The sequence below is a fragment of the Ochotona princeps genome, chromosome 5, assembly GCF_030435755.1.
Source record: "Ochotona princeps isolate mOchPri1 chromosome 5, mOchPri1.hap1, whole genome shotgun sequence".
Taxonomy (NCBI): Eukaryota; Metazoa; Chordata; class Mammalia; order Lagomorpha; family Ochotonidae; genus Ochotona; species Ochotona princeps.
Genome location: NC_080836.1, coordinates 56,567,317 through 56,855,674, shown reverse-complemented (window position 1 = coordinate 56,855,674; position 288,358 = coordinate 56,567,317). Strand labels below are relative to the sequence as shown.

The window sequence follows — 288,358 nt, the reverse complement described above, 5'->3', positions numbered from 1 at the left end:
TCTAATAACACTCAGGGCACCACCATCACTGGCAGATTTTCTCTTTGATCAAACTGCACAGAATCCTCTAAGCTTTCTAAACTAGGTCTCAACTTTTGGACTTCCACGTTTGTCACTACAGTTGCAACAAGAATTATGACAAGCTGGTGTAGCAACTTTGCTCTATCCTATGACCCTCCAGATGTACCCAAGTTCCCCAGCCTTCATCATCTCCCAGGTGGTCTGCCTCCAGTAAGAATCCTTGTAAGAGTATGTTCATGTGTTTCTTACTAAATGCCATATATGTAAGCTGCTTTACTGTTGTTTTCAATATTGAGGAATACCATAATTGACCTAAAATGCCTGTATTTTCAAGATTGTGGATTTGGTTAATTTTAGTTGTTTCAAAACAGTTTTCGAAGTTTTTAGTATGGGAACACTACGTAAGACCTTTTACACAATTCTCTACTATTCTTATTCTTGGTCATTTAACTGTTTTGGTATTAAAGGTAAATATGCTTTAAAATATTAAACTAGCTTATGATTTTATACTTTGTGATAGTTTCTGTTATGAAAAGATGGGTTTTTTTTTTCTGAATTAAGTAGAGAGTTTTCATGTGATTACCGGCATGACAGTTCGCTTTGGCTTCTATTCATGCATCTGTAAATTTTTTTCTCTGATTTTAATAAATTGCTGGAATTTGTATATTCCATGGTAAATGCTAAATAAAAGGGAGTACAATTACAAAAAAAGAATCCTTGTAAGCTGATTTAGCCATCACCCTTCCCCTTACGCCCGATTTTTCTCTTAGCAATTTTCCATCCACTGGTCTACATCCTCAGCCTGGACTGTGAGTTCCCACTTGTCCATGCTGTTTGGAATTCAGCCGAGTCTCTGATTGCAGTGGTTGTTCCACCCACCAAGATGGTTTTACCCTCCCTCTGATTAAAAGATGTTTTGACATCCTTAATGAGTGTCACTGAATTGTCCAGTTGCTTTTTTTAAAGGCAGCATATTTGTGCACAGACCAGACATTTGAGTGTCATCCCAGAAGAGATGAGTCTATATATATATATATATATTCCCAAATATCCAGGGAATCCAGTCTTCCTTGAGCTCCCAGCATCACTTCTCAGGTTCAGGTAAATAGGACAAAATTAATTGACCTTTGTAAAGACACTGCTTGAAACCATGATTTAATTAGTACTAACCAGTCATCCAGTCATTTGGATCTAAAGCAGTTATTCCTGAGACAACAGCTATGCATGAGATCCGTGTGGATTTATCTTCATTTTCTTGGACCAGCATTCACTTCCTTAGAAGCAAATAAAAGCATTAAATTGCCCTGAACTAGCCTCAAGCCCAAAGCTTTCTTACAGCTTCTTGGCAAAAGCACAAGATAAACACCAGTTTTTATGGAAAACAGATTCCTCAAGCTTAGAATTTCTTCCACATTCATTTATGGTTGGTTCAGTAAAATCTCAATAATGATAGAAGAATAGAGGTGAAAATGAGAACAATAGCCGCATTTATTCATGTACAGTAAATCTAAGTGTTAAAGTGTGGCAACCTAATCTTGTCTCCAGTGAGAAATGCTAATCTTTGTGCTGCACTATTGCAGCTTTGGCCCTTTCCAGTCATAAATCTGGTTATAGGAAAAGCTTCATAAAAAATAAATACTTTAGTTCTTCATGATAATCCCCATCAGCATTCCACTTGCCAGGCCCAGCTCATTCTGAGTTGTTAGCGTAGTTCTGTTTTCTAAAAGAAGGACACACAAAAAACTCAAATTCAAATGGGATGGTCCATGTTACATTAGGGGATCAAGACTGTTGATCGACTCAAAATCTCTGTAAAGTTCTACTAGCAGAAACTCTGATGTAGAATTTACTGCCTCTTCCTGCCATCTTTGGAGCTACAAAAAATTAAAAGCAAAAGTTGTCTATGAAATCTGAAACTCCAATCCCAAGTTTCTTGATAGATGTCACATCCAAGGCAAGATGTAAGCCCTGTGACAGTCACAGCAGGAATCGGCCTCCCCAGTGGGGTTTGCATTTGCTTCCCCTCAGAAAGAACCTCTTGGAGGGAGTCTCGGTGAATGCAGAGCACGCATTCCTCCCGTAGGTCCCAGCATCTTCTGTTGGTCTTTTTAGATGGACCAAGAGTAAGAAGGAATATAAAATTACTCAATTCCTGCAGCTTCAGTTTCCACCCATGTTTGGCTTCTCTTAGGCAAGTCTGTACAAATTCTCTATGTGATTCGGAAACTCCTAAGCGAATGTTACCGCATCACTAAAAGTATTTTGGGAGAAATTTTGCGCGTGTGTGACTTTTGTACTGCACTTCTTATAAAAGACCTTGCATTTAAAGAACAGTTTTAACTTCTTAAAGTTGTTAAAGAATACAAATATTTGGTGTCAAAAAGCTGTTAAATAACCTTTCTCTTTCGGAGTCCACACAGATGATGTGATTAAAGCAAGGCAAACATTAAGACAAGGGGTTCTAAAACTTTTCTTATTTTTCAGAGCAGCTTTACTATAGATAATCCACTTGGTGTTAAGTTATACTCATGGGGAATTGAGTGTATTCGCCCACCAATAAATGCACAATGGTCACCTTTATTGCTGAAAAAACCAAGTTTGAGGTAGTTCCATAGGAATGTTTAATAAGAGAAAAGATTTCAGGAAGATTGGCCTTTTTCGCATCTCCCTTCTCCCCTGCAGATACTATTGTATTCTCAGCACCTGAACAAAAACAGACTCTCCATTATAGTCACAGAGGAATAATCTATTAAATGCATTTTTAGAAATTGAACGTTCTGTGTTTATGTGCCATTTCCTCTGAAAAAGTTGACCATGAGGATGAAATAGAAACAACATCACTTTTCAATATTCCCGAAGCCCTAATTCCTAGAAAAAAAAACACAGATACAAAGGTTCTTTTATTCATTCTGTCAAATGCCAGTTTGTTTGAATGTGGTTTCCAGGAGTTTAGTCTCCAATGAGGCAGGGACTCCACAGGGCAATCGAAGGGAAACGCTTTTCTTACCACACTGGGGAAAAAGGAAGTATGGACATGAAGCCAGTGACTGCACAAGCACTCACGGGGTCTGTGAGAAGACCTCCAGAAGGCAGAGACGGCAGAAGGGGAAGACAAGGGCAGAAGGACAGCCAACAGCTTGTGTTCCCAGCACCCATGGAGTTACGATGACCACATTCACATGCCTTAACCTTGCGGGCCTTGGTGTTTTCTAAAGTGTGACATGCTTGAGATTGCTCATTGAGATGAATTTAGTTGGTCCACAGATAAACACTTCTTCACGGTCAAGTGCAAGGTGTTTGTTTAATTGTGCTTACACACACATACACACACGTTTGTACACCTAACATGTCAAACTTGAAATTTCATGAATTCTGTTAATATGAGACTAAAAAAAAAAAACAGGTTTATTGAAAGAAAACTACTAAGTAAAAACACACATAATATGCGGTTACATCAAGAAGCATTCAGTGATACCTGAATGACCAGAGTTTAGGAAACTTAGTTTTGGGTACACACAAGTACCAACCATATGGACTCTGCTATGCGGGTGAGGGCAAGGTCCTGCTGTACACTGAGCAGAAATGTTCTTTTTATTCACTACTGATTCAGTGCATATTTGTCAAGGGGCTTCCATGTTCAGAAAGCTAACTTCACATTTCAATGCAGAAATCTATGACACCTAGGGTGGAAATTTCCTCAGAAGAATGTTGCTGACGAGTTTATGGTGAAACAATTTTCAACTTCTTAGATCTGTATTTCCTCGTCTGAAGAGTTGAGACATTAAACTGGATAAATTTTTGTTTTATTTCATATTCCCTTACAATTCTAATTCGTTCTGATCCTGACCGTTTTTCCTCCCATTTCCCACAAACCTAACAAGTTCTGGCCAGCAGAGGGAGCTCACTCCTCAGACGGCTGAAGAGCTGGTTCCTAGAGAAAGGTCCCACCCCTGTCTCTCTTCTCTGAGCTAGTAGTAATTTACAAGTGAAACTGTGTATCCATGAGTTGGCCTGAAAACGGATGAGTTATTACGGTTTGGCTAGAGATTCTGTATTCAGCTTTTTTTTTTAAGATTTATTTATTTTTATTACAAAGTCAGATATACAGAGAGGAGAGACAGAGAGGAAGATCTTCCATCCGATGATTCACTCCCCAGGTAAGCCGCAACGGCCGGTGCTGTGCTGATCCGAAGCCAGGAGCCAGGAGCCTCTTCCAAGTCTCCCACAGGGGTGCAGGGTCCCAAGGATTTGGGACATCCTCGACTGCTTTCCCAGGCCACAAGCAGGGAGCTGGATGGAAAGTGGAGCTGCTGGGATTAGAACCGGCATCCATATGGGATCCCGGCGCATTCAAGAAGAGGACTTTAGTCACTAGGCCACGCCACCAGGCCGTGTCTTCAGTTTTTTGTCAGGGTTGGGTTAGCTACTGCACAAATTCTCTTACTAAAACAGTGTTCTGATGGCTAGCTATTATTGGATAGCTATTGCTTGTATAGTACCCTGGGCTCAAGAGGCAGGGTTACAACTGTGTTCAGTTTGGGCACAACGCAATAGCCTAGTGGCTAAAGTCCTTGCTTTGCATATGCCGGGATCCCATGTGGGTCCATGTCCTGGCTGTTCCACTTTCCTTCCAGCTCCGTTTGTGGCCTGGGAGAGCAGTGGAGAAGGACCCAAAACCTTGGGACCCTGCACCTGCATGGGAGATCCAGAGGAAGCTCTTGGCTGCTGGCTTCAGATCGGCTCAGCCTGAGCCATGGTGGCCATTTGGGGAGTGAACCAGCAGATGGAAGATATTTCTGTTTCTCCTTCTCTCTGTAGATCTGCCTTTCCAATTAAAAAAATAATAATAATAGTAATAAAGCTTAAAAAAATGTGGTTAGTTTAAGTTGAATTCAGAGTTCTAGAGTTGTGAGGTTCTTTTCAAACATTTTTCTATTCTATTTGAAAAGCAGAAACAGAAAGACTGTAGGAGGAGATGTCCTATCCACTGGTTCACTCCTCAAAAGCCTATAGTGGCCAGGGCCAGGCCAGGCTGAAGCCAGGAGCCTGGAACTCAAGCCAGGGCTCTCACATAGGTGGCAGAGACTCAGCTCTCATCATCTGCTGCCTCTCAGGTGTATGTTAGCAAGAAGTGGGATCACAGGAGAAACCAGGACACCTGCTAGGTGACATGGGAAGCAGATGTCGCAGACAACGTCTTAACAGCTGTGCCAAATGCCTAACCTGGAAAGATCTTTTTAAAGATTTATTTTTATTTACTCAAAAGGCAGAGTCACCAAAGAGGAAGGCAGGCATGAAGAAAGATTTTTCTATCTACTGGATCACTCCCCAAATGGTCACAATGGTCAGGAATGGGCCAGGCCAAGGTTATGATGCTGGAGCTTCTTCTAGGTCTTCCACAGGGGTGCAGGTTCCCACGTGCTTGGGCCGTCTTGTGCTGGATTCCCAAGCACATTCGCAGGGGGCTGGATTGGAATTAGAGCAGGCAGGACATGAACCAGAACATGGGATGCTGGCGTCATAATCAGAGGCTTTATTTGCTATACCACAATGCCATCCACCCCACTCCACCTCTGCCCCAAATGATTTTTAAGATCTTTTCCAACTTCCTGGTTCCACAAATGAAGAACAGCCACTCAAAGAACTAGAACTTTTGCTTCATGGCTGGCCTTGTGTCATGTGTTAAGCTGCTCCCAGTAACACCAGCATCCTTTATGAGCATCATGTCCCACCTACTCCACACCTGAACCAGCTCCCTGTTAACATGCTTGGGAAAGCTGTGGAAGATAGCCCAGGTTCTTGAGTTTATGCGACCCATGTGGGAGACCCAGAAGCCACCCCTGGCTCCCAGCTTCAGCCTGGCCCAGGCCTGGCTGATGTGGCTACAAGAGTAAAACAAACCAAAAGACAGAAGGCTTGGTTTCTTTTCTCTTTCTTCTCTTCTTCTCTTTTCTTCTCTCTCTCCCTCTCTCTCTAACTCTGCCTTTCAAATAAACAAATAAATCTTTTTAAAAGAAATCTGTGCTCCAACTAAGTTACTCACGTGGAAATGGGTTTCCTCAGTCTACATGAAAAAGCCACTCACAGCCTATTCAATTCTACCTGCTACTAACAGCTGTGTGACTTTGGGCGGAACGTTTAACTGCAACTTCTGAGGCTGTTTCCAGGTGACCACCATGGTCACTTTGATCCTGTTTTATTCTATGTGTTGTCTCTCAATGACTTGGATTTGCTTTCTCTTTATAGGCTATTTCAAGCCATCTCATTTGTTGCATTCTTCCTTCATCTTTAGTTTACATATGCATTCTTCCCTGTAAGTATAAAGGGATTAAAACTCCACCAGGATAAACAAATCATAATTTCATTATGAATGTAACAATCCAAAAGATAATCCAGATTGGTAAGAGAATGAAAACAGGTAAGAGTGCTAAGAATGTGAATTCCCTTTATTTTTTTTTTAAAGGCAGAAACGTGTAATCATTGCATAATAAATATAAGTCAAGAAAACGAAAAAGTCTATCTAAAAGGCAATGTAGAGGTCACACACACAGCTCAAGACTGCAGGAGGCAGAACCCCGTAACCGGCAGGTCCACGAGCATGCTCCTCAGGCCCCCACTCCTAGAGCGCACAGCAGCCTAGCAAATAAAGCTTCCCATTTTGTCCAGGATATTGAATTTGGGCTAGGGAAAGCCAGACATCATGTCATCACAGTTTGGAATTACACTGTATACCTAATAAAAGCTCACACGACTTGCCAAAAAAAAATTCTTTTTTCTTCTCCAGAATGCTTTAAGGAGTTGTATGTTTGCTTAAGAAGGAAGGAGATGGGAAAGAAATCATGTATAAAAGAAACCTTTCCTCAGAACCAAGGCAATTCCAGAGCAGGCACAAAGCCTGGCAGGCAGCTGAAACAGGACACCCCTGCCTTCAGGGGCAGGGAAGCAGGGAGACAGGGAGTCCCAGAGAGCGAAGGTAATCTTGCTCTTATGGATCCTCATGAGGTCCTCCTCGCCCTCTTTTCCCCCTCCTCTCTCTGATGGCTCCACAAGGTTAATGCTGGAAGCGTCTGGATGATGGGCTTCACATGTTTGGATTTACACCCATGGAGACAGAGCACTGGCAGGGGACGTGTGCAGTCACATAGCACTCCACACAAAGAAAGGCCTGGAGTGCAGTTTAATCCTCTGCTGTTGCTGTGTTGAAATTCTTAATTTATGAGCAAGGACTCTCACGTTTACATTTTTGCACTGGGCTTTGAGAATGATGCATTTGATTTGGGCTGGACATTTTTGTAAGGCTGTTTATCTTACTGCAGGATTTCCAACAGTGCAACCCCATGATTAACCCTTCCCACACGCTTAACCTGTGACTTGAGTCTGTGCCTTCCCATATGGTCCACACTGCAGTGCATGGTCTTCCTCAGGTTGGAGTTTGGGTCTTGTACACCCAATCCAACATTTCTTTGGCCTCTCCAATGTGTCTCCAGAACCTAGGAACCATGGGTGTCTTAGGAACACCGTTCCCTCCTAGAATTAACATTAAAAGTGACTGGGTCCTTCTGGAAAGCATGCCTGGGGGCAAAGTATCAACTCCTGTTACTCTGAGCACACTACATTGACAAGGTCCTGTGTGTCCGATGACAAAGACATGTCCCATACTCTATTTAGTCTTGTTCAAACCTCCACTAACTGCACACATTTAGCCCTCTGCAGGTCAAACCTTTAAGGTTGCGTGGTGGTTTCTCTCAAAGCGTAAGATATAACTTACCCATAACTCTGAATTATTCCTGCAGCCCCCAACCCCTGGACCACAGAAACCACTGGCAACCTCCACACCCCCTTTCTACACACAAAATCCCCACAGGAAAATCACCAGAGCTCTTGGGTAGGGTAACACAGTACCTTGAATATTCCAAAGATGTCTCTCTCTCCACTACCTTCCTCCCAGAGCAGAGTGGAAAAGAAGCCAAACATTGCTCTACACAAAAATGGGACTCACTGCCTCAAGGGGCAGGGGACAGTGGAAGGACAGAAAAGATTCCTGTCACTAACCATTTTTGGAGCTTTAGATGGCCTCTTAATGTGTATGCATGGGCATGGAGACGTCCTAAAGGAAGTGGATGTGCACCAGAGGACCAATGAGCTTCTTGTGATCTAGGCTGGGTGGGAGTGGGAATCCACAAGGGGCTTTCCTCCTGTGAGAAAACTTTTTTTAAAGTGCAACTCCTTCCAGATCTAGAGCAAAGTCCAAATTACCCAGAATTCTGATTTTCCTCCTGTTGGGTAGAACTTTCCCAAACCACAAACCTTTTATGCACTTGAGGGGCAGGGTGCCCATCTCCTCCAGGGGAGGGACATCATCTTCCTGAGGGGCCCAGGACTCAGCAAGCTCAGAACAGAAAGTCCAAGGAGACTCTCTCTTTCTTCAGCTCTGAGAATTGGCTGTCCTGTGAAAAGAACGAAGCCTGAGACTGGACACTCCAGGGACCATGGTCTCTAAGGGATGCTGCAGTGGTCTGTCCATCTTCAAAAGGAGTTCTGTGAGGGCACACAGCCCATCACATTGTCCTTCCATTTCTAAAGCACCAGTGATCAGGATGGTCTTTTCATTTAGAACTCTCATGCAAGTTTTACAATCCAGAAATGTCTTCCTCAAGGACTTGAAGCCATGCCATTGAAATGAGATTATCAGAGTTGCTAGCACCCTATCTCCTGTGAGCCTCATAACATACCATGTGGCTAACAGCAGCCTAAATTTGGTTGGTTGGCCCTTTGATATGAGTTGCAAAACTACCACCCATTATAAAGCCCCAAGAAGTTCATGGGAAAAGCCAATTAGCAAACACATGCAACCCATAGTCTCCCTCATTCCTCAGTGCTTAAATATTTTTTACCCTTTATTTCAGCAAAGTCGAATTCAGACTACATTCTGGCCTCTCTGCCCTATTGCAACAGCTTTGAATAACATCTTTCCTTGCCTGTTTTTTACTTTGTCCAGTGAAATTCTTTGCTTTGATATCAACAATGTAAATATGCTTCACCAAAATGTGTTGTGCTCCTGCAAATCCTGGTTGCAGTGCAGGATGAAGAGATTGGTGACTCACCAACAGGAACCACAGTGCCACCTGCTTTGTGCTCTTTCTGGGGGATCTGCGAGAGGCAGAGTGAAAGCTGAACCAGGGAGGAGGCATGTCACCACCCTCACTAAGGGGAGTACTGTTAGGGGGCAGGAAGAGACTGGTTGGAGTCAGGCTTCTTATACCTCACTGACTTAGCAAAGCCTTAACGAGCACTCTACAAATAATAATCTGTGTAATTTTTACAACAGCCCTTTGAAACAGATTGTACTGTTTATTTGTTGGTTTTTTTTTTTCTGTTGCTGTCATAAGGAGAGACAAAAAGAGAGATGTCTTCCATCTGCTGATTCACTCCAAACTGCTTAAAATAGATGGGAGTGATACAACCTGAAATCAGGAGCCCAGAACTTATTCTAGGTCTCCCACATGGGGGCTAGGGACCCAAATGCTTGAGCCATCCCTTGTCCTCTTCCAGGACGTGCACAGAGGATGCTAGCCTCAGGAGCTGGCAGCTGCCCATGGATGGCCTAAGTGTTAGTGTTGTCTTTTCTTTTTTAAAACTTGTATTGGAAAGGCAGATTTTCAGAGAGGAGAGACGCAGAGAGAAAGTCTTCCACCCACTGGTTCACTCTCCAAATGAATGCAAACAGCTGGAGCTAGGCCAATCCCAAGCCGTAAACCAGGAGCTTCTTCCAGATCTCCTGCACAGGTGCAGGGTCCCAAGACTTTGGGCTGTCCTCTACTGCTTTCCCAGGCCACAAGCAGGGAGCTGGATCAGAAGTGGAGCATCCAGGACATGAAATGGCACCATATGGATGCCATGCTTGGAGGTGGAGGATTAGCCAGTTGAGCCAACATGCCCACCTACCAAGTGTTGCTTTAACCACTGCCCAAACATCTGCCCTCTGATTGTATTAATAGCTGCAAATTTTCAGCATTACAAAAGGTATAATTAGACATGCTGAAGCTCACACATCTCATAAGCATAGAGTACTGGCATTTTGGCAACAGCACTTGTGTTTTAAGCACTAGAATTCACTGCCAGATTCCACACGTAGCATCAAAAAGCACAAAATCCCAAGGTGGGAAATTAGACTCCACCAGAACTGAACAGGTAATAGGTATGATGGAATCTCCAAATCTCTGCCAAACAGTGGTTTCCTGTCTGGGAAATAGAGTCGCTAGGAATGCGGCCACCATGACAACCACGGCCACCTGTGATGTGTCTCATTGCCCAATAAGAGACAATTCTGCATTAGAACCCACCAGTTCTTAGCACCAAAGGGAGGACTACACTAAGGCTCAGAAGATAATTTCCATTAATCTGCCTCTAAGAAACACAAGCCCGGCAGGTCAGGACAAAAGCCTGCTTTTCTGTAAAGGGTGTGCAAAGCTAACGGTGTCTGAATAACACTGTTTGGAAGTTCTTAAGTAACTGTGGCTGATCTCTTCCGTATGTGCTGAAAGGGAAATCGGGAGCAAGCCAGATTGTCCACCGAGAATCTTTTCTCCCCGGCCTTCAGTCTCTCCCAACTGGCCTTCCTCCCTTGCAGCTTCAGAAAGCACCGGAGTAGAGCTGTGGGTGTTTGGAAGAGAGCTAGGAAGCTGCATGGAATTCCCCCATTCATCAGGCAGTGTGGGTGGGAATGGGGGGGCGGTGGGATCCAGTCCAAGCTCCACTCACAGTTCCAGCTTCTTGCTAATGCGCGCCTGAGACGCAGCAGGTGACGTTTAAGAGGTTGAGTTTCCGCCACCCGCAGTGGGAGACCTCGATTGGGTTCCCAGTTTCATTTCTGGCTGTTGGGGCGCTCTGACAGTGAACCACTAGGTAGGAGATGTCTCTTAAATAATTTTTCTTAAATGCAAGAGGATACCTTTGGTAGAACAAGCTAATGCTTGCACCAGGGAAAGAAAGCAAAGTAAAGCTGTGCTCAAATCTCAGCTACACAAAAACTGGTCCCTTCCACAGGTCCCAAAGTTCCCCAGCGGGGCCCCAGGAGGTCTCTGCAGACAGCTCTGGCTGGGCCCTGGCAATGGCAGCTCACCACCGTATTCTCGCTGCGCCTTCCTTTCTCCATCTGTGCAGAGCCAGTCACAATATCTGTGCTCTGTGCTCTCCAGGGCTGTTAGGAGGCTCAAATGAGATAATGGACGTAAAGCGCTTTGTAAACTGTAAAATGCTTTACAAATGTAAGGGATTATTATAAACCACAATATAGTGATGTTTTATGCTTTTATAAAACTACTGGCTGGAACGGCAGGAAGGGGAATCCCTCTGGTGATTTTTATTTTAGAAACAGGAGGACGTGGGCTTGCGTCGTTGCCAGGAATTGGATTCCTGGCGGCAGCTGTGTATTCCATTTCGCTCAGCGACACGCATATGGCCCCAGCGCGCCTCCTGCAGCGCCGACAATATGCACCGCGGCGGCGTCTGCGCCATCCACTAGCAGCCTGGTCTCTCCGCCCGGCCTGCTTCCAACTTGCCAAGTCCAACACCTAGGAAACAAAGCCTTTCAATCCGCGCTTCGCCACGGACGCGTTTGTTTTTCAGGTGAGGTTTTTCCTTCCTTGGCAACCAGAAATTTACAGCCGAGCTCTCACTGGAGAAACCTTTCTTTCAACAAGATAGGGGGGAAAACGCGTCACTGCTTCTTTCAAGCTTTGCCGTGGTTAAGATGTAAACCATGTTAATGTCTGTCCTGGGACTGAGCTTGCACCAGCTGGAGAGGGTGAAGGTACTCGCACTTCTCTTCTGCGGCCCCGCAGCACAGAGTGGGGCGGGCCGTACGCTGGGGACCCGCCTGCGCGGGTGTCCAGCGTGGAAGAAGGCGAGGGCGCCCAGGTTGGCGTGGACACCAGCGACCCACCAGTTTACACTCTCCGATAACCTCTCGCTGCCATTCTAAGGCATAGAATATTTTGAGATCACTCCACCACCAAGAACTACTACAGGCTTGTAAATGTCAAGAGGAATTTACAAACATTTGTAGAAAAGTAACCGTTTGACTAATTCCCTGTTTCATGAAGCAAACACACTACCCTGCGTATTTGGAATCTGGTGCTGACAGCCCGGCCGTGGCAAGCCTCAAGGTTATAGGATCATAAATGGGATTAGATAAGCCAGACAGTGTGGCTCGGACTCCAGCACGTTAAAAAATATTATTAAAACCCCCAGAAAAAAAGCAAACAATTTGGAAGGGAAAGTAAGACGTAGCAGATCTCCAAACACACAGAAAAAGACTCCTGGATATGGGACTGGAGACTTGGTCACCCCTAGAGCATTTCTAGAACACACGTTAGAATAAATAAATATTTTAAAACAGAAGACCGAAAGAAGCAAGTCATGATTTATAGCTCAGAACAATTTTTAAATGAGATTTGAGCCACAGACAAAGAAACAATTTTAAGAAGGAAAGGATGAAGAAAACTTGCCAAGACAACCAGAACTGACAGAGTTTACAGTTCCAGAAAGCACCACCTGGAAGCCTTTGCATTTTAAATTATCTATTTCTTTTTAATTGACTGGATTAATTATTTCCACCTTGGCACTTGGCAGGTAGGATCATTGTTCCTTTTCACGGCATTCATGAATCCATTCACTTTTCCTCCCTGTAATTAAGACTAGGAGCTACAGATCACGTTCTTAAATTGGCTTAGTGTATAGCCAACTCAGTCTTTATTAAACAAAATACATGACATCAGGTGCTTTGCACTGAGAAAGGGTGTAGAGTTTCTACTGAGTTTGCTTCCAGTTGTCAGGGGAGAGTGGCGACTGTTCTCTCTCTCTGCAGATCTGTGAGGTTGCAGCACCTAGGGTGGTGTTTCATTCTGAACGTACTCAAGGACTGGGGACCTAAAGGCCAGTGAATGGAATCATGTCCAAATATTTGTATTGCCACCAAAATTCTGACCAAATCCTTTCTTGAGCTATTTAAAAAGAAATAACTTTGGGAATGCTATTAAGTCAGTTAAGTGAAATATATTGCCCTCTTCTGTTCATTTTATTTCTAGGCCTTTTAGGAAACCCTACAAATGTGAAGAGTCACTCAGTGCATTGAATACAGTAGCTGGCCACGGTAAAGGAGGCTCTGTTTGTGCAATCAACGGCTCTCAAGATGGCACACTGTCATTTAAATCATTCCCTAAACTGTCTCCCAAAGCATTTGGTTTCATTCATGTCTTCTGGATCTCAACTTGATTCCCAGAGGCAATGAATTTAGAATGAAAAGTCAAGGTGCTTTAGTAGTCCAGGACCTGAATGAAATTTGCTCCACTGTGATGAGTCTGGTGCAGTGCCTGATCAAGAGAGGAACTGATGGGCAGTCAGCTTCATCGGGGCCTGGAGACTCACAACCCAAACTCAGACAGTTAGGACTAGAAATGTGTTACTTTTACACTCTGAAAGCCGGTCAGAAATGTTATTTTTGTTGTATGAATACAAAGGGATGGCTATAAAATGTTGAAGTGATTAATATTTTTCCAATTCCTACCCCATCTCGTAGTGGGAATGGAATCTTCTAGACACAGATGATAACTAAGTCTACCAACTGACAAAACTACTCAAGTATCTGACATAGATTATTTCCTCATTTTTAAAAAATGGAACCTACCTTTTGCAATATTCTGTCCCACAGTTGTAAAACTTCATAGACAAATTTCCTGTTTACTGAAATTTCAGGTGGCTCACTGCTGTTATTTCTTTCTTTTTTTTTTTAAGATTTATTTTATTTATTCTTGGAAAGTCCGATATAAAGAGAGGTGGAAAGACAGAGGGGAAGATCTTCTGTCCGTTGATTCAGTATCTAAGTAGCTGGAACGGCCAGAGCTAAGCCAATCCGAAGCCAGGAGCCAGGAGCATCTTCCAGGTCTCCCACACGGGTGCAGGGTCCCAAGGCTTTGGGCCGTCCTCAACTGCTTTCCCAGGCCACACGCAGGAAGCTGGATGGGAAGTGGGGCTGCCGGGATTAGAAATGGCGCTCATATGGGATCCTTGTACGTACAAGGCAAGAAACTTAGCTGCTAGACTATGATGCCAGGCCCACTGCTGTTATTTCTTACCAACCCAGAGTACAAGTGCAGTAATGATATCCACATGCTTAAATATAAGCACACTGGCCTGTGGTTATGTTTTACACAGGTGTCTAAACACATAGACTTCCAGAATCAGCTGAAATGACATTTCACCTTGATCTCATGTATGACAGACTGTGTCATGATGAAAAACATTCAAAGCTGAGGGTAGCTCTGTCTTCTGCACATAAGAGATAAATGGCTTTTTTTTTTTTTAACAAATTACTGAGATGTCTTGCAGTATTCAGTTTTTATGTGAACAGAGCACTTTGAATTCATGTCACAGATATTTATGGGAATTGTGATAATAAGAAAGATACCAATTTCAGGAACTTGAAGTCTTAACACATTTGGCCAAGTTCTTTTTGTGGACTGTATTCAAATTCTTTTGTGTCGGGTACAACTGTAGGCCAGATCTCTGAGCAGCATAAATGCATTCATAGACAAATGAAACTTGCAGCTTTCATGAAGGTAACTAAACCAGGAAGCCACCTCAACACATCCAAAGTCCTGGCTGGGCCAGTTTCACCCCAGGACAGAGGCACGCAGGTCCGTCTCTCCACTTGGTAGGCTGTCAAGAGGCAAACACATCTGCCTCTGGGGAGTCTTTGGCTCTCATCAAAGTGCCCGCTCCCCATCCAACTGGAAGTTCCCTTTTGTCTTGGCACAAGCTGCCAGACACAGCTTCAAGGAAGCCTGACCATTGTCTCGGCCAGCTTGGCTTCTTTTAGGCTAGACTTCCGGAACCACATCCTCACCAACACCTCTCCTCTTCTGCTTTCACAGTTAAACTTTTTTTTTCTGGGATGGAATCTGAATCAGCTACCATCTGATTGGAAAAGGAGAAAAAAATTAGGAACAAAGGCTTGATTAGATCTATAGAGGTTGTCCCTGTGTACAACAGTAAGCAGGCATTCAGTCTCATTGCTAAGACTAGGTAACAGGCCCAATTTCCATATAGTAGCACTTGGATGAAATACAATCTGTGGCTCCTGACTTCAGGTTTCTGCTAATGCAGACACTGGGAGGATGCAATGTTGGCTCAAAATTGTAATTATGTCCCTACCACTGACATGGGAGAGCTGAACTGAGCTCCTGCTCCCAAATTTGTTTTTTATTTGTCTGTTTGTTTATGCTACTGTATGATTATGAGTCACTGAATAATTTAATTAGGAGAAAATGCCTTGTTCACAGGGCTGTTAACACACTGTTCTCCTAAGGGGCGTGGTCACTGAAATAGGCATGTGACTGATATGACCAGTAAACCTCCCCAGAGAGAAGGAAAGGCAGTGTTCTATTCTTGCTTGTATCTGAAATGCCTATGCACTGTTTCATATATGTTGCACTAATGGGTGGATGAATGACTAAACATATGAAATTAATTAAGCAGAAGCAAGTGCTACTCAGAAGACGATTATTCTAACACCAGGGAAAGACAGAATCCAGGCCCTGCTCAGCAGCTGTCTTGAACCAGGGCTGTGTCTGGCACACTCCCATGCTCCTATAACCACAGTCCTCTCTTACACAGGCCACCCTCTCAAAGCATGCGCTGTAGAAATGCAAAACCCCACATGCCAGGACTTTCACACAGAACCCCCTTCTGACTGTGAACATTGCCCTCTGCCAATGAAAGCAGTTCAACCCAACAGGCAGCGTGAACACAAGAGAGAGCTTTAGTTACTCTCCTTAATTAACCTCCAGTTTGGCAAAAATGACTGGGGGCGCCAAGAATCTCTAGTCAAACAGCTGCTTCTCCTGAACTATAACAACCAACAAAGTTGTCAATTATGTTAAAGAATAAGAAGCCATAATACTGTCTGTCTAAGGATCCAAGCCCTTTGAGAAACAAGGAAGAGAAGATGCTGGTCTTGAATTCAGGAAGAGTGAATTTGAGTTTGACCTTTTAACCAGTCACTTGATTTCTTTCTTTCTTTTTTTTTAATTTTAAAGATTTACTTATTTTTGGGCCCAGCGGCGTGGCCTAGTGGCTAAAGTCCTCGCCTTGAACGCGCCCCGGGATCCCATTATGGGTGCCGGTTCTAATCCCAGCAGCTCCACTTCCCATCCAGCTCCCTGCTTGTGGCCTGGGAAAGCAGTCAAGGACGGCCCAATGCATTGGGACCCTGCACCCGTGGGAGACCTGGAAGAGGTTGCTGGTTCCCAGCTTCGGATCGGCGTGCACCGGCCCGTTGTGCCTCACTTGGGGAGTGAATCATTGGATGGAAGATCTTCCTCTCTGTTTCTCCTCCTCTCTGTATATCTGACTTTGTAATAAAAATAAATCTTTAAAAAAAATTTACTTATTTTTATTAGAAAGGCAGATTTACAGAGAGATGGAGAGACAGAAAGATCTTCCATTCACTGATTCACCCCAAGTGGCCGCAATGGCTGAAGCTCATCTGATCTGATCTAAAGCCAGGCACCAGGAGCTTCTTCCAGGTCTCCCACACAGTTGCAGGTCACAAGGCTTTGGGTCATCTTCTGCTGCTTTCCCAGGCCACAGGTAGGGAGCTGGAAGGGAAATGGAGCAGCTAGGATACAAGCCGGCACTCATACGGGATCCCAGTGCATGCAAGGTGAGGATTTAGCCACTAGGCTATTGCACTGGGCCCCAGTCAATTGATTTTTTAAGACCCCCCACTTACCTTTAAAATCATCAATGATGTCTTTCATACAAACCTTATTTGGTTGTAACGAGGACCAGTGTAGGTGATATTTGGAAGAGTTTGTGAACCAGAGGAACACTGCATCAACAAGGACTAATGGCTAAATGGAGCATGGTGGACGAATATAGAGGCAGAAATATGAATTAAGCGGTTGCTGCAGGTCACAAGGATACAGGTAGGGCCCGGCGCCGTGGCCTAGAGGCTAAAGTCCTCGCCTTGAACGCCCCGGGATCCCATATGGGCGCCGGTTCTAACCCCAGCAGCTTCACTTCCCATCCAGCTCCTTGCTTGTGGCCTGGGAAAGCAGTCGAGGATGGCCCAGAGCGCTGGGACCCTGCACCCGCGTGGGAGACCTGGAGGAGGTTTCTGGTTTCTGGCTCCGGATCGGCGCAGTACCGGCCATTGTGCTCACTTGGGGAGTGAATCATCGGATGGAAGATCTTCCTCTCTGTCTCTCCTCCTCTCTGTATATCTGACTTTGTAATAAAAAGTAAATAAATCTTTAAAAAAAAACAAAAACAAAAAAACACAAAACAAGGCTACAGGTAATGCTAATTCCAACCACGGCAGAGACAAACACATTGAGAAAATGGCTTTTCTGGCCCTTACATAGAATCTAAATTGCTCATGGAATAAAAGAATAAAGTATAACCAGCAAATCAGCAGAAAGAAATCATCCTGACAAAATAGTATGTTAGGGCCCAGTGTGACAGCTCAACTGGCTAATCTTCCTCCTCTAAGCACTGGGATCCCATATGGGCGTCAGATCATGTCCTGGCTGCTCTATTTCCTTTCCAGCTCCCTGCTTGTGGCCTGGGAAAACAACAGAGGCCCAAGGCCTTGGGACCCTGCACCCACGAGGGAGACCCTATACCCACGAGGGAGGCCCTGCACCCATGTGGGAGACTTTGAAGCAGCTCCTGGCTCCTGGGAGTTTCAGGATTGGCTCAGCTCTTCAGGATTGGCTCAGCTCTGTCCATTGAAGCCACTTAGGGAGTGAACCAACAGATGAAAATCTTTCTGTCTCTTCTTCTTTATAAACATTTGTCTTTCCAATAGAAGTAAAGCCTAAAATACATATTTTATGTTTATATATTTATATATTTTAAATATTCATATACATAAACATTGCTAGCCCATAACTAATAGAACCTTAGTTTTAAAAAACACACTTTGTATAGTAATTTCTGAATTCTGAGTTGTACTCCTATTCTTCTGACATCAGAGTACTTGGCACATATTTCATAATTACATTCATCACCTGATTTAGTGAATCTGTTGTTTTCAAACTCTTCTAGACTCAAGTGCATATGTGGCAAGTGCCATTTTAAGTTCATGTGCAAAGCATCTTTTGGTGTCTGGAATGCTGCTTCACATACAGTGTGCAATGTTTGGTGAATGAATAATTACATCATTTTTGGATGTTTTTATTTAAATAATCACAATTATCTTGCAAAGAAAGTATTCTAATTCATGTTTTATGGATGAATAAACTGAGCCTCAGAGAGCTTAAGCAAATAGGTTACTCAGGGCTCTGCAGCAAATACCCTGCAACCCAGAGAGCTTCAACTGCCTGTGGAGTCCCTAGGAAGCCCCACCTGGTGCTGACTTCATCATCTGCTCATCCTTTCTCTCCCACAAGTGAGCACTTCACTTCTCCCTGGCTTCCTGCACAGTTCCTGTACCACATCATCAGGCACAGAATGGGGAATACACACTTGCTGCCAGCACAAGTTGCCCCTATTTCACCCATTCCTATCCCTAGCCATTCTAGAGTCTTTCCCAAACTTTTCTTCTCCACTAACTCCATGCCACACATCCAAAAGTACTGTAACCTTTCTACAAGCTTTGGGGAAGAAGGAACTGGTATCTGGAAGGTTCTTTCTCCACCCAGCTGAGATCTGTGAGATTGCTGCTTAGAGAACCCTTCACCTTCCCAATGCACAATACAGCAACTTCACAACACAGCACAGTGGGGAAAAAAAAAACCACTACGATGGAATCAGGCACACAAGAGCTCATGGCACAGCACCGTCACTCAGTAATCTTTCACTTTTGTTCAAGTCCAACTTTCACAATTAACAAACGGAAAGTACAATTCCTACTTCATAGGCATTTTGTGAGAGTAAGCTACACAGTATCATCACTTCAAATGATGAACAGTAACACTATACTAATATTATTATAGTTTCCATGCTTTTGCTTTCTTAAGATTGGGATGGCTAGAGCTGATGTTGTGGCATAGTGAATTAAGCTGCCATCTTCAATGTTGGCATCCCATATGGACATGTTCTTGTCCCAGCTGCTCCACTTCTGATTCAGCTCTCTACAAATGTTTCTGGGAAAGAAGTGGAGAATTCCCAAGTGCTTAGGCCCTTTCCACCCATGAGGGAGATCTGGAATAATCTCCTAGCTCTTAGCTTTCACCTGGCCCAGGCCTGGCTTATTGTGGCTATGTAGAGAGTCAGCAGACAGAAGACCTCTCTCTCCCTTCTCTCTCTACAACTCTGCCTTTCAAATAAATTAATTAAATCATTTTAGAAGGAGATTGGGTACACTTACCTGTTAAATGATGTAACAGTTGATCATGCCTTGCCTTGAACTTTGAAGTTTATAAGGAGTTTGTTCGAACCGATTAGTTCATCAGGCAGAAAGCACTGAGGCATGAGGGCAAAAGTGAGTCTCTGCCTTTTCCTGTATTTGGAGAGACATTCTTTAACTACAAGGAGAACTGACCATCCAAGGAGGATATAAGAAGTACCAGAGAGTGGCTTAGACACTCCCTGATAGCATATGGTGTTCAATATGGAGCAGAATAACTTAAAACCAGTCCTTCCCAACAATGTCGATGTTCTGAGCTAAACCTATACCTGAGGTCGATTCACTAGTGATCTTGTCCTTGTCCTCTATTAGATAAATAACCAACTTCCTTGAGGGATTCCAGGATAATATCTAACACAAAGCCTGGAACATAATAGATTCCAATAAATGATAAGGTAAATTTAGACCTAAGGGTATCAGTAGCCTGATATTTTAGGTCAAAATGCTTACAGGATAGATAGTAGTTGCCTGCTCAAGGCAATTCTTCCATTATAGTTCTTTGATATTTCTTTATGTAAATATAAAACACAAGCATCTGTGTATCAAAGCCATTTGACAACTGACTTTTGGAAGGATAGGGTGAGGGGAAAGGAAATGGGAATTTTTGTTTAAAGGAAGCTGATTATAGAAAGGGAGATGTGAGTCCTGACCTAGCTACCAACAGATGTTCTAGAATTGCTCCTGGCTGCAGGAGATACTGAGAGCTGAGATTCCTAGGTGAATACAGAACATACAGAACTCTCTGAATGTGACATAAAGGACTACGTTTTCAAGCCTCTAAGCCTTGGCCAGAGGCCAGCTTCAGAGTTCTGTGCTGGGTCTTCCAGGCCTGAAAGATTACCTTGATGGCTATATCAATTTGGCAGAAATAAAACACTGAGCTATCAGGCAAGCTGCTATTAGTGGCTGTGTCTGTGATCTCCTGGCACACCCAGGCTGGCTAGATTTCCAGCCTGCCCTGGCATGCAGTCCTGGCGTTTCAGAAAGTTCTGGCAGCAGAATCTTGGAAATGATACCTTTGAAACAATGTGGAGTAAGTTAATGTGGCCTTGGCAACGCTCACCTGAGGCCACCTCCATCTGTTGTCCCCTTCCTTGATGGTTCTGCACTCTCATCTTCTCTCATCTGTTCCATGCCCTCACTGGGGGCAGTCCTGACATGATTCCCCCACACCCCCCGCTCCTGTCAGTATGACAGCTGGACAAGGCAGCTGAAGCAATTCCCATAAAGGCTGTCAGCCAAGTCTGGGGAAGAGAGAAGTCAAGAGAAGATGGTTTCAATGTGAAGAGACACACCCAACTTCCTGTCACAGAGGAACAGAGAGGTCTCAGTAGAGCATGTGAGGCCATAATAGGGAAGTGGGAGTGCTCTTGGGGTTCCTGATGCTATAGCCCAAGGCAGGCTCAACAGAGATAGCAGTCAGATATTTGGCTTTTCCTGACACCCTCTAGAACTAAGCCACAGCTCCTTAGATGCAAACATCATAAAGTACTTATGTTAGGTTAAAAAGCAGAGAGCAGGTGTTCAGCCAAGTAATTTAAATGCCTATATCCTATATTAGGCCCTGGATTCAAATCCCAGCTCTGATTTCTGACTCCAGCTTTATGTCAGTAAAGATCCTGAGAGGCTCAGGTAATTGGGTTCCTGCCATCCACAGGGTGATCTGGTTTGAGTTCTCAGCTCACAGTTTCAGTTCGAATCCAGTCCTAGCCATTGAGGAATTTGGAAGTGAAGCAGCAGATGGGGTTCTACTGCTCTGAATAAGTAAATAAAGATGTTTCTTTAAATTTGAATTTATTCAAAACAATTTTAAAAATAAAAAATCAAGAAAATAAGAAATAAAATAAAAAATAGAATTTATTGAAATAATACAGTCTTTCACAATCTCAAAAGAACAGTAAATACCTTCATCTTAAGAGGAAAAGAAGGCTTGGAATCAAGATAACAAACCACACTGTAGAGGACACCCCTTTAGGATATCTGCTGCCTCACGGTCAAGCTTATTCAGAATTCCTGGTGAATCTGATGGAACCAAATGAGCTGAACAAAGATTAATTTCATTGCTTCAAGATTTAGAAAGTCGTGCCAAGGCCCACTGACTGACACAGTCCACCCCAGAGTTTCAATTCACCCAGATACTTATCCAGGAGAGTTGTCCAATTTGTTCTGCTCTCTACAGTACTAAATGTCCTCTGCAGGCCTCAATGAACTGGTTGTCAAGTCCCCCATGTGCATCTGGTGTCACTGTCCACTGCACCATTTTCAACAACTGAGGAGACCCAGTTCTGATACATGCACTCCATGGTCAGACCATAGTTCCTGTGATTTTCCCTATGGTTGGAGTTCTGAGTCTAGTGATCCAGTTGGGGGGTCCCCCCAAAAAAATTCACCAGAGGTGACCCCAACCTAATTCCAATGTGTGTCAGCCAGGGCGGGGTCTCGTTCAGTCCATCACCCATATCAGCCTATACACTGTGTGGTTGTAGTCATTTGGTGAGTTCTGTCCCCAACCCCATCTCATACATACACTAATGGATGCTACAGTCCAGCTCAACCGCACCCACCACACACTTGGCCTTCACACACACTAGTGGGAACTGTAGCCTATAGTCAGAACGACCCCCAGTAAACCCTACCAGGACTACCCCCAGCCCTGGTTCCTGTACATGCCAGTATGTACAGAAAATTGGTCCTATCTGTCCCACATCCCATTCAGATCTTGTACACATCAATGAGGGTTGGATTTTAGCTCAGTCCAATTGACCCCATTATCTAGCCCACACTCATGCCAGTGGGTGCCACCAACCTGTCCAGTAAGCCTTGGTTCTCATGCTCACCAGTGGGAGTTGCAGCCCATCAGAGAGGTGCCCACAATTTCCCTACAAGGCCCACTGCCAGTGCCAGATCTTGCAATTGCCAGGCTGTTCTGGAGCCTAGCTTGACAGGGCTTGTCCCCAGTCCCTGCCTTTGCTGCAGCAAAGCCCAACCAACCTGCACTTACTCTGGCTCATGCCTGTTCCAGTGGATAGGGTCACTTATCCCAACCTTTCCCTCTAACCCAGCTCACATGCAGGTTAATGGGTGTTGTAGCCCTGTTCAGCCTAGTCTGCTCCCAGTCCCAGTTCTCACACTCACCAGCAGGAGCAGTGGCCTAGCACAGGAGTCCTTGCAGTTCCCTTACAGGGCTCACCTCCCATCCCAAGCCTTATGTGTACTGGTGGGTGCACGGCTCACTCACCTCCATCAGTGGGTGCTACAGACAGACCACTGTCTGGCGTTGTGGTCCAACCTGGCCCATCCTGCACCCCATCCTGATTCTCATATCTGCCAATGGGTACTATGAACTGGCCCGGCCTGGCCCAGCCCCAGACCTGACCCACATGCATAGTGGCTGGTAACCTGGCTTGGTCTAGTGTAGGAGGACATTGCGACCCTAGAAGGTCAGTGAGCACAGGATTACAATTGATTGCATAATATTTGTATGATAATAACCGAATGGATACCTTTTGTATACCTGATTGGATCTCATTTGTATAAGAACAGTTGAGTGGACAGTATGTGAATGAGAACACTTGGTGGAATATACAAAACAAAAGGAGTTCCAATCAAAAGTATGGAAACAGTTGATGCGTTTTGTTGATAAGCTCAATACTTCCTCCCTTATCCAATATGGACTCTCAGTGTATAAAGTCTGATGCCACTAATAAATTTCGGCTTTAACCATCAGTCAGGGTCCACAAGTGTTATTATTGGCTCCGTCCACCAAGTCCATCGCTGCGGGACAGTGACAGTCTAGGCTGTTTCCAGACTTGGTTCTTGTGCTCATCTGCAAGGACTGTGTTGTGACAGAGGAATTCCCCAAGCTCCTCTATCAGGTCTCCTCCCAGTGGAAGATCTTGTGTACACCATTTGGTCCTTGGCCCAGCCTGGCTTGGCTCACCAAATCACCTCCTGTCCTGGCAGGAAGAGTGACCTTGCCCAAATGGCCCACAACCATTCTGTCTCTTATTGTTGGGTGCTACAGCCTAGCCATGCCTGGCCCTGCCCCAGATCCAGATCTTGCATAGTTCAGCAGGTGTGGAGACTTAGCCCAGCCTGTTCTATATCTATCCCTTGTGAACACCAGTGAGTACTTGAGCCTCGCCCAGTCTGGCATACCTCAGACCCAGTGCACATCCATGCCAAGGGATGCTTCAGCCATGTCCAGCCCATATTGCCACCCCCATTCCAGCTCTTGTGATCACTAATGGGAACCAGAGCTAAGGGGTATCCTCTTAGCTCCTCAACCAAGCTCACTCCTAACCACAAATATTGCGCATATCAGTGGTTGCTCTGACTCAGCCCAATACAACCCATCACCCAGCTTGGCCTTTGTCATCAGATGCTGCAGCCTGGTCTGGCCTGGCTTGGCCAGCCCCTAGTCCCAACTCTCACTGGTGGGTTCTGCAGCTTAGTCCTGCCCAGCCTGCCCCCATCCCTGGCTTTCATACAAACTGGTAGAGATGACAGCCTAGCCTAGCTCAGCATGCCCTCACCACATCCCGGCTCCCACACATCGCATGCCAATGTCCTATGATTTTGCCTGGTCCTGCCCAGTCTGCCTCCTACAGAACCAAACACATACCTGCCAAAAATGAAGCAGCCCCACCTGGCCTGACGAACACCCAGCCCTGGCTCATGAGCTCACCAGTGGGAGTGATAGCTCACCACGAAATTTCCCCAAGCTCTCCCATCAGGCCCTTTCTCAGACCCAGATCTCAAACATGCTAGCAGGTACTGGACCATTACTTACCCAGCAGTCTGATCCCTGCTGTTGGCCTTTGTGTGTGCTGGTGGATATTGCAGCCCAACCTGCCCCACACTCAATTCTACAGGTGCTACAGCCTAGATCAGTTCAGCCTTCTCCTAACCCTAGCACCCATGAATGTTGTGTTTCATGGTCATGCCTAGCTCAGCCTGTCACCACCCCAGCCCTTAAGCAAATTAGCTGGTATGGCAGTCCCACAGGGGTGAGCCCATGATCCCCTACAGAATCTGCTCCCAGACCAGTTCTCTCATGAACTGGTTAGTGTCATGGCCCAGCCTTACATGGTCCACCACCTACTCCAACACTAACTGGCAGGTACTGTGGTTGAACTCGGCCAGGTAGGCCCTCCAACCATGGCTTTTATGTGTGTCAGTAGGTGGCGGTTGATACCAAAAAGCTCAGCTTATGTCTCCCAAGTGGTTTGGTGGTTTTGCCCCAACAGGTCCCCCAGTTTCCCTCCTGTAAACCATCTTGTCTCAGCCCCCTCATTTACCTTCAAGTGCAATAGCCAGGTTGGTGGAAGTCCCCCAAAAGTCACTCCTTACCTATCACAATCTCCCTCAGTAGTCCTCTCTCCCACACATCTCCAGACCCAATTCCCTAAGCAATCCACAGGCCTCCATGCCTGGTCCTCTGGTGGCATGACGTGCCAGCTTGGGGTCCTGTCTGATAGTTATTAGCTGCTTTTTCCCCCAGCAGTATAACACCTGCCTAGGTACAATACAACTTATTCAGGTGCCTACAGCTGGGGTACTTTGCAGCTTTCATGTTAAGTTTTTTTTTTTGGAAGCATAAGTGCTCACTAACTGTAATAGAGCAGGCAAAAGGAGTATCTCCTCATATCGCCTGAAGTCAGAACCGTGCGCCCTGAGATTCATCTGCTGAAGCCCTGATCTCTTGTGGGACTGTATTTGAATACAGGGCCTAAGAGGAGTCAGCAAATGTTGGTGAGGGCATAAGGGTTGTGTCCTAACCCTACTATGCTGGTGCATTTAGAAAGAGAAGACAAGATACCAGACCTTTCTCTTTCTGCTACATGAAAGCATGGAGAGAATGAAGCTGCCTGTGCACATTTAATTAACTTAAGCCTGGATGTCAACAGCTTCCAAGGTAGGTATAGTGCATTTGCAAACATATTCCAGAAGAATCAATGTGATCTGGTGTTGACACAGGCCACAGCTGTTAGAGGCAGGAGTTTTCAATTTATGCAGGCTGTAAAGCTTGTGCAATATGATTGCTACAATGTGTGCTGTGTTTTTGACAATATGCAGGAGGTGGGGGGCTGGGGAATATCAGGTCCACATTTTGTCATGGGTTTGAACTCATGAGGGAAAAGCTGGATTGACTTCTGCTATTGCAAAATAGCTAAAATAATGGTTCCAAACAATAAACCAAAGAATGTTATGTGGTTCTGTTCTGGTTTATCTTCTTTTCTACCTCAGTCCAAAGGTATGTCACTCATTCAACAACCATTGATTACCCTTACTGTGACAGGCATCTAGTGCGGAACAAGTAGCGTACTAAAACTACACAAGAAGTAGGCAATAAGTTTACTTCTGAGGAATCTAATAAATGTCATCCTAAGTAGCATCAGAAGAGTACCTATGATTTTGTGCATTTATTTGCATTTGTATATGCATGCATATACCTTGGGCTGCTATGAATCTCTCCGAATAGATCCTTCATGGTTCTCCAAAGCAAGGGAAGTCATGCCACTGAAAGCCATCATCCAGCAGATGTTACTAATATTTCACCATGGTGCTGAAACAGAAGCTGAGAGAGATACAGAGAGAGAGAGAGAGAGAGAGAGAGAGAGAGAGAGAGAGAGAGATTGTTCATCAACAGAGTTGCCCATGATGATTCTAAGGGTTATTATGGTGAAAAGCAATCAGCAGGAACTCCTACCACATCTGGCCCCAGAACAAGCTTATGAAGAAGCATTTGAGTACACTTGGGGATATGGAATAAATTGAAAACCATTCACATGAAGATATTTTTAAGTCCACTATTTAAGGACTCATAAAGTTCTTGTTGACTCCCAGGATAAGGGGGTGAAAACTACACAAAGTTTAAATAGAGCAGGTTTTCCCATCAACACCAACCTCTCCATTAATGCAGAGAACATGCTGTCTCCAGAACAAAACAAAACAAAAAAAAGGCAAAGAGGCAATGATTGTATATAAAAACAAAGAAACAAACAAGTAAGAAAACTAGAGTTAGGAGCCAACAGGTTTAACTGAATAGATTGTAAGCAGGGAGGCAGGGGGAGGAGACAGAAATAACTTGAACCACAGCCAGGGATCAAAACCTAATACCTTCCATTTGAAGTGATAACTCTTGCACCTGCAACTACAGTGAAGGACTCCAAAGAGCCCACTCCACAGAGGAAACACTCCACAATCCATACTCTGAAAAGTGATAGTGGTCTTTGTAGGAAGATCTCACAGTTCTTCCAGAAAGACTTGGCAGTGAAGAAATGAGAAAATGTGGGCAATTCTTTTAAGTTCTTCAACATGCCTGAGTGTGGACTTGTCTGGCCAAATCCTCAGTTTCCCAGGAATATACATTTTATTTTTATATTTCAGCCAAGAATTCTGCTACCATTTGAATTGGATTCCTGGTGAAATGTAGTCCCAAAGGTGACAGTATTGAGAGGCAGTGAAAGTTCTAAGATGTGATTGGTTGTTAAGAGGGCTTAATACAGCAATCACAAAATGGGGTTAATTCTTGCTGGAATAAATGAGTTCCCATACTGACAGGACTGAATTAGTCACTGAGAGGGCAAGTTGTTCCCCAGAGAAGCCAAACCTCATATATTGTGTGCTCAACACAGGCCAGCTCGCCCTTCTGTTGTAGTATGAAGCAGCACTTGGTCCTCACCAGGTGTCAGTGCCATGTTCTGGAGCTTCCAAACCCCCTGAATCATGAGCTGAAAAAAATTTCTTTGCCTTTCTTTATAAATGAGCCAGTAGCATGTATTTTGTTCTAGCAAAATGGACCTGTTTGACATGCAAGATGATGGTTTTTGAGATCCTGCCTCAGAGGATGGATGAGAGCATGAGAATGGGCTGTGAGTTCCTACCAAAAGGTGTTGGATCTATTGAACTGTTATCCCTTGAGATGCTTCTAGCAAGGTGATAAACATTTTTACTCTGGCAGCCACTGCTGTCAGGCTTTTCATGTTCAGACAGCAACTGAAGGTCAGATTTGTGAATTCAAGTTCTGGTCCCATCCCAGGCTTTTTAAAAGTTATTATTTAAAGAACTAGATCTTAAAATTCTCAAAAGTCACATGGATCAGCAGGTATCCTAGAATTCATTAGAGAAGGAGAAGCAGAATTTGATGTGTGTTTAATAATGCTTTTGTGGGAGATTTTTTTTATGATGAAGAACTTTGATCTACACATCTCATTTATTTTTCACCACAAAGCTAGTTGGTAATACTGTAACTGTCATTTTACTGAAAGAAACTGTGTCTCAGGGTCCAGTGCAATTCAGTTGTCCAAATCCTCACCTTGCAAATGTCAGGATCCCTTATGGGCAGAGGTTTTATAGCCCAGCTGTTCCACTTCCAATCCAGCTCTCTGTTCGTGGTCTGGGAAGGCAGTGAAGGATAGCTCAGTCCTTCGGACCCTGTACCTGTATGGGAGACTCGGAAGACGCTCCTGGTCCCTAGCTTTGGATCAGCTCAGCTCCATCTGTTGCAGTCATTTGGAGAATAAACCAGCAGATGAAAATCTTTGTTTGTTCTCTCCTTCTCTCCATAAATCTGCCTTCCCAATAAAAATAAATAAATCCAAAAAGGAACAAAGGAAGGAAGGAAGGAAGGAAGGAAGGAAGGAAGGAAGGAAAAAGAAAACTGCCACAGTGAGAATGATTTGCCAAAGATGGCAAGCTAGTAAGTGATGGAGCTGAGATCTGAAACAAGGTCTTCTTAGTCAGCTCTCTGTCTGTGGGCCTACCCTGGTGCAGTGCACTATGATGCTATAACTTTGAAGCAGCTTCCAAGCAGGATCAGAGTGGAATCCTGGGCAGTCTTACAGCCTTCTCAGGACAGGGCTCTTGTCCTGTTGATCTTGTGTCTCAGTGGTTGATATGCTGCAGACTCTAGTCACAGGGATGGAGGAGGAAGGTGGGTCTGGAAGACTGCAGCACCAGGTGGAACCCAGTGCTAGCTCACTCACTGATGGCTTGGGGCGTATCAACATCCTTCCCATAATGGGCTCCATCAGAAAGTGGAGCAATGGACCTTTTAAGAACACCTTCAGGAGCAGGTACAGCGGAATGATTACAGTTGTGGGTTGCCTCTCTTCCTGCCCTTTGAGATTTCAGCACAACCATTGGCCACTTCTCAAGTTCTGCTTCAGCTGGTAATCAGGGGTTTACGGAGATTTAAGTTATTGAAAATTAAAGCAGGTCATATTTAAATTACCTTTGATTTTAAAAAGAAAATGATATAATTTTTGTACTTAGAAATCTATTGTAGCATCTTTCCAATTTGTAACTATATAGATCTATAGCACCATGGCTAATCACTGAATTCTTCAGCATAGTTAAGAATGTAATCACTTATTTAACGAACAGGTATCAATGAGCATTTTTGTTGCTTCCCATTTTTATTGGGATGACCATTCTGATATGAACATCCTTGGAAAGGCAGACTTTTTTAATGTAATAAAAAGAATGGATGGCCAAAAAGGAAGATGATTTCTACTTTGGGGAGAAGCATCAAGGAAGACTGAAATTGGAGCTGGACTTAATGGCTGGGTATGGGAAATAAGATGAATGTGGTAAGGCAGGTAATCAAGGCATAGAACTGACCTAGAAAAAAGTAACAGGAGTGGGAAAAGGACACGACAGAGAACACAGTAACATAAATTTGGAGCAGAGTAGATGCAGGAATAGGGTTGGAAACAGGGTTCACAAGTAGGTTGGTACAAAACACAGAACAACTTTATAGGAAAAGGAATCTATTATGTGGATCAATCATATGGTTTAACATTGACTCATTCATCTTGGAGTCCACTGAACATCTCGTTATGCTAATACAATTCTCCTGTTAATGGTTATGAAGCAAGAACACACTTGACTTCAGAGTGGCAAATCTAAAATTAAAAGCCGGGCCCAGTGCGATAGGTTAGTGGTTAAAGTCCTCACCTTGTATGCGCCGAGATCCCATATGGTCACCGGTTCTAATCCCAGTGGCCCTGCTTCCCATCCAGCTCCCTACTTGCGGCCTGGGAAAGCAGTCGAGGACAGCCCAAAGCCTTGGGACCCTGTACCCGCGTGGGAGACCCAGAATAACTCCTGGCTCCTGGCTTTGGATTGCTCAGCTCCAGCCGTTGTGGTCACTTGGGGAGTGAAACATCGCATCTTCCTCTCTGTCTGTCCTCCTCTCTGTATAACTGCCTTTCCAATATAAATAAATAAATCTTTTTAAAAATAAAAATAAAAGCCATAGATTCTGAGAAGTTCAAAGAAATAATACAGGAAAGAACATAGTTACTGAATTGGAACATAGTACCTATTTACTAAAAACTAATATTACTATGAGTGGTCATAAATGTAGGAAGTTTTTTTAACTTCAGGGTACTGTATTTGGAAGTATAGCAGTTTTAAAAATATTGACTTGGCTCTGCCTGCATTTGTGTAGTTGGATTATGAGAAGACAAGCTTGCTACAGGAAAGAAAAAACCCACACAAGCAAGTGGCTACTGAAATTCAAGCCCTTACCGTATGACCAGCAAATTCACTTCAGTCTAGCCTGGTCTCCGATTCCCTACCCTTCATGTATTTGGAGTTTATATTAGAAATTAAGATTTACTGCATTCACAGACCATTTTTAACTCTTTTCATGAAAAAAGTGAAGGCAATAGAGGCCACTTGTCCAATGTGTCATTTTAAATACAGTGGGCAGGCAGAGTATGGCAGCTTTATTTATTACCACATGGTTGCCAGAGTGCTGGTAAATGAAATTGCTTGCTCTGCCAAGCACACGGAATAAGCACAGCATTGAGGCTGGGTTTTTAACAGTGGCTCTGTGATCCTGAATTATGAAAGAATTAGACAAGACTTGGGAGGAGGAAGGCTTTGTTGTTGTGAAGACTTCAAGATAAGGAACAGCTAGAATCAAGGCAATAAAAAAATTTTTTTAACTTACTTCTTCTGATTATTTTCCAAGTCAGAAATCATGATGCAAATATTGACTTCTCTCTCTGGAATAAGGGATTCATTAGATGTTAGACCTAACATGTCCTGCTGTGGCTCCGAAGCACTTGCTTTTACTGCCAACCTTAAAGGCAACAGCATTGTGTTTCCTTTTATTTGATACATGAATTCCTTGCATGTCTAACAAGGTTGATGGTAAGTAAACTACTGTTTAGAGATGTTCATATTTTCTCTTTGCAGCTAAGTTACATGAAATCCAACTGATCCGGGATCTGAATATCTTCCTTGTTAAAGAGGTTACAGGCAGGCCCAGCACAACGGCATAGCGGCTAAAGTTCCTGCCTCGAATGTGCCAGGATCCCATATGGGCACCGGTTCTAATCCCGGAGGCTCCACTTCCCATTCAGTTCTTGCTTATGACCTGGGAAAGCATTCGAGGATGACTCAAACTCTTGGGACTCTGCACCCACGTGGGAAACCTGGAAGAAGCTCCTGGCTTTGCAAATCACACAACTATTTCGTGGAAAACCCAGGATCGGAATCCAGTGGAACTTGGTTCCTTCCCCAGTTCGCTGAACAGGACTGTCACCTCTACTTCTCTGAACATCAGTTTTGTCATCTGTAAAAGGAGAGATCTGTGTGGGAAAGTTGCTGCAATCAACATTGTGGTGGCTTGTTCTGACAATGGCACACTTCAGGTCCCTAGAATCACACTCAACAATCAACCAAGAAGTTAAATTTTGACTCACTGATCAGTTGTTTCATTTCCAAGTCCTCTATAGATCAGAAAGCATCCTGAAAGAATCAGTGCAATAGCCTAGTGGCTAAAGTCCTCGCCTTGCATGCACTGGGATCCAATATGGGCACCAATTCATGTCCCAACTGTTCTACTTCCCATCCATCTCCCTGCTTGTGGCCTGGGAAAGTAATCAAGCACAGCCCAAAGCCTTGGGACCCTGCACCCATATGGCAGACCCGGAAGAAGTTCCTGGTTCCTGGCTTCAGATGGCCTCAGTTCGGGCCGTTGTGGCCACTTGGGGAGTGAATCAGTGGATGGAAGATATTTCTCTCTGTCTCTCCTTCTCTCTGTAAATCTTTGTTTTGATGCTTTTTATTTCAGCTTTATTTATTCCAAATACTTTCTTTTCTCTTGTCGAATTCATTGCTGGCTCATGTAAGATGCATCCCTGTTTCCAGATGAAAGATGGATTCCCAATGAAACAGTTGGAAATGTGTAGACAAAGGGATGCTGGACTGTCTGACATTGCCTGTAACAGCAATGTCAGGGTACACTTAAATAAGAGACTGATGGAATTATGATTTCTTACAAAGTACTACAGCAAAATGGGAAAATTCTGTTGGAGGAGGGAGTTGGGGGGCGGATCCCAGTCTATACAGAATTGTACCACATAATTCAAAAATTCAAAATTAAAAAAAATTTTAAATGAATAAACCTTTTAAAAAAATGAATCAGGTAGATAGAAAGGCTTGTGCATGTACCATCCAGAGTTGGCCTGGGTTAGAATCTGAGATCACTAAGTGTGACTCATGCCCATGCCATTCTTCACGTAGACCTTAGCCCACTGGATAGTGGTAATTTTTTGGTTATTTGAGACCTGAAGGTATTCCAACTGTTAACATCAATCCTCTTCTTTTTAGGAGTTTTAATCATGCATTTCATGCCCTCCAGACTTATTCTAAATCTCACATTTTAAAATAACTAGGTAGAAAGGATTAAAGGTAAAAAGAACAGAATTCTGACTTCACTGGAAATGTGTTTTAGAAATTATATTTATAATGACATGTTTTCACAAGGAATTCCAAATGGAGATAAACAAACTTAATCATTCATTTTTCAGAAGTTGCTGCAAAACTTCAAATGAGTTCTGGTTGTTGGTTCTTTTCTTTTGGCCTGAAAACTTCTTTTCAACTCTAATGACTTTCTAGGCTCTCAAATAGCTAAATAATTGATGCTTAAGTTCTCACAGTGCAAATTAATACGAATGTGTCTTAAACTCTCAGAAACATTTCTTTTAAATTATACCATTGCGCTTTCTTAGGAGAAAATGAAAGGTTCCCCAGTGTTCTGAGAGTTGAGTGCTCGGTACATATGATGCAATAAACATGATCATAATGTCTATTTTACACCTCCTAAACCCCAAGCCCTTTCACTGTGAAATCCTGTTATGACTTAGACTTCTTTGTTATTAAATAAAGCACCAAGTAACCATTTCCTTACTTCCTTTTTTCCATCTTGTTGGAATACCTACTTTCTGAGAGTGCTGAAAAGGTGTCAGAGAAACACTGTGACTTTAGAAGTTACTCATAAAGAACATTCTGGGTTCCATTTGACAAAGGAGACTCCCCTATCCTCCTTCACTCCTGCAAATGCTACTTCACACTGTTCACCTTCCAACCAAATCTGGAGCACCAGCTATAAAGCCAAAAGGAAAAAGCAAGCTGTCTGAAAAGGTCTGAATTCTTCTCCCTGGTATAAAACACCATGTTTCTGTGGCTTTTGACCTCCAGGACTCGGATTAGATGATTTTCCACATGGTTTATTGTGAAAAGTTTTACTGCGCATTCACCACACAGATTTCCCTAACAATTTAATTGCCATGAAATAGGTAACATATGTGGCAGGTTTTAAAAATGTCCATCCACCAAATGGATTTGCTTCTCATATGACCACCCAGAGCTGGCAATTTTTGCCTTCACACAGCTTGTTAAGGGTCTAGGCTTGGGGTGGGCATCACTCTGATGATTTGTAACCCATGTGGCTTCCAGGGCAGCAGAAACAGACTCTCCATGACTCCCAGAGACAGATCTTGTTTGATTTTTTTTTCTACACTGGTGATGGTTAAATTTGTTTGTGTTCTATTTTTTCTTCTTCAGGAGTTGTGTTTTTAAAAGAGTGGTACCTCTTTGCCATGAAGTTGGGATGAATCAACACAATTCATGGTACCTGCCTTCATCGGATAGTCAGATCTTGATATTTTCCCAAGTGTTCTCATTTCTTGTTTGTAAGCTGCCAGTATTACTTACCTAACTGTTGAAAACAGAGGGAAAGGGACAGGAGCCCAGCAGAGTGTTAACCAAGTTAAGATGCTTGCAACCAGGACTAGTGTTAAAGCATAGTAAATAAAGCTGTGTATATATATACACACATATACACATATATACAATTTTATATATATAAAGCAATGCCTGAATCCCAAACAGGAGTACCTGAGTATCATACCTGGCTATGCTTCTTGACTCTAGATTACTGTTAATGCAGACCCTGGGAGGCAATGGTTCAAGCACAGTGTTCCTGCTATCCAAGTGGGGGATTTGGATTTAAATGCTGGCACCCAGTAGAAGGCATGTGACAATTTTAAAACATCACACATTCATACATGTCTCTCAAGATAATAGGTGCTATTCTTAAAGGAGGATGCCTATTCAGTAATCCTTCAAGAATCAGGTAATTAATGTCTCTTCCATGGACCAAATAGACAGATGTGATCTCCCCCTTGATCTTTGTTTCATCACTTGCCAGAGTGTTCCCTAACTATTCATGGGAGACACAAAAGGCAGCAACGTGGGTTTCCATAGACAAAGCTGTTAAGAGCAGTTTCTTGTCCTTCTACTGTAGAGATTTCTTTCTAGTTGTGCACAACTCGGACTGAAGAGGCTACGGTTTGATGGAAGAATATCAGTGTCTGTCCCTCCTACCTCAGCAAGGTTCCCTCAGATCCAGGAACCAAACGCAAGGCTAGGAAAGGTAGGAACAGTCTTCTTCCTGCCCCTCCTAATCTTGCCTGGTCATCTCGCTCAGGTAGCTCTATCCAGGCCCAAGTTTCTCTCAAGCAGCTCCATCATCTTGTGATCTTCATCTTTCCTTCCACATTATCTAAGGCACAGAGAGTCCCTCTGTCCATCTCCCTGGTTAGGCTGGTTGGTGGTCTCTGTATCACTCTTTCCTTTAGTAATAAAAGGGTAGAGGGAAATACTGTTTTAGCCGGATGGAGCCTCACAAGCCACTCTGGCTATCAAAGGTGTCGGCTAGATGAAATAAGATTGCTTACACACTGTGAAGGTTTTGAAAGTGGCAGGAGGTGTTCAGTGAAAGAGGTGGTGTCTGGGAATGGAGATAAATTAGGACAGATGAGAAGAAGTGGTAAGAAGAGAGTGTCTATTAGGACAGTGGGGATTCCATGACTCAAGGAGAAAAGAAAGTGAGAAATTTCCAGTGTAGAATGGAACAAATGGGCTCTTTAAAGTATTAATGCCTAATATTTCCAGTATAAGGCTGGTATTCTGCTAGGTTTAAAAATAATGAGGATCACTATGATTTCACGAATATCATCATTTGTTAGTTCAATATATTGGAATGTGCTACACAGACACCTGAATGAAAATGCAGCTGGGATGATGTAATGATTTCTATAGCTTTTCTTCAACACTACTCTCACATAGACACTCCTTCTTGTCCCTCCCCCACCTCAGTGGTTAATCCCACACAATTTCTAGTAACACTATTTAGAATAAAGGAAGGAAAGGGAATATCACCCATAATCTTTTTAGTTGTAAGATTCTGAGGGAAAGTCACATTTACAGAGTGGAGGATAGACAGAGAGAAAGACAGAAAGAGCTTCTATCCGCTGGTTCACTCCTGAAGTAGCTGCACTAATCGGAGCTGAGCCGATCCAAAGTCAGGAGCCAGAAGCTTCTTCTGGGTATTCCATGTGGATGCAGGGGTCCTCTACAGCTCTCCCAGGCCACAGGCAGGGAGCTGGATGCTAAGTGGAACAGCCAGCACACAAACTGGTGCCCATATGGGATCCTGGGCATGCAAGGTGAGGACTCTAACTACTAGGCTACCATGCCAGGCTGGCTGTTCCATTTCTAATCTGGCTCCCTGTTAATTGTCTGGGAAAGCAACAGAGGATGACCTAAGTGGCCTGGGCCTCTGAATTGACACAGGAGGCCCAGAAGAAGCTTCTAGCTCCCAGCTCTGAGTCAGCTTAGCTCTGGCCGTTGTGGCCATTTGGGAGGTGACCTAACAAAAGGAAAATTCTCTGTGTGTGTCTCTCCTTCTCTCTGCAGATCTAACTTTCAAGCAACAACAACAAATTTAAAAAAAAAAAAATGACCACAGAAGGGATATGTTACAAGAAGTGAGATGTGAAGGGCCAGCATATCAAGCTAATCCTTGAGACCGTTATCCATAGGGGTGTCAGTTCATGTGCTAGCTCTTTTACTTCCAATTCAGCTCCCTACTATGGCCTAGCAAAGCAGTGGAGAAAGGCTCAGGTTCTTTGGCCCCTGCATGTACATGGGAAATCCAGAGGAAGCTCCTGGTTCCTGGCTTTGAGCCAGCTCAACTTTCTCTGTTTTTCCTTCTCTCTCTCTGTAAAAATGTGCCTTTCAAATAAAAATAAATAAATTTAAAGAAAGAAAATTGAGATGTGAAAGAAATTGGAAATTCAGTGCAAGGGATATGGGAATGAAATACTAGAGTTTCTAAGGTTGCCTGACAAATATAAATACAGGATGTCCATCTGAACTTGAGTTTCAGATAAACCAAAAATGATTTTCTTTAAGTGAAAGCATCCAAACATACTTATTCTTTTTTTTTAATATTTATTTTATTTTCATTACAAAGTCAGATATACAGAGAGGAGGAGAAACAGAGAGGAAGATCTTCCGTCCGATGATTCACTCCCCAAGTGAGCCACAACGGCCGGTACTGCGCCAATCCAAAGCCAGGAGCCAGGAACCTCTTCCAGGTCTCCCACATGGGTGCAGGGTCCCAAGGATTTGGGCCATCCTCGACTGCTTTCCCAGGCCACAAGCAGGGAGCTGGATGGGAAGTGGAGCTGCTGGGATCAGAGCCGGCGTCCATATGGGATCCCAGGGCATTCAAGGAGAGGACTTTAGTCACTAGGCCACGCCGCCGGGCCCCAAACATACTTATTCTAATTATAACAGACAGCTTGGAGTTTTATTTGGGTAACCTGACAACCCTGGGTTGGATTATGTTAGGATACTTGGATAGGATATGATGTTTGGTTAGGATATGATAGGTTATTTGGATAACCTGACGACCCTGGGTTATGAGCTGTGTTATGAAGAATGCTGGGATATGTTAGCAATAAACATTTTTTAAAATTTCAATATCACAGAGCATGACTTGTATACAGTGAATATCTGGTTCAGATTATATATTCTCAGAGGTGTTGTGTTTAGAATCAGGTTCAGAGTCTCTTACAAGCTTATATCACAGACAGGATTGTGTAAAAACAATGTTTCTGCCTACTTATTTATTCTCATCTTATTTGAAAGGCGGTGAGACATGCAGAGAGTGACAGAGACACCGAGTTTTCCCATCTGCTGGTTCACAAACCAAATCCCTGCAACCAGGTGGAAGCCAAGAGCGTGGAACTCCAAAGTGGGTGACAGGCATTTTAGGCATGATTCTCTGTGCATCAGCAGGAAGCTAGCTCTCAAGCAGGAAAACTAGGATGCAACCCAGGCTCCCTGAGAGGGGTACAGGCATCACAAGCAGCAACTTCAGTTCTGTGCCAATGTTCACCCAAGTGAACATTGCTATTGAACATTATTATTGCTTTCTATGCTACACTTATTAAGGTATAAAGTTTCATCCCCCCACTTGCTTCCTATCCCACCATTTTTCGTCTCCCATCTTTTTTCTCCAGTATTATCACAGTAGTGTATCCCTTAGTAAGTTACATGTTTAACTTTCTGCCATTTAAATGACATGGTAGGTATAGGCATGAAACAAGTAACACCTTCCTTCAAAATCAAAAGTGATAATGAGATCTCTGAGGCGATCCAACCACCACTGTCTTAACAACTGACTAAAGAATTAGCTACTTCATCTTTAAAGGAAACTTCAAGTTAGATTTTTAAACTTACAGAGCAACTAATGAGTGGACAGAAGACAATCCCTCTCTCCCATTCCCTACCCAAACACAGCTTAGGGGCCGTATCAAAGAAAGATGGCAATTCTCACGGGGACAGCCTAGTCCTCATATTAAGTTGGGGTGTTTTCCCCACTATCCAACTAACAACCAAAACCATGCTTTTAGATGTTCAAATCTTATTTTAAAAATAATTAATTCACCCAAAGAAGAAAAATAAAGCTATAGGAAATATTTGTCCATTGAAGAAAAAAGTTATTACAAATGTACTATAAAAATACATACAATGTAAATGTACTTAATAGAGCTCCAGCTTACAATGAAATGTGGGGAACTTGTTTCATTTTTATTAAGTCTGGGTTTACTGCTCTGGGTTATTGGTGTATGTTCTCAGAACTAAATTTATGGTCCCTACATGATTTTCCTGAAAGCAAACAGGTGGGTCAGCTGCTGTGTTGGAGTGCAACAGCTTAAGAGGATGTTATATAGGTATTAGCTAACCGTGACCCGCACCATCACTCCCCAAACAAAGAATTAAACAAGAAAATCTTTCCATGTTCTAGCGATACAACTTAAGCCTTCACTTGGTACTGAAATTTTATCTGTCACAGGTGTGCCAGTTTTAAGACTACCCATCTTGTAAGGCTCAACTGATAAGCTGCCTTCACTACAGTATCACTCCAGATCGCTACCCTATCAGGTACTAAGGGGGACTACACTGCTAGGAGGCATGTGGAATACTCCTGAAGATGGCTTTCCAGAGTTGATGACCTAAGCCTTATGTGTGAAACTACATTCTGTTTTACTATCAATCAGTGCCTTTTATTATTCTTTTTATTGCAGAAGAGGCATTATATTGATATTTTTAAAAAATTAGGTATATAAGAAGAAACAAAGGGGTTGGCAAATGGATTAGTGCATAAAGATACTACCTGAGATGCTGACATCACGTATAGGTCTCAGTTCCTGTCCCTAGCTGCTCCACGTTTGATCCAGCCCTCTGCTAATGGCCTGGGAAAATCAGCAGAAGGTGGCCAAAGTGTTTAGGTCCTTGACACTAACTTGGGAAACCCAGATGAAGCTCCTGACTCCTCTATTGGCCAAGTCCATACTGGCCACTGCAGCCATCTGGGAAGTGAACTGATAGGTAAAAATCTCTCTGCGGGCCCGGCGCCATGGCCTAGCGGCTAAAATCCTCACTTGAACGCACCCCGGGATCCCATATAGGCACCGGTTCTAATCCCAGCAGCTCCACTTCCCATCCAGCTCCCTGCTTGTGGCCTGGGAAAGCAGTCGAGGACGGCTCAAAGACTTGGGACCCTGCACCCGTGTGGGAGACTTGGAAGAAGTTCCTGGCTCCTGGCTTTGGATCAGCACAGCACCGGCCGTTGTGGCTCACTTGGGGAGTGAATCATCGGACGGAAGATCTTCCTCTCTGTCTCTCCTCCTCTCTGTATATCTGACTTTGTAATGAAAATAAAATAAATATTAACTAAAAAACCTCTCTCTGCAACTGTGCCTTTCAAAATAAATAATTACACCTTTAAATAATATATTTTAAAAACTACCTCAAATAAGGCTAAAAATTATAAGTTGAAAGAAGATATTTAATAATTCACATATGAGTAACTGATAAAACACTAGCATAATGGGTAAATAAAGAACTATCACAAAACGTTAAGGAAATTACTAACAAGTCAACAGAGAGGTGATCAGAAAATAAGTGTAGGCTTTTCACAAAAGAAAAAGCATCTATGGTTAATAAACATGAATTCTGACAATACATGTGTTAAAGAAGATGTGCATTTATAGAATCTCTTTTCACTGCTGATGAGAATGTAAATTAGGGCAGCTACTGCAGAAAACAGTTTGCCTTTATATACTAACATGAAACATTCAAATGATGAAACAATAATTTTACTTTAGGCATACACGAACCAGGATTGCATACCAAGAAAAACTCTTAGACATGTACACTACCAGTTATATATAAAACTGCACAGCAGCACATTGGACAGCAACAAAAACATAGAAACAACCCAAATGTTCAATGACACAATAGCAAGTAAGTAAATCATGCTATATTCACACAATGGTATAAGATATAATAGCTGAAATCAGTGACCCACAATGACATGTGCAACAATAGAGATGAATAACATTAAATATATGCTGTGTAAAATCCTTTCATAGAAAATATCCCTGCCAAGGCAACAAAAAAATGGCCCAAGTACCTGGAACCCTGCCACCCATATTGGAGACTAGGAGGGAAATTCGGGACCCAGCCCTGGGCTGTTATGACTATGTGGGAAATGAGCCATCAATTGGACAATCTTTCTCCTTTTTTTCTTTTCCTCTTTCTCCTTGTCTCTTCTCTCTCCCCCATGTCTCTCCATCTCCTCAAATAAATAAAACTGTAAAAAATAGTTATATATGATCAAGAAATTCAGAGATGCACAGATAATATAAAACGGAAAATAAGACATTGAAAATATAGCTTATATAGTAAATATCACCCTAGAAAACATTTTTTATAAAAGAGAGAGCAAGGGATCTAATCTGGTTACAAGATACTGTTCTAGTCAAATGGGGATTTATTGTTAACCATAATTCTGAAGCTGTGTACTGTTCGTATTGCCCATAGGTTCTACACATATTATTGAGATCATGATTTTGTGTGTGTGTGTGTGTACTTGTAATACCTGTTTTGAGTTGTAAATTTCCAAAAGGTCCTGTTTCTTCCACAGTTCACAACAGCTTGGTTGGAATAAATGCTTAAAAATTTGTTGAACACACAAAATGAAACTAACTTGAAACTTTCACTTCTTAGAGAAGGAGATGTAATTATTTCAGATAATATCCTTTTTACTTTCCGGAACTTGTCAGTCATTGTTACAAATGTAGCATCTGATGTGTTACAAGACCATCTACGCATGGATGGAAAAGGATTGGCTCAGTAAGTTTGGCCCACAGCTGATGAAGCCTAAGACATTTGAATAAGATTCCTGAGAAGCTTAATAGCTCTCTTTATGCAGTAAAAATAGCTCAAATGTGTTAAGTATAATACTAGAGGCCAAGTGTTTTATATTTTCATGAGTCTCATAATGAATTTACATCATTTTTGTTCCTGTTTTACCAATAAGAGAGTTGCAAATTCATTTAAGAAACTCCCATGACCACACTGTTGATGATGACAGAACAAAAACTTGAAATTAGGTAGTCTCACGCTGAACTAGCCTGTTTCAAATATGTTGGACTATCTGTGAACATTTTGGTGTCCTGATTGATTTTTGTGTTTTTTAAAAAGATTTATTTATTTTATTGCAAAGTCAGATATATACAGAGAGGAGAAGAGACAGAGAAAGAAATATCTTCCGTCCGATGATTCACTTCCCAAGTGACCACCAAAGCCAGGAGCCCAGATCCTCTTCCAGGTCTGCCACGTGGCTGCAGGGTCCCAAAGCTTTGGGACCCTGGCTTTGGGCCATCCTTCACTGCTTTCCCAGGACACAAGCGTGGAGCTGGATGGGAAGTGGGGCTGCCGGGATTAGAACTGGTGCCCATAGGGGATCCCACCGTGCAAGGAGAGGACTTTAGCTGCTAAGCCACAGTGTCAGGCCCATTTTTGTGTTTTGTTTTTAAAGGTTTTTTTCAGATGGAGTTCTACTTGCGAAATCACTAAGGAATCCGTTCATGGCATCAAGAGCCAAAGATAAGAAAAGGAATGTGCTCACAAAACAATGTTTATTAAAGTCTTTAGAAGAAGAAAGTCCTTAAAGAATGTTAGTTCTCTATACTACCTTCAGCTCTATTGCCACATGCAGAAATCATTCCTTCAAAGTATTTGGGGTTGCAGGCCTAAGACAGTCTCATCTACTCTGGCAGTGACAATCACTGGGCTAAAGAACAACGTTCTTTACCCAGAGGGCACTACCCCTGGCATAGAGAGCGAGATCGCTGGGAATTCTAGTTTTTGCAAGACCTGGTGAACTCGAAATGGTAAAATGCATCTGAAGGCTTACTGAAGTCCCTAAAGTAAAAATCCTAAATCAAGGGAGGAAAGAAAGCACTTCACCATTTTTGGAAAGATACCAGGAAGAGATGCAAGATAGACATTTGTCCAGGACAGAGAGGATGGTGACAGAGCCCACAGAAGTCATAGTAGAGACTGGGGATGTGTAAACGAAGTTGAGATTTTTCAGAAGCAGAACTGTCAGAACTTCATTGGTCAGAGATGAGGTGCAAAGTGGCAGGAGGTCTGAAAGCCAGGTTTGCTCTCTGGATTGGTCTCCATCACCATAGGCCCTGAGAATGCCTCCAAAACCAGTACAGAAATTAGACTGCACTAATCATCAGGCTTGTATTCTGGTCTTATCTAGACGGGACTAACACTGTCATTAACTTTCGCCAGATAATTTTAAGTATAATCTGTTGTCACTGTTCAGGGTTAAAGGAGAGAACAGACCAGATCTGATAACATCTTAGGCAACAGCCAAATGAAAATCTAGGTCATTTCAAACAATGGGAAATGACTGGTCACAAAGGCATGGTGGATATGTGGCTTTGTTATGCAAAAAGAGTGTAGAAGCATTGAAGCCAGAAAATGTGTTCAGAGGCAGAATCTCATTTTTGACTATGGACTTTTGTCAAACACCTCTACCAAATAATGCGTTTATGGTCACAGTTTTATTGCAGAAATGAGAACAGACATAGAGCAGATATGAAAGCTACCAGTCTAAGGAAGAACCTGATAGTCCAATATTTCTTGCCTCTTGGAAATGACAATCAAAACTGCTCAAATAAAGTCATTTTCGGTAACAGCTCCATCAGAGCTCTGCTCCTCCCAAGTCTGAGAATAAATGTGTCAGTGCTATTACCTACAACCGTGTCTGCACTATGAATTTTTTTTTACAGACCATTCTATTGTATAGGTTGAAGTAGATGGTAGTAGTCCTATCATCATGTATAGATGCACAGAGGCAAAAACTCAACCTAGTCCAGAGACAGCAAGGAAATGCAGCCTCACAAATGAGACATCCCAAATAAAATGACTTAGAATGAAGTGGAAACAAGCATAATAACCAGAACATAATTTTTGCAGAAGACTAACCTTTACCAAGGATAAGGATGTGACCTTAACTATGGCTGAACTATTCATAAATAATGCTACCAACAAGCAGTAGCTATTGTTACAAAATAAATAAGAAACAATCATTTCCAACTTGTTTTGAAAGAGGCTGCACAATAGAATTTCCATGGGATTTGATCATCTCAAATTTTGGCAGCAAGAAACTTAAATGTGCTACAGTATCAAACATCATGCTTCTAACTCATATATACTGTGCCTACATGGAATTTTTCTATGTGGTATATATGCTTTCCCCTTTTCTGCAAAATCCACTTGAGTCCTAAACCATTTCCTGAGAACCTAATTCCTTTCACTGAGGCACTATATTATTTTATTTGTAAATACCAAATATTTTCTTATTACTGGCAAGAGTCTGGACTTACTTTCTGATACATGCTGTAGGTTTTCAAGATTATATTGCAATTAATATGATCCTTGATGATACTTTATACTATTCTACCCTGTTCACTGCTTTGCAGATTTTCTATCATTAATTATCTCATTTCAAATTCCCCCCCACCTCAAATAGAAATCTAAGCTATTCCCCAAATACCTGTTGGAGACCAAATAAAAGTCGCTTGATCACAGCAGCCATGATGGACATGCCATTTCCACAGTGTGATTTGTGCACTCATTTCCTTTTGAAAATGACCCTGCCTTCCATCTGCTAAGCTGAATGCCCTGCTTTTGTCAAGCCAGGCTTCTCCTGCCAACTTTAGCTGCCATGCTCACAAACAGGTCAATACCAAGATGCCTAAAGCAATCACAGACATTTTGGTAGAGCAGTAAAAGTCCTTTTACTTTTAGAAATGTTCAATAAGTCGTTTGAATGCAAATGTTTCCATAATGCAAATACAATTCTGTGAAACAGAGAATCTGACTAGAGATATGAAGAACAATATCCCTTTGCTGTGCTCTGGCTGTTTTAATAACAACAGATCCAAAATTATAGCTCAATATATAAGGATTTGTCAATATTCAGCCTTTTGAATATTAATGATTTCCAATGAGCAAGTGTCCGTCAGGCAGGCATAATGAAGAAGATCCCTATAATCCCCACTTCTTGATCAGCACTGACCAGCATCCTTCAGCCTATACAGGTCCCTGGGTTGAAGCCTAGAAAGGGCTCTAAGTGGACACAGAATGGAAAGAAGCCATGACATATGGGATGGATATGGTGGTCTTAACTACTTTCTCTGCTACTTGCATGTCCAAAGCTATTCTCAACTTCTCTGAACTGAGTGCAGTTTGCCATTTACTGGTATCTCTCTGGTAGGAGATTCTCTTTCGGGTCCAACTCAGAAGAACACAGCTGCAAAAAATTCTCAGCAATGGAGGCTGTTTAAATGTGGGATATTTGTTGCTTTTTAGTTCAGCATTTAGACGCCTACTGAAGTCTCTAGGCAAAACAGATGCTTAGGACTTAGGCCATCCCCCACTAATCACTTCTAACACCTGTTCATAGCTACAACTCAGCCAGGAAGTTCACATTTCTATTACTCATATCAAACAGCTTGTTCATTTTAATAAGAAAATAACAATTTCCTGCTCCTTCCCCCATCCCTAAGCAAGACACTAATATGCCATCAAAATTGGACGCACACATAAAACAAAGATCAAGTTAATTCATCAGTTACTGTTTCTTACTGAACTTTGCATAGTTCTGATGCTTCATATGAAGCTATGCAATACTGGGCAAGCTAAATGACCTTTCTGAGCCACAAGCTCTCCATCTGTAACCTGCAGCATACAAGATGGTTGTTAAGATTATACATATCGTATGTAAGTTGTACAATAGAGTACCTTGCATGGATTGCTGGTGGCTCTTTCATGTACAAAGGGGTGGGCCCCAAGGCACAGGGGGAGAAGGCACACCTTCAGACATGGCCTTATTGCACACTGGAGTGTTTGTATTAAGTCTCACCATCTTTATACTTTTTTTTAAAAAAAAGATTTATTTATTTTTATTAGAAAGGCAGATATATATAGAGAAGGAGATTCAGAGAGAAAGATCTTCTGTTCGCTGATTCACTCTCCAAGTGGCCTCAATGGGAGGGGCTGAGCAATTCTGAAGCCAAGAGCCTGGAGCTTCTTCTGGGTCTCCCACGCAGGTTCAGGGTCCCAAGCTTTGGGCCATCCTCTACTGTTTTCCCAGGCCACAAGCAAGAAGCTGGATGGGAAGTGGAATAACCAGGACAAAACAGTACCCATATGGGATCCTGGTGCATACAAGATGAGAGTTTTAGCCACTAGATTACTGCACGGGTCCCAGTGTCTTCACACTTTCAATCCAGCTGCTGACTATTGCACCTGGGAGGCTGTGGATGATGACTCAAGGACCACGTGGGAGACTTGCATGAGTTCCTGGTTTCTGGTCCGGAGCTGACCTAGCAACAGCAGTTTGAATTATTTGGGGAGTGAACCAGCAGATGGAAGCACTTTTTCTTTCTTACCCTCCCACCCTCTATCATTCTGCTTTTCAAATAATTAAACCTTTTAGAAGTAGACATATAGAAAAGACAGAAGGGCAGCAATATTACCAAAGAATTCGTACATTCAAGTCTGTAACTTTACAGCTAAGACATTCTTGGACGTGGGATTGATTGGTCATGAGTGGGAACAACTCCAGTGTACATAATGAATAACTATGAAAGACGCTGTGTTCCCCCATGTCACCAGTGGGGATGCTGCATATGACAGATGCTCAAAATATTATTATCTTTAACACACAATATAACTGTGCCTCACTGGGATCAAAAGTTTTGTATTTTGCTATCTTATCTATTTCTACGATTCTCAACTGAAAAAAATTAATTAACTGCTACAAATTCTATGCCCCCTAGGTCAGTCCAATACATGACTAATTGTTGGAGATTCAATATAGTTGGTTTTTTTTTTTTTTAACTTAAGCCTCTTGGTTTTCATTGTTCCTTAATAATCGTTACTACATTTAAGACACTTTGTGCAAAAATAGTTCCAGGACACATGAAATCCAAATTCGTGTTGAGTAGGAAACCAAACTGAATTCTGTTTAACAGTCTGGTAAGTCTCCATTAGGATCTTTAAACTCAGAAGTTGAAATTTGTTTTTAATCAAAAGCAAATCGATGTTTGTCAGTTCAGTGATATCCAAACACATCACAGCCTTCAGGCGGAGGGTGAGTGGGTGAGTCTTTTTAGCTGCGCTTTCCCCCACTTTGGAAAGGACAAGGTCGCGCATTCTTCACCTTTCCTACCTGGTTCTGAAGGCGGCAGTGCCAAGGCAGCACAGGGGACTCACTTGAAAAGCTTGCCTTTGCTCAGGGGCATTGGTTGTTGAGGGACAAGGGGGGGGCGGGGGGAGACCCATTCTCTGCCAGTCCTGGCTAAGCCTGACAGCACTTTTCCCTTTTCTTCAACTTCTAGAAACGAATATAATTAATATTCTAGGTGCTGCGTCCTTCCATTCTAAGAAAGTGTGCCCTAAGGGCAGCATGAAGAGAACTTACTCTAATTCTAGGTCAGTTCCAAGGAAAATCTCCGCTTTCCTGCACTGGTCCTTTCATTTTCTTCCCACCGCGGGAGGGACCAAAACGACACGCGAGAAAAGGCCACTGGACCTCTTCACGACCAGGAGCTGAAGCTGGTGAGACCACGTTTTCCACAGGTCTCTGAGGGTCCGTGAGGCAGAGACTACAACGCCCAGCAGGCTGTGCGGCCAAGACCCCCCCCCCCGCCAGTGGCACCGCCAAGGGCACGACGCCGGCCGGAAGGTAGGTCCCGGAAGAGTTTCCTCTCCTTGTATGACTCACACCACTCCGCAGTACTAAAGAGTATTTTTTTTCCAAGTAACAAAAAGCAGGAACTGAGAGACAACACCAGTTAATTCTTTTTCTTTCTTACGGGATTCCCTACCCGGTAAATTCAACTCCGAAAAGACTTCCGTTTCCGGTGGCCGCGTTGCCGCGGTAACGAGTCCTTGCAGAAAGCTTGGCTATGATGGCGGGGCTGAGCAGCTCGCAGATTCCGGATGGGGAGTTCACGGCGGTCGTGTACCGGCTCATCCGGGATGCCCGGTACGCCGAGGCCGTGCAGCTGCTGGGCGGAGAGCTGCAGCGCTGCCCCAAGAGCCGCGCCGGCCTCTCCCTGCTGGGCTACTGCTACTACCGCCTGCAGGAGTTCGCGCTGGCGGCCGAGTGCTATGAGCAGCTCAGCCAGCTGCACCCAGAGCTCGAGCAGTACCGCCTGTACCAGGCCCAGGCCCTGTACAAGGCCTGCCTGTTCCCAGAGGCCACCCGGGTCGCCTTCCTCCTGCTGGACAACCCCACCTACCACAACCGGGTGCTCCGGCTGCAAGCTGCCATCAAGTACAGCGAGGGCGACCTGCCTGGGGCCAGGAGCCTGGTGGAGCAGCTGCTCAGTGGTGAGGGTGGAGAAGACGGGGGCGGAGAGAATGATCCCGATGGCCAGGTCAACCTGGGCTGTTTGCTCTACAAGGAGGGACAGTACGAAGCTGCGTGTTCCAAGTTCTTTGCTGCCCTGCAGGCCTCGGGCTATCGGCCTGACCTTTCCTACAACCTGGCTTTGGCTTATTACAGCAGCCGGCAGTATGCCTCAGCCCTAAAACATATCGCCGACATTATTGAGCATGGCATCCGCCAGCACCCAGAGCTAGGTGTGGGCATGACCACTGAGGGCATTGATGTTCGCAGTGTTGGAAACACGTTAGTCCTGCACCAGACTGCCCTGGTGGAGGCCTTCAACCTCAAGGCAGCCATTGAATACCAGCTGAGAAACTATGAGGCAGCTCAGGAAGCCCTCACCGACATGCCCCCCAGGTCAGAGGAAGAGTTGGACCCCGTGACCTTGCACAACCAGGCACTAATGAACATGGACGCCAAGCCCACAGAAGGCTTTGAGAAGCTCCAGTTTTTGCTTCAACAGAACCCCTTCCCACCAGAGACTTTCGGCAACCTGCTGCTGCTCTACTGTAAATACGAGTATTTTGACTTGGCTGCAGATGTCCTGGCAGAAAATGCCCATCTGACCTACAAGTTCCTCACACCCTATCTCTTTGACTTTTTAGATGCCATGATCACTTGCCAGACAGCTCCCGATGAAGCCTTCATTAAGCTGGATGGGCTGGCAGGGATGCTGACAGAGCAGCTCCGGAAACTCACCATACAAGTACAGGAAGCAAGACACAGCAGAGATGATGAAGGAATCAAAAAGGCAGTGAATGAGTACGATGACACCCTGGAGAAGTACATCCCCGTGCTGATGGCTCAGGCAAAAATCTACTGGAACCTTGAGAATTACTCGATGGTGGAGAAGATCTTCCGCAAATCTGTGGAGTTCTGTAACGACCACGATGTGTGGAAGCTGAACGTCGCTCATGTTCTGTTCATGCAGGAAAACAAGTACAAAGAAGCCATCGGGTTTTATGAGCCCATAGTCAAGAAGCATTACGATAACATCCTCAGTGTCAGTGCTGTTGTATTAGCTAACCTGTGTGTTTCCTACATTATGACAAGTCAAAATGAGGAGGCTGAAGAGCTGATGAGGAAGATTGAGAAAGAGGAAGAGCAGCTCTCCTATGACGACCCAGATAAGAAAACCTATCATCTGTGCATTGTGAATCTGGTGATAGGAACACTCTATTGTGCCAAAGGAAATTATGATTTTGGCATTTCTCGAGTGATCAAAAGCTTGGAACCTTATAATAAAAAACTGGGCACTGATACCTGGTACTATGCTAAGAGATGTTTCTTGTCTTTGTTAGAAAACATGTCAAAACACACAATCATGCTACGTGACAGTGTCATTCAAGAATGTGTTCAGTTTCTAGAAAACTGTGAACTTTACGGCAGAAACATACCTGCTGTTATAGAACAACCCCTGGAAGAAGAAAGGATGCATATTGGAAAGAATACAGTCACATATGAATCCAGGCAGCTAAGAGCTTTGATTTATGAGATCATAGGCTGGAATACTTAGTAATGGTTGATAATGGCTTTTATTATGGTTCTGGTTTGTAAATCTTGCACTGTATTATTTGTACTTAGCTTTTGGCATCCTTATACTTGTTATATGTTGCATTTTGTACTCATTAGCATTATAACAAAAATGTTAGATAAAGGTTTGAGTTTTAAGTATAGAACGCATTGAAATATTGTACAAGTTTTTCTCCAGCTGCAGCTATGAAATATTCAAAACTGATAAAGAATGTTGTTTCTAATAGTACTTGTAATACTTACTGCCCCTCCTTTGTTTCCATTTATGGTTTCATTCATTCATCTTTTCAAGGGTCCTTGCACAAGGATGACACCAGTTGGAAGTGGATATCACCAGGTCCAGAAATCAGTAGTAAATAATGTATAAGACTTTGGTGTTTAATAATTATTTCAGGGAGTGTGTTCTAAAAGATCACCCTCATTCATATACTAATTTTCAATGCAAATGCTTAATATGAGTTTAAAATATTTGGTAGCATTTCCAGTGCAATATAATTCTTTATCTCATCAAGATTCCTTAGGCCATAAATGAATTTTTAATGTGCAGGATTCATTGGAAAATCCTGTATCCTTAACAAAGTTATAAACAGAGAAAACAATTATCACAAAAACATAATTCCATGGTTTTCTTTTGCTGCATTTGTTAGTAATTTGAATATACGAGTAAGAAGTGCTAATGCTGTTTTTCATAATTTGATTTGCATGTATTTTTAATAGTGACCAATAATATAGGCACTAAAAGCTGATATCTATGTTCTTCTGTAGTTTAAGGTATGCTACAATTGTTTCTGAATTGTAATCCAGTGCCTACATTACTCTTAGCCCACCTGACTTTTTCTGTATCCTATAATTAACAAAAAGGTCATTATCTCTTAGTCAAGATTAGTTTCTGATCTGCAATTTCAGTTATTTCTGTTTACACTGGCAACCTCACTGATTGTAGTCAGGCATTTTGTTTTCTGCCAGAGCTTTAATATTTGTGTCTCTGTTCCTTACCCCTTTCACTACATACATGGAATTCCAGCTTGACTTCACTTAGAAAAAATAAAAAATGCTGGCTTGAATGATTAGTTTCTGATTGTGTAAGTTTTTACCTAAAAACTGAAAAGTTCTGTGATTCCAACTTAATAGATTTCCTCTAAATTACAGGGACCCACAGCCCTAATGTGATGATGTTTTGCCTGCAGGGAGAAGCCATTTAGCCACACAATACCCAGGTGAAGTATGTTTGGCATAGTTCCTCTGTAGCATGCCTTCCTGGTTGTTTGTTGGATTAGAAAATGTGACTTATGATGGCTTGGAATTCATGAGCTTCTGAGCTACTATCACTCATGATGCTTACCCCATAGAGGGAGAACAATCAATGTTAAATGACCTTTTCAGTGTATCCCAGAGCCACGTTTTTTTTCTGGGAAGTGTTAAGTTCTGAACTAGAAATGATGCTGCAGTAGTAGCTCTATGTCCCTCTGTCTCTATAACCCCTTTGCTTCTGGGAAGTAAACTGAAATCTCATTTTCAACAACCACATTAATATTGTATTTTGTTCCTATTTCCTTGAAACCAAACTACTTTGTTTAAAAAAAAAAAAAGTATCAGTAATGCAAACTTCCCAAAAGCAAATGTTTTCTAGATTCCCTTTTGCAAATCGTGTGGCCTTTATTTGGCCACAATTTGTTTACCCAGGTGCTATGTGGTTGTGGTTTATTTGTATATGTATATATATGTAATTTAGCTTTTCAGAACATGAGATGCTTTCCAGAAGTTTTAACCCTTTGTTGCCGGGCAGTTGGGGTTTCCTGCCATTACTATGCACCAGGAAATCCTGACCGCTGCTACCACTGAATGCAGGAACAAAGGCTACTCGTTCCTGGCTCTGCTTCTTTCCTGGCTCTCCACCTGGATTCAGATGGCTTTTGGCAACAGCAAAGTCTCCCGAGCCACACACTGAGTCTACAGGCCTTGTGTTGAGCTCTGGAGGAGCCTAAGACAGTGAGGGCATTTCTATTTCTCTTTTTCTTTTCAAAATTTTCTTGAAAGAATAATGGGAGGTGGGGAGACAGAGAGCTTCTATCCTTGGTTCACACCTCAAATGACCACTAATGGCCACGATTAAACTGGTCCAAGTCTGTGACTCAAGAGCTTCTTTTGAGTCTCCTACATGAGTGCAGGGGCCCAAGGTCTTGAGCCATCCCCCTCTGCTTTTCCAAGCCTTTAACAGGTAAGTGAGTTGGAATTGGAACAGCCGGAACTGAAACTGCTGCCCATATGGGATACTGGTATTCTAGGTGGAAGGTTAGGTTGCTAAACCAGCATGTTGGTCCCAAGTAACGCACTTATAGCTGCTCAGGCACTGACCATCCTTTACTTTCAGAATACACATCTTTCTAAAAGCTCATATTCACACTACTCTGCTTCTTGATTCAAAACAGCACGTGGTTTTAGAATGACCCCATATTTTGTTTCTTGAATAAAGTTTCTATCTTAACATGTCTGATGGCAAGCCTTGTTGCATCCTCCTAGAGCAGGGATGGAGAACATTCAGCCTGCAGGTAGTATTCAGTCTGGCCCTGCCAAGGCAACCATAGGAAGGGCTGGAATGCAATAAATCCATAGCAAGTTAATTTTTAAATTGTTAATTTAATATGATCTGTAAATGATATTATAACTATCCAAATGACCCTTGGCAGAGACGAAGTTCATCATTATCCCTGTCCTATTGCATTAAGTGCTCAAAATAATTTGACCTTTATTTGAGCTTTTTCTATATTTCTAAAGCTTTTTACTATTAAATTTCTTAGTATCAAAAAAACCTTAATGGATCAAATAGTAAATCCAGTATTTCATAATTTTAGGCAACCCCTTGGTGTGTGTGTGTATATATATATATACACACATATATAGAACATGAGCATGTGTTTGTACCCAGAAGCTGTATCTGTTTTCTCAAAGAACTTGATCTTTACAAGTAGAACCACCAAACAGATAAACTATCAGTGGCATGACACCCTGCCAAGGAATTTATATTCCTCATGATTGTTCCTTTTGGAATCGCACCTCAGCTTTGGCATGATCTTGGCCTTAGTCCCATCAATGAGAAGTGGTTAAGATAACAAGCCGATAACCAGGAACCAGCAGGACTGGGTGGGGATGGAGACGGGTCATCTGCAGTGAGACAGCAGTAATCGTGGGAGCTTCCTTTCCAGACGTCCACATATACTAGATTTGGAGGAGCTCCTGACACAGAAGCCTCATAGAAAAGAGATAGCTTTCCGCTCAAGGTTTGAATGGTTTGTTTATTCAGAGCTATGAGATAGATGCCTAAATAAATAAACTGATTAAGGAATGTGATATTTAGTAAAGCATGAATGCCTTGGGAGGAGGAGTTCTGAGGCAGTTATGTCTCTCAGTGCTTTGCCCCATGGTCCTTGCCTGCGCTCATTTCTACAATAAGAGTTAGCAGTGTTGCAAACCTGACTCCAGGAAAACAGTGTGGCTAATCTAAAGAACTTAACTGTAAAAGGCCAACATCACCAAGAAGTATCTTTCATTTCAGGTGAACATCAGCATCTTCAGATTGCTTTTAGTTTTAGATTCCTTCATCTTAATGACAAGGGGCAATCTGGAAGTATTTGAGAGGTTGTACTTTTTGAGAGTATTCTCTGCCCCGCTGTCCCAGGCACTTCCTGCCAATAGTGTGACTTGCAGACTGTTCTCACCATTCAATGTTTCTCATCTAGACATGCTCTAGGACTAAAATGACATGTGGATATTTTGTAGCCAAACAGCAAATTTCTCTAATGAGCCAGAACTTGGTTTTTACTTGGCTACATAACCAAATTTTTACCACCAGATTTTAAACTTTAAATATAAGCTACGACTTCAAAAAGTTTATGGAAAATGTGCATAATCTTTGAATTTATTTTCACTAACGTTAGACTTCAACCTCACAAATACAACTGTCTGAATTCCCTAATGCAGTCCAAATCCTTCAGCAGGCCTTAATTTTTATATGGCACCTAACTCCTCAAAGACTTTGTCTTTAGCTTATGATAAAATGTTTCAAAACTTTTAAATAGTTCTTTCAATTTCTAGTCTCTTTACAGATGATGGATGACTTACAGAAATAGGTTGTCTTTTAGGTGTCCTAAAAGTGCAAATTTATTAGGTGCATCAGATAAGGTGCTTCCATTATGAGTTTTATTAAAAAACTTGTCAGTGCAGGTCATTTTGGCTTAAACATTTCAGGAAAGACAGTGTCTAAGGCAAAAGCATCTCTGGCACTCTGGCATTGCTATAGTGCTAAGGCACAAAGACAGTAGCTCTCTATGGTTGGAGAAGACTTGATTTTCCCATTTGTGCCATTGTGTAGAAGATACTAATAATCTTTAAAAAGCAGAAATGATGTAAACTTCATGGCTACAGAGCACAAGCAGTGTGGCTCAGTAAAGCAGCTGGCTCTAGGGGTATTACTGAATTCAGAACCAAGAATCAATACCCTAAAATTTAAGAAACCAGGCACTAAACCTGAGACAGATTTTAGTAAAGACAGATTTTAGTAAAGACAACTATACAGAATGGAGGCTTTTAATAAATCATCCTCAGTAGGGGTGAGGGGCACTGTGGCACAGTGGATTAAGCTGCTGCCTGTGATAGTGGTATTCCATGTCGGCATAAGTTCAAGTACTGGTTGCTATATTTCTGATCCAGCTCCCTGTTACTGTTCCTGGGAAGGCTGCAGAGGATGGCCCAAGTGCTTGGGTTCCAACCAACCACATGAGGGACCCAGGTAAGTCTGGGCTATTAGCTTCAGCTTGCTTGCCACAGCTACTGTGGTTATTTAGGAAGTAAAACAGGGATCAAATATTTCTCTCCATTCCTATGACTCTACTCTTCAAATGGATAATTTAAAAAAAATCAGCATCTGGGGATATGTGCTCAAAATGTCACACAGAGAAGAGACTTTATTACATTCAACTTCAGTGTAACAATGCAATGGCCCACCAAATAAGCCTTTGGTAGTGACTAGACTAGGGCATGGGTACTATCCTGAAGGTTTGTACTTAGGCATAAACATCTCACTTTTAAAACATCAAACAGGTATATACAGAGGATGAGAATGCAGGAGGGTGTAGAAATGATGGACACAAAGTTTGACTGGGGAGGATTCAGGGGACCATGAGACACATCTTTAAATACCTGAAGGGCTGCCTACCAACCAAGCAATGGGACAATTCCTTATGACTGCAGAAAGCAGAAGTTGTATTTATAGTTAGAAATAAGAAACACAATCAGTCTAATTTTTAAAAAAAGTATTAATTCCTGAAGACCTTGCAAGTTAAAGAAGCTTCCTGCAAAGGCAGTCAATTCCCAGTTGATCATAACAAATGCTCAGAGAGCTGGTTATGTGTCTGGCCCAGAGGACAGGGACTGTTGGGCACCAATTATAAAAAAAGTAGAAACAGAATGTGATCTCTAAGGTTCATTAAGTTTGAGCTGGCCAGGAAACTGCCTTTTTTTTTTTTTTTTAAATAAAAAAGCTAAAAACTTAGTGTTGCTAGTGATTATCAAAATGTATTATGCAAGACAGAATTCAAAGGCTGGGCCTTCAGTTGTTTCAGGTGAGATGGATGTAACCTTCCTTTCAGTGTGGGAGCTGCAGGCAGGTAAGTCCTTTCACTATCGGAGAGACTACTCACGAGTACAGGGGGTATGCCATTTTCTCAGTCTCCAGCGTGATGCATCAACAAAGAGAAAAGGGAATCAAGATGAAATAAACACCCATTTCTGTAACAAAGACTGGTTTTGGTAGTGCTTTATTTGTTCCCAGCACATCTTAAAAATCACTCATGGGCATTTGCTTAATAGACAACACAGTCTAAGAAAACCAGTAAAATCAGAATCCTACATACACTGAATAGAGCACAGAATAGAGACTATGTTGAGCCCTTGTGGAAAACAGTATGGCTCAGTCTTAATTGACAAAGGTATGCTTGAATCTCTGAGGAATTTTCCTTCCTACCACATGTCCACTTTTAGCCTGTAAATGTAAAGAGAATTGTTTGTATGCATCAGTTACAGCAGTACATGGCTTACATACAAGAGCTTACCCATGTGTAGTTCCCAAAAGATTACTACAGTACTGGCAGGGGTATGTACTGCCTTAGAGGAAGACTCAGGATAAGACATTACTCAAGTTGTATCAGAGACCAAGTATTTCACAGGCTTAAAAGGACAAAAGTTACTATCACCTACACAAATATCTCCTACTATTGATCACTATCCAGGAACAGAAATATTCATTATTCTGAAGGCACTATCACACACAAAAAAGGACTGACACACAAGATAAGAAATAGAACCGCTGCTTCCAGGCTGTGCTCCATGGGGTGGGGGCAGCGGGAGCCCATCTCCAGAAGCAGGGGACAATGTCTCAGTGCTTGGTGAGTGTGCCACATCCATCCGGCCACACCTCAGGACCATGAGGCTGGGTAGGAAATGAAAATGCAGGAATGCAATACAGGTACAAATTTCATAGGTGTGTATGTGAGTGTGCAAGTCAACAACACAAGGAGTTGGGTATGTTAGAAGAGGATCCAAATCAACATTGTGGAAAGGCTTATCATCGTTTCTGCAAACAACTACCTAATTCCTAATATGTTCTAAAAGAGGAATAGCCATGAACTGATAACTGTCTTTAGGGACTTATCCTCCCCTACCCATTTTAAATTGCTAATTCATGAAAAAACAAAAAAACAAGAAAATCCCAGCAAGGCACTGTGAGTTTTTTTTTTTTTTTTGAGGGGGCAGAGATATTGTTGAAGTTTGCTCAAAAATTAACCAACTATGGAAACTGTAAAGCAGTATAAGTACTATATCCTTTTGGGATATGTCAGATTCCTCTAAGAATTAAAAATATGTTTCATGCGACACATGTGATATTCATGAAAAACACTATGATGCCTTAAAAACAATGCTTCATGTAAACAAACTCTTTTTCCTTCCCTTTCAGATTTGAAATTCAGGGTTCCTGAAGTGTTCTTAATGATATATTATTTTCTTCATATGAAAAAAATATACAAAATAATCTCCCTTGGGAACGGAAAAAAATTTTTCATGTTGACAGAAGTGAAGTTACTGAAGTCTGTGACAGCTCTTTGGTTTGAATGTTCCGTATACCAGGGGTTCTTACTCTCGTTTCAGAAATGAGTTGCTGTGGTTCGAAGGGCACGATAAGTGCTGTTCTTTCAGGATCTTCCAAGGTTTAAAAGGAAATGCTTCAGATTCATAGAAGACTAAACAGCTCCTGGGAATATAATATTGACTTTAAAAATATTTAGAAACCGATAAAACCTCGTGAACAATATTTTCAGTTGACAGACTCAAAGGGATTTATAAGTTGTATTTGTTTACACTACATCAATAAAATTATAAAAATAATTTTCTATTTTCAAACCAATGGAAACAGGAAGATGAAAAACTGAAGTTGAAAGAAAAGCCCATATACAAAGAGAATAATAAACCGCTTCACACTCCCTTTAAAGGAAAAAGAATTCTTAGAACCAGGTCCATTTTATTAAGAATGTTTCTATAATCTCTTGACATTACAAGTAATTTGTACAGTTAAAGTTCACACTGAAGACAAACACTGTTTGGCTTAGGGAACAGAAAGCTGGGTAAACATCCTTTATATCAGACACCATATTTCAACATTAAAAGTAAACCTTTTACACTTTCTGGATTTCAACATGAATGTATAAGTTGTTTCCATTTTAGGAAACAAATTAGTGAGAACTGAATGACTAGATTGACATATGGCTCATTAGGGATTAAGAAGCCTTGAGCAAAGCCACACTTCCATAGCTCATGAAGCTGAAGGAGGAACAGTACAGAGTCTAATCCACAACTGGTAATTGTCAAGCCCTGATTACAACCAAAGCTGCTAAACATTAGGTGGTAAACCAAAAGTAATCAAACCTGTCCTTAATTCCTATCTCAGTGGTTTTTAAAATATAGATATGCCTCTCACAATATCCCATGTGACTGCCTCAAGCTCCAGCACATGGAGCTTGTGAATCAACCCACAGTTAGTAAGCTCAATCAAACCCAGCCTCATCTGAAAGGCCAAAGGATCACACTTCTGTTTGGGATTATAGAGCTTCTCTGATCGACCACGGTTAAGAAGCTGTGAAAGAATACAGTAAGAGAAAATCTCTCCGGGCTGACATGCAGAAAGGCATTTTCAAAATTGCTACCAAGGATTTAGCAATTATTTATACAGTATTGTGGGACAATAAAAAGGTGTCCTTGCAACCATCTGTCTGGTATAATACACTGATGGAAGCTCATCCTGTACTATGCACGCTAGAAGGCTTCCAATTTCATACCAATCTTTAAGTAACAGTACTCTAATAGGTAAACACTTCCAGAAGGAAAAAAAAAAACCCCAAATCCTTCAGAAGAGGAAAAAATTTAATCCTCTTTCCTTGTGGTACAATCCTGAGCACAATAACCATGTGGCTTCTCATAACTCTTACTTACTAAACTAAAAAAGCTCAAGTTACTTTGCCCCAAGTTAGTAAAAATTCACTTACATACTACTTACTATAAATTGCACCAAACATTAAGGCAACAGTTTCTCTAGGGGTCAATAAAGCCTGTTCATATTGTCTTTAGTATTCAAAATCATTTCTCACTAGCAGCAAGTCCCCGTTCCCAGGGAAACCCCAACCCAAATGGGACATCATCAGATTTAAGTAAAATATTATAAATATGACAAATTTAAGAAAGTCAGTGTTATACAACACTCAAAACTAAATAGGCTACAACTTTTAAAATTTTAAATAAACACATTCAATGTGAGTTAAGAAGCCTCACATAAACAGCGTTGTCTTGGTTTTAACTTTTCTGAAGCCATTATCACATGCTTTAGAAGTCAGAGGCGTGGTTTAAGTGCTTCTGTGCATATTCATGAGCTCAGTCCTCCACAGACAATAAGTCTATACCGAGGCACCTCCTAGAAGTAGGTGTGTGAAAGTGGGAAAGGCTTTCTGATTTACTAAATCAGAGTGAAAACAGTACAGATGGATGTTCTTGTGTTTTAAAGTGATCCCCGTAGAAATGATTTTAACTATAAAATGTAGTCACCTCTATAAAATCCAGGTTGGTGAGTCCTGCTTACATGGAGAAAAAAAACAGAAGTAAAGCAGTAATTTCCATAAAGAAATTACAGAAAATAAGCAATTTCCATAATTCCTGAACAACAGTGAAGACAAGGATTTCAGCTTCCTGATATGAAATATGGATTGCTGAGGTCATTGAAATCTGAACTCCCTGGGAAAGAATGGAACAATCACATGCAAAGGATGGATCTGCTTATGAATTTGTTTTATTAAAAAAAAAAAGCTACTCAAAAACAAGTACACACTTTCAGTGAGATATTAGTACCTTGTTACATTTTACATTTTGATCACCATTTAGAGAAAATACCTTCATAAATAGATGAATTTAGAAAGATGAGAATTCTATATTTCTATAGGCAATTTCCTCATCAAGTGTCAAACAATTTCAAATATCAAGGGCTTTAAGCAAAGATCTGCTGGACATCTTATAATTAAAAATAAATCATCAATGAAGAGAGGCGGCATCTAAAAATAAAATAGTTTTTGTTGCTAGACTAATATTTAATTTTGATTTGCTTACAGATTTAAGTTTATTAGCTTGAGGCCAATTTTAATGATTAAAAATCATCCTTTTGAAGTCTTAAAAATATCACTTGGTCAATTTTAAATTTTTACTTTTCTGGTTAAGGCTACTTCAAATACAAAAGGTATTAAACGGCCCAAAAAGATTTTGGAGCTGTTGCTACATAGACAGACGTAGTGTCCTTTAAAAGGCTCGTCTGCATCTTGACTGATCAAATATTAATTTTAAAAAATTATCAAAAGTTAGGTATTGCATTAAGAAAAGAACCCATCTCAAAAGGTGAATCATGAACTCTGACAGACAGTGATTCAAAGTAATCATTTCACTTACTTTAATATCCAGGTTTGGATGTAAAAATGTTTGCTAAATGTGATTAATGTTCTCATTTTAAGAAACAGGATATTTCAAACTTTTGATTATGGTATATGCATTAATATATTACATTTTTTAAAGTTTAGGTTAAACCAGTAATTCAAAAAAGGTATTCAATCATTATTAAAAACTAAATTGAAACTTTTGTGTTAAAATGTATCATGCTGTTTGGATTAATTGAAAAAAAGATTTTTGTTATTGAAATTGTCTAGGCTTTCAAAATTAATAACTGAACAACTGTTCTTTAGCCAAACAATTTTTTCGGCTGGAGATGTTAAGTGTAAGGGCTCTTCCTTGTGCTCCTGTGATAGCTGCTTTTGCAGTTCAGCAACAAGAAAGGAAAATCAGAAAAATGAAGATGCTAACTTAACTGGGGGCATTCACTTCATGGTAAACCTGCTCTTCACAATGATGGTAAGTCAGCTTCTCTCACAAAATACAGCATGAGTGAAGTAGGATATGATCTTGGGTTATCTCAGTGATACAAATACAGCCATTCCCATCAGTAGCAACAGAACTTAGGAGAACAGAGTAATTGTTACACTGTTGATTTATAACTGTATACTATTTCAAAGAAAACTGTAGGCCAAGCACCTTACAGAACTAAATGAGTCCTAAACAACAGGTTGCCTATGTTCTTTCATCAACATCCTCCCTGAATGGTCTACTCATATGACAATTTGTGCATACATGCGCGTGCACGCATACGCACAAACACACACACACGCACGCACAGAGTTACACACATAACATTCCTCAGTGGAATCCTTCCCTATGGACCTGTTTCTAGAAACCTTTTTCTAAAGAGGCCAGTTAAGCAATAGATGATAGCAAAATCTGCCTTTGTTCCCCAAGAAGAAGCTTCAATACAAAAGAGCTGGTAGCAACTTCCTCTGAAATCACTGGCAGCCTTGAGCTGCTTAATGTTTGAAATGACAACCAGTTGGCTGTAAACTGATGCACCTACAATGAGAGACTTAGGAATACCATCTGTCAATCCACAGATGCGGAAACAAAACAAACTACAGAATGAAAACAAACTTATTTTAAACCAACAAACGAATGTAGCCAAAATATAGTCCATGATATATTTGATTACTGGTATAACCATAGTTGAAGAATTTAAAAAAGAAAGAAATGACATTTTTCATAATGATTCTAATGATTTTATAAAAGGTTTCTGTTTCCAAAGATGTTATTGGGGTCCACGTACTCCTTGACAGACTTCAGCATCCCAAAGCCGACGTCAGAGATACTTTCCTTTAGCCACTGCTTCCGTAACTTGCCCACTGGAAAAACAAAATCAAAAATGCTTCAATATACACTGGGATGCTGGGAACCAATCAATCTTGTGACCATGAGTGAACAAACACTGTGTGATAAATGCTTTTATTCAAAAATGAGAAATGTTTTGCTTTATTTGATTTATTGAGCCCACCAGACTATCAAGCTCATTAAGCTCAACGTATTCTCAGGGGAAGTCTATGCTCCACGCTGTCTCCTTTCTCTGTAAACTATGACATGGAGATTGAAAGAAGCTTGCGCTGAAATTATAGCCCATTTTACAAATAAGAGGAGAAAAACAAGCATTTGCAAAGTCACCCCCTTCTTAACTATCGAATATGCCTACCTTTCAAAGAAAATGAGCTTAAGAAATCTTAACACCAAACTGGTGGGTAAGGTTAGCAAAAATTATAGAATATAGTACCATTAACTATTTAAAGGAGCACAAAAGCTTTAAGGTAAGACATGAACAATCTAGTTATAAAGATTTCCATTTCAGTTCTCTTTACATTGTATTTTTAAACAAATTTGCATGTTCTCAAGTACTACCTCCTCCAATTGCTTTAACAGATTACAGATTTTTTTTTGGCACTAAATGAATTATAAACCTAATCTATCTTAAACTTAATAGTTTGTTTTTAAATACTACATAATGTCCCCATTCTTGGTTTCTAATTCTTACCAATTTAATCTAAGAATAGTGAAGTGCATAATGGCTAGTAGTGTAAATCACATTTTAAAAGACATTCATTCAAAATCTAACTTTTCCAGGTATAATTTTTCTAAGAAAGGATATATATTAATTTGTAAAAGAATTTTGAATTGTCAACTTCACTTACCAATAAAAACCAAAGCACTATGCTGATTGACTTAAGGCAAAAGGGGCACATTTTTAAATTTAGAGCTAGAAGTTCTTGCAGTTAGCATTTCTCAAATAAATGCATTATTACAATAATTGAATTCAAATGGTCATTTTCCACAAAGGTTCATTAATGATCCAATGTCGTCAACAGTAATTTAATTGGCCAACTGAAGTAGGAGGCCTTTTTCATTAAAGTGCTCAGACTGTCACTCTAAAATGCACTCCCATTTATCAGGCCGCAGTGACACAGCACAGCATCTGCCTTTCAGAAACCTTAACTGCCAATTCAAGCTCAGCCCAAACCATCTTTTGTGTCCAGCTTGCCAAGAAACTATCCAACTGCCATCAAAATAATAAACTATGATATTCTCATAAAGCAGAATATTTCTGTGTGGGTTTTAGAAACAAACAAACAAAAAAACCCTATTGTATTAAAAGGAGGGAAAATGCAGTTAAAAAAAAGAAGAAAAACATCTTAAATTCAAAACAAAGGAAATTGCTAAAACAAACCTTTCAAACAGAAGCTCAACAGTACAAATTCTTATTTATGCAATCTCCACCACTTAAAGTCTCAGCCAAAACCTTCTGTCTCCCTCAGGGAACTCTGCTTCTGCCTCAATTTTCTCATGTACAAATGGATATAGGATCTAAAAAGTTTTAAAATTTCCAGGCTTGCTTTTTTTTTTTTTGGAAAAATACACGTGGATTTTATTTTTTTTCCCTTAAATGGAAGGTTAATTCATTTCTAATACCTATCTAATCAACAAAAATATTATCATAACAAATTGGCAAACAAAAACCATGACCATCATCATCAAAGAAAGGACCTTCCATACAATTTGAACACATCATTTTTTAAAAAAAGAAAAGGTTTGCTTTTCAGCATTAAAAAACCCAGCACATGTGCTGTGAGTGGTGTAGCAGCAGTACTATACCGCTGAAAGCTACCCACACTGAGGCAGCTCAAGACAGAGGGATGAAGAGCCAACAATGCCAGTCTCCACTGTTATCTGTAATATAGTTTCACTGGATGCTTCCTGTGGGTATGGGTGTAATTGTCCTGAAAAGACTGCAAACAACTGCTCCAACAAGATGGAGCACATTAGAACCTCAGCAGGATGCCCAACAGCTAGCTTGTCTGCCTGGTTTTACACTTCTTATAATAATGCAATCCCACAAGGAACTGAACCTTCATCTGAGAAGCACCCAACAGTCACTGCATATTTAATGAAGTCGCTCACCAAGCGCTGGAAAACAGAAGGTGCTTGGAGTGCATCATTAGTTCTGTCAGAAGGATAATTTACACATCTATCTTGTCAAATTTTCTATGGTTTACACTTTTATAATAATCAATCTAACATATATTTGATTAGTGAACTAGAAAGTTAAAAGAAAAAAAAGGCAGGATAGCCAACATAGCTGTGGATCCTCAAAAACATACTTGATGAAACAATTTAACCCCTTGGTGGCAGGGCTCTGTCGGCTTCTCTGGTATCGATAACAAAATTTAAACTGATGCCAGCAATCTTGGCTTATGCATTTAAAAAAAATCAAAAATCATTGTTTTTACTTAACAGTTTAAGTCAAATATTTGAAGCATAAGGAGAAAAATGTATACAATTCTTACTTGCATTACTAGGTATTCAGTAATTAGCTGATTATACTGATCTGTACAAGTGTAACACAATCCATACACAACCATACAGTGGTGGCTTAACCATCTATAAAACTTTTTTTTTTTTTTTAAAGATTTTATTGTTATTGGAAAGCCGGATATACAGAGAGGAGGAGAGACAGAGAGGAAGATCTTCCATCCGATGATTCACTCCCCAAGTGAGCCGCAACAGGCCGGTACGCGCCAATCCGATGCCGGGACCCAGGATCCTCCTCCGGGTCTCCCACACGGGTGCAGGGTCCCAAAGCCTTGGGCCGTCCTCAACTGCTTCCCCAGGCCACAAGCAGGGAGCTGGATGGGAAGTGGAGCTGCCGGGATTAGAACCGGCGCCCATATGGGATCCCGGGGCTTTCAAGGCGAGGACTTCAGCCGCTAGGCCACGCCGCCGGGCCCTATAAAACTTTTAACAAAAGGAAAAGTGATACCTTGTCTTTTATGTCGCACAACATATACAGGATTAGGGGAGAATAAATGAGTACCATGGAAGTGATATTTAGCCACTGAAAGTTATTCTCTCTCTAGACCTGGATCATTCAACATGGATATGGACATGGACCCAATCACATTCCTTTGACTTCCAATTCTTCAAAGTATTAATCCAGCCTAAGAGTAAACACCAACGCTACAAAAAGTCATGTTCACCACCTTTGAAAGCCAGATAGGAATCCTGAAATATTCTACAACTCACTATTACTCCATGCATATGCCATACATATCAAGTTATGTAAACTAGGCATAGAAGAATCACAGATGTTGTTTACAAGACAGATGAGCCAAATACTAAACATTAGAGAAAAATGAGAAAGATAGGATTTTTTTTTTCTGTTGAAAATAGTTTGCTCCACAGAACTACCTGGAGAGTGCATAATTCAGGAGTGGGAAAGGCCTGGGAGGGAAATAGTGGGCTCCTCCCTCTTGGGTTACCACTTCCACGGGAGGGCACGAAAACTAGGACAGGGGCTAGGGTGGCTAGACAGATACCCAACAGCATCTGTGTGGGCTGCATAGTGGAGCTGGTTAGATGGAAATAAGTTTTAATACCCATTGACATGTACGAGAGCCGAATGGGGTGTGGGACAGACTGGACTAGTCTGCCACACATACTGGCAAACCAGGGTAGGGGGTGGGCCTGGTGGCAGTTATTGCAGGTCGCTCCAACTAGGCTGCAGCTCCCACTTGTTTATGCAAGGGCCGAGTATGTGCTGGGCAGAACCAGGCTGGACTGCAACACCCACTGGTTCCAGTGGAAGTCGGGGCTGAAAACAGAACCAACCCAGCGATTGCAACCACCAGCTGATCAGAGCAATGGACTGTGCCCGGCCCTGTGCTTCCTAGTATATACAAGAATCTGGTCTGGGAACACCTCAGACAAAGTTTCTTTGGGGATCCCCCAAATCGAGCTTCCGGACTCAGAACCCTAACCATCAAGACAGAGGACAGAACAAGTCAATCAACCACCTCAGCTATATGTTGGCAATGAAAATACTGGGCAAACGGAGACTCTATGATGGACTATGTCAATCAGTGGATTCTTCAAAGACCTCATCGTGCTTGGAGTGGCAAGACTGGCAGTGATTCATAACAGGTGAACTATCAAAATCACTTGAGCAAGAACCTCGGAGCATGCCCTACATCCAGGACCTGGGAGGGTGGGAAATTGGGTGGGGCTTCTCCCTTAATACCCCCCTTTAAACATGAAGGAAATAATATAGAAATAATAGTCTTACCCACTTTCCTATAGCCCTTGAACCTTTTTACCCTAATTAACTATGTAAACATGATAAAAAATATATTAAAAAAATTATTAAAAAAATTAGATTCATATGAACCCCCCCCCAAAATAGTTTGCTATTTTCACAGTTTAATCTCTAACAAAGTATTAGAATGTACAGATTGGATAAAAACAAGTTTTCTGAATTCTTCTACAATATGTGTATATAGCACATTAAAAAAAATCTTTTAGAATACAGAAATCAGAAACTTTCGATAGCCTAACCACTGAATATTACCTAGAACTGCTCTTTGTGGCTTAAGAGAATGCTGATTTAGCAAAAGCTTAATTCCACACGGTCCCACCTCAAATGCAGTAAATCCAGGGTCTGCTGGTCAAAAATGTCTCTGGTTAGATTAGCTTTTCAATTATGGACTTTAAGACGAAAAAGGTTTATCACAGAATTATTAAAAATAAACTATGATATGAATCATACCTTTAGAAGATCCTGAGACTCAAGTTTTGTAGAATTTAGCTAAAGTAAAAGGTACTTCCATTATATATACATATATATATATATCTCACACATATATATAAATATGTGTATTTTAAAAAACTTGTTTTTGTTCAATACAGTATTTGTTCAATACCGGCAAGAACATAAGGATAATGGGAAATTGCACTGTTTGACTTAGAGGGTGATCTGCTTCTTCAAAAGGGAATTGTGACCTGAAAAGGTGATTCCCTTGCCTAACTGCCTGTGCTGTCCAAAAAGCTCATTTCTGCTTTACAGAAGTATGTATTAATCTTCAGCTCAGGGATGCTAACCCCTAGCCTAAAGGGGATATAAAATGTGACCACAACTACTCACACTCCACAAAAGATAAAATTAATGCTCAGCAGGTACTAGAAGTCATATTTGGTTTCTTTATTACATTATTTGGTTTATTTTCAACTAATGAAGCTTCTGATATCATGATGAAAAAGGGTATCATGGACTTTCATAAAGTGATCAAAATCCAATGTTACTATCTGATTTTTCTTTTGCTGTCACTATTTTAAAATGTCAGTTTTCCTCACATTAAGATTTTATCTATGTGGTTTACCCAATAGCTCTAAGCACATACACTCTTGAATGGGTCTTTAGAGATTATAAAACAAAAAGTCTTTGTTAAGATGATGCAAGATCAGGGCCCACTGCGATAGCATAATGGTTAAGGTCCTCGCCTTGAACACGCCAGGATCCCATATCAGCGCTGGGACAGCTCCACTTCCCATCCAGCTCTCTGCTTGTGGTCTGGGAAAATAGTCGAGGACGACCCAAACAAAGCCTTGGAACCCTGCACCCACACGGGAGACCCGGAAAGAAGTTCCTGGCTCCTGGCTTCAGATGGGCGCAGCAACACCCACTCGGGGAGTGAATCATTGGATGGAAGATCTTCCTCTCTGGTTCTCCTCCTCTCTGTACATCTACCTTTCCAATAAAATAAAAAATCTTTTTTTTTTAAAAACGGGTTCATCTTTTTCAAAGCATTGATTTAACTTTTTTTTTAAAGATCTATTTTATTTTTATTACAAAGTCAGATATACAGAGAGGAGGAGAGACAGAGAGGAAGTGGAGCTGCCGGGATTAGAACCGGCGACCATATGGGATCCCGGCACATTCAAGGCGAGGACCTTAGCCACTAGGCCACGCCACCGGGCCCAAAATAAAAAAATCTTAAAAAAAAAAGATGATGCTAGATCACAACAGCTAGATTCAACTTGTCTTCAGAACCACAGTCAAGTACTAACTCTACTGTATGTCCACTTGAGATGTAAAGCAAAACAGCACTCAAATGATCTCGCATGCAAGTGAACAGCAAGAAGAGAACAGGAGAAAAGGACACAATGCATCTACACTCCTTGAAGGTCATGTTTTACTCATTCATCTTTGCAGTCTTGTTGCATAACAAATAGCTGCCATACAGGACGTATTCAATAAATGTTAGGTGAAAAAAATGTGCTGAATTATAGTTATTCATAAGCCACTTCACATACAGAGTATGGATTCCAATACCTATGAAGGGCAATTTAGGTTTCCTTCATCTACATTGTATTGTCCATACTGACATGACTTCTTAGATATGTACAGATATGTACAGAACTAGTCTGCTATCAATACTACAGAACAAGTATGCTTGAGAATAAGGAGGTGTGGGGAGGACTTAAGATTCTTATTCCCTTTAGTATCTCTAGGACTTCTAGACCATATTAGTTATCCTCCACTAGAGTAATTTTGTCCCTGAGGAGACATTTGGCAATGTCGGGAGACAGTACTGGTTATTACAACTGAGTCAATGTTATTAGCTTATACTAGGTATAAGCTGAGGATGCTGTTAAATGCCCTATAATGCACAGAACAGACTCTCACCCCCACAACTTCACACACAAACACCAGAGAGTTATCCGAGCACCAATGTCAACAGTGCTAACATTGAGAACCACTGGTGCCTGTCTGATCTCAATGGCTCTCCCAGGAGTCCAAACAACTTACATAAAGGTAACACATGTTCTCTGCTACAACTGACTGCATTAGCAGCAAATGTTTATTGCCATTTGTAAGGTCAACTTGCTCTAAATGTGAAGCTATTGATCAAATTGCAAGAAAATCTTGAAAAAAATGGCAGAAGTTACCACAAGAAGCTCAAGGATTAATGACATAGATCATTTTAAATGTTACCATTTAAAGAAAGTCTATATGAAAAAGTTTAAGTTATATTTTGGGGACCACTTTTCTAAAAAAAAATGATTGAAAACATATATGAAATGAAATTTCACAGTGCTGTCCAATAGGATGTTCTTGGGATAATGGAAATGTTATATATCTGTACTGTTCAGCAGCCAAAACCACATATTGATATAGAGCACTTGAAATGTGAACAGAGCAACCAAAAAAGTGAATTTGCAATTTTATTTCATTTAAATTAAGTTTAAGCCATCCATACAGACTACTGACAGTCACAGAATAATGTGAAAAATAAATTTTAACTAACGTCATTTTTGACAGACTTTATGTTTAAAAATATGTAACAGTATTAACTCTAACCAAGTGAAACTAACTGTAAAACATTAAGAATTTTGTAAAAAAAAATACAAAAACAGTATTAACTCTAACCAAGTGAAACTAACTGTAAAACATTAAGAATTTTGTAAAAAAAAATACAAAAACAAACATAGTGTATGGGTATGTTCTCAGACAAAAATACAACTTGTAAGAGTCCCAGACATGGGCCCAGCACCATGGCCTAGTGAGTAAAGTCCTCGCCTTGAACGCCCCGGGATCCCATATGGGTGCCGGTTCTAATCCCGGCAGCTCCACTTCCCATCCAGCTCCCTGCTTGTGGCCTGGGAAAGCAGCTGAGGACAGCCCAAAGCTTTGGGATCCTGCACCCACATGGGAGACCCAGAAGAGGTTCCTGGTTCCTGGCTTCGGATTGGCACAGCACTGGCTGTTGCGGCTGAATCATCGGACGGAAGATCTTTCTATCTCTCCTCCTCTCTGTATATCTGACTTTGTAATAAAAATAAATAAATCTTTGAAAAAAAAAAAAAGAGTCCCAGACACATAAATAGATAAATAAAAATTTAAAGAAAAACCTTGTGATAGGGTGACTGATTCTTATTGTTTTAGTACTGTGAATGCTCATGAAATACTTTGAGACAGAGTACTATATTTGTGAATATAATTTTATGGCTGTTTCCCACTCAGTAGACATTTTCCCATCAGTATGGAAAACTATGAAAACTGCTTTCTATTGTATAATCTGCCATTCGTTGTAGATTAAAGCTTATTTTTGTCTGAATTTAAAAAAATAAGAAACCAAAAAAGAAGTGTTATTATCCAAGCCACCTCTTTTCTCTGGGTGATACACTTGAGGCGGGGCTACTAACATTATAGGACACTGTAGGGTTGAACTATCAAAACTGCTTGAGCAGGACCCTCAGAGCATGCCCCATGTCGGGGACCTGGGATGGGTGGGAGTCTGGGTGGGGCTTTTCCCTTTATCTCTTCCCTTACCCCAGATACAGAAAAAAAAAATAATGTGGAAACAATGGTCTTACCCACTTTCCTGTGGCCCTTGACCCTTTGTGCCCTAATCAACTATGTAAAGATTATCAAAATAAAAGAATTAAAAAAAAAAAGAAGAAGAACACTGTAGGACACAGAAAATGCAGTGTTGTGCCTGATCCTTTCTGTCTCAGACTGGACTATCTGCAATTCCTGAGGAAAGGGAAGGGATCACTGTACTCCCGCTACAGATTTTCTGTCAAGCTCTCAAATCTGTTTAATTTAGGAAACAGCTAAAATAAATTAAGCTGTAGCTAAATTATGGGATAATTTGGCTTTTTCAGTCTTTGCTTAGAATTTTACCTATTTATAAACACTGCTCTAATGGGAAAATAATGTAATAAAGAGTTTTACGAGGAAAAAGTGAGTCACAAAGAAACTGAAAAAAATAAAAGGCAAAGAAATTTTCTGCATCTTAAGGTAATCTCAAAAATTTACTGTTGGAAAGGCTACACGTTCTGGTAGTGAACAGCACATGACACCGATAAAGACATAAAACAACTCCATCACCTCGAGAAAGTCACTGTTGCCTATTAGTAGCCACGCCCCCACAACACTCCAGCTCCTGGAAACCACTCTTCTATTCTCCATTTTTTTTATAATTCTGTCATTCAAAATGTTACAGAAATAAAATTTTATGGAATGAAACCCTTTCGGAATTGGCTTTAAGACACTCAACTTGGTTTCCCAAAGAATCATGCAAATTGTTGCATGCATCAATAGTTTGTTCTTTGCCATTGCTGAACAGTATTCCATAATAAGGAGTTATTACAATTTGTAAAGCCAGTCACCAGTTGCTCCCAAGTGCGGCTACTATGAACAAATACAGGTTTTTATGTAAACATAAGCTTTCATTTCTTTGGCACACATGTCAAATGGTACAACCTGCTGGGCCAAGTGGTAGCTGTTTGTGTGGTTTTAGAAGAAACTGTCAAACTTTCCCAGAATGACCATGCTGCTTTATACTCTCACTGGTGATTCACTTTCTCTCTATCTTTGCCAGAAACTAATAGTGTCACACTTTTTATTTTAGCCACTCTGTAAGTCATAATAATATCTCTTGTGGTTTTAATTTGCATCTTCCTAACAGTTAATGATGCAGAACAACTTCCCTTGTGATTAAATGCCATCTGTTTATCCTCTGCAATGAAGTGTTTCTTCATGTCTATTGCCCATTTCCCCAAATAACTGTTCGCTGTTTGGTACCAAGTTTTCAGAATTCTTTAATTTACCTTTTGTTGGGCATATCCGTTGCACATATTTTCTCCCACTGTAGCCTATCTTCTCATTCTTCTACTAAAGTCCTTCACAAAGCAAAATTTTTAATTTTGATGAAATCCAGTTTACCAATTTTTTCTTTTATGCACTATACTTTTGGTGTCCAACCTAAGAAGTCTGTCTAGTTCCAGAAGCCTGAAAATTTTTTCTTAAGTTATTTTGCTAAAAGTTTTAGATTTACATTTAAGCTCATTATCCATTTTTCAATTAATTTTTGTATAGCTGTGAGGTAGAGTTCAAGATGGCTCTTTTGTGTCTAGGGATGTCTGACTGCTGCAGCACCATCTGTGAGATTACTCTTGCGCTTTTGTCAAAACCAGTTGGACACAACTGTTTCCTGGGCTCACTCCTCTGTTGCACTGGTCCAGATGTCTCTCCTCCAATGCTGCACACAGCCTTGGCTATTGTGGCCATATTAAGTCTCAAAAATCAGGTAGATTGATTATTCTCCCTCCAAGTTTTCTTTTCCAAAATTGCTTTAGTCATCAAGTTCGCTTGCCTCCCCATATAAATGTGAGAATACTCCTTTTTATAACACAAAAAATTGTTAAATTCTTAAGAAATGAATTAAACATATAAATTAATTTGGAGAGAACTAACATCTTTATAGAGTGGGTTTTAAAACAACCCACAAACACTATATATCCCTTTATTTATTCAAGTCTTTTTACTTAGATTCTGGAGTGCCATGGCTCAACAGGCTAATCCCCCACCTCTAAGCATCAGTATCCCAAATTCCTGCTGGTTCATGTCCCAGCTACTCCACTTCTGATCCAGCTCCCTGCTTACAGCCTACGAAAGCAGCAAGGAAACCTTGGAAACCCAGTAGAGGCTCCTGGCTCCTGTCTTTAGCTCAGTTCAGCTCTGGCCATTGTGGCCATTCAAGGAGTAAATCAATGGACGGAAGATCTTTCTCTCTGTCTCTCCTTCTCTTTGTATTTCTCCCTGTAAATCTGCTTTTCCAATAAAAATAAGTAATTTTGGTAAAAGAAAATATATAGAACCTGTATAAATTTTGTCATTTATAGCTAAGTACATATTTTTAAACAGATTTATTTTTACTATTGGAAAGACAGATTCACAGAGAGAAAGCTCTTCCATCTGCTGGCTTATTTCCCAAATGGCCACAATGACGGGAGCTAAGCCAATCTAAACCAGGTCAGGAGCTTCCTTAGGGTCTCCAATGTGAGTGCATGGTCCCAAAGCTTTGGGTTATCCTCGGCTGCTTTCCCAGGCCACATGCAGGGAACTGAATGGGAAGTAGAGCAGCTGGCACATGAACCGGTGCCCATATGGGATCAAGTGCATGCAGGGTAAGGACTTGAGCCACTATGCTACCGCACTGAGTCCAGTACATACATTATTTAAAAAGATTGATTGTATTTTTATTAGAAAGTCAGATATACAGAGAGGAGGAGAGACAGAGAGGAAGATCTTCCATCCGATGATTCACTCCCCAAGTGGCCACAACGGCTGGAGCTGAGCCAATCTGAAGCCAGGAGCGTGGAACCTCCTACAGGTCCCCCACACAGGTGCAGAGTCTCAAGGCCCTGGGCCATACTCTACTGCTTTCCCAGGCCACAAGCAGGGAGTTGGTTGGGAAGCAGGACTGCCAGGATTAGAACGGACACCCATATGGGATCCTGGCGCATGCAAGGCGAGGACTTTAACCACTAGGCTACTGCACCAGGCCCCCAGTACATACATTTTCATGTCTACTTCATTTTCTTTGAAGCATCTGTAAATACTATAGTTTTAAATTTTGGTTTGTATATGTTCACTATTGCACATAAATGCAAACATTTGTGTGTGATCTTGTATTCTATAATGTTTCTGACTCTGTTTTTTTAGATTCCCTAATGGTTTTCTACATAGACAATTACATAATCTACAAAGAGGGATAGTTGTATTTCTGTCTTTCCAATCTATATTGCTTTTATTTCATTTAACACTACATGTTTTTAATAAATGGCCCAAGCTGACCTTTTGTTAAAGTTTAGAATAACCTCATTTTACTTCAAGCTTCTATTAGTATTAAATTCTGTAAATACCATCAGCAAAATAAATAAATAAATAAATAAATAAATAAATAAATGACTAAGAGCAGCTGCCCTGAGGTTGTAATAAATAACTTTGGTTAGATCAAGACACTAATATTTAAACTGCAACTTAATCAGGTTTTTTATTTTTTTAACTTCCCAACAGGACTTAGGCATAATTTTAGCAAATGAACCATTCAAAAACTTAAGTCATAAACTGAAATTACATTCTGGATGACATAAACTCCGCTGCTTCAACTGACCAGCTCATCAGTTGTAAAAACAAGCACAATGAAAATTAAGTTAAGCAGGCTTTCTATTTCCTATAGCCTCCAGTTCCAGACTACATCTGTTTTCTTTGATACACAAAACCAGAGTTAAAATAGCTCCATTTATCACAGCATGATTGTAGGCAGACAAACCAGCCTGTCTGTTTCCAGATAGTGAAAGCAACTGTTATTAATCACAATTACAGGCCAACTCCTCTAAGAGAAATTGCATCAATATTCTTCCAACCACCAGCCCTTCAACTGTGGAGCTCAAAAACTGTGCCGTGTGTGTGTCACAACACTGCCTGAAGGTCAATAAAGATGCCACTATGAGGCCAACTTTAATTTTAAAATCAGGATACAAATCAAAGAGATCCTACTCTGCATGTAAAAATAACTGATCTCTCAAAAGCTCTAACATTCAGTAGGATCAGCAGGGCAAATGAATACACTAATTAAAATTTATAGTGAAAAGATTTCCACCATATGAACCTATTCTGAAGAGCAGTGACATTTGAAATTCACAAATTAGAGAAATTAGTATTAAAACACAATTTTTCTACAGCAAAAGTGTGAATGCAATTTATTTTTCATATAGACTGCAAGATAGCTTTCTACAGAGAATAAGATTCATTGTTAGGACTATTTTGAATCATATCTTAGGAGGTACAGATCTTTTCTCAAATAAATTACAGCCTTCTTCTCAATGATCAAAACAAAAGTTTAAAATATGAAAGTTTCACATGACACTTTTGCTGCTATTACAAAGAAGAAGCCATAAGAGGTGGAGGGGGAAGAGAAGAAATACACTCCGTTCCCTAAGCACCAATAACGTATAGGGCATTTCAGATTGACATATGTCATCACAGGCTTTAAGAGTCTTACAAGAGAGCCTGGCGTGATAGCCTAAAGACTAAAGTCCCATGCGCTGGAATCCCATATGGGCACTGGCTAGTGTCCTGGCTGCTCCACTTCCCATCCAGCTCCCTGCTTGTGGCCTGGGAAAGCAGTAGAGGATTGCTCAAAGTCTTGGGACCCTGCACCCACATGGGAGACCTAGAAGAAGCTACAGTCTCCTGGCTTCAGATCAGCTTGGCTCTGGCCATTGTGGCCACTTGGGAAGTGAAACAGAGGACAGAAGATCTTTGTCTCTGTGTCTCCTTCTCTCTGTAAATCTGCCTTTCCAATAAATAAATAAATAAATAAATCTTTTAAAAAGTCTTACAATAAATCTATGAGATAGGATCTAGTATTCCCAACTTGCAGGTAAGGAAACTGATGACAAAAATTAGTTCTCTAAAGTCACTTAACAACATAGTTCTAAGCAATGATTTCAACACAAGTTTTTCAAAGCCATAGTTCTCTCCTTCTGTATCTCAGACCCTCAACATACTTGTTTTAAGACAAAATTTGGATGGAACCTCACATAAGCTAGGCATCTGTGGAAAAAGCATCAAATGGCCAGAGGTGGTGTGGAGTTTCAGAAAAATGTACTCTTCTTCATTGAGTAACTGACTCTACTAGCATTTTCCCAGAAATAGGTAATTAGTTGAGCCTTTCCATGATTAAATGTGCTCCTATAGTCCAGCAAGGCTTGGTTATTAAACGTTTGGAATTCAATTTAAAAAAAGACTATTCCCATTTTAATATGAAATTCTGAGTACTTGGGTTTGCACTCAGCACTCAACATACTATCTGCGAGGCTCTACAAGGTACAGCAGCCAATCACACTGTTATGAAGACTAGGGAATATAATAATAAAGAGGGCAAAACTTCAGCAACTTCACTGAACAATTCAAAGGACACAGGAACTACACAAAGGATCCGGGAGGACACCTCTCAGCAGGTGACACTTCCATCAGAGACCTAAATGATGAGGAAAAGTAAACCATTACAAAAAGAAGGAATAACTGGGAAAGTGCTTGAAGGAGAGTGGGTACATCTGGTGGACAGCAAGAAGGCCAATGCTGCTAGAGGGAAAGAGTCAGGAGGGATGGACTGAGGTCTCATGGGAAGGGTCCTTCAGAAAGTTCACAGGAAATGGAATTCAGCCGTAAGTGTATTTTTGGTGGAACAAACCACTTGAAATCCATAGGACAGACTTTTCATGCAATTTCTAAAGTACTCTCACATATGTTTGAAGGCACTGATGAAAAGTTTGAATTTTGTTCTAAATGTGAGGAAACGCACTGATAACTTTTTTTAATTATCTGGCAGCAAGAATAATGAGTGGGGGAGCAAAGGGCAAACAGACCAGTTAGGAGTGTACTGTGACAGTCTCAGTAGCGGAAGACAGTGACTGGAAGGAAGGTGATGCTGGCAGATATATATGTCTTTGTCACCTGGCAGTCACAGCATGTAACTGAGTTTATCACTGACTGACTGAACTTGCATGGAAGAATGAGAGGCTGGAAGCTGCTGCTGGGGGTACTCGGATATTAGCTGTTTAGAAATGCAACAGCTGGAAGAGGGACAGTACCTTCATATTAGCCCATGTGAACCATATTTTGTTTTTTTTTTTAAAGATTTATTTTTATTACAAAGTCAGATATACACAGAGGAGGAGAGACAGAGAGGAAGATCTTCCGTCTGATGATTCACTCCCCAAGTGAGCCGCAACGGGCCGGTGCACGCCGATCCGATGCCGGAAAAAGGAACCTCTTCCAGGTCTCCCACGCGCATTGGGCCGTCCTCACTGCTTTCCCAGGCCTCAAGCAGGGAGCTGGATGGGAAGTGGAGCTGCTGGGATTAGAACCGGCGTCCATATGAGATCCCGGTGCGTTCAAGGCGAGGACTTTAGCCGCTAGGCCACGGCACCGGGCCCTGAACCATATTTTGTATTCAGACCCACATGGTTTCTTTTTCTAAGCACTAACTAAAAATACTAGTTCACAATTTCTTTCCATGTAGTCATATTTTGGCCACATAGGAACGTGAAAAAATATGAGAAACAGGATAGAAATAAACAGTTTACATATCAATGGGGGCAGTTTCTCAATAAATTATTATGTGATTAAACCTAACTACATTCATTATCAAGCTAATCATTTCTACAATAAAAGTACTTCCATAAATTTGGAATCTTCAAAGTCCTATAAGCCTAGAACCTGAAAAAACGCATAACCTAAACAAGTAGTTTTACTGTTAACATGATCTGACCTGCATTTGTTTCATAACCTGAATGGCCAGCAACTTGTGGATCAGTCTACAATCAGCAAGCATAAAAAGAACCAGAATGTAAAGCTGACTCAGGAGCAAGACCTGAGATAATAAAGAAAACATCTATGATGAGGAAACTAAAACATTTCATTCACTTCTGTTCATCTAAAATATGGCAAGTAATCAGACTATGTAAAAATTAAAGGCTTCACATTTTAAAAAGAAAAAAATTTTTCATATATGTATTTTTAAAAAAACAGAGTGAGACAGAACAGGATTTTCTGCCAAATACCCCAACAACAGGGCTGGGTCAAGCTGAAGCCAGGAGCCAGAATTCCACGCAAGTTTCTCACGTGAGCATCAGGAAGCCAATCGGTTGCTTCCCGCGCACATTAGCAGGAAGCCAGAAGGAAGGCAGAGCTCTGCAGGACATGATCCCAGGCCCACCAACAGAAGGACTGGACATCCTTAGCAGTGACTTAACCAACTGAGCTATAATGCCACATTCCAAGGTATAAATTTCAATCTTTGAAGATCTTATGAACTTCAGATATCTGAGACTTTTAAATAAGAGGGCAGGGATACTGAGGCCAAAAGATTTGAGTTCAAGTTATGATATCAACAATTAATGCTAATTTTTGGCCTGGTTGCTACACTCTCAGAACTTAATTGTCTGCTTTTGAAAGACAGGAATAATATTTACTGTGCAGCATTTAAAAATTTGAGAGGCACAGAGAAAAAAAAAAAACATTGTTAAAGAAAGAGCTCTTATCACCAATTCACCTCCTAATGACCATAAAGCGCAAGGTTGTGTCAGATTGTAACAGGGACTGAGGACTTTTTCCACTTAGTTTTTAAACTGACTTCTATTCCTGTGTATTAATGCAATGGACTATTCTCATAGCTTTCCCAAATAAAACTCAAGTTTCTACTACAGTGGTTTAACCCCTTTATTTTTAAATTTGTGTATAATTTCATTTTTTCTATAATGACAACTTTGTAGGTACATCCTTTCCTCCGTGTCTGGAGTAGACGGGAAGAAGGTAACATTACCAGTTCTATCATATCACATCCTTAGCACTCACACAGAACTGCTAGAGGAACCTGAATATTCTGATAGATCTACAGTCATTGAGCAAGGAAAATGACTATTGGTTTGGTTTTCCTCTGATATGCGTCAGGCAATTAATTTGGCAATTTCCAACTTTTATAGGGTTTCTAACACTTTAAAGCTTAACTGCAAATATCATACCACACCTAAGGAACCAGCTTATCTAATAACCACTTTCACTTCAACTAAGCCTCTCTCTCCTCTTTACCCACATGATTCAATTGTTCTCACCCTCCTGAAAAATCATATTAATAGATGCAGAGAACCCTATGTTTCCTGATTTTCCAGGAGTAGGTACAAGGTGACTGCTGACATGTATCATAAAGCTACAGAAATTTTTGAGTAGAGAAAAAAATTTTAATTTTTCTTCACGTAAGTAATTAAGGATAACCTCTTCTCTCCTTCCCCATTCCATCAATTCAGAATGAGTAATACATGACTATTTCATGGCATCTAGATTAAAGTCCTGTATGTATTAATTTAGTATAATCCTGAAATAGAATAAAAATACCTAAAAGAATATAGATTTCTGAATATTTTAAAGGAAAATACTAGAATCTGAGTACTGCTGTAAAATTCCTCTTGTTTAAATGTCTAAAATTAGGTTTAGACTACCAGAGTAATCAGAAACTTTTAATTCCAATTGGAAGATTTCTCTCTAATGCCCATTTTCCTCCCTTCTTCATTCTGTCATCCTAACATTGACTGGAACCTTCACCCAAGAAAAAAAAAATAGGGAAAGGGGAGAAAAAGCAAATTCATTCACTTTAATGTTTAGCAGTCAACTAAATTAAAAATTTATTTGTGGGGATTAAGGAAAAAACTAAGTTCATAGCAAAATATTAAATTAACACAACTATAAAGGGAATTACCTTTCTATTTCGTTCATTCATATTAGCAATCTTCTTCAAGTCTGGCTGTAAGAATGTTGCCCAACACAGACTGTATTTTACAGTCTACTTTTTGTACCAAGATTTGTTTACTCATTCTGCACAAAAGCACAGAGGGCCGACTGGGGCCAAGCCCTGCTTCAGCTGCGAGCAGACAGCAATGAACAAAATCCTTTCTCAGAGACTTCACTTTCTAGCAGGGAGAAAGAGGGGACTGCGAAAAGTACAAGTATATGGCGCATTATCTCATGACAAGTTATCAAAAAAAGAGGGGTATGTATAGTACAGGGAAAGTGGAGAAGCTGAATTTTTCTGGCTTTTCTATCTTTTTTATTATTATATAATTATCATTTTATGATACAGCTTCATAGACCTTGGGATTTGCCATGTCTCCTCTCCTAACCCTCCCTCTCCCAGGAGTTGTCCCATATTATTACAACAGCATAGTTCCTCATAAATAGTCATGAGTTCATCATTGGGCATGGACAATGGCAGAGTCCAGCATTCCAACGTCAACATACATCCAACAGTTTCACCGGGAGTCTATCCTTGATCTGGAAGAAGTTGAATTTTTAAACTGAGTTATCTTTTATCCTCATGTTCCTCCCTTAAGAATATTTAAGTTTTATAAATCTATCCATTTCTTCCTTTCTAAGCACCAGATAATATCAAAAAACATTATGAACAAATATTTATTATAGAAAGTGGATTAATATCCTCAACAATCACAAGTTTAATCACAGATTAGCTATTATTTAATTTTTAAACGCTGTCTCATATTAATTTCCTATGCTTGCTAGAATAACAATTTTTATTAAAGATGTGATAAATTCTCTGATACTAAAACTTGATACTAAAATGATCAGCAACTCATAACAACACAGTATGAAAACTTTGAAAAAGATTTGTTTTCATATCCTGTCTTAATTTACTGAGGTTTTTCAGTGCGCAGAACAAACAGCTCTTTAATATAACAAACAGCTCTTTAATATGTCCAGTTGCAATTCAATAGTGGCTGAAAACATTTATGTAGGGTTTTATTGTTGCTGTTTTTCTCCCTTAAAAGTGATAGCTGTAATGGTCAAATACCTCCCAGCAAACTTGATTATTCTCTGGTGTACATCATATCCATAAGAACTTAGCAGGTTAGCACGGTCTCATATCTGGACAGGCTCTCAAATCACTCACTTTATAACTTTACCCAGCACTTTATTAAATCAAATATTTTCAAAAATAGAATATTAGTAACTGTACTTTCAAAAAAGAATACCTCCATGATGATGCGACAGGCTTCCTCCATTAGCAAGGATTTCATCTCTAGCAGCTGCCTGTATTTGGAAACAACACAAGTCATTTCAACTTAAATATCACTTTGCAGTGGAAAAGTCAGCCAATTTCCCCTTTCACATTATCTGTGTTTAAGAAGCAATTAAAATTTGCAACCTAGCTTTGCAAGTTTTTTTCCTAGTAAACAGTTACAATGCCTAAAAAGACAATGTTGAGATGTCAAGATTCTGGGGAAAAAACATTCCGGTTGGAACTGAATACCTTATTAACCCAATAAGCATTAGTGACATATATTTACTGAATGCTGCATGTTCTGGAAGTACCAAGCAATTGGGTTGGTATATTTCATTTGTGTCTCTGTAGCCTTATGGAATAATTGCAATTACTCCCATTTCACTGATAAAGAAATGAACTTAGTTAAATTACTTGCCTAATGTCAATGGGCATTATAGCCAAGAGTGCTTACAAAGTTGAGAATAACAAAAGAGCTTTGGAGACCACTGCTTAAGGTCCATGACTTGAGATAAATTACCTGGGAATCCTCCTAACATGTCAGATGTTGACTAAGCTCCACATTTGGCATCCAAGTTACAAAGAAAAATCCAACAAAAAAATAGAATGACTAAAGTTTGGAATGAAAAGGGAAAATTGAAACTGGAATGACCTTCAATTCCCAATGACTCATGAACATGTAATGGTTATGAAGTGGACTATTCACAACATCTTGAGTCTCTCAGGATTAATTAAAAACATATAAACTATGAGTTAGGCTGAGGTAGAAGAGGGTCCAGGTGGGGCAGGTGGGTCAAACATCACTGCAAGTAATCTCTAAGATTCCCCCATTGCGAACAACTAGCTCTCATACACTATATAAACAACCAGAAGGAAGAAGCTGTTAGGCTCCAAACTCAGGGTAAGAAAGGACAAAAATGAAAGGTTGGATGCAGGTTGCAACTGGAGTATCCTGTATTTATCCACTGAAGAATTACCCTGCACCCTGGAAAGTATCACATGTTCATCATAACTTCATAAAAAAAATTAGAATAAGAATTCTCATTAACTAAGATTTAGGGTTTTTCCAAATGAAATAGGAATATGCTAGCTCCTGTTCTAAGAACTTAAATTCCAACAAATCAAGTAAAGCAAAAACATCTGAAACCAGCAGCATTTAGAGCATGGCAGTTTGGATCAGGAGAGAAGAAGCAATGTCACTGCAGTCCTACAGCGAAGGGGTTTCTGGTAACTGGAGAGAGCACAGAGCACTGAAGGCTAAAGTGATTAAAAAAGTGCACAAACTTTTGGTAATAACAAATATATTTATCATTTTGACTGGGGTGATGATTACATAGGTTTATGTTTCAGTTGCTCCACTTCCCATCCAGCTCTCTGCTTGTGGCCTGGGAAAGTGACAGAGGATGACCCAAAGCCTTGGGACCCTGCACCTGTGCGGGAGACCCAGAAGAAGCTCCTGGCTCCTGGCTCCTGGCTTCAGATTGGCTTCGCTCTGGCCATTGTGGCCACATGCGGAGTAAACCAGTAGACAGAATATCTTTTTCTCTGTCTCGCCTTCTCTCTGCAAATCTAACTTTCCAATAAAAATAAGCAAATCCTTAAAAATAAACAACAATTACTAAAGTGAGAATAAAATTTGTTTACATTAATATAAAAGCAAAATGCATGTATGCATAATTACCTCAGTTTGTTCAAACACAGCTAGTGGGTCACTAATTCCCCTGTAGTTAAAGGCAAAATAGAAGTAGATACATGCACCTGCGTCGTAAGTCTGAGTCACCCTGAAAAACAGACAAATTTTCACAAGGGCTTGGCTTAAGAGAAAACAGACTTTATTTCTAGCAACTTGAGGTACAGATCACTGAATTAGCTTAAGCTATAGTCTCATTTTCTACCCAGCACCCTGAGTTACGGAAGAAATGTCAACTTGTTATCTCTTTAGAGAGGCTGACAAACAGGCGCACTAAGTATGCAATTGGAAACAAATGGACTGAAGTGCCACTTTAGTCAGTATTACAGGTTTAGATTCCACCTCTTCCTTGCCTGCATGACCCATGCTACTAAAACTTCTATTGAGAAATAAAATTGCTCGCACGTTTCAATAGTGTTTCATTAATTTTTTTTTGTGATCGTATTTAAATTGCTTTGTTATCTGGAAATAAAGGAGTTATAAGCACCAAGTGTGAAAGCACATGTGATACACAGATGAATGTTCACATCACTTTCTTTAAATTACACAATAAAAACAGCACTTAACAAAAAGCATGACCCTAAAAAGTGTTAAAAGTGCACTTATCTTAATACAAATAACAATGTAACTTTCTTCTTATTTTTCCCAGTTCAACCAGCAATATATAATTAGTTCTTCATATGGCTGGTATAAAATGATATTTAATACAACAGCATAGCTATAATGTTTTTCAAAATCATTCTGGGCCACACAAAGAGGTCCAGGCATACAGAGGCTGATTACATCTGTGAGGCCACAGTACACAGACATGACGTAAAACATCTGCCCTAAGAGAAAGACAACACAAGACTGGAAACAAAAACTTCATCCCATTCTTTGGCCCTGCTACTGCTAAAAACAGAAACGTAAAGCATCTGAGTACACAAACGAACATGTCAACAGTGATGAAAATAAATTTTAATTATCTTAAAAATCCATGCTGGTAAAACATGGGGAAGCTATAAGTCCTCATCCATATTAAATGTACTGACAACAATATTGTACACTAATTATTTGGATTCCTCTGGCTCAAAGGAGTTAAAGATTCTGTGTAGAAAAAAAATGTCACTAAACTGGAGGTGATAAGAAAGACTGTTGTCATGGCTATAATTTAAAAAGTAAACGACAATGAGATAAGTATCAGTAACATTTTTCTTCCTATACAGATCACTTAAATGCATTAAGAGAAACATTTCTAAATTCTCTAAGAAAAACATTATATAGCTTCAGGATATAGAACAACCAACAGTGCTGCAAAACGGTGACAGTTCTAGGTTCAGTTTATTAAGTTATCTAATGAGTGACTAGATTCCTTTATGCAGAGAATATAAGTACAAAAAACATCAATAGTTGTATGCGGTTTAAAAAACAGAAAGAAAGTGGCCCTCTTCTTCCTGGCTGCCCGAGGACTGAATGTCACTCGGAACCACACAGTAGTTATCCAGATCGGCAAGGATTAATGACCAACTGTCTATTCCACAAAAACAAATGCTCTCTGATGTCCTCCATCCTGGATGGCAACAATGCCTAAGAAGTTTGGGAAAGACCATACAAGACCACACCACAGGCCATATCTGAGTCTGGATTTGGAATCTATTTGGCTATTTGTTGGCAAGACAATGGTAATCTCCCGGATTACACAAAGCAAAGTGTAACCAAATTCATGCTTCTAAAACATGGCCTACATGAGAATTAAAATACCTCAAGAAAACAACAGGGAATGCAAGAACAAAGAATGTAAAGGGGATTGCTGCTTTACTTTTACAAGCTCAAGGTTGCTGCTGGCAAAAAGCAGAGGGGATGAAAAAACAAAACAAACAAAAAAATAACTGTTTTATTATATCTAAAGTGACCAAGAGTAACTGCTAACAAGAGCACTATAAACCCTTAAGAAATCCAATGTAGACACAACTTTGCAGATGGAAAATGCTAAGGTAATAAAATCATAACGCAAACATTGAGAAAACCAACTGGGAAAGGTGCTAGAGGAAGGGACCCCTCGATGGAGAATTACAGAAAAGTCTAGCTATCACTTTAGGTAAGAAAGATGCAGTTGTATCACTGTATAGGCAAAATCAACTGAACAAAAATAGCACAAACAGACAAGAAAACAAAATGAAGAAAAAAGAAATGAAGGATAATCTGAAAGTGACAACTCTAACTTCAGGTGTAAAACGAAAACAACATGGGGGCAGGCATTTAGCACAGCAGTTAGGAGGCTGTTTGAATGACTATATGACTCCTAGCTCTGCCTCTGATCCCAGCTTCCTGTTAACGCTCACTCTGGAAGGCAGGAAGTAATGTCTCAAGTATGTCGGCTCTGCTGCACATACAGCCTGGCTACTGAAACCAGTTAAGGAGTAAACCAGGGGCCTGGCGCCATAGCCTAGTGGTTAAAGTCCTCGCCTCGAATGCCCCGGGATCCCATATGGGCGCCGGTTCTAATCCCGGCAGCTCCACTTCCCATCCAGCTCCCTGCTTGTGGCCTGGGAAAGCAGACGAGGACGGCCCAAAGCCTTGGGACTCTGTACCCGTGTGGGAGACCCGGAAGAGGCTCCTGGCTTCGAATTGGCTCAGCTCCAGCTGTTGTGGCCACTTGGGGAGTGAATCACTGGACGGAAGATCTTCCTCTCTGTCTGTCCTCCTCTCTGTATATCTGACTTTCCAATGAAAATAAATAAATCTTCAAAAAAAAGTAAACAAGCAGATGAAAGATTCAGTCTTTGTCTTTCAAATAAAATGAACATCAAAAAAAAAAGTATAATTTGAATTCAATCCTAAGCGAATATCAGACAAACTCAATTTGAGGGACTTTTTATAAAATAACTAGTAGTATTTTTCTAAAATATGAAGGCCATGGAAAATAACAATGGAGGAATTTTCCCAGAAACTAAAGAAACAGAGTAACTAAGCATATTATGTCATTCTGGATTGGATCCTGAACCAGGAAAAAAAAAAAAAAAGACAGCACTGGGATGAATGGTAAAGCAAGGTTTGTAGATCAGTTAATAATGTTGTAACCTCCAATTTCTTATTTTGATAATTATCTATAATAACATGAGATATGAACACTCGGGGAAGATGAATAAAAGCTGTATGAACCACTGGTCCCAGTTTTTGTGTCCTTTTTCTTACAAGTCTAGGTCATTACCATCACCTTGTACTAAAAATTTAAAAGCAATGTAAATATTTCTCAATTAGTAAGAAATAAAACCTCATCACATACACACACATACACACACACACACACACAGGCTTTATCCAGTAAGATCCAACCTGGTGAACCTTCAAAGTGTTCCAAACTATCTCAAAATTAACAGAACTAAGTATGAGCATTTAAAACTCCCTGAAAAATAGGAGAAATGTACAAATAACAAATAAAATCTGACTGGGTGAAATACGTTATCTTCCCTAAAGTCACACTAATACTTAGCAAAGGGGTAGTAGATTAAGCCACTGCCTGGGACTCTTGCATGTCATATCAGAGTGCCTGTATGAATGACAGTTATTGCGCACTGCCAGTCCAGCTTCCTGCTACCAAACCTGGGAGACAGCAGATAAAGGCCTAGACAGTTGGACTTCCCCTCCACCCACATGGGAGACCTGGATGGAATCCCTGGCTCCTGGCTGCTGGTTTTGGCAAAGCCTAGTCCCAAAGGGGAGTAAACCAGTATAAGCAAGAATGCTCTGTTACTCTGTCATTCAAATAAAATAAGTAAATCTTCAAAAAAAAAAGTAAATATTTGGGAAACAAATTGATCATATCAAAATGCAGAGGCATCCCTATTACCCACTTCCCTATCCCCCGAACCTTTTTTTTTCTTTTTCTTTCTTTAACTGTAATTAATTATGTAAAGATTGTCAACAACAACACAATAAAATAGATTAAAATAATAAAAAAAATGCAGAGGCATGATCTTAACTCATTATGTCCCATTGCCGCACATATAAGACACCTTGTAGGTGTCTTTATAACACTTAAGTTGAACAACAAGTACACTACTTATGATAACTGAAATAATTATGTGGTTGAAATATTTACAGAATTGGATGCATGGAATGTAATATGTTAAAATAGTATTTTTCAGACTGTATGTATTCACAGGTACATATGAAGAATGTTGTATCATTAAATCACATTGTTTGTGTGCATGTAAGTGTATAACTAAACATATTAAAAGTCCTTAACTGGGTCATATGTACACATACACACACGTATCTGGGCTTCCAAAATACAATTAGAAAAGCAGTTAAAAGGAAGCCAAGGTAACCATAGTAATATTTCCAAATGCATTCACAAAGGTTCTTACAAAGAGGAAATACTCTTTTTATTATACAATACAAATAGCATCTAATTTAAAATTAGAATGGTATTTTAGGCCAAATGTTAGGTGCCTCAGAACAAGAGATGAACTGTTTAACAATGCTGTTGTCAATTTGCCAGCTGTGTTTTTCTCCTAGTGTTAATTCACACTCATTAAAAAATCCCTTGAATATCTACATTTCAAGTACCAGATTTACAAAGCTGAAGAAAAATTGGAAAACCATTTTAATTATGAGGGTACTGGCATTAGAGATAACCACAATCAGATGAAATTTGATAAGTGAGATTAGTAAATATATAGCATTCCTAGGAGATAATAACAAAAAAATAAATTTGGAAACCTCAATTTGAGTCCACTTCAGAAGTGACTAAGTTCTAATATCTTTTAAAACAGATCAATTCTTTTTCTTAAGAGACTTAAATCACCCAAACAAGTAACTGTGTGGTTGACAAAAGCACTGCATTATTCTTTCATTACTAAAAAAAGTATGTGGTTACACACTTTTGCAGTACTTTCTTTGTGTCAAAATCAATGATTAGCAATTCTTTCTCATCTAAGTTCTTCAGAAAATGGTTTCTGAAATGGAAGAGGCCCAGGTCTGACTTCCTAGATGACATTAAATAGCTTTAGGAAAATCAGAAGAACAAACATCTTGAACAGAAAAACAGATCGTTCTTGACTTACAGTGGGGTTATGTTCCAATCAATTCACACAATACACCTAACCTACTTGAACATCATTGCTTAGCCTAGACTACCTTAAGCTAGCTTAAAGCTGGACAAAATAATTTATCATAAACCCTTTTTTCATAATAAAGTATCAAATGTTTTAATTTATTGAATACTATAATACTATATAAGAGAAAAATAGAATGCTGGTGAGATATCATAAACTCAAAAAAGTCTAGGTCAAACCAACGTAAGCTAGCAAGTATTTCAAACATAAAAAATGCTGTTGTGCTTAATTATAAAGTATTTTAGAAATTCAATTTTACGTGCACTTAACTGAGTTATCACATTGTTTCTAAAAATACTTTCACTTACTTTAATATTAAGTTGTTTGTTTCCCTAATACATCCTGGAGATGTGTTCTTGAAAACCACATATGAGCACAGAAACTAGTGAGGCAGTAATAATAAATACAGAATGCTAGATAACTACTGCATTATTTATTTTGAGGTCCCTCTTTCATTATTTGTTGATTTCCATTCTCCACTGAAATTAACTCTGTAACTTTTTAAGATATCAAATGTTCAACTCATTCTTGATGCATTCGATTCCCTGGCATTTTCACATAAAATTAATATCAAAAGCCTGAATACAAAGTGCCTCTTCTCCAGAAAATTTTTTTGGGTTCCATGCATTATCAATACAAAAGATATTAGCCATGCCTGACATCTCAAATTTAAATTATTTAAAAATTTAATAAAACGTAAAAACCTACATTTTAATCACTCAAATGTGATATGTGGCTTGTGACTACAGTCAGTATTCAACAGTGTAGATATGGAATAATCCCAGTTATTAAAGAAAGCTATTACTGGAATACATCAAGTTAATTGACAATATTTTACTCTTATCCTTCATTCTACTTTCATTCAATAACAAATGGCTAAAATAAAGTATTTATACAACTTATGGTTTCTATGAAGTAGCCCTTTTTATCCAGGAGCCTAGACAGGGTAGAAGACTGACTCAAGTAAGGAAGATCCTGGTGTACTCCACACGGCTGTGAAACCCTAGTGATACCATCCTCACAGTGCTAAGTGAAGTCAGGAAAGCTTGCCAAAAGGAATAGCCTGAAGCTTTTCTCCAGCTGGCAACTCATATTTTTCCCTATTGAATAAGAAAAAAAGTTAATCAGAATAAGTAAAAGAAAAATAAAAAAAATACTCACCTGCATGTGGAAAGAGGAGCAAACTGAACACCCCTCTCTTTGCATTCCCTTCTTATTCTTTCTTTTACGTTTCTGCAAAGATCTATAACCCTAGAAGAGATATAATAATACTAAGGAAACTACACAAATTCTAGTAAATTGCTGGTGTCCTTCAATTCAGAAGTTATCTCAATTAAAGCTTTTAGTCATCATTTCAAGAACAACCAATAACCTTGTCAGGTAAAACTAGCCCTCCATTCATAACTTTAAGGACCAAAATTCTTCCTTTTTTTTAAGCCCTAGGAAAAATGGAAGTCAGAAAAAGTGTAGAGTTTCCTACATTTAAGCAGGCCCAAAATCCAAAGTAAATATAATTACTAGATCTTAACTTAAAAAAAAAAAAGCTATAAAGCTATAAGACTAACAATGTATTTATTTATTTAAAAATAACTAAACTAATTATCACCATGGTAGAGTAAATGTTCCACAGCCTATTCTCAAGCCAAAATTCAATCAGACTAAAATGCTTGCATAAAATGCTGGGAATACTGTGCTATACTGATATTAACTCAAAGAGGCAGGGGAGAGACAGTAATAATCCTACAGGGACAGAAGGTCTGAAAATATTTAATGACATTAATATGTTTTAAAATCTATTATTTAAAAAAATTGATTATAACTACCAATTTTGTTTCACCTGGAAAAAAAAACCACTTAAGGTATGGATAAACTATTTTATTCCCTAGTGATAAGCTACTAGGTTCTATGTTTTAAACCATGGTCCATTCAGCAAGCCAAGAACTGAAAAGACAGGAGCCGATCTGATGGCTCAATTCGATAATCCTCTACCTTCAAACGCCAGTATCCCATATGGATGCTGGTTCATGTCCTGGGCTGCTGTGCTTCTCAACCAGCTCCCTGCTTATGGACTGGGAAACTAGGGAGGATCGTCCAAAATCCTGGGACCCTGCACTCGTGTGGGAGACCCAGAAGAAGCTCCTGGCTTCAGATTGGCACAGCTCTGGCCATTGTGGCCATTTGCAGACTAAACCAGTGGATGGAAATCTTTCTCTGTCTTTCCTCTCCATAAATCTGATCTGCCTCTCCGATAAAAATAAATCTTGAAAAAGAACTGAAGAGATCACCAAAGAAAATTAAAAGACAGGTGTGTTTCTAGTCACAAATCGAGTATGAGAATCTATTTAATAAAAAAACAGTAAGATTACATAGACTAAGTCATGTAAAGTGGTTTACAGCCATGCATATATCCAGTAATAAAGCTGTTCACAGCAAGAGTTTGCTGCAATAGTGAAAATACTGTTAGGGACATTAGGACACAGACCGTTCCAGACTCTTGAGTTTGGTCTGGTCCAATCCTGGCTATGGTGGGAATTTGGAGAGTGATCTAGTGAACAGAAAAAAATCTCTCTAATCTCAACTTAATCCATGTCTCCCATGTGGGTGGGTGCAATTGGAAGAGGAACCAGAACTCAAATGTGGGCAACTTTGATACTGGATGTGGGGTCCCCAAGCATGTCTGTCTCTTCTTAAGAATTTTTCAAATTACTGAATGAGTTAACAACTCACAAGTCCATTTAAAATAGAACCACTCACATTTCCTCATCAGCTTTTATTAATATGCTAACCAGTATTTGCATATTTCCATTAAAGAAAATCCTCTAAAACATATTTCCATTTATCTTGAGATATTTTCTATATATGTTCCAGTATTAGAATTTTGCTTAGAGGTAAAAATACACATTGTGTATTTCTTAAATTAAATTTCTTTCAGCAATTACTTCAGTTACAAAAGATCAACAAGTTTTATAATTTTGGAGAACTCTTTCAAGAATAAGCATATTAGTCACTTAAAAATTTTAATTAAAGCTAAGTAAAATCACACAGCAGCATTTAGTAGCCAAGAGATTCATCAAGATGTAAACTTCCAACAATACCTTTGTTCTGAGTCGAAAATTGACCCCAGACACCATTCCTTTCATCCCTGCCCCCACCACCTGCCACACACACTATATGTGGCTTGTGTATCCAATATGGTGGCTTGAAAGCACAGCAGTCTGATGATGAAGATACTAGGTTAAACAACAGTAGCTACCTTGATTCAGCATTCCTTCCTAAAAATTTTAATGTTCACACATTCACACAGAGACATATGACTTCAGCAGCTCTAAGATACCACATGTGACTATCGCGCGTTTTATACTATTTTACCTGTCCCAAGGAGCAGAAGTTTCAAAAGATTCTCCTAATACATAGTATTCCAAACCCAAGTCCTGTTAAGACATACATATAAAAGTCAAGAAGCTACAAGGATAGAAAAAGATCAGTAATATCATTAGTTTTCAATATACACTGTTATGACTTCATATAATTATGAGCATTAAGTGCTTGTAGTTTATCCTCAGTGGCTTTTTCAGTCGTTTCCTAAGAGCATCAGGAAGGCACCCTGAGAGTGACATACAATCCCCACATCCACTTTACTCTCCCTGTGTCCTCAGCATTAGGCGCAGTGCCTGGCACATGGTAAGAACTCAAATGTGTTTCCAGTGAATAGACCCTCTATCGAGAAACAATCTATGTACTTCTAAAAAGTACTAGCAGAACCACCTAATGACCTAAATAGCAAATAAGCAAATACCAAAAATTGGTAGAGCACTGTGGTAGAGTGGATAAAGCTTCACCTGCAGTGCTGGCATCCCATATGGGCACTGAGTTGGATCCCGCCTCCTCTACTTCCCATTCAGCTCCCTCCTAATGTGTATGGGAAAGCAGCAGAGGATGGCCCAAGTGCTTAACTCAGTGAACCCACTATGGAAGACCTGGAAAAACCTCCCAGTTCCTGGCTTTGGCCTGGGCCCAGCCCTGGCTGTTGCAGCTATTTTGGGAGAGAACCAGTGGATAGGAAACCCTCTCCCCTTCTCTTTCTCTCCCTATTAGTCTATAATAATGCCTTTTAAATAAATTCAATAAACTAATAAAAGAAGAAAAAGAAAGACAAGTGGAGGATAAAAGCAGAGTTTAAAAAAATAAGATATTGGGGGTGGCACAGTGGCCTAACAGACTAATCCTTTGCCTGTGGCACCAGTATCTCAATTGCACACTGGTTTGTGTCCTGGTTGGTCCATTTCCAATCCAGTTCCTCCTTTTGACCTGAGAAAGCAAGGGAGGATGGCTCAAGTGCTTGGCCCCTGAACCTACATCAGACATCAGCAGGAAGCTCCAGGCTCCTGGCTTCAGACTGGCTCAGCTCTGGCCTTTGTAGCCATTTGGGGAATAAACCTAGAGATGGAATTTCTCTTTGTCACTCTCTCTCTCTCCCTCTCTTTCTAAATCTGTCTTTAAATAAAAATAAATCTTTTTGAAAAAAAAAAAGACATTTTTTGCTTTTTAAAATTACCTTTTCTTTAAGAACAAATTTAGAGAATACAGTGTTTATCTTTTTTTTAAATGGATTTTTATTGGAAAGGCAGATCAGATTTATAGAGAGAAGGAGAGACAGAGAAAAAGATCTTTCATCTGCTGGTTTACTCCCCAAATGGCCGCAATGGCCAGAGCTGAGCCAATCCACAGCCAGGAGCCAGGAGCTTCATCTGGGTCTCCCACATGCGTGCAGGTTCCCAAGGCTTTGGGCCATCCTCCACAGCCTTCCCAGGCCACATGCATGGAGTTGGATGGGAAGTGGAGGAACTGGGACATTAACTGGCACCCATTATCCTGGCACTTGGTGAGGATTTAGCCATTTAGCCATGGCACTAGGCCCTAGTGCTTATCCTTGAGGTGACAGAATAGGTAGAACATCTTAAACTAAGTTTGCTACAAAAACATTCTACATCATAAAATACTTCTCCCAATGAAACTGTTGGAAATGCGTAGACAATGGGATGCTGTACTGTCTGACACTATACCAGCAATGTCAGGACACACTTAAACAACAGAATGATGGAATCATGACTCCTTATGAAGGACTATACTATTGTAGCAATGTGGGGAAAATCTGTTGGGGGGGTTGGTTTGGGGGGAATCCCAGTCTGTACGAAACTGTACCATAAAATTTAAAAATTCAAAATAAAAAACAAATAACATAATTATTTATCAATAGCATGCTTGTTTTACTAACAAAATAGGAAGAATCAGAGAAGCACAAAGATTTCAAAGAAACTCCTATAAGACACAGAGCTGATGTGGCAACTCTGGCATCCCCACAATTTCCAATGCCTTCAGCATCCCATATCAAAGCACCAAATCGAGTCCTAGCTGCTATTCCATCCTGCTCCCACCTAACGCACCTGGGAGGGCACTGGAAGACGGCCCAAGGACTTGGCCCCTGCCACCCATGTGGGAAACCCAGATGAAGTTCCTTGCGCCTGGCTTCCGCCTGGCCGAGCTGAGACAACTGCAACCATTTAGGGAGTATATCAGCAGAGAAAGATCTTTCTGACTCTGTAATTCTGCCTTTCTTTCTTTTTTTTTTTTTAAGATTTTATTCATTTTTATTGGATAGCCGGATATACACAGAGGAGGAGACACAGAGAGGAAGATCTTCCATCCGATGATTCACTCCCCAAGTGAGCCGCAACGGCAGGTGCTGTGCCAGTCCGAAGCTGGGAACCTGGAACCTCTTCCGGGTCTCCCACGTGGGTGCAGTGTCCCAAAGCTTTGGGCCGTCCTTGACTGCTTTTCGAGGCCACAAGCAGAGAGCTGGATGGGAAGTGGAGCTGCTGGAATTAGAACCGGCGCCCATATGGGATTCCGGTGCGTTCAAGGTCACGCCGCCGGGCCCTCATTCTGCCTTTCTAATAAATAAATCAGTCTTAAGGAAGACAGGAATGAGGGAAGGAGGGGAGAAAGGACGGTGTGGGGGGAAAAGCAGGGAGGGAAGGAATGAAAAAGGAAAGAAAGGGAGGTAGGAAGGAAGAAAGAAAAGAAAGAAGGGAGGAAGAGAAGCACAAAGGGAGCTAGGGATGGGCCAGGTTGAAGCTGAGAGCTGGAAATTTCATCTCAGCAGAAAGCCAGCTATATGGAGCATCACATGACGCCTCACCAGGTGCATGTTAGCAGGAAGCTATAAGCAGGAGTGGAGCTACCACTAGTCCCTGCAATTTGATATGGGGTGCAGGCATCCCAAGTTGCTTCTTAACTTTCAGGCACTGCAATTTTTTTAAAAAAATAAAATAACCCAGGTCCGAGAAAATCCCCAAGTTACTTTTGAGTCAGCTTTAATATTAAATGGAACTCTAAAAATTAATAAATTTTCCTAAAATTGTGTCTATGCTGTATCTGTCATAATTGTATTTAATTTTTCTGGAATTGTGCAAATGGGCAAATGGTCAATCTCAGAGAAAATGTCTAAACTCAAATTTTGTATATGCTCAAAATGATTATTACTGAGCAAGTTGGAACACTAAGTTCACTAGCAGACATTATTTATAAGCTCTAAAATCACCAATTACCTTCATGAGCTATAGATCTCTTGATCAGAATTTCTAATGCAGCAAGCTGGCAATAAATATATTTTTCACTATCATCATTGTTAAAGACAGGAAGGAGGGAAAAGGACTAGATACTTCAAATTCACTGCAACTTAAAATTTAAGTCTTAGCTAAGACTAAATTACTTATAAACTTGAACTTTGATTTTGAACTTTCTTAGAAGTAAAAACAAATTATACATACAAGGGTTATAAGATTAAACAAGTGCAAAGTGAAAAATTAGAGTTCAGTATTTGAGAAAGGCAAATTCTCAGTAGGATATCTGAGTTTGAGAATATCATTCAAATTACATAAAAGGCTAATTTTTAAAAATTTTCCAAAAGTAGCACCACACTCAGCATAAGACAATTGAGAAACCCGAGTTTGTTATAGCCAAAGAACTAAAACAAAACTAAAGAAAACAAAATTTCAAAAGAACAATTTTCTACTACTAAGTGTGAAAGATGGTAAAAGACTTGAGATTAATGACTCAAAGTTTCACTTAAGTAGAAAAGCTACAATTATGAAAATTTTAGCACAAGTGCACGTGAATTATTTTTTAGATTCTATATAGTAATCATTACTTGTAATGATCAGCTACTTGTAATCAAGTTAAATCGCATATTTTATAGACCCAGTTAAAGAGTTATAAATCTTGAAAATGATTTTAAATCAAATAAGAAATGGTGCTTTAAACATAGGTTGATTCTGACCAAATAATGTTGGGAATAGAATTTTTCCCAACTTTCAGGCTTCATTTTTTTTAATACTAGAAAGACATATTAAATCATCTTAAGTTCCTCAAAAGCATATACTGAATGTTGAAATGTGCCTTTGAAGATTCCAGAGAATCTGGATTGCATGTGAAGATGATGTGCTACAGTAGAATAGCTCAGAGCTTAAGGAAATAAAGACAACTTCATTCATACAAAGTAAAGGTATTGAGTCACAAAAGTAAATGGCAAGGCAAATAAGATATAACTTACTCGAATGTATGCAATGACATATGTAAGTAAATAACCTCTCTGACCATTATCTTCTCCAGCAGCCAACCCACTGTAATTAAAGAACAAACTATCAATACATGCCAAAGGAACCAATAAAACATATAAACTATGCAAACTGATAAAATACCTCACCATAACTGTTTAGCAGTTTAATATATATCACAAAGCAACCCATTTTTATCTTAATCTCATTTATTTATCCACATCAAAAAACTGTCAAGAGATTGAGTTTGCAGAAGAAAAATCTGAAAATACTTCTAGTACTTCAGTTTAGTCATTAATCTCAAACTTCAATCCACCAAACAAAACTGACTCATTTGAACTCAGCTACTTCTCCCCGTATGTTCAAAAGGGCAATGAATGGGCTACTTCTAAGAAAGTTACAATGCTGTGCAAAGCAGAAAGCCCACACGGGTGAAGGGTGGAGTCCTGGTTACTCCAGCTCCTTGCTAATCCTCCTGGGAAAGCAAGGAAAGATGGCCAAATGCTTTGGACCTTACACCTACAAGGAGCTCCTGTCTTCAGACTAGCCCAGCTTTGGCTGCCGTGGTCTTCTGGGGAGCGAAACAGAGGTTGGAAGACCTCTGTCTGGCTTTCTCTCTAACTCTTCCTTTCAAATAAACAGGTAAAAATCTTCACATAAAAATGAAACAGTGAAAGAACTGGCCATGAAAAACAAGTTTAAATAACATGAAATAATCCATACAAGTGTAACAATATACTTAAAATACCCATATCCTACTCATACAGGTTGAATTTCCTGACTCTGAAAATCCAAATCTGAAATACTCCAAAATGTGAAACATTTTAAGAACCAACAGAACATCACAAGTGGAAAATTCTATGGACCTCACATGATGAGTTGCAATCAAAATGCATGTGCACTAAAATACTGTATAAAATTACCTTCAGGCTATGTTTACAATGTGTACATGAAACCAATGTAGTTCATATTTGGACTCAGATCCTGTTCCCAAGACAGCCTATTATGTGCATGCAAATATGCCAAAACAAACAAAAATATACAAAATCCACTGAGTCTTAAGCACTTTGCATAAAGGATGTTCAGTTTTTATTGAATTGTTATTATATTCCGCTGTTCAAATACAAAGAACTGTGATAACTGACTAGGAATTCCCAATTCCAAAAAGTCTGTGAAGCACTTGAGTAGACAGTTTTTGGGGTTTTATATATCATGCTTATTGTAAGGAGTTTATTATTTAAAGGAGACAAAATAAGTCTTCAAAGAAATAGTTTACAAAGCAGTGCACAGATAATTGCAAGAAAATAAGTAACGTCTTATTGCTAGGACATATACACTACCTCTTTCAATTTGAAAGCAATTTTTATCCAAGAAATTACTGTATTTGATATTCCAGTTAGAATTAATCTCATATATCATATAATTCAGTTCAAGTACTCCAGCTGGTGAACATTACTCTTATTTGAAAAGGAAATAAACAAGTACAGCTTTAGTAAGTATTTAGTTACATTTTTTTACATTATCAGACAGAAATGAAATTTTAACTCATTTAAGTCAACTAAAGAATCAAAATTTTTTATGGTCTCAACTAACAGCTTTCAATTAAATCCTTTGTTTCCTGAGGTTTTACTGGATTCCATGGTAACTAAATATAGTCTAGAAGTATTCTCCATTCTATACAAATAGCATAAGGCAATTTCAGGCTAGAAAACACAGGCTACATGAGAATTTTCTGACACTATGATAGTTAGCTATTTGCAAATTATTGTCATCTAGAAGGTGTAGCGTGCTCACTTCGGCAGCACATATACTAGAAGGTGTGGCAATGACTTGAAAGAAGCAGTTGTGGTGTACTTGAAGAGAACTGTATAGATGGAACATTCATGAACAAAGACAAAACTTAGTCAAGCAGATGAAAGTGAAAAATAAGATCAGACAGAAGGCAATTCTGGATTTAGTGTAAGACTGGAGATAGATCTACAAAAACAAATAAAACTCCAAAACAAAAAGGAAAACAAGCCAGAAAATGATCACGGCAAGAACCTGGAGGAAAATAGCCAAGTCCGTAACTCGGGTAGATAAGAAATCGAGTCAGATTCTGAGCTGAAGAGAAAGAAAACAAAGCCCTAGGAAACAGTCTGCCCTGGACCTGATGGTGAAAGGAAAGGAAAGCGAAGCTCAGCAAGATTTAAGAGACCAGCATTCAGATTTCACGGGCAGGGACGAGCATTTAGTAGGCTGGTTGGTCCCCGTCATGTTGAAGAAAGTCCTAACATAGGACTAGCCAGAATTAACATCTTACATACAACATCCAGACAAAACTGTGTTTGCTAAAACTTAAATGCCTCTAAACTGCTATTCTAGTAACCACTATTAAAAAAAAAAACTACAACTACAACAAACTTCAATATCAATTTGTAAAGCTTCTGAGCAGTGAGAGAGCTGCTTCATGAGGAAGGGTGGGGAAGATTAAGGAAAGAGAAATGAGAGACAATCCTTTTACAAAAGGACCATCTGTGAACTGAATTACTCTCAGGCTGAGTTACATTAAACAACTTAAGCACATTTAAAAAATAACTGTAACTTATTACCTTCAGTTCTATGGTATCTGTCAAAATATTGGTCAGGAGTGCTGACAGGGAATGTTTATTCTGCTCAGCTATTAAGAGAAGTTACAGTGCATCACTAGCCAACATGGATAAACAACCCAGGATGACTGTTCATTGTGTGGCTATTATATTTTGTTGGATTACATGTGTTCAATGGCATCTAAGAAGGTTGTAGTGGGAATAGAAGGCAAGGAAAAAATGGCTAGCACATTAAAATGCATTTTAGGTGCTTCTTCATTAAAAATAATCTAAAGCTAATGAAGTGATCAGAATTGAAGATAAAAAGAGGAAATAAATGATGAATTAATAATCCCCTCACTCAAAATAAAATAATGATCTATACCAACATATGAAAGGTTTAACATGAGATAAATCAGTTGTGCTTTCCTCTGGCTTGTTATGTAAAAGGGGAAAAAACTGAGGTTTGAGGATAGAGTGACATTTTAAATAAGAAAACTATGCCCAAATCCCCAGTAATGAGAACAAAAAATAGTACATACAGACAACTAGCAGGACACCTACTAGAAAACCAAAAGAAGGTAATTGTGAGTATTAAAAAAAATCAAAATATTCCTAATTCATCTGCCTAAAGATAATCTGTGTTGCTTTCTCTATTTAAATGGAGGGAGCCAAAATGAAAGCACATTAAAAAGTTAAGTTTAACTATGACAGAGCAATAATAAGCAACAGTGAGGCCTCAATCATTTCCAAGGTTTGATATTTCATTTACTATAATCTATTTTTAATGGATGGATTTGATAAAAGTTTTGTTGAGAGTAAACATTGCTAGAGTTAAACCAACAGCTATGGAGCTCCAGTATCAGAATGTGAAGACCACTGGATCTTGTGTTTTAAAAACAACTCTTACTGAGCCTCATGATAGGGGATAGCTTAAGCAAAACTGACAAATAGCTCTGAAAACTCCTAAAAATGGAATAACAATGCTTGACTGTTAGCATAATAATTTGGCATAAATTAAGGAGAATAAACTATATCAGGTACAAAGTAGTCTTCACTTTAGTTAATTCACTCCAAAAATACTTAACCAAGCATCTAACATACAACAGACACCAACGCTGATGCCCAAGAAGACAGGTCACGAACTATAAAACTTATGGGGGAGGTAAGAAAAACAATCTACCACAGTCCAACAGGAAACGTGGTCCAGAACTAACTCCTAAATATTTGCTAGCCACTCTGGATTGCAATTATGATCACAGATTCTACAAAATAAAATTTGTATGTATGTGTGGTTGCATTTAAGCAAATTTAACCCTAGTCCCCAAATTTAACACTATATACAGCAATTCTACTTGGCACATAATGTTCACTTCTTCCATTACATGAAATACTTTGCAATCCCAATTAAAAATTTAAGAAACAATTTTAAAGTCTCTGATATTTAAGGTTAGAACAGATACAAAAGATTTCATATTAAACCTCTTGAGTTTTAAGGGAAAAAAACCACTCTAAATTATATACCACATAGAAACCCAATAGCAGGTTAACACATAGATTTAAATTCCTTCTGGGAAGAGAAGCATATATGTTCCAGAAATTCAGACCAAAATGAGAAGATCTGAAATCGAACCCATTTGGACATTAATACTTTAAACTAACTTATTTAAAATATCAGTAATTCTGCCAAAAGTATTATCAGAGGAGAAAAAGTATATCTTTTTAAAAGAATTTCCAATAGCCAACTTTAGAAAATGATAAAAATAAAAGGAATTAAATTTTAATACTTAAAAACAGTTATAAGAGTAAACTAAGATTAAGCTTATGATCAAAACATTTCCTCCACAAATTATATTGCATTTTAATACTAAGTTCAGACAATCCTAAGGATAAAGGGCTGACATATGTGGAAAAATTACATAAAAGTGGGATGTTTAACAACATGGCTCTACATTAAGTGTTCATTAGCTTTCTTTAAAAATAGCAAAATGATAAAAGAAAATATTTGTCAAAAATTCAAGCTGAGTATAATGTATATGTTATAATATCTAAGAAAAAAAAAAAAAACAAAGAGTTCCAGAAAGCTCTTAGTTTATGCACTTAAAAATGAAAGAAAAAAAAATGAGACCTGATAAATGGCATTTTCACTGTGGTTCCCATAGATCAGTCTTATAATCCATCAAGCTGACAGACAGAAACCACCCCATCATTATTCAGTTGGTTTTAGATGTGAAATGTTCTCTGTTTCTTTATACTAGCACAAAACACTAAGTGACAGGGGTGGAGTATAAATAATTTATCAAATACCTTTGATTAAACAAAATTTCCTTTTAAAAACATAAGTATCACATGGTCTATACATACATTATTGTAACAAAAGAGTAACATGACAATGAATTTTTCTCTATTTTACTCTAGCACAAGAAATAAAACCCACAAAATTGCCATTAATATAAAAATCTAAAAGAAATACAATATACATATGATTAGACAAATATGAGTAGTATATAAATCTAACTTACACATTTTAGAAATAAAGGAAAACAATTTTGAATCTACTATCATAATGTATTAATGTATTTATAATATATTAAACTTAGATTAATAACTTCTTGAGACACATCTACTCACGGAAGTTAATGCCTACCATATTAATAACTGTTTGGAAACACTAGAATTTTCACTAAATTTTCTCTTGGCAATTACGAACTTAAAGTCATACCCAAATTTTGCAGCAATGTCATAAACTTGTTTTTCATGTTGAAGAACTTTCTCACGGTCCCCCTCAAACAGCAATGTAGCTATACTTAGTTGATTCGGATCGAATCCTTTAAACTGCAAAAGATAACATAAAATGTTAAGATCATAAATAAGTTTTAAGTCTACAAAATAGTAAACTGAAATACATTTTGTTTTCTTGTTGCTAACCTAGGCTCAAATGCATCAACTTCCTAAAAACTGAACTTTGGAACTTAGTGTATCATACAAGAAGAATGCTTATTGTACCTACTCAGGTCATTATAACATAATAAAACTACATTCCAAATTATGCTATAGTATTAATCAGAATGACATATACTGGTAGGTAAATATCATATGCAATTTATCAAATTGTAACAGTAGTAAAGAATAAAAAAGAATTAAAAACTATAAAATGATAAAGTAGCTAGATTTAAAGATGAAGAGTAAAACCTAACAACATCCTTATTTGCTAAAAACAACTTCTCATTATATATTTTCTTTTTTAAATTAATTAATTAATTATTTTTTTACAATCTTGACATAATTAGAGTAAAAAAGTTCAAGCACTACCGGAAGATGGGCAAAACAATTAGTTCCGTATTGTTTCCTTAATCTATCTGATGTAAAAGGGGATTTTAAGGGAGAAGCCCCACCCAGTCTCCCACCCACCCCAGGTCCCAGATGTGGGGCATGCTCCGAGGGTCTTGCTCAAGTGGTTTTGATAGTTCAACAGTTCTGAATTGCTACCACTCTCTCCACTCCAAGCACGATGTCGTTGGAGAATCCACTGATTGACACAGACCATCATAGAATCTCCGTTTGCCCAGTATTTTCATTGCCAACATATAGCTGAGGTGGTTGATTGACTTGTTCTGTCCTCTGTCTTTTGATGGTTAGGGTTCTGAGTCTGGAATCTCGATTGGGGGGAATCTCCAAAGAAACTTTGTCTGAGGTGTTCCCAGACCAGATTCTTGTATGTACTAGCAAGCACAGGGCCGGGCACAGTCCATCGCTCCAATCAGCTGGTGGTTGCAATTGCTGGGTTGGTTCTGTTTCCATCCCTGTCTTCCACTGGAACCAATGGGTGTTTGCAGTCCAGCCTGGTTCTGCCCAGCACATACTTGGCCCTCACATAAACCAGTGAGAGCTGCAGCCTAGTTGGAGCGACCCACAATAACCCCTACCAGGCCCACCCCTACCCTGGTTTGCCAGTATGTGTAGCAGACTAGTCCAGTCTGTCCCACATCCCTTTCTGCTCTCATACATGTCAGTGGGTATTAAAACCTTGTTCCGGGCCTGGCGGCGTGGCCTAGCGGCTAAAGTCCTCACTTGAACGCCCCGAGATCCCATATGGGCGCCGGTTCTAATCCCGGCAGCTCCACTTCCCATCCAGCTCCCTGCTTGTGGCCTGGGAAAGCAGTCGAGGACGGCCCAAAGCTTTGGGACCCTGCACCCGCGTGGGAGACCCGGAGGAGGATCCTGGTTCCCGGCTTCGGAGCGGAGCGGAGCGCACCGGCCCATTGCTGCTCACTTGGGGAGTGAATCATCGGATGGAAGATCTTCCTCTCTGTCTCTCCTCCTCTCTGTATATCCAGCTTTCCAATAATAATAAATCTTTAAAAAAAAAAAAATCTTGTTCCATCTAACCAACTCAACTATCCAGCCTTCACGGATGTTGTTGGGTGTCTGTCTAGCCACCCCAGCCCCTGTCCTAGTTTTCGTGCCCTCCCGTCATTATATATTTTCAAGAGAGATCTTAGGGGCCCAGCGGTGTGGCCTAGCAGCTAAAGTCCTCGCCTTGAACGCACCGGGATCCCATATGGGCGCCGGTTCTGATCCCGGCAGCTCCACTTCCCATCCAGCTCCCTGCTTGTGGCCTGGGAAAGCAACCGAGGACGGCCCGATGCAATGGGACCCTACACCCGCATGGGAGACCCAGAAGAGGTTCCAGGTTCCCGGCTTCGGATTGGAGCAGCACCGGCCCATTGCGGCTCACTTAGGGAGTGAATCATTGGATGGAAGATCTTCCTCTCTGTCTCTCCTCCTCTCTCTGTCTCTCTGCCTTTACAATAAAAATAAATAAATCTTAAAAAAGAGATCTTAGGCATAAAATTAAATGGGTATCTACTAAAATCTTAAAAATAATATAAATAACTGCATTAGGAAAACATGTCTTAAAAAGATGAGAAAGATCTATATTCTTGAATGCATAAATGAAACAATATAAACCTGTCAATGTGCACCCAAATCAAAATATTAGCTTACTCCAATTCCAACAAAACCCCAATGAACTTCTTAAAAGTAAGACTTTTCAACAATTTTCTAGAATAATAAGCAGTAGCAAGTGGTACTAAGGAAAAAAAAAATTTAAGGAAAATAAGAGGGAAAACTGGAAATTCTCAGATAAGTGCTATGTAAGAAGATGTGAGAAAAGCAGGGATAGCTAATGGTGTTGACACTAGTTAGTAATGGGGAAGTGGGAGGTGAAGATCAATGTTGATTTTATCTCACACAGAAAACTGAAATAACAACAGGTTTTTTTTTTTTTTTTAAAGACTTCCCTGTTAGAGAAAGAGAGAGTGTGAGAGAGAGGTAGAGAATAAAATGGCCCTGACCATATTTCTGGGAAAAGATAGGCTTTTCTAAGCTAAGCAGTAATTAAATAATCACAAACAAAGAAAAAAAATGAAATTTTAGCAAAATCTCCACTAAAAGAGACTGACTAGAAAAATTATATACAAAATTTGTGACAAGTGACATTTAATGCTTTCATTACTCAGAGGACAACCATCAAAGCACACACACACACACACACAGAAACGAAGCTGTCACTCCTGGCGTAATAGTCATTCCCAGTTACTTATAATTCACAAAAATTACATGTAGAAAATACAGGGAACTGTTGGTGTCTCTGGAGTACCAAGAAACACCAAGCTTTCTTTCTGGTAAACATAAAATATAAACGAAATTCTACGTGCAATAACAAGAATACAACAGGAAATTACAGACATATCATTGTTGAGAGTGTAAGCTGGCATAACCCTTTAGAAAAGAAATTCAGCAATCTGAAGCTAAAACACACACATTCATGCTTATTTTACTCATGGATATCTACTATAAAGAGAAAAACTTCAAGTTAAAAAAATGTTGGATGCATTAAATAGATACAGCCTTCTTATAAATTGGAAGAGAATTTTAAAATGTCCAGAATTATATGAGTAATTTTTTGGTGAAATACTTTTTCCAAAATGAAAAATAATTATGAAATATACATGCAATATAGCAAAGCATCCCACAGTTGTTGTCAGTGAAGGGAAGAAGACAGGAAACTAACAACCTAGTAAGCATTGTAAAATTTCAGAATTCTATACAAATTCTTACCTTTGTGATATAAAACTTTTTTAATCCATCCAAAAATGATGTAAAGATAGAGGAAACCTGAGGTTTAAGAGCATGACCTAAGAAGAGAAAAAGTTTATATTTAATGACAAGTTCTGTGGCTTTTGAGAAACAGCCTACTTCATTTAAATATCCTAGACAAATCTCTCATAGTTTTTATCACTTTAAACCTAAATTTCTCTGTGTGAGTATCTTCAGCTTTTATCTTAATCTCCTTTTAAAAGTTACAAACATTTTATTAACAAAACTGATTCTTGGTTTGTTTTTAAGTCAAATTACTATATGTAATTAATACTACACATAGTTTAGGCTACCCTTTAATGGTACACTTTATACACACTAAAACTACTTCATTACTTTTTATTTCATTAAAAAATACCCAATGGAGGTTGGTTTTATTTTTATTTTTTTAATTATACAAAAACCATTCAGAACCATAACCAAACCAAAGCCAAGTTTCAAGTTGTTTCTTAATTAATTCTTAATTCACCCAGAATCCTTGGCATAAAACTAGCAACTGCTCCCTTAATTACACCCATAGAATTGAAATTGCCAAAATAAAATAAATGGTGTCTCAGAGTCTGTTAAATTAACACCTTCGTCTGAGAATTAAATTTAATTGAGTGAAAACCCTTTACTGTTTTCTCATTGTTTTCAGAGCAGCAACTTCCCAACTCTCATTACTGTTAACATTTGAGGGTCATACATCCGGGGTTAATGTCATGAGCCCAATTCAGAAAACTGTGGCATATCATTTAGACAGAATTTTATAAAAAAAATTAGTACTTTTCTAGCACTAAAATTATCTATAGATAAAAACTTATTTTTTTTTAAAAAAGGAGTTAAGGTTTTAGAGTTTTTGTTAAAAGCCTTCCTTTAAAACAATTATAAACAAGACTAATAGTCTTTTACATTAATCTTCTAACTTTTGAAGCAGGAATCTGAATCTCTAACATGCATTAATTACATTTTTGCTGATTATTAAGAGAACTGTGTCACATAAAGGATCCAGTAGTTTAAGTATTAACCAGATTTTAAAAGTTAGCTATCAAGCTGGAACTGAGTAAAACAAAATTTAAAAGAAGCAAGCAACACAAAATGTAAATTAGATATCTAGTAAAAAATGTTTGTGCACCTGAATCATTAATAAGAATTGTGGATTATTTTTTATTTTATTATAACTTATCAGATATATTTCTCTAGCAAAAATGGTATTTATTTAAAAGATACAATATTTAATATGTATAAATTCAGAAACAACATCCCAAATGAAACTCATCCTTTATTAACAATTGGAAATATATACGTAAGTGTCTGTGTTGAGTGTATGGGTATTGTTTTCTTGCAAGTAACTGGAACTGTCTACACAAAGGTTAATTCACATGGCTTTATACAATACATGAGGACTCTAAATGGTACCACAATAGAAAATAATCCTTATCACTTCTTAACATTTTGTCTAAGTTCATGTATGCAATAATCCATAAGGGTAAATATTCATTTTAACTCAGTGACATTTGCATTACAATTTTAATTAGCACTAATGACAACCAGTCATACATATTCCTAGTATTGAGCTGAGATAATAGCTTTTAAAAATAAAGTATTAAATACATTATTGACTTTTAAGTGAATCAAGTATTACTAGTATTAACTAGAGATCATTGTATCTTTTATTTTTTCTTAAATTAATGTTGCCTATCAAATTAATTGCATTCCAAATATATCTCAGATAACACATCTTATCTATTATACCAAACTCACTCTAAACTTACTACCTGGACAGTCTGACTAGTGAACTTCTGTGTTTTTACAAGGTTAATTAAGTAACTTAAGAGGATTAACTAAATATGTATGTTTCAAATAAGTGTTTTGACACAATGAAAAAAGTTTTAAGTTTTTGGGTTTAATCCAAGCTGTACTACATAAGACTTATGGATTCAGGAAAAACGTTTAGCCTCTGAGTCATTTGTAAAATGGTAATACATCACTGAAGAATAGCTTTGAGGAGAAATCTGATAAACTATGGAATTGATAATGTTCTCAGACCAATGCTTTTTAGGATCTGTTCAAAGATGAATTTAACCATCATCTAAGTGCCTATTATGTGATATTAGGAGATACAAAAAGGACTAAGAAACAGTCCTGAAAATTGAGAAACATTACCTCCAGGGGAAATCTATAGATAATTTCAATATACTGAAAATTAAATTTAATGTAATATAGTAAAAGTTTCTGTGGCAGAAGCAGAGTGATATTAAAAATACTAACAAACATAAACATGACTTGTGTTTCTTTGATAATCAAAATGACACAAATCCTGACCAGCTATATGTATAATACATATTATACTCCTTTAAGTTGCTTAATCAACACCATGCCAGTATAGACAGGTGAAAATGCTTAAATGGAACCTTCAAAAAGAGTACAGTCAGTCAAAATCAGGGTAAATCTATATTTTTCAAAAAGATTATTGTGGTGGCTGAGTAAAAGACAGAAGGACGTGAGACACAGTGGAGACTGGGGGCAGGCATTGCGACACAGTGAGTTTAGTTTTGCTTCCAGTGAGCACCACTTTAAGTCCCAGCTCTAGCACCTCTGACCCAGCTCTCTGCTAACATGCCTGAGAAAGCAGCAGAAGATGACCCAAGCACTTGAAACCCAGATGGAGTTCTAGGTTCCTGTCTTTGGCCTGGTCCAATCTGATGTTACAGTCATTCAGAGAGTGAACCAGCAGATAGAAGATTTTTCTCTCAATCTATCTCTCTCTCTGCTTCTCAAATAAAAAGATAAATTTTTAGGAAAGAAAAAAAAATCTTACAGAAAATATGCTCAATCACAAAGCTGGACATAAGTTTCTAGGTATAGCAATGAAATGGAAACAGAGATGATAGTCAGAGGATGTTTTCTTTAAAAACCAACTATGACACGTAAAAGGATAACATAGTTTTATTAGTTACATCTGTGTCTCTCATTACACCAAGATGTCTAAATGCAGACCAAAACAGAGGAAGCTTGATTTTCACTTGGTTTAACTATTAGTAATGGAACACATTTATTTTAAATTTTATCAGTAGTACAGTAATTTGAAAACAATTTGTTTAAAGAAATAAACAATTATTAGAAGAATCTAATTTAAAAAATAACCCTTCCCATGTTATAAATTTGATTTCCTTAGTTAAGTTCCTATGTAATTATCATCACTTTCCTACATATAAAAGTCTAAACTACTCCTAGATATGATAAACAAAAGTCTGCCTAACTTAGCTGTTAGTGTTTATTATTGAACAATCATTTTCTTAATTTCAGGGGCTGTTCTGAGAGTATTTAAATTCTACAACTTAAATCCCAAAGTAAATTTCAGCATATGAAAAATATGCAGAAGTAATGAAACTAGAATTAAAATTAAGCCATATGCTTAATACTTAAGACAAACTCTTAAGAAATTCAAAGGAAGAAAAAAGTTTCAGACACAACTGCCTACTGAATTGTTCACCCAAATATTCCAATGGTACAATAAATACCACTAATTATAGTATTTTTCCCTAAAATCATTCTTCCAACACTGCAATTTAATCTCTCCAATCAATCAAATCTAGAGGCTGTCCTCAACTCTTCACTTTCATTTAACCTTTTACAACCACTTGACAAACTAATTTTTTCAAAATCCATTCTCTATTTCCGTTATTGCTGCCTCAGCATGAAGTCCCCCCAAATTTGGTTTTTGAACTGTTTCAACCTCCTATTGTCCTTCCCCCACACCTGTGCCTTTCTATTCCAGCCTGCAAAATACAACCAGAATGAGCTTTCAAAGATACAAAGCTGACTGACTTTACTGCTTCTATGAAGAAATCCTACCACAGCTGACAAGAAAAACCCAAATCAATCCTGCAAAACCTAGGTCCATTGCCTATCCTCTGCTTGAGTCACACAGAACTACTTGAATTGTGCCAAGACACTGAGGATTCTTTTGCTGACATGAACAAAAGTTCAGAAGGTCTGAAGCAAAGTTCTGCTCACCTTTAAAGATTTAGCTCAATTATCAACTTCCTTTAAAATTCTTTTCTGACTCTAGACCCACATAGCAAGGAAAATCAAGCAGAATTAGTCACTCTTACGTGTGTGACCTATGGTCCCTAGAATAGCTTTCTGTTGAAGTCCCAATGCTGCTACACTCATTCATTTATGTTATAATCTACCTCCATGCTGAGAGCTTCTTGAAGGACAGGAATCATGGCATTCATTTTCCTTCCTCAGCGTACAGTACAATTCCCATTGTTTTTTGTTGGTGATGTGGTTTTTTTTTTTTTTTTTTTTTTGGTGGCATCATGAACAGACTTTAAAATTGCCACTATTTGAAGCATCCCATTTCTCACCCAATCTGTTACACAAAATAATGGTGCTTCTTCAAAGAATCTTTGTTTAATGTTAATTAACTGACATTCCTCAAAACTGTTGAAAATGAAGAGGGTATGTGGGGGTAGAGAGCTGGACCGAGGTAGGATAGAGTCCAGCATCTTATTGTCTAGATAAGTTCAATAGCTTCTTGGGCAGACCATCTCTGGTCTGAAGGTAGAGCTGGCAGAGTATCATCCCAATCAATTAAAAGCCCCGACATAACATCAGCAACAGTTTATAACGTTATGCAGTTAATTGACATAGTATTGAGTCACCAATATGTTAAAAAAAATGCAAGTTCTTAACCACATCCTGTGACTTCTTCATTGACATTTCAATTTTAGTTTATATACAACTGGGTTCTATACACCTTAAAATGGCTATAGATCACTATTCAACTGTCTCGTGTCTATTTTCATTATAGTATTTAGCATTTTATAGCATTCAAGCCTAATTTTGCTGAGCCTGGCTTTTTTTTTTTTTCTTTTTTTTGGGTAGTCTAGACTGGCTTATAACTCTAACAAGACATATGTCAGCAGTTTAGATGCAGTACAGTTTTAGGAGGGGTGTACAGAGAAATCTTTAATACCCTAGTGAGGAGTAACTAATCTTTGTGGCCCACCTAGTAAGGTATATGTGAATCCACGCTGACCGTTTCCTGTCTGATTCTAAGCTTATTTTGTTGTTCTCTGTCTGATCAGACCGATTTTTGATGTTAAAAAAGCCTCTCAATTTTCAAAAAATAAAAATAAAAAAATGAAGTTACCACTCTTCACTTACCAAACTGAAATTGCAGGTTGTCCATGAGGCGAATGGATGCAGGAGCACATCTCTGTTTAAGACAGAAGACAATGTTGCAAATTTAATACAGTAAGAAACTAGACAAGTAGAACATGAGTATTATCTTCCCATGTTTAAACAACTGGGAGTTTAGTGCCTAAAGATAAATATATATATATATATATACACACACCTAAGGATATATAAAGACTTTTCACTAACATTATGAAGACAAAATACTTGTCATTTCATAAAGTATTTAGTAAGGAGAAATCAACATGTGAAATATATAAATACAGATATACACAAGTTACCAAAGTTTTAATTTACGGAGATCAAGATTTGTTTAATACTTGCAAAGACCTGTGAGAACATCAGATTTCAGTGTAGATTATTTTAGAAGAAATAGAAATTTTTACAACTAAAATCACTGATTTGAGCATTGTGTCATTTATAACTATACTGTGACATCATGTTCCTAACATGGTTCTAAAATAAAGAAACTGGTGATGGAAATTTGCATGTGCTAGAACACTTTAAAAAATTAGCTGCAATATATTCATATATAACTGTAGAAATTATTCTTTTTATTCTTTCTCCCAATGCACGTTAATAGAAAAACCATCCATTTCCAAGATTTTTAGGACCTTGTATGAAACGCTGAAACATAAAATTATGTGTCTAAAACTGTAACAGTGTTAGTTGCAGCTATTCAAGCACACGTTATAACTTAGAAGGAAATTCAGGAAAGCAGATACAAGTTGAGTATTCTAATTTAAAAATCCAAAACCCCAAATTATCCAAAATATGAAACTTTTTTTAACACTAATATGACACTCAAAGGTTTCAGATTTTGAAGCATTATGGATTTCAGATTTCTGCAATAAGCATGTTCAATGGATAATATCCTTGAAAACATTTCAAAATCTGAAAACACCAAGATCTAAAACACCTCTAGCCCAAAGCATTTCAGATAAGAATGCTAAACTTGGGCCCAGCGGCGTAGCCTAGCAGCTAAAGTCCTCGCCTTGAACACGCACCAGGATCCCATATGGACGCCCGTTCTGATCCCCGGCAGCTCCACTTCCCATCCAGCTCCATGCTTGTGGCCTGGGAAGGCAGTTGAGGACGGCCCAAAGCTTTGGGAGACCTGGAAGAAGTTCCTGGTTCCCGGCCTCGGATTGGCGCAGCACTGGCCGATTGCAGCTCACTTGGGGAGTGAATCATCGGACGGAAGATCTTCCTCTCTGTCTCTCCTCCTCTATGTATATCTGACTTTGTAATAAAAGATAAATAAATCTTTAAAAAAAAAAGAATGCTAAACTTACGTTCACAGTAATTTTAGATGACAAAACATAACAAAGTACAAATGGGCTACAGTTTCTCCTTAAACCTAAAATGAGTTGGTCGCCAGATGAAGTGTTTTTCTATATAATTTTTAAAATATAGATAAACTTCTATCAGGAAACTGCCTTGAAACCACAACATTTTGACAAACGACATTAACTTTTTAAATACTTGATTCCCAATAGTACTTATTAATAGTTTGTATTGACAAACTATTGAGATTCACTCAAAAGAACAAAACTCAACACACGCTTTGTGCATTCTAGCATCTTTGGTAGATTTGCTTTCAGTTGAATATTTAATTTTTTATAAAAACACAAATTCAAGTCTCACTGCACCCACTGAAATGACTAGCCAGATTTTTATTCTGAGGACCACACAATTTATTCACCTTTGGTACTAAAGATGAGACCATTTAGTCTCTATTTAAAAAGCCACTTTCATGTCTAAAGAAACAGTTTTAGGTAATTTTATATCCATAACATAATAATAACCTATAACCTGACATTTTAAGGAATTGTATAGTTTCCAATGCTTTCGTATGTCTGTATTTGATACAACAAGCAACCCTGGCAGGGGAGCAGAGCTGGTATTATCACTGTTGAACAGAGGAGAGAAAGCACATGAATCAGCGAGGCTGAAGGACCAAGGTCAGATGACTATCGAATAGCAAAGACAGACGGAAGAACAAGATTTCCTGACTAAAACGTAAGACTTAAGTTATACCAGAAACTCCAAAAAATCACCTACAACATACACACACAGCCTCAGAGTCATACTGGAAACAAAAACTGTATTAAATTTTCTTATTTTCTACTTTGTGGTCTTATTAAAATTATAACAGTTACAAAAAGACTAAAAATGTACAAGCTGAATAATTTTAAATTTTGGTATAAAAAACTTTCCTTTGTAGTGTGCTAATGCTTCTAAATATGTTACCAGTTTCCAAAATGCTAAGGAAAACTCAATTTGTTCATATTTACAAACTAGAGTGTTTTTAATACGAGCACAATGCTTTCTAATAAACCATGTGGAGTCTGCTTAGATCAAACGCCCTTTCCTCATAAAACAGAATATTCATTAAACATATGTATGCATATTTTTCAGCTTAAGCACATTAGTAAAATACGAGAATTCAGAGCATGCTGTCATTCTTATCGAAGAAACATTTTAAATTCTTACAAACAATGTATTAATTCAGTCTCCTACTGCCAACCTGATTAACTTTACCTGTATCACTGGCAGACATTATTAATGAAAACAACAATTATAAGTAAAAATATTTCAGAAAATTAGAGGCAAGTATATTATAGTATACAGTATTTAGTATAGGAAATGTCAATTAGTATTTAATTTCAAGCAAATACAAATGCTGGAAATTAAATTTAAACCTTGTGGAATTGCTATATCATATAGTAATTGGTATTCCCTAAATGGAATGTGATTTTAAATTGTCAGGCAAATCATATGTTCTAATTAATTTATTATTCCTATTTATATTGAGGAGACTTAGGTAGTAGAAATAAAATACTACTACTGAAAAAGGTCTGATAAAAGGAAGTTTTTTATTCTAGATATTAATTTTTAATGTTGTTTTTTTTGAAATTTTCAAATTCAAACTAGCACCTTTAAAGTCTCATATTTTAATATTACCAAATTTTTTAAAGTCCAAATAGTTTTTCAGTTATGATTATAAGTAAATTCTCATAAGTAAAGCATTCAAATTTCAAAACAGAATCCAGCCTAGTTTATGATTTCTTGACAAGTTTGTTAATTATTGTACATCACTGTACGTATACAAAACATTTATTTGGAACTTGAAATGAGCGGAAGTTATTACTGCATGTGAGAGTGTCTGACACAGCAGCTAAAACACAACATGAAATGCCCACATCCCATACTGAAGTACTGAGTTCAAGTCTACTCCACTCCCAATTCCAGCATTCTGTTAATGCACGAGTTGGGAAGCAACAGGTGATGGCTCAGATATCTGAATCCCTGCCATGCACACAACCAACCCAGACTGAGTTCCTGGCACCTGATTTTGACCTGCCTTAGTCTCAGCTGTTGTGGATATTTAAGCAGTGAAGTAAATGATGGGAGATCTGTCTCTGTTTCTTCCAAATAAACAAGTCTTTAAAACAAATTTTTAATGCAGTCAACATTCCTGTAAAAAAGATTCCACTCAAACCAACTAAAGTTTGTATCACCAAAGACCAACTTACAGTAAAATTCAATCTGAGTGACCACAGCTATAGTTGAGATTGTTTCTATTATTAAAACCTAATTTTGTGCATTTAAAAAAAAATCTCACAACATTGTTTCTGAAAGTTAGAGACAGCACATATTCTGAGACTTCAGCTCTAAACTCACTGCTGTGCAATTCAAGCATGCTGGGTAACAGAACTGTATTCCATTGTTACAGGAAGAGGCATGAGAGGGCCTTAAGTTAAAGTGACCCCTGCTGGTAGGTGATTAGAATCAACCTGAGAGGGAGATAATACATTTTAACCAATTTTCATGGTATGTTAATGATAGTTAAGAGAATTTAGGAGATTCAAACACAATCGTTCCTACTGGAGTCAGTGAAAATAAGTACGTGTTCTTACTAGAGTCTCTTATATCACATGACCTGTAGACAAGTGCACTTACCTCTGTTAAACTGTCTGTAAAGATATGAAAAACTTTTGTGCTAATTAGTAACTATCACTACCACTGTTTTCCTTGAGCAATGAGGAAATAACTACAATGAACTCAAAATGTACATAAAAGACAATTTTAGTAAAATTGCTGGCAATTTCTATGTATGCTACAATGGGAAACTTAATTGAATATAAAAAGATACTTCAAAGTGCTAACGGCTAATGGAATTAAATGGTAAGCTTATTTTGTGCAAAAACAAACTGAAACTGATGTATCTGAGAGGTCTTTCAAAGGTTCATGGAAAATGCAAATGAAAAAATACACATGGACTTCAAAAACAAGCACACACCAAAATAAACTACTTTTAATTCCATTTTCCCCATGACTTTTCTTGAAGCATTCATGTACAAGCTGGAAAACACAAAATATAATACAAAATACAAAACTCTTATTTAGTAGTTCCCTACACCAACAAAAAGTGGAAAATTCTCAATCCAAAACACAGCCCCAGAAACAAACATATTTAAAGATTTCTGCAGAACTTGTTTTTCTGAAACTAAGTCATAGTTTCCTTATTTTTCACAGAGAAAAATCAGAACTTGTGCTTCTGATGATACATTATTTGATAAGAAATCTCTTTATAGTTCCTGGCAATAGAAGCTCGATATTAACACATATTTCAAATATCTATAGGATTTCTACTATTCTAACTCCTTAAGAATAAATTAAAACATGTAAAGATTGAATGATCTTCCATGTCTGGTACTATAGCCAAGCAATGCAACTTCTTTTAACTAACAGGTTTATTTTATAAACTCCCTTTGAATAGGTTCTTGTGGAGATATTACTTCAAGGGATAAATTAATTATTTTGTGCAGCTTCTAAAACAGTACACATTTTTAGGCCTAGAGAATATATTGAAGATCATCTACTAATCACATATCAGATGGAAATGCTTTAATTCTAAACCTTATGAGCAATGCTACACAAAAATTGAAACAGAATTTATCATTATAAGCAATATCCCTAATGAGTGCAAAGAGACGGTAACTTTATAGCACTGTGTTGGCTGTGAAGAACACAACACGTCATATGAAAAGCAAAGCTAAATTTAACAATGAAAGGCTTTAAGATTCAAACAAGAGAAATCCATTAAACTTATGTTTATATACGCAAAAACTCAAAATGTAGACATCTAACTAAGCCAGAGTTCATATCACAAAACTTAAATAACAGACTGGAATCATGACTCCTTTATGAAGGACAGTAATACTGTAGCAACATGGAGAAAATCTGTCGGGAGGTGCAAGGTTTTGGCAGGGAATCCCAGTCTCTACAAAACTGTTCCACAAAATTCAAAAGTTCAAAATAAAAATTTAACAACGAAAACAAAAAAACCCTAAAACATATTTTTAAAAAATCACACAGTATTTAAAAGGCCATTGGTATTACTGCTCAGTCATATTGGAAAGGACACACTATTAGTTTACAGCTAGGAATCTATAATGTAAACGCAAGAAACTCCCCAGCCCCAAAATAATTATTTCTTGGTTTTAGAGAAACCAAGAATTCTTTGTATTCTGGAAATAATATATTACCCAGGGGATATATCGTCCCACTTATACTAAGGAAGCCAAAGTGAATCCTAACCAGTTGCCTAATTTCACACACTTTCAGTTTAATGCAGGTAAAACAACTCCCTTTGAGTAGGCTCTGGGGGTGAACATGTGTTATTACTTAGCCTCCTTTTCTTAGGTCACACAATAACAGAGTCCAACTATACCAAAAACTGACTAGGATTATTCTCTCTGCCTCTTCTGTATGACACTAAAGGATGATTTAAAATGACATCTCTACTTCCTGTCTTTTACAAACATTCTCGAGATCTACTGCTGAATATAAGAAACTTGCAGTGTTTAAGTAAGGCAAATACTGCACTTGACTTCTTTCAACTTAATTGAACCCCCACAGGATAAATTTAAGTTTAAAAGAATAGCTCATGAACGACCTATTTCTTCTCAAATTATAATATAAATTTGCTAAAAAAAAGTTATCAGTTTAAGCCATTTAAAATAAAAGTGACAGCAGAAATAGCCACTGCTTGTCAAAATTTGTGTGAGAAAAAGCTGCTTTTCATCTTAAAGTCCTAGTAACATAATTCTGATACTGAAAAAGTCTCCAGAGCAATACGAACTAATTCATCCCAAACATTCAGGTTTTTTTTCTTTTATTGTAACAAATATTCTTTCTTGGTATCATAATATATAACTCCTAATTTTCACTGAAAACACAAATTAGAAACCCTAAATTTGGAAAATTGCTTTTAAGCTTGTTCTAACATTCAATTTTCCCTTGAAACCTTATGAGGATATTGTCACTTGCAGGTAAACAATAAAAGATAATAATAAAATGTTTTACTTGACACATGTATTCTGGTAAAAACAAAAAAACAAAAAAACAAAAAAACAAAAAAACACTATCTGTCCTCCTCTCAAGAGGCTACCAAAGGCAATCTATTTTCCAAGAAAGTCTTAAAAATCACTTACCCATACATCGAATAAAGTTGGAGACTGTACTGGACTGCCACTTACAAGAGAGAATCACATTAATCTTCCACTAACTCTTCCCTTCTAGTTTCTCGCAGAGCAGTGAAATACTGAAAGAGGACAATTCCTCATATGGACAGAAATCAGAAGAGACCTGAGTAGGATCCTGCTGCTGTCAGTATAAGCTCGCTTCATCAGTGGCTTCTGTTAGAACAGCAATGAATGTATACACAGAACCTATTTTGCTATTCGAGAACAATCATCTATGCCCCTTTACAAAATGTACTCATCCAAAATAGTTTCCCATTCAAAAGAAACCAAGTCTGAAAATACTGCAAAAATGAAAGTGCCATGGGATGACAGTGAAGAATTACAAAAGCAGCCAATTCATTATTCAATCAAGAAATTTGGCACAATCATAAACTGTACCACATATCTTAATGGAGCTTAATTCTCTGCTATCAGGTGAAATTCCAAATCCCAAATTGGATAAGGATTAGTGCCAAAATGTGATAATTTCCTTAATTTTTCTGCCTGAGAACAGTGTTTTAAGAAATAATGGTAAACTGTACTGCTCTTGATACAAGACTTGTGCATTCCAAATTCTAATTGTCTCTAGAAAATATAAAACAATGTTATCCATTTAAAAGGTAAACAATAACACCTCTCTGTGTATTACAATACAAGTAAAATATGTAGGTTTCCTCAAATGATCTGGTTTCTCCAAATAGAAATCATCATTCCTAGTAACTGTTTCATTCATAAGAGCAATACTTGAGGATAAAATATTTTCAATCCAGACTTCTAAGTCAGTTTCAAGAAAAGCAAGCTTTCTGATCCACAGTATTTACATCTCTAGAAATTACACACCACCAGGTACACAGAGACATACTGTTATAATCATAGACTAAAAGGGAGCTTTCATTTTGATTTGCTTTATAATCACATAGTGCCACATTTGATCAAGCATTGCCTTTATTGATTTCATGATATGTATTCAACATAGCTTGTATAATGAATTTAGAATTGACACTAGGTGACTACCCCCAAAAAATTTTAAGTAACTAAAAGGATTATTGATTTAAGGATGAAGGAAAATGATGTCTTGTGCTTTTCAATAGCACCATTTTCTCTAAGCATTTCTATCACAATCAAATCAAATCATAACATAACAAAACTGCATCAGACTATGTGAAATACTTATGCTTGAATCCAGCATTTCTACTCTTTGAGTGATAAGATGATAAAGTTATGGTTTTTGACCCAATTAGACACCATTTTTCATGGACAAAACATAAGACAATGTTATAGATGAAATGTCTGCAATATCGAAAAGTAGATGGGGCAATCAAAAATAAATAAAATATTTTAATACACCTTTTTGGATAGGAAATAATCAAGTGTGATAAAGGTAAGGGAAAAATAAAATGCTTAACAAATAAGATAAATTACAATATGAAGTAAAGACACCTGAATAATAAGTTGGTCATTTAAAAATATGAAATTACCAAGAAATATGAGCTATTTAAGAAAATATTTTATGTTTTAGCTGGTGAATTTCTGATTATTTTCTTAAAAAAAAAAAAAGCAAGAAAATCCCCCCTCCCTCTTCAGTGTATTAGCTCACAGACAAAACTACAAGCTTTGTAAAGCCTTCCTAATACACAGCTTACCTTAAATTTGAATACACTTATAATTTTCTTCAATGTTGTAGACCCAAAGCTTTTAGAAATAACTATCAGAACACATCCAAATTTTACCGCTCAGTGCTCAGATGTTATTTTATTATATATAAAAAAGATATTTAGTTCTAAAACTTATCTTCACTCATTTACTTAATAATGCTGCCTTAAATGTTGCTATTTTATCATTTTAGCGAGCTCCATATATACAAGCTCCCAAAAACATAACATAATATTCTCAAAGTCCTAATGAATTAGAAGCTCTTATGTGAAGATTTTAAGTGTAATTTTTGTCAATAATATCAACAAAGTAATCCACCACTAGTCCCAAGAATGTTCATTCCAGAATCCATCTTTCTTTCTGAAGCCTCTTCCTACCCAAGAATTAGACATTCAAGATTAAGGGACCTGTTTTAAATCTAGCAATTAACAGATACGTAACTGAAGCTACCTTAAAAATTGCAAAATATACCTTTGTCAACTATTTAAATCAGGCAATCAAAGAGCCCATCTTTCTGAACTGAGACACTGTTGTGGCCAGCGTGTGGCAGAACAGGCAAAACCATAGACCACAACACCAGCATCCCATGTGGTGCCTGTTCAACTCCTGGCTACTCCACTTGTATTCAGCTCCCTGCTAACACACCTGGAAAAGCAATAGAGGATGACTCAAGACCTTGAGCCCCCTGCAACTATGTACAGGAAGACTCGATGAAGCTCCTGGCTCCCAGTTTCTCACAGCCACATGAGGAGTGAACCAGGAGATGTAAGTTCTCTATCTCCTCCCATCTCTCTCTGTAATTTTGCCTTTCAAATAAATCTCTTCTTTAACAGAGAGAGAGAGAGAGAAAGAGGAAAAGAAAAAGAAAGACTGTCAGACCATCTCAGAAAAAAAGTTGAGTACCTAAAATAAGGAGCACTGGGATTGTTATATATTTATGGGCACCAAATATTTTTGTCTCATTTTAAATTTCTGTGAGACACTGATAGTAGCTATCTTGGGCTGGTGTTGTGGCACACCACGCCACAAATTGTGACATGGAGATATCGTGTGGGCATCAGTTTGAGTTCTGCCTACTCCATTTCCAATCTAGCTACCTGTTAAACAATCATTTAAAAAAATCTAGTCTTGAATGCTGGAAAGACTCCTTGCCATTTTCCACTGGAGCAGTCCAAAATGAGTAAGAGTGACTTGCTAGATATTTTGCCTTTGTCTCATCAGAATGTCCTTCCTTTCAGCTTTGGGGACTGGAAAAACCAAACTAAACGGCTCACAGCAAACAGCTCCCTCCCATACGAGCTTATTCAGATATAACTGATGGAAAGGATTAAAGAACTCCAGTAGTTTCAGGAAAACAAGAAGAAGGGGGCTAGAGTTTGTTTCGTTGATTTCCTTCCTGCTAAGAAATAATGAAATAAGAATTGTTCATAAACCACTGTAGCGTAAACAATAAACCAAATGTCTAAAGCAAAGCAGGACTTTCCCCAATGATAAACAGAAGTAAACACTTCAGTAAAACTACTCAACATTATCTAGTATTAAAAAAAAAAACAGGATAAATTTTTAAAAAGGGAGTTTCAAGAAAACAAAATTCATTTTTAAAAAATTACAGCTAAATATATTGTAAATGCTATATAATATTATACTACTTAAATTATTTAAACCAAAGTGGGGCCTAGGAGAACATTCTATGAATTGATAAAGCTGATGACCCAAAATTTAACTGCTAAATTTTGGGATCAGTGCTATCCAGCTTACTTTTGATTACAAAATATCTTAAGATAAAATATAATTTTAATGAGTCACAAAATACCTTACCTTAAAAAGTCACATAACACTCAATAAAGGCAGAGTTGTCACAAGCCATCAATCCATCTTACCTTGGCTTAAACTTATATAGCTGTGTTTAAACCAAGAAGTAAGTCTAACAAGAAATTGCTGATTGAAATAGCAACTCTAATTATAGGAATAATTTTATAACACTTCTTTCTCATATAGAACTGGGTAAAAAAACCCTCACAATTATAACACAACTAAATATGAAGATTATTTATAATATATCACAATTATGTAGACTATTAAATATAGTATGTTTATATAAATGTATAATTTCATTTTTACCTGTTTTGCAATTTCTCTTAAACAGGCCACTCCTTGTTCAAAATTAGGGAAAGCTACTGAACCATACTTTTGGTATTCCGGAACTGGTCTGATTTTTATTGTAGCTTCTGTTATTACACCAAGAGTTCCTGGGGAAAAAAGGGAGGGTTGGATAATCTAATACATGACATGATAATTTTAAAAACCACATTTAAATCTATTTAATCTCTTTATTAATTCACTCTATTACTCAATTTAATCTATTTGGGAAATAATGCCTACTCAAGTCTTTCGAGGAAAAAAATCATATTTTATAATTTCAAACGAACAAAATCTTTGGGAGGCCAGCATTGTAGTATTGCATATAAAGCCACTACCTACATCCCGTATAAGTACCAGTTCAAGTCTGGCTGCTCTACTTCCAATCCAACTCTCTGCTGATGTGCCTGGGAGAAAAGCAGAGGAGGGTCCAGGGCCACGGGAAGTTCCTGGCTCCTGGCTTTGGTTATGGCCCAGCCCCAGTGCTATGGCCATTTGGGGAATGAACCAGCATACAAAAGATCTCTTTCTCTCTTTTTCTTAACTTTGTCTTTTAAATTCATAAACTTATTTACAACTTTAAAAAGGTTTAGTGTATGTTTTCATCAGATTTATATAAATATTTTTAAATATTTTAAAGTAACCTTTTTCAAAAATTTCTAGTCTTTATAAAATTACAACTTATTAAAAGAAAAAAAATTTTGTTACATCTCATATGTTTATACAAAACTATTTTTACATTTATGCCTATTTTTTACTACAAAAACTACTTACTAAGCTGAAATATGAACACAGACTTCTCAAAACAAAAATTTCAAATGGTCACTAAGAATGTTCCATCTAGCTAAGATATTTCAAAAATCAAATCAAAATGAAGACATTACCAGATAAGCATAACTGGAGATATTTTGTTGCTGAGAGACTAGGTTTAAATGAATACCAAAGGAAGCTCTTCTTTAATTATTCACTTAAAAATCAGATTAGAGAAAGAGGGGGAGAGAGACAGAAAAAGAAAGAGCTCTTGCAGGTTCACTCTCCAGATAGCAGCATTGGCCAGTACTGAATCGTAATGGAGCCAGAGCCAGGAGTCAAGAGCTCCATCAGGGCCTCCTACATGGGTGGTGCAGGCAAGCGCTTAGGCCATCTTCCACTGCTTTCACCAGGACATTAGCATGGAGTTGGATTGGAACAGAAGCAGCTAGAACATGAAAAAGTGCCCAAATCCAATGATGGTGTCACAGGAGGCACCCATTATGCCACACATAAGCCTCAAAAGGAATTTTTTGAAACGGAAAGCAGATGACTCTTTGCCCTAGATAATAACTCAAATTAACACACACACACACACACACACACACACACACACACACTGCCAGTAAAATAAATTGTGTGGGCCTGGTGCGATAGCTCAGAGGCTAAATCCTAGCCTTGCACGTGCCAGGATCCCTAATGGATAACGTTTCTATCCTGGGTGTTCCACTTCCCATTCAGTTCCCCACTTGTGGCCTGGGAAAGCAGTACAGGACAGCCCAAAGCCTGGGACCCTGCACCAGTGTGGGAAACCCAGAGGAAGCTCCTGGCTCCTGGCTTTGGATTGGCTCAGCTCTGGCCACTGTGGCCACTTGGGGAGAGAACCAGCGGATAGATCTTTCTCTGTATCTCTCCTTCTCTCTGTAAATCTGCCTTTCCAATAAGAATATGTAAATCTTTAAAAAAAAAATAGAAATTATATAACTGCAAAAAATAAGATAATGGGTATTTCCTCTTTCTTCTCATACTTAACAAAAATATAAAACTATATACATATATATATACACATACTCATATTTTTTAAATCATCAATCAATTATAGCACAAGGGCGGTTGACAGCAAACCTCCATTGGGCTGGATATGATTCCAGACAACAATCTGATTCAACAAGAACAAATCAATAAAACCATAAATCATCAATAAAATGATTCGTATAACAAAGTTTAATTATTCTGTTTCTTTTCTGCAGTCGAATTCTTAAAAAGACATACAATATTACGCAAAGTAGTAACTACATCAGTATACTGTTCGGTTTGTGACTTCTGTATAAGTAATACATACAATACCATAAAAACAGGGGGAAATGAATGGAACCATAAAAAAGAAACATGTATGCAGTTCCCAGGAATTATACTACTACAAATCTGAAACTGTTTCTGAAAAACAGAAAGGGAAATGCTCTGGACCATTATGCATTAAAAAAAAAAATCAACAGGAAAACAAAGCTACACAGGACCTGTAATGTCAGTATTGTTAGGAAGCAAAAAGCAACGTCACCTTCTGATTACCTCTAACTAGAAATAAAAAGAGGAAAAACAATCCAACACACCCCCTGCAGCCTTCCATCTGTGACAAGCTCGTCTATGTCGAAAGTGAGTAAGCAAAGGTTTAAAAGACTAGATCAGAAAACGGTGAGAGTAACTGAGGACTTGGGACTTGAACTGATATAGACAACTGGAAAGCAAAACAGCCCATGGAAGATGTCTGTCTGTCCCTACCTTCCAAATAAAAATCCAAATTTAGATCTTTTCCAAAATTAAAAACATTATGAACCAAAACAGAAGAAGTAAAACATTACTAAACTCAGGAAACAAAAAGAACAACTACCTATATATTTATTTATATATATATATATACACACACACACATATAAAATAAAGTCTAGAGGCCAGCACTCACAGGGCAGTGGTTTAAGTCGCATCACATATCAAACACGTCAAACTTCAGTTTGAACTGAAGTTGTTCCTCTTGCAATCCAGCTCCCGCCAGTGGACCTGGGAAAGCAGTGGAAGTTGACCCAAGTGCTCGGCCCTTGCCATCCACATGGGAGACAGGGATATAGTTCCAGGTTCCTGGCATTGACTTGTGCCACCCAGATTGCTGTGATCATTTGGAAAGTTAATAGGTGGATGGAAGCTCTCACTGTCTCTCCTTCTCTCTGTCATTCTGCCTTACAAATAAATAAAATAAGCTTTTTAAAAAATGAAGTCCAATCCAGCTCCCTGCTTCTGGCCTGGGAAACAACGGACGATGGCTCAAGTTTTCCCAGGCCACTGCACCCATGTGGAAGACTCAGAAGCAGCTCCTAGCTCCTGGCTTCAGATTAGCTCAGTTTTGGTCATTGAGGCCACTTGGGAAGTGAATCAGTAGATGCAAGATCTTTCTCTCTGTTTCTCCTTCTCTCTGTAACTCTGCCTTTCAAATAAAAGTAAAAGATAAATCTTTAAAAAAAAACCCTCAATATTATAATTCAGAAAAACTTCCTAGAAATTAAACAAGATCTGAATTGCAGTGAGTCCACTGGTACCAGAGCAAAGTGAATCAGGGCAAGCAACTCTAAATTGCAAAAGCATGAGGCTTTGAAAATAGAGAAAATAAAAGAGAATAAAACAGACTCCATACAACTTCCAGACAAAACGAGAGCATACAAAGGCAAGCAGGCTATACTTAAAGGACAATATTTTTAAAATGATATATATATAAAGTCATCAGAGTAACAGTGGTGGGGCATTTTCAAGAGATTTAAGGAAAGGAAGTGTAACCCAAAGATATATCCACTCAAATTTTCCTTTAAGTAATAAAGCCTTAAGAAAATAAAAGCTAGGCCCGGCGGCGTGGCCTAGCGGCTAAAGTCCTCGCCTTGAAAGCCCCAGGATCCCATATGGGCGCCAGTTCTAATCCCGGCAGCTCCACTTCCCATCCAGCTCCCTGCTTGTGGCCTGGGAAAGCAGTCGAGGACGGCCCAAAGCTTTGGGACCCTGCACCCGCATGGGAGACCCAGAAGAGGTTCCTGGTCCCAGCATCGGATCAGCGAAGCACCAGCCTGTTGCGGCTCATTTGGGGAGTGAAACATCGGATGGAAGATCTTCCTCTCTGTCTTTTTAAAACTCAGAGAATATTCAAAAGCCAGCTTTTTTAACCAAAGCATGATTAGTGAAACTTCAAGAAAGCACTTATTCTAAGTATCTCATCTATTTAATGGCAACAGTAAAGTTAAACACAAGAAATTATGGTCATTTTAAAAAGTGTACTTTTAACTATTTTTCAAATAAAAAAACAAACCAATAAGCAACATATACAGAATTTCAAATGCTTCGAATACTGAAATTTTCATCACACTGAACATGCTTTGGCATTTAAATGATAGAAGCTGAAAAGTAGGTGAAAGACTGTAGGCTGTAATGATCAACAATGCTGAGTAACAGCTACAGCAATAGTAGTAAAATTAACATTCGCTGACTACTTATGACATACCCATGAACTGCTTAGTATAATCTCACTAAATCTTCACAATAAATTTAAGAAGACTGATACTTCCATTTTATGGTCGAGGACATTGGGCATACAGAATTTCCTCATTTATAAAAAGTCACAAAAATATAAGTGGCAGAATCAGAATAGAGTCCAGATCTGACAGACTTCATGGTTCATAATATGCTATTTTACATCTAATTATGTAGCAAGTTAATACATTATGTGTATTTCTTACAAATCATACTTTTGGGGTTTTATTTGTAAAGAGTATCTTCCTCAGACCATGCAATAATTGATTGAGGACAGAGATAATCAGTCTTTAAGATAAGGGCAGCAAAGATCAAATTATCTCCTCTATCACTCTGCCCCTAGACTGTCCCACTACACGAGACACTCAAGACCATCTCTCGTTTCTAAGCCTACACACTGCTATCTACTCTGCAGGACAAGTTCCTGCACTCTTTCATATACTTGACCTAGAATTATTTTCTCCTTATTAACTTTCACAGACCACCTTAAGCATGAGCTCTTGAGGAAAACCTTTAGGACCTACTGACTTGACCTTTCCCATACTTTTCCTGCATTCACTTCAATCAGAGAAGTTATCATACTGCAGTATAATAGTCTACTGCTATCTGTGGCTGTAAGTGTACTAGCACAATGCACAGCAACCAGAATTTTTAAAATATTGATGGAAAGTTGTATGTAGTTCCTTCAAAAGATAATTGAGACTTATGAGAGTAGGCTTTAATTATAAAGACATCAGTAGTATGTGTTCCAGAGCAGCATTTAGCCTATGAGCTTCAGATCTTGACTCCAGCTTTAAGCTGATGTAAACCCTGGGAAATAGCAGTCAGGCCTAAGTAATTAGGCTCCTGCAATTCATGTAGGAAACATGAAGTGAGTTCCCAGCTCACAGTCATCAACCTAATCCAGTCACCGTGGACATGAAGGGGATCAATTAATGGATGGGTACACATATGTGCACTCTATCTCGAATAAACTGTTTTTTATAGTTTGAATTGAGGGGCAAACATTTGCTGCAGTAGTCAATACACCACTTTGGGTATTTGCATTCCATACCAAAGTGCCTTGGTTCAAGTCCTGACTCTACTCTCAATTCCAGCTTCCTAGCAACGTGTGTAACCTAGTAATGTGTATAACCTTGGAGGCACCAGGTAATTGGTCAATGGTAGGCCCCATACATGTGGAAGACTCAGACTTTTTCCATTTCACTTTTTTTTTTAAAGATATATTTCTTTTATTACAAAGTCAGATATACAGAGAGGAGGAGAGACAGAGAGGAAGATCTTCCATCCGATGTTTCACTCCCCAAGTGACCGCAACGGCCGGTGCTGTGCCGATCCGATGCCGGGAACCAGGAACCTCTTCTGGGTCTCCCACATGGGTGCAGTGTCCCAAAGCTTTGGGCCATTCTCGACTGCTTTCCCAGGCCACAAGCAGGGAGCTGGATGGGAAGTGGAGCTGCCAGGATCAGAACCAGCGCCCACATGGAATCCCAGGCGAGGACTTTAGCCGCTAGGCCACGCCGCTGGGCCCATCCATTTCACTTTTACTAAGAGAATATTGGGGGGCCAGCGTTGAAATCCAGTTACTCCATTTCCTATCCAGCTCCTTAACAATGTGCCCAGAAAGTAGTAGAAAATAGTGCAAGTGCTTGGACCCCCGCACCCACCTGGAGAACTGGATGAAAAACTTGACTCCTAGCTTTGGTCTGGTCCAATGTTAGCCAATGCAGCCATCTAGGGAGTGAACCAGTGCATGGCAGATATCTCTCTTCCCTCTCTCTGTAACTCTGATTTTTCAGATAAATCAAATAAACCTAAGAAATAAAAAGTGGAGGACTCCCACCCTCCAAGACAAGATGGTCTACATCTCGAACGGACAAGTGTTGGACAGCCAGAGTCAGTCCCCATGGAGATTATCTCTGATAACAAATTTCTTCTGGGGAATAGCAGAGTTTGTGGTTTCGTTTTTCAAAACTTTGCTTCAGCAAGATGTTAAAAGAAAAAGAGCTCGTCCGACTCTAGATGATGATGGAAGAGGGCCGCCAGGAAACCCTCCAGGCAGAATGAGCCGAATCAATCATCTGCACAGTCCAGTCTCCCCACCCCCCAAGAGTAGTGGATTAGGGATAAACGTCTGCTCTAAGAAGCAGACGGCTGGGTGTGCACATCCTCGGCAGAAGGAGACCATCTGGAGATGGAGCTGGCCGAGCCAGCTGCCTGGATGGATGTGTGCACCCCCACCAGAACCGCCCTGTGACCTCGCAGACGAATGACGTCAGGCTGGGAACTCCCCCTGCAGGGATCTGGCCTGGCTAAGCTGCAGTTCCATAAACTCTGATGTTTGTCTCATCTTTTTGTATAGTTTATTAAAGTCTTGATATAGTTTTAATAAGCGAATATTTTAGGTTGCAAGACTGAGTCCTCATCTTTATATATTTAAAACACACACACACCCCACCACCACCACTTCAGAACCTGAAGAGAAAAGGCTGAGTCCTAGCGCTGTCAGTGTCCCCTTTTCGGAAGTCTGAAATACTGCTCATTGTTAAGTCATTTTCATTTGAAAATAAATTGCATTTATTCAGTAGTAAAACAAAAAAGAAATAAAAAGCAATTCTTCCATTTTTTTTCTCTTGAGAGAATGCTGATGAGAAAAAGAATAAACTGAATAAACTGGTGACAGGGTGTGACAAACCTCTGTCACTGGTTATCACTCCCCAACAATGAAAAGATGTAAGCTAAACCATAGGCCATCAGCTCGACAGCTGACCTCCGTCACATCACTGAGGTGCACAGTTCATTTTCTGCCTACTTCTTTCTGCCAAGATTCAGAATTTATCCCCTAAAATCTAAGCTTATTTATGAATGTAACTGTTGAATTGAACTGTTTTCAAATCTATCTTTTTCAGCTTGGACCACATTCTAACATAAGTAATGAGTTGTTCTGCTAACTTAGAAACAACTTCTTGTTTCAAATTACTTTATTTCACTTAATGTAAGGAATATCCCTCCCATCCAAAGAACCGAAAGGAGCAAATGTTCACCTTGTCTTGCAATTCACCTTGCTTACAGAACAGTTATTTTGCTAAAACAGAAGGGGGAAAGTTAATTTTTATCTGATCTGTGAGGAGTTTACATGTTTAGGATGACAAGAAGAACTACATTCTACTCAATCTTGTACTAGCCAAAACCAGAATACTATGTGCATAATAAAAAGTCATAAAAACTAAAGTTTAAAAGAAGACTATCATATCCAGTGGCATGTTGTTCAACTTCATGGCATTATAAATTTGCTTTTCTTCCTGTTGATTTTGTTTTGTGGCTTTTCACTTGGGGGGATTTACAGTAACTGGGTAGTGGATACTGCCATGTCCAGATGTGAGGATATGGTGCAGTATGCATCTCTACTTCCGGATCAAGGATGGAGTCAAAGTGAAACTGTTGGATGTGTGTTGACAATGGGATGTTGGACTCTCTGCCATTGTCCATGCCCACAATGATGGATTTAGGACTGTTTATGAGGAACTATGCGGTTGTAATGATATGGTTGAACTCAGAGAGCGTAGGGGATTTGAGGAGGTGGTAGGGGAAATCCCAGGGCCTATGGAACTATATCATAAAATGATAATAATATTTTTTTAAAAAAGGAAAAAGGACGTGTGAATCAGTAGAATTTTAAATTCTACTTCTAAAAATTTAAACAACAAATAAAATTATAGAAAAAAATAAGCACTTCATTTAGTCCTTTGACCTTTATTCAGTCCTTTATGACAATAAGGAATACAAATTGCCAAATAAACCACTTCAAGGCCTAACAACTACCGTTTAAAAAATTCAATGAAAACTCTCTTAGCAAAAAAAATTCTGAAGACCAAGTTTTCCATTGAAATATTGAAAACCAAAAGATGAAGTTTAATAAGATGTTCTCATAATAAAAATTTTATGAAGCACTAAATTAGAAGTAACTCTTAAAATTCACCATTCCTTAAATATATAAAACATGTTTTTCTTTCAAAGATCTGATGCAACAGTATCATAGATTTTCACAAAAGTAAGTCATGGAGCTGTATTTTTTTCATAATAAATTTGGCGTTGTATTTACCTTCAGATCCCATGATGAAGTGATGGATATCAGGGCCTGTTGACATACGAGGTCCTTGACAGCTTTTTTCTATTGTACCTCTAGGTGTTACCATTTTTATATGAACCACCTGTTTAATACAATACACGATATAAATTCTAGACATCTGTGAGTGAGTTTGTGTGTGTGTACACACACATATTCATGAAACACTACTTTTAAAATATTGGGTTAAACATTAAATTGTGATGCCCTTCTGAATCATACTTTTTAGCAATCTCAGACTCAAAGTAAATTTGTACACAACCTGAAAAAAAGAAAAATCATTCCAAGTTTGTACATCTCTTGATTTTAACTACTTTAGATATCTTAAAAACCTAAAGAATGGAAAAATATAGACCTTTAAACCAAATTTAGTATGGGGTTATTCATATGGCAAGAACTAAAGGACTCAAAAAATAAGCAGAAATCACGTCACCTTTCTCTTACTTAACAATATTAATGAAATGCTACTCATATCAGACACCATTCTAGGTGCTTAGAATTCTATTAAAAAAAAACCTTATTCTTGTCTAATTCACCCTCTTCAATCATACTAGTAAAAATGGGTGAAAAGAATGAAATATTACTTATGATAAAATAAAATACTAGATTCTCTCACAGTGCTGGTGGAAATGCCAAACAGTGTAAAGTTTTATAAGGCAATTTGACTGAAAAATACAAAGACTCTCATATGTATAAATTCTTTGATTTAACAATTCAACCCCTAGGATCTTACCTAAAGAAAAGAATTAAAGATACATATCAAAGAAATTACAAAAGAGGATATTTTTCCCCATTTGTTTTCTGTAATTTCCAAATCAAGAATTGAAATGTTAATTAAAAGTTTAATAACCACAATTATCAATAAAAGAGTTGCTTGAATTCTTTAAAGACTACAGAATAGGATCAAGCATTTGGCAAAGCAGTTAAGGCATCTCTCACATATTTGTCTAACTCTGATAAAGTCAATAATGCAATAGCGAAACGATGTGACTCATCTTTCCCTTGAAACCAAATTTAGGTTAATTACAAAAAGAAAAATATGACTTTTAAAAATATTCTCAGGAAAAGAAAATAAACAGAGTAAGGTTAACAATTAATAAATATTCACAACATAGACAAAAATCTTAAATTATTAGGCATTAACTACAAAGAAATATCTTCTTCAAGGTTTTATGTGCCAAATGATGCTGATAAAGAAGATAAAACTTTAGATTTAAAAAGCAAAGATAGGGCCCGGCAGCGTGGCCTAGCGGCTAAAGTCCTCGCCTCAAATGCGCCAGGATCTCATATGGGCTCCGGTTCTAATCCCGGCAGCTCCACTTCCCATCCAGCTCCCTGCCTGTGGCCTGGGAAAGCAGTCGAGGACGGCCCAATGCCTTGGGATCCTGCACCAGTGTGGGAGACCAGGAAGAAATTCCTGGGTCCTGGCTTTGGATCGGCGCAGCACTGGCCGATGAAGTCACTTGAGGAGTGAATCATCAGATGGAAGATCTTCCTCTCTGTCTCTCCTCCTCTCTGTATATCTGACTTTGTAATAAAAATAAAATAAATCTTTAAAAAAAAAAAAGCAAAGCTAACCAACTCAAGGCATAATGATAAGAACACTTTAACACAAAAAAATTAAGTTCTAGAATACTATTACTAAAATATTGATGGATAAGGGAACTAACATTTATGAAGTATCTGCTTGCTATACACCAGAGACACTACTGAATTGCATTTTATCCTTTCTTGCTAACACCTCTATGCATCAGGTATCATTCCTCTGTTCTTCACAGAAGAGGAAACTTAAATCTAGAAAGATGACCTAATTTGCATAAGGTCATACAACTAATCACTGCAAAAGCTGCAAGTGGAACAAGGCCAACCTAATTCCTACTTAGCATGCCCATAGCTCCATGCAAAATAATAGCACATCAGCCTAAAAGAGATGGTGTACATATAAAACATTATACTTCATATCACTATTTAGTTGAGTAATTTCAATCAGGCTCTTTGTATAAAGAAACATCTTTCTTCAGAAAAACAAATGCAAATTCACATAAGGGACTAAAGCATCACTGATAAGATCACATAGATACACCAACAAAAACCTTGGTAGAGTTAAGACCAAGTTTTCACAGGCCTTGTAAAAACAATATTTGTAGTTTATAAATCAGATCTGTGAAACAAGATGGACAAAGTCTAAACATTAGTGACCTGAAAAGGGATATCCTTAAATAACAACTTCATTTTTATCTGTTAGTGCCATCTTCTATATTTGATTATCTTACTTTAATATACTTTTAAACAGGTCTACCATCCAATTCTCAATTTTTTTCCAATTCTCAATTTGTAAAAGCTTTTAAATCATACATACTATAACAACGTCTGTACATTAATCAGTTGTTACAACTAGAAAGCAATTTACCAGGTCCTCAATATTGCCATATATATTCTTCTTCATGCCAGAAGCCCGAGTTGAAATCCATCCTCCCACAGTGCTGAATTCCAAGGAATCTGGTTCATGACCTGTACAATAACCACTTTCCTTAAGCTAAAACACAAAATGCGACATTTTACTAGAGAAAATGGTCCCTTTACACACAGCACTTAACCCATTAACTCTTCCCACCTTAAATTTCCACTTTACTATTTATATTCTTTAAAATCTGTATAAAAAAAGAAACAACTCAGCTTTGCCTATAGCCAGCCGTCCCTGCCCAGCTTTTTTATCCCCAACAATTAAAACTCTTGGGAAGATCAGATTTTGCTTAAATAACTGCCAATTTCACCTAAACACTTTCAATAAATAAAGTGTTTAATCTCTTGTTCTCCCTACCTTAATTTAATATGCAGCAGGCCTGCAGAAACTCTGAGCAAATTGCCTATACTTAATTCTCTCAAGGAGTCATGTGTTTTAATGTACAGCCATCTGGCTAGGTTTCCTGCATGTAATACCGTCATTTATTTGTGATGCAGATCATGCATTCCTGTACATTAAATAGTCACTTGTCTCTCATTTTTCTACATTAGCTTGGCTTTGCCATCTGCACAGCACCTGAGGTTGAATGGATGCCCTTTATTGCAACAACACCAAAGCCATCCCACTGAAATCATTTTAAAGACCCAGCCATTTCCTGTCAAATGGTACAGACACCACCATCTGCATACCTACTGTCTACTGTACTCAAGCCCATCAATCTGTGTTGACCATTTTGATAGTCATCCAGTAAAGCAACTGCTTGTATTTTTCAAGCAAGCCATGCAGAGATGCTGAATATGTCAGCTATGCTTGTATCTGTGTATTTAAGTGTGGTTAATATAGTCTGTTAGGTGAAACATAATTTGTTAATTTTTCAACATTATCATTGCAAGATATTTGTCTAAAATTTTACTGCTAGGAAACAGGATTTGAAAAGCTATTTACAGGACATGAGGTTTTTTTCCTCTCTAAATATTTAATTTTAAGAATTTAGGGCCCGGCAGCATGGCCTAGCGGCTAAAGTCCTTGCCTCAAATGCGCCGGGATCCCATATGGGCACCGGTTCTAATCCTGACAGCTCCACTTCCCATCCAGCTCCCTGCTTGTGGCCTGGGAAAGCAGTCGAGGACGGCCCAAAGCTTCGGGACACTGCACCCGTGTGGGAGACCCAGAGGAGGATCCTGGTTCCCGGTTTCGGATCGGCACGCAACGGCCCGTTGCAGCTCACTTGGGGAGTGAATCATCGGACGGAAGATCTTCCTCTCTGTCTCTCCTCCTCTCTGTATATCTGACTTTGTAATAAAAATAAATATATCTTAAAAAAAAAAAAGAATTTAATACCCAATTCCAAATAAGCATGGCTAACCAGGCTAAGATCATTAGGTTTTATTTCTTCCCTAAGTCCATCCCCAAACAATCCATATTACGTGTCAACTGTGTGAAGCAATGAAAACAACACCAAAGACAGACAGTCCTATGCTGAAGGAGCTCTACCAAGTTCACTAATATAAATCTGCTTCCTTGTTAAAAATATAACTTCCTAGTAGCTAAAGGATGTAAAATTTGCATATCACAAAATACATACAGAACTATCAAATTGAGTAAAAATCCAACTGAGGTTGGAATGCAACACAATCTAAAAATTGGACAAATGTTATGTATTTTACTAATTTACTTCACCTTAACAAAAAACTTAAGTAGAAAATATTATTACCATTTTATAGATGAAGAAACTGAGGCATACGGGTTAGTAACTTGCACAAGGTGACACAGCTAGGCGGTATATTTGAGTTTTACAACAAGATTTAATTAGCTATCAGAAGGAAGTAAAGACAATGTGATAATGCTAATCCATTATTCACTTACAGAAAAAAAATCATTAGAGTCACACATCCCCAGACTACTAATAAAGTAGCAAAGATTAAATAAACTTGAAAAAAATCTGTCTGAATCAATTAACTGACACTTGTGGCTTCCTTTAAATTCTATACACACTAATATCAATGCAATTTACAAGTTAAATAGATTTAAATCCACTACTGAGTTACTGTGTTCCTGTCATTTTAAAACTTATATGAGAGAAAAGCAGGACATTTTAATGTGGTTACCTCAGCTAAGCAGAACCTGAAGGACACAGAGGTTTAATGAGGAAGAACTTAGGATAAAAATAGCATTAAAGCTACTGAAAGCAAAAAAGAAAGCCCTTATTGGCACTTAGGGAAACAAACAAAGAGGTAAAATACAAGAATTTTCTACTCTAGGAAAACAGCATCCAAATTTCAAAGAATTGTGTTTCTGAATTTTAATTCTAACCTTTAAAAATGTTTTAAAAGGTTAAGATACTACATCAAATCCTATAATTAAAGATATAAAATTGCAGGCATAAAATCCATTATTTGTTACTTAAAAAAAAATGTTCAACTACCTAGGTTGCCTTGTACCTAGACAAGTGTTACATTGCTAGGAGAAAAGCAGCTAATACTTGGCAAGCATTCTCGGCCTGGTTAAACGCCAAATTTGTGTTAACTATTCCAGTGTGCCAGCATAGCTGAGTATCATATTTCTTTAAACAACAATAACAAAAAAAAAACCAATTGTGGGAAGGCAAGGAGCCATGCGCCGGGCCATACCACCCCAGCCCCTAGGTATCAGGGAGCTGCAGATTGTCCTGGGAAGGGGGTTTGCGGATGCTTTGGAGTACAGTAGGAGAATGATTTCTGGGGGCCTCCAAGGACTAGACACTGCACTTACAGGTAGGCAATGAATCTGAGACGGAGTGGTTTAGAGGAGGGGAAACCAAAGTGCATGTCTGGGTCAGGCCACAGCACCTGCTCATGTGGGAGACCTGGGCTGGGAGAAGTAGCATCACCTGTTACCCACTGGTAAACATGAAAGCTGGGATTAGGGGCCATGCCTGACTAGTCTAGGCTGCAGTATCTGCCAGCAAATGCCTGAGAAGGGGAGTTGACACTCAACAGAATGTGAGGAAAACCAGATCTGAGGGCAGATTCTGTAGGGGACTTGTGTTCTCACTTCGGTGAGACTGCAACACCTGCTGATTCACACCAGAGCTAGAGTGGTAACAGGCTGAACCAAGGTGGACCACAGAACTCACCTGACAGTCACAGGAGCCGGGGCTGGGAGAGAGCCAGCTGGGCCAGTCCACAGCACACACTGCATAAACAAGAGCCAAGATGGGGTGCAAGCCAGGCCAGGTTGGATTGTAACACCTGCCAGTTCACGTGGTGGGTCGGGGGGTGGGGGGTTGAGGTTTGCTGAGGGGAGCAGGCGGGGCTAGGCTGCTGCACCTGCAAGTAAGAGCTGGGTGAGGTACAGGCTATTTGAGCTAAGCCTTAGTACCCAGTGGCAAGTGGACCACAGTACCCTCCTGGAAAGTACAAGATTCAGGAGTGGGCCTGACAGGGCAACTGTGGGCATTCTTCTGCTAGGTGCAGCTCTCGCTGGTGAGCACAAGAGCCAGGGCTGGTGGTGGGCTGGACTTGGCAAGGCAGCAGCACCCATCAGTGTGTGTGTGGGGTGGGGGGAGGGACTGGGACCAGGGTCAGATCAGGCTGATCTAAGCCACAGCAAACACAGGTGTACACAAAAGCCAGATGGGATATAGGACATATCAATCTAGACTGCAGTACATGCCAGCACACATTAAACCAAGGCTAGGGGCAGTCTGGTAGGGATTATTGGGGATCGCCTGACTAGCCCACAGCACACGCTGGTATATGTCAAGACCAGGCCTGTGATAGGCTGGACTGGAGTAGGCCGCAGTATGTATCAGTTCACATGAGATGGGTAGCTGGGCAGAACTGACCAGGCAGATGCATCCATTGGTATGTGCATTGGCTGGTGCAGATGCTGCACCAAACCTGACCCTGCACTGGCCGAGGCACACAAGAATCAACTCTGAAGTCACCCCAGAATAGGTTTATTGGCGGATTCCCTAACTGCACCATTGGACTCTGACTCCCAGGGAAAAAAATCACAGAATGCATGGTCCAAGCTTAGAGTGCATGTAGGGACTGGGCCCTCCTCAGCGGCTGATGCCTGTGCAATTGACAATACGCCCGTATGTACACAAGAGACATGACAGCCAGCTCATCTAGGCCAGTAGGGACATCAAGTGCCTTGGCAGAGGATGGAAAACACAGTTCAGACAACGTTCCTGGCCAAGCTTTGCAGCAAGTGTCAGAGTCTGTGGCTGCACTAAAGTGGATTTTTCAGTCAACAGACCTTGGAAAGATTTTCTCAACCATGGTGTATCGAAGCTAACGATGTTTCAGAACTTTCAGAACCACTCCAGTAACATACTTGGAACAGTCTTTACTACATTGGGGGTGTCATCAAATACCTGTCCACCAACCCCAGGTGCTGATGTAGTTTGACAGTAAGAAGTGGCCCCTTCCCTTCCCTCCTGCAGACACAGGAGAAAAAAAATGGGAACATTTGTCCCTCCCTCCGTCCTGTATACCTGGAACCTCTCTACCCAAATCAGAGGCCCACATGGGCATGCATCCCTCTGAACTATGTAAACAATATTAAAAGTAAAATAAATTTTTAAAAATGCTATGGTGATAATTTATTGTACCATTCAGGCAAATGAGAGACTAATACATGACTTTTTTATTAAATACTATTATTCAGTCTTCTGAAGTTCAGTAATTTAAAAATCCTTATTTTGATTTTTAAAATATACTGACTGACTGCAAGTATTTAATACTACCTTAAGTAAATTCTTCTTTATCCAGTTCTTTGCATCTTTCTGCATTAAGTAGGAAATAAACACAATATAAATCAATTTTTTTCAAAATGTTTCATTTCCCTACTGGTTGGGAACAGACCAAGTTCAATAAATTTTTCAAGAAAGAAAAGGATTCCCAGAAAGTGCTAAACATACTACAAGAATTCCAGTAACTCAGAAGATGAGCAGCTGTTAACAAAAATGCACTCTGAAAAGTGTAACAAATACTAAATACAGGTGCCAGTGTCTACCTGGCTGACGGAATTTATCAAGATGTGAAACTTGGATGCCCAATTTGTTCTGCTCTGCTGCTAGTATCTCATTTTAGGACACAATCAGTTCTTGCTGATACTTTTGCATCAGGTTTCAACCAGCCTAACATGCCCCATCCATCCTTCACACAGTAGCCAAAGCTATCTAGACAAAAGAAATGTTTATCTTCTACAAGGCTCTTTACAAGGCCCTTTTATGATGTGACCACTTTATTTTCCTGTTTCATCTTTTACTACTGTCATACGCATTCCAACCCAACATATAAAACAAGAAAAGTATGTTTTCCCACCACACTCTTTAATCATACTTAGACAGATATCTGCAGTCTCCAAAGGCAACAGCCAATTTAAAACCTCTGCATACAGCCCTTCCCCTGACCAGATTTTTCTTCCCACTTCATCTCATTTTCATAGTAATTATGACCCATCCTGAAATCTCATTTTAAATATCACATCCTACGTGATAATCTTCCTCATCCAATTCCTTTCCACCCAGCCACATCTCATGTATCCTTTAGTCTCCAGGTGGCATTTCTAACTCTAAATCATCAATTTTCTAACATTTATCTAACTTTTTTGCCCTAATAGAAGCTACGTGAAGCTAGGGGAGCAATGCATTCATCTCTATTGTGTCCTTAGCATTTAGCTCAACACCTGATTCATAATAGAAACTCAACAGATTTGTTAGGTGTCTACCTGTATTACAAAAGGTACTTCATTCAAAAAGGGGTACAGCCGATTTGAAAATCTTAATTAAGGAAATAACATACCTGTCTTTCCAACTCTTGTCCTGTAATACCAGCCTCTACATGAGCTGTCAGATTGTTCTCATCAACCCAGAGGATTCGATTCTGTTGCAAAGGAAGAAAGAAATTTGATCTCCATCAGCTGCTGACATGTTTTTTGGAAATACAACTACTTATTCAAAGCAACAGTGACAAGACAGTAATTAAATGGGTAGGATACTCTTCAACTACAAGCCACTTTGGAAACCAGTTCCACTTAATGTCTTGCTCCACAACATGACAGAGATGGTAATAAGGCAGTTAAGTTACACAGAGTCTGTCTCTAGATTTAATCTGAATGAAATTCCATCTTATAACAACTTATTTACTTGTCAAAGATGACTATTTCCCTCACTTGTATACATACAATGTTTCTCTAAGAGTTAAATGAGGGACTGAACATAAGAAACTTATACCACATATAGAACCTGGCATTTTGTAAGCACTAACAGTCAAACTGAATTGAAGAATATAAGACAATGGCCATGAAATTAAAAAAAAGGAAAAAAAAAACCTAAAAGGACACTTGAATAAGTGTACCTCCCGCTCTGTTCAACTTGATGTAGAATAGCAAGCCCAATGCAGAAAACAAAAACTACATCCAACTAATGCTCCAATGGAAATGATAAAACCTTTGGAACTCAACTAAATTTACCAAATGTATTAATGACATCTAAAATTTTTTTTTGATTTAACAATTAGAAACTTTTAAAAAGATACATATACATATATATATATATATGTATCTTTTTTAGCTTTTTTAAAAGATTTATTTGTTTTTATTGGAAAGGCAGATATACAGAGAGAAGGAGACACAGACAGGAAGATTATCTGCTGGTTCACTCCCCAAGTGCCACAGCATCTGCAGCTAAACCAATCTGAAGCCAGGAGCCAGCATCTTCCATCTTCTCCATGTGAATAGAGTTCCAAGGCTTTGGGCCATCCTCTGCTGCTCTCCCAGTAGACCACAAGGCAGGGGACTGGGTAGGAAGTGGATCAGCCAGAATACAAACTGTAAGGTGAGAATTTAACCACTAGACTATCATACCAGACCCTATTTTTTTCCAAAGGCAAACTTAAAAAGACAGGGCAGGGAGAGAGAGAAAGAGAGAGAGAGAAAAAGATCCTCCAACCAATGGTTCATTCCTCAAATAGCCACAATAGCCAGAAATGAGCCAATCCAAAACCAGGAACTTCTTCCAGCTCTCTCTTCTGGCTGCAGGGCCTGAGTACTTGGGCCACCTCTGTTGCTTTCCCAGGCTTATTAGCAGGCAGCTTGATTATAAGTGGAGCAGCCAAAATTTGAACCAGCACCCATGAGGAATGCACATGCCACAAAGAAATCCAACAAAAACCACAATGAAGTACTGCCTCATCCCTGTTAAAATGGCTATCACCAAAATAAATAAATAAATAAACAAACAAATAAATAAATAAATACTGGCAAGCATATGGACAAAAAGATATCCTAATACACAGTTGGTAAGAATGCAATCTGGTGCAACTACTGTGGAAGACAATATAGGACTCCTCAGAAATCTGAAAAAAAAAAATTAGCATATGGCCCAGCCATCCAATTCCTGGAAATATATACACAAAGGAAATGAAATCAACATATAAGAGATACCTGTACCCCCATGTTTATATCAGCTCTATTCACAACAGCCAAGATTAAGAATCAACCTAGATGTCCATCAACAAGTGACTGGATGAAGAAAATGTGATAAATATACACAATGGAATGCTGCTCAGTCACAAAACAATGTATGAATTCCTGCCTTTTGCAACAGAATGGATGCAACTGGAAATCATTATTATTATTGAAATAAGTCAGACAATTTTGCTGATTTGTGATAGTAGATAGCATACAAAAAAGTCTCATTACTCTTCACAGTCCTGTTCTATATTCTTGCAGAACAGTGGTCTTGCTAGTTATATTTATACTTGTTGAACTCTTTTATTTGGTGGAACATTAAGCCTGTGACTATAAATAAAAAAATATATATATTACCCTTGTTTTGCCTAGCCCCATTCTCCTCCCTAAAACAAAACAAAATCATGGTTCAAAGCCATAACCCATTTTGGTTCCATTTAAAAGACATGCCTTCAGAACCAGGGTTATAGAGAAGCAGGTTAAGCCATCAGCTGTGATGTCGGTATTTTATATGTGTGCCAGTTCATGTCCTAGTTGTTCCACTTCTGCTATAGCTTCATGCCTGGGAAAGCTGCAGAATATAGATCAAATACTTGGACTCTTGCACACATGAGGGAGATGTGGCTAAAACCCCTGGATTGTGACTCCTGCCTGGCCTACTTCCAGCCATGAAAGCCATTTGAGAAGTGAAATCAGGAGAATGTCTCTCTGTAATTCTACTTTTCAAATCAGTGAAAGAACCTGTAATATCACTAGGGTCTTTACAGAGCTAATTAAAGTTCGGGGGGAAAAAGATCATAATTTTGGGACTCCCCTCCAGTATGCCCGGTGTCCTCCTAAGAAAAGGCAGAGAGGTGGGGTGTGTTAATCAAGAAACATGTAAGGACACAAAGAGATTGTAACAGTCTAGAAGATTAAGTGGGAGGCATCCAAGGATACCAAACTGACCCATGCTGGGAGCTTGCATGTCTACCTACAACACTGGGAGGATTACCATTGTACTACTTCTGCCAGCCAGTGTTCACTCTTCTGTTATGGCAGTCCTAGGAAATTATATATTTAATTCCAGAGACACACTCATAATGTCTCAAAATGCAATATAATGAATAACACCTGTTTTCAGAGCTTTTTCCAGAAACATTATATTTATTTTGTTCATTTTCATAAGATCATGAAGTTTACAATGCCATGAGCTGGAATGATATAAACTGAATAAATATATCTCACTCCTCAGCACTACAAATAAAAATAATCCTGTCAAAATAATAAAAAAAATATATTACCACAAAAACTATAACACAAAGAAGGGAAGGAGAAGGGGCAGAGAAGAAACAGAATCTTACATTCTTAAAATTTTATCTATAAACTACATAAAACCTATTTTCTTTATAATAAAAATAAGTTATTTAAATTTTTATGGATTTGTTCAATGTGAACACATCTCATTTAATCCGCACAATACCATTTTGCGGTACAACTGTCTCTGCTTTATAGAATCAGTAACAGATTTAAAGATAAATTTATACATAGTAAGATAAAGAGACAGAAATTCCTATATATTCCCAAGTTTATTCCCTGGAGGAAATTGTCTTTTCTTAAATTTGGGAATAAAAGAAAGTGATGAGGAATTTCATAGTAAAATATATACCATTTGCAATTGCTCGTCAGTTTCAACAACAGTAACACATATTTTCCATAAAATTTCTGAAGATTCCCTGTACAGGTAATGAGGTTGTTTTTTTTTTTCTGGAAGTACATAACAATATGAACAAATGCTAACTATACCATTTGATGAATTTTGATGTATACCTAAATAACTCAAATGCCTAGAAAGCTACAGAACATCCTCAGTCATATCAAATTTCTGCCATTCCTTGGGAGGAAACCACTGTTAGGGTTTTGCTCACCAAAGTTTAGTTTTGCTTACTCTAGACCACATAGTCACTGTAGAAAACCTGTACACATTTCATTCACTCAGTATGTTTTGAAATTCACCTATATGTTGCACTCTCTGTTCATTACTGAGTAGTACTGCATGGTATGACTATGCCACAGCTTAATCCATAACCTGTTAGGTATACAGCCGATGTTGGGTGAACAACAAATGGATGATTGGGCTGTTTCCAGTTTCTTGCAATCATGAGTAAAGTTGCTGTGAATATCTTGGACAAACAAAATTTTTAATCACTTTCATTACAATCAAGGAATATGTATAACCAGGAATTTTACTGACTATATGACGATAAAGATCAAACTAACTAAAACCTTAACATGGCACAATGTTTAACTCTCGGACTACCATGGGACAAAACTTCAGGAAGTAATCCTACTGTTAACATTAGTTGGCCCTGCCATTCACACCGAGGAAAAAATGCAACAGCTTTAGTATAAATTTGGGGACAAATAAGCTTTGATGGTTACTAATAGTCTGTTCTTTTTTTAATTCTAAAAGTCAAGTCATATAGCATGTTGATGACTTCTCAAAATAACAGTTTCACAAATCAACTTGGTAGAACAATACCAAAATACACATTTAAGTGCAACAGTGATTTTGGCTTTCACATACCAGAAGATAAAGGTCAATTCGGAAGATGAAATACATTTAAAACAAAATAAGGAACAGATCTCTGTTTTTTGTGTGTGGATTTCCTTTTTCTTTAATTTATTTTTTTTTATTTCATTTTATGACACAGTTTCATAGGCTCTGGGATTCTTCCAACCCCTCTAAAAAGCCCTCCCCTCATACTGAATTCCTCCATATTGTAGTAGTACAGTTCATATCCAGTCACGATTCCTTCATTATAAGCATATACCATGTAGAAAGTCCAGCATCTTATTGTCCAGATAAATGCAACAGTTTCATTGGGAGACCATCCCTAGTCTGGAAGTAGAGCTGGCAGAATATCATTCCCCCCAATGAAAAGCCATTACACAACTTCAACAGCAATTTACAACATCATGAAGTTAATTGACATGGTAGTGAGTGACCAATATGTTAGAAAATGCAAGTTCTTCCCAACCAGGCCGGACCCGAGAACCAGGACTCAGCATGCCAAGACCACCGCCGCAAGGCAGTGAGGGGGTCCCCGGCTATTTCCCAGGCCCAAGTGCTACCGCTTCCCCCACCCCCGGGGTAAGCCCGCCAGGTGGGAACCTCCAGACCCGGGCTAGAGGGCTAGCTCCACCCCTCGGCCATAGGCTAGAGGTGGGGCGAGTGGGGGAGGGACTGGAACCTTGGCTGACCTAGAGGCGGCTGGCCGCCCCCCAGGGCTCAGGGCGGCCCTGGGGGAGCGGCCCAACCAGGCCGGACCCGAGAACCAGGACTCAGCATGCCAAGACCACCGCCGCAAGGCAGTGAGGGGGTCCCTGGCTTCGGGCGGCCAGTGCACCAAATGGTGCCAGGCTCTGCCTGCTGGCCGCCCGGCGGCGAGCTATGGAGTTTTATGATCAGAAAAAGCTGCCCATTGACACTCTTGAATAAGACAGCCTTTGTGTCGGTCAGAGATGAATTTCTGGTGATTCCCAGCAATAGTAAACATAAACACTAGGGCAAGAGTGGGACTGAGACATGAAGGTTTGAATGAGATTACCCATAAGAACTATTAGAAGCAGATTGAATTACCAACCAAACCAAGACCCAGGAGCTCGAGTGTCCTAGTAGGGAAATAATGGACATCTTCCTCCTAGGTAACTACCCCTCTGATGAACACGAAACCAAGATAGGGGTGGGATTGCTAAATGAAGTTCATATGCCAGTATTTATCTGGGATGGGTAGAAGGCTGGTCAGGTCGAGTTTGGCTTCAAAATGCATCAACAATTTCCAGAGTTTAATGAGAGGCTGGACAGACTGAACAAGACTGCGGTAATGTTTTTATGTCAGTCTGATTGCTCCCAAACAATCTCTTTCCACTAGAATTCATCATGTGCTCATGAAGCAGACGATGGCATCATTTTTCCCAAAAGACTTCTGTGTTTCCTTTTAATTAAGCATGTATAGGTTACTCAGAGGCGCATTATTTTATTAGGGTGCTATACTCTGTTGTTGATGTTGTTGTGGTGGTGGTAATTGATGTCGCTGTCATGAAATGAAGTCAATCCAGAAAACAGTAATATTGTTTCAACCCCAAACAGCCTGTGTCTCATGCAACAGGACGTTGTGAGATGGCCAATGAACCAACAATCGATATGAGTCAGATTGCTTATGATCTGCATCAAGAATTGTAAGACCTAATAAACTTGTAAGGCCCTATGATACTTGGAAATGGGAGGGAGGGCAGAGAGATCTTACATCACCCCAGTAGGTGTGAGGAAGACGGGGGAAGTATAACCCATCAGGATCATAACAGGTAACTCATAGACAGCAGACTGGAGTCAGCATTAGACAATAGCAAAACTACAAAGACATGTGGAGGGAATCAGGAGCAATCCTAACAACCTCTTAACAGGAGGTCATACGCATAGAGCAGGAGGGGACCCCAGAGTGGAGCAGGGGGACAGGAGGAGGCTTGTATCCCAACCCTCAGGACTCCCAAAGCCTCACCAAGGACTATCAGTACGACCACCGAGGACTACATCCCTACCGCCAAGGAGACTACGGGGGAAAAGGAGTGCCTTCAGAGGCCAAGAACTCTGAGGTCACCCATTCCCATTTGGACCTACAATGTGGGATGGAAGAAGCCCAATTCCTCCTTTGAAGGATCCAGGGTCATCGGAACGACAACCAGGATCCCTGAGCGGTCCGCAGAAACAGAAGAACAGTAAACTTCCATCGGAACTAGGGAGAGGAGCTTTCTCTGGCCCTTGCCTGCTTCCAACTTTGGGTCCCCACCCTCTTTTGTAAGGACCATCAGGATTGCTCCAGAAACCCCTCACAACAAACAAACATGAACAAACAAATTAGAATAGATAGACAGAGAACAACTAGGAAAGTTTAGAAACAGACAGGAAGCGGCCAGCTGGGATGCACTTATAACTCACTGGGTGGTACACAAAGATCAGTTACTCCTCTCTGGGGTGTTGAGGATTTCTCTGCACACCCCTCCCAAAACCGTTCACCTAAACTGTTGACATTTGTCCTGTTAAAGTTATAGAGTTAGACTACCCGAAAAACAACCAGGTTCAGCAAAATCATGCTTCAATGCTATAAAATGCTAAATACTAACATAGAAATAGACAAGAGACAGCTGAATAGCAATATATAGCCATTCTAAGGTATATAGAACATGGTTAAATATAAACCAAAATTGAAATGTCCATGAGGAAGTCACAGGTTGTGGCCGAGAACATGCGTTTCTCTAGTAACATATTGGTTAATCAATACCATGTCAATTAATGCCATAATGTTGTAAATGGTTGTAAATATTATGTTGGGTTTTTTACTTGATTGGGATGATACTCTGTTGGATCTACCTTCAGACCAGAGATGGTCTCAACAAGAAAACTTACCAAGACAATAAGATGCTGGACTTTATGATTGGTCAAAACCTCCAATGAAAGAATGTCAACTGAATTTGAACTATGGAAATGCAACAAGGTGGAGTAATCCACCGTGGGGGTGGGGGGAGGGTTTGGGGAGGGGTGGGGGGAATTCCAGTGCATAAAAACAAATGTGTCACATTATGCAATGAAATTAATAATAATAAAAAAATTGCACACAAAAAAAAAAAAAAAAAAAAAGAAAATGCAAGTTCTTAACCACATTCTGTGACTACTTCATTGACTTTTCAATTTTAGTTTATACACAACCAGCTGCTATCCACCTTAAAATAGTTATAGGGTACTATTTAGCTGTCTCGTGTCTATTATCATTTTTATATCTAGCAGCTTAAAGTATTCAAGCAAGATTTTTACTGAACTTCGCGAATTTTAGGCTAGTCCAAACAGGCTTATAACTCTAACTAGGCATATGTTAACAACTGAGGTGCAAAACATTTTTAGGAGGGGTGTGTAGGGCAATCTCCAATACCTTAGTGAGGAGTAACTAATCTTTGCGTCCTACCTAGTAAGGTCTATGTGAGTCCAAGCTGACTGTTCCCTGTCTGGAACAGATCTTTTTTAAGTGACTAAGGCAGAGCCCTAAAAATATTTAAACAGAAGCAACTTTCAGTTCCATTTTCAATTATCATGTACCATTTGTGAAGTGTCCAAAGAAATAATCGTTCTTGTTTCATCAGCAGGACACATCAAGCCATACGAAACACTTGTTCCTCCTGCCAAAATAGAACACAAATTTAAATATTTTGCAATTCTAAGGCAAATTCCTAATATAAAGTATACAAATAGGTCTACTAGGAAAGTAGTGTCTATTTCTATTTTACAAAATGCAGCATGCAAATGAGAACATACTCAACAGCAAATCCATCTTTACTTCATGCTGTGTACGAAAATGAAGCAAAATTATAGAACTGTAACACCTGTACACACACAATTAAGTAAAGCCACTAGTAATCTGTGAACTCCACACTGCAAATAGTAAAATTCTGGGCTGGCACACAGTTGGTACATAGTATTAAGCTAATCCTCTGCCTGTGGTGCTGGCATACTATACGGGAATAGTTGGTGTCATGGCTGCTCCACTTCCAATCCAGCTCCCTATTTATGGCTTGGGAAAGCAACAGAGGAGCGCTCAATACCTTGGGCACCTGCACCCACAGGGGTAGCCCTAAAGAAGCTCCTAGCTCCTGGCTTCAGATTGGCTCACCTCTGGCTGTTGTGGCCATCTGGGGAGTGAACTAGTGGATGGAAGTTTTCTCTGTCTCTCCTTCTTTGTATAACTCTGGCTCTCAAATATTATTAATAATAATAAGTAAACAAACCTTTAAAATAGGAAAAGCTGTAAGCTAATGATTACTAAATTTCATCCCAGGGACACCATTACTTCCTTTGTAACATAATTGTGAGTTATCATTTAAAATAATATCTCATAAGCTCAGAAACTAAGAAGTCAGGATAAAAACAAACCAAAAATTTCCAGACTGAACAATATTTAAAAAATAATTTTTAGGTTTATCGGTGAAAAGTGATTTTAATGAGGAACAAGTAAAATTGTTTTAAAAGTATACTGCCATTATTTCCTCTTAACATCTGTGGCCAAAGGAAACTGCTTTCTTGACATCAATAAAGGATAATACAACGCTCTTAGTTCTTACCTAAATCTCTATCATTCCATTATATTAAAAATGTTTTAATTGATATTTTCAAACATTTTGCATGGAAGAAAACATATGGAACTTATCTTCCACAAAAACAGTCTGTTGATCTGTAGTGTTCAGTTTAATTTAACGAGGTAAAACCATGAGCTGTCAGTTAAGAGCACGATCTTGTGGTCAATTATCACTATTTATCATAGTTAACTGAAATCAGAAAAATATTTCATAGTAAATGGCAACATAATGCCTTTTTTGGGCATGCTTCAAATAAAGTGTCAGCTGAAGAGACCATCTGGAGCTTCTGGAGTTGTAAAGGATCCCATTTCCATTCCATCAATGGCAATTCGATCAGTCATGGTAATTTCCTTTGGCTCATGAAAGTTGTTAAAATACTGCAATCAATAAATGACCTCAAAAAATCAAATTCGTTTCACTGCTAGACAATGTTCAATTTTGTATCTTTTGATCAAAGACAGAATTAAACCACTCCTGTATTTGGCCACCCCTGTATTGACTGATCTAGTAGACAGTGCTCTATGCTTCCTCTGTTTCTCAGTGCTTTATGCTTGGGTATATTCACATTACTTTAACAAACAAAATTCTTTCCGTAAACATACATGTCAGAAATAATGACTAAAGTGCTAACATTTTTTATTTAGTATCCAAATGGAATTCAAATGACAAAAGTTATGATCTAAAGGGTATTTCATGTAGCAAACAGTTTAGGTAGGTTTAGAGTGGACTCAGAAGTAAAACAACCACAACTATAAGAATGTTCTTAGCAGAATGACACAAATATTTAAAATAAGAACAGTTTAAATGAAAAGAACAAATTTATATATCAAAATTTAAAAACCGTATTACTTACCACCAATTGGTATGATACAAAGGTTATATTTGCATGCTAGATTCACAATCTTAACTACATCATCATGACATGCTGTAAAAAAGACAGTAAAGTTAATCACTGGGACATGAATAAAACCTGGGCAACTGTAAAATAAGTGTCTGATAAAGTGCTTCAATGTATAAAACTAATTTATTCAATTATTAACACTTTAAACAATCAAATCAAAATCATTTTTTAAAACTTGTCATTGTAAACCTCAGACTTATAAAAAAGCCACAAAAATAGCAAGAATTTCTTTCATCACATACACCAGACAATATTTTACCTAACAATACTCCAATTATCCAAATCAAACAATTAAGAATCTACAGACTTTACTCAGATTTTGTCCACTATCCCATTAATATCCTTTCTGGACCAGGAATAAATTTAGGAGCACACATTACATTTAACTATCATGCCTTGCATCTTCTTTGAAAACAGACATTTCCTCAGTCTATCTTTAATTTTCAAAATCACGATACTTTTGAGCAACACTGGTCAGTTATTTCACAGACTGTTCCTCAACTAGGTTTTGTATATTTCCTTATGAGTAAATTCAGTATAAACATTCTAATGGTAATTTCACAAAAAACAGATTTTGTGCCTTTCTCACTGTATTGTACCAGGAAGCACATAATACAGATATGACTCGCTTCTTGCAATGTTAATTTTTATCATCCTGTTACGGAGTGTCAGATATTTCCTGTTGAAATTAGTGTCTTGTGGGAGACAGACTATGTAAACATAATTTCTCATTATATTTTCACTCACTAATTTTAGCACCATGAATAACATTTACTGTTTAAATAAATATTAAAATACAATACAAGCTTTACTGCACATGAATTCCTTTTTATTGCACATAACTGGGGGATTCATCAATACAACAGTTACATAAGTAACAAAAACTTTGGATATGATGGTCTTAAATGCCAAACAAGACACTGCTAAGACTCAAACTGATTGGCAGCAGGACATTAGTGAAGAAAACAACATAGCAAAGAGATTGTTTTAGAAAAATAGATCTTTCGATAGATCTGACAGATTATGAGTTATCATGTAGGAAAGAAACTTAAGGTAAAAAATCTCAGCAAATACTTAATGTTAAGTGCTAAGATCTTAAAAGACCTCAATCCGGCATGACCGCTGGCCTTACAGGTGAGAACAGTAGGCTGCACCTCAGTCTCTCTTCTCTGTCCTTGAACAAGCTGTACTGGAACTTCCTTGATAAGCAGCTCTGGGAAGTCAAAGGCGACCCACAGCCTACCTGCCAGTCACACATGGTGAACGTGATCTGAGGCACACCTGCGAGCTGTGCATGTTGTATAAGACCTGTGACTCCAGGAAGATTGATGTGCATTCTAGCCAATCACAGTGTCATTAATGGGTGGGAGGACTGTCAGAAGGTGCCCATCTACCTTCCCCTTTCTTAGTCTATATATATTTGTGCTTGTTTGATAATAAACAGACATGCTCCCCCAGCCTGTCTCGGGGGGGTTGTGCTGCTGCTGAACACCATCGCCTCACCCTCTCAGTGGGTTTAGGAGACTGCTGTTCAGAAAACCCCAGACAGGTTGCTTAAAGCTACTAACATGTAATTTTTGTCATTCCACTTTTTTAAAAAGGTTTATGCATTTTTACTGGAAAATCGGATTGACAGAAAGGAGAGACAGAAACATCTTCTGCCCACTGGTTCACTCCCAAAGTGGCCGCAACAGCCAGAGATGAGCCAATCTGAAGCCAGAAGCCAAGAGTGTCTTTCAGGTCTTCCAAATGGATGCAGGGTCCCAAGGTTCTGGGTCATTCTCTATTGCTTTCCCAGACCACAAGCAGGGAACTGGAAGGGAAGTGGAGTAGCCAGGTTATGAACCAGTGGCAATATGTGATCCCAGCTTATGCAAGGTGATTTAGCCAATAGGCTATCACACCAGGCCCTGTCATTCCAATTTTTAATAAAAACTCATTTTCAAGCTTTCAGATTAAGCTTATAAAGCTTACTATTTGTCTGGGCCCTGCATGATGGCCTAGCAGCTAAAGTCCTCGCCTTACACACGCTGGAATCCCATATGGGCACCAGTTTGTGTCCTGGCAGCCCCACTTCCCATCGAGCTCCGATGGTAGCCTGGGAAAGCAGTCGAGGATGGCCCAAAGCCTTGGGACCCTGCACTTGGGTGGGAGACCCAGAAGAAGCTACTGGCTGAGTTTGGATCGGTGTAGCTTCAGCCATTACAGCCGCTTAGGGAATAAAACAACAGATAGAAGATCTTACTCTCTATTTCTCCTGCTCTCTGTATATCTGACTTTTCAATAAAATTAAATAAATCTTAAAAAAAAAAACCTTACTATTTGTGGTAAATTTTTTTTTACTAAATGCAATACTAATTAAGTAAAGATTAATAAAACACATTAATATGTCTGTTCAAAAACTTTAGAAAGGCAAAACTTCCTTTAAAGTAGTAATTAATAAAGTCATTCAATCAAAATCCTTCCTGACCTTATCATCCAAAACAGCACAGGTCCATCTCACCATCTACTCTTCCTCATTCTACCCTCTTAGAAGAGAACCAACCTAATGGGAAGCACTTTACCAAGTAAGAAAACTTGTTCAATAGCTGACTAACTCTGTTTCCTAACCTGCGCAGTATTTCTTAAAGCAAGGCATTTTTTCCCAATATGATATTCTCTTAGTTTTTAAATAGTCAAACACATGGGGGAAAAGTATTTAAAAAGTACACTTGAAGAAACTTCTCAGGTGGGGGCCAGCATTGTGGCAGAAAGGGTAAAACCACTGCCTGCATTGCTTGTATCCTATGTGGGTGCTTGTTCTTGTCCCCACTGCTCCACTTTCAGTCTAGCTCCCGGCTAGCTGTCTGGCTAAAGCAGCAGAAAATGGCCCTTGCACACAAGCGTGAGACCTAGATGAAGGTCTTATTCTTGGCTTCAGCCTGGCCTTGCTGTGGCAGCTATCTGAAGAAAGAACCAACAGTCTCTCTCCCTCTCCTCCATTTCTGTTAACTCTGCCCTTCAATACAAATAATTCTTTTTAAAAAGAGGGGAGTGGTGCTTTGGCATATCATGTAAAGCCGCCACCTGCAGCACAAGCATCCCAGTTCAAGTCCTGGTTTATCCATTTCCAATTCAGCTTCCTGCTAATGTGCCTGTGAAAGCCATGGAAGATGGTCCAAGTGCTTGAGTCCCTGACCCATGTGGGAGACCCAGAAAAAGTTCCTGGCTCCTGCTGTGAACCAGCCCACCTCTAGCTGCTTTGGCCATCTGTGGAGTAAACCAGCAGATGGAAGATCTGTGTCGCTCCCTTTATCTCTATAACATTGCCTTTCAGATACATAAATTAATTTTGGGGAAAAAAAAATACCCAAATCAAAACCAAATAATCTCTCAAAATTCAATTCATTTCAAAGGCATGCAAATTTTACATTTTTCAGCATACAAGCTGATGTCAACAAACTATTATTAAGTAGCAGTTATCAGCTATTTTAATTATTTCCAAATATCTGACTATATCAATGATTGACAATGATTTCATTAAGCTTCTAAAACATAACCAAAAAATTCATTTTTTTACTAACCTCTCAATTTAATCATTTACCTTTAAAATGAAGATTTCATCATTAACAACAAAATCAGTCTTTAAAGCCTAACAGTTCAATATGATCAGATCAAAAAATACTTCCAGGGCAATCATGTGACCCAGCAGTAACCGCACTTAAGAAGCTTCAATCCCCTAGCTCCACCCAGCTGCTAATATCTGGCAGCTAGGTGAGTTTGGGAGGGGTTCGGGCCTTGGGATTCGGGGGCAACTGCCGCTCCTCACAGTGTGGCGGCTGTGGGGGGTGCCCCTGCCGGGTCGGACCCAATGCTGGGGGCTCACGCCAAAGACACTGCCGCAAGGCAGTGAACGAGTCCTCGGCCTCATCCAGGACCCAAGAGAGCTCATTCCTCAGGGTAAGTGCACCATGTGGGAACTTGGGAACTGGCTTAAAATTCCTAGCTCCACCCAGCTGCTAATCTGGCAGCTAGGTGAGTTTGGGAGGGGTTCGGGCCTTGGGATTCGGGGGCAACTGCCGCTCCTCACAGTGTGGCGGCTGTGGGGGGTGCCCCTGCCGGGTCGGACCCAATGCTGGGGGCTCACGCCAAAGACACTGCCGCAAGGCAGTGAACGAGTCCTCGGCCTCATCCAGGACCCAAGAGAGCTCATTCCTCAGGGTAAGTGCACCATGTGGGAACTTGGGAACTGGCTTAAAATTCCTAGCTCCACCCAGCTGCTAATATCTGGCAGCTAGGTGAGTTTGGGAGGGGTTCGGGCCTTGGGATTCGGGGGCAACTGCCGCTCCTCACAGTGTGGCGGCTGTGGGGGGTGCCCCTGCCGGGTCGGACCCAATGCTGGGGGCTCACGCCAAAGACACTGCTGCAAGGCAGTGAACGAGTCCTCGGCCTCATCCAGGACCCAAGAGAGCTCATTCCTCAGGGTAAGTGCACCATGTGGGAACTTGGGAACTGGCTTAAAATTCCTAGCTCCACCCAGCTGCTAATATCTGGCAGCTAGGTGAGTTTGGGAGGGGTTCGGGCCTTGGGATTCGGGGGCAACTGCCGCTCCTCACAGTGTGGCGGCTGTGGGGGGTGCCCCTGCCGGGTCGGACCCAATGCTGGGGGCTCACGCCAAAGACACTGCTGCAAGGCAGTGAACGAGTCCTCGGCCTCATCCAGGACCCAAGAGAGCTCATTCCTCAGGGTAAGTGCACCATGTGGGAACTTGGGAACTGGCTTAAAATTCCTAGCTCCACCCAGCTGCTAATATCTGGCAGCTAGGTGAGTTTGGGAGGGGTTCGGGCCTTGGGATTCGGGGGCAACTGCCGCTCCTCACAGTGTGGCGGCTGTGGGGGGTGCCCCTGCCGGGTCGGACCCAATGCTGGGGGCTCACGCCAAAGACACTGCTGCAAGGCAGTGAACGAGTCCTCGGCCTCATCCAGGACCCAAGAGAGCTCATTCCTCAGGGTAAGTGCACCATGTGGGAACTTGGGAACTGGCTTAAAATTCCTAGCTCCACCCAGCTGCTAATATCTGGCAGCTAGGTGAGTTTGGGAGGGGTTCGGGCCTTGGGATTCGGGGGCAACTGCCGCTCCTCACAGTGTGGCAGCTGTGGGGGGTGCCCCTGCCGGGTCGGACCCAATGCTGGGGGCTCACGCCAAAGACACTGCTGCAAGGCAGTGAACGAGTCCTCGGCCTCATCCAGGACCCAAGAGAGCTCATTCCTCAGGGTAAGTGCACCATGTGGGAACTTGGGAACTGGCTTAAAATTCCTAGCTCCACCCAGCTGCTAATATCTGGCAGCTAGGTGAGTTTGGGAGGGGTTCGGGCCTTGGGATTCGGGGGCAACTGCCGCTCCTCACAGTGTGGCGGCTGTGGGGGGTGCCCCTGCCGGGTCGGACCCAATGCTGGGGGCTCACGCCAAAGACACTGCCGCAAGGCAGTGAACGAGTCCTCGGCCTCATCCAGGACCCAAGAGAGCTCATTCCTCAGGGTAAGTGCACCATGTGGGAACTTGGGAACTGGCTTAAAATTCCTAGCTCCACCCAGCTGCTAATATCTGGCAGCTAGGTGAGTTTGGGAGGGGTTCGGGCCTTGGGATTCGGGGGCAACTGCCGCTCCTCACAGTGTGGCGGCTGTGGGGGGTGCCCCTGCCGGGTCGGACCCAATGCTGGGGGCTCACGCCAAAGACACTGCTGCAAGGCAGTGAACGAGTCCTCGGCCTCATCCAGGGCCGGGAGTTCTGGGGTAATGGATGTCCGAATTGCTGTTTAGATAGAGGGTGACCCCACTGTTTCTGGGTTCTGAGTCAATCCTAAAGATTCCCAACGCCAGTAACTCTGCTTTTGGAGAACTTCTAATCACTCAATAATGCTGAGCTTTGAACACCTATAATGCAAAAGATAAACCCCGGATTGTCTAGCAGGATATTTTTTTGCCTGACATGATGTTGGTTCAGGAGACTGGTCACATTAGGCAGGTCCATAATTTTAACTAGCACTGTAGAACCTTATACTGGGGTGGACTCTGTGCAGGATGTGTGGGCCACACCCTGTAGAAAGTTTGGCCCCACTGGTAAACCTAAATTTTAGGTGGTTATGGACTAAGCTAGGTGTGACCAAGGAGCCTGCCATCAATCACAGGTAAAGGGATCCACCATAGACTGGACTGGGCAAGGCAGCAGCACCCAAATGTGCATCCTGAACAGGCTGTGGGGTGGGCCGGGCTGCAACATTCACCAGCTCATACAAGGCCAAATGGGAGGCCAGAGTACACCGGGCACTGGCCTAAAAACCAATGGCATGTATGTAAACTGGGTTTGGGAGTGGATCAAGTGGAGGTACTTGGGAAGCTCCCCTGGCGAGTCATAGCTCTCGCTGGTGAACATGCCGTCCAAATCTGGGGGTCAGACTAGCAGGGCATAGTAGCTCCAAAATGTGTAACTTGGTAATGGACCGTAATGTACTGGGCAGGACTGAACAAACCTTTGTCTACAAGCAAAACTAGAAACCAGCATGGAACACAGGTCATACCGAGCTAGGCTCTTGCACCTACTGGTCCCCAGAGCAACCACGGGCAGGTGCATGATTTACAGCTAGGAACAAGCCCAATCGGGGAGGTAACGGGACACCCTAACTAGGTTGAGGTTCCCACCAAGGGGCGTATGTGCTAGAATTGGAGCTGCGTTCTATCTAGGAAACAGTTGCAGTCACCCGAGGCACTAGTGTGGGCTGGGATTGGATGCACCAGGCCAGTTCAGACCCCAACACCATCTGGTGGCATGGAGAACCAGGGGGTAGATGTGGGACTGACTAGGCTGGGTCTCAACCCCCTACTGAGCCATGCGTGAGCTGTATGTGGGTATGGACAAGCCATGGCTGGGCTGAAACATCCAACAACAAGAACCAGAATGGGGTGAAAGCCAGCCAGGAAAAGCCACTGTTCCTGCTAGGACAGGAGGTGAACTGAGTTGGGTTGGCTCAAGGACCCCCTGGCATGCGCAAAACCTGCCTTTGGGAGGGGATCTGATGGAGGAGCCTGGGCAACTCCTCTGGCAGGACACAGTCCCTGCAGGTAAGCGCAAGAAGCATGATAGGAAACAGTCCAGAATAGGCCATGGAAAGTTTCCCACTGGCACACATTCAGCATGGGTCAGGAGCAGACCAGGCTGAATCAGTCCGTATCACCCACTGGCAAATCCGATCACCAGATCAGAGTGTGGGATGAGCCGGGTTTGGTCGCGACAAAACCAGTACACATTACGGAATGCCAGGGCGTGGTTGCCTGTACTGGATATGAATGCAGCACCCAACCAGCACACATGAGATCCAGGAAGGAAGGGAGGGGCAGAACTGGCGGGGGGATTAAGGGGCTGGTTCCCTCACCGGACAGCTACTCCCAATGGAGAGCGTGGGCTGGGATAGAGACAGACTAGACTATGCAAGGCTACAACACCTGTGCGCTGCATGTGGACTAGATCAGGGAAAAGCCAGGCTGGGCTGATTATTCCTGCTGGTGCAAGCATAAATTAGAGTGGGTGAGGGATGTTTGGGCATAGCCGCAGAAGCTGGCACTGGGGACTAATTCTGTCAAGTCAAATCACAGAACCACCTAAAGAGTGCATAAACCGGGACAGAGAGACCTGGGAGGGAAAAAGTGGGTTCCCCCTTCTTGGGTCACTAGTCCCGTGGGAGGGCATGAAGACTGGGACGGGGGCTGGGATGGCTAGATAGAGAGGCACTCAACAACACCCGTGAGGCTGGATGGTTGAGTTGGTTAGATAGAACTAAGCTTTAATACCCATTGACAAGTGCCAGAGCCAAATGGGATGAGGGACAGACTGGTCTTCTGCTACACATACTGGCAAACCAGGGTAGGGGGCGGGCCTGGTGGGGGTTATTGTGGGTCGCCCCAACTAGGCTGCAGCTCCCACTGGTTTGTGTGAGGGCCGAGTACGTGCTGGGCAGAACCAGACTGGACTGCAACACCCATTGGTTCCAGTGCAACTCGGGACTGAAAACAGAACCCACCCAGCAATTGCAACCACCAGCTGATCGTGGTGATGGACTGTGCCGGGCCCTGTGCTTGCTAGAGCATACAAGAAACTAGTCTGGGAATACCTCAAAGTTTCTTTGGAGATCTCCCTAATCGAACTGCTGGACTCAGAACTCTAATCAAGAAAAGACAGAAGACAGAGCAGATCAATCATTCATCTCAGCTATATGTTGGCAGAGATATATGGGGCAAACGGAGACTTTATGATGGACCATATCAATCAGTGGACGACCTCATCGAGCGAAACTGGCAGCGATTCATAACCGGAGAACTATTAACACCACTCGAGCACATATCTCAGAGCATGCCCCACATCCGGGACTCGGGGTGGGCGGGAAACCGGGTGGGGCTTCTCCCTCAATATCCCCCTTTACCTCAGATACAAGATGGAAACAATGTGGACATAATAGTATTACCCACTTCCCTATCCCCCTGAACCTTTTTTTTTTTCTTTTTCTTTCTTTAACTGTAATTAACTATGTAAAGATTGTCAACAACACAATAAAATAGAAGAAAAACTGGAAAAAAAAAATAAATAAAGTAACTGCTACATAGTGAAAAAAAAAAAAAAAAAAAAAAAAAAGAAGCTTCAATCCCTTGGGCTCGGCAGCGTGGCCTAGTGGCTAAAGTCCTCACCTTGAACACACCAGGATCCCATATGGGCGCTGATTCTAATCCCGGCAGCTCCACTTCCCATCCAGCTCCCTGCTTGTGGCCTGGGAAAGCAGTTGAGGACGGCCCAATGCATTGGGACACTGCACCCGCGTGGGAGACCCGGAAGAGGTTCCAGGTTCCCGGCTTCGGATCAGCGAAGCATCGGCCCGTTGCGGCTCACTTGGGGAGTGGATCATCGGACGGAAGATCTTCCTCTCTGTCTCTCCTCCTCTCTGTATATCTGGCTGTAATAAAATGAATAAATCTTTAAAAAAAAAAAAAAAGAAGAAGAAGCAGCTTCAATCCCTTATTGGAACAAGCGGGCTTGAGCTGTAGCTCTGCTTCTGGTTGCAGCTTTCTGATAAAATTTTGAGAGTCTCGTAGGTTACGGTTCAAGTAGTTGGGTTCCTGACACCCATGTGGGAAGGCCTGGATTGAATTCCTTGCTCCCAGCCTCCTCATGAGAGTGAATTACTAGTAGGAGTGCCTGTCTTTCTGTCTTTCTTTCTCACTAGCTCTCTGATATCTTCCTCAAAAATAAATAATTGTTTTTAAAAATGAAAAAATAAAGGACTGCATAACTTTTGGTAAACTCTCCTAAAATATAGCCTTTTGTACTCTTCACAATTCATATGTTAAGAAATACCTATTTCTACCACTGAATTTACTTAAGATTTAGCAATACTGAATTGATACAAAGTAGAAAACAAACTTACTTGGCCATAAAACTATATCAGGAATTCGCTGAAACATTCCTTCCCTGAGCAAAAATATCTCATGAAGACAATGACCTGTTTTGTGATTTAAAAGAGATAAATTCAAAAACACCTTAAGTCACAGAAAATTTATGTAGCTAGATAAATAAATAGTATTAATATAAAGTAAGTTACCATGAGCTCTAAATACCCGATCTTCTGCTTCTTGTGAATATGAAATATTAGTTTTTTTAAGTTCACAAAGAAAATCTTCATTTACAATAGAAGGAGGTGTATCACTAGGATTTAAAGATGCCTAAAAAAAAGAATTAAAATCTTCAACTTAGTTCTAGAAAACAAATTTTGAATATATCTGTTAGGAAGAATGACTTTAATATACATATATTTTTACATCTCAAGTTAAGATGAAAGCATAGGAGAATGTCAAGTAATACCAAGTAATTCTCTTTCTCTGCCTTGCAAATAAAATAGAAAAGGGATCAAAAGCAGATAAAAATAACACATCAAAACCTGATAAAATTTCTGAATATGGCATGTGGATTTATCAGTATCAAAGAAAAGTAATTCTTCCGAATGAACAGCCATGGCTCCCTGTGCTATCTCATTACCCTGGGCCTTAACAACGGCCACAAGGTGACCAAGAATGCAGGAAAGTTCAAATACCACCACAACTGCGGGAGCCTGATCATGTACACCGAGTTGGTGTCATGTGGGATATGACCTGGGAGGCTTGCGGGCTTCGCCACCCTAGGTGCACCGCCATGCCATGAAGCTGCTCAAGGTCTCCAAGGACAAGCAATGCTCAAGTTCATCAAGAAGAAGGTGCACACACTCATCCTGGTCAAGAGGAAGTGAGAGGAGCTGAGCGGCATGCTGGCCACCAGGAGGCTGGCTGCTGCCAAGGAATGAGCGTTCCTTCTGTCCCCCATCCTCGCTTTTGCCATAAATCTCTCTGGACCCTCAGGTAAAACAAAAAAAAGAAGAAGGAAAAAGGGTGAAAGGGAAAGAAAGAGAAAGAAAGAAAAAGAAACAAAAATTAATTACAAATAATCAAGAGAACTGAAAAACTTAAGATAACAAAAGAGACCTGTAAGAAAAGTAAAAGGCATAGTATGGAAAGAATAAGGGAATTAGTTGTTAATTTAACAACTAGAATAAAACAATTGTGGCTGTATAAGTAAATCTAACAAGCACTCACTGAATACCTACACAATTTACTAACAAGTTGAATCAAATACAGAATAGAGCCCAAGACATAGTCTCATACACCCAAAGAGATATGCAAAACACCATGCTGATGCAAATAATACAAAAATTTAAAAATGTATTTTTAAATGCTACAGATTTCATTAGTTTCATATATAAAGTTTAAAATTTTCTAATTCTACTTTCAGAAGAGCAAAACCCATAAACTAAAATTATGTATCACCTATTGAAATGTTCAGTAAACTTCTAACATTAAATATTACCTTTTGTTTTAAATTATTCTGCATTAATGATAGATTACTCTAAATTTACTAGTCTAAAAGTAACAGCAACTTATTTTTGATGTTTTATATTTTATTTTTATTTTTGTTTATATTTTGTTACAAACTGCTTTCCAAAGAATTAACACTTTCACTTCACTACTCTGTAAGACACAGAACAAGAAGTTACTACTCTTCTTTCTCAAATAAAAATAATCAAAGCTCAGAGAGGATAAAAAAAATTGCTGGATAAATTCTAAAATTAGGATCTAAAATTGTGACCCTAACTCCCCCCGCAAAAAAAAACCATAACAAAACCAATAAAACTAGTAAGCTTCATGATTCAAGAAAAAGAAAAAAAAAACTGCACTAAAGCAAATACAGTAAATCATTAAATTATTTGGAGATAGAACAAACACTTAAGTACTAAGTAATCATTCTTATTTGCTTACTTTAGAGGTAGTTTTATGCTCCAGACTTACTCCAAGGGTGTTTTGGATCCACTCTTTAAAAGTTGGTAAAACCATGCCACTAAGAGGATACCTAAGGCACAAAGAAGGTAAAAGATTAGAGCAAAGTATCTTCATTTCAAAGTAAAGGCACAGTTCTTCTTCAGGTAATGGCTCAGCAGCTCCTACTAAACCAACTCTCCCATATATAACTGTGAACTCTACACAAAACCAAATTGAAACAAATGAAGCCCGATTATGGCAATGCAGAATTGAGGAGCCAAAATCAGGCAAAAACAACAACAACAAACAAACAAACAAAAATTACGACCAAAAAAAAGGAACAGGATGTGCTATACTTAAAGAATACACAGATAATATTCAGTTTTTCTCTATTTTAGCCTTTACTAATTTATTCTATTTACACGAAAAGCAGAGAAGGAGAGAGACAAAGGGAGAGAATGAAGAGGAGAAGAGAGGAAGAGATTTCCAATCTGTTGATTCATTCCTCAAACATCCACAATAGCTGCAAATGAGCCAGACAGAAGCCAAAAGCTAGGAACTCAGCCCAGGTGTCATGTGTGTGGCCGGGACCTAACCACCTGAGTCAACATTTGCTGTCTCCCAGAGTGAAGACAAGCAGGAAGCTGGAATGGGATAATGGATCAAGACTCAAAGAGGGACCCGGTGGCGTGGCCTTGCAGCTAAAGTTCTTGCCTTGAACACACCGGGATCCCATATGGGCGCCAGTTCTAATCCCAGCAGCTCCACTTCCCATCCAGCTCCCTGCTTGTGGCCTGGGAAAGCAGTCGAGGACGGTCCAAAGATTTGGGACCCTGCACCCACGTGAGAGACCTGGAAGAGGTTCCTGGTTCCCGGCTTCAGATCGGCGCAGCACTGGCCGTTGTGGCTCACTTGGGGAGTGAATCACTGGATGGAAGATCTTCCTCTCTGTCTCTCCTCCTCTCTGTATATCTGACTTTGTAAAAAAAAAAAAAAAATCTTTAAAAAAAAAAAGACTCAAAGAGACTGAAGCATTCCAGCAGCAGCTTAACCACTACACCAAATGCCACACTTTGCTTTGCTTTTTCCAACAGGTTTCAACCTGAAGAAAAGCCTGGCTGGTGCAGCAAAGAGTAATAAAAATACCAAAAACTTACACCCTTCCAGGCTTGAGGACCACAGGATAGTGTTTGAAGTGAACACTGCATTTGAAAAGCACAAAAGGAAATCACCTAAGAGAAGGATCTATACATCAGCTCAGTCCAGATGTCTGGCTGATTCTGAATTACACAGGTGCAGAGTATGTAGTGAAGTCTTTCAAACAGCTTGGAGAAAGTAAAAACACTGAACACAGAACTCAACTGCTCACTCACCACCACAGAGCAACAGAAATCAGAGTTTAAGATCACCTAAGCAGATTGCTTGATTTAAAAAAGCACAACAAAAGCACCACCAACAAAAATTTCTTTAGAATATTACACCATCCATAGTTTCAATTACATACACTGACAATGTCCAAGATACACTCCAAAATTACTAGACAAAAACAAATAAAAACATAACCCTAAATGAAGAGAAAGGGTAGCTACTGATTGATCCGTAGATAATCCAAGATACTGGAAATAATTTTAAAGCAGCTTTTATAATTATGCTAAGGATGAAGGGGAAAAATATGCTCCCTATGAATAACAAAAAGGATTATCGGAGAAATAGAAACTAAAAAAGAAAAAAACAGAAATTCTATACTTTAAACTCAGGCATTCTGTTGGTATCTCGTTGCAATTCCAAATTGAATTTCACTGTGTATGAAATGGAGCATCTATTCACTGTCTATTTGAATGTTCTGTTTTGAATGCTATTAACTCTTCTGTACATTCTCCTATTCAGTTATTGTTGTTTTCTGATTGACACATAACACTTTCTCAGAGTAAGAATACATATACATAATGAACATCTTTCTTTTCTGTGACTTACCTTTTCATCCTTTTCAAAGAGTCATTTCATGAAAAATTCTATATTTCACTGGTTCACACTTTCCCTATTTAAGTTAATTTTATGGTTCTTTAAGGTTTTTTTTCTTTTTTGACTATCTCAACCTCAGAAACATATTTTGAGGATTCTGTTGCAGTTTCATACTTTCTGTTTATAAATTCAACTCTGCAGTTCATCTAGAATTGATGTGTGCTCATAACAAGTTCAAAATTAACTTTCTCCAAAATGACAGTTTAATTGCTCCTATAACTATTATCATTTTTATTTTGCATGTATGTGTGTGGTTTTTAAGAATATTAGAGAACTGCAATTATCACTATGTATTCTAAATTAAAAGACAAACAAATGCTGAAACTAGACTGAGCTTTCAATTCCATTCTTCCATCAACCCTTTGAAGCTCCCTTGTATAAATTATAAATTGCAAGATTCTTAAAACACTTAATATGAAATGCTTCTGTTCAAAATTATTTCCCATTCAAAAAAAGTATTTCCCATTCATCCCATCAAAACTTGAGTAAACAAGCTTTTACTAAATATACTCAAAAGATTACTTAATTTTGGGGCCCGGCGGCGTGGCCTAGTGGCTAAAGTCCTCGCCTTGAACGCGCCCCGGGATCCCAAATGGGTGCCGGTTCTAATCCTGACAGCTCCACTTCCCATCCAGTTCCCTGCTTGTGGCCTGGGAAAGCAGTTGAGGACGGTCCAAAGATTTGGGACCCTGCACCCACATCGGAGACCCGGAAGAGGTTCCTGGTTCCCAGCTTCGGATCGGCGCAGCACCGGCCGTTGCGGCTCACTTGGGGAGTGAATCACTGGATGGAAGATCTTCCTCTCTGTCTCTCCTCCTCTCTGTATATCTGACTTTGTAATAAAATAAATAAATCTTTTTAAAAAAAAAGATTACTTAATTTCAAAAAATGATAAAGAAAATAATAAGAAACCAGTGATAATAAATTCTGTACTAAAAAGTAACTGAATAGATGTTTATGATAAATCAGAAAGCAGTATTAAAGAAACCAGTGTGGGGTCTATCTAAAGAAATTATTAATCCCAGTGACAGAAGGCGCTCATTGTAACACATGATTTCAACAGTTACATAAGAATGACTCTAAATTAATATCACCTTGAATGTTAAATTCACATGACAAAAATACTTTCTAAAATTCCCAGAAAAAGAAAAAAGGAAGAAAACGAATAAATGCACTCTAATCAAACCAGTTTCTCTTTGTATCTAAATAAACACATGCTAAAAATCAAATCAAAATGGTATGCTTGAGTTTAGGCAGCTTGTAACAAATATGCTTTTCATACTGCTAGGTTTGCAATGCCAAACTTACTCTCCCAAAAAATAAACACAATTACATTTGCTTATGAAAACCTCTGACCATGTCAGTGTTCTTTGGATTAGAAATAGGGTAACTCCTTCACAAATTTCCAAGAATCACAGTTAGTTTCTTTTTTTCTTTCTTTCTTTCTTTTTTTTTTTTTTTTTTTTAACCAATAAGCAGCTCATGGATTTTATTTCAGACTGAGGAACAGTAAAATGCTCGTAAAAACTAGCTCCTATCACAGTGGAGAATGCTACCCCAAACTGAGCAGATAGTTCTACCTGATGTCAGATGTATTTTTTTTTATTGAAAAGTTACAGAGAGGAGGAGACAGAGAAGATGATCTTCCATCTGCTAGTTCACTATCCAAGTGGCCCTAATGGCTGGAGCTGAGCTGATCCATAGTCAGGAACCAGAAGCTTCTTCCAGGTCTCCCATGTGGGCACAGGGTCCCAAGGGTTTGGACCATTCTCTACTGCTTTCTCAGGTCACAAGCAAGGAGCTGGATTGGAAGTGCAGCAGCTGCGATACAAATTTGAGCCCATATGGGATCCTGGCACATGCAAGGTGAGGACTTTAGCCACTAGGCTACTGAGCTGGGCCCAAATATATTCTTATTCTCTATTTGAACACATAAATAGAAAACAAGACAATAAGACACTGGGCTTTCACATCCCAACAGCGAAGCCTTGATGAGAAGCATTGAATGGAGTGTGGGATCTGCGTGTGAGGGACCCCTTTAGCAGGATGTTAAAGGTGAGTTTGAAATGAAAAACACTCTCTACAGAAGATGATTAGGATGCAGATGAGCAGAGGACCAGCCACATGCAGACATTCTCAAATAGTGGATCGAGTCACCACCTGTGATGCTCCATTCCCATGCTGCAGTGCCTAGGTCAAGCCATGCCCTGGCTACTCTGCTTCTGAGTCAGCACCCTGCTCATGCCCATCCGGGCAGGCAGCAGATGTAGGATGAAGGCTGAAGTAGCTCATTCCTTGCCACCTGCATGGAATTCCTGGCTACTGCACTGTTAGAAACACTAAGTATTCTTTGTTTCTTTCAGACTGGATTATATTTCTTTCTTTGGTATTTTATTCACCTTGCACATTTATAGAAGTCCAAAGTATGTACTTACTCAGTCCACCACACTGGCAGAACAGAAAGTCTCTACAAAGAACTTCAAAATTTGTCCTTATAATCTATTATTAATAAATGAAAGTGAGTTATGTAGTGTTTTCTTGTATGTTTGTCCTTTGAGACACAAATCTGATTTTCTCTCTTAATAATTTTTCTTGGTTCGGGCTTGGGTTTGGGGGCAACTGCCGCTCCTCACAGTGTGGCGGCTGTGGGGGGTGCCCCTGCCGGGTCGGACCCAATGCTGGGGGCTCACGCCAAAGACACTGCCGCAAGACAGTGAACGAGTCCTTGGCCTCACCCAGGGCCGGGAGTTCTGGGGTAATGGATGTCCGAATTGCTGTTTAGATAGAGGGTGACCCCACTGTTTCTGGGTTCTGAGTCAATCCTAAAGATTCCCAACGCCAGTAACTCTGCTTTTGGAGAACTTCTAATCACTCAATAATGCTGAGCTTTGAACACCTATAATGCAAAAGATATACCCCGGATTGTCTAGCAGGATATTTTTTTGCCTGACATGATGTTGGTTCAGGAGACTGGTCACATTAGGCAGGTCCATAATTTTAATTAGCACTGTAGAACCTTATACTGGGGTGGACTCTGTGCAGGATGTGTGGGCCACACCCTGTAGAAAGTTTGGCCCCACTGGTCAACCTAAATTTTAGGTGGTTATGGACTAAGCTAGGTGTGACCAAGGAGCCTGCCATCAATCACAGGTAAAGGGATCCGCCATAGACTGGACTGGGCAAGGCAGCAGCACCCAAATGTGCATCCTGAACAGGCTGTGGGGTGGGCCGGGCTGCAACATTCACCAGCTCATACAGGGCCAAATGGGAGGCCAGAGTACACCGGGCACTGGCCTAAAAACCAATGGCATGTATGCAAACTGGGTTTGGGAGTGGATCAAGTGGAGGTACTTGGGCAGCTCCCCTGACGAGTCATAGCTCTCGCTGGTGAACACGTCGTCCAGATCTGGGGGTCGGACAAGCAGGGCATAGTAGCTCCAAAATGTGTAACTTGGTAATGGAACGTAATGTACTGGGCAGGACTGAGCAAACCTTTGTCTACAAGCAAAACTAGAAACCAGCATGGAACACAGGTCATACCGAGCTAGGCTCTTGCACCTACTGGTCCTCAGAGCAACCACGGGCAGGTGCATGATTTACGGCTAGGAACAAGCCCAATCGGGGAGGTAACGGGACACCCTAACTAGGTTGAGGTTCCCACCAAGGGGCGTATGTGCTAGAATTGGGGCTGCGTTCTATCTAGGAAACAGTTGCAGTCACCCGAGGCACTAGTGTGGGCTGGGATTGGATGCACCAGGCCAGTTCAGACCCCAACACCATCTGGTGTCATGGAGAACCAGAGGGTAGATGTGGGACTGACTAGGCTGGGTCTCAACCCCCTACTGAGCCATGCGTGAGCTGTATGTGAGTATGGACGAGCCATGGCTGGGCTGAAACATCCAACAACAAGAACCAGAATGGGGTGAAAGCCAGCCAGGAAAAGCCACTGTTCCTGCTAGGACAGGAGGTGAACTGAGTTGGGTTGGCTCAAGGACCCCCTGGCATGCGCAAAACCTGCCTTTGGGAGGGGTCCTGATGGAGGAGCCTGGGCAACTCCTCTGGCAGGACACAGTCCCTGCAGGTAAGCGCAAGAAGCATGATAGGAAACAGTCCAGAATAGGCCATGGAAAGTTTCCCACTGGCACACATTCAGCATGGGTCAGGGGCAGACCAGGCTGAATCAGTTCATATCACCCACTGGCAAATCCGATCACCAGATCAGAGTGTGGGATGAGCCGGGTTTGGTCGCGACAAAACCAGTACACATTATGGAATGCCAGGGCGTGGTTGCCTGTACTGGATATGAATGCAGCACCCAACCAGCACACGTGAGATCCAGGAAGGAAGGGAGGGGCAGAACTGGCGGGGGGATTAAGGGGCTGGTTCCCTCACCGGACAGCTACTCCCACCGGAGAGCGTGGGCTGGGACAGAGACAGACTAGACTATGCAAGGCTACAACACCTGTGCGCTGCATGTGGACTAGATCAGGGAAAAGCCAGGCTGGGCTGATTATTCCTGCTGGTGCAAGCATAAATTAGAGTGGGTGAGGGATGTTTGGGCATAGCCGCAGAAGCTGGCACTGGGGACTAATTCTGTCAAGTCAAATCACAGAACCACCTAAAGCGTGCATAAACCGGGACAGAGAGAGATCTGGGAGGGAAAAAGTGGGTTCCCCCTTCTTGGGTCACTAGTCCCACGGGAGGGCATGAAAACTAGGACGGGGGCTGGGATGGCTAGATAGAGAGGCACTCAACAACACCCGTGAGGCTGGATGGTTGAGTTGGTTAGATAGAACTAAGCTTTAATACCCATTGACAAGTGCCAGAGCCAACTGGGACGGGGGACAGACTGGTCTTCTGCTACACATACTGGCAAACCAGGGTAGGGGGCGGGCCTGGTGGGGGTTATTGTGGGTCGCCCCAACTAGGCTGCAGCTCCCACTGGTTTGTGTGAGGGCCGAGTACGTGCTGGGCAGAACCAGACTGGACTGCAACACCCATTGGTTCCAGTGCAACTCGGGACTGAAAACAGAACCCACCCAGCAATTGCAACCACCAGCTGATCGGAGTGATGGACTGTGCCGGGCCCTGTGCTTGCTAGAACATACAAGAAACTAGTCTGGGAATACCTCAAAGTTTCTTTGGAGATCTCCCCAATCGAACTGCTGGACTCAGAACTCTAACCAAGAAAAGACAGAAGACAGAGCAGATCAATCATTCATCTCAGCTATATGTTGGCAGTGAAAAATGGAGCAAACGGAGACTTTATGATGGACCATATCAATCAGTGGACGACCTCATCGAGCGAAACTGGCAGCGATTCATAACTGGAGAGCTATTAACACCAATCGAGCACATATCTCAGAGCATGCCCCACATCCGGGACTCGGGGTGGGCGGGAAACCGGGTGGGGCTTCTCCCTCAATATCCCCCTTTACCTCAGATACAAGATGGAAACAATATGGACATAATAGTATTACCCACTTCCCTATCCCCCTGAACCTTTTTTTTTCTTTTTCTTTCTTTAACTGTAATTAACTATGTAAAGATTGTCAACAACAACACAATAAAATAGATTAAAAATAATAATAATAATAATAATTTTTCTTAAAATACAAGAAAAAAAATAAAAACAAAAAAACAAAAATAAAAAAGACAAAAAAACAAGAAAAAAACACAAATAAAAAAATTTTTAAATAAAAAAACAAAAATAATAAAAAATAATTTTTCTTATACTTCTGTACTTCGTCTTTCATAAGAACAATAGCAACTTTTGTCACAAGATGACCTTTTACAATATGACCGATTCCACGGTGACAGTATGCACAAAGTACAGACGTATTGCCAGAGCTTGGAGATCAGCACAACGGATGTCTCACAAGCACAGTAAAGTGAAACAGTATGAAAATGAAGCTTAAAACAAGTGGTTTTAAACCCCAATGTCCCACTGAACAGGGGACTGCAGGTGATCTACTTATCTTCTCTCATCTTTAATTTCTTCAATAGTTTTAAGAAGATAAAATTGTTTATTCTACAAAGTTGTTATAACTTGATAAGCATTTAATAAGCAACAATCTTAAAATGTTTGTAAACATTCTTGATAACAATCAGAGAAATCTCCATCTGCATACTTAATAATAAAGATTTGAACACAGATAATACTTCTTTTTCCTATGAAAAAAAAAGTGTATTTTAATATCCTCATCAAAACTAGTTCCTGATGGCTACTCCCAGGGCTTCTTTCAGGTACAAACAATGGGTATGGAAAAATAAAGCAATTATGATACAAAAAAAGCAACTTCTCCAAAGGAAATTTAGTAAGAATTTAGTTTCTTACTAAAATTTAAATAACGACATACCTTAAAATTGAAAAACATCAATGAACACCCAATATGAAATTAAAATATTAGAATAACTCCTAATACATCAGATCCAGTTTTTTAACTTAGTCTCAACGTTTTAGTTATCTTTCTAGAGCCAGAATTCAAGTATCACATATTTGTAATTTCTGCCCATTCAAGACTTATATCATAATTCAGTAGACAAAAATAAATATTTAGTAATGGCTTATTGTGCTTAAAATCAACTAAGAGCCATTTTATAATTCCATCAACATCTGGAACAATATGCAACAATATAAATATTTTTCCAAATTTCTTTTTTAATTTTCAGCTTTTACTGAATAAAAACTGAATATTGCTTACCATTATCAAAGCCTTACCAAAAACATTTCAGAAATAAAAAAGTTATCCACAAACTGTGTCACATAATACAATGTAATGAATAATATATATAAAAAAAAAGCTATCCACACAAATGACTGATATTTCTTCATTTCTTCCTTTAGTATATCTCAAAAACGAATTTTGAGAACACTATTTATATTAACACACATCCAAATCCCACACTAAGCAACAAACTGCCAAATTTAAATAATAGCATCGTAGCCTAGTGGCTAAAGACCTAGCCTTGCACGCTCCAGGATCCCAAATTGGCACCAGTTCATGTCCTGGATGCTCCAATTTCCTTCCAGCTTCCTGATTGTGCCTAGGAAAAGCAGCAGAAGACGGCCCAAAGACTTGGGACCCTGCACCCGTGTGGGAGACCCAGAAGAAACTCCTGGCTCCTTGCTTTGGATTAGCTCCGCTCCAGCCATTCAGGCCACTTAGGGTGTAAACCAGTGAATCTTTCTCTCTGTATCTACTTCTCTTTGTATATTTGCCTTTCTAATGAAATAAATAAATCTTTAAAAATAAATAAATAAATACAAGGTTACTTTCAACAAATCAATGGCATGAGAATGAGATGGAGGAATGGCAGTAGACCTGATCTGGAGCCTGAGTTAACTAAACAACCCATAAATGGCACTGGAAAGACAATTGAAGAGAAAATAAATATGGGTTGGATAATTAGGTACTATATATTTTTTTCCTATTTTGGAAGTATGATAGTGATAATAGATGATAAGTTCTGTTAGGTTCTTTTAAAAATTTTGTGTATTTATTTTACTTGAAAAGCAAAGACAGAAATGTACATAGGGACCTCCCACCCACTGGTTCACTCCCTAAATGTACACAGCGGCCAGAGGTGAGTCAGGCAAAAGCTGAGAACCTGGAACTTAATCCAGGTCTCCTATGAGAGTGCTAGAAACCCACCCCTTTGGGGTACCTCCCCAAGTACACAACAGCAGGAAGCTGGAACCAGGAGGAGAGACAGGATTTAACTTCAGGCACCCTGTGAGGGATACAGGTGCATTGAAAGGCACCTAAACACTTTACCAAACGCCCTTCACAGCTCCTTATTTTTAAGAGATACATACAGAAATATTGAAAGGTGATATGACATCAGAATTCAAAATATTACAGGAAAGAAAGCAATTGTGACAAGTGTTCATAATTTTTATATTGCAGGCAGGATCAATGTAACATCCTCTATTTTTAGGCATGCTTAAAATTTTTCATATAACCTAAAGTGGAAAGGAACAAACCAAGATTACCTTTTCCCAGTCAATTCAGCTTGGCCCTTCTTATTGAAGAAGAACTTGGAATCATTGTATCCCCAGCCATTCCATTTCATGATTTCTTGGCTAACAAGAAGGGAAAAAGATACAAATGATACTTTTGCTAAAGCTCTCAAAACTAAACAATATATTACTCTTAATCCTTAAAGTAAAAGACATATTTTAAAAATGTTTCCAAAAAGCTAAAAAAAGTAATAAAAGCAGACTCTGTTCCCCCTAATATTATATTTGCTTACGTTAGTATATACTAAAACTTCTACATATTAGTATCTTTAAGTATATGAAGAATCTTTCTGGTGCGCAGTGACTGCTTCACAGAGAACTATAACCAATAAATCTAATGGGTTCACAGGAAAAAGAAAGAAAAAAAATAAGACATGCTTAGATTATTTTTCATTTTTTAATATCGATGAGTCTATATTGTAAGTTGGGCTAAAAAATTTTGCAAACAGAACCAAGAATGCATTCAAACAGAAACAATGTTTTCACATGTATTAGAACAAAAGCCATAATTTCAAATCTTTTACTGCGAAGAAAAAGACTGGTTTACAAGATCTAGTTATTTATAGTAGTCTTTAGTAGTCTTTTAATAAAGTACAGGTGAAAGCCTCAGAGTTCACAAATATTCTAAATTCTTCCACTTCCACATGGCTACCAATTTCTACCTTAACCTATACAGCACAACAGTGCATCAGTTTTTAACATTAAAAAAAAATTGATTTATAATTGCCAAAAAACCACTATTTTAAAATAATTTCATTAAAGTCAATGACTCACTCATTCAATTTTGTGTATCACATACAAAGAGTTGAGCCTATGTATAATGCAATAAGCCTAAGTACTAAAGCTTTGTGTCAATTTTTATCATGAGATTTATAAAAAAAATTTTATTATGCATTTATTTAAGAAGAAGATAGCAAGAGGCAGAGAGAGTTCCTTTTTGCACACTCCCTCAGTGCCCACAATGGCTAGAATGGGACATGTTAAAGCAATCGAGGTTTCTCACAAAAGTGGCAGCAGCTCAACCTCTCGGGTCATCTCTGCTGCTTCCCAAGTCTGCACTGTTGGGAAGCTGGAGTCAAGAGACAGAGCTGATTAAAATCAGGAACTCTAATGTGGGACATAGGTATCTTAACTCCTAGGCTAAATTGTAGTCAACAATTTCATGTGGTTCTCAAATGTGATCTTGGCTACTAAATAAACTGGATATGAGCTTCTTACTACAAACTCAAAAATAAAATTTATGATAAAAAATAATAATAACTTGTTGAAAACTTCTCTACCTGGAAAGTTATCTGTTACACTAAAACTTAAAAAAAAATCAAGATACATTCAGGAAATGTTTAATTGTCCTTAATTCTCAAGGCAAAAGAAAATGGTAAATGATAAGCAAGTTTTTCATTACAATCATAATTCTTACCCTAATTCAAAGGCTTTCCAAACAAGTGCAACATGAACGTAAAACAAAAGAATTACATACAAGTAATTATAGATGTACTGAAATCTCCATCTTCACAAAATTGAAACTAAGAAGGCTCTGTTTATCTTTTTTTATTATTATTAAATTTATTTACTTGAAAGGCACAATGCCAGAGCAAAAGGAGAGTGAGAAAGAAACAGAGAGAGAGAAGAAAGCAGGGAGGGTAGAAAGATAATTCCATGGGCTGTTGCACTTCCAAATGCTAGAGAAACATCTAGGTGAAGCCAGGACCTCCACCTGAGTCTCCTATGCAGTGGCAGGAATCCAACTACTTGCTGCCCCCTCAGGCAGCATTAGCAGAAATTGGATCAGAAACACAGCCACTGGCACTTTGATATGCGATGCAGATATCCCAAGCAGCAACTTCACCTACTGCAACACAAGGCCCACTCCACATGATTCTGCTTAAAATTACAGCGTGCTACCAACAAAAACTGTATCTCTATTAAAAAAAAAAAAAAAAAAAACCTTCAAAATATCTCAAAAGCATTCATACAAAGGCTACTTTTGTAGATGAATAAGTTTCCAACTAAACACAATCTCTAATCTCACAACATCCCTACTTCACTATAGAGGGAAGTTCTGGAACAGAAATTTTGCAAAAATCTCAACTGGAAAGCCTTATGACTGATGTAATGATTAATAAACTCATTTCCTTAAGGTTATACTTTCTAAAACCAAGTCAGTTTGTCCTTCATTTTACTTTTTTTCATGTTTAAATTCTCTTCACTTCATAAATTTTAATTTACATAATATTTTATATCTCATTAAGAATTTCATTGGAAGGATAATGTGTAACTTAATATACACATAAATTTGTACCTGTGAATGAATTTTATTAGTGAATATAAACATTCTCATGAATTCTGTACTCCATAAAATAATAATCTTTACACAAAATAAATTCAAAAGGCCAACATGATCATTTTGCCCTTATACTACAACCAGTAGGTAGTGGGAAATCATTTCAGTACAGATACTAAGTTTTCTACTCTTACAAAGTCTACCAATAAAAACAATTTTCCCTATATTTAATCCCTGAATTTAAAAAATGAAAATTATTCCCAGATGGTCCCAAAGAAAAAAGCTAAAACTGGTTATACAGGCTCACTCTTAGCACAAGTAAATAAATCAAAGTAAACAGGAAAGATTTGCTGTTACACACACACTAATAATGAAGAGATTTATATGCCATCTTGGGTCTTAAATTTTCAAGTAGAGTAATATCCTAGAGAACTACCAAGCTTTCAAATGTAAACTAACGTACCTTTTTCTCTCTTGTAATCCTAGTTAGAAAAATCTTATGATATGACCTTATCTTATTTAAACCAAATTTTAGTGTCTTCTCAGAAGCTGAAATGGAGGCATTTGGGATACATTTGGTGATCAGTATTGTCACTTAAACAGTATATAATTAAAATATCAGTTACCCATAAGCCAATCTTCAAGTACCCATGTGTTAAATAAAAAGTAAGCAAATGTTGTCAGCTTTAGTTTTAAACTTTTACACATAGGTATTCTCTCAAATTGCTAATATATACTAAGACAGTTAAGAACTATGTGATTAAAATTCTGAATAACATATTACAAAGATAATAGTACAAAAGGTACACTGAAAGGCATCACAGCATTAACATTTTAAAATCACAGTAAAGCTCATTTTTCAGACAAATAAACTGCATTCAAATTTAGCCACACTCACAGAGCAAAAAAATGCTGCAGTTTTACAAAGCTAATTCTTGGTCTCATCAATCTTCCTTTTCAGAGAGGCAATATTCTGCATCCCACAATAATCTGAAATAATCTGAAACCCATGAAAATAGTTATGCCCTCAAATACCCAAAATTATTTAAAGGAACCCCTCTTTCATAGCATATCAATACTATACTGAGCATTATGTCATCTTTTTTTGTAATCATTCTTTTAAACTTGACCAGAAGGAAAAGTTCAAAATCAAGGTAAATCAAATGCCTTAACACCTTCTATGGGGTAGTGAATTCCACCACTCAGTATAGTTCCAGAGCATTGCAAGTACTGAAATGAAGCATGATCAAAGAATCACCAACCTTCCATAAAGGTTAGAAAAATGGATACAATTATCAACTAGTACCGAGGTCAATCAGCCAATACAATCTCTTAGGTATTCCCACTCTTGGAGCTAACAAAACAAAAGCCCTCCTCCTCCTTTCACCACAAAAAAATATTTTAAAAATATTTCTGCATAAAAAAGCGCATGTTTTATGCATTTAACATATGACCACAGTACCAAATGGTACAAAAGCACTGTTAAGTGGTTTAACAAAAGAAAATATAAATTTGTAAAATAACATCACATATACACAAGGTGGCAGTATTCTCCTGATATATACTAAGTACATACTCAGTATTTTGCATTTCCCAAGACTACTACTTGCATAATCTCAAGCTAAAATATTCACTTGGCTTTACTATTAAAAAGACCACAAAACTTTTATTTGTTCATAAAGTGAAATTTTCACATGCCTCTAGTCACACATAAATTAATCAGATTACTATTTCTTTACTAGTAGAAAACATACATATGCCTAGTTTCTACCATTACTATTTCTAATTATGATATTTTTCACTAGAAAATAAGGAATAGAAAAACCATTTAGCCTACTTTCATTCTTATTTAGCAAAAGAAGTTCAGCTAACTAAAAAAAGAGTTGTTAAGTATGAAACCTGTGTTCCAGTGCTGTATTTTCAGCTAATCAACTATCGTATCAGCTAAATTGAAATCAACTGCATATGCAGAACAACACACACAAATTAAAAACAAATTCATAGGTCCAGTGATGTGGCACAGAAGTAAAACCACCACTCGTGAGCCAACATCCTTTCACGTCCTGACCATTTCACTTCCAATTCAACTCCCTGATTAGAGAAAGTCTGAGAAAGCAGAGGAAGATATCCCAGATATTTAGGTCTCTACCACCAAAGTGTGAATCTGAGATGAAGCTCCTGGGTCCTGGATTCTGGCCCAAAAAGGTCTATTAGTTAGAAACCAAGAGTTACACAGAAAGAGAGACAGAGTTCTTTTTCACCTGCTGGCCACAATGCTAGGAGCTGCATCTATGTCTCCCACCTGCATACAGGGGCCATCCTTTGCTGCCTTCTCAGGCACATTATTAGGGAGTTGAACTGGAAGTGGGGCAGCTGGAACTTGAAGCAGCGCTCATATGGGATGCCAGCATCAGTGGGAACAGCTTAACTTGATACACCAAGATGCCAGCGCCACAATATAAATCTTTTTTTTTTAAATCCATGATCCACTACCAAAAGCAATATATAGATTCAATATGATCCCAATCAAAATCCCAACATCATTCTCCCCAGAAATAAAAAAGATGATACAAAAATTCATCTGGAAATACAAGAGACCACAAATAGCCAATGCTATCCTGAAGAACAAAAATAAGGCTAGGGGCCAGTGCAATGGCTCAGCAGCTAAATCCTCTTCTTGTATACACTAGAATCCCATATAAATGCCAGTTTATGTCCCTGATCCTCCACTTCCATCCAGCTCTCTGCTTGTAGATGGAAAACAGCAGAGGATGGCCCAAAGTCTTGGGACCCTGCACTCATGTGGGAGATGTAGAAGAATCTGCTGGCTCCCGACTTCAGATCGGCTTTAAAATAAGTTAAAAATTGTGTTTCTATGCAGTCTACTGGTCCTACAAAACAATTTCTAAATTCATCAATGAACCAGAAAAGTATTTACAGTACATATTCTCTGAATATGACAGTGCAATCAATGACTTCTCAAGTATGTGAATTTATCCAAATAACTTAGTTATTTGCAAAAAAAAAAAGTGCATGTACTTTAAAAAAAATGTCTTTTCCTCTACCCTAAAAAAGAAAAAAAAAAACAGTAATACTGTTACCTATCTCCCAGTGAGTGCCATAATATTGGAACTGAAAACCAAATGAATGGTATCAGGCTTTGACAGTCTGACAGTATCAAAAGCTTAAGACATAAAATCGTTCTTCTAGCCTTGACACAAAACGCACCAAGTTACATTCATCTATTATACTTTGATTACCTCCATGAGAAGGCCAACTGAAATGGCGTGAGGTTCAACAATTTTATTTTTCATCATGAATTAGTGTTGAATACTAACCTTGGTAAGTGGTGAGGACAGTTAACAAAAATCAGTCTATCTAATAAGAACGACTCAAGGACTCTGACAAGATCAAGTTTCTACATAGATCAACAAGGTGATCTCCCCGCCTACTAGAAGATAGTTTTCACCTACAAAATGTGCATGCAATCATGTGGCATTTTAAACTTCAACACAAATTCCAATTTCCCCTCAAAATACCATTCTAGGCTTTTTTTTTTTCTAAAGATTTATTCATTTTATTACAGCCAGATATACAGAGAGGAGGAGAGACAGAGAGGAAGATCTTCCATCCGATGATTCACTCCCCAAGTGAGCCGCAACGGGCCGGTGCGCGCCGATCCAAAGCCGGGAACCAGGAACCTCTTCCGGGTCTCCCACGCGGGTGCAGAGTCCCAATGCATTGGGCCGTCCTTGACTGCTTTCCCAGGCCACAAGCAGGGAGTTGAATGGGAAGCAGGGCTGTCGGGATTAGAACCGGCGCCCATATGGGATCCCGGGGCTTTCAAGGCGAGGACTTTAGCCGCTAGGCCACGCCGCCGGGCCCCATTCTAGGCTTTTAATGTCAGTTGCCCTAATAAAAATTTGGCCCTTCAATCCAGTAAGCTGATTCCTGACAGTGTGATGAGCAAAGTGATTTAACTGTAAGAGATTTAGGAACATGGGCCCGGTGGCAGTAGCCTAGCAGCTAAAGTATATATAAGTATATAAGTATATATAAGTATATATCATATACTTATATCGATAGCTATACAGATATATAGACATGAACAACATAGAGATACCTATACAGAAAGGCTTAGACACATAGAGACAATAAAATCACAATAAAGGTTCTCAGACTTCTTTGTGAGCATGTATGTTAAAGGCAGGGTCCTAAATATTACCCTAGATCTAGCCTCTGCATAGAATCTTTGGCAATGGAAATTCTGACGAGGACCATCCACTAACCACACTCAGGTAAGCACCACCCTAGAACATGAGGAACAGTTAACAGCAGAGGCATCATCTGCCGAATAGCCACAAAGGGATACAAAGCCATAAAATGAAGTTTAAAATCAAGTTGCTCTCTATAAACTTTACCAATCAGGAGAGAAAAAATTGAGACTTAAAAAAAAGGAAAAACTTCAAAACCATGGCACTACAGAAGATGGACCTGAATAATTTCAACAACAACAAAAATAGGCAGCAAGAGGGCACAGCGAAGGCACTCAGCAGGTAAGAGGACAACAGGAAATAGACGTGGCTACACGACTCGGCAGTGGTACAGACCTCTATCTAAATTTTACAAATGACCATCCTGCAATGAGGAATGAGGACATAACAGATAATAATTTTTTGACACAAAATTTAGGAGATTTGCTTCCAGAAATTTTCCCAGTTTATGCAACTTAAAATACTACAAAACCAACAACAAAAAATTAACCATCAAATAACTTAATAACAAGAATATTTGTTCAATTACTAATACATGTGGTCACCAAAGTCACATACTAAGCATAGGCAACAGTAAGTCATGACTGTTAAGAGCCACCAAGAGGATTCAAAATGAAAACTAACACAACAGTGACCATCATGTGTTGGACACTGACAATCAGCCTACATTACAGTAGGGGAAATGGCTGATGCTCTTCACTCTGGAGATTCTTCCCTACAGCATAAATGTCTATTAGAAATTTGTTTTCTCTGGGCCTGGTGACAGTAGCCTAGTGGCTAAAGTCCTCTCCTTGCACGCCCCGGGATCCCATTTGGGCGTCGGTTCTAATCCTGGCAGCTCCACTTCCCATCCAGCTCCCTGCTTGTGGCCTGGGAAAGCAGTCAAGGACAGCCCAAAGCCTTGAGACCCTGCACCCACGTGGGAGACCTGGAAGAAGTTTCTGGCTCCTGGCACAGCTCTGGCCGTTGCAGTCACTTGGGGAGTGAATCATCGGACGGAAGATCTTCCTCTGTCTCTCCTCTTCTCTGTATATCTGACTTTGCAATAAAATTTTTTTAAAAAGTCTAAAAAGATACTTATTTAAAAAAAAAAAAAGACCCTGCACCCGCGTGGGAGACCCAGAAGAGGTTCCAGGTTCCCGGCTTTGGATTGGCACAGCACCTGCCGTTGTGCTCACTTGGGACAGAAGATCTTCCTCTCTGTCTCTCCTCCTCTCTGTATATCTGACTTTGTAATAAATAAATCTTTAAAAAAATACATTAAAAAATTAAAAAAAAAAAAATGTGTTTTCTCTAGCAAAATGTTGTTGTTGCCATTCCCATATCTTGCTGTGCAACCCCTTCAGAAACTATTTCTGCACTGGATTCTCATCACTCCTTACCATACTGTCTACTATGAAAGCATTAGTATTTTATAATACTGTATCGTTCATCTCATTTCCTTCTCACATCAATCCCATCATGCATTGGCTGGTGCAGCTGACAGATCGCCGTGGACCCAGCACTTAGCTGCAGCAAACAAGAGTCAAGTCTGGAGCTTGGCATGATGGCTCAGTTTGCTAATCCATCTTCAAGCACCGGGATTCCCACATGGGTCCCAATTCATGTCCCAGCTGCTCCACTTCCAGTTCCCTGCTTGTAGCCTGGGAGAGCAGCAGAGGATAGGTCAAAGCTTAAGACTCTGCACCCATGTGCAATACCTGGAAGAAACTCCTGGCTTCAGATTTGCTCAGCTCTAGCTGTTGCAGCCATTTGGGGAGTGAAACAGAAAATGCGTATCTTTCTATCTTTCCTTCCTTCTCTCTGTAAATCTGAGTTTCTAATAAAATAAAATCTTAAAAAAAAAAAAGAGTCAAGTTTGAGGTCATTCCAGGCAAAGTTTCTTAATAGACTCAAACTCCAGCCACATGAAAAAAAATTACAAGATATGTGGTCCGACCTTGAGAGCATACATCAGGACTAGTCCTCCTCATTTGCTGATGTCTCTACAGTGAATAGCACATCCGAATAGCACAATGGACGTGACACATAACAGATGCTCATCTAGACCAGCAGAAGACAACAAGTGCCTCATCAGAGAACGGAAAACAGAAATTTTGGAAAACTCTCCTGGCCAAGCTTTGCAACAAGTGTCTAGGTCTGTGGATATACTAAGGTAGACTTGGTCAACCAATAGACCTCGGAAATATTTTCTCAAACCTGGTACAACAAAGCCAACAATGTCTCAGAATTATCAAAACCGCTCAAGCAACACCCTTAGAACATTCTTTCCTCATGTTCTCTAAGGCACCACCAAATGACCATCCGGAATCCCTGGGTGCTAATGTAGCTTGATAGCAAGGAACTCCCCTCTCCCTTGCTAGAGACCACAGGAAGGAAAAAAAGGAGAGAACTGAAATGTCTTACACACCTTCCTCAACATCTTGAACCTCCCCAAACAAATCAGAGGCCTTTGTGGGCACATACCCCTCTTTATGTGTCCAATATTAAAAATAAAGTTTAAAATATTAAAAAGAAGAGCTTTAACAATCACAGCTAATGGAATCGATCTGATTTGTCAATGGATTCTGGTAATGAAGCTTAGCAAGGTCTTATGACTGAGGTGTTGGTCTTCAGTATCTAAATGATGCTAGAAATGAACAGAAACAGCAGAGCACAGTATCATGGCTATTCCACTTTCCATCCAGCTCCCTGTTTATATCCTAGGAAAGCTGTAGAGAATTGCCCAAAGCCTTGGGACCCTGCACCCATGTGGGAAAGCAGGAAGAAGCTCCTGGCTCCTTGCTTTGGATCGGCTCTGCTCCAGCCATTGCAGCCACTTGGGGAGTGAACAAGCAGAAGGAAGATCTTTGTCTCTCCTTCTCTCTGTAGAATCTGCCTTTCCATTACAAATAAATAAATCTTTTTAAAAACTGCTCAAATATTAATAACATAAAAATGAAATTAAAGAAGTTCTCCCAGTGGTAGTGAAAAGTACTACAATTCAAGAACACGAGCTAAAAAAAAAGGGGGGGAGGGGGAAACCAAAGAATTAACCTTTGATTTTTAAAACGTAGGGCTTGTTACAGAAAGTAGTCAGCAAAGGCATGACTGGAAGGATGGGGAAAAAAACAGAAGAGTGAAATAACATGCTTTGGAGCTAGGGAAAGAAATAAGAATATTGATTAATATCCATGTATTCAAGAAAAAAAATTGGTATATGGATTTATATCTATATATATATAGATATGTCTACATATATATCATATGAAGTGAATGTGGCAAAATGTTAAAATCTATTAAATGTTTAACTTTAAAATAACTAAAAATTTAAACAAAAAAAAAAAAGACTACTACTTGTTGGGAATGGGTTAAGAGGATCACGCAGCATGTTATTGATCGGGTCTTAAGAGGACCTTTTCCCAAAAAGAGGACTATTTTTAAAAGTTACAGGGAATTTCAAAAATTATCTCAGTGACCTTTAAAGCATTAGAAAAAATCAATTAAAAAAAAAAAAACTAGGGCCCGGCGGCATGGCCTAGCAGCTAAAGTCCTCACCTTGAACGCCCAGGGATCCCATTTGGGCGCCGGTTCTAATCCCGGAAGCTCCACTTCCCATCCAGCTAGCTCCCTGCATGTGGCCTGGGAAAGCAGTCGAGGACGGCCCAATGCATTGGGACCCGGCACCCATGTGGGAGACCCGGAAGAAGTTCCTGGTTCCCGGCTTCGGATTGGCACAGTATGGCCATTGCGGTCACTTGGGGAGTGAATCACTGGACGGAAGATCTTCCTCTCTGTCTCTCCTCCTCTCTGTATATCTGACTTTGTAATAAAAATAAATAAATCTTAAAAAAAAAATAACTAGTGGCTTCAGGAAAATAAATAAAATAACTCATGGAGCAAGATTCCAGAGGAGTCATCAAAAACATGAACACATTCTGGTTGCAACTCCTTTCAAAGCACAACAAACAGTAAATTAGCAATGTAGCTGCATCACAGCCATTTTTATCATGTGGTCACTACAACTTGCTTCTAGGCAATATCTGACTAGCACAATTTAGCCATGTGATCCAGGTTAAGCATAAGGTACTTCAATTATTCTCTTCTTTCGGCTGGATATTGTGGAGAAGGGGGTAGCCATAATTTTTATTTATTTTTTTTTTAAAGATTTATTCATTTTATTACAGCCAGATATACACAGAGGAGGAGAGACAGAGAGGAAGATCTTCCATCCGATGATTCACTCCCCAAGTGAGCCGCAACAGGCCGGTGCGCGCCAACCCGAAGCCGGGAACCAGGAACCTCTTCCGGGTCCCCCACGCGGGTGCAGTGTCCCAATGCATTGGGCCGTCCTCAACTGCTTTCCCAGGCCACAAGCAGGGAGCTGGATGGGAAGTGGAGCTGCCGGGATTAGAACCGGCGCCCATATGGGATCCCGGGGCTTTCAAGGCGAGGACTTTAGCCGCTAGGCCATGCCGCCGGGCCCGGCCATAATTTTTAAAACAGAGAGTCTTTGATCTGCTGGTTCATTCCCCAAAGGGCCACAATGGCCAGAGCTGAATTGATCTAAAGTTGAGAGCCAGGAGTCTCCTGTGGGTCTCCCCACACAGGTACAGGGGACTCGGGCCATCCTCTGCTGCATTCCCAGGCCACAGGCACAGAGCTGGGTCATCAGCAGAACAGCTGGGACACAAACTGGCACCCATATGGGATGCCTACACCACAGGGTAGATTAGCTTGCTGCATGAATGAAGCATTTGAACAGGAAAAACACAAAACTTAATCCACTTAGAGAAGTATACTGGAAAGACTAGCATGAAATGGTGCTAAGAAGAAATCTGATGGCTTTCTTGCTCTCAGTCCTGGTTTTATTTTTAAGCTAAGCTCCACTTTCTTTGGTGCCCTTGTACTCTTACAATAAATTCCCTTTTCTGCTTTAGCTTACAACCAACAGTCCTGATTAACACCGACAGTCAATTACTACAGAAAGACAGCAGTCCTGATTAATACATGTACCAAATATATAAGAATTCCTTTTTAAAAAGTTATGAATAATATAAAATCTAAGGAAAGACATGACAAACTAGATACACTTTCCGAAAAAAAGCAAACGACAGTAAAACTCGGAAATATAACCAAAATTAGATGAGCAGTTGTGAAATCACAAATACTGTACGAATACAAAGCAAATACTCTCTGGAAATCAAGATCAACTAATATGAAAAAAATAAATAAGTTTTTGAAGATTTTACTTCAAAAAGAAACTGTCAATTTACTTTAAGATACATTGAAAATAACACAGATTCATTCAGACGGAGGAAAGAATGGATAGATATGAGACGGACAAGTGCAGGTTGGTGTAACTTTTTCAAAATCAAATGCTGAGAGGGAAACAAGAGCTGCTGTCACCATTACCCTAAAAGCATATCCCTTCATATAATGGGATCTGCCTGAACAGAACACAGAAGCCATCTCATTACACTTGGCATGTACACTGTTTACCAATAGCAGGACGTGGCGTGAATGGGACATCTAAGCCAGCTGCCTCAGCACTCCCTCCTTCTCATCACCTCGAGACCTGGGCAGGGATAACCATTGCTTCCAAGAATCCTGGGTTCTTCTGGTTTCTTAGAAATTCAGCCTGAAACATTTCATCTTCTATCTAGCTGAATGTATGGAAAGTTTTAATGCTACAAATCTGCGGAAACATGATACAGTCTTTTTCCAAGGACTGTAAATTTTTTTTTAATTTTTTTATGTTGGATCAAATTTGGTCCACAGTTTTCCTTTATTTTTGCTTATGCTAAAGAGACGAATTAATGATATAATACAACTCTCTTTAAAATTGTGTCCTAAAAAAAATTTGTGTACTAAAAACTATAAAGGATTTTATTGTAAAAGGTTTCACAGCATTTTCTATAACAAGGAAAACTGGAAACAAATAAATGTAATACTGTACTGATTAAATAAATCATGGTACATATCTATAATGTAATACTTAAGTCACTGAAAATGATGCTGTACATTAATATTAAGTATTCATGGAAAATGATATACATGGTAGTAAGTTAAAATGGTGGTTTCAAGCACACATGCTTATGTCTAAAGATTATGTCAAGATGGTTATCTCTTAGTTTCAATCTCTGTGTTCATTTTGACTATCCTTTATTTCTATTTTTTTCTGCAACAAAATACATAATGTTTCAGAATAACAAAATCACTTAGCCTTCCACTTTCTTATCATCAAACAATGGCTACCAGACACTCTGCTGCTGGCAGAGTAAGACTTCCAAATGCTATCCAGATGGCTAAAGGTCCCTATTATTGCTACAGCCAACTGCCACACTGGCTTTATGAACATTATTATATTCACATTTTCCCACCCCAAGTCTTCTGATTCTGTTCTCATACAAAAGCTTTCCATGTTTACTCTCTCAGATTTAAGAATTTCTGCAAAGCATCTTAATATACAATAGCACTCTTTCAGCTTTTTTCAGCTGAAACTGCCCTTTCGATTTATGCACATGTCATCACTTCTTCCTGTGTCTCTGCTATAACACTTGGCATCCTGTAGTAATAGAAGGCATATCAGTCTTCCCTAGTACATCTATTTGTCCTAGAAGGCAAAACATTGTAGGTTTTTCCTCCCTAGTGTTTAGCAAGTTGAAGATATAGAATAAACTGTCAACAAACTCAGGTAGCTGAATTTCAAAGGGAGGTGGCAGAAGAGCCTCTAGCTAATTAAATGAATTAAAAGTATCATAGCTAAGTATTACATTACAATCACCTTGAGCATTGAAAATAATTTTACAATTGTTTATAACCATAGAAATCATTAAGAAAAGGTAAGAGATACTGGGCCAATGCATTCCCAGGTCTCAAAATTAGTAACAGTAGATCCCAAAATCAATAGACCCTGAAACCTGGTATCAGTCAACAAACAACAAAGATTTGGCCCAGTGCAGTAGCCTAGTGGCTAAAGTCCTCGTCTTGCATGCACCAGGATTCCATATGGGTGTCGGTTCTAATTCCGGCAACCCCGCTTCCCATCCAGCTCCCTGCTTGTGGCCTGGGAAAGCAGTCAAGGACAGCCCAAAGCCTTGGAACCCTGCACCCACATGGGAGACCTGGAAGAAGCTTCAGGATCCTGGCTTCAGATCAGCACATATCCAGCCACTGCAGCTGCATGGGGAGCGAATCAACAGATGGAAGATCTTTCTCTCTGTCTCTCCTCTTTTCTGTATACCTGACTTTCCAATAAAAATAAAATAAATCTTAAGAAAAAGAAGAAAGATCTTAAAAAGAAAGCAATATACAAATTCAATGCATCCAAACCAAAATCCCAACAGCATTCTTCTCAGAAATCAAAAAAAAAGATACAAAAATTCATCTGGAAACAAGACACCATGAATAGCCAAAGCTATCCTAAAGAATAAAAATAAAGCTGGAAGAATCACAATTCCAGACCTCAAGACTTACTATAGGGGAGTGATAATCAAAACAGTCTGGTACTGACACAGATTCAGAAAAGATCAATGGAAGAGAATAGAAACTCCAGAAGGAGCTCACACATGTACAGCCACTTAATCTTCAAGGGAAAAAGGGACAACTAGATAGCAGCCTGCAGAATTAAGAAGCAAGACCCCCTACGTCTCACCTCATACAAAAATCAGCTCAAAATGGATCGAGGAGACCTAAATCTTCACCCGGAAATCATCAAACTATTAGAGGAAAACATAGGAAGTACTCTGTAAGATATAGGCATTGGTAAAGACATCTTAGAGAAATCACCAAAAGCACAGGCAGTCAAAGCCAAAATAAACAAATGGAACTACATCAAACTAAAAAGCTTCTGTACAACAAAGGAAACAATCAAACAATCAAGAAATCAAAGAAGCAACCAACAGAATGGGAGAAAATCCTGGAACACTACAAACAGGGGACTAATATTCAGCATTTACAGAGAGCTTCAGAAACTCAATGACAGCAAAGCAAACAACCCTGTGAAGAAATGGACAAAGGAAATGAGCAGGTGTTTTTCAAAAGAATACATTCAGATAGCTAATAAGACATATGAAAAAATGTTCAGACTCCCTAGCTGAGAGAAATACAACTAAAAACTACACTGGAATTCCCCCCAACTCCAGTGAGACTGGCCTATATTCAGAACTCTACTAACAACCCTACTGGCATGGATTTGTATAAGAAGGTACCCTCCTTCACTGTTGGTGGGAACATAGGCTGGTACAGTCACTATGGAAGTCAGTATAGAGACTACTGAAACAACTGAAAACTCATCTACTGTATGACCAAGCCTTCCCACTTCTGAAAATGTATTCAAAGGAAATGAAATCTGAATGAGAAAGTGACTTCTAAGCCTCTATTTACAGCACCACAATCCACAATAGCAAAGACATGGAAACAACCCAGATGCCCATTGAAAAAGTAATGAATAAGGAAACTGTGGTACATCTACTTTACGCAATATTACTCAGCCATTAAAAAGAATGAAATTCTATCATTTGCAACCAAATGATCCCAACTAGAGATCATTAGGCTCAGTGGAATAAGTCAATCCCAAAAGGTCAAATATCATATGTACTCTCTTGATATAAAGCAACCTTCAGGCAAAATACAAGATCAATAGATATATATTCATCTAGAGGAGCTGCAGAATGAAGACTAGCATATCAAGAAGTGAACATACAATGCAGTGTGCATCTCTACTCCTGAATAAGAGAAGAATTCCCAATGAAACTGTTAAATATATTTTGACAATAGGATGCTGGACTTCCTACCATTGTTTATATCTGCAATGATAGAATACACTTGAATAGCAGAACAACGGATTTGTGCCTGTTGCTGAAGGACTACACTATTGCAATAATACGGTGAAAAGCAGTGGCAGAAAGGGGAAATGGAGATGGTGGAAGGAGAAATCCCTGAGCCTATGCACTGCATCATGAAAAAAACTTTAATGCAAAAAAAAAAAAAAAAAAAAACACAATGACTAACTTTTTTTAAAAAGGCATAAGGAAAGCTGTGGAAGGTAAAAAATATAGTATGAACAAGAACTCTTACCTAAAACAGTAAGTAACAGGTAAATTAGAAGCCCAGGTTACAGACTTCAGGGGATAGGCTTTTGCCACAACAGATAAAACGCCAATTGAGATGGAATCCCCATATCACAGTCAATGGGTTGCTGATAGGGTTAATTATCAAGGAGAATGTATTTCTGGAACTCTGGAATTTCCTAAGAAACACCTGCATCTTATCATGGGAAAAACCTTGCTTTCTGAAACACCAGGAAGCAAACAGAAGATAGCAATGATCTTGGGGTTTTTAGAATTCCCAGAAAGGACAAGCTATCTTTGACACATGCTGTATACTATCTACATTAAAGTGACAGGATTGGAATCCTGAGCTTTTCCATTGTAAATCATTCTTGAAGTAATTGGATCACAATCAAGACATTGTAGGGCCCAGCAGCGTGGACTAGCAGCTAGAGTCCTGGCCTTGAACGCCCAGGGATCCCATATGGGCGCCAGTTCTGGTCCCAGCTGCTCCACTTCCCATCCAGTTCCCTGCTTGTGGCCTGGGAAAGCAGTCAAGGATGGCCCAAAGCTTTGGGACACTGCACCCACGTGGGAGACCCGGAAGAGGTTCCTGGTTCCTGGCTTCGGACTGGCGCAGTACCGGCCGTTGCAGTCACTTGGGGAGTGAATCACTGGACGGAAGATCTTCCTCTCTGTCTCTCCTCCTCTCTGTATATCTGACTTTGTAATACAAATTTAAAAAAAAAAAAAAAAACAATCAAGACATTGTAAATTTTTACCTGCTCTATGTCACAAAATAACTCTCCATTATGTATTTACCCAATATCGTGCAGCTATTGATTTTCCCATAGATACTTGCTATAAAAACCTCATACTTACTCTGTTCAAGGTACTTCTTGCTAATGGAAAGAGGGTGCCCTGGACTGGAAATTAAAATCATTTCACATGCCTTGGATGTAAAATTAAAATAATTTCTTTCTCCTAGGAGTCTCGCTTAATTTCACTGAACCCTCAACAGTTGCAGTCCAGCTTTTCTCCAAATTTCAGCTTCCTGTTAATGTTCACCCTGAGGGGCCCAGCACAGTAGTCTAGCAACAAAGTCCTCACCTGGCATGTGTCAGGATCCCATATGGGTGCCAGTTCTAATCCCAGCAGCCTCTCTTCCTATCCAGCTCCCTGCTTGTGGCCTGGGAAAGCAGTCGAGGACAGCCCAAAGCTTGGGTACTCTGCACCCACATGAGAAACCAGGAAGAAGCTCCAGGTTCCTGGCTTCAGATTGGCTCAGTTCTGGCCATTGCGACCACTTGGGGAGTGAAACAGCGGACAGAAGATTTTCTTCTCTGTCTCTCTTCCTCTCTGTTATATCTGACTTTCCAATAAAAATAAATAAATCTTAAAAAATAAAAAAAGAATGGCAAAACACACATATAAAAAAAATTGCATCCTGAGAAGCAGCACATGACACTGAAGTACGGGTCTCTGTCTCACACAAGGGAAACGTGGATAGAATTGCCAGCTCCTGGCTCAGCCTGACCCAGCTTCAGCTGTTGCAGACACTTGGAGAGTGAACCAATGGATGAGATATCTTTTATCTACTCACTCATTGCTTGTCTCAGCCCTCCAAATAATAAAAACTACACAAAACATAAGAAAGCAAACTGTAGGGACACTCCTCTTACAAAAATACTAGGTACAGACTTTAAACAGTGGTGAGAGGTAAGGAAGTAAACTGACTCCACCCATACTAGTCTAGTTACTCTGCTAAATGCCACATGTCCATTGCCCCTTACAGTAACTGCACACATTTTTCTTCTACTAGAAACACTCTTTTACCTACAATCCATACGGGTAACCTGTGATCTTCAAATATTTGTTCAAATGTCACACTGTCAGGCACATTCTATTTGTTTTTAGGGATTAATTCATTTTTACTGGAAAGGCAGATATAGAGAGAGGAGGAAAGACAGAGAGGAAAATCTTCCATCCGATGGTTTACTCCCCAAGTGACCGTACCAGCCAGAGCTGAGCCAATCTACAGCCAGGAGCCAGGAGCCTCCTCCAGGTCTCCCAGGTGCAGGTGCAGGGTCCCAAGGCTTTGGGCTGTCCTTGACTGCTTTCCCAGGCCACAAGCAGGGAGCTGGATAGGAAGAGAGGCTGCTGGGATTAGAACCAGCACCCATATGGGATCCCGGAGAGTTCAAGGTGAGGACTTTAGCTGCTAGGCTACTACACCAGGCCCAGGGACATCACATTTAAAATCTGAACCCTAACTCTTAACCCTTTCTCTTTTTTCCAAACATTCATCACACTTTAATGCACTTAATAATTTATTTCTTTACATTTAGTTTGCTATTCGGTTCATATTTCAACTTACAAGGTCCAAGAGGGCAGAGATATTTGCCCATTGTGCCCACTGGTGCAGACCAAGTGCAGAAGCAACAGGTGCCACATAACACTTACCTAATGTGCAAAAAATTTGAAAGCCTGGGCCTGGTACAATCACTCAAATGGCTAATCCTCCCCCATTCAAGCACTAGGATCCCATACAACAACAGTTCGTGTCTCAGTTACTCCACTTTCCATCCAGCTCTCTGCTTGTGGTCTGGAAAATTAATGGAGGATAGCCCAAAGCCTTGGGATCCTGAACCCACATGGGAGACCCAGAAGAAGCTCCTGACGTCGGATTGGCTTTGCTCTGGCTGCTGCAGCCACTTGAGGAGTGAATCAGCAGGATAGAGCTTTGTCTCTGTGTCTCCTCTCTGTAAATCTGCTTTTCCAATAAAAATAAACAAATTTTACAAAGAGTGACAGTTGAAAAAAGAGAAATGTAAGACTGTGAAGGAAAAAGAATATGACTTGGTGATGTCAATATAATATCAACAGGAAAGCTTTAGACTTGTGATAAATGATCTAAAAATTCTAAACTCTACCACTCACAAGCTAGAAAACAACTATTTTCTACCAGTGTCCCTGAACTTCAGTTTCCGATCTGTGAAATGGGGAGTTGTGAAGATCAGATGACATGAATAAACAGATTAACTGTAGAAGTCTTAGTTTGGATTAGTTAACCTAAAAGGAAAAAAAATTCAAATTTAAGGCTTGAGGGATGTGACTGTAGAGCTAGAATTAACTAAGAAAACCAAGAACAGTAACTTCAATTGGGGAAAAAAAAGAATACGTAATGAGTTAGGTTCTAATCTATAACTCTCCTGTTCAACATGATATTAGTAAAAACATGTATCTAAGTTTAATTAAAAGATTTAACAAAACTAAATATTCAACTCTTTACACTAGCCATATTTTACATACTGAATGGCCACACACAGTTAGTGGTTACCGTAATGAACAATATAGATTACACAGATTATATAACACTTCTGTGACAGTAACTTCATTAGACAGTATTAATTTATAAAATTTAAACTGACAGCAAAAAACCCAGTAAGCAGAATGTGATTAAAGTTCTTTCAAAAACATATATGTGTGTGTGTGTATAAATTGTATTTAAAAGGCAGTTACAGAGAAAAGGAGAGTTATATAGAGAGAGATTCCATCCACTGGCTCACTACCTAAATGGCTGCAATGGCTGAAAGTAGGTCTGTTCAAAACCAGGAACCAGGAGCTTCTTTGAGGTCTCCCACATGGGTTCAGGGGCCCAAGGCTTTGGGCCGTTTGCTGCTGCTTTCCCAGGCCATAAGAGGAAGTTGGGTCAGAAGTAGAGCCACCAGGACTTGAACAGGTGCCCATATGCAATGCTGGCACCAAGGTGGAGGCCTAGCCTACCACATCATGGTGCCAGATCCAACTAGTTAAAGTGCTACAAGAATTCATATGAACCGCATTTTAATACACCTGTTGCTGGATTCCCATAAAGTGAATTTACAGGAAATGTAAAATTCTTCCAAGCAACCAATCTGAGTGAGAAACTATGAATACAAGGAATTAAATAATTCATATTACTTTCCTCAAAGGATACATGAACACTCTTCTACTTCATAGTATCAGGTCTCTGACACAGTAAGTATAAACCAAATTTAGCAAATCCCAGCAAGTTGCTAAAAAGACCTGGTCAGCATCCTGGCCAAATCTTCTGGTTAATAACTTTGAACTTGCTGGCGAAACCAAATATTATCTACAATCACTCCAGAGTGTACATGGTGAGTAACAAGATACAATCTATAGCTCCAAATCTCACCCAGAAGGCAAAATTCTCTCAGCAGAAGCAACTGCAATTATTGAGATGGTAGCAATCTTCCTTAATAAGTAGGTGTATTTCAACTACCAGATCTAGGACTGATAAACAAGTGCTTAAGAAAAACAAAAGCAATGGGACAGGTACTGCGGCTCAATAGGCTAATCCTCCACTTGGCAGCACCAGTACCCCAGGAGCAGCAATTCATGTCCTCCCTGCTTCACTTCTGATCCAGCTCCTACTTATGGCCTGAGAAAGCAGCAGAGGCTGACCCAAAGCCTTGGAACCCTGTACTGGTGTGGCAGACCAGGAAGAAGCTCCAGGCTCCTGGCATCGAATTAACTCAGCTCTGGCCATTGCAACCATTTGGGTAGTGAACCAACACAGAAGATCTTTCTCTTTGTCTCTCCACTCTGTAAATCTGCCTTTCAAATAAAAATAACTAAATCTTAAAAAAAAGAAAAAAAGCAGATACTTCTATTTTCATTTGAAAAAAAAATCATTTATATATACTGGCAAAATTTAAGAGAATCTGGTCTCTAAGAACAACTGATTTAAAACTCACTTAGCCAAGTAGTAAACATATACCTATGATTTTTAAGCCAAAATCCTGAAAATTCATTTTAAAAAACTGAACACTGTGAGATCTTTACATTTAAAAATTCAATTTAATATATTCATAAGAATAATTTGGGGTTGGTGTTGTGGCAAGCAAATTAAGGCTCCACCTGTGACATCAGGACCCATATTTGAGCTGTTTCGAGTTCCAGCTCTTCAATTTCTGTCTCAGCTCCCTGTTAATGTACCTGGGAAAGCAGTGGAGGATAACCCAAGAGATAGGCCCATTCATCCACATGTGAGACCTCGAAAAAGAAGCTCTGGGTTCCTAGCTTTGGCCTCACCTAGTCCCAGCTCTTCTGGCAATCTGGGGAGTGAAGAAATGGATGGGAATATCTCAATTACTCTCTCTCTCTCTCTCGATATATATATATATCTTCCACTGTGTTTCTCTCTATCTTTGTAACCCTGTCTTTCAAACACATACAAAAAAGAATCTTCATTTTTTTAAAACAAATAATAACTTAGAAATGGAGAGCATTTTGTTAACTAGTTCAGATAACTGATATACTTAAGAAAATTTAATACATTAAACACTAAATGCTGTATTAATTAGCCTCCTCCTTGCAACAATACTTACATTTGTTAAAAAAAAAAACCTGAAATTTGATATGTACTTCATACTAAAATAAATAATCAAAACAAAAACTAACCATATAAATGCTCATCGGTAACAAGATGGATTAACTGTGTTACATATCCATTCAATACGCTACTATTCAAAGACGATACGCAAAACACAAGTAGAAAACATAACACAGATGAATATCACAAACATAACACCAACCAAACAAGAAAGTCATATGCGAAAGAAAAAGTGTCAGATCCCATCATCATATAATTCCAATTATATGAAGTTCAAACAAAGAAATCTAAATTATAGTGCCTGAAATCAAGGTAATGGTTATCCTTGTGGGAGGAGTCACTGGAAGGAACACGAAGCAGGCTACTGGGTACTAATAATGCAGTTTCCGAATGTAAACATTAATAATTTACTTTGCAAAATTTAAGTTTGATTCATTTAATTTGTTCTGTTCTTTTTTTTTTTTTTAACCACAGATAGAGCACAGAAAGACCTTCCATCTGCTATACTGGGGTTAAGCCCAAAAACTCCATCACTTATTTTTGAAGCAAATAATGCAACAGACCAACAAAGCTTAACAAATATATCCATACCATGCCCAAATCATGTCAGGACCACCAGACTATACATACTGTACTTTGAGAAATTCTAACATACCAAAGAAAGAGGATGTGGAAGGAAAAGCATGACCTGAAAATAACAATAATTCTGTTGTGCACCCTTGAACACACAAAAAAGGAATCATAGAACCAACAGATTGCCTTGGAAGGGCTGATTAGGAGAAGTCCTCCTGGAGAAACATAATGGCCCACCAAGGAAATTTTGCTACGTATTCAGCAGGCAATAGGGAACACAAATGCTAAGGAGGAACTGCTTATCTACCATCAAAATTTCAGTCCTTTCCTCTAATCTCTCAAAAGACATTCCAACCATACCCCTGTTGTCCAGATTCTAATTTCCAGTATGTAAAGACTTCAACAATTTAGCTGATCAGTGAATTCTGAGGAAAGCACTTACACTCTCTTTAGAATCTATCCACTACAGGGCCCGGCGGCGTGGCCTAGCAGCTAAGTCCTCACCTTGAATGCCCTGGGATCCCATATGGGCGCCAGTTCTAATCCCGGCAGCTCCACTTCCCATCCAGCTCCCTGCTTGTGGCCTGGGAAGGCAGTCAAGGATGGCCCAATGCATTGGGACACTGCACCCGCGTGGGAGACCTGGAAGAGGTGCCGGGTTCCCAGCTTCGGATCGGCGCAGCACCGGCCATTGCGGCTCACTTGGGAAGTGAATCATCGGATGGAAGATCTTCCTCTCTGTCTCTCCTCCTCTCTGTACATCTGACTTTGTAATAAAAATAAATAAATCTTTAAAAAAAAAAAAAAGAATCTATCCACTACAGAGAGGCTATGCCTCAGGGTCACGATGGCAGTTTCAGGCCTACTGAAGTTGGCTCTGCTCCTGCAGAAGTCCTTCTGTGATCAGCTTTGTCTGTGATGGAACCCATCTAATTCAGGGAAAGCATTAGGAGTCAACATCTAAACGACGTTTTCAAAATGCTTACATTTTTATTTTTGTATCCTGTGTCTTAATTCTCAAATGATTCTCAGCTCACAACTTGGGATGGGGGATATGATAAAACAGTAACCTTAAAGTCCAGTAGACAGCACTAATGCAGGGAAAACAATTACTACTTTAAGCCAAAAGGACAGTCCTACACAAGATATGGTGCAAAACACCTCTGATGTGATTTAGGTTGAAATTAATATACCAATCTGATGAACAGAAATTATGTTCTCAATAAGGAAATAAAACCAAAAGGAGTATATTTGCACAGTACTCGCTTTTGAAGTGTTCCATAAAGCAACCACCTGACTGCAACAGCACACTTTCCTGCAGCCTAAAAAGACCATTTCATTTATTCCCAGATATTTTTATTAACTGACCACAGGGTAGATGGCTTCCCAGTAAGTATCTTCCAGAAATGATTAAGCCTATTTAGAGAAAGCCTGGCCCATCTAAAAGTGTGATCTAAGAATATGACACCAAATAATCTTAGCATGATGTTCATTCACAGTTTTGCTAGGGAGCTAACAGCCAGGCACTACCTCCTCCCTGGTCTTTTCTCTCTCCTTCCCTTATCCTGTACACCTTGGGTCTTCCACATTCTTCCACCTGGTTCACTTTTATTCCAACTCTATGTTCTCTCACAAGTTAAATAGCAAATTTTTTTAAACTTGTTTATTTTTATTAGAAAGGCAGATCAGATTTACAGAGAGAAGGAGAGACAGAAAAATCTTCCATCCACTGATTCACTCCTCAGATGACTCCAATGGCTGGAACTGAACCTATCCAATGCCAGGAGCTTCTTCCAGGTCTCCCACACAGGTGCGGATTCCCAAGGCTTTGAGTCATCATTTACTGCTTTCTCGGGCCATAAGCAGGGAGCTGGTAGGAAAAAGGTGTATCCTGGAACAACCAGTGCCCTTTTCAGATCCCAGGGGTTGCAAAGTGAGGATTTAGTCATTGAGTCATCGCACTGGGCCCCATAGCAAAATTTGTTCACAAAAAAATAAACAACAAACAAAAAGCCAAGTCTAGTCACTTTAAATCCTGCATTATATTTTTTTAACTCGTGAATTGAACTTTCATAAGATCACTTTTTTAGTTTACTCAGTAAGTATAACATAAACTAATGCCTTCTGAATTGCATGACATAGTATCTGATCATGACCAATTTAATCAAAAATGGTTTGAAACCTGGCATGACAAAGAGTAACTTGATGAATAATAAGCAGGTAACTTTTCTCCATGGAACAACTTCAAGACTAGCAACACAGCATAGAGGAAAAAGCATGGGCTCTGGAATTACAGCAAAGGTGAAAGGCATCTCTTTCATAACTGCGTGATCCAGACATCAACTTCTCTGAGCACCGTCTACTTCACCTATAACGTACATACAGTATCAGCTAGCTGGCAGAGCTGTAAGAGAATTTTAAGAAACAATATGAACAAACTTCAGCCTGGTACCTAGCAAATTTGACATATTCAAATTAAAACTCCTATTACTACTATCACTGAAATTCCTAGCTAGCAACTCAAACTAGATTAGTCTTTTCATTACCTGTAACTACCAAAATGAGCTCAAATTTTGTCAAATGATGTTAGTCAAACTCAGCTCACTTGTGCAAATATTTGTTGCAGAAAGACAACAGCCCTTACAGGTTGCAGTAGGCTCTCCTGAAAACATTTATGAAAGACAGAGTATTTTTCCTCCTGGAAAACATCTACCAAAGCTTCTGCTAGATGGTAAAAAATATATTGCTTTTGAAAGACCTGCATTCTAAGCAAGTAAGCTACCCAGAAGCACTCTTCACCAGATACTCTTTTGACCTGCATCAGAAGAATTAACAACCTCTGTAAAAACAGCCACAGAGCAATTCTGACTAATAATACAAACCACAATGAGATTCGAGCCAAAGTTGTAACAGGGAAAGTGGTTAACACTGGAATGGAAGTCAACAAAGAATATTTTTCTTACCTTTTCTATAACGTTACAATAACTTAAAAAAAAAAAACTGGAGCCAGTGTTGTGACTTAGTGTGTAGAGCTACCACCCAGATGTTGACATTCCATATGGGCACCAGTTCAAGTCCCAGCTGCTCCACTTCTGATTCAGCACCCTGCCAAAGGCCTGAGAAAAGCAGTGGAGGATGGCCCAAGTTTGGGTTCCTACCATCCATACAGGACACCTGAATGAAGATCCTAGCTCCTAGCTTTAGCCTGGCCCAGCCCTGCCCCTTGCGGCCATCTAGGGAGTGAACCAGTGAATGGAAGATGTCACTTTCTCTGCTTCTCCCTCAAACGTTGACTTTTTAATAAAGAAATCTTTTTCTTTAAATTGAAGAAAATTTGAAAAATCAATGCATAATTCACATTTATTATGAATTCTAAACTTAGAAGCAAATTCAAAATCTACTCATGGAGTAACATGTACTTTAAAAGAAAAACAGAGGGTTTGAAAATTAGCCATCACCCTCAAAACTCTGCTCACCAATTTCAAAATTCAGCATTTATGTTCCTGTTTAGAAGTAAGTGGAACCAACTCACTGGAGACCACACGACAAATAAGCCCCAGATTAGTTAGTTATACTTTCCTCAGTCTATAATCTCCCATAGCATAATTTAGCTCCATGATTTTAAAACTGTCACTTACTGTAATTAAGTTCTACAACTTTCCAACTCATCCTTTGCTCCCCATCTGCACTGCCGTCATCTTTCTTAAATCTTTCATTATGTCTCACCTGTTGTCCTACAACATGCTCCCCCTTCTGATCTCCACATGTCCATCCATACTCTTGTTCGTTCCACTCTTAACACTGCAGCTAGAGGAACTTCTCTCAGGGCAAACTCAATTCAAGCATGCCTTCCTCCAGCTTAACTCCTTCAACAGTGCTCCATCACCCAGCATTGCCCCACCCTCCCAAGCTGCCTCATTTCCTTTTATTACATGTATCACCATCTAACATACTATATATTACATGCTTGCTTCCTGTATCCACTCCAAGGAGAATGTAAGCTCCATAGGAGTAAAGTGTGTTTTCACGCCTATATGCTATGTGCATGAAGGAGCATATGAATGAGCAAACTCAGGACTTCAGGCAGGTGGCTTCCATGGCCTGTTATGGCCCTGCTCTTTTCACATTCCTCCTACCTCCACTGAGTTCTTTAGTTATCTAATGCAGCATGTCCTCTGTTGTCACCTCCACCTGAAACACAAACTGTCTTTACCATCTAGTCAATCTGACAACCTATCACCAATATTTTAAAACCTTCTCCAGAAAGTCTCCCTTGACCACCCCCCCATATTTAAAGCAGATAATGCTTTCTTTCCTTTGTGTGCACATGGTGCCTATGTCTACAATGACTCTAATTAAACGTCTAGAATCTGTATCTCCCTCCTTAGATTATGAATTCTAAGACTAAGGACTATTTATTCATTTCTTTACCTTCAGTGCCTAAAACAGTACCACCTATGAAGCAAAAATTCTAAAAATGCTGAATAAATCAATGGGCACAAAGTTATTCTGTAAGAGATATGAAAGCCTGAAATTTTAAGAGCTCACTCCTGCAGACAGCGAGTGTTGATCCTAACAGTTAAGATGCTCACATATGAGGACCTGGTTTCGCTTCCCAGATCCAGCTCATGACTCCATCCAACCTCCTGCTAACGCACACTCGAGAAGGGATTACTGATGACTCGAGCAATTCAGTTCCTGGGCAGGCATTGTGGCACGATGAGTGAAGCTGTCACTCATATTTCATTTCAGAATGCCAATTAGAGTTCTGGTTATTCTACTTCCACTCCAGTTCCTTGCTAATGTGCCCAGGAGGCAGCAGATAATGACTGCAGTATTTGAGCCCCTGCCAGCCACGTGGGAGAGCTGGATGGAGTCCTTGGCTCCTGCCTGGCCCAGCTACTGTTTTTGAGTCTGTTTGGAGAGTAAAAAGTACCCATTCTCATTTTTTCATTCTTTTCTTTTTCTGTCTCTCTCCTTAATACATGCACAGGAATAGACCTCACCTCTAATCACCTCACCCTAATCCAAACGAGCAACTGCAACCTATGCGACATTTGTGCCTGAGCTATTGACGTCCGAAGTCCTTGGAGCAGCCACATCTTAGAGGCAGTCCTCTTCAGCCCTGAGAAACCACAAACCATCATTTAGTAGTTTGTATTACAAACAACATTTCTATTCTTCCCTGAATGCAGTGAACCTAAATCCTGCCATAAGGAAAATCAGCCATGCTCCTAAAATGCGAAAATGCATATAAATATGCCTTCACACATAGATGATAGAAGTGTATATGAAGCCATTTAAAAAATTAAAAAATTTAAGCCCAATGAAGGTTAATATAACTCCAAGTGAAGCCAGAGGACAAGATATGGTCCTTGATTCCTTCTTTCCACACCACTCAATAATCAAGTTCTAGAATATTGACTTCCTGACCTTTTGAGTAATAGGTTGCCTTAGTTCAGAATCCAGCATTTCTCATTGGACCAACAGTCTCCTAATGGCTCTCTGTCTTCGGACACAAAGAAAATTTTAACTACCACTTGCAGAGGGGCTGTGCAGCAGGCACTGTACTGAGCATTCAATCACTTAATTCACTTAATTCTGTAATTTTTTTTTCACAGCTGTACTGTAAAGAAGTGATTGTCCCTATGGTCATAAATGAGGGGACTAAGCCTCCAAAAGAGGTTAAGTGACTTGCCCGGGGCCACATAGCTTAAACTATATTGTAGTAGAAATTCAAACTCACATTGAGCATTATATTGCTAACTCACTCAACCTTTTTCAGTTTGGTGCCAGCAACTTTTGCAAAAGATAAGCCTAATCATGTTTCGTACCACATAAAATCCTGCAAGCAAGACTCACCTCTCCAGCCTTCATCCCTTGTCATTCTCACAGATTCCTGCCAAACCTGACTGTCAGCAGCCATTTGTTCCCTCACTTGTCTTTGACTATGAATGTACTATTTATTTGCCAAGAACATCCCTCTGCTTTGGAAACCTATGTCTAATGCCAGTTTCATGACTTACTCAGCTAACCCTAATTCTGCAAAGTCTTTATGCTAACAACAGAAACAGAAAACTTTATATAACTGTGTGCTATAGCTACCAGTAAAGTAAGACTTGTGTGTATTGAATTAACGAATTCATTAGAAGCAGCCTAACTTAAGAACTTGACACTGAAGTACATTTGACATGCTTTTCCACTTCTAAATTGTCACACGGTGTATCTGCTCAGCCAACAGGAGGTTTCTTGATTCTATTTTTTGGCTTCTTCATCTGTAAAACGGAATAGAACCATACCTCTCTCACGGCTTGGGAAGCAGTCATAGAAATGATGGATTTAGCACATTTGTGACACTTCGCACGTCCACATCAGCAACATCTTCTCTCCAGAGTTTATGCACTCTGACAAAGTCACATTTCAGTGAACGGCATCTCCCATCATCTTCATCAGATCTCAGAATTTCCTCCCCCCCAAGAAGTCACACAACAAGATCTGTTGGAAACTGACCTCATCCAAAGACCCTTGACTTTTAGCCACTGGTTACACAGAACTCAACAGCTGTGCCACCACACCCTCCCTCGCCAACCACTGTTTGCAGTTTATTGCTTCTTACTCACTCTCTGGTTTCCTCCCTCAAAGTCAGCCATGCCCTTAGCAAGCAGAAGCCTATATACGGCCCCCCGACCCCCCACCTCAGAAATCAGAGGGTACCTTTTTCCAGAGCACCAACAGTCCCCCCCCCTCAAGTCCAACACCCAGACTTTCATCAATTAGAACAGAATCCTGTAATCAGCTAGTACTAACTTTAAAAAAATCTCCTCGGAAAAGCATAGCAGAACTCCTTCTAAACCCTTAGTTTTCAAGTGTTCTTTCAAGAAAGACAATAAATTCTTGGCATTAAGAACCCAAGGGAAGGATCCCTTTAAAATGCTTCCCCCGGAAGAACACCTGGGGTCTGTCACCCATAAACAGTGACCACAAGCCACATTCTTTCCCGTCCCCTTCCTGGCAGAGTCCAGTCTGGAAAGGGAGGTGGGTCCGCACTTGGGGCAACCGGGATGCCTTCTGCCCACTCCTGTCATCTCCCGTGCCCCCTTCCCCAGAGCGCTCTCGCAACACAGGCCAGGCCTGGTCCCTCCCCTCCAGCCCTTTGCCCTGACCGTTCCTCACCGCTTCTTTGGAATGGTGCCTGACTCCTGCACGGCGGGAGTGGTCGTGGGCGCCGCCGTGGCCGTGGCCGTGGCCGTGGCCGTAGTAGCGGCTCTCCGCGCTCTGCACTCATGGGTACTCAGAGCCTCCTGCGGCCGACCCAGCAGATGCCCCGAGAGAACCCGCAGCCGCCGCCCGGCGCGATCCGGGTCGCGATCTCGGACCGTTCCAGAACCGGAGCTCGCGCCCGCGCCAGTCCCGCCCGCTGCAGCCGCCGCCTCCGCCATAGCTTCCGCCTTGTGCCGCCGCCCGGGACCGCTGGGCGCGGGTGAAAGGTCACTCCAAGCGGCGCCCGGCGCGACCATTCGCTGCGGCGCATCCCGGCAGCCACCGCGGCGGCTGGGCGGCGGGTGCCATGCGCCTGGAGCTTCGCATTCTCTGCCCCCGCCCACCGCGCCCGCCCTGCGGGCCTGGTCACCCCTCGGCCGCGCGCACCTGCCGAGCAGGTGAGTTTGAGCCGACCCCGGGATTGCCTCAGCAGGCTTGAGCTGGTCCGGGAGCCAAACCACAAGCGCCCCCGCGATAGTTCTGGAATCCTGGGAGGTTGTCTTTGGGTGTGGCCTGGGCCTCCTGAGGCGCTTCTGGAGACAGACACTTGAGTAGGAGTGAGAGGTATTACTAGGACCTAAAGACAAAACCCATAGAAACACTAATGTGGCTCCTCTGCACTCCACTGAGGGGGGCGAGTTGTGGGGTCACTGAAGTAGGTCAAAACGAACACCCATTGCCTGTGACCACAAAAGCAAATGGCTCCGTCTTCCTCTCATTTCTCATGACTGTTACGAGCCTGTGCTTCAAGATGTATTTCATATACTCCCCATTTTACAGATGAAAACTGTGGTTCAGAGACATCCAGTTTGCTTAGGAGCTTCAAGTTGCAACTTGAGTTCTCTTTCCATTGACTACTGGATTTCCATTGATTCCTAAACACCAGTGGAGGCATTTTGTTTTAATTGCCGTATATAAAACTACTCAACAGCTACTTAGACTACTCAATTATTTCCAAGTTGACTTAATTTCTTGAGAATGGCACTTGGTGAAATTAAGGGGAGTCTTACCCATTCCACTAACTTAAGGATTAGCTTAAACAGACACTCACAGTGCCATTGGCCATTGATTGTCTCCCAGGCATCAACACCTTCACGTTATGTTTTCTTTTAAAAAGATTTATTTATTTGAAAAAGTTACAGAGAAGGGGAGACAGATCTTCTGCAGTGGGAGCTGAGCCAGGAGGAAGCAAGATACTTTTTCCAGTTGTTCCCACTTGGGTAGCAGGCGAGGGCCTTCTCCTGCTGCCTTTCCCAGGTGTCTTAGCAGGAAGCTGGATTGGAAGTGAAATGGCAGGAACTTGAACTGGTGCCTATTTGTTCCCTGAGATCCACTAACAACTGACCTGTAGGATCTTACTAATACCCACAACTGAGTTGACAACTTTACAGTGAACTTCCAAAGTGGCCCAGATCGGCTAAAAACCATTGGTTAGGTAGGCAAGTTGTTATAGCAGAGCCAACTCCATCCTGGTGTCTATCCTTGAGCTACTGTTTTGAGGGTTGAACTTGTTTAGTTTTAAAAAGAAGAAATAAACAGAGTATGCAATATATGGTCCCACAAGTCCTAAGATACATTATCAGAGCTTTCCAGATATTATGGCCTCTGAGATTTATACACAAAAAGATACTAAGCCACACTGAAAACAAAGCAAATTTTAACCAACAAAGAAGTGGGTAAGTGTGCCGGAGTCCAGCTCCAGCCGAATTTGGAGCTCAGGAAGGGTGCATGGGGTCAGCAATAAAAAAAGACACAGACACTGTCACTTGGTGCGCTCTCACAACAGCTCAAGAAAAAGCTGTCCTTATTTACTCAAGCTTCTACACAAACAACTAATTGTTCTGTTTTTTACTTCAAGACTAAGGAGGCATGTACAGACATTTGGTCATTCCATCTGTACTTCAGGGCTAAGCAGGTGCCCCTAAAGATAATTCTGTAAAATACTGTGTTCATATTCTTCAAAGCAAGCCATTATTCATTCTTCAGCAGTAGCCATGGAGACAGCCAGGACTCCAAGGCCAAGGCACATGTGATTACCTGCTAATCAGTAGTTCATTCCTACCACATTTCTATTTCTACAATTTACCCATTATTTAATGGGAAAATAGGTTACAAGGGAAAAAATGTAAAATCTAAAACAGAAGTTTCAAATGTTAAGTCCCCTTACAACTATAGGCTCTACAACCCCATGAACAATGAAGCAATAATTAAAAGCATTTTTATTTAATAAATCATCTTTAATTCCTCTAGCCAAAAATTATAAAAAAGCAGCCAAAACAGTTACATTTTCTGTGCTCCAAAAAATTGCAAAGACAGGCTAGCCTTTGAGATAACAGTAACTATTTATTGCTATAGCAGTTTCAGCTCTCACTCCCATCACTTGCATTAATATTTAGGACATTTTCAAGCCCCTTCCCAGAAGGAGTGCTACATGTCTGGGCCAAATTCTGAGGCAATGGTTAAGTACCCAATACGGTGTCCAGAAATGGCACGGGCTTAATTGTGCTCCTGTGTGTAAACTGTCAAAGGCCCACTCACCAAGACATTATCAGTGACATTAACTCTCAAGCTCATATCGGTTGCAAAAGCCAGCTCACAGGGGCAAACAACAAGGCCTCAATAGATTACAGAATTCTTAGTGGGGTGCTTGAGTGTCCATGCAAGCAGGGGGTGAAACAGCGTCAAGGTGGTCAGAGAGACATCCGCCGGGCCTTGCCAAACAGCTGGAAGCTCCCCTGGCCCTGCCAAACAGGGGAGCTGTTCACACCTTCGTGTCATCCACACCCACTGCATGGACCCCAGCATAAGCGAATTATATTGATATGGTAAAGTATTTGTAGCTATTAATTTAGTACAATTGTGGAAACATGGGAAATGCTTATGAATTTGTCAAATACCAAAAAAAGTCATAATCCAAAATGTTGCTACTCTTTGCAACAACACAATGACACAGGTTGTATTATCATTATTTTACAGATGAAGGCTAAAAGCTTATTTTATAGAATAAGTGTAAAAGCTTTTTCTGAATTAACTATATTAAATGCCATCTATTTCATATGATTATTCCACCATTTACATTTTAGGGCATTAACACTGTAAAGCCCTACATAAGACTTGAGGGCTTTTTGTTTTTGTTTTTGGTAAATTCTAAAGTTGAATTTCCTAAAATGAATATTTACTCTACACATAAACTGTGCTGCTAGTTCTAAAGGACTGAGTTTCTAAAAAGAATTTCAGCGATTGCCACTCAGTTGTCAAGACCTCATTTGTGAGATGCAGGAACATGAGACCAATATAGTACTTTCCTAAGTATTTATAACCAAGAAAGAGAATCTTCAGTTAGGTTTAAATAATTAAGTATCAAAGCTTGGAAGTGACTAGTTTCTGGATTTTGCATAAATGGGCCCTGTTTTGTTGCATATCTTTACACACAGCAAGCCTGTTTGTTATTGGCATTGCATTTTGGGGGTATAGTCAACAAAAAGATTAAGACCCACTATGGTTTCCAGTGTCACAAATTGCCTTGCACAATATGGAAAAGGTCAGACTCCTGTCCCTTAACTTGATAAGTCACCAGAGCAAATAGAAGTGGTTCAAATCAAACATTAATGAACCAGAAGTTACTCCTGAGTACTGTCCTTCAGTTTATCTAGCCTTTACCTCCATTTGCTTATGTCCTACCTTCTTTATCTGTTATCCAATCTCAGATGTGATTTAACTGGTGATACTGCAAACACAACTAGTCTAGATCTGTCTGATATTGAAGTGTCCTACAACCTTGGCACCGTGGATCATCCTTTGCTTTTTCAAGAGTTTAATTCCGCCACTTCTCCCTGAGCTTCCTTGAATATGGCAGAAACTGGGCTCATTTTCCTCCTTCCTTTTACATTTCCCAATTGTCTTCCAGTGTCATCACTGTTGTCCTACCCCATCTCTTGTAGGACTCTTGGAGCTGCTTTTGCCACCTACACCCAAATACATCAGCAATACAGGAAGCTGTGTGTCTCTTAAACCTGTTATTTTCCTAAGAACTTGTTCTCTCACGGTTTCTAATGTTCTTCCTTTATTTGTTAATTAACTTTTCATTTGCAAATATCTGTTTCTCCAAATAGACCATCAATTCCGTGAAGACAGAATTGATATCCTTTTTAAAAATCTCAGATTTATATTTAAGTTGTAAGTGTTTCACAAACTTGGAATTCTAGGAGAAAGACTGGAGCCACAATGTTATAGAAGCTGTATCCCTCCTTCCCTCAAGTCAAATGCTTAACTAGTGACTAATATACAAAGTTATACCATAGACAAACACTTTCCATGGTAGAAGTGTTCTATCCGATAATGTCACCACTGGTCACATGTAGCTATGAACATCATACTTGATTAAGATGACTTAGGAAGCAAGATTTTTATATTTTAATTAATTTAAACATAGATAGCCACGTGATTCTGTTGGAACTGTAACACAGTTCCAAAGAGTTAGTAAGTTATTGGTGCCTAGAAATATCAACTTGGGGTCTGGTGCAATGGCCTAGTGGCTAAATCCTCACCTTGTAGCCACTGAGATCCCATGTGGGTGCCACTTTGTGCCCAGCTGCTCCATTTCCCGTCCACATTGTAGCTTGTGTAGGCAGTGGAGCAACCCCACACTCATGTAGGAGACCCAGAAGAAACTCCTGGCTCCTGGCTTTGGACCAGCTCAGCTCTAGCTGTTTCTGTCACTTGGGGAGTATACCAGTGGATGGAATATCTTTCTGTCTGTCTCGCCTTCTCTGTGTGGATCTGCCTTTCCAACAAAATCAAAACAAATATTTTTAAAAACTAAGAGAAATATCCACTCAGCCCTTCTCTTCCCCCCCCCCATAATAGTATACAAGGAAGAGGAATATTCAAGGAGAAATATTTATCTTCTTGCATAATGACCTAAGACTCTAGGTCATTACTGTGTACTTTGCAAAGATAAGTCTTGGTGATAATAAGAGAAAGGATTGCTACAAAGGTTCCTAGTCCAGTGAAATTACCTCTTTTCTGATGAACAACCTCCTTTCTAATACTGTTCATGAGAAATAGTTAAGGCATTCCAAGAGTTATTTAATGCAAAAGAACTATTTAGAGATTGTGGGAAAATAAAAATAATAATGAAGGAGATTTGATTTGCATGCTCAGTCTCTAGATATGAAAGGGAGCTCATCATTGTATATCCAGTGCTGTTCTAGATCCCTGAGCCCAGCTCCTGTTTAACTGCTACTTCAAGTCATTACACTGTTCCTAGAAGAAGCCATCAGCTATTTCACATGAACTCCTAATGAGGAAAAGGAACAGGAGGGTGAGTGAACTGCTCAAGGAAGAAAAGCTTCTTGTGTTTGACAGTCCAGCAACTCCAGTCTTCAAGCTTCTCACACCCTTTCCAAAGGTTACCAAAATAGTGTAAAACACCAATTAGCCCTTTTGCTTGCAATCATGCAAATTTCTAGATTTCCTGCCAAAATGTTGTCTGAACCACAATGACCTCAGATTATTTTTGCAGTGGGATGGGTCCATTAACTTTTTTCCTGACTTCCCAGAGAGCTCAATCCAAAATACTAGCATACTTTAGGTGTAAATGTAGCTACCTAACTTCCTTTGTCTTGTCCAAAATGAAGCAGGGACAGGTATGGTTCTTGTCAACTCTCAGAAGGCAAAATTTACAAGTTTTGCAGATATCAACAGAAAAAGCAAAAGCTTTCTCCTAGGTAATGAAACGTTTTATATAAGCCAAAACTGTGTACCACTAGAAAAACTGCATATAGTGTGTGTGTATGTATGTATAATATAAATATGTATTAATGTGTGTGCAGTCATGAAATATATATATAACAAAAACATTTGTTGAGATTTTGTTTATACCTAATTCATTATTAGATGCTATGAGATACAAAAGTATTTAACACCTTCTCAGAAGCCAGGATATATATGTAGGAAAATATTGTGATATTATTGGGTGGAGTAGGTACAATACAAAAGGCCTTACTGTAGGATTTCCTACTGCCTATCCATATAATAACAGAGCCCAAAGTGCCCTGTTTACTTATGCTACCTGGAAGAAATTGCTATTTCACATAAAGCCAGGTACACTGAAATGCTTGTGATTCCCAGAAAAATTGAAACCTCTGTAAATATCACATGTAGAAGGGCATCTCAGTTAAACTGTTCTTTCTGAGTTCTGAGACACTTGGCCCTTAAAAAAAAACAACAACAACAGCAAAAGAAATTTATATTGACTGATTTGGAAGTTGTTTCAAGCCCCAAATGGCTGCAACTGCCAGAAGTGGACCAGGCCTAGCTAGTCTCCCAGGTCCACGTGGGTGCAGGGGCCCAAATGCTTAGAACATCTTGGACTGCTTTCCCAGACTATTAGCAGAAACTTGATCAGAAGCGAAGCAGCCTTTACCGTGAACAGCATTGGGAAGGCTTGTACGAACATGAAACATGAATACAACCAGTGCTTCACTGGCTGTTTTGCTGAGCAGTTCCTCAAAGGGGACGGCTCAGGAACACAGGCACTGTTCTCTTCAAATACTACAGTGTTCAGAAAGCAATCAAGGCGATTTCCATTGAAGAACCAGAGTTAATTGGCCATGGCAAAAAGAAGCCTAAAAATTCTTCTTGAGCTTGACAGACTCCTTGCAGAAGCAACCTTCACATCAGGAAACTGAGGGCCTAGTATTGTGTCACCCAGTATTGTAACCCCAGCCATTGGATTTGCTGCGGATTTATCAGAAAGGAGCTGTTTCCTCCTTGATGTCTTGTCGACTTGTCAGAAGACAGTGAACCATCACTGTTTGCTTTGAGATGATTTCTCACTTGTTCACATTAGGGTGGCATGACCTCCTGGTTTCTGCTGTGAAGGAGGTGACGTATACTCATACTTTCCTTTTTTTGTTGTTTTTGTTTTTTGAATTTGAATCAATATGCATGCCTAAAGAGAGGTAGGAAAATGAGCATTCAGATTGGTCCACCTGCCAAGAGACAAAGGAAAGGGAAGACAGTCACAGCAAACACCAGAAGATTCCCTAGGAGAAAGCAAAGCAGAAAACACATTCCAAAATAGAGCCCCAAACAGAACCGCTGATAGGTAGAACACAAGAGAGAAATATGAGGATGGTCACTAGAAGGCCACAGATTCTCGGGGGGGAAATAGGTTTTTTTTTGGTGTGCTATCTAAGCACATTGTCTAAGGTTCTGAATATAGCCCTCAAAAATATATCTTTGATCCAGCTAATTTTATATTCCCATTCAAAATAATTGTAGGCTTGAAAATGTTGTGTATTGTGTTTTTATTTTTGTTTTGAAAATATTCAATTATCAAGAATTAGCAGTACATTAATTTCATTTTGTGTTAACAATATGCCAAAGCTCTGCCTGCCTCAATGACTCAGTTGGCTCTCCCTCTGCAAGTGCCGGGATCCCATATGGGCACTAGTTCGAGTCCCAGCTGCTTCACTTCCTAACTGCCTCCCTGCCTGTGGCTTGGGAAAGCAGTTGAGGATGGCCCAAAGCCTTGGGACTATGCACCCGTTTGGGAGACCTGGAAGAAGCTCCTGGCTCCTGGCTTCAGATTAGCTCAGCTCCGGCTGTTGTGGCTATTTGGGGAGTGAACCAGCAGATGAAAGATCTTTCGGTATTCCCTGCTCTCTGTAAATCTGCCTTTCCGATAAAAATGAAGAGTAATAACAGTAATATAAAAGATCTTTTGAACAAATGCCAAAGCTATTGCATCAACAGTAATATTGTGCTTTTTTTGTATATGGTATTGGGTAGGAAGTGGAATTGAAATTTGTGTAACTGAAATTTTAATTATAATCAGTTATAACACTGTATGTTTATGAGGGGTTATACGATCCATAAACAGCTTTTCAGCTTCTCCATTTGATCATAGCACAGGTTAGAAGAGGTTGCATGTGTAGAGTGAGGTCATAGAATTAACCCGCTCTGAGCAGATGGGGGGTCAGTAGCAGGGTGAACATCAAGACTCTTCTCAGGGGGAAGCAGTGAAGCACCTGAAAAAACATGAAACCACATGCAATAATAATCATGAAGGGTTTCAGACCCCACAGCAACTGGGGGTTTCTAAATGAATCACTTTGTGTGCTAGTTCTCGGGTAGCACTTACAAAGTACTAGAAGTTGGGAAAATCAGCATTCATCAGCTCCTAGCTGGTCTGCCTTTTTGCACCTGAGCTTCAAGTACAGTTATAGTTAATGGGAAGCATCATTCTAAGATTTAACTCAGATTTTCTGCCATGCCATCACTAAGGGAGGGAATTTAACCTATCAGTGCATCTTCCAGCTACTGGTGAATCTTAAAATGTCAGGGAAAAGTTCTCACTTGCCATTAAACCCAGAAATCAGAATGTAAGCTACTAACATTAGCATTAAAGTATATAAAAGTTTGGTTTTTATCTTAGAAGAAATCACAAAACGCAGGTTGATCACCTTGCCTAAAATGTAAACATATTTTGGCTAAGTTTCATTTTCTTTAGAACTAATCAGTTTGAGGGGGAGGAGGGGGACCAGAAAGCTCCTGCTTCCCAGTTTTTCAATACAATTGATGACCCTATCTTCAGGCCAGTGCAGTAGTATAGCAAGCTAATCCTTCACCTGTGGCACTGGCATCCTGGATGAGTGCCAGTTTGAATTCTGTCTGCTCAACTTCTGATCCAACTTCCTGCTAATAGCCTGGGAAGACAGCAGAGGATGGCCCCAGTCCTTGGGTCCCTGCAACCACGTGGGAGATTTGGAAGAAACTCTGGCTGTGGCAGCAATTTGGGAGTAGCGACCCAGCAAGTGGAAGACCTGTCTCTCTGTCTCTCCTTTCTATAACTCTGCTTCTCAAATAAAAATAAATACATCTTTTAAAAAGGAAAAGATTGCCTTGTTTTATGGAAAAATATGATATTTAGGCTTTGTGTCAGTTAATGCAATGTGAATGGGAAGCAGGGGACACAGAAAGTGGATTGGAAAATAGAAAAAAATGAGATTGGCCTTGTAAATTTGAGTGATGAGTACATGGGATTTCACATAATCTGCTTTTGTTTATGTTTCAACTTTTTCCATAATAAAAAGTTTAGAAAGTATATTTAAAATTTAACTTAAACTGCCTTTAAAAAAATGATTTATGTATTTATTTGAAAGAGTCTCAGAGAGAAAGGAGCAACACAGAGATCTTCCACAAAAAGATCTTCCTTTTGATGATTCACTCTCCAGGTAGCCCTGACAGTAGACAATGTGGGAACCAGAAACCCAGAGCTTTTTCCAGGTCTCCCACTTGGAAGACAGGGGCCCAAGCATTTGGAACATCTTCCTCTGCTTTTCCCAGGCAGGGAGCTGGGTCAGAATTGGAAGAATAGGAACCAAAGCTGTCAGCCATATGGGATGCTGGTGTTGTTGGTGGCAGCTTTACCCACCACACCATAATGCTGGCCTCTAGGCTGCCTTAAAGTTACTATTTTGAAATCAACGCAGCTTGTAAAAAATCCAGAAAGGATAATAAACTATAAAGAAGGAATAAATTTTCAGCATGCATGACCTTTTCCAATGTTCAGATATTAAATATGCTAATAACATCACTCTATAAATGTAAAGTCATCATACTAATAAGTTAGTTGTTCACTTTAATGCCATGATATCTCCAGTACTGACTAATGCTGATATTACCCAACATTTGTGAAAGTGAGAAATGAGGAAAACAATTACAAAACACATTGGGAGGTCAAATTCGGTGGCAAGTCATAGGTATCTATGTTTAGGTACTTTAAAGTAATGTGTTCACTCTCTACAAGTTGAATGAACTCTTCCAAGGAAGCAAGACATCATCATATTAATTGCCATCTACAGTGCTTTTGCAAAACACCTTGATAAGCACAGATGAACTTCTCTAGGTAAGAGAAGTCATTTCTTCAATCTAACCATAAGACCAGTATTTCACGTTTCAATATGACATTGATACATTGGCTAACGATTGCTAGGTAACAAATCATCTCAAAATCTATCAACTTAAAACAATGAACATTTATTATCTCACACCATTTGTGTAAGAACAGCCCAAGTTTGTTTTTTTGCTTATGATCCGTCAAGAAATTAAAGTCAGGCTGTTAGCCAGGGCTATACTCACGTCAAGCTTCTAGTGTCGTTCATAGTGGTCTTCAACTGGACTTGGGACAGATGCTTTAACCTGACTTTTTGATTGATTCATGATCTTATTCATCCAATTAGGAAATCAAATGGAAGAGAAAGAAAACACAGCATTTAATCTCTGTCTTCAACAAATTTAAGATTTCAACTCAAGAAGGAAATAATAGGGCCCAGTGCGGTGGCCTAGCAGCTAATGTCCTTGCCTTGAATGCACTGGGATCCCATATGGTCTCTAGAGAATTGTGTGTTTTGAGTCTAAGCAGCATGTGCAATTGGGTTGAAGAGATAATGATCTCGGGCCCAGCACAGTAGCCTAGCAGCTACAGTTCTTGCCTTGCATGCGTCAGGATCCCATATGGCCACCGCTTCTAATCCCAGCAGCCCCACTTCCCACCCAGTTCCCTGCTTGTGGCCTGGGAAAGCAGTCAAGGACAGCCCAAGGACTTGGGACCCTGCACCCACATGGGAGATCTGGAGGAAGTTCCTGGCTCCTGGCTTCAGATCAGCACAGCACTGGCCTTTGCAGTCACTTAGAAAGTGAATCGATGGACGGAAGATCTTCCTCTCTTTCTCCTCCTCTCTATATATCTGACTTTGCAATTTAAAAAATAAATAAATCTTAAAAAAAAAAAAAAGGAAATAATCTCTCATGGCCACAACCAGAGACATTGGAAAAAAACATGAGGAAGTTTGTATATTGACAGATTCTAATCATCCCTAGTCCTCAAGTTACACAGAACAAATTAAAGTTACATTTCAGTCTCTTTGTCTATATTCCTGCATAAAACCAAACTTATTATTTAATTCTAGCAAGAGTAGTTTTGAGGAATATCTTTGAACTTCCTACCATACATTCAGAATGCGAGATATTAGTGTAGTACAAAAATCTGACTTCTTACAGCTTCAGACCAATAACTTAGCAATTGATGTGAGTGAACCAGTCTATAAGTAGATAAATTAAATTTCACAATCCACCAGAAGAGTCATAGCTATTCAACTGTGTTATTGATCAGATTGTAACAGACTGTAGCATTTATGACAAGTTGATGCTATACCACCTAAAGCAGAAACTAATGACACACTCAAAAGTATCCCTAAATATAGAAAAATATGAAAAACAAATAATGATTATTTACACATAAAGAGGACAATGACTGATATCCTTTAACTTTAATAATAGATATCCTGAAAGCCATGATCTTTATGATTTTATTGGTTGGTAAAAGAGAAATTTATTTATTTATGTATTTATTTTAAAGATTTATTTATTTTATTGGAAAGTCGGATATACAGAGGGAAGGAGAGACAGAGGGGAAGAACTTCTGTCCGTTTATTCATTCCCCAATTAGCCGCAATGCCAGAGCTGTGCTGATTCAAAACTAGGAGCCAGGAGTTTCTTCCTGAGCTCCCACGCAGGTGCAGGGTCCCAAGGCTCTGGGCTATCCTTGAATGCTTTCCCAAGCCACGGGCAGGGAACTGGATGGGAAGCGGGACAGCTGGGACACAAACCAGCACCCATATGGGATCCCGGTGTGTGCAAAGTGAGGACTAGCTACTAGGCTACCATACCAGTTCCAGTAAAAGAGAAATTTAATCGTTGCATTTTGCAACTGGTAGGATGATAAATTAACTGTCTTTAGTTGAAAGAGTCTGATGAATATGACCATTCCTTCTGAGTCTAATAGTTACTATCAATCATTACCTCTCCCAACCCTACAGTACTCTCAATATCCTACAGTTCGGAAGTACAAATTACTTTTTTAGTCCTCTCTTGATGTTCTCAGAATATGTTGAGTTACAGTGTTGCCAAGTGTTTTCTTGTTAGGAAATGCACTGGTACCTCTTTAAAGAAAAATTTTTGTATCATTGTGAAAGGTAAAGTCCGTGTACAACATCCATTCAAAAATTAACATTAAGCTCTTTGTCCTTTGCAGGTAATAAAAAGTGTGGGATTAAGGGAGTTTCTCTTCTATTTCATTATCTATGAGTTACTGTATTTACATACCACACTGTGTGGATTTTCTTTCTGGGTCTCACTTTAGCAGACACTTTTTCCCAGGGAAGGACATTGTTATTGATCATAGCAGTAGGTCTAATTCCTTTCTGATGTGTTTATTTCCAAGGAACTCCCGCAGACTTGCTTGATCTTAGCCATAGAAATAAATTTGCTCTGTATGATTTGTGTCTGTATGTATTTTAGGAAGCAGTGATGGGAAGATAGAAAACAAATCTTGTTTTATACAAACATGTGTGAGGAACCTGAAATGCTAGGTCATAACTCCGCAACAGAATAAACACTAAATTTCAGATTCTTTTTCAAAGCAAGTTTTGATGGGCCAGGAATGGAGACATTGAGAACACTAGGCATTTAGAAGGGGATCGGGGAGGTCAGATAGAATATTTCTAATATCCAAGATCAGTCATCTGTCTCTGTACTTGAGTGCTGCCAAAAGAAGGACTTCACTGAATGACTTCCAGAGGAAGTTGAAATGAATGCTTCAAATTCTCCTCCATCTTATAGTTTTCAAACTGTTGTCAACTCAACAAAACTCCTTTCATCATTTGCTTATTTAAAAAAACCTAATTGTACAATTATTCCCATAGTTCAAGAGACAGTCTCTGGTTCCTACACAAGACACCTTGCCTTCTAGCCTTTTTAAAATTATTCACAATTTGGTCCCAAAGTACCTTTGAAGACTTTAAATACACTATTGCCCCTCACAAAAAGGGGTGCACTTCAGCCATCCTGTTATATAGGGAAAAAACCCTCCTTCCTAATGTCTCCTCATTTATTCAGCTTTCATTTCTTTCCTCTGTGTTTCTCTTTATTACTATGATTGATCCAAACCCATTTAAATGTATACTTCTTTAGACTGAAGATGTTTTCACACCTTCTATTCCAGCAACCTGTAGAAGACAGGAACCACATCTTAGGCAACTGTGTTATTTGCACATCTGAATGCTTTACCTGTTAGAATGCTTGTAGAAGGCGAGAGTTGCAAGAGATGGAGAAGCAGGTGGGCATTTCCTAGAGGTCTGTGGAATATTATGAACAGCCTACACTGTTCCCTTAGGATAAAGAGAAAACAAGAAGTGGATTGCAGTAATCTAAAACTTAGGAAATTTAATCACACTGCAGTTTCCAAAACTTTATATGTAGGATGGTTATGGGGACAGAGCATGTTTTTGTGGTTCTACTATAAAATGAATTTGGGGATCACTTCCCACTCTAACCCTGCCCTCTTGTAAAGTCAAAGTGTCTATTCATAGATTCATTATCCATTTTCAAATGTTCTGAAAATTCTGCATAGCCTTGTGTAATTGTGTTCAACCATAGTATGATTTTTCCCTTAACATCTGTTTGTATATGTGTGGGATAAATTTGTTTAAATTATAAGATTCTAGAGATGTGCTCAAGATATTAATCTGTCATAGGTGGTTGGCCTAGTGATTAGCATTTTGTTGGGATTCCCATATCCCATATTGAAATCAATTTATTTAAATTCCCACTACACTCCTGATTCTGATTTCTTGCCAGTGTGCACCCTGGGTGTCAGCAGTTAATGACTGGCGTTTAAGTCACTGGCACCCACATGGGAGACCCAGGTTGAGTTACTGGCTCCTAGCTTCCGCTTGACAAAACCTTAGCCATTGCAGGCATTTTCAAAGTGAATTAGCTGGTGGGAGTGTTTTTTCATCTCTCTCCCACCCATCCCACCCCTCTCCCCACCACCGTCCCCCGTGTGTGTGCGTATGTGTGTGTGTCTACTTGTATGTGTATTTCTCAATCTGCCTAAGGCCAGAACCCAAAGGATCATAATTACTGACTAATAACTCTATCACTCTGTGAATCATGACCCAAAGTTGTCCAAAGCTCGAGTTACTGCCTTTTCAAAGTCCCAGAGGAAGATGATGGGAGCATATTCTTACCATTTATTTTCCATTTTATTTGAAAGTCATGGAGACAAAATGTAGGCAGTTCTCGCATCTGTTGATTCATTCCCCTAGTTGTCTGTTTCATCTGGCCAGGCCAAAGCCTGGATCCCAGAACTATCTAGGTCCCACTTGCATGACCAGGACCCAACCATTTGAGCCATCATCTGCTACCTCCCAAAGTGCACATTAGCAAAAAGTTGGATCAGAAACAGAGGAGCCATACTCAACCAAACAATCCAGTATGGAACATGGGTGTCCCAAGTGGCAACTTCAATCCCTGCTACAAACATATAGCCACAACCAGGAGTCTTAAATTCCAGTAAAACCAGGTTTCATTTGTATTATTTTGAGCCTGTGCCTGGGTTTTTAAGCATATTGATTTTGTCTCCTTGAAATGTTTTATTTGAGTTATTCTATTATGCTTTGGCTTCCAATGCCAGCAAATTTCATTGTCTGAAATTGCACAGAAATACAAAAAAATTATTGAAGACATGTACAGACAAAGACATGGTTCAACTTAAACTCCCTTGTGTGGGAGAAAAAAGAGATATTACTACAAATGGAAGGATTAGTGGATTTCAAAATGAAATACGACTCATTTCTGTAAAGTCACAAACTTCTCTTTACTGTTTTCATGATTTGTCATGTATGACTTTTTTAGCAAGCTTAGTCCAAATTTCCTGTGGGTTATTAGTCATCATTAGCTACAGGCCTTATCAAGTCATTGAGATTAGTTCACTAGCTGCATACATCCGATGAATTTCCAGTTTCTGTATAGTCTGTAATTTGGTCAGGAATTAGGTATGTAGTCTTCCCAAAATATAGAATCATGATTTGAGTCGAATAGAGTTGACTGCATCTACAAGAACTAATTCCCCTAAATATGCTCATGCTACCATTGTTTTTTCAGTTTCAAAAAGAAATCTGAGGGCCTGGTGCAGTAGCCTAGCAGCTAAAGTCCTCACCTTGTACACACCAGGATCCCATATAAGCACTGGTTCTAATCTCGGCAGCTCTGCTTCCCATACAGCTCCCTGCTTGTGACCTGGGAAGGCAGTAGAGGATGACCGAAATCCCTGGGCCCCTGCACCCACTTGGGAGACCCGGAAGAGGTTCCTGGCTCCTTGCTTCAGATTGGCGCAGCTCCGGCTATTGCAGCTCACTTGGGGAGTGAATCATTGGACAGAAGATCTTTCTCTGTTTCTCCTCCTCTGTATATCTGACTTTTCAATTAAAAAAAAAAATCTTAAAAAAAAAATCTGAAAACCTTCTGTGACTTATGGCCTACCTTCTTCGTCTATTCCAGCTGTCATGAAGTTTCTCCAGAACCAGAATCATCTTTTCCACACTGTTCACTATTGGAACTCACGTCTGATTGCACCTGATGTTCTATCCTAGCCAATTATACCTTCTTCAAATCCTCTCTTTATTATTATACTTATATACATCTCTGCAGAGACATCTTACTAAAGCACCACTTAGTACATCCTCCAGTAAATGTAAGTACTGCAGATCACTGTGACCTCCACAAAGTGAGAGTACTTATAGTACTTAGAGTTATAGCCATAGAGCCTGACAGGTAAGTGTTCTTAAATCAATTCATTTAAGTTCATTTTATCTTTCTTGACAGAAGTTCAGATCCTCCAAAAAAACCAAAAATTTAATTTCTACTAAATGAGGACTACTCTAAATGTGCCATAGAATATTCTGTGCTATGCTGTGTCAGTTAGTTTGTATATTCCCTGGATTTGACAATCAGGAGATTGTTAGGGGCTGAGAGTGGTACTGGCAATGTTTGGAGGAAATAGGCTGCAGTAAGCTGAGGCTGTCAGGAAGTGAATGTGTTAGTACAGATGAACCTGTGAGAAATGTGGCTGTGAAGGAAATTAATCTAGAAAGAAACAAGGAAATATGTGTGATGTTAAGGGAAAGTTATTTTACCATGAGATCTGAACCTCTTTTTTTTTAAGATTTATATTTATTGGAAAGTTATATATTTACAGAGAGAAGGAGAAACAGAGAGAAAGATCTTCTGTCTGCTGTTTCACTCCCCAAGTGGCTGCAATGGCCTGAGCTGAGCTATTCTGAAGCCAGGAGTCAGGAGCTTATTCCAGGTCTCCTACACTGGTGCAGGGTCCCAAGGCTTTGGGCCGTCCTCGACTGCTTTCCCAGGCCACAGGCAGGGAGGCAGTTAGGAAGTAAAGCAGCTGGGACACAAACTGGTGCCCATATGGGATCCCAGAACATGCAAGGCAAGGACTTTACTTTTTTTTTTTTAAGATTTATTTATTTTTATTGGAAAGTCAGATATACAGAGAGGAGGAGAGATGGAGAGGAAATCTTCTATCTGCTGATTTACTTCCCAAATGACTGCAACAGCTGGAGCTGCACTGATTCAAAGCCAGGAATCTGGAGCCTCTTCCGGGTCTCCCATGTGGGTGCAGGGTCCAAAGGCTTTGGCCTGCCCTCCACTGCTTTCCCAGGTCACAAGCAGGGAGCTGTATGGGAAGCAGAGCTGCCGGGATTAGAACCAGTGCCCATATAGGATCCTGGTGTGTACAAGGTGAGGACTTTAGCTGTTAGGCAATCACACCAGACACAAGGCAAGGATTTTAGCCACTGGGCTATTGAGCTAGGCCCAATCTGAATCTCTTTGTTGAGGGTAAAGAACCAAATAAGACAGATGAAGATAAAAACAAACAAACAAACAAACAAACTTCTGCAAGTAGGAGAAGAGTGCAATTATAAGGCTAGAAAGCTTAAGAAAAAAAAACAGGGGTGGGGTTGGTAAATCCTAGTAAAGTGGATTCACTATCGACAGGGAGTAACCTTTCCCACTGAGCAGGCAGGAAAAAAGGGTAAGAGAGATGAAACCGTAGATGGTGGGAAAGTTCTTAGTAATAATTTTACTAAACTTCTGCTGAGAAACACTTATATTGTCCTAAATGAGGTACTTAGTATTGAAAAGCTGTCATGGAGCCCTCTGCTGTGTGGTGGCTGTGGGAGGTGCTCGAGCCAGGCCGGACCCAATGATGGGGACTCAGGCCATGGTCACTGCCGCCACTCGGTGACTGAGTCCCAGGTGATTCCAGGCTCGAGATTTCTTCCCTCAGAGTAAATACACCATGAAGGAAGCTTGGGAACTGGATTAAGGCCCTGACTCTGCCCTGACGCTATCATCTTGCAGCAGGAAGAGTCTGGGCAGTGTTCAGCCAGGAGGCTGGGGCTCAGGTGAAAGAAGCCCTCTGCAGTGTGGCGTCTGCAGGAGGTACCTGAGCCAGGCCAGACCCAATGCTGGGGACTCAGGCCATGGTCCTTGCACCATGTGGTGACTGAGTCCTAGGTTTTGGGCGGACAATGCGCCTATATGGCACCAGGCTCTGCCTGCTGGCTGCCTGGCAGCAAACTCTAGGATTTTTAGGCTAGCAATTACTGCCTAGGGACATCCATGCATAAGGCCAGTGTGAGTGTAGGTGAGGGATGAATTCTGGGTGATTCCCAGCAACGGGGTCACAGAACTTTCTGGCAAACGTGGGGACTGAGACCTGGTGGTTGGGAGGGGAGAGTCCATAAGATCTATTTGGGCCAGACTGATTCTCCAGCCCAAATGGGAATCCTGAGATAGGCTGTTAGCATAGAGCACCACTGACTGACACACACCAGCCCACATGAAAGCTGTAGCTGGGGGCCTGTCTAGCAGGGCTAGGTACCAGTACCTGACTGAGTGTTGGAACAGGGAATGGGTCACACTTGGCAGAGTCAGTACACTAACCAGCACACAAAAGAACCAGGTCCAGGGATAGATTAGATAGGGGAAGTGTGGGCCCAACCCTGTGGAAATACAAGTCCCACTGGTTAGCATAAGAGTTGGAGTGGCGATGGGCTGAGCTAGGTGTGACCATGGAACCTGCCATCACTTATGGTAAAGGAACCAACAACAGTCTGGGCAGGTCAAGGCAGCAGCACCCGAATATGCATCCTAAAATAGGATATGGGATGGGCCGAGCTGCAACTGGAAGGGGGCAGACCAGGCAGGGCCAAACAAACCTCAACTCAAGGAAGAACAAAAATCAGAATGGAGCACAGGTCATGCCAAGCTAGGCTCTTACTCTGACAGGACTGCATGAGCCAGGGATACTAGGCCACAGCATTGAAGGCAAAGGCTGAGATAGGTGAGGGGCTAAGCCTACTGGATCAGAGCAACCTCTGGTACACACGTAATCAAGAGCTGGGAATAGGCCCAGTTGGGGAGCTGTGAGAGTACACCCTTGCTGGGTTGGGGTCCCCACTGGTGAGTGCAGGGGCTGCAGTCTGGGCTGCGTTCTGGTCTGGATATGGCTGCAGTGTACCTTGGCACAAGTGTGGACTGGGGCTGGGTGCGCCAAGCTGAGCTAGACTCCAGCACCATCTGGGGCTCCGGAGAATCTGGATCTAGATGTAGGACAGGCTAGGCTAGGTCTCTGCTCCTACTGAGCCATGTGTGAGCTGTGACTGGGTATGAACGAGCCTTGGCTGGGCTGAAACATCCAACAGCAAGAACCAGAATGGATTGAAGGCCAGCAAGGAAAGGCCACTGTTTCTGCCAGGATAGGAGGTGGACGAAGTGGCCCATGGACCCACTGGTAGGCACAAATCTGGCATAAGGAGAGGTTCTGATGGAGGAGCCTGGGAAACTCCTCTGTTGGGACACAGTCCTGGCAGGTGAGTACAAGAACCACAATAGGGAGCAATCCAGGTCAGGCCAGAGAAAGATATCCACCGGCATACATTGGGGGCAGAACAGGCTGAACCAGTTCACATAACCTGCTGGCGAATCCGAGCACCAAAAGAGAGTGTGGGTTGGGCCAGGTTCAATCGTGACACAAACCAGTGCACATTATGGAAACCAAGGTAAGGTGAACTGTATCAGATGTGCCGCAGTGCCCAACCAGCACATGTGAGAACCAGGGAGAGAGGAGGCAAAGCCAGCAAGGGAAATGTGGGCTCCCCTGCTGGACAGCCACTCCCACTGGAGAGTATAAGTTAGGATGGGGCAGACCAGACTAAGCAGGGCTACAACCCCTGTGGGCCTCGTGTGAGCTAGATCAGGGAAAAGCCAGGCTGGGCTGACTGTTCTGACTGGTGCGAGCAAAAATTAGAATGGGTGAGGGTTGGGCTTTGCCGCAGCATCAGCTGGTAGATGCTGGCACTGGGGCTAATTCTGTCAAGTTAAACCGCAGAACCACCTGGAGAGTGCATGATCTGGGAGTGGCAGTGGCCCAGTAGGGAAACAGTGGGCTCCTCCCTCTTGAGTTGCCACTCCCACAGGAGAGCATGACAGCCAGGACAGGGGCAGTGGTGGCTAGACAGAAAGGCCCCTGCCAGTATGTGTGTGGGCTGGAGAGTAGGATTGGTTGGGTTGAACTAGGCTTCAATGCCCATTGACATGTATGAGAGTTGAATGGGATGTGGGACAGACTGGACCAGTCTGGTACACAGTGGCAAGCATGGGCATCAGGGTAGGAGGCAGGCCTGGTGGGGTTATGGGAAGTCACACCAACTAGGCTACAGCTACCACTGGTTTGCGTGAGGGCCTAGTGTGTGGTAGGCAGGATTGGGTTGGACTGTAACAACCATTGGTTCACATGGAAGACGGGGCTGAAACAGAACTGACCCAGCAGTTGCAACCACTGGAATGTGGATAACCTGATTGGGGAGACGGACTGTGCCAGACCCTGTACTGGCAAACACACACAAGAATCAGGTCTGGGATCACCTCAGACAAAGTTTCTTTAGAGATCCCTCCAACTGAACTGCTGATCACAGAACCCCAACCATGAAGAGACTATGTCAGCCAGTGGATTCTGAATAGATTTCATCATGCTTGGAACGGCAAGATTGGCAGCAATTCAGAACTGTTGAACTATCAAAGCTGCTTGAGCAGGACCCTCAGAGCGTGCCCCACATCGGGGACCTGGGATGGGTGGGAGGCTGGGTGGGGCTTCTCCCTTTGTTTCTCCTCTTACCCCAGATACAGAAAAAAAATATATTATTAATGTGGAAAGAATGGTCTTACCCACTTTCCTGTAACCCCTGACCCTTTGTGTGCTAATCAACTATGTAAGATTATCAAAATTTTGAAAAGGGGGGGGGCTGTCACATATCTCTGCACACTGCCACTTAACTACATCAAGATGGTCCTTGCGGTGTGGTACACTCCTCAGAAATGAGGACCCCAACAGCCTGTTCCTAGCTGATCATCTACTTATGTTTTATACGCTATGAAAGGCCCTCTGCTCAGATGTGTAAATCCATCCCCAGAGTTTAGTACTTTAGACTTCACAGGCTGAGGGCCAGGCCCTTCCTTTTGTAGCATAAGAGAGGTGTAGGTTAAAAAAAAAAAATTGCCTCCAGGCATAGGGGAACTAGGGCTCACTACCAAAGCAGACCAGTTCTGACCTGACTCCCAAGCACTAAAGCCATATGCCATCAGGTTCTGCACTGCATTGTGTTTTCCTTGTTGACTCTGACATTCAGATGGAAGGGGCAGAAGCAAAGTCTTTCCCTGGGATTGGCAACTAAACACAGTGCTCTGCTCAGTACGTTGGTTGTACCATTTAGTTTTTACAGTAACCCTTTAGAGAAGGCTGTATTTCAGTTATACAGAGAGCTGGTAATAGCACTAATGAGGCCAGGATTCAAGTCAATCAAAAATAGAATATGCTCTTGAAAGGGCCATTTTCCTTGGTTTTCCCAGTTTTTCCTGTTGCAGCAGGAGGTAAAATCATTTCTAGAGAGTGAGGCAGGGGGATGCCAAGGGAAGGGTATTTGAGAAACAGAGAGATTAGAGTAGCTAGCTGCTCAGCAGACTGTGAGTGTTCACTAAAGACTCATTTGAGAGTAACTCAAAGTAAGGTGCATACTTCAGTAGAAACTTAAATTCCCATAGTTTATAATACCCTGCCACACCTTCCCCATCCACCATGTCCGTGTCTCAATAGGAAGCAAGGAAAGGGGCGATTGAGACTGGCAGACTCTTTGAGAAGAGGCCCATGTGCAGGATCTCCAAAACATCCATAGAAAATGTATGCTATGTATGCATGGATTTCAGTATTTGGAGCACCAAAATGAACTTGTCTTTTAATTATATTTTTCATGGGCCTTGTACATCCTTGGAGGTGACCCCCAGTATATATAAGGTGTTGGTTGATTCCAGGCATAAGGAAAGGGCTGCCAAGAGAGACAGGAACCATGCAATCTGCTGGAGGGACATAGAGAAATCTGAGGATATGAGGAAGGTTTCAGCTAGACTTTTCAGTATGAAATGTGGGTAGTATTCAAGCTTCATCTAAAATGTAAATTAACAGCACAAAAGTAGGAAAACTATAAGTTTCATTTTCAGACATAGTTAGTGTTGAGATGCCTACAGTTGTACTACATAGAAATGTTGCGATTTGGAAGCTGTCACCTAAAGGGAAGAGTTCAAATTTCAAACACCAAGTTGTCAGCACATCGTAAACAATATCAGAAGGCTGTCCCAGAGATTATTACAGATAAGGCAAGAAAGATAATAGGATCACCTGATTATGTTCGAAACAGTAGTGTTGTGACAGTAGCCACCACGGTAGACTTCTCTGTCAATGAAACTAGGACAGTAGAAGGAAAAATCTAGGTTACCTTCAGGGAAGAGAATGCGTAGAGAGAGCTACCAGGATAGATGATCCTTTGGAGTGATTAAGAGATTACATGAGAAGTCAAAAAAGGATTTAAGATTAGACAAGGGAGGTGACACTTGGATGAGTTACAAAATCAGAGTTCACTTACTTTTTTGTTTTGTTTTGTTTTGTTTTTTGCTTTTCTTTCATGAGCTTATCTGGATCCAGTCTTGCAAGAGATTAAAACAGAAACAGTCTGGGTTCATTAGCAAGGTCAAGATGTTCACTGATGTTCACTTCTTCCTTTTCCCCTAATCTTCCTGCTCTCTTCATTGTTCTTTATTGTTCAGTGCTCTACCACTCCGGCTGACACTGCCTTTTTGCTCCCAAAATCTATTTTAAATGTAAAGAAATCCAAATTTCTTAAAGAAAAGTATTTTTACTTTTTTGTAGTAAGTTACACATTCTACATACAATTGTATAATGTTACATCTAGGACTTAAACCTTAAAATCTTTTTTTATTTACTAAAATGTTTATGGATTCGTTTTAACTATGTATATATATAGATAGAATACAGTTTACTCAGATACATCACAGTGAATTTCATAAGCCGTAAATTCAGTTTTGGGTTTTTTTAATTTATTTTTAAAATTATTTTTTGACAATCTTTACATAGTTAATTAGGGTAAAAAGGTTCAAGGGCTATAGGAAAGTGGGTAAGACTATTATTCCCATATTATTTCCTTCCTGTTTAAAGGGGAATATTAAGGGAGAAGGCCCACCCAATTTTCCACCCTCCCCAGGTCCTGGATGTAGGGCATGCTCCGAGGTTCTTGCTCAAGTGGTCTTGATAGTTCACCAATTATGAATCGCTGCCACTCTCTCCACTCCAAGCATGATGAGGTCTTTGAAGAATCCACTGATTGACATGGTCCATCTTAGAGTCTCCGTTTGTCCCATATTTCACTGCCAACATATAGCTGAAGTGGTTGATTTGACCTGTTCTGTCTTCTGTCTTTTCTTGGTTAGGGTTCTGAGTCCAGCATTTTGACTGGGGAGATCCCCAAAGAAACTTTGAGGTGTTCTCAGACCAGATTCTTGTATGTACTAGCAAGCACAGGGCCGGGCACAGTCCATCGCCCTGATCAGCTGGTGGTTGTGATTGCTGGGTTGGTTCTGTTTCCAGCCCTGACTTCCACTGGAACCAATGGGTGCTGCAGTCCAGCCTGGTTCTGCCCAGCACATACTCGGGCCTCACATAAACAAGTGGGAGCTGCAGCCTAGTTGGAGTGACCCACGATAACTCCCACCAGGCCCACCCCCCTACCCTGGTTTGCCAGTATGTGTAGCAGTAGTCCAGTCTGTCCCACACCCCATTCGGCTCTCGTACATGTCAATGGGTATTAAAACTTTGTTCCATCTAACCAGCTCCACTATGCAGCCCACACAGATGCTGTTGGGTATCTGTCTAGCCACCCCAGCCCCTGTCCTAGTTTTTGTGCCCTCCCGTGGAAGTGGTAACCCAAGAGGGAGAAGCCCACTATTTCCCTCCCAGGCCTCTTCCACTCCCGGATTATGCACTCTCCAGGTAGTTCTGTGGTTTGACTTGACAGAATTAGACCCCAGTGCCAGCTTCTACCAGCTGATGCTGTGGCTAAGCCCAAACAACCTTCACCCACTCTGATGTATGCTTGCACCAGTAGGAATAATCAGCCCAGCCTGGCTTTTCTCTAATCTAGCCCTCATGAGGCCCACAGGTGTTGTAGCCCTGCCCAGTATGGTCTGCCCCCATCCCAGCTAACACTCTCTAGTGGGAGTAGCTGTCCAGCAAGGGAACCACACCTTATTCCCCTGCCAGTTCCGCCCCTCCCTTCCTGGTTCTCACGTGTGCTGGTTGGGCACTGCGGTCACATCTGGCATAGGCAACCTCACCTTGGCATTCCATGTTGTGCACTAGTTTTTGTTGTGTCCAAACCCGGCTCGACCCACACTGTTCTGGTGCTTGGATTTGCCAGTGGATGACGAGAACTGATTTGGCCATGCCAAATGTATGCCAGTGGGAAACTTTCCATGGCCTGTTCTGGGCTGTTTCCTATCATGCTTCTTGCGCTTACCTGCCGGGTCTGTGTCCTGCCAGAGGAGTTGCCCAGGCTCCTCCATCAAAACCTCTCCCAATCCCAGATTTTGCGCATACCAGTGGGTCCATGAGCCAGCACTACTCAGTTCACCTCCTGTCCTAGCAGGAACAGTGGCTTTTCCTAATTGGCCTTCAACCCAAACTGGTCCTTGCTATTGGATGTTTCAGCCCAGCCATGGCTCGTTCATACCCACATATGGCTCACACATGGCTCAGTAGGGGTTGAGACCTTGCCTAGTCCATCCCACATCTACCCTGGTTCTCCAGGACACCAGAGGGTTTTGGAGTCTTACCCGGCTCAGTCCTCCCAGCCCCAGTCCACACTTGTGCCAAGGGAGACTGCAACTGTTTCCTGATCAGAACGCAATCCCCATTCCAGGCCACGTGCCCCTTGATGGGAACCTCCACCCAGCTAGGGTTGTGCCCTTAGCTCCCCAACTGGGCCTGTTCCCAGTTGTAGATCATGCTCCTGCCAGTGGTTGCTCTGACTCAGCTTGGCTCAGTCCCTCACCTGTCCCGACCTCTGCCTTAGACACTGTGGCTTAGCGTTCCTGGCTCCTGCAAACCAGTAGGTACAAGAGCCTAGCTCGGCATGACCTGTGCTCCATCCTGGTCTCTAGTTTCGCTTGTGGGCTAAGGTTTGCTCAGTCCTGCCCGGTCCACCCTATTCCATTAACAATTGTCACATTACCCAGCTGTTGGAGCTACTTTGCCCAGCTTGTCCGACCCCCAGGTCTGGACCACATGTTCACCAGCGGGAGCTATGACTCACCAAGGGAATTTCCCAAGTTCCTCCACTTAATCAACTCCCAGACCCAGTTCTCATACATGCCATTGGGGTTAGGCCATGTTCCGGCGAAGTCTGGCCTTTCATTTGGCCTTGTTTGAGCTGGTGAATGTTGCAGCCCGGCCCACCCCACACCCTATTCACGATGCATATTTGGGTGCTGCTGCCTTTGACCAGCCCAGACTGTTGTCAGTTCCTTTACCTGTGATTGATGGCAGGCTCTTTGGTCACACCTAGCTTAGTCCATCACCACCCCAACCCTCGAGCTAACCAGTGGGGCTAGAATTTCCACAGCGTTTGGCCCACACATCCCTCACAGAATCTACCCCCCGGATATGGTTCTCTAGTGCTAGTTAATGTAATGGCCCTGCTTAATGCGACCCTTCTCCTGATCCATCATCGTGTCAGGTAACAGGATATGATTCTGCTGGACAAGCCCCGAGCCATCGTTTTTGCATGGACTGGTATTTGGTGGTCAGCATTGTTCAGTGATTACAAGTTTTTCAAAGGAAGAGTTACTGTCATTGGGAATCTTTACAATTGATTCACGTCCTAGAAGCTCAGTGGGTTCTACCTGGAGCTACCTAAGCAGCGATTCAAAGAACCAAAACCGCAGAGCTGCCCTGCCGGGCGGCCAGCAGGTGAAGCCTGGCACCAAATGGTGCACTGGCTGTCCAGGGATAGCTCACCACGTGCACGTGCTAGCTGGCGTCTGGGATCCAGGCATGAGATGCCCCGTCCTGAAACCCACCAGACTTAAACCTTAAAATCTAAATATGAAGAGCAACCAAATAATAATTTTTCGGCAACGCCCGCGTCACCGTGTACCCCAAGCCTAGCGGAGGGACTAGGGTTTTAAAAAAAGACAGCACACACTGGGTCATTCTTATAAAGAGAATCCCATTTATTTGAACTTCAGCCTGCCTTTTTATACTCTGCCTAGTTCCTCCCAGTATTTTTCCAATGCTCAAGCAACTCCTAAGATCCCCCCAGGGCATCTTGACAAAGCAGAAGCAAGGAAGCAGGAACTTGTGGTTAAGCCAGGGGCTAAATGTATCAGGCGGAGATTGCGCATCCTGTTACCCCTTGAGAGATAAGCTAAACTGTGGAGTTAACCCTTGGGAGACTGGGGCCCTGCAATAATTTATGAATAAACTCTGGAAATAAGACTAAGCAAAAGCCAACTCTCAGTCATGTCTGCCAAGTGCATTACCAACTGTTAGTCCATCACCACTTACTATTTTTTTTTAATTTGATTTTGTTTTATGACATATTTTCATAGGCTCTGGGATTCTACCATCCCCTCCCCATGCCCTCCCCCCATGGTGGATTCCTCCACATTGTTGCAGTTTTACAGTTCAAACCCAGTCATGGTTCTTTCATTGTAAGCATGTACCATGTATAGAGTCCAGCATCTTATTGTCCAGATAAATTCAACAGTTTGATTGGGAGATCATCTCTGGTCTGAAGGTAGAGCTGGCAGAATATCATCCCCTCCAATGAAAAGCCACTACACAACTTCTACAACAATTTACAACATCATGAAGTTAATTGACATGGTAGTGAGTGACCAATATGTTAGAAAATGCAAGTTCTTATCACATCCTGTGACTACTTCACTGACATTTCAATTTTAGTTTATACACAACTGGCTGCTATACCCCTTACAATGATTATAGGGTACTATTCAGCTGTCTTGTGTCTATTTTCATTTTTATATTTAGCTGTTTATAGTAATGAAGCATAATTTTTACTGAACTTGGCGAATTTTAGAATAGTCCAATTTGGCTTATAACTCTAACTAGGTATATGTTAACAACTGAGGTGCAAAACATTTTTAGGAGGGGTGTGCAGAGAAATCTTCTATACCTTAGTGAGGAGTAACTAATTTTTGTGTCCTACCTAGTAAGGTCTATGTGAGTCCAAGTTCTCCATTTCCTGTCTGGTTCTAAGCTTTCCTTATTGATCTCTGTCTATCTAATCTAATTTTAATTTTTTTTGGGGGGGGGCACCAGAGTGATCCTGCTGGTCATTGCAAGAGAGGGTGGGGATCCAAGGTTGGAACTAAGTAAGGACCAGAGAAAGCTCCCCTCCCGATTCCCGAAGGAAGTTTACTGTTCTTCTGTTCCTGAGGACCACTCAGGGCTCTTGGCCATTGTTCTGATGACATTAGATCCTGTGAGGGAAAATCTGGGCTTCTGCCATCTCGTGCCAGAGTTCCGAAAGGGAGTGGTGACCTCAGAGTTCTTGGCCTACAAGGGCAGTCCAGTTCCCAGTGGTCTCCTTGGTAGTTGGAATACAGCCCTTGGTAGCACCACTTATTTCATCTACATTTGTACCTAAGCTTTGTACCAAAGCTAGACTTTTTATATTGGATATCCAAGAACAAAATCAGGTATGGTTATAAATTTTACCTATGTCTAAAAAAAAAAAAAAAAAAAAAAAAAAAAAACTCAGCTGAAAAAACATTGAAGTTCCAGTCCCAAACTCATTCTTTTTTTTTTTAAAGATTTATTTATTTTATTACAAAGTCAGATATACAGAGAGGAGGAGAGACAGAGAGGAAGATCTTCCATCCGATGATTCACTCCCCAAGTGAGCCGCAACGGCCGATACTGCGCCAATCCAAAGCCGGGAACCTGGAACCTCTTCCAGGTCTCCCACATGGGTGCAGGGTTCCAAAGCTTTGGGCCGTCCTCGACTGCTTTCCCAGGCCACAAGCAGGGAGCTGGATGGGAAGTAGAGCTGCTGGGATTAGAACCGGTGCCCATATGGGATCCCGGGGCGTTCAGGGCGAGGACTTTAGCTGCTAGGCCACGCCGCCGGGCCCCCAAACTCATTCTTAACTAACTAATATTATTGGTAGGTCAAACTTTTTAAACCTAATCCTTCATCCAAAAAACAGGAGAAATAACACTGACTACTCCTTCACTAGCACTGAGGCAAATCAGGTAAATATTCTTTCAAAAGTTGTCTATCATTATAGAAAAATCACATTGTTATGATAATTTTAGTGTCAGTAGTAAATGCCCTAATTATAGTAAATATCTTACAGAGTATATTTCATAGTCTAATGGCATGATTCCTGAAGCCGAATACTAGGATCTTAGTGAACGTTTTTAAAAAAGGAATCACTTGGGCCTGGCATGGTAGCCTAGTGGCTGAATACTTACCTTGCAACTTCATGTCCCGGATGCTCCACTCCCCATTCAGCTCCCTGCTTGTGGCCTGGGAAAACAGTCGAGGACGGCCAAAAGCCTTGGGTCCCTGCATCCCCAGAGGAGACCCAGAGAAAGCTTCTGGCTCCTGCTTTGGATCAGTTTGGCTGTGTCCATTGAAGCCACTTGTGGAGTGTACCATTAAATGGAAGATCTTTCTCTCTGTCTCTCCTTCTGTCTGTAAATCTTTGTTTCCAATAAAAAAAAATAAATAAAAATCTTAAAAAAAAAAAAGAAAAAAAAACCACTTGACACATCACCATGTTCAACAAAAGACAGGAGGAAACACAAGGAGAAAATATTAAAAAAAAAAAAAAGAAGAAGAAGGAAAAGAAAGGGCATGCATGCAAGACACCACTTGGGATTCCTGCATGTTGCATGACAACACATCGATTTGAATTCCAGTTGTTCTTACAGTTTCGGAATCCTGCTAATGTGCACCCTGGGAAACAATAGATAATGGCTCAAGTACTTGGAGTCCTGCCACTTCTATGGGAGACCCAGAATGAATTTCCAGCTCCTGGTTTCTGCAGCCAGGTCCAGCCTCAGCTGCTGTGGGCATTCGAGGAGTCAACTGGCAGATGGAAGATTCTTTTTCTCCCTCTCTGTTTCTCTTTTTCCCTCTCCCTGTCTCTTTCATAAATAATTTAAGAAATTTTTTTTTCAAACTTAAGAAAGAAAAAGATGGTGAGAAAGAGGAGGGGAGACAGCATATGGAGAACTAGGGGCAAAGCAGGGTGAGAGAACACGAAGGAAAAGATAGCCTGCAGTTGGCCACCTGTGTCCTCCTGGAAGCTCCTTGGTTACAGTCACCAAATGGGGTGTCATAAGGGATATTTCCACAAGAGATCATTGAAAACACTAAATGAGGTAAAATAAGCTACTGTCCATCCTGTTGGCTATGTTCATGATGGCCATTAGGGAATGAGACAACAAAGAAAGCACTTTTAATGGCAAAACTAAATGTTTCAGAAAATGAGCAAGGAAATGTCTGGCTTAGTGGTGGGCCATTGTTTTTCATGAGAACTAACTTTAGGGAAAATGTCCATGGAACCATTTTATTTAAAGTTTAGATGAAATAATTTTCGTTGATCTAATCTCCAGGGAAGAAATGTACATATTTTTATGATCTGTATTATCTGTTTTATTAAATAGAAAAATGTCAATGAACAAATTGGCACAGCTTCTTAGGCAATTAATTTTTAATATCTGGGTATAGCTGAAGAGTAGAGAAGCAGAAGCAGTTTGTGGGTTTGATTTTGGTTAACAGCATTGGGGAGTTTCATGGTGAAAGTGGCTGGAGTTCAGGAAAGGAGCAGAAAGCTAAAAAGGAGGAAGAAAACACACAATGCATTAAACAGAAGTTGAGAGTTTCCAAATTTCTATATTCCATTTTGAAAGAAAAGGAGGGTTTATATTCCATAGGATTTCATTAGACTGTCCTTTTTGTTTTTGATAAATGCAGAAAAACACTTTAAAACATACCCAGACTGCTAATCCATACAGGGCATGACTCATTTCTTTCTCTCTTTCTCTCTCTCTCTCTCCCTCTCTCTCTCTCTCTCTCTCTCCTTTCTCACTGTTTTCCCCTATAACTCTGTGTTTCAAATAAATAAAAACAAATATTTTATAAAAAGGAAAATGTAAGTGCCATACTAAGGAAATTACCTTAATACCTTAGTGAAGTAGAAAATCTAACCCTACAATTGATAGGGATTTTGTTGCTGTTGTTGTCTTGAATTATTTGGGACAATGAAGAGAAAGAGCAAGAGAATGAAAATCAATAGATTGCTGAAAATGAAACATGGCTGCACACTCATCAAAAGTCAGAAGGCACTGGCTAGGAATGGGCTCGTTCAGCTGAAAATTTGGGCAATGGAATGGCACAAATGAGTGTCCTCCATGACTGTCCAAGATATTTGTAGGATAATTAATGTGCCCTTCACCCTGCTTAATAGGAATCCAGTGCTGCACTCTATACGGCTGAAGGGAGATCCATTCAAGCAATAGAAACAGAAAAGGTAATCATATATGTCATATCATTCTGATTATACAGTAATTAATAACAAAGTGAGGTTTTTTTATTTTTATTTTTTGTAATACCATTCCATAAGCTCAGGAATTTCCCCTCCCACCCTCTCCCTGTTCCTATTCTCCCTGCTCTCACCCACACTGTAAGAAAATGAGTTTTTAAAAATTAATGTTCAGTATAGCAAATTTAGGGCATACAAAAAACAGTAAGAAAATAAAAGCAGTTCAAGATTTCATCACTTAGAGATATGCTCGTAAAATGTATTTTTTTCCCTTTCATTCTGTGCTGTCTCTGCTTAGTATGAGAAAATATTGAGATTTGATGCCTTTAGCACACAATGTGAAAGAAACCATCAAAAAAAAAAAGTGACAGAGCAGGAGAAACAATAACTGCATCCATTTGCTGTGGGAAGATGTACCAGCCTCCACAAGTGAGTAGCAGAAGAAAGCAAGCAGAAGTGGGGAATCAGCAGAATGCAGTGGAAGTACACACAGAAGAGGCTGTCACGCACTGGCAACTACCTCACTCTGATGTTCAGGAAGTTGTTTTCCCTCTCCAAGCTTCACTTTCTTCATCTTTAAACTAGGAAATCAGGACAGGCATTTGGCATAGTGTTGAAGATGCCCGTGTCCCCGTATTGGAGTTCTTGGATTCAATTCCTAACTTCTTCCTGCTCTCTGCAGTAGATTCTGAGGAAGTATCGCAGACATTTGGTGGGTGAGTCAGTGGGTGGAAAATTTCTCCCTTTCTATCTCTCTCAATACCCCAAATTGATTAATCGGTTATATAAAATAGGAAAATGCAGCTTAGTAGTTCCACGAACTTTTTAATTAATTATTATTTTATTTTGATAATGTTTACAGAGTTGATTAGCACACAAAGGGTTAAGGGCTACAGGAAAGTGGTAAGACCATTGTTTCCACATTTTTTTTTGTAGATCTTGGGTAAGAGAGAGATAAAGAGAGAAGCCCCACACACCCTCCCAAAATTCCAGGTCCTCGACTTAGGGCATGCTCCGAAGACATTGCTCAGGTGGTTTCCACGCACGAAAATCTCTCCAGAGTCCACTGGCTGACATTGTCCACCCCAGAGTCTCCATTAACCCAGATTTTCACTGCCAACACTTGGCTGGGGTAGATGATGGATTTGTTCTGTCCTCCGTCCTCTGTTGTGGTACCAGGTGTCCTATGCAGGTTCCAATGCACTGCCATATACTCCACGTGCACCTGGATATCCTGTCCACTGTTCCATCTGAGCCTCTAAGCAGGTTCCATGGTCACTCCATGGACACATGCACTCGGCAGTCAGACTAATGAACCTGCACTTCTCTTCATGGTTGGGATTCTGACATCAGCAGTTCAGTAGGAGGGATCCCCAAAGAAACTTCGTTTCAGGCGATCCCAGACCTGACTCTTGCATGTGCATGCCAGTACAGGCTCTGGCACAGTCTGTTGCCCCAATCAGCTTATGCATATGCTGCTGGTTGCAATTGCTGGGTCTGTTCTGTTCCAGACCTATCTTCCATCCGAATCAATGGGTGTTGCAGTCCAGCCTGATTCTGCCCACCACACACTGGACCCTCACACTAACCAGTGGGACCTGCAGCCTAGTCGGAGCGACCCACGATGACCCCCACCAGGCCCGCCCCCCTGCCCTGCTTCCCGTGCTTGCCAGTAAGTGCAGCAGACTGGTTCAGTCTGTCCCACATCCCATTCAACTCTCATACATGTCAATGGGCATTGAAGCCTAGTTCAACCCAACCAGACCCACTATCCAGCCACCACTGGCTCAGCCACCACTGCCTCAGTCCTGGTTCTCATGCTGTCCTTTGAGAGTGGCAACTCAAGAGGGAGGAGCCCACTGTTTCCGTACTGGGCCACTACCACTCCCAGATCATGCACTCTCCAGGTGGTTCTGCAGTTTAACTTGACAGAATTAGCCCCAGTGCCAGCATCTACCAGCTGATGCTGCTGCAAAGCCCAACCAACCCTCACCCACTCTGATTTATGCTTGCACCAGTCAGAACAGTCAGCCCAGCCTGGCTTTACCCTGATCTAGTTCACATGAGGCCCACAGGGGTTGTAGCCCTGCCTGGTCTGGTCTGCCCCCATCCCAACTCACGCTCTCCAGTGGGAGTGGTGGTCCAGCAGGGACACCTCCATATTCCCCCTACCAGTTTTACCCCTTGCCCCGGGGTCTTGTTTGTGCCGGTTGGGTGCTGTGGCCCAGTCTGGCATGGACTGCCTCACCTCAGTTTGCCAGGGGGTGCTGTAGCCTGGCCTGACCCAGCTCAGGCTGGTGGGGGTTACAGCCTAGCCCAACACAGCTGGCACCCAGTCCAAGCCCTCATGTGTACTGGTGTGTGTTGCACTGAACCTGGCCCGACCCACACTCTCTTCTGGTGCTCGGATTCGCCAGCAGGTGACATGAACCGGCCCTGCCTGGTTCACCCTGACCTGAGCCAAATGTATGCCACTGGGTACCGTTTCCTGGCCTGGTCTGGGCTGCTCACTATTGTGGTTCTTGTGCTCACCTGCCGGGACTGTGTCCTGACAGAGGACTTTCCCAGGCTCCTCCATCAGAACCTCTCCCATTGCCAGATCTCACGCATACCAGTGGGTCCCTGAGTCAGCCCTACTCAGTCCACCTCCTGATCCAGCAGGAACAATGGCCTTTCCTGACTGCCTTCAGCCCATTCTGATTATTATTGTTGGGTATTACAGCCCAGTCTAGCCTGGTCCACACACAGACACAGTTCATACCCAGCTCATCAGCGGCAGAGACCTAGCGTAGCCTGTCCTACACCTACCCTGGTCCTCCAGAGCACCAGTTGGTGCTGGAGTCTAGCCCAGCTTGGTGTGTTCAGCCCCAGTCCACTCTTGTGCCAAGGTACGCTGCAGCCATATCCAGAACACGGATCCAAGTCCAGTCCTGTGCTTACCAGTGGGAGCCACAACCTAGCCAGTGCATCCCCTTAGCTCCCCAGTTAGATGTATTCCCAGCTATAGACTTTGCACACAACTGTGATTGCTCTGACCCAGCTTGGCCTAGTCTCCCAGCCTGTAGATGCTTAGCCTGGCCTGACTCGGCCTAAACCACTTGCTGGTGGGTGCTGAACCTTGCCCTTTTCCATCTGCTCCTCTCCCAGCCTCATGCAACCTGGTAGGTGTGACAGCCTAGCTGAGCTTGACCTGTGCTCCAGCTGGTTTCTGTTCTTGCCAGTAAAGTAAGGTTGGCTCGACCCTGCCCGGTCACCCCCTTCCAAAGCCAACCCACACATTAGCCAACAGTTGGAGTTACCCTGCTGAGTCTGCCCAACACCCAGGGCTGAAACATCTGCTCACCAGTGGGAGCTGTGACCCCTAATAGGCTATCCAGGTTCCCAGGTTCCCCCACTTGGTCCACTCCCCTACCCAGAGCTCACATGCTCCAGCAGGTGCTAGGTCCTTGCCCGGGATAGACTGCCACTTTATCTTGGCATTGTAAGAGCTGGAGGATATTGTGGCCTGGCCTGCCTCACACCCTATGGTAGGATGCACATGTGGATGCTGCAGCCTGGACCTGCCCAGGCTGTTTCCAGCCCCAGCACCAATCAGTGTCGGTGATTTCCATGGTCATTCCTAGCTCACCCCATCACCCTCCCAACTCTTACAGGGTTGAGCCTGTTTATCCCCTGCAGAATCTACCTCTGGACCTCGTTCTTTCGCATGCTGATTGGTGTCATGACCCTTCCTAATGTGACTCACCCCTGTTTCGACACTCATTCAGGGACTGGGATCTAACCCTGCCAGACATGTCCTCAGCCATACCTTTCGTGTGGACTAGTGTGTGGCAGTCAGCGATGTTCTATGCTAACAGCCCATCTCAGAACTCCCATGTAGATTGGTGAATCAGTCTTACCCAAACAGATCATATGGATTCTCCTCTTGGAATAGCCAGGTCTCAGTCCCCACGCTTGCCAGCAAGTTTGGTACCCTGTTGCTGGGAGTCACAGAGGATTCACCCCTCACCCATACTCACATTGGCCTTATTCATTGATGTCTTTAGGCAGCAATTACATACCCAAAAAATCCTAGAGCTTGCCGCCAGGTGGCCAGCAGGCAGAGCTTGGAGCCCATTGGGCGCACTGGCCTCCCAGCAGCCAGGACTCGCTTACCTTAAATGTGGCAGCAGTGTCCATGGGCCGAGTCCCAAGCATTGGATCCATCCTGGCTCGGGTACTCTCCATAGCCGCCACGCTCCTTTCACCTGAGCCCCCACGGTTGAACACCCACAGCAGTTCCACAAATATTACAACACATTTTGCTCCCTGCTAGAGACCGCAGATGTTGGGTGAGAAGTTTGTAGCCAGATGTGGAGTTTGCACCTTGTAAATGAAAACAAAGGTAAAATGCTGTGGTAACCTTAAAATGTACCCTGCAATGTAACAGAAGATTATTCACAAATTCTTGGCTAAGTGGAGTGAAGATGCTATTCAGTTTCCTAGACTCTAAAATCCTGTAATTTAGTGTCATCACAAGGTGAATGTGTCTTTAAGATAGAGCCCCAAACCAGTTTTGATCATTCTCACGCTGTTAGTAATCAGTACGTTCTCTCAGGGTCTGGGAGAACTCTACTTTCAAAGAGAATGGAATAAACAGCTGTGTACTATGTCACAACTTTATATTCCCTAAATACCAAAGGCCAACTTTTTCCAAAAATAAGCAATAAAAACTTATTCCTCCTCCAAAGCCTTTTGCTTCTGAGTCTTCTCTTCCCAACCTGTGCTATCTTAATCCGGAAACACAATACTTGGAACTTTCTCTTCCACCTCTATGAAAAACTCTTAGGAAGTGATCAATATAATTTACAAATTAGATATTTCCTCCAAGTGGGCTAAAATTTTACAATTAATAACCTGATGAAAATTCTTGCTGTTGAAGGAATTTTGGCTATCACTGAATAGATGGAGAATTTAGGGATCAAGACTTTCATAGATTGCCTGTATTTATACCAGATGTAAAGAACCTTTGTCCAAAGTCTTTTCAAATTCTATAACAATGAAGGGCCTGGCACAGTAGCCTAGTGGCTAAAGTCCTCGCCTTGAACACGCCAGGATCCCATGTGGTCACCAGTTGGAATTCCGCAGCCCCACTTCCCATTCAGCTTCCATCTTGTGGCCTGGGAAAGCAGTGGAGGATGTTCCAAGGACTTGGGACCCTGCACCTGCATGGGAGACCCAAAAGAGGCTTCTGGCTTTGGCTCAGCTCAGCTCCAACCGTTGCAGCCACTTGGGGAGTGAATCAACAGATGGAAGATCTTCCTCTCTGTCTTTCCTCCCCTCTGTGTATCTGACTTTGTATTAAAAATAAAGTAAATCGGGCCCGGCGGCGTGGCCTAGCGGCTAAAGTCCTCGCCTTGAAAGCCCCGGGATCCCATATGGGCGCCGGTTCTAATCCCGGCAGCTCCACTTCCCATCCAGCTCCCTGCTTGTGGCCTGGGAAAGCAGGAGAGGACGGCCCAAAGCTTTGGGACCCTACACCCGCGTGGGAGACCTGGAAGAGGTTCCTGGTCCCGGCATCGGTTTGGCGCATACCGGCCCGTTGCGGCTCACTTGGGGAGTGAAACATCGGATGGAAGATCTTCCTCTCTGTCTCTCCTCCTCTCTGTATATCCGGCTTTTCAGTAATAATAAAATCTTTAAAAAAAAAAATAATAAATAAAATAAAGTAAATCTTTTTTAAAAAATTCTATTACAATGAGGATTATGTCCCAATGTATATTATTGCTCAGAATTCACTAATAAGGATCCCTTCCTCACCCTGTGTGGAGCTGCATTTGAACATAGTTTTAACTTGTGAGCAAATATAGGAAAGTAATCTTAATTATTTCAAGCCCTGAATGATTTATAATATCCCAAAATCATTCCAAACATTGGGAGAGGGGACATTTTGCTTTGCTTCTTTTAGTGAAACCAAAAGGAAATAGGATTTTTCATTTTAAATTATTTTATTTACAGATAAATGATTTCTTATAGATCATATTATCCACTAGAACTTCTGTTTTTGTGGGATTGTTCTATACCTTGCTGTCCAATAAATAGTCACCAACCCCCTGCAGCTACTAAGCACTTGAAATTCAAAAACTGAACGTCATATTTTTAATTTTTTTATTTTATTTTTAATAATGATTACATGGTTGATCAGGGTGGAAAGAGTCAAGGTTTAGGGAAACTTGGATGAACTCATGGCTTCCAAATTTGCTCTTTCTCCTTGTTGTTTCTGAGGGAAGGGGAAAGACAAAGGAGAAACCATTCATGACTTTCTACATGTCTCAGTACCCAGGGATGAGGAACCGCCACCTTATATCAACCCAGAGTCTCACTGTATACATATTCCGAGGGTTCTCTCCAGGTGGTTTGGATAGTTCTGAAATGCTGCCATTTTCCCCAATCCAAGGATGAAGCCACCCTCCCAATGTCCATTGGCTCCTTTCACCAAGATTTTTTGGTGTTATTGTTTGTTCGGTGAAGTTGTCCAGTTTGTTCTGTTCTCCTGTTACTGTTATTGTTTGTTCGGTGAAGTTGTCCAGTTTGTTCTGTTCTCCTGTTACAGCACCAAATGTGCTGCCATATTTTTCTTTTACAACAGGGCCTGTGTCCACTATTCCACCTTTTTCATTAAGTAGGACGTATTTTTTTTTGTTGTTGTTACAGCCAGATATACACAGAGGAGGAGAGACAGAGAGGAAGATCTTCCGTCCGATGATTCATTCCCCAAGTGAGTCACAATGGGCCCATGCGCGCTGATCCGATGCCGGGAACCAGGAACCTCTTCCAGGTCTCCCATGCAGGTGCAGTGTCCCAATGCATTGGGCCGTCCTCAACTGCTTTCCCAGGCCACAAGCAGGGAGCTGGATGGGAAATAGAGCTGCCAGGATTAGAACCGGCGCCCATATGGGATCCTGGGGCTTTCAAGGCGAGGACTTTAGCCGCTAGGCCATGCCGCCGGGCCCAAGTAGGACGTATTTTTGTAGGTGAGTCCAAGTACCCAGGCCAGGATACCCAAGCCCCATCATATCCCCCACCCCCAGGATTCATGAAACCAACACCCACCTAGAAGGTGGGCCGCAGGATCTGGGCCAAGTGACCCAAATCCCACCAGTTTCCCCATCCCCGGGGCTCAGGAACCCAGCCTCCACCACACAGGTGGGCCCCTGGACCTGAGCCAAGCTACCTGAGCCCTGTCCAATCCTCTGTCCCTGGGATTCACATACTCGGCCCCCGCTGGGCCCAGGCTGACATGACTCACCTCACCTCAGTGCCCGCAATATTACTGCGCAGCCTGGCCTAGTCTAGTTTGCCACCTGTTCCAGCTCCTGCTGGTGGGTGTTGCAGCCTATTCTAGCCCAGCCTGATTGCTGTCCTGGTCCTAATGTGAACTGGCTGGTGTTGTGCCCCGATTTGACTCCTCCTGCCCCCCTGTCCTGGTTCTCCGATCTGCTAGTGGGTGTTATGTGCTGGCCCAGGCTGGTCTGTCTCCAGACCTGACCTACGTGTATACTGGCAGGTACTGTAACTGGTATGGTCTTTCACTGACCTGCAGAGACCTCATCCCAATGAAGGAGTTTCCCAAGCTCTTCCATCGAATTTCCTCCCAGTGGGTTGTTGGCCCAGGTTGACTTTGTCCACCTCCTGCCCTGAGAAGAACAGTGGCCTTGTTCAACCAGCCACACCCATTCTGGTTCTTGTTGTTGGATGTCGCAGCCCAGGGATACCTGATCCATGCCCAGACACAGCTTTCAGATAGTTCAGCGGGAGTCAAGACCTAGTCTGGTCTGTTCTATACCCAATCTGGCTCTCACAAGTACCAGTGGGGGCTGGAGTCAAGCCCAGTCTGTCACTCCACAGTCCCAGTGCACAACTGCGCCAGTGCAGTTTGTAGCCATGTACAGCCACACCACCTGCCCTCAGTCCTACGCTCGTTCTCACCAGTGAGAACCCCAAACCAGCTGGAGTGCCCCCTTAGCTCCCCAGCAAAACCTAACTCCATCTGCCATTCTTAGGCAAGCCAGCAGAGATTGTAGTTCCACTGAGCTGAGCCGACATTGCCCCCACAGATTCTGCTATCAGACCCACTTATCTCATTCTTATTCTCCCCTCCAAACCAATTTGGTGTCAGTCCCCTACTTACATACGTGTCACGGACTTATCTATGCAAGTCCTTCAGCTATAATTCCTAACCTGGGCATAAAAAAACCACAAGTCATCTCTCACTACCACCTGTGCCATCCCATCATCCCCCTGTAAATCAAGACACTCTAACCTTAAGGGTGTGCAGCCAGGCAGCTCTAGGGACTTTGCCTAGCATCTTTGGTTCCCAGGCTGCTCAGGCCTTTCGGGGGCTGCCACATGGCCTGTAGGCATGCGTGCAGGTCAAAAAGCCTAACGTCCAGGATGGAGTGGTCCTGGAGGCCCACTGAGCTTCCATATAGGTAATCCATACCATATAGGTAATGGATACCACATTAGATAGCACAGTTCTAGATAATTTTTGTGGTCCCAGATATACTAGTCTGACCCTGACAAAGGAATATAATACTACTACTAGGTAACCATATTGCACATCTGTTTTAACAATATCAGTTACCAACATAAAAGCTGTTGGTACTAACAAACCAGAAAAATCTATAGAACTGACACGGAAATCCAATTGGAGAAAACAAAGCAAGACAATGTGTTGTTATTTAACTAGATTCAAAGAGTCTTGGGACTGCCCACCACCCAATAAAGTGATACCAAATAAGCCAACTTAATGTTTGATTCCCCCAAATTGTGTCTATTAGGAGTGTTTGTGTTTTTGTGTCAACTCTATTAACAAAGACTTCTGAAATATCTGTGACTAAAGACTCCCTGCAACCACATTTTTCCCTAACTCAGAGAGTCAGGAGACTGAGACTACTGTCCATTGCTGTTTAAGCAAGGTTTTTGGAGCCCAGCCAAGAAGTTGATTTGAATATCTGTTATGAGGCAAGAGAATTATACAGTGTCTACAAGTCCTTTGTTAAAATTTTGTTTTTGATAAGTGTGCCTATCTAAAGACTCCTTATTTTTTTTTAAGATTTTATTATTATGATTGGAAAGCTGGATATACAGAGAGGAGGAGAGACAGAGAGGAAGATCTTCCATCCGATGTTTCACTCCCCAAGTGAGCCACAACGGGGCGGTGCGCGCCGATCCGAAGCCAGGAACCAGGAACCTCTTCCAGGTCTCCCACGCGGGTGCAGGGTCCCAATGTAAAGACTCCTTATTAAAACTTCCTCTTTGAGATTATGCTTGCTAACTCTTCTGATATGTTTCTATTTTAAAAAGAAGACAAAGCTTCTCCATCACTTTTTCAAATAAGATTTTCGATCACCACTGATTGTTTAAAATTTTATTTATTATTTTATGATACAGTTCCATATGCTCTAGGATTTCCCTTAATCACTCCCCAAATTCCCTCCTCTCCCCCACCGATTTCCCCTATATCATTACAATAGTATAGCCCTTCTTAAACAGTCATAAATCTGTCATTCGGTTATTTAAGTGTATCCTGGCATTGTAGGTATGGACAATGCCAGAGAGTCCAGCATCCCATTGTCAAGATATATTTTACAGTTTCATTGGGAGTCCATCTTTGATTTGAAAGTAGAGATGCATACTACATTGTATCTTCATGTCTGGATATTATAATCTCTATTACACAGTTACTGTATATCCATGAATGAAATGAAAATCCATAAAACAAAGCCAACAATAGGAAGAAAAAAAGAAGTTAAAAATTCCATGAAGTTAAATAACATGCTACTGAATGACTAATGTATTGCTGAAGAAATGAATAAGAAAAGTCAATAATCTTCTTGAAGAAAATATCAAAACCTATGAGATGTAACACAAAGAGTATTGAAAGGGCTATTGATCTTGTATTTTGCCTGAAGGTTGTCTTATATCAGAGAGAACGTATGATATTTGTCCTTTTGGGATTGGCTTATTCTGCTGAGCATAATGGTCTCTAGTTGGGACCATTTGGTTGCAAATGGTAGAATTTCATTCTTTTTTTTTTTTTTATTGCAAAGTCAGATATACAGAGAGGAGGAGAGACAGAGAGGAAGATCTTCCGTCTGATGATTCACTCCCCAAGTGAGCACAACTGCCAGTGCTGCGCTGATCTGGAGCCAGGAACCAGGAACTTCCTTCAGGTCTCCCACATAGATGCAGGGACCCAAAGCTTTGGGCTGTTCTCGACTGCTTTCTCTGTTACAAACAGGGAGCTGGATGGGAAGCGAGGCTGCCAGAATTTGAACTGGCACCCATATGGGATCCTGGCATATTCAAGGCAAAGACTTTAGCCACTAGGCCACCGTACCAGGCCCTAGAATTTCATTCCTTTTAATGGCTGACTATTATTGCATAGAGCAGATGTACTACAGTCTCCTTATCCATTTCTGTTTCAATGGGCATCTGGGTTGTTTCCATGTCGTAGATTGTGCTGCTGTAAATATAGGAATACATATTCCTTTCTCATATGCAGATTTCATTTCTTTTGGATATATTCCCAGAAGTGGGATAGCTGGATCAAGAGGCAGGTCAATTTTCAGTGATTTTTTAAAAAGATTTACTTATTTTTATTACAAAGTCAGATATACAGAGAGGAGAGACAGAGAGGAAGATCTTCCATCCAATGATTCACTCCCCAAGTGAGCGCAACGGCCAGGGCTGCGCCAATCCAAAGCCAGGAACCTGGAACCTCTTCTGGGTCTCCCACGCGGGTGCAGGGTCCCAAAGCTTTGGGCCATCCTCAACTGCTTTCCCAGGCCACAAGCAGGGAGCTAGATGGGAAGTGGAGCTGCCAGGATTAGAATCGGCACCCATATGGGATCCCGATGCGTTCAAGGCAAGGACTTTAGCCACTAGGCCACGGCGCCAGGCCCAATTTTCAGTGATCTTAGCACTCCCTATACTAACTTCCATAATGGTTGTATTAACCTACACTCCTACCAACAGTGAAGGAGGGTACTTTTCTATCCATATCCATGCCAGCAGGTGTTGTTCTGAAGGTACGCTAATTTCACTGGAGTTAGGTGGACCCTCAATGTGGTTTTCATTTGTATTTCCCTGACAGCTAGGAAACCTGAGCCTTTTTTTAATGTATCTATTAACCATTTGAATTTGTCTTTTGATCACCATTGATCTTAATTTCTGTCCTGTTTGAAAGATTAATGAGTACCAACCATTGCTGGTACTCATTTGGGAATAGTGATTGCCAGGACCTATTTCTTTTGGCCTGAAATCCAACAAGTTCCACTCACTGTAAAGGCACTGCTTGTAAGAGTAGATATGCAGAGACCAGCCTCCCCATATCTACCTTCATTAGCACATGGAAAGAACAGAATTAATTAGAAGCTATACCATTACAATTGTTTGTAGAGCTAGAAAAATTTTCCCTCTTTTTTAGAATACTCAGGGGTGTGGAAAAGAGGTGCCAGGGCTTCACTGTCTTACCGAAGGGTCCTAGGAAACTGGGATTACAGAAATGTGTAGGAGCCTTTGGCAAGAGTAATGACTGTTAGAAAACTAGGGATGTCATGAGATGGAAACTTTGAAAGACTCCATTTTGTCAGCTTATCTTGTGTAGGCAGGCCGTATCTGAAAGTCCCCTCTGTTCCCAGATATAAAATTTCTGTAAGAAAAATGAAAACTAAAGATATTTCATGAGAAACTGATCTTTGTGATCCTGCTCTGAAAACTTTGCCCTGCAAAGACGCAGCTCAGGGCCGTTCCTCCTGCAGTTCGGCAGAGGACAGTCAGCTGGCGAGTTTCAATAGACTCCTAATTAGATCAATTCGGCTGCATTGGTCATATCTCTCTCTTAGAACAAGGAGTGTAGTGAAGGCAGAATGATAGTTTGAGACAATAACAACAGATGCTGGTATGAATGAAAACAGGTGGTAGTAATCACGTCCTAGGCAGAAGCCCAGAGCAAGGAATCCACTTGGATCCTGTCACAGCTTATAAGTCTTTGACATGTGGCAGAGAAGGATCTCTGTTGCCTTCAATAATTGGCTTGCTTGCTTTTATTTTCCCAACTCCAGGCTTTTCAAGCCTTTGGGCCTCTGTTTCTGTACCATTTTGCCCCAAAAGTTGCACTAAGAACCCATATTAAATAAATTCCTCTCTGCTTTTAAATTCAGGAAACAAAGACACTTGTCAAGGGTCAGCCAATTGCTGCTTGTGCCCTTGGCCCAGGGTTTACTGTATTTGCCACGAAGTTCCTGCTTCCAGAGCAGCAGAACCCCTCTTTTCTCCCTGAATCCTTCTTTACATAATGAAAGGATAGAAGTTGGAGACTCTACATTTTTTTATTATTATTTATTATTTTTAATTCATTAATTACATTGTATTATGTGACACAGTTTCATAGGTACTTGGGTTCTCCCCAAACCCTCCCACCATGGTGGATTCCTCCACCTTGTTGCATAATCACAGTTCAAGTTCAGTTGAGATTCCCCCATTGCAAGCATATACCAAACATAGAGTCCAGCATCTTATTGTCCAGTCAAGTTCAACGGCTTCTTAGGTATACCCTCTCTGGTCTGAAGACAGAGCCAGCAGAGTATCATCCCAGTCAATTAAAAGCTCCAACATACCATCAGCAAAAATTTACATCATTATGGAATTAATTGACATAGTAATGAGTAGCCAATATGTTAAAAGTAAATGCAAGTTCTTAACCACCTTCTGTGACCACCTCATTGACATTTCAATTTTAGTTTATTCACAACATATAACATACATAACATAACATGTTATACATAACATCATATCATCTTAAATTAAGGCAAACATGTGGTATTTGACCTTTTGGGATTGGCTCATTTCTCTTAGCATTATGGTTTCCAGTTTGGCCCATTTGGCCACAAAGAACTGCATTTTGGTTTTTTTAATAGCTGAGTAGTATTCCATGGAGTAGATGAACCATAGCTTTCTTATCCAATCCTCTGCTGATGGGCATTTTGGCTGCTTCCATGTTTTTGCAATTACTGATTGTGCTGCTATGAACATAGGAGTGCATGTTGGTTTCTCATAAAACAAGTGTTCTGGATATATTCCTAGGAGTGCTATTGCTGGATCATACGGTATGCTGATTTTGAGTTGTTTGAATGTTCTCCATACTGATTTCCATAGAGGCTGTACCAACCTGCAGCCCCACCAGCAGTGGAGTAGGGTTCCCTTTTCCCCGCAACCTCGCCAGCAAGTGTTGTTGGTGCTTTTATTCATGTGGGCCAATCTTACTGGCATTAGGTGGTACCTCATTGATGTTTTGATTTGGATTTCCCTTATTGCCAGGGAACTTGAGCATTTTTTCATATGTTTATTTTCCATTTGGGTTTGTTCCTTTGTGAAGTGTCTGCCCATTTCCCGTGCCCATTTCTTGAGTGGCTTGTTTGTTTTGACATTTTGGTTGTTTTGTAGCTCTTTGTATATTCTGGAGATTAGCCCTCTATCACCTACATAGTGTGCAAAGATCTTCTCCCATTCTGTGGGTTGTTTTTTTACTTTGTTGATTATGTCCCTTGCTGTACAGAAGCTTCTTAGTTTGATGAGATCCCATTTGTTTATTCTGGTCTTGATTGCTATTGCCTTTGGTGTCCTCTTTAGGAAGTCGGGACCTACCCCTAGATCTTACAGAGTGTTTCCAACATTTTCTTCCAAAAGTTTGAAGGTTTCTGGATGTAGGTTTAGATCTGTTATCCATTTAGATCTGATCTTAGTGTATGGTGAGAGATGTGGATCTATCTTTTTGTTTCTGCAGGCTATTAACCAGTTGTCCCAACAGCATTTATTGAACAGCCCTTCCCATTTGCCTGGATTGTCGTTTGTCTTTTTGTCAAAGATTATTTGGCTGTACCTGTTTGGGTTCCCTTCTGTTGTTTCTATTCTGCTCCATTGATCTTCCTCTCTGTCTTTGTGCCAGTACCAGGCTGTTTTGATAACCACTGCCCTATAGTATGTCCAGAGGTCCGGAACTGTGATTCCCCCTGCTAACTTCCTGTTCTTCAGGATGGTTCTAGCTATCCGTGGTTTTTTGTGTTTCCAGATGAAACTTTGGATCATTGTTTCCAGTTCCATGAAGAATGTTTTGGGCAATTTGATTGGGATTGCGTTGAATGTATATATTGCTTTTGGCAGTATAGACATTTTAATGATATTGATTTTACCTACTCAGGAGCATGGGATGTTACTCCATCTTTTGAGGTCTTGTTCAATTTCTTTTTTAAGTAGTTTGTAGTTTTCTTCAAATAGGTCTCTTACATTTTTGGTTAGATTTATTCCCAGATATTTCATACTTTTCTCTGTTATTTTGAATGGTATCTTGTTGGTTAAATCTTTTTCCATCTTGGGGCTGTTTGCATACATTATGGCTGTTGATTTTTGTTCATTAATTTTTGTTCATTAATTTTGTACCCTGCCACTCTACCAAACTCTCGTTTAAGTTCTAGCAGTCTCTGTAGGGAGACTCTGCATTTATGCTGAGAATGGCTAGGTCCCTTGGAACAGCCCTGCCTTACCTTGTATTGCACTTGTATTCCCACTAGGTGTTGTCTCCAATGTGTAAGAACTTCAAACAGTTGCAGCTAAGATTCTCTCCAGAGTGTTATTTCATCTCCACCCAGACAGGAAAGCATGGGCAATGCGTATTAGTATATTTATGTAACTCCCACAATTAGTCCATATTTGCTCAGCTTCCTTTTCTTTCTAACTAATTATAAGTTTCCTCTTCTGTGTGGCTTATATCCTCTTCTGTTGTCTGTTCAACGTTGAGCACACAGTCTGGGAAAGGATTGAAAACTCCTAGGGTGTGACCCCACAAGCCTAATCTTGTACAGTTCTAGAACATGGGGATTAGGAAAAATATGATGATTCTTGAAATTCTGGTCTGATATGGCCTAGTTTGAGAGTGTGTGGATTCTGGTCTAAAAACAAAAGAGCATGTAACTAAAATGATATGGAGTTGTTATTATAAAATCTGGGCTCTGAAAATAATCTGCTCTGGAACACACATATGAATGTGCATGAGCAGCCACCCGGCTGACCCTACATACTCTCTTCCCATCACCACTGTCTCCACCCTTTTATAAGTCCCCCTCTTTTCTTTGGTCTAGATAGGTGTCAGTAGCCTTCAGACTGGTCTTTTCTTACCTGTTCCCGTTTCACTTTGAGCCTTACTCTATTTTGTATTTAATGTGAACTTTCAAAAAATGTATTCCTTCCTGGTGTGCAAGGGTAATGGGTACATCATGAATGGGGCTTATATGGCCAGACACAAAATGACTTTCAGCCACCTCCTTAGCTTTCTCATCTTCATCCGCTTGGAGGCCACTACCAGCCTGAACTCCAGTCCTGGGACCCCTGTTTTTCCTTCAGTGTTCAGCTCAGTGTCTCTTTCAAAAGAGACTGCCCTCTAACTCCACACCACCTTCATTTCTTACCAGTGTTTATTGCAGTTGGGACTGTGCAATCACTTGTTACTTTCACCCACCCCCTACCGGAGCTTCCGCAGGGGATGAAAGAAGTCCAAACACTACCGCGCAGAAACCAACGTCAGAAAGACAATCAGAAGCCTTGAGCGGTCCGCAGAAACAGAAGAACAATAAATGTCCTTTGGGACCAGGGAGGAGAGCTTTCTCTGGTCCGAGAGCCTGGCTCCACCTCTGGACCTTCGCCCTCCCTCGCAATGACCATCAGGATCGCTTCGAAAACCCCTCACAGCAAACAAACAATCATACAAACTAAAAAAAAAAACCCTAAAATAAATAGACAAACAACAGAAAGTAGAGCTTGAAATCTGACAGGAAAGAGCTGGCGTGGATTGGCTCATGCCTCGCTGGGTGGGACACAAAGATTAGTTACTCCTCACCATGGTGTTGAGGATTTTCCTGCATCCCCCCCCAAAAAAAAATGTTCTGCACCTTAAATGTCGACAAATATCTTGTTAGAGTTACAAGCCAGTCTAGATTATCCTAAACTCTGCCAAGATCAGCAAAATTATACTTCAACACAACAAATGGCTAAATACTAAAATGAAATAGACACGAGACAGCTGAATGGTACCTTATAGCCATTTTAAGGTATATAGCAGCCGGTCCTGTATATAAACTAAAATTGAAATGTCAATGAGCTAATCATAGGTTGTGGTTAGGACTTGCTTTTTTTTTTTTTTTTTAACATACTGGTTACTCAAAACCATGTCAATTCCATAATATTGCAAATTGCTGTTGATGTTATATTGGGACTCTTAATTGACTGTGATGATATTCTACCAGCTCTAACTTCGGACCAGAAATGGTCTCCCCAAGAAACTGTTCAACCCATCTGGACAATAAGTAGCTGGACTCTATGCTTGGTATATGTTTGCAAGGAAAGAGTCTTGATTGAATTTGAACTGTAATACTGCATCAAGGTGGAGGAATCCACCGGGGGGAGGGGGGAGGATTCCCAAAGCCTATGAAACTGTCACATAATGCAAAATTAAAAAATTAATTAATTAATTAATTAAATGCAAAAAAAAAAAGAATATAAAGTTGATGCACTCAGATACCATACATTCAGTCACTGCTTTCTCCCAGTGCCCAGAACAAGGTGGGGCTTGTTAAATACTTGGGGGAAAAGGGGCCACATTTTCATTGTAGGTCTTCATGTTGGCTCTTCTTTGACACATGGTTCCTGGAGCAGACAGCCTATCCTGTTCTGGAGCATGATCTCTGTATTATTAGTCATTTAACTTTGCTTTTGGATTATCATTCTCTTCTGTGTATATACCGTGTTATTTCTGAAAGATGAGAAGGAGCTCACAGATGGAAGCGCCGCCAGCAGCTGCAACCATGCCAGTGTCCTCAGGACACACCTTGTCCTTTCCCATTTCCTTTGTGTACTGGAAACACCAACAGTCTTGGAATGACAAGCTTCGATTCTCTCTGACTATTGAATTATGTTCCCCTAAAAGCGTCAATCTCATGCCTCTATCTCTGACAGCCCCCCTCTTCCCAGAGCTGCTCTCCTCTTGCCAAAGCACTTTGTTTCTTCACATCCTTAGCAGTTACGGCCTGACTTCTGATTATAGTTGCTTTGATACCTCCACTGTAGCTGCTAAACTCTGATCACCACAGTCTATGGACTCAGCTGGTATTTTACTTGAGTCACCTTTGTGTCCTCAGCATTTATCTCAGCGTGGGGTATTTTTTAAGTGAAATTGATTTTTTTTATTGAAACAGTAGTAGAGTTGTTTATTATTTCTGTTCAATTTCATAATATATTCTCCCTCACTTTGATCAAGAAGTACAGAAAAAAAAGTCATATTCTGTCCTTGTTGCCCAATATGTAAATGGTTTCAAAATTCCGAGAAAGAATAAAGAAGTAGGAAGGCTTACAAAAAAAAAAAAAAAAGGAACAAACCAAGGAATACCAATACATACATTGGGTGTGGTGTGTATTTCAAGCTGATTGGCTTTTCCTCAAATCCAAAGTATAAAATGCCAAGAGTACTTTGGCAAACAGAAACTGCTGATACTTGCACTTCAAGTAAGTAAATAAATAAAGATAAAATCAAGGCTGGGGGCAGGCCAGGCTGGACAAGGTGGCAGCAGCTTTCGGCATATATGAGGGCCAGGGCGGAGGGTTGGGGAGGGTGGAGAGCAGGGCAGCTAAGCTGAGCCTCACTACCTATTGGTATGCACAAGAGCCAGATGGGATGTGGGCTGGACTGGGCTAGGCTGCAGCAGAGGCTGGCATGTGCAAATTTCAGGGCTGGTGGTGGGCCTGCTGGAAGTTATTAGGGGTCACCCCTACTAGGCCGTGATATCTGCTGGTATGAGTGTGGTATGGGGCTGAGTACAAAACTAACCTGGCAGCTGCATCCACCAGTATGTGCATTGGCTGATGCAGTGACAAACTGAACCTGATCCTACACTGACTGGCTCACGCAAGAGTCAACTCTGAGATTACCCCAGTAGAGGTTTCTTGGGGGATTCCCCGACTGCACCACTGGACTCTGACTCCCAGGGAATAATCATAAGATATGTGGTCCAACCTTGGAATGCATGTATCAGGACTAGGCCCCCTCAGTTGCTGATGCCTTTGCAGTGGACAGCATGTCTATATGTACACGGGAGACATGACAACCAGCTCATCTAGGGCAGCAGGGGACATCAAGTGCCTCAGCAGAGTACAGAAAGCAGAACAGTTTGGACAAGTCTCTTAACCAAACTTTGAATCATGTTTCCTGGGTCTGTGCACTAAAGTGGATCTGGTCAGCTAATAGACCTTGGAAATATTCTCTCAACCCTGGAGCAATGACACCAACAACTTCTCAGAGCTATCAAAACCAATCCAGTAACATCCTATGAACCCCCTTTCACATCAGCATCTCTGAGGCATCATCAAGTCACTGTCCCCCATCCCCAAGTGCTGATGTAGTTTGACAGCAAGGAGCAGCTCCCCCACTGTGAACACAGGAGAAAAAATTAGATCCACACAACTTCTTGCATGGCTAACCCTCCCAACCCTAATCAGAGGTCCACATGGTTATGTACCCGTCTGAATAATGTAAACAATACTAAAAAGAAAATAAAATATTTTAAAAATATAAATCAACCATATCCAAAGGGAAACATAAATAAATAAATAGATAAAGATAAAAGAAGAAAAAGCAGCAGTCCCTATAATGATAACTTGAAAGTATCTTATTGTTGATTCTTGGAAAAAGCACGATACTGGGCATTGTATTCTTTGAGAAGGAAATCATCTTCCATAATGCACATACATCTAAAAATAATGTACTGGAGGGATAAGGTTGGACAATCCGTATGGGTCAAACTGATACACCAGCCTACATGTGAGTCCTGTGTAGGACTTGTTACCACAGAACAATGCTGACCACCACACACCACTCCATGTGAAAGCTAAGGCTGGGGGCATGTCTAGTAGGGTTAGGTCCTAGTACCTGACATAATGTTGGATCAGGGGATGGGTCACATTAGGTAGGGCCATGACACTAACCAGCACGCTAGAGAACCAGGTCCCGGGATAGATTAGGTGGGGGAAGTGTGGGCCCAACATTGTAGAAATATAAGTCCTGCTGGTTAGGTCAAGAGTTGGGGTGGTAATAGGCCGAGCTAGGTATGATCACGGAACCTGCCATCACTTATGGGTACAGGGACCGACGACAGTCTGGACAGGTCAAGGCAGCAGCACCCACTTGTGCATCCTAAAACAGGGTATAGAGCAGGCCAGGCACAATGTTCTGCAGCTCATACAAGGCAAAGATGGAAGGGTAGACTATGCCAGGCACTGGCCTAACACTTGCTGGCGTGTATGATATCTGGGTTTGGGACTGAGTCAAGTGGGGGAACTTGGGAAACTCCCCTAGTGGGTCATAACTTTCACCGATGATCACATGGTCCAGGCCTGGGGGTCAGGCAAGCTGGGTAAAGTAGCCCCAACAGTTGGTTAATGTGTGCATTGGTTATGGAAGGGGGCAGACTGGGTAGTGCCAAGCAAACCTTAGCTCACCAGCAATAACAGAAATCAGGCTGTAGCACAGGATATGCCAAGCGAGGCTCTTACACCTACTGGTTTGCATGAGCTAGAGATGCCTAGGTTATAGCATCTAAGGCTAAGACAAAAACAGGTGAGGGGCTATGCCAAACTGGGTCAGAGCAACCCCTGACACGCATGCAATGTATGGCTAGGAACAGGCCTGGTTGGGGAGCTAAGAAGACACCATGGCTGGGTTGTGGCTCCCACTGGTAAGCACAGGACTGGACTTGGATCCGTGTTCTGGTCTGGATATGGCTGCAGCGTACCTTGGCACAAGAGTGGACTGGGGCTGAACACACCAAGCTGGGCTAGACTCCAGCACCAACTGGTGCTCTGGAGGACCAGGGTAGGTATAGAACAGGCTACGCTAGGTCTCTGCCGCTGATGAGCTGGGTATGAACTGTGTCTGTGTGTGGACCAGGCTAGACTGGGCTGTAATACCCAACAATAATAATCGGAATGGGCTGAAGGCCAGTCAGGAAAGGTCATTGTTCCTGCTGGATCAGGAGGTGGACTGAGTAGGGCTGACTCAGGGACCCACTGGTATGCGTGAGATCTGGCAATGGGAGAGGTTCTGATGGAGGAGCCTGGGAAAGTCCTCTGTCGGGACACAGTCCCGGCAGGTGAGCACAAGAACCACAATAGTGAGCAGCCCAGACCAGGCCAGGAAACGGTACCCAGTGGCATACATTTGGCTCAGGTCAGGGTGAACCAGGCAGGGCCGGTTCATGTCACCTGCTGGCGAATCCGAGCACCAGAAGAGAGTGTGGGTCGGGCCAGGTTCAGTGCAACACACACCAGTACACATGAGGGCTTGGACTGGGTGCCAGCTGTGTTGGGCTAGGCTGTAACCCCCACCAGCCTGAGCTGGGTCAGGCCAGGCTACAGCACCCCCTGGCAAACTGAGGTGAGGCAGTCCATGCCAGACTGGGCCACAGCACCCAACCGGCACAAACAAGACCCCGGGGCAAGGGGTAAAACTGGTAGGGGGAATATGGAGGTGTCCCTGCTGGACCACCACTCCCACTGGAGAGCGTGAGTTGGGATGGGGGCAGACCAGACCAGGCAGGGCTACAACCCCTGTGGGCCTCATGTGAACTAGATCAGGGTAAAGCCAGGCTGGGCTGACTGTTCTGACTGGTGCAAGCATAAATCAGAGTGGGTGAGGGTTGGTTGGGCTTTGCAGCAGCATCAGCTGGTAGATGCTGGCACTGGGGCTAATTCTGTCAAGTTAAACTGCAGAACCACCTGGAGAGTGCATGATCTGGGAGTGGTAGTGGCCCAGTAGGGAAACAGTGGGCTCCTCCCTCTTGAGTTGCCACTCTCAAAGGACAGCATGAGAACCAGGACTGAGGCAGTGGTGGCTGAGCCAGTGGTGGCTGGATAGTGGGTCTGGTTGGGTTGAATTAGGCTTCAATGCCCATTGACATGTATGAGAGTTGAATGGGATGTGGGACAGACTGAACCAGTCTGCTGCACTTACTGGCAAGCACGGGAAGCAGGGCAGGGGGGCGGGCCTGGTGGGGGTCATCGTGGGTCGCTCCGACTAGGCTGCAGGTCCCACTGGTTAGTGTGAGGGTCCAGTGTGTGGTGGGCAGAATCAGGCTGGACTGCAACACCCATTGATTCGGATGGAAGATAGGTCTGGAACAGAACAGACCCAGCAATTGCAACCAGCAGCATATGCATAAGCTGATTGGGGCAACAGACTGTGCCAGAGCCTGTACTGGCATGCACATGCAAGAGTCAGGTCTGGGATCGCCTGAAACGAAGTTTCTTTGGGGATCCCTCCTACTGAACTGCTGATGTCAGAATCCCAACCATGAAGAGAAGTGCAGGTTCATTAGTCTGACTGCCGAGTGCATGTGTCCATGGAGTGACCATGGAACCTGCTTAGAGGCTCAGATGGAACAGTGGACAGGATATCCAGGTGCACATGGAGTATATGGCAGTGCATTGGAACCTGCATAGGACACCTGGTACCACAACAGAGGACGGAGGACAGAACAAATCCATCATCTACCCCAGCCAAGTGTTGGCAGTGAAAATCTGGGTTAATGGAGACTTTGGGTGGACAATGTCAGCCAGTGGACTCTGGAGAGTTCTTATGCTTGGAATGGCGAGATCGGCAGCAATTCAGAACTGCTGAACTCTCAAAAGCACCTGAGCAATGTCCTCGGAGCATGCCCCACACCGGGGACTCTGGGATGTGGTTGAAGGCTGGATAGGGCTTCTCTCTTCATCTCTCCCCTTACCCCAGATCTACAAAAAAGATGTGGAAACTATGGTCTTACCCACTTTCCTGTAGCCCTTGACCGTTTGTGTGCTAATCAACTCTGTAAAGATTATCAAAATAAAATAATAAATTAAAACATATATAAAAATAATATACTCACCAAAAACACACATTAGTTTCTAATGCCACTTCTGTTCCTATCTGGGAAAGTAATTTGGGGCAAGTCAGACACCATCTATTGTTAGTTGTGTTACTTACAAAATTCTTGTTACAGATTTATCAGTAGTAAGCCTCCTAAAAGAAACTTTCTTGTGGAGTCACAGGTGAATATGGATCCGGATGCAGTCATGGCATGTCCAGTGAAAATTAAGGGACTCCATTATTGAAGATAGGTATTATAGCATATCTAAGGAAACAAACCTTTTTCAAATGAAACTTCTTGTTAACTGCCTGTTAATTTCCATTCAAGTTGCTTTTTTTCTTCACTTTGATGACATTTAATTGTTTAATCAAAAATATATAGGAAGGACCTATGCTGTGGTAGAATGTGCTAAGCTGCCACTTGTAGCGTTGGCATCCCATGCGGGTGCCACTTCATGTCCTGATTGCTTCATTTCCAATCCAACTGTCTGCTAATGCAGCTAGGAAAGTAATGGAAGACGGCCCAAGTCCGCGGGTCCTTACACCCACTGGAGACCTGGCAGAAGCTTCAGTCTGACCCAACCCTGGCCATTGAGACCATTTCTGGGGGATGAGCAAGTGCATTGGAAGCTCACTCATTCTCTCTCTCCTTCTCTCTGTATGTAAATAAAATCTTTATATACGCATATATATGTATATATACACACATATATATGTATGATATTGTTTTTGATTTTTGGACTAAGCTTCTGCATGGGGCCCCCAACAGATTAGATTAAGAATCAAAGTGGAATCACTCATGATAAAGTTCTATATTATCAAATGAAAATGAAGAGAGAGTAATAGCAAGATTTCCCAAACAGGCCAGTTCTAATCGGCATAATAGAAAGTTCCTTCTGCCTTAGTCCTTAAACAAAATAGATAATCTGCAATGACCTGTTGCTAACCCCTAATTATTTTTTTGCTGTTTGCCTCTTATGGCTTGCCTTACAAAAAACAAAAACAAAAACAAAACTGTCAAATGACTGATTCACACACTTTCTTTCTGTTTTTTTCCATCTCTGTCAGTAAAACTGTGTCCTGCTCCCTTTCTACTCAGCCCATCAGAATGCTAACTCTGTTTCATGGAGGAGGGAAGCCTTGCCTGATCCTAGAAGCCAAATAAGCTCTTTCAATGCTTGTCATTGTTTCCTCTGTCAGATCAAAATCCTGTTGCTCCAGTAATACCATGGGGCAGCCAGGCCTCGGGAGGCCGGTGCTCTAGAGCTGACTGTGCTGCTGCAAGCCGCGCTGTCGCTCTGACAGTTAACAGTTGCTGCACATTAGGCCCAACTGTGCTCGCTGTGGCAGGCATGTTACTGATACTCTTAAACTCTCATAGAGCTGCTTGTAATCAGTGGCATTAGCCTCTCTCCACAGATGGCTAAAATGGGTCCAGAGATGTTAAGTGCAGTCATCCCTTTCCCTCTGTATCTGGGAAAGACTGATTTCAAGACAAGGAAACTCTGCAGATACTCAAACCCTTTTATAAAATGGGATAGTTTTTGCATACCACGTGGGTATTCCTATTCTCTCTTATACTTTCTGAGCTCTATGTATATGTTATGTATAATACCTACTACAATGTAAGAGTTGTTAAGGAATAATAACAAGTCTGTGCATGTTCAAGGCAGGTTTTGTTTTGTTTTGTTTTGTTGCTTTCAAATATTAACAAATTGCAGTTGAATCCAGCAGAGCAGAAGCTGTGGAAACAGAGCCACCTGTCATTAGTCGCGTATCACATGACTGGCATAGTAAGTGAGCTTCCAGACACCTTGCTCTTCTCAAACACTAAATTCTTTAGATCTCAATTTCTTTTCAACTGTAAAATTAGGAGATTTAAGTATGTGACCTCCAAAGGCAATATTAAATAAATATAACTAGGTTGCTGTCTTGCTAGGAGCAGTTTTACACATGCACTAACCTGCTCCCCCACCACAGCAGTCATCACCTCACAGCAGCCCTTGTTTCATCCCTACCCACCCACTAGCCTGCTCATCCCCACTGCCTCTGGATCACTGTGGGGAAAGTCCGCATACATTCTTTTGTTCTACAAACATTGTACCAATATCTGGCATGAAAGAAAAAAAATAAGGGACAAAAATTATGTACTGGCAATTCTTCCATTTTCATTTGTGCAAGGATCTTTAATTTTTAAAATGCATGGCCATAAAGCATTCAGGAAAGCCAAGAGTTTTAGTGAACACATTTCAGCAGCTTAGCTTTATAATAACTATAAATAAAAATTTATTCAATTTTTCTGGCAACATTTTTGAAAATATAACCACAGTATGCTAGCATACTTAAAATATTAATAATTATTTCTTAATATCAAATCTTCAGTATTTATATTTTCATATTTTCTAACAATTTAGTGTATTTTAATAGCAGACTTATAGAAATAGCACAGAAACAATAAAAGCATGTACTTGCATGCACCATAATTCAGAACAGTAATGTATTGCATCTATAATATAATAAAAATACCACTAACATCAATTAGTCACTATCAGTAGGAAAAAAATTTTAATTCAACATTCTGAAATGTCCAGGAAACTTTAACAGGTTGATTTGTGTTATAAAGTTAATCTGCTGAAACTTTTTTCACTGAAATATTTACCATGTGTTAATGCTTTATGTGCCTGCACTTATATGAAAATTTATGCACAAATAAAATGGAAAAAAATGGTAATACCTGATTTTGATCCCCTATTTTTTATTGACAATCATCTATTTGATTCTTTTTTTTATTTATTCTTATGTTATTTTTATTTATTCTTATGGTTTTTTGGGGGGAAACATAAGTTTCAAAATACCAATAATGGAAGGAAGTATTATTATTATTATTATTATTATTATTATTATTGATGAAATGCGGGATGGTTCCCATCACAGTGGAGTCCTGCAGATTCTCCTCATGTGCAGAATGTTAGCTGAATATCTTGGTGTAATTGTTAACACGTTTAGCAAGGATAGCTCTCAGTTTGATGTCTTCAGAAAGGCCAGCCACATGGACCTTCTTTGCTTGCCCCTTTGGAGACACAGACCTGTTTCGAAGTTCTGAACAAATTCTCCTGCCAGAGACTAGGATAGAAGTTTGCACAGTGTAAGGTCTAGCCGGGGTGGATGAGGGGCGGCCAGGAGGAGGGTGAGAAGGGAGGCTGATAATGCCACACCAGGAGAAGGCAACTCCCTCCTCTGCCAGCAGTGACCTTCGGATTTACCAAGGTCAAAGAGAGCCTATAGTATTCTAGCACCGCATAAGGCACTTTCCTTTGTCCAACCCCCACCTTTACAGCCCCCTAATAGAAACAACTCCTCATGTCTCCTGGGTGAGACTTTCCTGGCCCATTGTCTGTATGGGACCAGTGAACCTCGCCCGGCGGCACTCCCAATAAAGATTGTTTTAGGCTGAACTCTATTCTGTGTGGATTTCTGGTTCTGAACACGAACTTGAACCTTACACACAGAAATTCAGAGGACTGCTGACAACATCTGGTTCCAGAAAGGGCCAAGTGCCTTTGCCCTTAACAATGTTTCTCTAAAACTCTGGTAGAGGGTGTTTTAAATTCTGTTTAGCTCCAACAGGAATTTTTAGAGTCACCCAATTAAGATAGGGTTTTTCATTTCTTTTCCCCACCAGCCTTTATGCACACACATGTCTGAACACTTTACAAGAACAGTATTATTTTAGATGATTCTAGAAGTTCTGGCCAATCAAATAAGCCAAGCATAAGTTATGACTATTAAGAAACAATATTATTAGTACATGGAACCAATATGACTCAGCCATAAAACAAAACAAGTAAAAAGGTAAAATAAGCAAATGATATGTACAAACTTGTAGGCCCAATAGCCTAAAAATCCATTGTGGTGGAGCCAGCTATCAAAAACATGTGTGAGTTAGTGATTATAATTGTAGTTAAGTAAAACTGTACAATTTTTAGCTCTTATAAAGTTAATTCTCCTGAAATTCTTAAGAATTAGCTCCTATGACAGATGTCTGTGATGCTGTCTGCCTCCCCCACATTTCATTCTTGAGAGCCGTTATCGCTGCCCTGCCACGTTCACGTGACTGTCGCCAGACCTTTGTTGTCCTTATAGTACCCCACTGCCCTGGTTACTCTTTCTAGACCAACAGGCAAGTATCTAAGCTATGCAAGTAAAATCATGGGTCTTCCTCTGAATTTTTTAAGTTGGAATAAAAAAAGTGAGGCACCCACATGGTTGTTAAAGGACAGCGACCCAGAAGGCCATTAGTGTCATGTTTTCTGTGTTGAGAGGAAATTCTGTGTTCAGTGGGGATGGAGAAAGCAGGCATATAGGGAGGAACTAATGCAACCAACACAGTATGGGGTCCATGGAGTTCCTGAAGTTATTCTTTTTTTTTAAGATTTATTTATTTTTATTACAAAGTCAGATATACAGAGAGGAGAGACAGAGAGGAAGATCTTCTGTCCGATGATTCATTCCCCAAGTGACCGCAACTGCCAGTGCTTCGCCGATCCGAAGCCGGGAACCAGGAACTTCTTCCGGGTCTCCCACATGGGTGCAGGGTCCCAAAGCTTTGGGCTGTCCTTGACTGCTTTCCCAGGCCACAAGCAGGAAGCTGGATGGGAAGTGGAGCTGCCGGGATTAGAACCGACGCCCATATGGGATCCCGGGGCGTTCAAGGAGAGGACTTTAGCCACTAGGCCACACTGCTGGGTCCCTGAAGTTTTTCTTAAAGCCCAACAACCAAGCTATGTCTTGTGCTAGCTTTGTGGCACTTCCGCTAATCGTTGCCAAAACTAATTCAAATTAGAGTTCTGTTACTTGGAACCAAAAAGAAATGCACTGAATAAACTTTTTGTTAGTAACAGATGTATCTTTGAGTAATGTCTATTATTAATTTACACTAATTTTCTCAATTCCCCCACTGTTACCAATTTGTAAAAACTTAGAAGAGACAATGAATTTTTATTATGTTTTTGTAAAGATTGATTTATTTGCAAGTCAGAGTTACAGAGAGGAAAAGACAGAGGGCGATCTTTCATTAACTGGTTCCCTCCCCAGATGGCCATGCTGGCCCGGGAATAGGCCAGGCCAAAACCAGGAACCATGAATTTGATCTATTTCCCATGTGGGTGACTGGGACCCAGACACTTGGACCATCTTACATTGCTTTTTCCAGGCTGTTAGCAGGGAAGTGAATTGGAAATGGAGTAACAAGACACAGAAACAGAGCCTGTATGAAATACTGGAGTTGCAGGTTTAATCTGTTTAATGTGCTATGCTGTAGGACTAGCCTATGAGTTTTGTTTTGTTTTGTTTCATTTTGAAACTTGAATACTCATACTATGGTGGGAGAGGCAGAAGGTAAGTCTAGGATAAATTGATATTAGGTCATAAATGTCTTGTTATGAAGTCTGGACTTTCCTTAGTAGGTTGGGATCCATTTGTGACGTTTAAAGCAGTATAATGGTATGCTTGGCTCTTTAGAGTAGTTTAGTTAGGTAAATCTGCTCCCAGTATGGAGCTTCTGTAAGATGGAGAGGAAACAGAAAGAGTTCATAACTACCCTAACTAATCACTTACAGGCTACCTAGGGTGGGCATTTGGTGCAGGGGATAAGATGCCACTTCAGGTGTCCATGCCTCATATTGGACTATCTGGGTTCAAGTTCCAGCTCCATTTCTGATTCCAGCTTCCTACTAATACACACCCTTGGAGGCAGTAGGTGGTGGTTCATGTACTTGAGTCCCTGATGCCCATTTGGGAAACCAAGATTGAGTACCAGGCTCTGAGCTTCAGCTTGGCTCAGCCCAAGCTGTTGAAGACATTGTGGGGAGTGGTCGGTCACTGGGAGATCTCTCTCACTGTGTGTATGTGCACACACTCTCACACACGTTCACACATGAGTGCCTCTCTGTATCTCTTTCAAATAAAAATAAATGAATGGCAACTTGTCTTTTAGAAAAAAGATATGCCAGGTATCCATGGCAAACCTGAAAAGATTGGGTGACAAAAGGATTCAAGAGACATTCAGAAAGTAAAATTGGTGCCAACAAATGATCATTGGTGAGGAAATAGAAAATGACTGTGAATAGTTAGAGATATTGTCAACACCAAATAAGGAGGGGAACAAATTTGCATCATCACGCCTCTCAATGCTACATTTTAGCAGGTATGATTGCTGAAAGGAAAGGTAGGGTGTCCTGCCGTAGCACTCACATTCTCTGTCATTTCGAAGAGTTATACTTTGATTATATCCTGACAGCTTATTTGTACTTATTGGAATTTTCGTGCAACTTAGAATGCCAAGGAAGGCATTAATTTGAGAGACTTAATTTATATTTGTATAACTTATACAAGTATAATTTATACTTGTGTCTGATTATCTGTGATTTTTGTCATGTTGGTATGTTTTGGTCTGGTAGAAACCTTTGATTTAATGAATATAATTAAAAATAATTTTAGCTGATTTAAAAATTTACGTATCACATATACAGAATATCATTGATTCATTATACTCTTATCTTTTTCCACCTGTACTGTGAAAGGTAGAGGAATTAAAATTTTATGGTGAAATAAAGAATATGATGAGTTGGGCCTGGCGGCATGGCCTAGCGGCTAAAAGTCCTCGCCTTGAACGCCCCGGGATCCCATATGGGCGCCGGTTCTAATCCCGGCAGCTCCACTTCCCATCCAGCTCCCTGCCTGTGGCCTGGGAAAGCAGTCGAGGACGGCCCAATGCATTGGGATCCTGCACCCATGTGGGAGACCCGGAAGAGGTTCCTGGTTCCGGGCTTCGGATCGGCGCGCAGCACCGGCCGTTGCGTCTCACTTGGGGAGTGAATCATCGGACGGAAGATCTTCCTCTCTGTCTCTCCTCCTCTCTATATATCTGACTTTGTAATAAAATGAATAAATCTTTAAAAAAAAAAAAAGAATATGATGAGATGATACGTAGCTCACATTTCCAAAGTATTTGTGTTCAGACCAACCCACCAGATGTCCTGTTTGTACTTCACTAAGGAACTGACTGAAGAACTCTTAGCCATCTAATTGGTGAAGCGTAATTACCCAACGCTAGCAATGAAACTTCCTCCCGTGATTACCCAGGCAAGACAGTGCACTGTTATTTTGATATTTTGTGGAATGCATGAAATTCCAATTTGTGGATGGTGATTTTGTCGAAAGTGAAAGCTCAGCAGCTCATATCCTTCTGAAGTAACTGCTTCTTCAGAATTCTGACACTGATGAGCTCCAGGAAAACACTGACCAGTTTCTACTGAGTTGACTTGTATTCCTTTGCTAAATCCCTTACATCAGCACTGATGACTAAAAATATCAAGTAAACTACATGTGTAATTTTATATTTTCTAGAAGCCATACGTTTAGAAACCATTGGAAATGTAAAAGTATTTTTAAATTTATCTTCATGAATATTAAAGAATCAATTTTTAAAATTTTTATGTTGTTTACATAGTTGATCAGGGTGGGAAGGCTCCAGGATTAGGGGAAAGTGGGTGAGACCACTGGTTCCAAATTTTCTTTTTCTTCCTTCTGTTTCTCAGACAAGGGGGGAGATAAGGAGAGAAGCTGCACCCAGCCTCCCAACTTTATAGTTGACCTTCTGGAACATACTAGAATCTGGCAGTAATTGTAGATCAGAGATAGTACAGGTTGAGAGAACTGACCTCCTCTTAGAAGGTAGGCCCCTCCCGGTAGGGAGTTTCAGTGTTGTCAAAGGAGAAAGAACTTTCTAAGCAAAAATTTAAGCTGTCAAGAAGTCTTTAAATTTGGGGATTGGAATTTTTCCTCAGTTTCCCAAGTTCTCTCTTCCATGAAATTTCAGTTTTTGAAATCCTGGTCTTTCTAGATTAGTGACTTAATTATGTTCATACACGAACTCTGGTAAGAAGAGATATTCAACAGATTTGTAAGATTTCAACCAAAATAAATATCAATTTATAGTTAGCTCAATCCTGGAGCTCTGAGAAATTGTTTTTAACAAATTCACACTCCGGGTTCCCATTCATTTCTTTTTTTTTTTTTTTTTAAGACTTATTTTATTTTTATTACAAAGTCAGATGTACTGAGAGGAGAAGAGATAGAGAGGAAGTGGAGCTGCCGGGATTAGAACCAGCGGCCATATGGGATCAAGGCGAGGACCTTAGCCACTAGGCCACGCTGCCGAGCCCCCCCATTCATTTCTTAAAAGAAGACTTTAATTTTTCACTTGTTCTCTCATCACAGAACACTCATTCTACGATCACAGTAGCTTTGTCCCCCACAGGCTGGTCTTCAGTGCCTAACTCAGTCCTAGTGTTCACAGGCATTAACTTCATTAGCTGTCTCACTGTGATAGGATCTCAACTTCCAGAGTTCCATCTCTGAATATTAATCAGAGTTTATTATCTTCTTTGACTAACCAGATTCTCTCATTTCCTTAACGAGTCTTTAGTTCGTAACTGACTCCCAGTTACCAGTGACCAAACAAGTCTGTTTCCCTTGTTGCAAACACTAGTAACCAGTTCTAGGTAGATTCAATATAAAGAATGCATTAGGGAGAAGCTCACAGCATCTATGGGAACATTAAAAACTGAACTCAGGAAAGGGAGCAGAGGAGGCCGGTGCAGACCACCCTGCCCCAAACCGCTCTCTGGTTAGAATGCTACCAGATCTTAGAGAGAACTCTTGCAGGAAGCATCTAGGCAGAATGCCATCAGTGCCAACGCCCTCTCCGGGCATTCTCCCGAATGTTATTCATGTTACCACCCTGCAAATAGCTCCATGACCAGGAGCTTCTCCCAGGTCCCACATGGGAGCAGGGTTCCAAAAACCTTGAGTCTTTCTTTACTGCTTTCCCAGGCCATAAGTAGGGAGCTGGATTGGAAACCAGGACAATATCTGACACCCATATAGGATGCCAGTGCTTAGAAGTGGAGGATTAGCCAGTTGAACTGACAAGACAGCCCCATATTACTTAATTAAATCTTATACCTTTTAATATAGTGTTTTTTCTGCGTAATAAATTTAGGAAAAAACAGTCAACAGAATTGGATAAATTTTAAAATGGAGACCACTGCATTGGTACTACAGTGCCGCCTAGTGGACATAATATAGCATGGCCTTGTTTATAGCAAGAATGACCACAATGTAGTCAGCAGCAAGTTAAAGTCTGAGGGTGCCTTAGTGGTTAACTGGGTCAATATCTATGACTCATTTCCAAGTAAGGAAACTGAGGAACAAAAGGGAGAAATGGTTGGTTCAATTAATATAGTCAATCAAAGGGTGAGATCCAACACTTGTAACTCCTTTTCTTCCACCTACACCCTGTTGGTTTCTTCTTCCTTTGTAAGATACACTAGGGATCAGGAGACTAGGAATACAGTTACATTTAGTTTTTGTCTTTAATTCTAGTTTTGTCTCAAACCCATCTTTTAAAGCCATTTTTATGAAATCTTTTGGGAACCAAACAACTGTGTGGGAGAAAGTTTTAACCATCATCCACCTGCTATGTGATGAATTATTTGTTATGATGTACATAAAAAATACATATTTGCAAATAGGAAACCACCTCTGACCAACTTCAGACTACATTGGCTTTAATCTCCCCCTTACAGAGTCATAACTGAATTATCTTACCAAAGATGGCCAGAGGTGTTTGTGCTTACCACCTACTTGCAAACAGTAGGGTCTGTGTGTACTTCGCTGAGCACACAATCACTGAGGAGCTGCATGTCAGGCATGTGTTAAATACTGGATTTAGTAGGTTGAACAGAACAGCTGTGGTCTCACTGTGTCTGTTCTCCCAAAGATCTTGGTCTCCTATGCATGCTTGTGTAATTTTTAAACCTCACAAAAGCTGTTCTTCCCATTTCACTTTGGCAAGTCCTCTTCTTAGATTACAGAACTCCACAGATATGTGAATATTTCCTAAACATATGCTGTCCAGCCATAAGGAAAACAAATAGGGGTTTAGGGCCAGATCAGAGAGAATAGAAATTCTAAGCCTGCCTTTTACAAGCTATTAGACAAATCAGTGTCTCTGGGTCTCAATTGTTTCTATAAAACAAAAGTAATATGTATCCCTTTAAACAGATGATATTTTGTCATTATCTTTATAATATATTAATCGTTATGACTTGAGTCAAAAACACGAGATTTGGGGCCAGCATTGTGGCAGGGCAAGTTGAGCCATCACTTGCAACATGAGCAACCAGAAAGTTGTTCACGTCCTCACTGTTCTGTTTCCAGTCCAGCTCTCTAGTGCATGCCTGTGAAGGCAGTGGAAAAAGGCCCAAGTCTTTGGGTCCCTGCCATCCAGCCTGACCCAGCCAAACTAGCTGTTAGCTAACCATTTGGGGGAGTGAACTAGCAATCTCTCTCCACAGCTCCCATTCCCTTTCCCTGTCTCTAGCATTCTGCCTTCAAATAAATAAATCTTTTTAAATTTTTTAAAATTTATTTATCTCATTTGAAAGGCAGAGTAACATAGGAGAAACAGAAAAAGACACACAAAGAGAGAGGTGTCTTATCCACTGCTTCGCTCCCCAGATAGCTTCAACAGCCCAGATTATACCAGGCCAAGGGCAGGGGCCTGGAACTCAGTCCAGGTTTCCCACATAGGTAGCATTCAGAGTCCCAACTGTCTTCCACTGCTTTTCCAGGCACATTAGCAGGAACCTGGATCAGAAGTGGATCTGGTATACAACAATACTGGCTAAACCTATTTGTGTATTTCATTGGAGTTATATATTCCATTCCTAAAATGCAGAAAAATTGCCGAAAAAGAAGTACTAACATTGTTCACTTAGTTCCACTGAGAATGTCATTTCTCAGAATTAACATGGATAGTTATGGCCAGTGACATTGGAAGATTTTTTTTTGTTTTGTTTTAAGGTTTTGCTTATTGATTGTTTTTATTTGAATGGCAGAGTTACAGAGGGACAAGAAGAGACAGAGATCTTCTATTCGCTGGTTTACTCCCCAAACTGCCACAGCAGCTGGAGCTGGGCCAATCCGAAACCAGACTCCAGGAGTTTCTTCCAGGTCTCCCAGTTGTGTTCAGGATCTCAAACACCTGAGCCATCTTCCACTGCTTCCCCAAGCTTATTAGTCGGGAGCTAAATTAGAAATGGAACAGCTGGAACTCAAACCTACAACCATATGGGATGCTGGCACCATAGCTATGCCACTGTGCTGCACCCCCATTGGAAATTTTTAAAAAGTAATGAAATGCTCTAATGGATGCTGCTAAATAGTCTTTCTGTCAGGCTCTTTCCTTTTTTGGCATCAATAAACTTGGCCTTGTTCCACAGGAGCAAAACACTCTTATTTTAATTGTGATGAATAAATCTGGCTGGACCATCCCTGTATCTAAGAACTTAGTAATCACGTGTGTGTTTAACACTCCACCTGTTTAATGATCATATAGAGCCAGTGACCATGTTTGCTTGGCTCTGTTCTCTCCCAGTGGTCCCTTGCCAAACGAGAGCACACCAAGTGCATGATGATTCCAAAGTCCATCTCTGTAAGTGCCACTGATAGGTCAGCGGACAGGACAGAGGATATCCACCCTGAGCTGCCTTACTGTATCTGGCCTGGAAGCTACGTAGCAATTACATTCCTGATAGATAAAAACAAATTGCTAAATTCCTCAGTCTCTACTCAACCAAAACAAAACTGTGAAAAGTATGTAGACACAGAAAGAATGAGACAGTGCAGGGGAGGCCAGGAGGTCTGGATGTGTGCACAGATCAGCTTCTTTTCACTGTTGCCATATTTCTGAAAGTGTGCACCACACAGCCCCAGTCCTGTAAAAAGCCCAGGATTTCAAGGTCAAATACCTCTGGGAAAGTTTGCGTACATCTCCCCCGCTTTCAAATTCACAGTGTACATGGGTAAGGCTATCATAAAATCTTTTTACCTCTTGTGTAGCAATGGTCTTCCAGTGTGTTTGACCCCCATTTTACTCATGAACCAATTGGTGCCGTGCGACACAAAGCCTTTGGGAGACTGCCCTGCTACGCTAAAAGGCCGTCCTTCATCCATTCACAAACACCATGGTTTCCCCGCCACATCCTGCAGGACTGGAAGTGTAAGCAGTTTTCTAGCACTGTTTTGATTGTAGGAAAATGAGCCCACAGCCTAACAACCCAGAGATCCAAGAACGTTTACACAATTGAATCTTCACATAGAAGACAAGAGATCTGTTTGAATCCAGGAAATGGTTTCCTGCCAATGCCTAGAATGTTGTCACCAAAACCGACAACCAGACACCCAATGCCTGTTTTGTGAGTAGAATCTGCAGAAAGAAAGAAGAAAAAAAACCATAAAATTAGAGCCACCTAATGTCATGGATGTTTCTTATAGTATCCTACACACACACACACACACACACACACACACACACACACAGTATTCATTTTCTCTTAAGTCCATCTTGCGGCTTGTCATATATTTTTGTGCATTTGCGGTTTTCGTCTCTAGATGGCAGCACAGATGAGAAAATGGCAGACGATTTTGAAGCTGCCCGGTTTCTGCAGCTGGAAACTGCCATCAGCGGCCTTCCTGGAAGTCACTCCCACCCCCACACCTCCTGTTTACTTTTTCAAAGAAACAGAGCCTAGGAAGGTTGGCTAACCCTTGCCTTCCCCCAGATAGATTTAATGGGTTAATAGGATGCAGAGAATTAATGACGAGTAAAGGACTCCTTTCTGCATCTCCCCTATGTTTAGGAATTTTCTGTTTTCTTAAGCATAATGTCAAGTAACGTCACTGAGTTGTCCAGAGTGTCGTATACACATGGTCATTAGCATTGTTACACAGGACACGTGATACGGCTGAACTCCAAGCCGCCTGGATTGCTCTAAGTATTGGATACATTGAAGATCTATTAACAGTGCTATTCACTGGCCTTCCCGTCAGCTGATGCTTTGAGCCTACTGGAAAGTGCTCCCCATGTCACCAGATGCCACACTGAAGCTCAGGAACTTAGCACGAAGGCAGCACTTCATTAAAAGTGTGCAGTTTATGGTTGAGTGTAAGAGAAAGGCAGCAGAACAGGATTGGGAAGAAGACCTCTATATTCTACATCAAAGCCGCACTAGGGTTTTGTTTTGTTTTTTAACCTTACCCTTCAGTGGTTCATTGAATCTCTTCATTAAACAATAAAATAGGGTCTACCAGCAAAATGTCCTCCACAAAACCTGCTGACGGGGAGAACATAAGGAAGCTGTCCTCTGCAGTGTGACATTTTAAGGGCTCAGGAGTGCTCCCAAGAATACTAAATTGTTCATGCGAAATGAACTGGACAGAACCTAAAATGTGACCTGGGCCTTTTAACCAGCCACAACACAAAAATCACCATGGAGAGGAAAAATATAGTGCATTAGTGTGAAAACCTGAGGTCGAAATACGAAACTAAGATCCTGGTTCAAACTGCAATATGTCAGAAAATTTTTATTTTTTATTTTCTTAATTTAATTTCTGATTTTAATTTTTAGCTCTTAACAGATTCATTGTGATTTATAGATAAAATTCTATGAACATAGAATTGCATGTTCTGGTTAGGAATGAGGGTCAGGAGACAAGTAAAAGAGAGGGAGAAGAATTTACAGGTGACGAAACTGCACATAAGAGATGACAGAACGTAGAATCTTCCTTTCTCTTACAGTCCCATCTTATTTTTTAAATTTTTGAGATAACATTTTACATTTACATTATAGTAAAAAAGCTTAATACTTCACTGAATAAGAAGTATAACAAGTGAAAAACAAAAAGACCCCAATTTAGTGGGGCTAACTAAGGGCTCTTAAAATTGACCTTTTCACCCATATTCGGTAAATTTTAAAATAATCACAGCTCATTAAAACTGTGACAATTTAGCATTCTTAACCACTGGTTTGACAAAGATATAAATCACAGTTCTACAAAACAATATTTACAGCAGCATTAATACACACAGACATTTCTTTCTCCCCTCCCCCTTTTTTTTTAATTTTAGCTCCAACATGTAGGGAGGAACATTTGGTATTTGCCTATCAGAGGACTTTCAAATTCTGTCTCCACCCTTGAATTTTGTTGATGAAAGCAATTATTCCGGAATTTTCTCTAAACACCACATCTTTCTCCGAATGAGTACCTATAATCATTAGCATGGTTGAAATCAATTAACAGGATACAATGAACTGGCAAAGAAACAGCAGTTAGTGCAGTATATGAGGCAATGAAGGAAGACAGGATGTTGAGCATCACTCAGCCACCAGCCTGCATCCTTCAGGAGGACCACAGTTAGTCACAGCCTGCAGATCTGAGCCTATCTCTGGAGTTAATGCTCAGGGTGAGGAGACCCTTGACGGTCTGACATGCCTAGAACAAAGCTGAATCCTGAGAAGCCTGCATACTCTCCCTCTCTCGTCAACTTCTACATGTATGCTGCCTGCCAGATCTACCGCCCTTGAGGCATTTGATATTCTTGATGTATACCCACATTGCAGCCCCTTCCAACGGGTTAGCCCCTTATGAACTCTCTCTTGCGTAGTTCACTCAGTACCCTACTCCTCCCTGTGATATTTTGATATAATAAGAAACATGCCTTTGCTCTCCACCCTGATCCTGACACACAACTCCTAAAACCCTTGGAATTTCTGGCACGATCAGAATACCTTCTTTTTTGAAGACCTTGGTAATAGGCCCCCAGTATTCCTTTTCATTCCAAGTTCTGCCAACAAAGTGCTGTATTTGATGTGTCCACAGGACATACTTAACGTCTCAGCTTTTTTATTCCCTCTGCGACTACCTGTGCCACTCTGCTTTAATCATACAGTCCCCTTGCCACCCCGAGACCTTGTCATCAAGGAATCTCAGCTCTGTGAATCCACAGTACAAAGACCAAAACTAGCACTCAAGAATGCAATCCAAGTCTCCTACATGGGTAACAAGAACCCAGGTACTTGAGCCAAGTACTCCATCTCCCAGAGACTGCACTGACAGGAAGCTGGAGCCAGGCGTCAGAGCTGAGCATCCAACTCAGGCACTCTGCTGTGAATGTAGATATCCTAACTGCTAGGATAAGTGCTCACTCCGTGTAACAAAATTTAATGAGCGCTTTTTAAAAATTTTTTATTGAAAAAGTAGATATACAGAGAGGAGGAAAGACAGAGAGGAATATTCTCCATTCAATGATTCACTCCCAAGTGACCACAACGGCCAGAGCTGAGCTGATCCAAAGCCAGGAGCCAGGAGTTTCTTCCAGGTCTCTCAATGGGTGCAGGGTCCCAAGGCTTTGGACCATCTTTGACTGCTTTCCCAGGCCATAAGCAGGGAGTTGGATGGGAAGCGAGGCTATCAGGATTAGAACCAGTGCCCAGATGGGATACTGGTGCATGCAAGGCGAAGACTTTAGCCACTAGGCTACCGCTTTGGGTCCTATAAGGGTAGCTTTTTATATGTCCCCGTCCTTGACACATACTTTTCACCAAGCATCTCTGATGCCATCCACCTGCTCCCAGATAAGTCTCTCTAGCTCCAAACCTTCTCTTGAACTTCAAACCCTGTAGGTTCCAAAGGCATCTTAATTCATTTGCTCTGCAATCCTATGCCTTCTCCTGAGCCCCCCAGTCTTAGTGCCATTCACTACCATGATCTCATTTTCACAGCTAGGGACGTGGGTGTCATCTCTGATGTCTCCATCATCTCTCATGTGCAGTTTCGTCACCTGTAAATTCTTCTCCTCTTTTGCTTATCTCCTGACCCTCATTCCTAACCGGAGCCTCTGCTTTCAGTCCTACTCTTTACCCATTCCTCGCACCATAGCTAGATGACTGTATTGGGCGAGGAATGTCACAAATACAAAGGTCCACGCACACCTGCAGCTATCCAAAAATAGATCAGTTCTTCTTGCAGTAAATATGATTTCTGAATCTGACCCTTGGGCCTTCTTCCTAGCAAATTGTTGTTGTTTTGTTTTGTTTTGTTTTTTGAGACATTTTTATTGTTATTTGAAAGGCAGATTTTACAAAGAGAGAAGGCAAGATGGAAGACCTTCCACTGGCTCACTCCCCAAATGACATCAAAGGCCGGAGCTGAAGTGACCTGAAACCAGGAGCATGCGTCTTCCTCTTGGTCTCCCATGTAGGTCTGGGATCCCAAGGACTTGAGCCATTTTCTTCTGACCTAGACCATAAGCAGGGAGCTTGCCTGGAACTGGAGCTGCCAGGACACAAACAAGCACCCACAGGGGATGCTGGTGCATGCCACAGGCAGAGGATTAGCCTGATATGCAACTACAACAATTTAATATATATTCTTTCAAGTGAATTCAGTGATTATTTGTTGACAGAGATTATGTAAGTATGAATGTTTCAGGTCAGAATTCACTTTCCAACATTCCTCCCCACTTCGTGCCTCTTATTCCTGAGGCTCCTGGGCCAAGCTGGCCAGCGGAAATGAGGAAGAAGATGGATACTCCATGTTGTGATTGGAAAGTTGGGAGACAGTTGTGCCTCCAGTCTCACCTGGGGTGATCCTAAAGCTTATCTAACATCATTTTTGTCTCTGCCCTCAACAGAGGCAGAGCCCAGTGTGCTCTCCAGGATATTGAATCTTGCTTGCTCATCACATGGGACTCGGCTGGCTGGGTGCCTGTGCGGGTGCCATGTACTATAGCTTCCTCTCTCAGAGGGGTGACTATGTGCCCTGCAATTGTTGGCAACGCCCGCGTCGCCGCGTACCCCGAACCGAGCGGAGGGGCTAGGGTTACAAACAGACAACACACGAGACAACACGCAGTGGGTCACTCTTGTACACAGAATGCCAACTTTATTCCAAGTAACCTGCATCTTTTATAGTCTGATTAGTCCCTCCCAGTATTATCCCAATGTTCAAGCAACACCTAAGCTCCCCTGGGGGCATCTTAACAAAAGGAAAAGTAAAAAAGAGGGAACTTGCAGTCAAGCCGGGGGCTAAATGCATGAGGCCAAGATTGCCTATTCTGTTCTCCCTTAGAAACAAGCTAAGCTGTGGAGTTAACCCTTGGGAGACCGGGGCCAACATGCAATCTCAGCAAACAATCCAGGAACATTCCTTTCTTTTGCCCAGCACATCTCTCCCCAGGCCAGGCCATTTCTTCTCCCCTCATGTCAAAAAGAAGGGAAACTAGTTCACAGGTACATGTATGTGTGTATTGGTTTTCCCTTTGAGTTCAAGTATTTGAATCCTGTAATTTAGAGGTAGGTGGTTTAGCCCAGCTAGTAAGACATCCATGTCTCCCATCGGAGTTCCTGGTTTGGTTCCTGGCTCTGGTTCCTGACTCCAGCTTCCTGACCATGTAAACCCTGCAAGGCAAATTGCTTTGTGGTGCTCAAGCAATTCCTTACAGTATTTGTGGCGTGAACCTTAGGAATTTCTCTCTCCCTCCTCCTCTATCTTTCCTGCCTAACTATCTCTATCTGTCTCCTGCACACTCCCTTTGCTGCTGCTGCTCAAATAAATAATTTTTAATTGCAATTTTAACATAGAGTTTGTGTTTCTCAGGAGAAGATTCTGCAATAATTAACGAGCTTTCCACTGTCTTGACAAGAATCTGGGGGTGGGAATCTGGGATGGAGGATCAGGCGGGCTGTAGTCAATCCAGGGCCTGAGGACAGAGATAAGTGAAGAGAATATGGTCTATTCATACTTCCCACATCACCTTGTCCCATGTTCTTTCTAAATCACAAATCTGATTAGGTCATTCACCTGCTTAAAGCCATATGTATGTAACTTCCCACTGCCTTCAGGGACAAAGCATAAACTTTTAAACTTGATTTACAAGTTAAGATCTGTCTGTAGATTACCACACCCACCTCATTTCCCACAGTTACCCTCTTCTCTCAAACCCGTGGGCTCTTGCCTTTGGGCTTTCTTACATTCCTAGAAGATTCTCTACTGCTTGTTCTTAGTCTGGGCTGATTCTTGCCTAGTGTTCTGATCTTAGGTTAAATGTCCTCTCCCCTGGAAGTCCTCCTTGACCTCCTCTCAGTTCTGACTCTGATGTGTCCCTGCTATACACTTTTATAATCTTCTGCTACAATAGAACTTATCCTATTTGTTTTTTCATTTGTTTGCTCTCCCTCTAGAATATAAATGCTTTTAAGGCAAGACTGTGCCTGTCTTTATCAGTGTTACAGTAGATAGCATGTAATGATAACTGATAGGTGCTCACAAATATTTGATAAAGAATAAGTATACAAATGGAAAATAAATTCAGTGTGCAAGCCAGATATTAGTTGGCTTCATGTAACGTCTTTTACCTTATAGAGGTACTCAGTATTTTATTGTGTTTGCCCAAAGGCAAATTAACTCCTTGAAACAGATATAATACAGATTTGCATAAAGAGTCCATGGAGACACATAGGAAAGGATTTAAAGGTAGACATTTCTATTCTCTCAGTATCTCTCTTTTGCTTCCAAATGTTTGAGCGTCCTCTTTCTTTCTTAAAAGATTTATTTTATTTTTAGTTGAAAGATGGAGTTACAGAGAGAAGAGACAGATTTTCCATCTCGTGCTTCACCCCACAGATACTCACACAGGCAGGAGCTGAGTTGATCCAAAGCCAGAAGCCAGGAGCAAGCAGCCAGGAGTTTCCTCTGGATCTCTTGCGTGGGTATAAGGACCCAAGGATCTGAGCTATTTTCTGTTTTTGTTTTCCCAGGCCACAAACAGGGAGCTGGATCAGAGATGGAACAGCTAGAATACAAACACACAACCTGATTGGGATGGCCGGTGCATCAGATAACCTGGTATACCACCGTGTCAGCCCATAGAGCTTCCTTTTATGACTCTGCTTTCCTTGGGCTCCCCTCCCCCCAATTCAGGTTTTACTTCACTTCCTTGGCCAAGATGTCACTCACAAAGGATGGTGCAAGACGAATTGGTGAGAAGTGATGCTAGTCTCAAGAGTGCCGTCTAACAGTTGAACGAGGCTAGGCGGAGATGAGGGCCTGCGTTAACAAAATGACAACGTGAAGAGAAGAGGATGGGCTCAGGAGATGTCTGGAGAGGAAGATCAACAGGATGTGACTGCAGATTGGATTGGGGTGAAGTAGAAAGGAAAGAGAAAGATAGGGCACCTCCCAAGTTTGGGTGAACACAAGAGAAGGAAAGAGTGAGACAGGGAGAGGGGATTGTTGTAAAATTGATGAGTGAAAGGGTGGTACTGATTGTGATATGTGGTTAGAATTGTTACCAAGGGAGGCAGGAGGAGGGCAAACACGAAAACTAGCACTCCCTGAGAGTCTGAAGTTGGCTATCTAAGCTGGTGTGGACACTGGTCCACATTCTTGTTCAACTTCCTATAATAACTTGGACTTCCAGTGTTAAGAACTGGGAAAATGAGTAGTGGATTGAGCCAAGATCTGGGATTCATGGGGAAGGTAAGACATAAGGAGGAAGGGGCAAGAATACTGACGTAAAAAAGTGTTTACAATGACATCCAGATTCCATAGGGGTAAAAGTGAGCTGGTACTGACAGATTAGAGACAGGGGGAACTAAAGGGGGACAAGAAAAGAAAAAGGGGTCCAGAGGAGTCAAAGATAAGAGTAAGGAATAAGCAAGAAAAATAGCATACCAACAGTGCAGATCAAAGTAGAGGCCACGCCCTTGTGATGGTGACAGGAATTCAAAACCAACGAGGAAAGGAAGCCCTGGAAAGCATGCCTTCCTCCTCTGAAGTGAGGCAGAAGATGGAGAAAAAGGATACCATCTTTGAAGTTTTCCTTAGTGGAGGAAACGGAAAGAAGAGGCTCACATTGGAAAACCCTGGTCTCTTCTGATAGGCAAAAGGAGAAGGTCATGTTACAGAGGGGTGCTTGGGCGGGCGGCGGGGAGGGTGGAGTGAAGATGATTTAGAAAAGGAGCCGTAGAGAATCTGGTGGGGAGGAATTTCCTGGAAAGCCTTGGAATTCCCTGGCAGTAAACCTCAGATGGGAGCAGTTACCACTGACTTGGGTCAGGTTTCTACGCTCTCTCCAGCAGTGCCTTCTGCTTGGGAGCACAGCTTGAGAGTACACAGAGGACTTCGTTCGGGGAGGATGTTAGTAAAGGAGAAATCATGAAGGACCAACATAGGAGGGCTGCTGTTGGGTTCTAGGACGGTTGCTAAATTTTTCACCATGGATAACAGACAAAGCAGGCAGGACAAGAACAGCACTGGACGGGGAACAGAAGCTGTAACAAAGGGGACAAATAGACAGTTCAGTGGCCCTGACAGAAGTAACACCAGATTCAAAATTCCACATATTTTCCCATAAAGTGAAAAGGTGAATGCGCCTTTAAATTGTTAACTAAACCAGCCCTCAAATGCAGGCAGAGTTTTCAAGGTTGGAATGTTTTGCTTTGCCAAGAATTGATAAGCTTCTGTGAATAACCCCTCTCCACCCCAGGGCCAGGAGAGTAAGGTATGATCCATCTTCCCTGTCTGGACAAGCTTGATCTGGCCTCCCTCCTGCGGGAGCAGGCCTAAGGAGTGTGCCAGAATTGCGTGTCTTATGCTAATGAGCGCATTCCAGAAAGCAGGGCTCCTGCAGCTTCTGCCCTTGGGCTTTTAGAAGTCCTTGCTCTGACCTCCATGGCTATGCCCATCACCAAGGCTGAGAAGCCCAGGAGACCAAGGGAAGGTGCCCGTTCTGGACCCACATTACTCTGTTCTAGAACACACCCTCGATCTCTTGGACAATCTCAGAATTCCTTGCTCAAATACCCCAAGCCCACTTCTGGGAGAATTTATGCTCAAATACTTCCAGTAGTAGTTTGCAATCTACCAACAAATCTCCAAACAAAAATTTATGTGGTTGCTACCACGTTGAGAGTAGAGCAGCCCACGGCGTGGGACATACAGTGTGTATGTAGTCCTTCGGGCTGGCTGCCTTTCACTTAGCACCGTGTTTGCCATCCATGATGTAGTGTCTATCAGTGTTTCCCTTTTATTACTGAATATATTCCTCTGTGTGAATAAAACATATTTTATTTATCCATTCATCAGTTAAGGGACATTTCTGTTATATCCACTATTCACGTGCTGTGAATATTTATACACAAGTTTTTGTATGGGCATTTGTAATCAATTCCCTTGGTTATATACCTGAGAGAAATTGTTGGATCAAGTAGTAACTGTATGCATCTAGCCTTTGGAGAAACTACCACCAGACTCTTTTCCAAATTGTTTGTGCCATATTATATTCTCACCCTCAGTGTGGAAAGGCTCCAATTTCTCCATACCCTCACCAACATGTAATTTTATGTTTTTTTTTTTTTTTTTTTTGTATTTCATTTGATTCTGGCCATACTGCTGGGTGTGCAGTGGTATTTCAGTGTGATTTTAATTTGCATTTTTCTGACAACTGATGCTGTTGAGCAGCTTTCATATAATTACTGCTCATTTGTGTATCTTTTTTTATATAAATGTCTGTTTAGATCCCTTGCCCATTTTTAACAGTGGCAGGCCTAAATAGAGCTCATGGCCCTCAACTTCAGCCTGGCCCAGCCTAAGCTGCTGTGGCCATTTAGAGAACAAGCTGAACTCTGTGTCTCTCTGCTCTATCACTTTGCCTTTCAAGTAAAAAAGTCATATATATACGTATCCTTTTATGGAGCGTGTATGTAACTAAATATATTAAAAATATGATTTGCAAATGTTTTCTCCCATTTATTACTGGTGTTACGTGAAACAAGTTTTTAATGTAGGTGAAGTCAAGTTTATTGTTTTCTTTTTGTTGTTTGTGCTTTTGGTGTCATATTCTAAAAATCATTGCCTAATCCAAGATGACAAAGATTTATGCTTATGTCATATATATATGTATGATTTTTTTTTTTTTACCAGTTTAGCTTATACTTGGGTTACTGATCTGTTCTGTATAGATTTCCGGATATCCAGTTGTATCAGAACCATTTGTTCAAAAAGACTGTTCTTTCCACACTGGATTAGCTTGGTAATCTTTGTCAAAAATTAACTGACCACAGGCATGAAGCTCTATGAGGTTTTTTTTTTTTTTTTTTAAAGATTTTTATTATTATTGGAAAGCCGGATATACAGAGAGGAGAGACAGAGAGGACGATCTTCCATCCGATGATTCACTCCCCAAGTGAGCCGCAACGGGCCGGTGCGCGCCGATCCGAAGCCAGGAACCAGGAGCCTCTTCCAGGTCTCCCACGCAGGTGCAGGGTCCCAAAGCTTTGGGCCGTCCTCGAATGCTTTCCCAGGCCACAAGCAGGGAGCTGGATGGGAAGTGGAGCTGCCGGGATTAGAACTGGCACCCATATGGGATCCCGGGGCTTTCAAGACGAGGACTTTAGCCGCTAAGCCATGCTGCCAGGCCCTCTATGAGTTTTTAAGATGCTGATTTATTCCCCCAGATAGCCACAACAGCTGGTCTAAAGCCAGGGTAATGGAGTTTGTGGACATAGGGGCCCAAGCACTTGAGCCATCCTCCACTGCTTTACCAGGCATTATTAGCAAGTAATTGGATGGAAAGTGGAGCATCTGAGACTTGAACTGGTGCCTAGCACTGTAGGCATTGGCCCCTAGTATCTACCATTTATTTTCTAAAGGGAATAAGCTTTAGGCTCCATCCCATATCAGAGGCCCTGAGTGTCGAAGCCTCATCTCTACTTTCCATCCGGATTCCTGCTAATATACTGTAGGGATCAGCAAGTGTTTAAGTCACTGCCACCCACATGGGAAACCCAGATTGATTTATAAGCTTTTGTTCCTGGCTTGACCCAACCCTAACTAATGGAGACATTTAAGAGTAGATAGAAGATTTCTGTCTCTTCTTTATATGTCTCCCAAATCAATAAAATGTTTTACATTCATGGAAATAATCTCTCTAGTGTTGAGCCTATAATGTATGTTTCAACTGAAAGATTTCTTTCCCTATTTCTATATGTAGCAAAAATAGGAGCATGGGATTATAAGTTCACAAGGGAGGCAAAGGGTTGTCTCCTCAAATGAGAGAAAAACTTAGGATGAGAACGTGTTTTGGATTGAGATGGTGTCTGTAAACCTGGTTGATTCCAATTCTGGGCATATGTCAGTGTATTTTTTTCTCATTTATGCTGAAGAATAACTGACTTAATTTTATTCTATTATTTCTGTTATTAATATTTCCTTTAGTTTTGAGAACTGCAAAGTTCTCCTTTAAATTTGTATGAAGGTTGAACTTGGCAGTGATTTAAGGTGATTAATTGGTATGTCAGTTGTTAGCAAGGTCCAGTAATTAAAGTCTACTTTAGAGTAAGTTATTAACTCACCAATAAAAAAAGGTACTTTACCAACTTATCAGATTTAGCTATTTTTCTACTTGACAGATGAGATATAGACATTATTGACTATACATAATCACCTCTGTACTTTCACCATTGAACACCAGAGTCAAATGGAAGTCTAGGCTGTTCAAGTTCATAGTTCAAACCTAGAATAATCCATTTAGGTTGATGGCAGTGGGAAAAGGCTGCTCTTGGTTCTTGTTAACTTTGCAACACTGTCTCCTTAAATGTTGCAATGGCCATGTTGGTTTATTAAAAAATCTCAAATTTTGAGGTAAAAATATCCAATACCCTGGATTTCAAATGAAAATCTAGATACCTATGCTTTCTTTTCGTAATGCTTTAAAAAGAAGAAGAAGAAACTACAGAATTTCCTTGTCAACAGACTGGAGAGAAAATTCAACATATAAACTGGCACACAGAGATGCTGGCCTTCTCATTATCAGGCCTAGACTAACCACAAGTTTCTGTCTCATGGTAGAGGTTCCTTTCATTCTGATTCATTTCTTGGCTTGACATCTGATTGCATTTATTCAGTTTGAGGGTGCCCACGCCCACAATAAGCCCTTTGCTTTCCTCTGGGCTGCGAGGAACAACTACCAAGGTGGATACAGATCCCTGTCTTTCATGTGATCAGTGTGGATAAGGGGTGTTTCCCAACTTGTTAGAATTCTTTGAGTGCGTTTTAAAGAGCTTGTTCAGGCTCAACCTCAAACTACCAAATCTTGACCCCTGGGAAGTCTTCTCAAGGTAACTCTGTCCAGCCACATTTGAAACATAATCCAGAATATCTAGATTCCATGACTTTCTTCAGATGATTAGAATTCTCGTGGGTTTGGCCTTAGGACATTATCTCTGAGAAACTGCTGTCTACTTGCTGGAGATTCTAAAAAGATCATTTATAATCTGCCCTTGGTGACAATCTACTGCCTTGGCCAGGAGTCTGAGGTACTGCCTCTGTCCACTTACATTGCCTGGGCCTGTCCTGGACTTACTTGCTTCTTCAAGCTTCCTATTTGTGGCTCTAGTGAAGATCCAGTAGACTTTGGTTAGGCTTTTTTGTTTGTTTGTTTGTTTAAGATCTTATTTATTTTTATTGGAAAGGTAGATTTACAGAGCAGAGAGACAGTGAGAGAGATCTTCCATGTGCTGGTTCACTCTCCAAATGGCCACAGTGCCTGCAACTAAGCCAATCCAAAGCCAGGAGCCTCCTCCAGGGGTCTCAAGGCTTTGAGCTATCCTCTGCTGTTTTCCCAGGCCACAAGCAGGGAGCTGGATCAGAAGAGCAGCAGCCAGGACACAAATTGGCACCCAGATACGATCCCGGCACTTGCAGGGAGAGGATTAGCTAATTGAGCCATCGAGCTCAGAACCTCAGACTTTGGTTTTGATAGACTGGCAAAGGACTTCCAGCCTTCTCTGTAGGTACCATGTGCCTAATTTGTAAAATGAAAATGATGTCCTCATGAGGATGTTAGAAAGCCCAGAAGATTGAGTGTATACTTATCTAGCCACTACTGCATGGTACACTGTGCAATAAGAATTATTTGTTTGGTTTTATTTGTAGATTTCATTGAAATGTGCTAATGAATTTCACCCATCAGTTTTCCCTGATTCCAGCCTACCAGGTTGCTCTGAGCAGTGTTGTTCGAAGTAGGAGACACAGACCACCTGTATCTGAATGGGAGGAAGGGAAGATGAAAATCTGTTCTTAAGTACTCTAATTTTTTGCATTTAAAATTTTTGTTGCAATCTAGCTTATTATTTTTAAAAGTATCTTTAATGTACGTGAACGTCTCAGTGAATTTCCATAAACTAAACATGTGTATATATGCAACACTCCAGAAGCTTCCTTTGCCTGCAAGCTCTAAGAATTGCTGCCGTGGCAGTCTCCTTCTCCAGGTCCCACCTTCCGCTCACAGACCGTATCTGCTGGCCGGGTGAGGCCTTTCCGGTCTGAGAAGCTGGACCTATGTCCTCGCATGCACCCTGAACAGTGTAAGACTTCATTTGTGAGAAGGGTCAGAAAGGGTGTTTCCAGCATTCGTATTCTTAGCATACACCCTAAATTGCTTAAAGCAAATGAATTCGGGTCTCAGCCAAAAAGGAGTGGAGATCAGTCATTACCTGAAAGCATCAGCTTATTACAACACTGCAGCGTTTTCTCACGGAAGGCTGAATGAGATGGATTGTGGTGTAATTACCTTTGTGTAATTGAAAACTAAATCACTGATGACTGCATAGCTTAAATATCCATTTAAATACTTTCAATTTTATTGCATTTATTTTTGCAAGGCATGCTACTACCAAACAGCCTATTAATTTTTGCAGTGGATTAAAATCTGAATGAGTACAATGAAAACTACTGCAGCTCGAAGAGATACCCTCTTTTTCCAGAGATCATTAGAGTTTTTCTTTTTCTTTAATCCAGCTATTCTAATAGTCTATTATTATAGGACCTGTATAATACAAGCCTTGCCCAAAAGAGATCATGTTTTCTGTGAAATGTAATTTAGACAAGATTTTCAATAGTGAAACAACACCTTGTGGTACGTTGCTTCTATTCCTTAGATTTTTTTTTAAAGATTTATTTATTTTTATTACAAAGTCAGATATACAGAGAGGAGGAGAGACAGAGAGGAAGACCCTCCATCCGATGTTTCACTCCCCAAGTGACCGCAACGGCCGGCGTTGCGCCAATCCAAAGCCCGGAACCAGGAACCTCTTCCAGGTCTCCCATGTGGGTGCAGGGTCCCAAAGCTTTGGACCGTCCTCTCCTGCTTTCCCAGGCCACAAGCAGGGAGCTGGATGGGAAGTGGAGCTGCCGGGCCCAGAACCGGCGCCCATATGGAATCCCGGTGCATTCAAGGCGAGGACTTTAGCCGCCAGCGCTGCCAGGCCCGTAGTCCTTAGATTTTAGCATGTTTACACATCACTTGCGGGGTCTTGCTAAGATAGAATTCTAATTTTATATGTTTTGGAGCTTGAGATTCTGCATTTCTAACTGGCAGTGCCAGTACAGCTGTTCTGAGCCAAACTTTTAGAAGCAAGAATGTTCACCCCTGACTCTGCATATACATCTGAGCTCAGTTTCCTGGCATATACAGGCATTTCCAAGGTCCACTCTAAAGTTTGGCATTCAATAATAATCCCTTGATGCTTGTTAACTTAATTTTCTTTAGGCTTGTGATAGTCACTTTATAAGCTGTTGCATTAGATTTTGTTCTGTATTTGGAGGCCAGTCTACCTCATGGCCAACAATCTTCCACAATCTACCTCAATCCAAGAGAAATCTTAGCTAATAAAAATATAATACTGGGCTGGGACCATAAGCTAACCTTGACTCAGCAATACAGAGCTTTGGTTAGATAAGCAAGTGTGAACTTGGGTGTATAACCAAAAGAAAGGAACGGCTAATCCTGCCAGAATAGACGATCCTTAGATGAATACTTTATTCAAATACCCACAACTGGGAAGAGCCACAGAACATGTAAAGAAAAGTTAAAAGCCTTGCTATTGTTTGCTTGTGAAAAAGAGACAAAAGATGGTTTAGAAGCCAGTTTCAAATGGCTGCAGAAGCCAGCATGTCTTCTGAAATGAATGCTTTACACTGCAACAGCGAAGATTCACACACAAGCAGAATTTCTCGTGGTAATGACAAGCCAAGGTGATAGGATTCCTCAGGGTGATTTCTTTTTCCAAAAAGTCTGAAAACCAACCTTAGCCCTATTACACTGCCCATGAGTTATGTTGATCTGTTAGTCGGGTTCAGTGCAGACACCACTCTAGGTATTGAATACTGTGAATTATATGCTGATAAAACCACAAGAAGGGCTGAAAGTGAGTGGGCTGTCCTTAGGCTTCCAGTTCAGATCACAGAGCAACCATCTAGAAGCCAGAAGCTGGCGTGACTACTGCTGACATCAGTCACTGCTCAACGGTGGAGCTGGTGACAGAAGTGCACAGTCTTACCTCTAAAAGTCACACTCAGTGTGTGTACCAATAACCAGCAGGGAACACTAACAGGTAGGAAAAATAATTTCCATCTTCCTTTTACCTTCCAAATCTACCATTACCTCTGGTTGGCAAAAATCAGTTATGTACAGAAGCCTATTAACAGGGCAGCCTAACAGTTTTAATTAGTGGGCTTTTTAGTAACTGTTAAGTCCGTTTTTTGTTCAAGATTAATGTGTTCAAAAATGCACATACCATAATCAGAGAGGTTGCTGGATTTTTTTTTAATTGTTTATTATTTAACTTCAGTAATTACATTGTATTATGTGACACAATTACATAGATACTTAGGTTCTCCCCACCCCTCCCCAAACCCCCCCACCATGGTGGATTCCTCCACCTAGTTGCATAACCACAGCTCAAGTTCAGTTGAGATTCCCCCATTGCAAGCGTATACCAAACATAGAGTCCAGCATGTTATTGTCCAGTCAAGTTCAACGGCTTCTTAGGTATACCCTCTCTGGTCTGAAGACAGAGCCAGCAGAGTATCATCCCAGTCAATTGAAAGCTCCAACATACCATCAGCAAAAATTTACATCATTATGGAATTAATTGACATAGTAATGAGTAACAAATAGAGGTTGCTGGATTTTGACACAGTGAACAGGCCCACATGAAGCCAGCACCCCGATCAGGAAATGGAAATTACTATTGTGCCAGAAGTCCTCCTGAAGTTCTTTTCTAGGCATTATCTTCCAACAAATTAATCACAATCTCGACTTCCAACACCTTGGACCAATCTTACTCATTTTTAAGCCTTACATGAAGTGGAATTATTAAGTATGTACTCTTCAGTAACTGAATTTTCTTACTCAGCACTCTATTAGTAAGAGCCTTCCATATTGTGTTCAGTCATAATGTATTCATCTTCCTCACTGTATAATATCTACTATAGGAACACAACAATTCATCCCTTTTCCTTCAGATGGGCATTAGGGTTGTTTCCAGTTTGGGGTATTACAAATAAGAACATTGGTCAACTTACGCATGCAATTCAGTTGGATATATGAAGGATCTTCAAATGGTTCATGGATATGTGTATTGTGAAAAAAAAACTAGGTATGAATTTCAAAACTGAGGGATAACAAAGTTATCCTTTAATCTTTCTATAAGTCTTATAAAGTTTCTTCATATAGGGGATAAATGTCTCTGATGCATAGGTTCAGCTGAATAGATACTGCCAATTTTCGCAAATGGAGTCTGTAGCTTAAAATGGTTCAGCTTCTAATTTTTCAACTTAATAAGGGTGTGAAAGTGTATCCATACAACAATTCTGCCTTGAACTTTCAAGAAACTAATCAACACAATAGATTCAGTACTTTATTGTAAAATAGGCTATGTGTTAGATGATTTGGGCCCAACCATAGGCTAGTATGAGTATTTTGAGTTTATTTAAAATAGGCTGGCCTGGCCAGGCAGCGTGACCTAGCAGCTAAAGTCCTCGCCTTGAACGCCCCGGGATCCCATACGGGTGCCAGTTCTAATCCCGGCAGCTCCACTTCCCATCCAGCTCCCTGCTTGTGGCCTGGGAAAGCAGTCAAGGACGGCCCAATGCATTGGGACCCTGCACCTGCGTGGGAGACCTGGAAGAGGTTCCTGGTTCCCCGCTTCGGATCGGCACGCACCGGCCTGTTGCGGCTTACTTAGGGAGTGAATCATCGGGTGGAAGATCTTCCTCTCTGTCTCTTCTCCTCTCTGTATATCTGACTTTGTAATAAAAATAAATCTTTAATAAATAAATAAATAAATAAAATAAAATAGGCTGGCCTAGGTATCATGATCAGTATAAGATATATTACATATTTTTTTACTTAGAATATTTTCAACCTGTAATGAGTTTATCATAAGTGGGAGCAGCTGTGTGGTAGCCACCCTTTAACTGCAGGGGATGCATTCCAAGACTCCAAGTGGATTCCTAAATCCTATATACAAAATTTCTTTTTCTACACATATATGCACAAATGTTTCCATCTTATCACACACCATGGATGTAACTTTTGAAGTTTGAAGCATAACAGTAAAACTAGCATGAATACCTTTTTTCCTTCTAAACAATTTCCTAGATAAAAATTCAAGATAGATCTTGACAACCTCAGCATGTTATGTTTTCTTTCCTTATCAAGTCAAGAACTTTCACCTTTTTATTTAAAGGAAATATTTTACAGCTTCTTTTTGGCATATCTCAATTGTCACCATTGCTGTTCTTGTGCTTTGGTGCCATTATTAATCAGGGTACCTTGAACACAGGCACTGTGACACTGTGACAGTTGAGCTGATAACCACAAGGGCTGTGAAGTGACTAACAAGCAGGTAGCATATACTGCATGGGTACAGTAGATAAGAGGATGATTCACTTCCTGGGCAGAACAGTGTGGGGCTGTGCAGAATTTCATCTTGATACTCGGGATAGTATATGATTTAAAACTTATGAATTGTTCATTTATGGAATTTTCCATTTAATATTTTGAACTGCAGAGAACTACAATAACTGAAATTGTGGAAAGGAAAACTGCAAATAAGAGGGGACTAGTGTAGTTTTATTGGAATAGGTTGTTCCATGCCCTTACTAAAACCTGCTATTTTCTGTCTTATTGTAGCCATTGCTTTGGAAAGCTAATACAATCACGGAAGTTCCATTGTTAATTGAATTCAAACTGTGCTTTTAGTTACCACCCTTCCCTCAATGTCTTTGTCATGTATTTATTGGCCACTTGGGTACCTTCCTCCATGAAATGCCTATTCACGTCTTTTGCCCAATTTTCTTTTGTTGTTGTCTGACTTTTTTTGTTGTTGTTGTTGTTGTTATTTGTAGATTTTTATTCTGGAGATGAGTCCTGTGTTGGGTGTTTATATCAAGAATATCTTGCAACTCCATGGCTTATTTTGTTTGTTTTTGTGGGGTTTTTAAAATTATTTTATGCAGTTCAGTTTATCAATTGTTTTCCTTTATAGTTCATTTGTTTTATATGTGTCCAATTTAAGAAATCCTTGCCAGCATGAGAGTATTTTCCAGTGTTTTCTTGTAAAATTCTTACTGTTTTACTGTTCACATTTAGATACAGAAATCCATGATGTTGACTTTTATGTACAGTGAAAAGTAGAAAATATAATGTTGGCCCTTCCAATCAATTCCAATAACACTATGGAGTAGAGAAGAATTCAAGAGACAGTATCTTAAAGAGTTAATGTATGTGAATTTTTGTGCTATAAAACAAATAATTCCAAATTGTTGGTTTTTCTGGACTGCTGTTCAAATGCAATAGTAATTTTCCATGTTTTGCACTTCCTGGTAGCAGCCAGCTGCCTTGCCGCTTCCTCCTCACCTTGCCCCTTGGAATGCCATGTTCTGGATTCTCTTTTAAAAGTTACAGGTCTGCTTTTAAATACATGACTTTGTCTTTCAAGTAAATAAACATTTTTTAAGAGAGCAAATATATCCCATTCTGGAATTAATATATCCTAGAGGGGATAGCCTTGTGGAATATCAGGTTAAGCAGCTGACTGAGAAGCCAGCATCCCTTATCAAAGTGCTTGCTCCAGCCCCAGTTTTTCTACCTCCAAACCAGCTGCCTGCTAATGTAGTTGGGAAAGCAGTGGATGGTGGCGCATGCATCAGAGTCCTTGCCACCAAGATTGAAGATCTGAATGGAGTTTCTGGCTCCTGGCTTTCCTGATGCAGCCGTCACTGTTGTAGACATTTGGGAAGTGGACAAGCAGGTGTAATATATTTCCCCATCTTTCTCTCTGTCACATTGATTTTAAGATCAATAAGATAAATCTTTTTTAAAAATTTACCTGAACATATGACCCTCTAATTCCACTCCATTGGAACCTCTAAGCTGGATACTACCTCTTTAATAATAATAAGAAGAAAAAGGCAGGGATGTGAATGGAGGCAGCGAGGGTGGAGAAAGGAAGCTGACAGTGAGTCACCTCGGCTTTAGAACCAGAAGGATTAAGTCTTCCACCCCCAAAGCCTGATGCTGGGAACTCCCACTTTGGAAGATGAGGCAGATCTTGACTTGAAAGCTTTTGAAATAGTGTCCCAATCTAGAAAAGAAGCAGAGGTCTTTGTTAGCTTCTATATGGCCCAATTAAATTATACCAACAGCAAATGTTTCATGTACTCACAGTCCTTATCATGCACATACTGCTTGGCAAGCAATTTTAGCTTCTTTAACTCTTTCTTTACAAAATAACTAAGCATATATACAAGATTTAGCTAATAGGCAGATCATCTAAGCTGTGTTCATCACACAGAAGAATCAGGCAGCCCAAGTGTCCAACCACAGAATTGAAGTACAATCCATATAATGAAATACTGCTTATATGTAAAGTAATCTTACACATGAATATTTATTATTGCACCAAGATGTCCAAAATTTACTAGGGATAAATATAGGTAACTAACTAATATATCCTTAGTGATTTCATTTTGGTAAAATGTAAGTGTGTGGTTTTAAGAAAACATTTTTTTAAAAAAGATTAATTTATTTTTGAAAGGCAGAATTAGAGAGAGAGAGAGAGAGAGAGAGAGAGAGAGAACAAACAAACAAACAAACAAAAACCAGAGATCTTTCATCCCTGGTTTACTCCCCAGATGGCCTCAGTGGCTGGAGCTGGGTCTGTCTGAAGCCAGGAACTTCTCCCATGTGGCTGCAGGGGCCCAAGCACTTGGGCTATCCTTCACTACTTTCCCAGGCACACTAGCAGGGAACTTCACCGGAACTGGAGTAGTCAGGACTCAAACTGGCATTGAAAGGGGATGCCAGCACTATAGATAGAAACTTAACTTACTATGCCACAGCATTGACCCCCTAAAAAAAATCTTAAAAGATTTCTGGCCCAGCTAGGTTCTTGCACCTACTGGTCTGTGTGAGCCAGGGACGCTAAGCCACAGCGTCTAGGGCAGGGGTTACGACAGGTGAGGGGCTGAGCCAAGCTGAGTCAGAGCAACCACTGGCATGTGCGCGATCTACAGCTGGGAACAGGTCCGGTTGGGGAGCTAAGGGGGCAACCCTAGCTGGGTGGAGGTTCCCACTAAGGGGCGCACGAGCTGGAATGGGGGCTGCGTTCTGATCGGGATAAAGTTGTAATCTCTCTTGGCACAAGTGTGGACAGGGACTGGACTCACTGGGCTGTGCCAGACTCCAACACCTTCTGGTGTTCTGGAGGACCAGGGTAGATGTGGGATGGACTAGGCTAGGTCTTAACTCCTACTGAGCCATGTGTGAGCCGTATGTGGGTATGGACGATCCGTGGCTGGGCTGAAACATCCAACAGCATGAACCTGAATGGGTTGAAGGCCAGTTAGGAAAAGCCACTGTTCCTGCTAGGACAGGAGGTGAACTGAGTAGTGCTGGCTCATGGACCCACTGGTATGCACAAAATCTGACATTCGGAGGGGCTGATAGAGGAGCCTGAGCAACTCCTCTGGCAGGACACAGACCCGGCAGGTAAGCACAAGAAGCATGGAAGGAAACAGCCCAGAAGAGGCCATGGAAAGTGTCCCACTGGCATACATTTGGCATGGGTCGTGGGCAGACCAGGCTGAATCAGTTCATGCCATCCACTGGCAAATTCAAGCACTAGCACAGAGTGTGGGTTGAGCCAAGGTTTGGTCGCAACAAAAACTAGTGCACAACACGGAATGCCAAGGTAAGGTTGCCTGTTGCAGATGTGACCGTAGCACCCAACCAGCACACGTGAGAACCAGAAAGGGAGGGGGCGGAGATGGCAGGGGAATTAGAGGGGGTTCTCTTGCTGGACAGCTGCTCCCACTGGAGAGCGTGAGCTGGGATGGGGGCAGACCAGACTAGGCAGGGTTACAACACCTGTGGACCTCATGAGGGCTAGATCAGGGAAAAGCCAGGCTGGGCTGACTATTCCTACTGGTGCAAGCATAAATCAGAGTGGGTGAGGATTGTTTGGGCTTAGCCACAGCATCAGATGGCAGAAGCTGGCACTGGGGTCTAATTCTGTCAAGTTAAACCACAGAACCACCTGGAGAGTGCATGATCTGGGAGTGACCTGGGAGGGCAATACCACTGAAGGGCACAAAAACTAGGACAGGGGCTGGGATGGCTAGATATAGACATCCAGCAACATCTGTGAAGGCTGGACAGTTGAGCTGGTTAGATGGAACAAGGTTTTAATACCCATTGACATGTATGAGAGCAGAAGGGGATGTGGGACAGACTGGACTAGTCTGCCACACATACTGGCAAACCAGGGCAGGGGGCAGGCCTGGTGGGGGTTATTTTGGGTTGCTCCAACTAGGCTGCAGCCCACACTGGTTTGTTTGAGGGCCGAGTATGCGCTGGGCAGAACCAAGCTGAACTGCAGCACCCATTGGTTCCAGTGAAGACAGGGCTGGAAACAGAACCAACCCAACAATTACAACCACCAGCTGATTGGGGTGATGAACTGTGCCCGGCCCTGTGCTTGCTAGTACATACAAGAATCTGGTCTGGGAACACCTCACACAAAGTCTCTTTGAGGATCTCCCCAAACGAACTGCCGAACTTGGAACCCTAACCATGAAAAGACAGAGGACAGAAGTAGTCAATCAACCATCTCAGCTATATGTTGGCAGTGAAAAACTGGGCAAATGGAGACTCTAAGATGGAGTAAGTCAATCAGTGGATTCTTCAACGACCTCATCGTGCTTGGAGCGGCGAGATTGGCAGCAATTCGTAACTGTTGAACTATCAAGACCACTTGAGCAATACCCTCGGAGCAAGCCCCACATTCGGGACCTGGGGTGGGTGGGAGACTGGGTGGGGCTTCTCCCTTAAAATCCCCTTTTACATCAGATATATGAAGGAAACAAACAAACAAACAAAAGATTTCTGGTGCAAGTAATTTGAGTGTGTGCATATGCATTTAATCTTTCTTTACTCTCAAGATCTCATTAAAATGATTTTAAAAACATAAACACATATAGTCACAAATAACACAATTTATGAACGTACAACAAGAAGAAAGTCCTCCTGATTCCTCTTAGCTCCAACTCTTGGTCTCACCTCTATCTCTGGAAACAAGTAGAACTCTAGGGAGCAGGAGAAGGCTTGAGGGCTCGATCCAATAGCCTGATGGCTAAATCCTCGCCTTGCATCTGCCTGGATCCCATTATGGGCGCTGGTTCATGTCCTGGCTGCTCCACTTCCCATCCAGCTCCCTGATTGTGGCTTGGGAAAGCAGCCAAGGCCTTGGGACCCTGAACCCATGTGGGAAACCAGGAAGAAGCTTCTGGCTCCTGGCTTTGGATCAGTTCAGCTCTGGCCATTGCGGCCACTTGGAGAGTGAATTTTTGAAATACTTGTATCATGCTCATGCTAAAAAAGTTTTGGATTTTGGAACATCTTGAATTTTTTATTTTTGGATTAGGGATATTTAACCTGACCTTCAAAAACATAAAATGAAAACAATGCTTTGAAACAACAGCCATCACTCTCATCCCACCTTCATCTGGCTAATGGAGAGTCACCCAGCAACTTTCCTCTTTTCTAAGGCAATATGATTTCATGGCTCAAATATATATATATATATATTTCATTATATTCTGCCCATTAATGATGTAGAAAAGGAAAATGGAGAATGGGGCGTCATTACAAGGCACCAAAGAAGCAAGAGCACAGATCAGTCCATTCCACCTTCTCCCAATTCTATTTAACAGCCATCTCACTTGGAGCACTTTTAGTGACAGTATGACCTCATGCTCACAAGATACGAATCTCACTCCATCCCAGTCTGCATCAAGTAGTATGTAAAACTACCCTCGTTTTTTTCTTCTTCTTTGTGTAAGATGTTTCATGAAATCATAAGAAACTCAAATGTGTATTCTTTGGTAAGGAAGAAAATTTTTTTTTCAGAACTTGAAATAAATGTAGAAAATGCTGTATGTAGAGACTTGGACTTAGTTCCTGACTCCCAGCTTCAGCGCCAGCCAAGAGCCATCTGAGCATTTGGGGACAGAAACCAACAAATGGGAGATCTCTCTACTTCTTAAAAAGGAATCATTAAACTTACTTCAGATGTTTTAGAAAAGGAACTCACATACTTGTGATTAATCTGTGATTCTGCCCACAAAATTGAGCAATCAGGGTTGGGTTATCCCCAAGGAACTGATCTGAAATCATGAGGGACAATCAAGCGTTTCTCAGAGGTCTGTGGGGTTAATCCTTTGGATCTGGCTGAAGATGGGGATAAGAAGCAACCGAGGGCTTCCTAACTGGTACCTAACCTTGTGGAAATTTGTCCACCATGGTAACCTGGAAAGACTGCAAGGTTCATGCTCCCAGTCAATAGAAAGTGTGTTTTTTCTCTCAAAGATAGATCCTTGATCTTCCCCAATGCCTCAACCCTCCCCACCCCCAATCAGTGGGCCTCATGAGTGTGCATCCTTGTTAACTATGTAAACATTATAAAAAATAAAATTATTTTAAAGAGAGAGATCTTTGGTTGGACTCTTAATTACAGCTTAGGAGTCCACTTAATGCCTTATTATGTAAAGCAGAACAATTCCCTTAATTTTAAGACTTTACTTTTATGGATTTGAAATGAAAATATGACTTTATTCTGCAAATTGAATGAAGAGACTCCTTATGTGTGTACAGTTTTGTGGTCCTTAGGTGTAAGAAAAAAAAAAAAGGATCAAATACACCCTGTTTATGGCACAATTGCTGGGCCTTTTCAGTGTGGGAAGTAGCCAGCAGACAGTTCCTGATTCACCCAGTGGGAAGCCTGGAAACATCTTCATGATCTCCCTTAGCATTTTGCAACTTGTTTGTTAAATTAATACCTTGGCAACAAGAATAGCAGTTTCTTGTATGGAATCCATCTCTAAGAAAACACACACATGGGAAGCTGTCAGCAACAATAAACTTGCCAAGCCTGAGGGAGTCCATTGACAGAGCTGGCATAGAGCAGCCTGAAGCCTTTCCCCAAGCATTGAAGCAAAGCACACCAGAGGGAGGACCTGTCAGGGGTTCTCAGCTCCCTGCCTGGCCATCCCCTGAAGAGCGCAGTCCCTGTCATCCAAGATTAGGATGGCCAAGGCTGTAGCAGGGTGCTCTGCTGAACCCCAGTTCAGGAGACCTCAGCCAGCACAGTTTAGATCCTTGAAAAAAGTCTCCACCTCTCCTCAGACCCACAAAGATGCAGGATCCCGCCCAGTCTAGGACTGCTTGTTCATCCCCTCCACCAGCTGACTTGCTCTGAAGTCACTGCAGCAACCGCATCCTTATCCGACATCCCACTCACATTCCCCAAACTCAACCTGCACCATTTTCCAACAGACTCTGAAGTATACAAAATTTCTTCACAGTTTGAGTTGGGCCTGTCATAAATCTCTACATCATCCTCATCCACTCCCCTCCACCTCAGGGCTTTGTTGACTTCACTCTTGTTTCTAAAAAGGCAGTGGGTGATGACCCAAGTGCTTGGACCCCTGCCACCAACATGGGAAACCAGGAATGGAGTTCTTGATTCCTGACTTTCAGCCTTGGCTGTTGGGGTTCTTTGGGAAGTGAACCAGTAGATGCAAGATCTCTCTCTTTCTCTATCTGCCTTTTCAAACACATAAATAGGTCTTTTTAAAAAATTATGTGTGGTAGACCTTTGACATGTACCTCAGTTTATACACTATTTGATAAAAAAAAAAAGAGGCAATAAAGATGCATTCTCTGCCTTAGGACTCTTTCGTTCCTCCTTCTTTCCCTACTTCTGAGGTGAGAATGGTCTAGGGAGGTCCCAAGTTGACCTGGAGAGGATGAGCTAGTTACACACAGAATATGGAGCCTGGTCACAGTAGGGGAAAGTAATCGTAACTCAGTCTATGATACCTAGCTTTAAGTATTAAGCATCTTTAACAAGGACGTTTATGAAAATTCTAATATCCTCAGAGTGAGAGTGAAATCAACTGCCATAGTGAATACAAAAGCACCTTGCCGACTGTAAACTATTAAAATAAATCACATTACAATCACTTTGAGTGGTTATTTTTGCTGGGACATAGGCAGGACATCGAGTGACTGGAAGTCAGAACATCTCCTACATCCTAATTCCTTCTCCCAGGCCCCATCCTAAACGCCCAAGATTCATTACCTTCTACCAGATCCAAAGCTTCCACTTTGTTCTCACCACCACCAGTTTTCTGTGCTTCCTTCTGGAGCCAATAGAAACTTCTTAACTGCCTGTTGATCTCATTATCAGATGATAAAAATCACAATAAGGTATACATGAGCACTAATTCTTCTGGACTATATTTAAACAATTTGTTGTGGTAGGCATTTGGCTTAGTGCTTAAGACTCTTGTATCCCATAGCAGCGTGCCTTGGTATGAGACCTGGCTCTTCCAGTTCCAGCTTCCTGCTAGCGCACAGTCTGAGAGACAGCCAGTGATGGCAGCTTCCTGCTGCCCACGTAGTAGACATGGTTCCTGGCTTCAGGGTGGCCCAACTCTAGCCATTGTGGTCAGTTGGCAAGTGAACCACGAAAGATGTGTGTTCTCTTTCTCTTTCTCTCTCGCAAATAAATTATATAGATAACTAAGCAAATAAATAACAAAATATTTTTTTAAAGTAAGTTGTTCATCAAAATCATGAAATGATCTACATACAGAAAAAGGAAAGCTGATTTCTGATTTTAGATGGCATTTTTTTTTCATATTTTAAATGAATACCTGCTCTAGTCAGCAGAAATGCATTTATATTTTCACCAAAAAGTACAACATATTTATAACAGCCCAAAACAAAAAGCAATTTGAATATTCAGCAGCAGCAGAATACATAAATTGTGATTTATTCGAATAATGGAATGTTATCCTGCAAGTAGAATGAAGGAACTGAAATTGTGTGCAGCAACACAGATAACTCTCACTGATGATAAATGAAGGAAGCCAGACACAAATGAAAACACACTAAATGATTCCATTTACGTGAAGTTTAACATCATACGAGGTGAACCTATGAGGCTGTAAGTCAGGGAAGTGCTTACCTAATGCAGAGGGTGGTAATAGCCACCACAGGGAGGCACAAAAACAACACTGGAGTTTCAATAATGTCCTGTTCCCTGATCTGAGTACTGATTAGAGAAGAATGTTGATTCTGTCAAAACTCATTGAGCTGTAAAACTTAGATACTTTTTGTGTGGATATTATACCTATAAAAGTCCCTACAATTTGTCTTTGGGTTATCTATTTATTTTTCTTTTGTTTGTTTGTTCTTAATTTGTTTGTTATTAGGTCCCTAGAATTTGTAACATGTGTTTATTATGGAAAATCTAGAATTTTGGAACTAGTATTTTAGAGTAATTTTGGGGCCTGGCGCGGTAGCTTAGTGGCTGAAGTCTTTGCCTTGCATCACCAGGATCCTATATAGGCCCCTGTTCATGTCCCAGCTGCTCTGCTTCCCATCCAGCTCCCTGCTTGTGGCCTGGGAAAGCAGTCGAGGACGGCCCAAAGCCTTGGGACCCTGCACCTGCATGGGAGACCCAGAAGAAGCTCCAGGGTCCTGGCTTCGGATCGGCTCAGCTCCAAGACAGTGCAGCTATTTGGACAGTGAGTCAGTGGACAGAAGATCTTTCTTTCAGTGTCTAATTCTTTCTGTATATCTGTGTTTCCAATAAAAACAAATATATTTTTTTAAAAAGAGTAGTTTTTAGAAGTATGACTGTTTTAAACATAGAAGGAATGAATGTCTAAGACTTTAACTCATTAATCAATGAGAAAACTGGCAAGATGCTACAGCCAGTTTAAACTATTTGATTTATGGATATTTGTGTTATTTACCAGACAATATTAGTTTGCATTGACAAGACCAGAATCACCTAATTATGTAGTTTCTGTTTTCGATATGCCAAGCTTTCTGTCTAGACAGTTGTGAAATCGAAGAGTAACTGTGGACAATTGAAAGCAGAAATAACCATAATGGATTAACTAATCAGAATAACCACTAAATTTTATATTTTCATAAGCTTTCTTATAGTAAAATCAAAATAATAGTAATCCTTCTATTCAGGGATAACCAACAGATAGAAAATGCTGTGGCATTTTTAGTATCATGTAAGAATTGTCATATCTTTAACAAAACTTAAATTAAAAAATTTAAATATAACTATTTCCATACTGAGTACAGATTTTTTCCCTGTGTTTCAGATAGTCTGTTCACAGTTTTGTTTTCTTAGCAAACTTCCTTAAAAGAAAAAGTATTGGGGCTTGGCGGTGTGGCCTAGTGGCTAAGGTCCTCGCCTTGATCCCATATGGCCGCTGGTTCTAATCCCGGCAGCTCCACTTCCTCTCTGTCTCTCCTCCTCTCAGTATATCTGACTTTGTAATAAACATAAAAAAAAAAAAAAAGTATTGGATCAAAAGATATGACCACTTGATATGATATGACTCTTGATAGATACTATGAAATGGTAGAGAAATATTTGTGTTGGAGAGCAGGAAAAATGAAATAAAAAATCTCTCTGGGCTACTTGCATACTCCAGAAATTATTACTCCTGCCAATAAGAATTTCAGAAGCAATGAATATACTTTTTCTTTTTGCTTCTCAGACCTTACCTGAGAAGAAATCGTGGTTTGGCACAAGAAATCACACATCTCAAGTTCAAGTCAAATCCAATGCTGTTTAAGTGGTCTCCCTGCACTGCTGATTTCAACATCTGTTATTAGGGCTTCAATCCATGAAGGATTTTTCTAGGACCTGACAGGTTCTCAATAGGACTTCCTGTGTTGACATGCATTTTCTAACATGTTTGCCAATCTTTATTGGATATATTATATAATGCACATGTATCCAATCATAAGACATGACTTATTCAATTATTCTATAGTATATATGAATCACCTACTAAATGCTAGATACTATGCTATACTAGGTCTGAAATGAGTGATGAGAAAAGAAAACTCATCCCTACTCTGTGGGCTCAGACAGCACAATTATCATATAATAATATGGACACTACTTCAAAAAGTTTGTAGAAAAATGGAATTGAAAGATAAGGTTATAAGTACAAAAACTTTAACTCATGCATTTTTTCATAACATCCATTTTCCATGAACTCTTTGAAGACTTGTCAAAATAAGCAGAATGGACATAATATATTTCATGTCAAGCTGTTTATCATTCTGTAGTATTGTTCAGTAGTTCTTAGTAGATAAGTCTCTTCCCAACCAGAGGAGATGCTTCTTTTTTTATTATTAATTACTTTGCATTATGTGAGATGCTTCTTGAAGGCAGTGCTTATAGCTTCCCTCCTGGAGCATTCTCCAAAATGCTGAGTACTTACCAAGCACTCAGTAGAGAGCAACACAATTGAAGACATTGGTTCGTTGTATCTTCATGGGACACATGTACCTTCTGAATCCTCAGTTAATTACTCTTATAATCTCTCTGAGAATAAAAAATAAAATGACTAGGAAACATGAAACATCTTACCATGTGAGTATTTGATATCTTATATCATCACCGATAGGTGGCATCATCAAGTTCTAAGTTATATTTTATATTATTATATCCCAAATTTGTAAGTATTTGTGGTGTTTGTTCAGTAGATATTTATTGGTCTCCTTTTAGGTGGAAGTAACTCAGTTGGCTACCACTAATAATGTAAAAATGAAACAACTATAGAAAAGTTCAGGGCCTGGCACAGTAGCCTAGTGGCTAAAGCCCTTGCCTTGCACGTGCCCAGGATCCCATATGTCTACTGGGCGTATCACTGCAGCCCCTCTTGCCATCCAGCTCCCTGCTTGTGGCTTGAGAAAGCAATAGAGGACGGCCCAAAGCCTTGGGACCCTGTACCTGCGTGGGAGACCTGGAAGAAACTCCTGGCTCCGGGCTTCGGATCAGCTCAGCTCCAGTCATTGCGGGCACTTGGGGAATGAATCAGCGGATGGAAGATCTTCCTTTCTGTTTCTTTTCCTCTCTGTATATCTGACTTTCCAATTAAAAAAAAAAATCTTAAAAAAAAGTTCAATCATGCCTTCTTTTTCTATAATACCTAAAGAGCACATATTTCCACTTGCAGATTTTATCCTCAGTTATGAAATTAACATCCAAATCCTGCATTGTAATTCATAAATCATATTTTTACATTTTTGTCTGTGTGTGTCCATGTGTGTTCATCGATCTAGCCAATTTTTTTGATGTTTTATTTATGCAGTATGTTGGAAGAGGGTATAATAAGTAGAGAAAGAGAACAATCTTCCAAAATACCTGCAACAGTGAGGGCTGGGCCAGGCCAGGAACCAGAAACTCGCTGGGTCTTCCATGTGGGTGGCAGACACTCAAGTACTTGAGTCATCATCTGCTGTGTCTCAGAATGTGCATTAGCAGGTAACTAGATCAGAAATGTAGGAGCTGGGAATTAACACCAAGCACTCCAATAGGAAATGCAAGTGTCCCAAGCAGAATCTTAAGCCACTATACCATTCTGCCTATTCCTATCTTATTTTAATGGGTGAAAACATTGCGAATGTTTGACCTAGCAGTTTCAAAAACTTCATACTGGGCCTGGCACAATAGTTCACTGACTAAATCTTTGCCTTGAAACACGAAGATCCCATATGGGCACTGGCTCCTGTCTTGGTTGCTCTGCTTCCCTTCCAGCTCCCTGCTTGTGGCCTGGGAAAACAGCAGAGAATGGCCCAGAGCCTTGGGACCCTGCATCCACATGGGAAACCCAGAGAAAAAAGCTCCTGGCTCCTGGCTTCAGATCAGCTCAGCTCTGGCCATTGTTGCGACTTGGGGAGTGAACCAGCAGATGGAAGATCTCTCTCTCTGTAAATCTGACTTTTCAATAAAAATAAATAAAATTAATTAAAAAAAAAAACTTCATCCTTTTCTTCTGTATCAGAGTATTTGAGTTTGGGTCCTGGCTCTGTCTCCTAGCTTTCACTTCCTGCCAGTACATACCCTGAGAGACAGCATGTAACGGCTCAAAGAAGTTGGATGTTGGTCACTTCCATGGAAAACCTGGATTGAGTTCCTGGCTTTAGCCAAGGCAACTCAAGCTTTCTGAAGGCATTTGGAGAGCAAGCCACCAGACGGGAGCACTTTGTCTCTCTCCCTTTTTCTCTCTGCCTCTCTGGGCAGGGGTGGGGGGTGAGGAATACAGTTCACAGAAAAAGTGAATTAAAATGTAAATTTTCTGGGCCCAGCATGATAGCCTCGTGGCTGAAGTCCTTACCTTGCATGCTCCAGGTTCACATATGGGCACCAGTTGGTGTCCTGACTGCTCCACTTCCCATCCAGCTCTCTGGTTGTGGCCTAGGAATGCAGGTGAAGACAGCCCAAAGCCTTGGGACCCTGTACCCATGTGGGAGATCACAGGAAGCTCCTGACTTCTGGCTCCTAGCTCTGGACAGACTCAGCTCCACCTGTTGCGGTCACTTGGGGACTGAACCAGTGGACGAAGGATCTTTCTCTGTGACTCTCCTTCTTTCTGCAAGTCTTACTTTCCAATAAAAATAAATAACTCTTTAAGAAAAAACAGGTAAATTTTCTTTGGTGCAAAAATTAAGTGAAAGTGAAGAGAAGCCAAGTTAAAAGAAAAATCAGAAAAATCT

At 40.8% G+C, this 288,358-nt stretch overlaps 3 protein-coding genes and 1 pseudogene across 4 annotated transcripts; 3 read left to right on the top strand and 1 right to left on the bottom strand.

Annotated features, from left to right (window-relative positions):
• The first annotated feature begins 46,330 nt into the window (after window positions 1-46,330).
• IFT70B (intraflagellar transport 70B) lies at window positions 46,331-48,687 on the top strand. Its single transcript, XM_004577024.3, has one exon. The coding sequence runs from the start codon at window positions 46,441-46,443 to the stop codon at window positions 48,439-48,441; it is 2,001 nt and encodes a 666-aa protein (XP_004577081.2). The 5' UTR covers window positions 46,331-46,440; the 3' UTR covers window positions 48,442-48,687.
• A 5,474-nt stretch (window positions 48,688-54,161) lies between these two features.
• AGPS (alkylglycerone phosphate synthase) lies at window positions 54,162-193,847 on the bottom strand. Of its 2 annotated transcripts, XM_058664673.1 has the most exons (21): window positions 193,443-193,838; window positions 164,685-164,774; window positions 154,667-154,757; window positions 152,923-153,043; window positions 152,749-152,823; window positions 143,255-143,326; window positions 141,368-141,447; window positions 133,569-133,649; window positions 127,720-127,845; window positions 125,286-125,394; window positions 116,852-116,979; window positions 106,512-106,563; window positions 101,316-101,392; window positions 97,915-98,027; window positions 92,622-92,691; window positions 88,379-88,440; window positions 86,171-86,260; window positions 79,902-80,001; window positions 78,192-78,249; window positions 59,746-59,821; window positions 54,162-55,761 (listed from the first exon to the last, which is right to left on the bottom strand). In XM_058664673.1, the coding sequence occupies exons 1-21, from the start codon at window positions 193,784-193,786 to the stop codon at window positions 55,644-55,646; spliced, it is 2,133 nt and encodes a 710-aa protein (XP_058520656.1). In that variant the 5' UTR covers window positions 193,787-193,838; the 3' UTR covers window positions 54,162-55,643. The 2 variants fall into 2 exon arrangements, with proteins under 2 accessions (XP_058520656.1, XP_004577082.2); XM_004577025.3 differs by lacking the exon at window positions 54,162-55,761 and having other exon boundaries at window positions 59,336-59,821; window positions 193,443-193,847.
• LOC105941819 (selenoprotein K-like) lies at window positions 123,026-123,456 on the top strand. Its single transcript, XM_058664161.1, has one exon. The coding sequence runs from the start codon at window positions 123,040-123,042 to the stop codon at window positions 123,454-123,456; it is 417 nt and encodes a 138-aa protein (XP_058520144.1). The 5' UTR covers window positions 123,026-123,039.
• Window positions 193,848-199,900: 6,053 nt separating the features above from the next.
• Window positions 199,901-200,400, top strand: LOC101532098 (TP53-regulated inhibitor of apoptosis 1-like; annotated as a pseudogene).
• Window positions 200,401-288,358: the final 87,958 nt, after the last annotated feature.

Bases quoted from the DNA above. Each gene is read 5' to 3' on its own strand.
- LOC105941819 (XM_058664161.1), top strand. From the start codon at position 123,040: ATGGTCTACATCTCGAACGGACAAGTGTTGGACAGCCAGAGTCAGTCC.
- AGPS (XM_058664673.1), bottom strand. From the start codon at position 193,786: ATGGTCGCGCCGGGCGCCGCTTGGAGTGACCTTTCACCCGCGCCCAGC. The intron at 141,448-143,254 runs GTAAGTAATACG...CTATTTTGGCAG, and splicing joins TTGTATCATACCAATTGGTG to GAGGAACAAGTGTTTCGTAT. The intron at 55,762-59,745 runs GTACGTGGACCC...TTATATTCCCAG, and splicing joins ATGCTGAAGTCTGTCAAGGA to GAGCTGTTTAGTCTTCTATG.
- IFT70B (XM_004577024.3), top strand. From the start codon at position 46,441: ATGATGGCGGGGCTGAGCAGCTCGCAGATTCCGGATGGGGAGTTCACG.